Source organism: Rhinichthys klamathensis, unplaced genomic scaffold, assembly GCF_029890125.1.
Source record: "Rhinichthys klamathensis goyatoka isolate OS25496 unplaced genomic scaffold, OSU_Roscu_1.1 h1tg000308l_1, whole genome shotgun sequence".
Lineage (NCBI taxonomy): Eukaryota > Metazoa > Chordata > Actinopteri > Cypriniformes > Leuciscidae > Rhinichthys > Rhinichthys klamathensis.
The window spans coordinates 541,181-784,973 of NW_026606826.1; the positions used below are offsets into that span (position 1 = coordinate 541,181).

General features: G+C 37.5%; 15 protein-coding genes across 17 annotated transcripts; 6 read left to right on the forward strand and 9 right to left on the reverse strand.

The window, feature by feature from the left end:
• Nucleotides 1-1,974: 1,974 nt before the first annotated feature.
• ankmy2a (ankyrin repeat and MYND domain containing 2a) lies at nucleotides 1,975-8,720 on the reverse strand. The gene is made up of 11 exons (XM_056270778.1): nucleotides 8,571-8,720; nucleotides 8,029-8,093; nucleotides 7,445-7,583; nucleotides 6,698-6,796; nucleotides 6,113-6,273; nucleotides 5,688-5,753; nucleotides 4,805-4,953; nucleotides 4,336-4,471; nucleotides 4,074-4,202; nucleotides 3,860-3,989; nucleotides 1,975-2,172 (listed from the first exon to the last, which is right to left on the reverse strand). The coding sequence occupies exons 1-11, from the start codon at nucleotides 8,635-8,637 to the stop codon at nucleotides 2,036-2,038; spliced, it is 1,278 nt and encodes a 425-aa protein (XP_056126753.1). The 5' UTR covers nucleotides 8,638-8,720; the 3' UTR covers nucleotides 1,975-2,035.
• A 738-nt stretch (nucleotides 8,721-9,458) lies between these two features.
• tspan13a (tetraspanin 13a) lies at nucleotides 9,459-11,789 on the forward strand. The gene is made up of 7 exons (XM_056270780.1): nucleotides 9,459-9,609; nucleotides 9,857-10,024; nucleotides 10,242-10,322; nucleotides 10,419-10,532; nucleotides 11,007-11,117; nucleotides 11,271-11,354; nucleotides 11,698-11,789. Exons 1-6 carry the CDS (start codon nucleotides 9,547-9,549, stop codon nucleotides 11,343-11,345), a joined length of 612 nt encoding a protein of 203 aa, XP_056126755.1. The 5' UTR covers nucleotides 9,459-9,546; the 3' UTR covers nucleotides 11,346-11,354; nucleotides 11,698-11,789.
• A 2,862-nt stretch (nucleotides 11,790-14,651) lies between these two features.
• Nucleotides 14,652-18,541, reverse strand: LOC130104353 (LINE-1 reverse transcriptase homolog). Its single transcript, XM_056270820.1, has 3 exons — nucleotides 18,388-18,541; nucleotides 15,766-16,824; nucleotides 14,652-15,685 (listed from the first exon to the last, which is right to left on the reverse strand). Exons 2-3 carry the CDS (start codon nucleotides 16,802-16,804, stop codon nucleotides 14,652-14,654), a joined length of 2,073 nt encoding a protein of 690 aa, XP_056126795.1. The 5' UTR covers nucleotides 16,805-16,824; nucleotides 18,388-18,541.
• A 2,041-nt stretch (nucleotides 18,542-20,582) lies between these two features.
• Nucleotides 20,583-49,177, reverse strand: bag6 (BCL2 associated athanogene 6). Of its 2 annotated transcripts, none has more exons than XM_056270776.1 (25): nucleotides 48,975-49,177; nucleotides 48,373-48,458; nucleotides 48,079-48,196; nucleotides 47,614-47,858; nucleotides 47,433-47,504; nucleotides 43,824-43,946; nucleotides 43,515-43,696; nucleotides 38,132-38,261; nucleotides 36,900-37,103; nucleotides 36,445-36,670; nucleotides 36,296-36,355; nucleotides 32,059-32,378; nucleotides 30,070-30,154; nucleotides 29,562-29,872; nucleotides 28,463-28,718; nucleotides 25,862-26,031; nucleotides 24,912-24,965; nucleotides 24,368-24,470; nucleotides 24,140-24,264; nucleotides 23,396-23,530; nucleotides 22,691-22,744; nucleotides 22,385-22,549; nucleotides 21,988-22,095; nucleotides 21,678-21,824; nucleotides 20,583-20,819 (listed from the first exon to the last, which is right to left on the reverse strand). In XM_056270776.1, the coding sequence occupies exons 1-25, from the start codon at nucleotides 49,015-49,017 to the stop codon at nucleotides 20,724-20,726; spliced, it is 3,618 nt and encodes a 1,205-aa protein (XP_056126751.1). In that variant the 5' UTR covers nucleotides 49,018-49,177; the 3' UTR covers nucleotides 20,583-20,723. The 2 variants fall into 2 exon arrangements, with proteins under 2 accessions (XP_056126751.1, XP_056126750.1); XM_056270775.1 differs by having other exon boundaries at nucleotides 28,463-28,742.
• Nucleotides 49,178-60,772: 11,595 nt separating this feature from the next.
• lta (lymphotoxin alpha (TNF superfamily, member 1)) lies at nucleotides 60,773-64,509 on the forward strand. Its single transcript, XM_056270781.1, has 5 exons — nucleotides 60,773-60,975; nucleotides 61,552-61,594; nucleotides 61,689-61,718; nucleotides 61,948-61,995; nucleotides 63,623-64,509. Exons 1-5 carry the CDS (start codon nucleotides 60,865-60,867, stop codon nucleotides 63,982-63,984), a joined length of 594 nt encoding a protein of 197 aa, XP_056126756.1. The 5' UTR covers nucleotides 60,773-60,864; the 3' UTR covers nucleotides 63,985-64,509.
• A 9,696-nt stretch (nucleotides 64,510-74,205) lies between these two features.
• tnfb (tumor necrosis factor b (TNF superfamily, member 2)) lies at nucleotides 74,206-76,525 on the forward strand. Its single transcript, XM_056270750.1, has 4 exons — nucleotides 74,206-74,565; nucleotides 74,682-74,742; nucleotides 75,081-75,140; nucleotides 75,672-76,525. Exons 1-4 carry the CDS (start codon nucleotides 74,389-74,391, stop codon nucleotides 76,103-76,105), a joined length of 732 nt encoding a protein of 243 aa, XP_056126725.1. The 5' UTR covers nucleotides 74,206-74,388; the 3' UTR covers nucleotides 76,106-76,525.
• A 10,784-nt stretch (nucleotides 76,526-87,309) lies between these two features.
• Nucleotides 87,310-159,932, reverse strand: gabbr1a (gamma-aminobutyric acid (GABA) B receptor, 1a). Its single transcript, XM_056270753.1, has 24 exons — nucleotides 159,642-159,932; nucleotides 157,301-157,387; nucleotides 149,834-149,898; nucleotides 149,571-149,709; nucleotides 148,512-148,697; nucleotides 148,367-148,384; nucleotides 142,354-142,514; nucleotides 130,019-130,153; nucleotides 126,961-127,131; nucleotides 124,474-124,575; nucleotides 123,487-123,552; nucleotides 123,103-123,294; nucleotides 122,757-123,002; nucleotides 122,378-122,441; nucleotides 120,606-120,683; nucleotides 111,441-111,591; nucleotides 110,308-110,440; nucleotides 110,040-110,156; nucleotides 106,124-106,231; nucleotides 105,811-105,904; nucleotides 103,959-104,086; nucleotides 89,479-89,607; nucleotides 88,362-88,505; nucleotides 87,310-87,931 (listed from the first exon to the last, which is right to left on the reverse strand). The coding sequence occupies exons 2-24, from the start codon at nucleotides 157,377-157,379 to the stop codon at nucleotides 87,671-87,673; spliced, it is 2,967 nt and encodes a 988-aa protein (XP_056126728.1). The 5' UTR covers nucleotides 157,380-157,387; nucleotides 159,642-159,932; the 3' UTR covers nucleotides 87,310-87,670.
• A 3,321-nt stretch (nucleotides 159,933-163,253) lies between these two features.
• Nucleotides 163,254-175,016, reverse strand: sh3bp5la (SH3-binding domain protein 5-like, a). The gene is made up of 6 exons (XM_056270806.1): nucleotides 174,481-175,016; nucleotides 173,761-173,823; nucleotides 172,416-172,544; nucleotides 172,133-172,291; nucleotides 171,542-171,715; nucleotides 163,254-164,896 (listed from the first exon to the last, which is right to left on the reverse strand). The coding sequence occupies exons 1-6, from the start codon at nucleotides 174,706-174,708 to the stop codon at nucleotides 164,336-164,338; spliced, it is 1,314 nt and encodes a 437-aa protein (XP_056126781.1). The 5' UTR covers nucleotides 174,709-175,016; the 3' UTR covers nucleotides 163,254-164,335.
• Nucleotides 175,017-175,222: 206 nt separating this feature from the next.
• mgat1a (alpha-1,3-mannosyl-glycoprotein 2-beta-N-acetylglucosaminyltransferase a) lies at nucleotides 175,223-179,876 on the reverse strand. Of its 2 annotated transcripts, none has more exons than XM_056270803.1 (3): nucleotides 179,633-179,876; nucleotides 177,472-178,413; nucleotides 175,223-176,542 (listed from the first exon to the last, which is right to left on the reverse strand). In XM_056270803.1, the coding sequence occupies exons 2-3, from the start codon at nucleotides 178,123-178,125 to the stop codon at nucleotides 175,844-175,846; spliced, it is 1,353 nt and encodes a 450-aa protein (XP_056126778.1). In that variant the 5' UTR covers nucleotides 178,126-178,413; nucleotides 179,633-179,876; the 3' UTR covers nucleotides 175,223-175,843. The 2 variants fall into 2 exon arrangements, with proteins under 2 accessions (XP_056126778.1, XP_056126780.1); XM_056270805.1 differs by lacking the exon at nucleotides 179,633-179,876 and adding an exon at nucleotides 179,504-179,572.
• A 1,117-nt stretch (nucleotides 179,877-180,993) lies between these two features.
• Nucleotides 180,994-182,400, reverse strand: LOC130104346 (uncharacterized). Its single transcript, XM_056270812.1, has 2 exons — nucleotides 181,635-182,400; nucleotides 180,994-181,129 (listed from the first exon to the last, which is right to left on the reverse strand). Exons 1-2 carry the CDS (start codon nucleotides 182,271-182,273, stop codon nucleotides 181,055-181,057), a joined length of 714 nt encoding a protein of 237 aa, XP_056126787.1. The 5' UTR covers nucleotides 182,274-182,400; the 3' UTR covers nucleotides 180,994-181,054.
• A 3,905-nt stretch (nucleotides 182,401-186,305) lies between these two features.
• On the reverse strand, nucleotides 186,306-190,899 carry rnf183 (ring finger protein 183). Its single transcript, XM_056270810.1, has 2 exons — nucleotides 190,739-190,899; nucleotides 186,306-188,004 (listed from the first exon to the last, which is right to left on the reverse strand). The coding sequence occupies exon 2, from the start codon at nucleotides 187,939-187,941 to the stop codon at nucleotides 187,024-187,026; it is 918 nt and encodes a 305-aa protein (XP_056126785.1). The 5' UTR covers nucleotides 187,942-188,004; nucleotides 190,739-190,899; the 3' UTR covers nucleotides 186,306-187,023.
• A 3,202-nt stretch (nucleotides 190,900-194,101) lies between these two features.
• dhx16 (DEAH (Asp-Glu-Ala-His) box polypeptide 16) lies at nucleotides 194,102-214,300 on the reverse strand. Its single transcript, XM_056270789.1, has 21 exons — nucleotides 214,202-214,300; nucleotides 213,529-213,731; nucleotides 213,199-213,434; nucleotides 212,545-212,719; nucleotides 212,364-212,420; nucleotides 211,941-212,195; nucleotides 210,986-211,225; nucleotides 210,168-210,356; nucleotides 209,025-209,135; nucleotides 208,752-208,867; nucleotides 208,430-208,640; nucleotides 204,565-204,663; nucleotides 203,791-203,943; nucleotides 203,409-203,549; nucleotides 202,899-203,061; nucleotides 202,331-202,449; nucleotides 202,014-202,081; nucleotides 201,760-201,922; nucleotides 199,616-199,777; nucleotides 196,418-196,591; nucleotides 194,102-194,554 (listed from the first exon to the last, which is right to left on the reverse strand). Exons 2-21 carry the CDS (start codon nucleotides 213,724-213,726, stop codon nucleotides 194,426-194,428), a joined length of 3,159 nt encoding a protein of 1,052 aa, XP_056126764.1. The 5' UTR covers nucleotides 213,727-213,731; nucleotides 214,202-214,300; the 3' UTR covers nucleotides 194,102-194,425.
• Nucleotides 214,301-223,623: 9,323 nt separating this feature from the next.
• On the forward strand, nucleotides 223,624-227,166 carry ppt2a.2 (palmitoyl-protein thioesterase 2a, tandem duplicate 2). Its single transcript, XM_056270811.1, has 8 exons — nucleotides 223,624-223,945; nucleotides 224,659-224,812; nucleotides 225,211-225,306; nucleotides 225,404-225,511; nucleotides 225,612-225,695; nucleotides 225,801-225,885; nucleotides 226,719-226,773; nucleotides 226,878-227,166. The coding sequence occupies exons 1-8, from the start codon at nucleotides 223,790-223,792 to the stop codon at nucleotides 227,019-227,021; spliced, it is 882 nt and encodes a 293-aa protein (XP_056126786.1). The 5' UTR covers nucleotides 223,624-223,789; the 3' UTR covers nucleotides 227,022-227,166.
• A 1,223-nt stretch (nucleotides 227,167-228,389) lies between these two features.
• si:ch73-95l15.5 (uncharacterized) lies at nucleotides 228,390-236,460 on the forward strand. The gene is made up of 12 exons (XM_056270790.1): nucleotides 228,390-228,495; nucleotides 229,319-229,402; nucleotides 229,751-229,941; nucleotides 230,151-231,175; nucleotides 231,251-231,403; nucleotides 233,040-233,114; nucleotides 233,203-233,319; nucleotides 234,357-234,506; nucleotides 234,801-234,968; nucleotides 235,076-235,267; nucleotides 236,014-236,205; nucleotides 236,295-236,460. The coding sequence occupies exons 3-12, from the start codon at nucleotides 229,767-229,769 to the stop codon at nucleotides 236,397-236,399; spliced, it is 2,352 nt and encodes a 783-aa protein (XP_056126765.1). The 5' UTR covers nucleotides 228,390-228,495; nucleotides 229,319-229,402; nucleotides 229,751-229,766; the 3' UTR covers nucleotides 236,400-236,460.
• Nucleotides 236,461-238,071: 1,611 nt separating this feature from the next.
• tektl1 (tektin like 1) lies at nucleotides 238,072-243,522 on the forward strand. The gene is made up of 8 exons (XM_056270802.1): nucleotides 238,072-238,398; nucleotides 239,717-239,992; nucleotides 240,138-240,242; nucleotides 240,404-240,560; nucleotides 240,667-240,833; nucleotides 241,879-241,974; nucleotides 242,149-242,262; nucleotides 243,324-243,522. Exons 1-8 carry the CDS (start codon nucleotides 238,126-238,128, stop codon nucleotides 243,507-243,509), a joined length of 1,374 nt encoding a protein of 457 aa, XP_056126777.1. The 5' UTR covers nucleotides 238,072-238,125; the 3' UTR covers nucleotides 243,510-243,522.
• The last annotated feature ends 271 nt before the right edge of the window (nucleotides 243,523-243,793 follow it).

The following is a 243,793-nucleotide window of genomic DNA, read 5'->3' on the forward strand; positions in this document are numbered from 1 at the left end:
CTGTAAAACAATAACATTCTCTCCATTTTAGGTCACAGATGTTATCAAGGTAGTTTGCATGTGTTATTGTAACTCCCCTTCTTTCTGTCTGCCATGCATACACACATGCAGTCACTGGCACTGACACCAGGCCTGTCTGCGTGTGCTATAATCCGCTTTGTAAAGTGTCTAGAGACGGTGACAGAGCTGAAGAACATGCAGGACCTCCACACTCTCTGTGGGAACCTGAGACCACCATCTCTCTCTCTCTTAAGTGCATTGTGTATTTCCTTATAAAGACCACAGTATAAACATTGCTTGATATTTAAATGTTAAAGTAACAGCTAATCAGAGTTTTTAAAATGCAAACGCTGCTCTGAGATCAGTTCTGATTTATAGACTCTTGAAAATAAAGGTTCTTTATTGGCATCGTCCATGAAGAAGTCTCTGCACAAATTGTTCTGTAGAGGGAATTTTTTTTTTTTATTATTAAAATGTTAATATTAAATTATTACAATTATTAAAACCATGGTTCTTTTAAGAACTGTTCGCTGAAAGCTTCTTTGCCAAACCCAAAATGGTTCTTGGCATCATTGTAAAAAAAAAACCTTTTGGAGCCCTTATTTTCATGGCAACCAAACACAAATATATCAGCTGAAGAGGGAATATTCTTTGCAGTCTTTGTATTGGCAAAAAGTGTCATTTCAGACAATAATGCATCTTTTGTTAATGTTTCGGCTTTATATCTGATAATCTGAACCCCTTCACACAAGATCCTGAAGATCGCCAATACATCCTTTGCCATCTGTGCAGTTTTTAGATTGAAAAGTTTGGCATCCATAAACATAAACTTCTAAAATTATAACCAAAACATATCTGAAAATGATGTAAAATTGATATATGGCAGTTTTAAGCAAATTACACCATTATGCATTTGAACACTGGTTGAGACAAGACAAGAGTTTTTTCATTTCTGACAATATTTAGTCATCCATTTCCGACATTAGATAAATAGACAACCACAAAGCCAGTAGGTAAAGTAAAGCTCTCCTCTAACAAAGAACTAATAACTAGAAAATCAGTTACAGGTCAGCACGGCTCAAGGAAGAGGTGTACAGCGTTAGTGTTGCAGTGATGGAGTATTTCATATTTTTAATGTTTCAACAGCAAATGTATCACAGTTGACGACTTTGTATGTTTTCTTTAGCAGCCGTTCAGGTCTAGAAACTCCCTCAGTGGCCAAGTCCATCACACAGCTCTCCATTATGAACCTGTACAAACACATCTCAGCAGAACCATCTACGACTCGAGCAAACCTGCGTCTGACACACTGACTGTCAAACTTAGACGATCTCCAGACCCCTGCCGCCACTCTCGTTCGCATGATAAAACATTTGACAAGCCCAAGTGGTTTAAATCAATGAAAAACAGCTCTCACGGTGTCATTTCAATCTCAATAAACACTGTCAAGACTAATGTGTGTCTTAAAGATATGTTTCTTAAACAGATGTAGTAGGTGACATCTGATATTTGACATATGTTCATCAGAAAACATGTGAGCTAATAGTTTATCACTTAAAGATGGAAAATAGATTTATTTGCTTTGTGAAACATTATGGTATTTCAATATCAGATGTCTCCAAAAATAACTTCTCCATTTAAATGAATTCTACAGTTTTATGAAGCTGTTGCCAACTATTAATTGTATCCTTTTCCATAACAACAGACTAAGAAATTTAAGGCATAGGCAACAATATATTACAATCTTTCCTAAAGCAAATCCTACATTACACACATGTGATTTTCACATACATAAATATATAGATTTTTCCAACATAAATGTAAAAAGCTATTTAAAAAAAAAAAGTCACTAGTAGACCTTTCATCCTGTCTGTGCATTTGTGTGGCAAAGCTTTTGGTGGTTTTTGCCCTACATCATGTGCTTCAGAAGAGCATCCTGTGCAAGAACCATGAAGAAACCTCTGGCTGATGTCTTAGATGGGTCTTCAATGATGATAATGATGGTTGCAGGGTTGAAATGGAGAGTCGTTGTGATTCAGTCTGCAGTAACAGAGACTGCCACAGAGTTAATGTCCTCGGTTTGGTTATCTGAAGAGCTGATGGTCTCACTCTGACTGATGGAGAGCTTCTCCAAAGTGCCGGTCGTCTCCTCCAATGCCTGATCATCCTCAGCTGTGTGTGAGAAAAAAAGAGCTTGATTCACACAGATGACTTCACATCAGTCTAAGCTATTTTAATGACATTATCTCGATATTATTTCAACAACAACAAAAAAGAAACTGGAAAGCCTTCTATAACTCGTTCATTCATGGCATAATATTTCTCCTGGTTTCCACGTTAGCGCTGTTTGATCTGATATGGTTTATAACAGAGAAAATGTAAAAGTAATTCAAAAAGATACAGCACAAACAGTGAAGTTTGATTTACGAAACAAAGGCTGCATTCAAAATCGCCCCTTATACACTCATTCACTACTAATATAGAAGGAGTGAATGAAAACGAGTGAGTGAATTCAGACTATTAGTGTGCCGGAAGGGCTGCTGCTTTTGCACAGTTTGTGCTTGCGGTTTAATAATCATTCAGAACTTTGCAGACTGGCAGTTCCAGTAGTAATGAAAAGATTTATCTTGAACTCTGTCATGGAAACTATGTACAAAACTTAATTAAACAATTTAATTATCAATTAAAGAGGAATTTATACCTGCATGATAGCTGTAGCTGTTTGGAAAATGGATAGATGGATCATAATTGCTTTAGTTGTGGGCGCCATCTTCTGGTCAGATGCGGGAATTCATTCGGCGTGCAACTCTCACAATGCATTATGGGCATTCTCTAGCCGCTGAGTGTATATAGATTGTACACTCGTTATTGTGGTGCATTGTGGGATTAAATGAGTTCACTCGATAAAATCCACAATGGTTTCTGACAACACTACAAATGACTGTCCCCTCAAATAGTGTCCTATTTAAGGGTATGGGGGGCGATTTCGGACACAGCCAAAGACTTTTATGATTCAGTTCTTGTTATTGAATCAAAAACATACAGCGTGAACAGTGTAGCTTGCTTTCCGAAACAAATAACTCTTTTAATTAGATTCTTTTTAGTGAATCAAACACATACAGTGTGAACAGTGTAGCTTAATTTGTGAAATGATTGACTTGTACGATTTGGTTCTTTTTAGTGAATCAAAACCTTGAGTTGGAGTGTTAAAAGTGTAGCTTGATTCCTGAAACGAATGACTCTTATGATTTGGTTCTTTTTAGTGAATCAAAACCTTGACTTGGAGTGTTAAAAGTGTAGCTCGATTCCTGAAACGAATGACTCTTATGATTTGGTTCTTTTTAGTGAATCAAAACCTTGACTTGGAGTGTTAAAAGTGTAGCTTGATTCCTGAAACGAATGACTCTTATGATTTGGTTCTTTTTAGTTAATCAAAACCTTCCAGCATGAACAGTGTAGCTTGATTCTTGAAACTAATGACTCTTATTATTTAGTTCTTTTAGTGAATCAAAACCATGGCTTAGAGTGTTAAAAGTGTAGCTTGAGTCCTAAAAAGAATGACTCTTACGATTTGGTTCTTTATATGAATCGACACCTTACAGGTTGATTACTAAAAAGAATGACTCGTATTTCTTTTTATCTCATTAAATTAAATTCAGACCGCCAGCTCACAATTTGTTTGAAATATAATTTCTTCTTGCTGAAATGCTGTAGATTAAATAATGGCAGAGCAGAAAATTATTGGTGCATGCCAAAAGAATATGGTATTACCATGGTACGACACCCCATAAAAAAATATTAATGCCATTGTACTTGTTGTAAGTGCCACAGTAAAGCAATACAAATTTGATTTGGATACCTTTGGCCTGTTTCTGTAGTCGTGATGCTGAATCAGCTTCATGTTTCTCTCTCTGCTCCTGTAACATCTTACAGACCTTCTTATGGCTGAACCAGTGCAGCTTCTGACAGGCCGGGCCACAGTAGATCACCTGAACATACGCACAGATTTAAGCAAGCACCTCAGGAAACCCAAAAAAAAGTGCAACAATAATAAGATCAAACCTGATATTTACCATTTTGCAGATGGAGCATCTTTTCTCTGCCCCTTTCTCACCACAGGATGTGCAGAAGTCTGCGTCCATGAAGCCCACCTGCCCCGTGATGGCCTGGGTGAGCACTGACAGAGCGGTGGGGTCACTTCCCTGTCGGAAAAGGACTGGTGAGGCTTCCATAACTGGAATATGGTTCAGTCTTTCTAGCTGAGGCTACATTTCCATCATTTTATTTCAATCCCATTATCTTCGACATGAGCAAATAGAGGTCACTGTAACTCACAATTTCCACTGGAGCGATACTCCGGACCAGCTGCTGCAGCAATGTGGCATCACAGTATGGAAATTTCCTAATGCACTCCCGGAGGAACTTCTCCTGGAATACCGGGAAGCCGTCACTGTCTCGCCCTTTCATAAGACTGAGAAGAGATATCCGAGTTCATTTATAGATCACAAGAGGGCCTTTTAATTACAAGTTTGTGGTCGTTAAGATTTCAGCATCATTACTCCAGTCTTCAGTGTCACATGATCCTTCAGAAAGCATTCTAATATAATGATTTGCTGCTCAAGAAACATTTATTATTGTCAATGTTGAAACCATTTTTTTCTGAATTCTGAATACAAATTTTAAAACAACATTTGAAATAATTTTACAGTCACGCTTGTTTAATGTATTCTTGTTGAATAAAAGTAATCATTTCTTTCTTACTTAACAGAAACCTTTGAAAAGAAATGTATATCTAATATCCTACCTCTTGATGAGGCCATCAAGCTTGTCCTGGCGATCTTTCAGGAAAGAGCCACATTTCTGCAGCACACAGCTGAGGTAGTGCATCTTCATGGCCAACACTTCATTCATATCCTGCTGTTTGATGCACTTCTCACAGATCAGCTCCAGAACCTGGAAGACACAAGACGGCTTTACACACTTGAAATAGTTAACCCTGGGTCAATTAAAAACCCAGGTTTAACAGAATCCTGGGTTATCTTGCTTCATGTTTCACACTGCTCATACTTAACCCGTTGTTACCAATTAATCCTGGGTATTACACTGACGTTTCACACTGTACATTCCTAAACCCTGGGTTAACGTTCTTATTTGCTGTGTCAGTGTCATTGATTGGACGAAAGCAGCACACGACCTGCACTAGCATTGCCCGTAATCATATTACACATTGTCGACTGTAAAGTTTTTTTTCTTTTCAGACTATTAAGGTAAAAATTAAACATTATCTTTTCCGCCATTCCCCCCTCAAAAGTTAAAACGACTGTTTATATACAATGCGCAGTGTTTCCGTGACTGTCCGAAGAACGTGAATATGAGGGACGCGATTGGTTGTCGCATCATTTCATGCTGCACACGTTTGACACTGCAAAAGTGGCACTAACCCTGCTCTGGAACAGGGTTTCATAACACAGGGGGGAAAGCAGTGCTAAACCTGCTTCTAAATTACAAGTGTGAAACGTTCCTTTACTCTGGGTTTACTTTGGGTTTAGAAGAACGATGATAACCCGGGGTTAAGTGCAGTGAGAAAAGTTATTAAGATGGTGCTGAAGTTGGGTCAGGTTTCAATTCAATCAAGTTTATGAATCTCAACTCAGCTCTGAGCATAATGCATTAACATAGCAACTGACCTTGCGACACTTCTCAAGTGCTTCCACATCCATCAGCAGAGGGTTTTCTTTCACCACCATCACTATCTGCAGCATAACAAAACACAACAACATATAGTCTTAACAGGATGAATTATGTTTTGGCTATAGTCACTGGTTTGATCATTTTTTTTAAATGAGACTGCTTTTTATCACCATCATAATTATCAGGTTTAGAATGACCATATTGTAGCATGTTAGCTTAAAAATTTAGCTTTTCGAGTTAGATTTTGGGGCTTTTCAGCCTTTAATTTGATAGGACAGTATAGAGACAGACAAAAAACAACCGGAGAGGAGAGAGGGGGGAAAAGACCGGGAAAGGCCCATAAGCTGGGATTCAAACTTGGGTCGCCTGAGGAGCAGCAGAACTATATGTCACAAGAATATGGTTCAGACAAAAAAACTACCTTAACTGGGTTGAGGTTGGTACTCATGATAATTTTGTGTAGCGGTCCAGCGAGTTTAGAAGGGAGTTTTGGTTCCTTTTCCAGTCCCTGTGGTTTTGTGTAGTAATCCAACCTCGCACGGGAGAAGAAGTTATTGATTACGGTCACACAGTCGTGCTGCCCTGAAAAAGATGTAATATCATTTAATCTTCACATTAAAAAATTTGAGGCCAGTAAGAATTTTTTTATGAATATTATTTTTCAACAAGGAGATACCAGGCAGCACAAATGATTTCAACATTGATAATAATAAGTGTTTCTTGAGCAGCAAATCATCATATTAGAATGATTTCTGAAGGATCATGTGACACTGAAGACTGGAGTAATGATGCTGAAAATACAGCTTTTTGCCAACAGTCATTTTAAATTGTAATATTTTACAATATTGCTATATTACACTATTTTGGATCAAATAAATGCAGCCTTGCTGAGCATTAGAGACTTCTTTCAAAAACATTTTTAAAAATCTTACCAACTTTGGTATATCATACAGATTTGACCATTAAAGTACACTGTTTTCCCCATAATGCCATATTTTTGGCATACCTACAAAAGCAGCCATTTGTGCTGCTGTTCTGCCGACTGAGTTCACTGCATCCGTCTCGGCTCCAGCATCCAACATCATCCAGGTGATATCTGTCTTTCCTGTTCAATACAACGGATATGTCATACTGTATTACTGGCATAAAATATATTTCAGGACACATTAAGGCCCTGATATACTCACAGCGAAGTTCTTCGTTTAGGGGTAAAAAGTAGTTTGAAATAACTTTGCAGCGATATATCGTTAGCGAACATCTGACACCGCTCAAACTGCTGAGAGCGACATTTAAATGAATATGTAAATATGTGCTGCTCTCTTTCCATCAATAACAAAATAAATTCACAACAAAACTGACAGCGGTGAGCAAACAGCAGTTAAGCTCCCCCTAGACGTCCAGCGAGGGGGAGAGAATGTAATTTGGGCCAAATGGGTTGAGCTAGAATATCCAACCACACTCTAATACTACCCTAACCCTACCTACAACTCTATCCCTCCACCCCATTAGACGTCCAGAGAGGACTTTGACTCTGGAGTGAGCACCACTTGAACTTTTCTGGGAAGTTCGCTTTGGCAAGCTGTTTCAAACTCCCACAACGAACTCCAAACGAACTTCGTTTTGACATGATTTTGTTCAAAATGACGTCACACCAGTTCATACTTCGATTTAGCTTGACGTATATCAGGACCTTTATGGTCAAAATGACAATATAATACTAGCACAAAAAGAATTTAGCAATTGTGTTTCAGACCTGAGAGTCCTGCAAACATGAGTGCGGTGTATCCATGTTCATGTTCGTTGCAGTTGACGTCAGCTCCGTGCTGTAGCAGCAGTTTGCACATGTCTGCCTTGCCCTTATATGCAGCGTGCATGAGAGGGGTCATGCCATACTGAAGAAGAAATGCAAACAATCGAAACAGCATTAACCACATATAGCATGTTCACATATATTTGATTATGGTGTGTAGACATAAACCCTGATAACTCCACTTAAAAAAAGCACTCAAAACATTAACCTGTCAGTGCAATCACTATCCAACAAGTAATAGGTTCATAATAATCTTTTTTTTTTTTCTTTTGTTTGTTTTCAGCTCCAACAGAAGGACACATAGGCTAATAAAAGACGGGCCAAACAACCATTTCCAGGCAGCTGCTTTGAAAGCCCACAAGTGTCAGTAACATCTGATTTGGACAGATGTCCAAATCAAAGTCACTCTACACGGTCATAAGTACTGTTTAAAGTATTGACAAAGAACTGGCACTAACAGAGAGGAGAATAAAACAATGTTTTAAATGTTATTATAATTAATATAATGTATAACAACACTTCATTACCTCATCCAGACAGTTTACCCTGACATCTTTGGATCCAAGCAGTCTGGAGGCTTCTTGCACATTACCTACAAATGGTCAACCACAGTGATCAGACAGTGACCGACCAAGATAATTATTTATACATCATATTTATACAAAAATCACAATTATTAATACATCAACAATTATACATAAGAGCCACACTGTAAATGTAATGCTCAATGATCATTGTGATATATTTTCATTGAGAAAAAACATAAGTCTAAATGATACAATAATGATGCTTGAATAATTCGAATACAATAATAATAAAAGTGATTTTAATGGTACAGAAACGTATTTATCGTAAACTGTACTTTGAATATTATAATCTATACAGTTTAACTGAATACATATTCAAGTTTTTAAAATGTAACACATCAAAGAGTAATTTAAAAGCACAGAGAGAAAGCATTCCGTATGCAGCCATTGCTTGCAGATTTTTTAAACCAATATTAAAATTTTCCGAACTGGTAATTGTGTTAATCTGCAGTTCGCCTGTTAGCGTCATGCTATATCATTACCTGCAGCAATAACCAGAAGTAGCTCTTTCTCTGTGTCGGTCAGGTCTCCTTTCTTTGGTGCAGACATTATTAAAGTCAAAGTGACGCTTTTGGTCTTAATAAGCAATATATAAGTTAACTGTGACTGGTATTAGCTCTGTTCTAAAGAGATTGATCCACAGACTCTTGAGAGACTGACTGGCACTGACGGGTTAACGGGTTGCTGTCTGCAAACGGACTGAACCAACTGCAACAAAAAAGCAGGGGCTCTAACTCTATAAGTGTCGTCTTCGGTTGTGTTTTTAGGATAGTAAAAAAAAAAATATATATATATATATATATATATATATATATAATACTACATTTTAATGGTTTTACTTGGTATGGGAGTAGTGAAATGCCATTTGCATATGTTTAGCAATGTGTGTCCCCCCCCCCCCAATCTTATTGGTGGTGTTTCGATCCTAGAACTTTAATTCTGTACATCGATACATTTTATTTTTCAAAATAAGAGAAAGATATTAGGGTAAATATGTCTCAAACATATGCATTTTACTAGAACTAGGGGTGCAATACACTTTAAAATTATATTAATTGAAGATATAGTTTTTTTTTTTTTAAATCACACCACCTTGTGACCCTTTAAAGTGATTGAAAAGGATGAATTGTTCATATAAGCAACATACAAATATAATACCATACTGGAAAAATGCAAGCCTATAATATTGTATATTTAAAAATATAAAAGAGAGGTATTAGACACAACAACACCAGGGCAAATGCTTTTAGCGATTAAAACGAGTCGGACTAGGCACTTCGCATTGGGTTAACAGTGCAAGTGGGACTTTGCTTATTTGCATAAAGATAAAGAACGGACCAATGGCGTTAAACGTGTCTACCTGAGCACATGCTGGACAACCTCTAGCTACAGTCATCTTGCCTCAAGTTGGAGCAGAGAGTCACATTTGCGGGAAAGGTGTACACTAGATATTTCATCATGGCTTGTGGTGGTTTTGTTTGCTCAAAAACTTCTCTTTGTATCTTGAACCTTATTTATGTGGTAAGTCAAGCAGTAGTTAGTCCTATAAGACTTTTTCTTATTCATATTAACAACAACTTTGGTATTTATTTAAAAGTCCGTTTTACATAGATAATATTCCTTTTATCCTTTACTTTACATTGTACATACATGAACATTAAATGTGTCTGTAAAATGTAAAATGAATGTTTATGTGAATTGTTATCCTGATATTCATGATTTAGCATTGCACTGTCTTTTCTGAGCAATTTCTGATTTCTGTTTTCAGATGGTCAGTCTTCTAATGATCAGTGTTGCAGCATGGGGCAAATGGTTTGGACTAGTGTCTAGTTTCAGCGTGATGGCTGCTGTCATCGCAGTTGGATTTTTTCTCTTCGTCGTGGCTATTGTGGGATTGTGTGGGGCTGTAAAGCATCATCAAGTCCTCTTGTTCTTTGTATCCTTCCAATGTACTGATTCAAGAAATTCTCCTATGTCTAAACAAGGTTTGCCTCTGTTCAACACATCAGTCTCAGTTTGTGTGTTGTACTTTGGGCCCTAAACTCACATTTACCAATTTTGCTGGCTTACCTGTTTGTAATGATTTCCTTTTTAGTCAACAGCTTTTTAAATGTGCCATAAATGATGGAGAAACAACCTTAACTGTTCTTTAGTACATGCTCGTTCTCTTTCTGGTATTCGTCTTGCAGTTTTCAGTATCATGTGCCTGCTTAGCTATTAGTAAAGAACAGCAGGTAATTATAGTCTCTAGTAATACTTTGACATGGTGATACCAGTTTCCTCATTCCTCAAGCAAGTTGGTTTCAAATAAACGTTTTGTCCTCCTGCAGAACCTTCTCCTGGAGATAGGATGGAATAAGTCTGAATCAATGCAGAAGGATTTGGAAAGATCATTGGATTGCTGTGACTTCCTTCAAGTTAACTACAATGAATTATGTGATGCTGTAAGAACTATTATTCTGCTTTATCCAAGACTTTTTTTTTTTGTATTATGAAGTGTCTTCTGATACATTTCGTGTTCGAGTTGAACTTAATGTGGGGGGAAAAAACAGCATGCTTCTAGAAACTTCTTGAACAAATAGTCTGTGAATGTGAAGTCACGCGGTTTATACAGAAAGCTTTGGTAAATATGTAGTTTTAAGTGCTGTTGTATTTGAGTAACTCAAGATGTAAGGTTAATGTATTATAAAGCTTCCATTTTTGTTGTAAGCTCATAATTAAGTGACTAAATGTAGGCTTAATGAAACATACTTCTACAATGACAGCTGACAGACTCTTTAACCGCTTGAACATGGTCTGATGTGAAGATCAGCTGAGTATGAGATCATATTGTTTATATGCGCTTAACTAATATACAGTTTTTATTGTAGTTGTAAAGATTATTTTATGCTCTATTTCTGTCTTCTCTGTGACTTCAGGCCTGTTTCAATGAACAAAAATGCACACCGTGTTCAGAAATAATCCAGGCCTATGCTGACGACGCTCTGCATTTTGTTGGAGGAATCAGCCTGTTTTTCAGTTTTACAGAGGTGAGCAAACATTGGACATCCTTTGGTTCGGAAAACACGGAAGATGAAAGATGGAAATATTGAATTAAGCTATTAACTGCTTAGTCCGTGTATTTCAATTTTGGTGCTTGTTTCTTATTTTTGTTAAGTTTGTTATTTTCCTTACGGTTTCAGATTCTGGGCGTCTGGCTCGCATATAGATACAGGAACCTGAAAGATCACCGGCAAAATCCTGGTGCTTTCATATAGAGCACAATGGTGGGACACAAATATTCAAGACTTTTAATGTTAGTTCTTGAATGGACTTTTTGTCTTTTATGAATCTTAACAACCTTTTTCATTTGTGATGTGTTGTTCCTCTCGATAACAAACCCAATTACTTTATTTTTGGGATATAATAAGAAATTAAATGTTCAGTTAACTTTTTAAATATTTATTTGTGAAACAGCCATTATGATTTTGCATCTTTAAAATATTTATTATCACTGATTATGCAAGTAACTGGGCTTGAACTTTGATCCCAATTGAACAACTCTTACAAAGATAAAGAGTTGGACTGGAATGGAAAATTAAAGACTTGAAAATACATCTTTCATTTCAGATTGTAAATCAAAGGACAAACATTTCCTGCTTTATACATCAAACAGTAATGTCATTGCAGTAAGCTCATTTGCTCTCTAGACGCTCAGTAATAAGCTCAAACTACACCCAAGCAATTTCCACATCATTCTAATCAGGATATGACCAGGAACTTGTACATCATCTGTTTGTATTCCACGTATTAGCCAATGGTGTGGCACTTCCAGAGGTTGTCCAGCCGGTTTGGCACAGATGTATTGATTGAGATGTGCTAGTGCTGTCCTCTGCTGGCTGCAGGGAAAAATACCACACATATTCACATTTACAGTAATTTGGATCACATTAAACCACCTGCCTGAGGATTGACGCGTGATTCAATTCTTTGTATTTTTATTTAACTGAGAGACTATGATTTTTGTGTTTTATTTGGGTATCTGGATTTTGTCTAATACTACACACTACAATATACCTTCTTAATTCCATTTAAGCATGTTCTTGAGGTCATTTTTAAGCATGTAAAATACATAGAATTTATTAAATGGAAAACAAACAAGCAACATGTTTGCACCAACTTGTTTATAAATGTATGGTGTAAATGTTGTCTTCAGCTATAAGTCACACATTTGATGAATAAATAAAGACATCTTAACACCTAACAAGATTTTTTAATTAGGATGTTTATAAATATTTGTAATTTGTATTTTTATCTACAACGAGTGAAGTAAATCCATTTGTAATGTATGAATGCAGAGCTTTAAAATACTTATATTTGTATACTTATATAGGCTACTAATAAAAAATGATATATCCATGTATAAATATTTATATATATATATATATTTCATTAGAGCAAGGAATCGATCCCAAAAGGTGAGGCGTTGGGAATCGAGAGACCAAAAGTCTCTGCACAACAAATCTGGGAGTTGATCACTTTGATTGTCAAACTACTGCCTGTCGTAGAACAGCCTTGAGATTGAGTTAGAGAGGATTTTGATTCATCCCATTGACTCGAGTCATTTAATTCAGTTAAAAGACTTCTGATTCGTTTGTATTTATTTACATTTAGTGGCTCTTTGCAGCAGGAGTATTACATCAATTCATTTATCATTCACACAACAATTATTTATTCTAGACCAAAGCACCATTAAATACCATAGGTTAGACGCCATTTAACCAGTATGTGACCTAAAAATAGGGTGGAGGAGCAGTGATGTTGGCTGGGTGCTGGTAGGAGGAGGGTTGGTGTTAACTGGGTGCTAGTAGGAGGAGCAGTGATGTTAGCTGGGACAGCATGGAGGAAAGGACAGACAAAATGCTTGACATGCTATTCGGTTTATTAGAAATGTATATAGCAATAGTCAAAATACAAAATAATATAGGCTATGATTGTGTATAAACGGATGTTTTATTTTAAATCAAGGGTGCATATGATTTTCAAACATAAATAATAATTTAATTTCACTTAATTCAATTTTACATTCCTATCTGAATGCCATAAAGATGACATTATAGTCATTAAGATTATTTAGGCTCTCGGTTACCATTTGAATAGTGAAACCACAATGAACATGATGTGATTTCCCTTGACTAACAAGCTTAAAAATATTTTTAAAAATAATTTTAAAAACAGGAACAGTCTTTAACCAAGGTAGCATTCACCTAACAAGGCAGGTAATGCTAGTTGACCATACTAATCCTCAAATATTATAGCATATTAGCCCCCGGTTTCACAGACAAGGCTTAAGCCTAGCCCCAGACTAAAATGTATGCTTGAGCTGATTTAACTGAACGCAATTTGCACTGATACATCTTAAAATACGTCACTGTCATTGTTTTGTCTCAAGATGGACACCAATAATGTTTCTCTCTCAGTGGCTGCATCTGACATATTAAAATGAGAGGTTAACCTATAGTTAAGCCTATTTTTATTGTTGCGGTTTTATTCAATTTAAATATCAAAATGTTCGTAAGAAGAAGAAGAAAAGAAAAAAACGTTGATATCATCTTTGCTCGCTCCTTTGAATGCATCTATAGTAAAAAAGCTCTATATTTAACAAAGCACATACAAAAGACCTGGGCCCGTATTCATAAAGATTCTAAGAATCCTCTCAGAAAACTCTTAATTTAGCTTAAAAACTTTTATGATCTTAGTGAGAAGGCGGGGCTGACCCCGTTGCTATGTATGACACAATCTTTTGAAGACTGTGATTGGTTGGTTGTCCAAGAAGGGAAAAAAGAGTGATTTTAAGATATAGGGTCTATTCTAAGCCTTCACTTTGAAATTACATGCGTCATTTTTCCTATTTGACCATTCTCACACACACACACACACACACACACATTATATATGTGTAAATCATTTTAATTTTATTTACCATGCTGCTAATTTCCTATAAGGTATTTGATTGGCTTAGAATGATAACAATTGTTCCACTCTTTCCAATTGCAATGATTGCTGTCTATTTAAGTGGTGGTTTGAGTGTTGGTTTTAATGAAACAAACATGGAATCAAAACCAAGAAGGACGAGAAAGCCCGACTGGACAGAGGTTAGTGGATGAACACAAGGCCATCCTTAAAAGAAAATTAGGGCCGGGTGTCGATCTATAGCGTCTTATTAACTCACTGTCATCCGTTGTCTGCAACACATTTCTTCTCCCTCTTCGTCTTTCTGCCATTTTCTCCTCTGCTAAAGAAACTCTTAAGCCTCTTAAAAGTCCTCGTCCGTACTCCTAACAATTTTGACCTTAAGACCTCTTTTAAGGGTTAAGATACTTTCTGAAGTACTTTTTTCTTTACTAAGATTTTTTCTTTAACTTAAGAGTAAAGGCCCACATTTCTAAGAATTTTCTTAGAATTTTGTCACTAGGAGCTACTCTTTGCATTATGATTCTTTATGAATACGGGCCCAGAACTGAAGCGATGTTTGTTGTGCATAACCCGTACTTAATCATTCTGAACCTCCTTTTAAACCATTTTTATGACGGTTCAACAACCATTTCCTCTTGTGCAACACCACAAAATCCATCATCCGTTCTCTTAAAAAACGTAATTTTGTCTTTGCTTAAACTGAGGCCCGAAGGACCTGCTATGAAAACCTCAGAGTATTGTTCATCTATGACAAAGCCTGACGTCTCAATAAAACCGTTGAGCATCTTTTCAAAACTATCCAACCCCTCTTTACAATCAGAAAGAATCACAAGAGCTGTGTCTTTGTCAACGACTGACTTTAGGGTTTCTCCTTGGACTTTAGGTCCCAAAAACCTGTTCTCGCAGTTAATGGAGTTGATCAGAGGAAGAAGGCAGATGCTTACTAGTAAAGGAGTCAGCGGACATCCCACCCGCAGACCTTGTGATCCGTGATCAGTCATCAACAACAGCTTCAACACGGATCGAAATCTGTCAGGTAGATTCACGGACTTTAAGCTATTAAACAGATACGGCCACTTCAGTGCACCTGGATCTAGTTTTAATGAAATAATTAGCACTGGGATTTGAGCACTGATGCAGTGCTGAACTGAACTGTGTTGTTTGCTTTGGCCTGGATTTAAAATGTGTTTAATAACGTCATTCAACCTCGCTGCCAGAATCAAAGCCAGGATTTTATAATCCACATTACGCATTGTCATCGGACTGCAGTGATATTGAATACCATAGCTGTAGGTGTGATCGTATTTGTCATGGCTGAGCGATTCGACAACCGCACGTTTAATTGGCTTTAGGTCGAGGATTTGATTGAAAAATGCTTGTAAGAGGTCAGTGATTTCACAAGCATAATGCTTATAGAAATGGACTGTAAGCCCATCTGCTGCTAGACTTTCAGACTGAGGCAGGGACAGTATGGCAACCAGAATCTCTTTTCTCGAAACTGGTTCGTTTAGAACGGTAATCAGGATGGATTTTACGTCATCAAATCTCTCAGTTTGGTGTAAATGATTCAAGAAGTTCAGAAGACTCTCGGATGAAGTATTTGGTGTTTGAAGAACCTCAATGGATGATTCACTCGGACACCCTTAAAAAAGAAATACATGTTAAAACAATTTATAATTAATTTTACATTTTAAAATGAGAGGGAAAAGAGCCGATCTATACCTCCTTGTTCCACGTGTTCAACCTCTCGAGGAAATTCAGTCGTGTCTGAACATCTTGACGGTTTTAGGCGTCTTTGCAAAACTATTGCCTCACATATAAGCCTGACCTTCACTCCTGGCCACAGGTATTCTTTCTTTCTGGTATTTATTTGTGAAATTTTCTTTATTGTGCTTGAGAGTTGTTCCATGCATGCCTTATCTTCAAGAAGACAAGAATCAAACTGCCATTTTGGTCCACGTGTCTGAATTTGAATGGACAATGGGGCGTGATCAGAAATGTACTCTTCTTTATCCGAGTACATTGGTCTCTCGTGAATGTTACAAGCAGTTACGCTTGATAAATTGTGACTTTGCAAAAAGTAGTAGTCTAGTCTCGACTGACCTTTCCCATCAAAATACGTAAAGCTTTTTACCTCCTGGTAAAGACACCGCCAGACATCCACTAAGCTTAAGGTTTCCAAAAATTTTTGCAGAGCATCGAAAGACTTTCGGTGACTTCGGTTTCGTAAATTTGATGTTTTATCAAGTTCGGCGTCCATGACTGTGTTGAAATCCCCACCGACCACCAGGTACGCCGACGACGGGATGTGGGTCGCAATTTGTGAGAACTCCGTAAACCGAATTTTTTCATCATTTGAGTTATACACATTGATAAATACAAAATCACGCCCCCAAATTTGACATGAGACAATTATGAATCTTCCCTTTCCGTCGCCACTGACATTGAAACCACCACATCCGAGGTTCTTTTTGAACAGTACGGCCACCCCTCGGGAACTTCCTTTAAATACGGTAAATGCCGCCATGTTGTAATCGCATTCTAAATCTTGGATTTTGATGCTCCCGGTTGAGTAGATTCTATCTGGACCCACATGAGTTTCTTGGAGAAAGACTACGTCAGCATTTAGCAGACTTAAATGACGAAGAACCTCATTTCGTTTGCGGTGGAAACCGTTTACGTTCCATGAAAGAATCCTTAATATTTGCTGCTCGTCTTCAATGTCAGTCATCCTGAAGTGGTCTCTATGGATCAGTTTCATTAATGAATGGGTTGGTGTACCTAAACAATGCAACAGAATATTTTGTTAATTGCAGAATTGTTTTACAAAACCTGAAGAACTGCATTCTTTGATGACATAAACATACATACAGTAGGCCTACACCTTGCAAAATATGATTTTTTTTAGCAAGTCTCAAGACAGAATGGTAGCGGAATTATGTAAAAACCTTTTGATTATGATGATCAAATTGTACTTATTTTGTCTTCTGAGAAATCTCTCTCTCTATATATATATATATACAGTATTTATTACATGGCTTGTTGAATTCTAATGTAAGTATAACACACCGTTGCCATGAAAAACAGAGCGTTGCCATGGACACAGTTCTGTTCACTCTGGAGGATAAACTCCTTTAAATCAATAAACTCTTTTTTAAATCAATATTTTGTGTCAAATTATTGATTTATTTGGTAGGTAGCCATGTCCGATTTTGCCTCGCGTCGGGGTCCTAATCAGCCTGTCGGGGTTGTATTCGCTATAACAACCACCTCGCTCTTATCCCATATACACACACACACATACGCAGTTGCAAAAAAAAGTGTGAAAATTTTATTTATTTGAACAAAATAAGAGAGATACAAAATGCATGTTATTTTTTATTTAGTACTGAATAAGATATTTTACATACAAAGTTTACATATAGTCCACAAGACAAAAAAAATAGCTGAACTTATTAAAATGACCCTGTTCAAAAGTTTGTGAACCCTTGATTCCTAATACTGTGTGTCGTTACCTGGATGATCCACGATTTGTTTTGTGATGGTTGTTCTTGAGTCCCTTGTTTGTCCTGAGCTGCCCAATGTTCTTCAGGAAAATCCTCAGGTCCCAAAAATTCTTCAGTTTTCCAGCATCTTTTGCATATCTGTACCCTTTCTAGCAGTGAATGTATGATTTTGAGATCCATCTTTTCACACTGAGGACAATTGAAGGACACAGATTCTGCAAGGGGTTCACATACTTTTTCTTGCAACTGTATAGTTTCTCAGAAGATAAAATAAGTAATATTTGATCGTCGTATTCATATATCTGATTAACCTTACCTTGTCAATTCTTTGCACACAAAAAATAAAACAAATCGAAATATTAATATAATATTTAACTTGAATAATTATAAACTTGAATAATTCCTTTATTTAAAATAAAATGAAGCGCTACATCCTACACTTGTTTGAGATGGAAGGAACACGTATCAACGCTCTACCTCTTCCTCTTATAACACACATGCGAACATGATTATATCATTACATGTCATCATGTTTAAACTCAAATGATTGGATTGGAAGTCCTAGTATACTTTTCCTGTTCTTAGTCAATAAACATTTCCTCCTCAAAATCCTTTATATCAGTTTCCCAGATGTAAGGAATGCACTTTACCCAGATCTTTTGTTAATTTTTATTTTGGTTATGATAAAAGTGAATTTTGTTAGAATCTTTGTCTTATATTTACAATGAGTATTTGTAAGTCAAAGTATGCCCAGAGTTGAATGCAAATGGCCAGTCAGCTTGTTCCTTTACAATGTCATGGAAGTCTTCTCAACAAAGCAATACAAAAATGTACCTACCTGCATTTTCTCCTGGACTCCAGGTCCTAGAAGCCTGAAGGACAGACGCACATTAGTCAAGGCCTCCCTTTAAGACCACAGACAAACCAGATCAGTGTAAATCCCCCATTACCAGTGGACCGACTACTGACATGTACCTGCCAGGCAAGTTCACTGACTTCTATACACCTGGATCTACAGGAAGCATCAGCCGTGGGAGTGACCATGACAAGCATAATTGGTATGTTGTGTCTACTCATGCAAAAAACATGTACGATTTTTTTTTTCCAGGTATTGTGTAAATATACCTAGCAATACAGCTCATTACCATTCTGAGAGTATATGATTTTATATTAGAAACCATTCATATTCCATTTAACATATGAATTGAGAGTCCATTCCCATTTAAAACAATGATCTACACACATCATGGTAAACACAGAAGCTCATGCATCAGTGTTTGAGTTTCCGTGTTAACCAAATATGTCCTATGTACAGTATGTGTCTATCATTATGTATTCTTCTTGTTCAGAAGACCAGGATTAAGTCACCAGCCCACCGGTGGGCCCATAGCCATTACATATTTAAAACAGTAATATCCTGAACCTAAACTAATATTGACAAACTAAATATCATTTGGAAGCTTACAATCTCTAGTTTTCATATTTGGTGACTTTTTTGGTGATTTTCAAAATACATTACAGAGGAGCCGTAATCTATCAATTTGCAACAAGAATATTTTCATACTCCTAAGGCGTGTTCAGACCTTTATTTTGAAATAGTGATGAACATGAAAATCATGAAAGAATGGTAGAAAGAGTTCAAAAGATAACATCCATTCAATGTTTTTTAAAAAAAAAAAAAAAAAGGTCTGAAAATCTTTTAAATTTAAAGAAAAAAAATAATAGATTCACCATTTGTGAGGTGGCAGCGAGCTATAACGCACATGCGTGATCTTTGTATGTGTTTCTTAGAGGTTGAATTCATATCAAAATCTGCCAAACTTCCCATACTACTTCTGATGTAGGATGTCTACTTCATAAATTGTATGAAAATTGTGGAAATAATGGTTCAGATGACTCAAACCACATTATGGAAATGGCGGCGCCCTTATATGGGCAGTAATGGAGTCTGGTTGTCCCCTAGTGAAAAAGTTTGGTACTGCGCCCAAACAAAATCTTACTGAAAGCTCATTTTTTGAGAGATCAACCTAAAATTTGAAACACAACTTGTTCAGAATTTTGGCTTTGATTTTCTTGCAGTTATTGAGTCCACCAGGTTTAAAAAATATATATATTTTATATAAAATATGAATAATCAAATTTTGACATGTTCATAAACTTAAACTTCAATAACTTTTTTACTGTTTCACTTAATTTATTTCACTTCTAGAAAAATCTGCCAAATGTCTTTAATACAAGACCAATCTTACATCTATATGCCAAAGCATTCTTGAATTACAACCATTTAAGTTCGGAATGTGCATTTGTGACACTTAAAGGGTTAAGTGGCTTGATTCACATGGATTCGTTTCACTACAGATTTAACCTTTTTGGATCTTAAGTTTTTGACTACCTGGGCTTTTAATGGAGGGAAAGGAACCTCTGAGGTTTCATTAAAAATATCTAAATTTGTGTTTTGAAGATTATCCGAAGATTCTAAAGAATTGTCTTGTTTCAGTATATTTTAATTCTATGATCATAAAATTAAACTTTAAATGACTTAAAATTTCTATAATTTAATTAACCTGAAAAAAAAAAATGCATTTTACTCACAAAAGACCATTTAACGCATAATATGCACTAAACTGGTGCAAAATTGTTTAATCAAGCATTTTACATTCATGGTTCCCAATTACATAGTTCTTATTGTTTTTTGCAGTGTACCATAGATAAAGCCATAGCAGAGTCATGGGAGAACTGAAAGGCAAGGCATAATGCTATATAATCAACAAAGCTTTAAACAACAGCATCATTGCAAGAATGTAGCTTTCTACATGTTCGGTTCTGTCCTTCTGTTATCATGTATTTCCTCTGGATTCAGTTACAATACTGTTATTCATTGGACCGAATCATAAAAACAACAGTTCTGATATATCACGCTGGCAGGGTCTTTACACACACACACACACACACACACACGTGCCCGCGTTGACAGAAGAGACACTTCGCAGATGTTCAGTGTGCGTGGACTGCACGCGACACTACCAGCCACGCATGACCAACACATACAATAAAAAGGTATAGATAGAAACGGGAGTGAAGTCATCTGACAACACATAACTGTGCAAATAAAACATACGCCCCACGTAAGGAACTGGGCTGAGGTGAACACATGTAAGCTGGAAGGTACAAAAGTTAAGAGTCCGGAGAAAAGACTTGATGCGTGTTAGGAAACCGTCTGGAATTGTAATCTGGGTCGTCCTTTACTCGTTTCTTGATGTCGTCTTTCAGCTGATAAAGAGAAGAGATTATATCAGTGGGTTTTGTCATATAGAGTCATATTTCAGGGTCAGTACATTTAAAAAACAACAAGCTTTTATTCATCAAAGAAACATTAAATCGATCAACTGTGAAAGTAAAGACATTTATTATGTTTTAAAAGATTTCCATTTCAAATAAATGCTGCTCTTTTGAACTTTCTATTCATCAAAGAATCCAGAAAAAGTTCATGGTTTCCACAAAAAAATTGAGCAGCTCAACATTAATACTTGTAGGAAATGTTTCTTGAGTACTAATTCAGTATTTTAGGGTGATTTCTGACGGATCATGTGACGCTGAAGACTGGAGTAATGACAAATGTAAGCTTTGATAATCAATGGTATTATATAAAAAAACGGTATTTGATAAAAAAGTTTTTTTTCAAAGGGAACCAGCATTTCAGTTACAGATGTCCAACTGTGCATTCCTAATTTAATGCATACAAGCATTAAAAATATACAGTATAAAAGCTTTGAACTGAACTAGATTTTTGTGCACAATACATACGAGTTCCCTGATTATGATTCTGCCTGCAGATTAATGTCACTTGAACGATTCCTGATCTTGTTACACGCTCTAAGTGCTGTACATGCTAAGAAAGCATCATTTTTCTGTGGCCATGAAAAATAACCTTTCTTAGAATAATCAATACTGAATATTCGCTGGACGGACAGATTAATTTATTGTATTATTAATTTAGCTACATCAAGTTAATATGATTAACTGATCCAAATTTTTATATATTAATTGTAACAAGTTATAATTCATTATTCATATTTCCCTTTTGAGCTAATTTGCTACAATAGGAAAATCTCTTTCTACACAAGGTACCTGTTCACTGTATGCTTCCTGAAGCTCTGGTTTATCTAAATCCACCTGTAGAGCGTCGGGAGCTGTGATGGGCGTTACGCCGGCTGATTTGGCGGCTTGACTCACTGCCTCCGAGAGTGACAGTTTGGGACCGTCACTCTTTACCATCTAGAAGAGACACAATAAGAAAACGTTTGTTTATTGTGATGCTTCAGAAAGGGCAAGGGTGAAATATTACGGTAAATATCATGGCAAACCAGTCTAAATGAATAGAAAACTAAAACGTACAATCTCATTATTTACATGTAACTGCATGAAACTGAATGTTTACCTTCCTGCGCTTCGCTGGCATTCCATATAGATATGCGTCAGAGAGAGGAGGTTGGGCCTTAATCTTCCTCTGACTGATCTGATCTTGTCTGATAATGGGAACCCACTCCTGCAAACAATACAGCTCATCAAGCCCACACTCACAACAAGATTCAATCTCACAGGTTTCCTGATCTGAACGGCAAGATGCTAACAACAAGTGGTACACAAAGATGCTGTCAGACGCCTTGAAGGAATGAGCTCACGATCAAAGGTGCTCATTTAATACCCACAACAAAATGGAAAACTTTAAATGTTTTAATCAAATGATAGGGTAAACGATAACAAGGGAGAGGTATTCTGTTGTTGAAATGTGATTGATTTTAATTTAAGATACTAGATGTGTGGAAATATCTCACAGGAGGCAACGCGGCTGCCCAGGCTTCAGCATCTCTTCCTGCGTCCTCTCCTCCAACAGCTCCCTCACTTTCCCTAGCTGGAACTCTCACTGCTCCAGCTTCCTGGGAGGAGGCCAGAGCTTCTTCCGCTGTAGTAGCAGGTGTTGGAGAGAGACTGTCCCCCATCTGAACCATGTATGGGAGAGGACACAGGTAAGACCACACCCAGGGCCAAGTATGTACATGTTAAGTCTTCAACATCCAATGAGTTGCATTTCAACCTAAATCTGTTCATCAGCTTCAAACCATCTTTCTATATTTATATACCTCTACGTTCTGAGGCTCAGGATCCTGTGTGGGCCTCTCTACCGATTCTTCATTCTGTAGAGAGATGTACATATGAATTCTGATGACAAGTCAACGTGAAACACTATTTGAAACCCACGTAACTTCCATAGTGTAACAGGTACGGTCACACCATGTCTGAATTACCACAATTGCAAGATTCTGAAATGCAGTCACGTCCTCGTAGAACTCATAATTACAACTTGTAAACTCTACAACTTACACCCCGTGACCTCTGTACCACCTGATTGCTCCAAATTAATTTAGCAGTTGATAGTGTTGTCATAGAAATGCAATTACTAGCTATTACTATCATAGCCTTTACTATGTCAACATTAACTACTGAAGTATTTTTATAATAATAATAACAAGTTACATTTATATAGTGCTTTACATATGGAAGGGGGGAGTCTCCTCAACCACCACCAATCACACCATCAAAGGTTGCATTATCTACTCCAGAAGCCTAAAACAATGTTTTATAGAATATGCAGGACACATACTAACCTGCATGATATATATTTTATGAGTTGAATAACAATTCTCAATCATATAATTCAATAATATATATATATATTTTTTTAAATCACCTCAACTTTGAAAAACTCCTTTGTGCAAACATCAAGTACCACATTAACCAACAGCATTGGATCTGGAAATATGCCATGGGAACGTGTGGAATCTAACCTGTGTGTGGATGACGTAATGGGTGATCTGTTCCTCTGTGATGGGAATGTGCTCCAGTATCACTTGCAGCCTCATTGTCATCATACTGGTTAACCAGTTCACCAGGCTAGGGTTTACTTCAGCTGACATCGTCCTCTGAGATAGGACATGCAAACTCGCGTTAGGTATTCATTCAAAGTGCCTGCACCCACAACTAACACTTTACATAGATTCAACCATTACATAGATTCAACCGGTATAGATGCAACCAAAACACAGTTTGACCACAGAATCTGCTGACTGCAATTGCAGCCACAAAGAGCAATTTCTAACCAATTAAATATTTTAAAGAAAAGCATAAATAGAATAGAAAAATAGTTTAGTAAATTCCCTTTCCAGGCCTTCAAAATAATTTTTTTATCTTTTATATTTACATTATTTATTAGAAGTTCGTTACATTTTAATAACTATTTAAAGCAATTAATTTGAATAGCTTTTTTAATAACTAATATTATCAGGTCTTCCATGACTGCAAAACCCCATCTTAAGTGTCTAACCCCTAACGCCTTTATCAAAACAGTTTCCTGCATAAACGCAAATGCCAATAAATCAAGTTTCCTGCATAAACGTAAGCCCCCGCCAACATGGAAATGTCTCCTCCGCAATTTTCATTATACAGCGTAAAGGTCGTAGGATGAACAGTAAAAGATTAAACAAGATGAAGGGGGTGTTGGAATCAAGATATTATTTGTTTTGGGTACTAACAATGCGGTGGTTGATGACTGTGGTAAGAGCACTTTGTTCTCCATTAAGACAATAGAGGTTGAGGGCCAGACACTCAAAGAGAGCACGGTTACACAGCTGCAGGAGCCGGGGTCCAAATGTTTGATCTGAGGAAATAAAAAACATTCACAGTATTCAAATTGTATGCATGCATTTCTGAATTTAAATAGAGACTGATCTCATCTCAGGATGCCTCTCGTTTAGACATACCGGTGCAATGCAGAATGTGGGTGGCGATTCCTGAAAGTTGCTGTCTGAGAAAAGCCCGGTTCGTCTGGGTAATATCCACCCCATCACGGACTGCGACGGTTGACTAGATGGGATGGACAAGAAGTAAACACCTTCAAAATATGCAAAACTTGTTTTCATTTCCTTTAAGATAAGTGACATTTTTTTATGCTTTCAATTTGTACAGACAAACTTCATCTAAGTTTTCAAAAAGCACACACTGTGTCTGCAGTAATTCACTCACAATGGAAGTCTAGGCACAGTTTAAAATTCAACTTGTATTAATTCCTCCATACAAATGTGTTATCCGAGTTATGTGGTACCGACACTACTAGTCTTCAGTCACTCACTACTAGTCCTCAGAATTCATTTTAATATGCTGTTTTGGTTCTAAGAAAACATATTATCATCATTATCATCATGTGCTTGTTACAAACTGAGGGATGTATGACATTTATTTTCACTGTAATGGACCGTCACAAATGCTTGTTTTTAAAGTGTCAAGAATGGATGCAGAGTTTCTTACAAAACTTTCTGTGATGTATTCCTCAAGTTCAGCGATTAAGTCATCAGCAGCTGCCTATAAAAACAGAAAGAGAAAATAAAAAAGATGAAGTAAGAGATGGAAAGACAAACAGAAAGAGGGGGGAAAGAGACTGTTTCCAGAGACAGTTTACAAATAATTTTGACATGTTTGGGTCACAAACAACCAGAGATAGTTTCACACGGATATTCGTGTGACTTTTTAGCCTGCAAATAAATTTTTCACTTCTGCATTCTCTTTAATGTAATTGCACTTTAAAACATTTCTCAAGAATTATGGTTATGATTAATATAAAAATAATAGCAAAAAATGTACATTCACCTCCATACAAATATTTAAACTATTTCAAAATGCAAATGTATGGATGGGCATTCAAATTCTGGCACAATTCTACGGAGGCAAATTGCATGCATGCCAAAAGATAAACATGGTTTGTGTACAATCTCTGAATGCTGTCTGTGATAGCATCTTGTCTGCACAGCATGTCTTAACAATAATAGTCATGTTCCATGACTGTGTGTTTGTGTTGAAGTCGTATTATCCATCACAGTAACCTGTAAAAACAGACAAGGTAAAATGGCAAACAGTTTCCAAAGCAAACTACAGTGGCTTCCTGGTTTGCATTTCATTTTAGTCAAAGTAAAACAATGGGATATTCAGGATGTTTGATGATTAGGAAACTCCAAAGGAGTCGTTATGTTTTTTGGGGGGTTATTTTTTGTGTGGTAGCCATTGTAAATATTTTGGACTGTTGCCACTCATCATTTTGGTTGTTTCCCTTAACAAACCCATTTTAGGTTTTGGAGTCTCTACTGATGATCTGATGAGTCAAATCTGATGTGTTTGATCGAGGCATACAAAATGGGCAGGTTTGGGAACCAGTTGGGAATCACTAAACCAGGGCAGCTTGACACTGCCAAAATACAACTTACGGTGATGTTGGCCTCAGTGGGATCACGGCCTTGCAGAAAATGCTCAATGAAGAACTGGGCGAGTTGGGGCTGGATACGGCCCAGAGGCTGGTGCTGCCCGTGGAGCAGCAACACCATGTCCACCATAGAGAAGTTCTGACACACCAAAGCCAGAAGATCACCGAAGAAACCTAAACACATACTAGTGTTAATTTTGTCAGATATTTTTTTATTTAGTCTTAGTTTGTGTCAGATGTACTTTTCCTGTCAAATGTACTTTTAAATTTTTATCATAGTCCTGTTTTTGTTTAGTCAAGTTTTCATGTCTGAGCATTTTAGTCAAGTTTTAGTCCATGAAAACTTTTCGCACTATCGTCACATTTTTCCTGATTATTTTGCTTAAAAATTAATCAATTATAATAAATAGAAATTTATTTTTATATTTCATTAGAATTATTGAATTTTAACCTATAAGCACAAATCAAGAGAATGTCAATCCATACGTATGGTTTATTTTACCTCATCTAGTTTCCAGATTTATTATAGGCTATTTACCATATAGGCCTACTGGTAAAACAAGAAACTGTGCTCAAAAATTAAAACAGTGAAATCCCAAGTTGTCTAATAATTTCAAATTACATTAATATTTTTCTATTAACCTCTTAACCGTCTCCAGAGCGTCGGCGCACTGAAGCGTTTTTTTATTTATTTAGTTCAAATATACTATCAGATTTAATGTTATACCTTGACAAACTATACATCATTAAAAAGATATAAGACTCAAGATTCAGTATTTGACCACTATTGTATTCTGAGAAACTTATAGTGACAGTTATGTCTTAATTTGTGTCAGGAGTTATGAAATTAAAAAATGAGTCGTTACCTTTAATATGAATTATGAGCCTCAGCCGGTCTCATTCAGAAAAAAACTCCCGTGCGATCGTCATGACAGCGCTTGACAAAACAACGTCCCTCAGGGCTTTTAGCTCAAACATGTGCAGATTTGGAGAAATATTGATAGATTCTCATAGCTTTACATTAGACTTCTATAGACAGGAATAATATTTATTGAATTTATACCCAAATGCGTCGATGTAATCATTTTGAGCGCTGTATACTCTGTACTGTGTTATCAATTCATCCTGAAAGTGAGGGCGCTGTTTGAACAGAAGTCCATAATATATGGATCACATGAAGAAGAGCCATAATCATGTGACATTCAGGAAGTCCTGCCACAACAAAGCTATCCGAGATCGCTGTAAAGTGCAGATAAAGATGTTTTGAAGACAATAAACATGATTGCAATGATATTTGATTTACCTGTGTTCTTCGAGTCATGTCAGGTATTTTCATAATAATTGATTATATGTATAATGTAATGCTAATCGAGATAGACTTTCAAATTGTGCAGAATACAATAAAATAATATATTTTCTATCTGATTTTTTTATCTGAAGCCAAATCAGATTACAGAAAGTTATTTAAAACACTCGACTTGCGCTATAAAGTAAGTTTGGAGAACAAACATAGTTTTATTCTCATAAATTGTCGTGTATTGATGGTGTGCTAAGCTAACATGCTAGCTAGTACTGAGCACCTGCTACCTTACTTCGGTGTAATTTTTATGATTTTTTTCTAAATAAGAATGCTTACTGAAATGTTTCGTTTTTCAAAAAGGGCATTTGATACAGTTTCACTGTGAAGTGAGAACTTTTATAAAATAAATGAGGGATTGAAACAGTGTGAATTGCTAGTCGTTAGTGATTATAATGCAGACAAAAGAAAAGCATATTTAGAGCAATAAACTGGCTGGAGAGGTGTGAATATGTGCAGGGGAGACTGAGACTGAATGGGGCTCGTTTTTGCATCACAAAACAATAGAGGCAATAGACTGAATAGATGCTTATAAGAAAACAATAAACACCAGTCTAATCAAAATAAAGTCATATGACATGATCTTGAAAAACATTGAACTAAATACAGAGTTTTAGACTTATCATCTTCAAATTTTAAATATAACATGGCCAGACATGTGGCTTTAGCTGCAGTGCATTTCTAGATTGCTACAATGCCAACTTCAATTTTATTTTCATGAAGATGTTTCATAAAAATAAATGTATAATAACTTTACAAAACTTTGAAGCTATTTATAACTATTTTTTTCATTATGATAATAATTAATTCTACATTTACAATAAACTTCCAGGTGTCAGCTTTCAAATGAGATCTTACTTGTGCTTTTAGTACAAAGGGTTCATGAACTGTATCTGTTTCAGTTTGGGAATGCCATATCTGGGGATTTTTCAAAAATGGGCTTGAAGCTTAACAGGTTAAACCAAAAGCAAAAAAACACTTTGTATTGTCACACAGAGTAAGAGTAAGTGCATTTATTCAGCAACCACAATCACAAATATAGTCAAGAGATCCATGTTTGAACTTATTACAGTTCATCACATCGTTTAATGTCGTCGCGTCATCGTCTCATCTTAGTCATGGAAAAAAGGGTCATCAACGAACATCTTTCGTTATAGATTTCGTTAACCAAATTAACACTAACACATAACTAGTCTGCACAAAATGAAAATAAACTAAAAGAAAAGGCATCAACCCCAAGAAGCTTACCCATAGCATCTCCAGTACCAGGGGTGAAGATGTTACTAGTCTGGGAGAGTCTCTGGATGAACTGAGCGATGCTCTCAGTTTCATTTTGAGGGGTACCCAGAGAGCCCATCATTGTGGACAGGACACCCTGCACTATCCCAGTGAAGAGCTCAGGGTTCAGACCTTCACCGGCTGCGGCGGCCCCAGAAGCGGCGGATGCGTTTGGTGGGGCTGTGGGAGCGGTGGGTGTCGTGGTGGGAGGCTGTCCCGTGGGAGGCTGAGAGAAAAGTGTTTGGGAAGCCTGATGACAGAGATGCATAAAACTGTCTTATACACACCAGCATGCATTACAAAAACCAGAGAGAAAATGGCAGAAACAGCATTCTGGACACTCTTTTTAACACAATTAAAGTGAACAGGAGTGGAGAACCAAAAACAGCAAATAAGACCCTCAAGATGTATTGCCCAAGATAACTGGTTCATGTCCTCAGTCTTTGTCAGTTTAGGTAGGGCTGCACGATATTCGGAATAAAATTGATATGGCAATTAGGCGATTATCAAATCACAAATAAATATATGTGATGGGGATTTCAGAGAAAAGCATGGCACTGTGATCGTTTACACACTTGGAGGTCACGATACACTGTTTCAGTGTCTCAGAGTGGCCTGGTTCATTTACTACACAGTGCACACTTCATTCTGAAACATGGAGTGCATATATTTAGTTGCTGACAAACTTAACGTTTGAAAAGTTAAAATGAAATTTTAGGGGTTCACAAACCAAATTATTGTTTTTTTTTAATTACCGGTAAATATTTTTATTTTAAAGTGCTACACTATTTTTTACAAATGATTTTAATATTTTTATTTATTAATGCTCACAATAAAATCATAATTATTAAATTACTGATGTGTGAATACACACACTTTTAAATTTTTCCACAAATCGTTTAGCCACAAAAGGATGGTTCACAATGAAGTAAGTCTTCAGAAAAAGAAAAAAATCCCCTTTTTAATGAAAAATAAAATAAAATAATAATAATAATCACCCCAATCATTCTAGAATGACTAAGAACTATAAAGATGGGGAAAAAGTCTAAAAAGCCAAAGGGCTATTCACCTGCATGAAGTCTGTGACACCCTGGATGAAGGTAGGGACCCCAGGCATGGTGACTGTTATAGAAGGGCCCTGGCCGCCTGCGGCAACAGCTCCTCCCAGTAGAGACCCCAACAACTGCTCCAGGTTTCCCCCTAAAGGATTTTCCTGAGGGGTTGATGGTGCAGATCCAGGTTGGGGAGTGCTGGTACTGGTACTACTGGACTGTGTGGGCCCAGAGCCACTGGTGGAGGTCGTGGTGGTGGATGGAGTGCTTGTGGAAGCGGACGTGGAGAAGGTGAATGTTTGTGAGGAGGATCCGGTAGTTTGGCTGGCTATGGATACAAAGAACAGCAAGATATATTATGCAATAGAAAATCTTCGTAGAAAATCAGCCACATCAAGAGGACTGTGACCTCAGTTGAGCTTATTCACATGTCACTTTATTAAAGAACTCTAAGCTCATTATGTTATTGACTTCACAAAAAGCAGGGCAAGTATTATTGCAAGAGCAAGTATTATGCAAATGTACCCATCTCCCCTGTAGCGCCTGTCAGAAGCTGCCCGACCAGTCCACCGATCATCTGATTTAGAGCGGCGGGAGGGAACTGTCCAGCCTGAGGGGAAACACACATCCTTATACAACTAACACACAATGAACAAGTCCAAGCCAGAACTACTATAGGAATGGATCATGATGCACAATCGCGTCCGCAACTCCAGGTGCAGGGGATTGTATGGAAATAGTGAGAAAATTAAGCACAAAATTAAAACTTGAGGAAGTGTCTTACGCAAAACATATTTAAAAGTTATGGAACTCATAACCACCATGTTTAAAATAATATATAAATGTTATGTTTACTATATTTAACCATACATATAAATGTACTATATTGTAATATAATTGGTTACTTATTTGAAATATAACAGAAATTACTACCACAGTTTGCTATTGGAGAAATCTATACCAGAAGATTTTAGAGGAGATGTTTGTGGAAATATGTAGGCAGTCGGGATGTGTAGAGTCCATTACAAAATTTAAAATAATTCAAAACTCAATTTAAAACAACATATAAGCATGCAGTGGAATACATGTAGAACATTGTGAAATGACATGTGTCTTCTAAAGGCCTGTCTGAAACACTTTGTTTTAAATGTTTTGAAAGAAATCTCTTATGCTCACCAAGGTTGCATTCATTTGACAAAAATGAATAAAAAAAAAAAACTACAGTAAAAAACAGTAACTTTGTGAAAACTATAACATTTTAAATTGTTTTATATTTTAATAGATTTTAAAATGTAATATATTCCTGTGATGCTCAAGAAACATTTCTTCTTATTATCTATGCTGAAAGTGAAACCATGATATATTTGATAAGGATTCTTTTATAAATGTTAAGTTCTCAATAAATAAACTGTCCGCACACTCAAATCCTTAAAGCAAATTTAATAGACCAAGCTTTCGGTCAAAAGACCATCCTCAGGGCACTGAGGACAGTTTATTTATTGAGATCTTTAGTCTTGTGTGTCTGGCACCTTGAAGATCGTGAGTGCGGTGTAACTCCTTCAAAATAAATGTTAAGTTCAAAAGAACGGTTAGTTGAAATTGAATTTTTAGCTCAGCCTCAAACTCATTTTCACACAACCTGTGAATGGCTTAATATCGCTTGTTGTAGTTGCCTCTCTATTGAGGTAGGATAGGAGAATATAATTTAACCATTTAATAATAATATTAATAATAAATAAATAAATACTTGTAGATTTGATATTAATTTTAATCTATAGATTTTTTTAACCACTCTTAGGCTAAGATCACACTGCAGGCTGAAAGGACCCAATTCCGATTTTTTTGCCCCTATGCGACCTGTATCTGATCTTTTCATGACAGTCTGAACGACACAGATCCGATCTTTTCAAATGCGACCCAGGCCACTTGGGTATGTGGTCCAAATCCGATATGTATCCGATCCTTTGAAATGCGACTTCAATCTGAACGGCCAGGTCACATGTATCCGACCCGCACGTCATTGATATGCGACAAACGTCATAATTCCGCGTTGAAGTAGAAGAGAGAAGATTGTAATTGTGCTGGCTCTGTTGTAAAAATAACTTTAATATTGCTAAACGAGCTCCACTGTTGACATCCATGTTTAGCTACTTCCGCAAACAACAAGTGACGTCGTTGACCGTTGAGTACTCTTCTGCGCATGCGGGTCACTTCTGGGTCATTTCACGTTCACGTAGGAGATCACAAAAGGTCGCATTTAATTGGAAATGTGAACGGCCTTGAAAAAAATTCTAATTTAAAAAAAAAATCGGAATTGAGCATTAAGCCCCTGCAGTGTGAACGCAGCCAGAGTTTGTTAATTTTTAATTGGTTATTATTAGTTATTATATAAGACTCAATGGAAAATTACCTTATAATTCTTGATGTTCCCAAACAGCTTGACATATTCCCTGAACTGCCCTATGCGGGATTTACACTGCTATATTCTAGAAATATCATGGGAATTTCATTCACCTGTCCTGGCTGTTGGCCCATCATCGGTGGAACAGCTGCTCTGAGGTTGATAGTGGCCCCCCTTGTGGTGAAAGTGGGGCTGGCCATTCTGTGAGGAAAAGAGGGTCTGGTGAAAACCACTCTGGCCTGGGGTGGGTAAGGGGGCATGGGGGGCGGAGTGGAGCCAGAGCCAACGTTTGCTGTAGGTGGCGTGGTCTGTTGCCCCTGCTGGCCAGTAGAGGAAGCGTTTGCCATGGCCATGGCTTGCTGAGTGACTTGATGCATAATGGCTTGCATGAATTCTGGAGGTAGACCAGGAATCTGAACAGTAGGGGGGGCACCTGCAACATGCAAACATATGTGTATCATATAAAACATGCTCATGTTGGTGCAGATCACTCAAAATAATTTTGTATGATTATATAATTATAATTGTATAATTATTCTGTTTTAATACATGCATACATACAGTTTTTAACATTAGATTGCAGTAGATTGCAGCAGTGGCGTGTAACGCAGTCCCTCCTTCTAGCCACTTTGGCAGGTTGAATTATATATCATATTTAGATTTTTCAGTTGTAGTCTTTTAAAAAGGCACGTGAAATAATAAGCTAAGTGCAATGTGGTGTTGTCAAAAATATAGATTTTTCGATACATGTCGATACTAAAATATCTGAAACGCTTTCAATACTAATTTTCCACAAAATAGATACACGATACCAGCTGCGCTTTCTCGCTCTCTCATGATCTCTCTGGGAGTTGACGCACAAAACAGCCTCCTCTCACTCGCTTGTTTCATTTGCTCCAGATAAATATTGTAGCTGTTACAGGGCTTGAATTTCATCCAAAGTGTGTGCACAAAGCACAATAAGCAGTTATTTTGTGCTGCTTATTGTGCTTAAACAGTCGAATAAACATAAAATAATGTCAAAATGGAGGTCCTGGCGGGGATGTTTTAAGTGAACGTAAACAGTTGAGAAATGAAATGCGGAAACACTTTACAGTATAGGTTCATTAGTTAACTACCTTAGTTAACATGAACTAAGAATGTACAATACTTCTACAGCATTTATTAATTTCAACATTTACTAATACATTATTAAAATAAAAGGTTGTATTTGTTAACATTAGTTAATGCACTGTGAGAACTAAGATGAACAGCTGGATTTTTATTAACTAACATTAACAAAGATGAATAAATACTGTAACAAATGTATTCCTCATTGTTAGTTCATGTTAGTTAATATCTTATAATAGGGCAGGGTATCGGCAAGGGACTCACGATTAGATACATATCGCAAAACATGTCTCACGATACGATATATAATAAACACTAGAAAATGACAATATTCATGCAAGAAGATATGTTGTACGCATAATAACTGGCAAGGGATATCGGACGACCATCACAACCTCGAACAGTCGAACTTCATTCACCACGTCTAAAAGTAAGCTATGGCTTGTTTAACCTGTTTGTTATAGTTAATTTGACTATCTTTAAAACTAGAGAGAATAATATTGGTCAAAACAGCATGCCTCTTTATACACAAATGTTTTCAAATGTAGCTTAATGTTGTCAATATTCAAATGATAATTAATGATGGCATATGTTTTGTATAACATTTGCCACATTTCTTTTTAAATCATGCTTTAAAGCCAAAAATGTTGTTCTTTCCAATGACGAAAAACAATATAGAAAACTGTTAGTTTTGTCGTTTATGTTTCTCTTAATGTTATCAGGGGGTTGGTGGCAAAAAATGCCAGCAGAATTAATATGCACCCAAAATTCAAAATGTGGTGGAAAAATGGCCCTAGTATGAGTTATTTTTATAATTATAACATATATAAAAAAATATTTCCAGATTATTAGCGCGATTGCAAATGTGATGATTTTATAAAACAGTTCAGTGAATATTGTGATGTGACATTTTAGACATAATATTCCAAATATTTTCTGTTTTTGCTCTATTTCTCCAATGACAATAGTTCCAAACAAGCCACAGAACAAGAGTTATGCGTATTTGTGATTCAGTGACCTAGTTGCTTAGTTCCAGAACGAATCTGTCATTTTGAACAAATCAGTTGACTGCTTCTATGACTCGTACATTAAGACGGTGATTTTGCGCCACCTATTGGCGGTTTTAACTTCATAATAGGCTAAATGCCAACGGCTGTTATATAACTTATATAAAGGGGATGCCAGTTTGAAGAATGCCATTTGGTGGCATAGGAACCATTATACTTGAATTGTGAATTGTTTAATACCTTTTAATGGTCTTCTGTGTGTTTGAGGCATATTTATTTTGTCATGCTTTAATGTTGGCCTAATTTCAGTTACATTTACATTTTAGGCTATGTAGTTTGAAATTGTATTTATTTTTTAGATTTTTATTGTAGTAACCACTCAGCTGTATGTGGAAATGCATATTTAAGTAAGCAATAAGGTACGAGAGGCTGTGCTGTATCGTGAATAAGTAACGGCTGGAGGGCGTTGTTAGGCACGACGCGAAGCGGAGTGCCTGCAACCCCTTCAGCCGTTACTTATTCACGATACAGCACTTGCCTCGAGTACCTTATTGCTTTTATAAAACGGTTGCCACACAATAAAAATATTAAAGCCGAAAAATATGTATCTATGCAACTTTCATGAAGTAAAATCACTAAAAGCCTGCCTTCCGCTGGAAAAAATAGTCCCGGAACGTGAACAGCAACAGAAGTTACATATATTATTTCGCCAATAGATGGCGGCAAAGACTGTCTTTATGAGTGAGTGAGTGAGTGAGTCTGTAGAGAAGGCTTTTGAAAGGACTCGAACTTGTGATCACGGAGAAGACAGACGCAACTGACAGATGACTAACGTTATGCACGGAAAACCCCATGACTGTTAAAAGGACAAAATATGCAGCGGACATTCAAACGCATTTTTTTATTATGAATATAGGACTGACCTGAAGGAAAATGCTACGTCTACTGTAAATGCAGGTACACTCGCTTACTCGATCTCTCACAATGCTCTGCTCTAGCTTTAAATGAACAATATCAATGAGATGAAACATCTGTTTAAGTTGCTAAGAGTGGTTGCTAGGGGTGTTGTGTAGTGATACATAGAACCGTTGGGTGAAGCGGTCATAGCCGTGTTTTATCGTGAATAAAGCACAGCTATTGACCAATCAGAATCAAGGATTGGAACTAACCGTTTTAAAAAAAAAAATATGTTGCAAATAAAACCATAGTCCACAACTTATGTAGTTTTAACTTATTTTAATATATAAATTCAGTGAAATCATCTAACGTTTGTATGACTTGCCAGTGACTTGTGACCCAAGCTACGACTTGACTTGCTTGACATAAGGCAGTGACTTGACTTGACTTGCTTGCTTTTATAAAAAATTGACTTGGACTTGCTTACGACGCGCACCTTATTTCCTCTCAAGCAGTTGCTTTCACTAGTTTAGACATAACCAACTGGTTTTATGTAAACCTTGTGAGTACATATTTGACAGTATTAGCGCAATAAGACTGAAATGTAACACAATCCAGATGCTTTCCAGATGATTTTAGTGCCTGTGAGCTTCGGTTGTAACTTTGGAAAACCACTAGCCACAGTGGCTGGTGAGCAAAAAAAGTTAATGTCAAGCCCTGCATACATACACAGACACACAAATTGAAACATATTACGGCTCTGCGATTAATAGAAATCGTAATAAATCATGATGTAAGCATGCACGATTTCTGAACCGCAGAAAGCAAGATTTTTCACCAGCCCCCTCAGTGTGAAATGAATACACAAATATACCAACGGGGGAAAAAAAAAAGAGTAAAAAAAAACCTAAAGAAATAACGTTACGTATCATTTATGCAAAGATATGGTGCCCACAATGATCTTTGATAAAGACAGCTTCCAAATTTTTTTTACAGATAACTATGCGTGTAAGGAAATATTGATAAAAAATAATCATTATAGGTGTTTTATTGTCCATATCGCACTGCCCTCATATATAAACCATTCAAAAGTTTGGGCCAGTAAGGTTTTTTGTTGTTTGCTTTTCTTTTTTATTTATTTAAAGAAATCAATCCTTTTATTCAGCAAGGATGCAGTAAAATAAATTGATCCAAAGTGACAGAAAAAAACCTTTTGTTACAGTTATTTCCAATAAATACTGTTTCTTTTGGACTTTATATTCAATGAAGAATCAAAAAACTATTCATAGTTAAAGTGTCTCTCAGAGGATGAAATTCATATAATCTAAGGACTAACCAGGCTGTCCAGTGCCAGCAGCGTTCGGTTGTCCATTAGCCTGTGGGGTGTTTCCAGAGTCTGAAAAATATTAAAGAACTCAAATTAAACTCATTTAATTCATTCAATCACACCCCTCCATCCAACACACACACACAAATGAAACCCACCATCAATGTTCATCTGCATCATCACTACAGGCTCCATGGTTTGATGACTGATCCGGATGACTCTGGGCCCTGGCTGTCCACCCTGCTGATTGGCTGGACCAGGCTGACTGGCAGGCTGACTGGTTGGTCCCTGGCCTTGCTGATCTGATTGGCCAGTTGACTGAGGTTGACCATCAGCTGCTGGTCTGCCATTGGCTGACATGCTCACAGTTGTTCCAAGATTCAACTGCAGGCAAGTTGGATGTTAATTTAAAAATTAACTAACTTGTTTTAACTAGGTCTACTTCAACAAATTACGTTAATAGACCATGTGGTCTCAGTACTTCCTGAAACTTTGGAAAATGTACGTCTTCCAAAAACACCTCAGTACTCATTTATGAAGTGCTCTACAAAACTTTCACTTTCAGTGTTATGCACGTTTCCCACTGCACGAGTCTCACAGACCACATCTTTACCTGCATGGGGAGGTGATGCACGCCTGCTGGAGTCAGCACAGAGGAAGTGTAGTGGGACATGGGGCGGATAACATGCAGGTGTCGAGGAGGGTTGCTCAGGAGGTTACACCGCAAGTCACTCAGGGCGACCAGGGCGTTTCCCAGGAGACGGAGGGCCTCCCCCACTAGGTTAAGAATACGTTGGTCCTCATCCCTCTCTTGGGTCTGTTTTTCAAAAAAATAAAAATATTTAGCCTTTTACCCAAAGAGATCATGCTTAAAGCCCATTAATCAACCTACTATCAAATGAATACTATTTAAGCAAGATCTATAAAAAGACCAATTTTTTTTAATTTAGTTAAAATTTTGCTTATTTAGATGATTTCCACTATATACTATACCATACAAAAGTTTGGGGTCTGTAAGTTTATTTTCAGTAACACTTTATTTTACAGTGTCCTTGTTATACATTACAAGTGGTTACTATGGTAAAAACTACAAATTATGCGTAATTACACACAACTAACCCTAATAGTAAGTATATGTAGTTAATTAATATAACTCACTATTACACTGTAACAAGGACACCTTAAAATGATGTGTAACCTAACCAAAGTCTCTTATGCTCACCAAGGCTGCTTTTATGTGATTGAAAATACAGAAAAAAAACTTTAATATTGTGAAATATTATAAAAATTGTATATAATAAATATATTTAAATAATACATTTTAAAATTATGAAATTTATTCCTGATATCAAAGCTGCATTTTCAGCATCATTACTCCAGTCCTCAGTATCACATGATCCTTCAGAAATCATTCTAATATGCTGATTTGAAACGCATGATTTGTACTGATATATTTTTTATCCAGGATCATGACACCTAATATAATAAAATGTGCTAAAAATATCGCTTTCAAAGTTTGCACTTATTTAGACAACTCCATTAATTGAACTGTAGAAACCTATATTAATGCACACGTAAAATACAAATACTGATACAAGATCTAAGCTAATATCACAAGTGTGTAAGAATCACAAAATATTGATATATGACTTCAAGTCAATTTTTACAGCTCATTTTTTATATTTTTTGTCCACCGAAATTGTTTAAAAAAAAAAAGTTTAATGTTCTATTGACTGAATAACTGATCTTCAATTCCAAATTAATTTGCATTCACATTCAAGTAAACATGGTGTTTGGCTAAAGGTTATCAGAGAGGACAACATTTATGAGGAGTGGGCTTCTTACATTGTTGTTGTAGTCTGCAGTTGTGGCCGCCTCTAGAATAAGGTGAGCTCTCTGAATGAAGGGCTGAAGTCTCTCCTCCACTCTCCTCAGCTCTGCTAACATCTCCACCATCTCGGCTGGGCTTGGGTGGCTGATGGGAAGACAGTATCATCATAAATCAATGGATCTAAATGCAACATGCTTTAGTTTAAAACATTGACCATCAGGGCATCACTAATGGATTTAATTAGCTTGTGATACCGAAGTAAAACACACAGGCTCACACAAGCTGTGTAGTGTGTACTGTATATCACTGTGTAAGTGCAGTAGAGTATATTGATAAGTGCTTAGAGAATAAATCAAACAAAACAGACTCTGCTTAGTCAACTAAACAAGGCAGCTTATACTAAACATAACCTTTAGTTTTACACTCAAAAAAGCAAGTCACAAGAGGTAAGAATGGTGGTTTGTTTGACTTTTAAAACTGGTTAGTAGGATACAGAAGTAGTGGGAGCATCGCTTTACAGTGGTTTAGCAAAGACATATTATTATAGCTAAACTCCCACAGTTGGCTTTAATCATCTGCGCTGATTAACTGCGCATGAAACCGAGAAAATGACTCATCGTCTGTGTGGAGTGTTATTGTATGTATTGTATTATATGAACAGAACAGTTTTTTGATAAAACAACACTGATCACGTGCCTTAGAGTCAATGTCTCAACTGAACAATAAAACAATTGTTAATATTTTACCTAGGGAGAAAACGGTGACATATTAGGGAACCAGGTAATAAATAAAAATGAATATATGATAACAAATAAAAGGGACTTTTACAGCCTAATTGGGGAAAAACGTATTTAAGGATATTTCATAGTCATTTAATGGTAAGCTACAGTTTACATTTAATAATTTAGCAAAGGCTTTTATCCAAAGTGACTAACAAATGCGGAGAATAGAAGCAGTTAAACCAACAAAAGGGCATCAATATGCAAGTGCTGTGACAAGTTCCAGTTAAGGCCCGTTGACACAGCAAGAACGATAACTAGAAAGATAACTATAACTATATTAGCGTCCACACCAATAAACCATAACGGTCTTTTTATTCTAAGGGCGCTGCTGTTTCAAAGACAAAGTAGCGAAAATAGATGACCAGCTGCTGCTTTACGTTACACAAAAACATCAAAAGAAAAACAGACGCTTTTGGGTACACGAGATCCTTAAAAGACGAGAGGAGTTGGGAGAATCCGTCACTCTGATTAAAGAGATGTCGTCTTTTGAAGACAAATTTTATTCATACTTCCGTATGAATAAAATATCAGCTTCAAGACCTCCTGGACATTGTGAAAGAGGACATCAGCTAGAGCCAAACATTCATGAAATTTCAGAAAGTCAATCAGAGACAGTAAGGCAGTCTTAAGCCTATAAATATTACTGCATCTAATAAACGTTTCCTAAATTTCAAATACAAAAAATGAAAGATAAGACATTAAAGGGGCAACATGTACAGTAATGCTAGTAGTTTAAATGATGATGATAATAATAATAATAGCCTAATTTTAAAAGCAGTAGTATGATGCTCATATAGAGTTTACACCTTGCAGAATTAGCAAAATGTTAGTAATTTATATTTAAATAAGAGCAAATATCAAAATGTCATGTTTTTTTTATAGCACTAGTCTGATGGTGCTAAAACAGTGATGGGGGAATCTTTGCTCAAAGTGCTTTAGGGAAAGCAATACAAAGTGACAACTTGGAAATCCCTCAATGTCTGTGTGGTGTTTTTAATATGCTTTAAGACAAACCATGTGCAAATTCATAAGTCAACACCATTGTCTCAGATTCGGTTTGAAATCGCTGGTGTTTGTGATGTCACAAACTACCTTGTAACCAATCACGTCAACGCGTGATCGTCAACGAGTGGATCTCTGAGCTGGTGAGTGGAGGCGGGGCTCATTTGCATATTCATAGAACCGTGTGTATTAAATGAGGCGAGGATGTAGAGTTACATTCAAGCTATTGAATGCATGAAGAATCCCCCCCCCCCCCCCCCCCCCAAAAAAAGTTTAAATACGTAATTTTGCTGATCAAAGAGGAGTTTTAAGGGATACAATTATTGACTACAGGGGGGATTTAAGCAGCACAACTGTTTTCAACATTGATAATAATAAGAAATGTTTTTTAAGCAGCAAATCGGCATATCGAATGATTTCTGAAGAAATCATGTGACTCAGCTTTGCATCACAGGAATAAATAACATTTTAAAATAGAAAACAGTTTAAAATTGTAATAATATTTTATAATATTAGTGTTTTACTGTATTTCTGATCAAATAAATGGTGAGCATAAGAGACTTCATTCAAAAACATTTTAAAAATCTTACTGACCATAAACTTTTCAATGACAGGCTACATATAAAAATAGAACTATTTACAGCTCAGCAAGATGTTAGTTTCCTAATTCAGCGAGGTAAATCAAAGAGACAAACCCACATTTCTTAACCTAATGTCAAATGTCAACAATGTCTAGGTAGACTGAAGTGATGCCTACTCGTTCACCACTGAAACTTGTCTCCCGGATTAAAGAACTTCCTCTGTTTTCTCATGTTGTAGGCGGTTGATGTTAAAGTGTCTGTACATTTCCTACAAATTTCATTATTAGGCCAAACCAAAAGGTAAAATGAGACAAAAACAAAATTGTTGTCAGGTGTTTAAGAAACTGAAGGCGGAAACTCACATTTCTTTTTCCCCCAAAATTTGTTAGTCATTCCTCAGTAAGACACAAAATCAATCTTTCATGTGGCAATTCACTGGTAATTTAAATGGGGAATTTTTTAGCAAATACTCATAGTTTGAGGAAAAATTTAAGATAGAAAAATAGAACTGTACACTTAATTCTAATTGAGTTTTCTTATTTATAATGGGGTGACGAGTTCATTTGTATTACATGCATTATATTTACCAAGCCGTAACTCTTCCAAAAAAAAAAAAACACTTTAGAAATCACCAGATTTCTTCCCACAATATTAAAGCCATGACAGGGTAGGTGGAAGTTTGAGCAACTATAAACCTTAACCACATTTAGAGTAAACTAATACTCAACCATCAAAGTGGACATTCTCAGAACTATTAAAATCACACCCCTAAAATGCCCCAATCTGTTAAAATAACACCAAGTGTGAATAACCGATGACTAAAACAATGACAAAGAGACATCATGACGGATATATGCAAGATGGTTAGTCCTTATTTTAACTTCTTGATGTAAATTGACTTTAATTAAAACCATGGTTCAATAGGAAAAAAAAAGCAAAACACAAAAACGAATAGTTCATTGCTTCATCCAAAAATGAAAATTGTGCTCATACATTCCAAACTTGTGCAATTTACAAACACATTCAGCTCTTTTACATACAACAACAGTGATCAAGCTTGAAAAATGCCGACAACAACAAAACACCGTTACGGCATTATAAAATAGTCAAAAAACCCAGCTGAGTTTTTAAAATGATCTTAAGTGGGTTTATTATATTAATTTTTAGGGCTGTAACGATATGCGATATGAAACCGAAATCGCGACACTCAGATCCACGAACCTGTGTCGTGGTGTGAGAAGGCAGAATCGCGACACACCCCTTCAAACTCCCAGAGTTATCCTTCCCGTCCAGATCCAATGCTACCACATCTTTAAATTATTATTAGTATTATTTGAAGTTAACATTATAAAATACGTAGACTTACACCACAAAACTAGTTGAGGATAAATTCTTTAATTTTACCTGTAACTGCCGTTTCACACCGCAAGCGTCAGCGGCGCGTGAGAAGCGTGTCTTTTTTTTGGAGTGCATGTTAATCAATGAGTGCATTAACACCGGGAGCAGGAGCAGCGTGTGAGCTGCAGTGAAGCGGGGGATTTGGCGGCGAGTTTATTTTTGCTGCGCTGCTTACGCTCAATTAAAGTGAAAGCACACTTTTGATGGACAAAATAAATATGATTTCACACAAAAAGTGCCCAAAATGCACAGAATAAACATATCTAGTGAGTTTTAACAAGAACTGGAGTAGGAAAACTAAAGAAAATGAAGACTATATAAAATATATATAGAAGATTTACCTGTAGGTTTTTCCAATGTTAATTAAAAAAAATTAGTGCTGTCAAACGATTAAAATATTTAAATCGCGATTAATCACATTAATGTCATAGTTAACTCACGATTAATCGCACATTTTTATCTATTCTAAATGTCTCTTGATTTCTTTTTGTCCCATTATTTTTTCTAATTTGAATGCTCTTATCAACATGAAAAAGTGGATCGGCTTGCTTTGTGCAAATGTTTTTTATTGGAAACAACATTGACATATACTGTGTTCAATTTCACACTAACATTCTCACTTGGAGCAAATAATCTCTCACACAATGTAACACTGTCCATCAATAAAAGGGTGAAAGAAATACTGACGAGGTCCTGATATTGACGAGGGGGCGGAGGATTCGCATCAGCTGTGTGTGTGTGTGTGTGTGTGTGCTTGGCCATCAAGCGGTATTTCAGACTGGACGTGCTGCGATGATAGCTCAGTTCACAACGACAAAACACACAGATCACTTTGGTCTTGTCAATGAGACCATTTGGCAACTTTTTATTTTTAAAAGTAAACTTTCAATTCAGAATCTTATTGGCATCCATTTCGGCGTCTCGCGCTCGTCATCCACTCAAAACGTAACGTTAATCTACTATTTGGCCGGCTCGCAACAAGTGTGTTTCCGGTCTAGCTAGATCCGGTGCTTTCAGACAGGACGCGGAATGCGCAGCGCTACGCCAGTTTTAAAAACTTTTTGGATGCCAAAACGTTTCTATTGGCCGCGCTGGTAATCGTCACAGCGGCAAAAGTTGAAGTATTTTGAATTTTGACCGTGGTGTGCACGCCGCTGCGCTTGCCCTTTGGTCGACAAAGCAACAAAACGTCCTCGTGCAGCGCAAGCCATTAAAATGAATGGGTTTCATAGCGCAGCATGCCGCATCCTGTTGCAAAAGCATGTGAAAAAAAAATACAAAGTTTGCTAGGCCAAAAAGACCGTTAATCGCGCGATAAAAAAATTAATCGCGTTAAAATGGGTTTGCGTTAACGCCGTTAATAGCGCGTTTAACTGACAGCCCTAATAAAAATATATTTTTTCCCCTCAAAATCTGTCTTTTTTTTCTCGGTTTGAATCGCGGTTTGTATCGAATCGTGGGTCAAAAATCGTAATACGAACCGAATCGTGGGTTTGGTGTATCGTTACAGCCCTATTCATTTTAAACTACACTGTAAAATAAAATGGAAAAATAATAAATTAACTATTTATCAATAAAATTGTATTATATTAAGCAAAATAATTAGATTATGATTATGAATAACCAGGTCCTACCTGAGGCCTGCTGGAGGGGCGGGAGCTCCCTCAGTCTGGGTGGAAGAGGAGGAGGATGGTGGGGTACTGGACGGAGGAGGAGAAGTATCCATGGGCTGTGCAGAAGGAGATGGAGTGGAAGTGGAGGAGGTGGGTGGAGGTGCAGAGTCCTCCTGGGAAGAAGAGGCATCCGTGGGCTGCCCCTATTAATACAGACAGAGATTAAGGAATAATCAAAGAATCAATAAGAAATGTGCATGCACATTTATTCATCCTGACACCAGGGTATGCAATTAGCCAAGCAAGATAATTCTCAACGAAATCGCTTACCTCCAGTCTTTGGATCACAGCATTGGTGTCTCTCAGCAAGTTCTCAGCCAATAGCAGCCGCAGTCTGGGCTCACTTTGCAATGACTGGTCCAAATCTATCTGAACGTTCACAGAGCCATTGGTCTGGAAGAAAGAAAGACTATAAATATATGTACTGAATAAAAATAATATAGGCCTATAATTTTTGCATAAGAAAATCTGTTTAAATTGCTACATTTTGTCTTTGAGGAAAACATTTGTTGTTCTCTTTTGATTTTCAAAGACATATTTAATTTGTGTATATATATATATATATATATATATATATATATATACACACACACACACATATACATCACTGATCGATATAGAATGACATTATATATCATTATATAGATCAGTGGTATACATTCATACATATATACACACACACGAATTAAATTTGTATATAAAACCACCAACCTCTTCACCACCCTCTGCCTCTTTTATCTTGTACAGAGAGCAAGAAGCCATTAGTTTGTCCTAGTCCTAAAACAGGAAATGTTACATTACCTGTTAACTGCTGAGGCCTTTCTGTGTTTTGTTATATTTACATCACTCCGGGCTTTTAGTCCAAAAGTGTGCTCATTCAGATAAAAAGGGCTAGATTATCGTGCGTTTACTTCAAATATCTTTAGAGAGTAGTTTATTTCTATTTTTACCCAAAGTAGGACGATGTGAGGATTATGGAGCGCTAAACTTGTAAAAATGTAATTTATGTTTCATTCATACTTGACATCAAGTGAGTAAGACCAGAGACAAAGGACTTTGGTAAGACTCATGAGTAATAAGTTCCAGGAAATCCCCAATATGGACAAAGACATCCAGCGATCGCTGTAGCTGAATAAAACACAGATAAAGACATTTTGACTGATTAAACCTGAAGAAGATCAACACACCATTGTGACAGTATATGGTTTATCTGTGTTCTTCAAGCCATCTCGGGTATTTTCATAAGGATAATGTACATCATGTATAATAGGGCGGTCACAATATCAGGTTTTACACACCACTGTTATCATGGACAAAAGAATTCACAGTAATGATATATCGCAATATCTATAGAAACCTTGAAAAAAAATTATCATCAGTCAAATTCATCTTCACTTTCTTCATTTTGTGTTTTGCCTTTTTTTTTGCCAATAAATCACACTACAGCATACAACAATTGAGCCTGGCTTTCTGTTGTCTTTTGACACTGCCTAAGAAATAACCAGGAGAGAGAAAATACTGTCAAGTTCAACAGTCTAAATAAGCTTGAACAACACAACTAATACCTTAATCTGTTAACTTGCATCCCTATTTGGAACCCAAATCCAAGAAATGGCATACCCAAATAAAAATTCATAGTTCACGAAGCCTTTGGACTTCAAACATTGTAGACTTGTTTCAAAGAAAACATTTGGCTGCTTCTTGTCATACTGTTAGAATTAATTATATCAATGATAAAATTCTGAAATTTATGGAACATTTTAAGACCATTCTATGCGATTTAATTTAGAGACTAAAATGCTAACTGTTTTTAGCTAGGCACAGCTTCAAAATACAATTTATGAGATTAACAGCATATTTTACTCCAAAATATCGTTATAGCATCAGTCGAGTAATTGAAATGACTTCCTTCTGTGAAATGATGTGGCTTCTTATCACAGAATGAGGCAGAAATTATTTTATAGTATTCTATACAGTGATAAAGGCTATGTCGATACGCATTGCATTATAAATATACATCATCCTTATGAAAATAACCAAGATGGCTTGAAGAACACAGATAAACATTATATTTCGTGTTGTTTTCAGTTAATTCTCTTCATGTTTAATCAGTCAAAACGTCTCTATCTGCATTTTATTCAGCTGCAGGGAAAGCTGGATGTCTTGACAAAAATGACATGTGAGAGTTTAGCGTTCCATAAGGCTCAGATCGCCCTTTTTTGGTGTAAAAATACAACAAAAATATTCCTCTCTAAAGATATTTTAACTAAACATGATAATCCATGAGTTTTACTAAAAGCTTTAAGGGATGTAAATTTAACAAAACACAGAAAGGCATCAGCAGTTAACAGGTTAATGTAACGTTTCCTGTTTCAGCAAATGAATTGCAACATACTCTCTGTATAGAGGTGAAATTCACAGGATGATGGAAGTGGAGGTGGGTGAAAAGGTTACTGGTTTTGCCCCCTATTGCACTCACTGTTGATCAGCAAGTAATTTTCAAATCAGCAAGTCAAAACAAACAAGTAACATTTTTGCATAATGCCAGTCCATGGTCTTAATTGGCTGCCCGAGAACAACCCTGACCCTCCCTCAAACACAGTAGTCACTGAGGCCTAGAAGAGTTTAGTTTGTGTTGTTTTCAGCATTGTGAATCCACTTTGCATGCACTTCAAAAGGATGAGGACTCGAGCTGGAATTGATGTGGAAAAACCAACGCCATCGCTCCTGATCGTATCACTGTGTATACAAGCACTGAGAAAGCCACCAGAGATGACATCCAATTTGGGAGTAGCTGTTTTGTTACCAACACGCACTGCGTAAGATGTAGACCAATCACAATAGACTGGGCGGTCTGACCGATCAGAGCAGAGTAGGCTCTTGGAAAGGAAGGGTTTAGAGAGATTGAATCTATGAACTAACCGGTTTCAAATTCTTTGGCGCTCTAATTAAGATGCATTTTGTTCGAACGGATCACACGTAGATGAGGGAGACATATTCCTGTTTACACCTGGTGTTTTAATCCATCTCTATTGTCCACTTTCAACCACTTCTGTCCTGATTTCTTCGAGGGAAGCGGTCTATGGGTGGGTAAATATATGGGCTTTTTCAGATCTTTCAGACCTAATGGACAAAATATGCTCACGCAATTTACATGTGAACGCGATCGGAGACAAAGGTAAAACAAATGGAGAGCAGCAGTTTTTCCAGCAGAGAGTTTCTGCTCTGACAACCGCAAGACCAGGCCAAACGCTGCGTGTGTGAGTTAGAAATCAGGAATGGTGAGAGAACATTGTGCTTGGTACATTTTTCGTCTTCACTTGGGTCTTCAGCTGTCAAAGTTTAAATCCTGTCTGGCTAGCGCGCTTCCCATAATGTTTATGCATAATTAGGTCAGGAGGCGGAGAGTAGGTGGTATTTCGTGGTTGTTTGAACACATTCGACCACATGAGCATCTACACTTTGAAAGCACTTTTTTTTTTTACCTTGGATACATGTAAACCTGAAGTAGGAGACCTCCAAAACAAAATTAGGAACCTTCAAAATAGCATAATACAGGCACTTTAAAATGTAATTTATTTCTATGATGGCAAAGCAGTAATTTCAGCATCACATGATCCTGAAGAAATCATTCTAATATGCTGATCTGGTCCTCAAGAAACATTTCTTATTATCAATGTTGAAAACAGTTGTTTTGCTTAATATTTTTGTGGAAACAGTGATAGTTATTTTCTTTTCTTTGATAAACAGAAAGCTGAAAAGAACTGCATTTATTTGAAACAGAACTATTCTGTAAAATATTTTACTCTCATTGAGATAAATAAAATTATAAATGTATTTGAAAAAAAACAAACATTTTAAGTTCACAATGGTACTCACCCCAGTGCTGGTATTGACTCGTGGATTCCTTGCATTGTCTCCTATGCCTGTCATCATCTGCTGAATCGACATCTGAGGACAGAGAATACATTAATCAAAAAGTAAAAATATATATATATATATATATATATATCAGCAATACAGTCAAAATAAGTCACCTGAACATAAAAAAAGTCTCTACCTGAATCTGCTGAGGGTCCATAATGTTAACCGGAACATTAAAAGTACCCAGCATAACGTAGCTGTTAGCATTGCGGTCATGCGTAGGCCCAATAGGGGTCCCTTGGGAGCTACTGGTTGAATTCGGGTTCTGATTTCCCCCCTGTGTCACCCCAGAAGACCCTGCTACGCCACCCGAGCCGGAGCCCTGTTGGGTGGTCTGCGGTGGGGCGCGCTCTACGAGGTGAATGACTTTTCCGTCCACGTCTAGACAGAGATCGATGAACAGAAACCGTACAGAAAAAGTCACACAAAGCTGCAAAGGGGATATTATTCAAAAGCACATGCTGAGTTGGGTGGAAAAAAGTGTAGTTTTACTATGTAATTTAATTGAATTGCTTTCTATGGAATGATATTCAAGAAGTAACACTATGAAGAAAAAGGAGTTTCTTTGTACGATTTACTGTTTTTATTCAAATCAACTCACTGTACTCTGTTAGGGTTTTCTCATCTTGAAGTACTCTGCCCTGGTAAATGAGTCTTTGTTTGTCAACAGGAATTCCAACAGAGGGTGATATGTGCTCCTTGAACTCTTTCACAGTCATCTACGTAGAGGAACGAAAAGCTGTCATTTTTTAAAAGACAATCGGCAATGGACTACTGTCTTAGTCTGCAGTCACATAACTCGTTCTTCACCTTAAATTGTGGTGGACAGCATAACGTTAAGTCACCAGCATAAAGGACACGTGACAATGTACATAATAAAAAAAATCCAGCTCACCTGTGCCTCAACTGTGTAACTCCTGCTCAGGGAGTCCAGGGTTTTCACGGTCACTTCTATGTTACTGCTTGCTTCTTCCATTCTGTCTGCATTATGCAAGAAAGTTTTTAAAAAATACCTGATTCCACTGAATACATACAATTCTATAATAAACTAACGTTACACGGTATGACTGCCACAAGGAAAGCCGTGTTATGTTCATGATAAAGGCCACAACTGATACACAACTGCCAAACACACCCCACCCTTCCAAAAAATGTCTTGCTTTGACAAGAAGCTTATTCTTAGAAACATATGTTTTTAAGACTGTAAAAAGCTAACGTTATTAAACTATAAACTGAAAAGATTGTTTTTAAAGTCCAAAACGCCTGCTTAACGTTACTAACAAACTGCTAACAGTCATATGGTGCTAAATAACCATAAAACAAGTGTTCAGCCAGCATTTTTAACATTGCATTTGTTCATTTATTAAAAATACATAACTTACTCATCCATTACGACCGGCTGTCACTGATAAACTAAACAACAATTAGTAATAATCAGATAAATTAAAGTCCGCTTTGAGCTGCGCGAACATGTTAGCTCGCCAATGTTTTTCCTACCTCGAGACGCGGTTATTCCTGACGGAAATTCGGTGTTTTGCATATAGATTTAGTTTTATTGGTTTACTAACAGTGTGGTTGTATTTTGTGCTTGCTGGTATAAAACCCGACTAGTTAAAACATGATTGATGTAGCGAAGCTAACAGCCTCGCGCTATCATGCTAACCGGTGTCGCGCGACAAGCTCGAGGAAGTATACGATGACGTCACGTCCACATCAACTTCTACTCTAAAGGACTATAAGATTTAATAAAAAATAATCTAAATTATCATATTGGCATACGAGATATTAATTATTTTAAATTTAGAAGTAATAATTATAAAGTTCAGATGAAAAATAAAATATTATTTTTTACACGGATGCATAAGGGCTCCAGGCACTGGCCTATTTTTGGCATAGAGAGAGAGCAACTCTCGCTTTAATGCACATCTAACAAAATCGCTAAGGTAAGAAAATGAAATGTCACTATTATCAAACAAAACGTTGATGTAGCTTACATTAAGTCAGTGTCCCATGCCACCATGAGATTTAGACAAGACGAGATTTAGACACAAAACTTAATTGATTTCACATTTCTTATTTGTTCAGTTTGCATTTGGTTGTGCATAAATAATCTTTTTGATTTGAATTAACATCCATAGACTATGCACATATACAGTAAATGTGTATTTGTGTGCCATTTGCATTTCACCTTCAGCAGTGGTCTGTCTTTCTATGGAACAGTCAAAGACCACAATTTCCAATTATGTTATGTATTTATTTTCTGGTTGGAAAGAGACAGTCATTCGATATTTCTCTGCTTTCAACACAGTCATCAGTTTTCTTAATCTGTACACTACAACAATGTGCTTGAAGGAAATTTGTGATCATATGGTGGATAGCACTGTAATGTCAACACTGAGATCCATACAGATTACAGAGCAAATACAACAAATATTTGAATATTCAAATATTTGTAAGTCTTTAATGATTACTTAATGAAAATGAACAAACTACCATTGATAGTTTAGATTACACAGGTCGATTTTTTAATTAAATAGCTGTTTAATTGCGTTAGAAATTAAAAGTCAGGTTAATTTCCACTAAATATTTATTAGCTGCATTTCTGTAGTTCTGATCAAAAACACTGACTTGTCATGCAATGCAAAGAGAAAAACAGTGATGCAGCATATTAATAAATACATTGAGGGGGCAATGGAAAATGGAAACAAGGTGAGCCAAATTGGGAGTGAGATAAGTGGAAGTGCCCCTGTGGAACAGTGCAGAGGCGTCAACTGATGAAAAGACCCGTTCAAGCATGATGGTGCACAGTGCTGTTAACGCTGCATCTGATCGCTTATGATAATTTCTCAATGTAAGAAATGTTGAAAATGTTTAGCTGTATTCTTATTCCATAGATTATAGCGTGCCCCCATTACTTCAGGAGAATACATAATTATAATTGAACACCCTTACACTTTTATTTAGATGTGATCTTATCATTCTCCATCTCTCAAAGCACAAGAAATCATTGCAGCATCTGATGTCAAGAAAGCTTATAATTGTTTGAATTGGATATCGAATAAAAATATGCATAGCTCTCTGGGGGTAAAAAACTTAAATTCAGCTGGATCTTCCACATTTTACTGCAATTCCCAATAATAGTTTGATCATGCAACAACATGATGAGCAACATTTCTGCAAAACATTTTCATGTCAATTTCTGTCTTTATAAATATTGATTTCTTCATGTGTAACCACAGGATGAAATTCATGGAATTAGGATTTAATCTGATCATATGTATGTTTTATAAATGAGACCCCTAGACTGTCTGCTTGCACTGTTTCAGCTGAAGTTTGCTGCATTGCAAGAAATATATGTTTATTAAAATATATTAGCCTATTTAATATGAGTGAATAAATCAATATTTACAGAAAAAAAAACTGTGGTTTTAAAATGCAGAGGTAGTGTAAGTGGAAACATTGCAGGCAATTTTTTTTTTCTTTTACCAAAATCAGTGAGGTGACAGTTATGAAGCAATTTCTCACTCCCACAGGTTACCAGCAGCTGCAGAAATCTCCACTGTCCAGGGCTGCGTTTTTCAAAAGCATAGTGAGGGCAAGTAGATCTATGAATGGTAGTTCAGCCCAGATCTACATCAATCGTACTGCAGTGTGACGAATGAGAATTCACAGGTAAGCTTGTTGCACATGACATGTCTTTTCATGAGACTGACTACTTTAAAAATAGAATTTATATTTAATATATGAATATAAATCTAATTATGTATTCATATTTACTACAACAATATACAAACACTTGTTGTAGAACACGTTGAGGCAATACTCTATTTTGATGGTCCCCTTTTGTCATGTTATGTTTCCCCTGACCTAGTTTTCCTGTGTGTTTGATTTAGTCATTATATTCACCTGTTGCCCATCAATTAGTTCATTTTGTTAGCTCCATGTATTTATACCCTGTGTTCTCTGTCCATTCTCGTTCATGTTATGTTGTGTGTAGTTTGAATATCTTCCTATTCTCCATATTTTTTGTCATTAAAGGACTGTTATTTTGAATCTCATTCGTCGTCGTGCTATTTACAGATGCAAACCATGACAGAAGAATGGACCAATACAGTTAATTTTTGCTGTTTTTTCCCTTTTTGATTTTCGTTTTTGCCCTTTGGACCTAACCGCAATCCAGCTTCTCTGACTCGAGCAGGGAGACGTTCCGCTGGGACTTCCTCCATCTTGCATGCTAGATGCATTACAAGGACCGCTCTCTCTTTTCATTTTACTACCCCGGCCTGAGCAAGCGGCCCAAGGCACGCATTCCAGCGAATGGTCCCTGGGAAAACTTTGCGGCATTCGTGGAGCGGGTGCTGGTGAACACTGACTCACCGTTCACCATCGGCCCGGCTGAGGACCACACCAGCCCCACTCCACATCTAGAGATCAGACATCCACCACCATGATGGAGATTGCATAAGAGCCCACAGCAGACCGTGGACTTCAGCTTGCCGCAACTGTATGGATCTGCTTCAGTCCTTCAGGCCATCAGCTCTGCCTAGTCCAGAGGATCCCCTGGCTCAGTCTCCAGCCTCTGAACCCAACACTCCACCGCGGTCTGTCGATGCATTGTCTCTGCCTTGGCTCCTCCCTCGGCTCCACCGGAAACCCTCAACCTTACGACTCCACCGGGCTCCCTTGTTCCGCCTTGGTCAGGCGTCGTTCTGCCTGCAGGACCTTCGGTCCCGTCTGACTCGGGCTTCGTCGTCCTTCTCAGTGCCAGCGATGTTGCGTGGGCCCTTTGGCTCCACCTGGTTCTTCATCTCCAGTGGCTTCTCCATCACCCCACCCCACCCATTAGTTCCTTTTGTTAGCTCCATGTATTTATACCCTGTGTTCTCCATCATTCTTTGTCCAGTGTTGTCATTAAAGGACTGTTATTTTAAATCCCCTTCGTCTTCGTGCTGTTTACACATGCAAACCTTGACACCTTTAAACATTCTATTGACTCCAATTAATGTTACACCTACATGTCAACTACATAGCTCTCATTAGAGTATTAGCAGACTGTCTGCTTAATATCGGCAAACTCTTTATTGTGATGGTCCCCCAACAACAGTCTACTAATACTCAAGTAGGCTAATACACTAGTAGGCTACTCTAATATGAGTTGACAAATGTTAAACTGTACTTCTATTAAAAAAAAGTGAAACCCATGTTAAAATAGCCTCACCAGAAACCAATTATGGAAAGAAGTCCGCTTGAGAGGAAGATGGATGCTGGAAAAATAGTTGGAAATTGTGACACAAGGTGCTGTTCATTCCATAAAACATATACCCTAAACTTGTAAATTAGTTAGCCCACAAACAAACAAAGGTACCTTTGAGTCTGAATATCGATACGATGGAAGTGTAGTGAGCAGTAAGCAAATTATTCCAGTTTTCATTTCAATTGTTCCCACACATTTGAACCAATTTCCATGACCTTTCCAGCTATTTCAGATTACTGCAAGAATTGATTTGCTTATAAATCAGTCAGACCAATTTGTGAGTTGATTTGAATTATTATTTTTTTAAAGTGATTCAAAACAATGGTTTACTCACAAATCAGAGTTGACTAAGGCTTTCAGGTGAGTTTTACTGTACACAAGCTCTAAAACCACAAAAATGTAAATCTATAGACTTTTTCCATGACCTTTGCAATTTTGTTAGAACAACTGTCACAGGAAAGCCTTTTCCTGGGACTTTGTAAAATTCCTTTATTTATTTTGACCTGTTATATAAATCTAAGATGGCAGACTTAGAAAGAGAAATGTTGATTATAAACATAAATTTCATTCAATACTGTAAAGTGTCAATAACATATTTTATTTAAATTAAAATAAATTATTTTACCTATTCTTTTGTGTTTTGTTAGTGTGGAAGAAATTTAATATGTTCTATATGTTTGCATGTTCGTATATTCATAGAATCTTAGACACATGATGGTAATTAGATAAAGGTAATAAAATAAAGAATATTTATTCTTATATATTATTATAAAGAATAAAGACTATAAAGAAGGAAGGATGCCCTCCTCTCCATGCCACTTTGTATGATTGCTGACCTTTCTTTGCAAGGGAATAAATATTGTAATTAATTGTGAGATCACAGAGCAGTATTTGCCGTCTGTGGAAATGATTGCTATGTGGAAAGCAACAACTCAGTCACTTTAGGGGTTCTTTTTCAGCACCTTATTAAGATTTTGTCCCTGATTTGCAGTCTGGATGATTTTCCAAAAGTCAAAGCCAATCTTCAGATTTTTGGCAATCTGAGTTCAGTGCTTTCGCAGAAAATGGGGAGGAAAGCAAAACGTTTTTAGCAAAATTGCAGAAGGTAACAAACTTTTTTGTGATGCCCGCTGACAATGACAACAATGCTAACGATATGTTACAAGTCCATGGCCGTATAGCCAGCTATGAGGTGACCGAGGTCCGGAACTCTGTCATTTTTTTACATTCAAAAATAAAATGTCAAGCTCTCTGAATGATTAATTAGCCGTTTAAACCACCTCATATGAGTGTTTGCAATTCATGTTGCTGCGAGAAGCTAGCGCAGTGAACGGGGCTTGAGAGCGCGCTGTGAGTGAGGGCGCGGGTGCAGCCTACGTGTTGCCAGATCCACTAATGGAAAGGTGGCAGTAGTCTCCTGGACCTGTTTTTCTGATTTAATGTGACACTTTAGGAAGTTATTTAAGTGGAAAGTTGCATGTTAGGTTTAGTGATATTAATCTTATTTCCAAAACACAAGCTTTGAACTTATTTCGGATTATTATTATTATTTTGTTTTGCTTGTTTTTCGTAGCAATATCTGGCAACATTTTACTGTCGCAATTAATAAAAAAATAAAAAAGCTTATAGACAAACTGTAATTGCATGAGCTACCACATTCGGTAAGACAAACGCAATGACAATCGTGATTATCTGTAAGAAATGTATAACACTATCAAAAACAATAGCATAATACAGATCTGTATGTTAGCCTACAGAATGAAATTTGCCAAATAACTTACTGGCCAGCTGGAAGACGGCTCATGCTGTTTAGTTAACCTTTCACAAAGTCATCATAAAAACATTAATTAAAGCAGTGTTTCTCAACTAGCAATCTATTCAGTCAGCATATTTGTGTTTGATCTGTGTGAATTACAGAAATATAAGACTTGCTAGACCTACTTTTTTCTATATTTCTTTGCACAAAACTCTCCAGAAAGTGCCATTTTGTTTTATTAAAAAAAAAAAAAAAAAAAAAAAATCGTTCTCTTTTAAAGATCGGATGGGGGGCCCCATACTACCTTCGCCTTGGGCCCCCAATTTGCTAAATCCGCCACTGCATATCCACAGTTTTATCTTATAGATGATCTTTTTGTACCAGCTGCAAAATCAACGGTGGGGAAAGCACAGGGCATTTCATAATCATTGTGGCTAACCTCATAAATAATGTCACCAGTATTTCAAATGGAATACTGAAGAGAATGTGCCACATATGCTCCCAAAATGATCTTAATCTCTCCTCCTTTCTCTCTCTCTTCTTCTCTCTTTCGATTCCTTCACCTGTTCTAAACACACTTTCCCCCCTCCCCTACACATGAAAACAGAGAGACTCTCGCAAAACAAGCTAAGGAGACTGACCTGAAAAAAGTACCAAAAGCACGAATGAGAGTTTCCCACTGAAGAATCCGCCTACAATCTGTTATTGACCTTCTATTTATATCTCTGCATCTGATCTTATCTCCAGAAAAAATCTGCTTAAGTTTCCCTCATTAAGATATGAGTCCCCACCTTCATTAATTAGAAAAGGAATGGTGGTTACACTTTCAAACTTCAGATCATATCTGTGCTAAAGGCAGTATATGACACGTGCATATTGTGCTACACTTTCAGTAGCCTATATTAATTGGAATGGTTCTACATATAATCTATTCTACAACAATAATACCTTTTTTTTTTAAATACATTAGAGTACCATAATGAATATATGTTTTTGACAAAACGAGACAGTGATTTTTAGCTGGTTGTCTTTTACTATTTAGTAGGCTATTAGTTAGCATAGCTTTGATACTATCATATTTACACTTTTATTTTACACAATCACTTTTAAAACCTATGATAGGGTTCCAACAATACGCCTATTCTTCCTAGCCCAAGCGTCAGAACATCCTGTCACACACTATTTTGCAGGTAAAAGGTTTGTTCACGGCAAGGACGATATATAACTATATCGATAACTATACAGGAAGTTTTAAAAACATTTTAACTATTCAAGAATAACCACACCACAACTATAACGACAAAGCCCGTTCACATCAAGAACGATAACTGTAATGATAATTATTATCATTTACACAAAAGAATAATAACATTCTGATTATCAATCATCAGCTGTTCAAACAATTCTGAAAGGGATTCCAACAATATCGCTCCTCTGTGACGTTATCGTAATAACTGTGGTGTGGACTTCGCTTAGAGTGATAATATTATAGTTACACGGTATCGTCCTTGATGTGAGCCAGGGGCGTTTCTGGCAAGGGAGGCGGAGAAAATAATCGATATTACAAAAATAAAACAACGCAAATACATTTTTTTAAAGTATGAAGTTACAGCGGGAGGCTTGCCTCCCCTAAGCCCTGACTTTTAACAGTGCGTGCGGTAAGTTAGATGAGGGTAATTCAGAATGAATGGTGGAAAATCACATGAGAGGAGGCAAGGCCTCCATTGTGCTATGATTGGATAGGATCTGTTGTGATTGGATATGATTGGTTCATGCGATAAACTCCGCCTCTTGTTTTCATGCGCGTTCTTGAATCGGCCGGAATGAAGAGAATGATGGTGTTAATGGGAAGACTAATTAAAAAGTAAGTAAACAAGTCAGCCACCTAGACATCACTGCTTTATGTCACATCAAACTTGAAAACATGAAATATGATAACTGTGGGGTTTTTTAGTGAGCAATCAGCTTGGGGAAAATAAAGGTAGGCTACACCTTCATGTCTGTGTCTGTCAACAGCTGCTTGATGTTCAGCTTGATGACCGCTGAAAATAAGTTGACTTTTAAAAAGAAAAGCTGAACATTAGTTCACAAATAGGCCTAATATATACAATATTGTTTAAATTGTTACAGCATTTAGTTATTATTTTGGAATAAATGTAAAAATGCGTAACAATACTAACTTGATTAAATGTATACTTGGTTTTAATAAAGTGTCAAAATACAAAATAGAGTTGTATTTGGTCTCTCTTTTTATGAAATGTTTATTTAACCAGGAAAACTAAGTGTAACAGGGACATACATTTACATTTGATACATAAAAAAGTGAGGACTTGCCTCTTCATTTAAACATACCACACCACTGATGTGTACCCCTTGGCATGATCGATAATCGTTGGAATCACTTTCAGAACGTTGTATTTTTTTTCTGCTGATGAATGATAAAAACATTGACAGCAGTCACTGTCCCGACTTTAAAGAGCTTGAGCATTTAAAGCTTTTACTTAATGAACACAATATTATCGTCCCTCGGTGAGGACGCCAATGTAGTTTTCATCATAGTTATCCATCTTGGGATTAATGGTTGTTGTGAAGAATTATGAAGTGTGGCAATATAGCAATAAAATACACAGTTTTTTCTGTAGAAGGCATAGTTTCTTTATGTATTGTGTTTAGTTCACCGAAAATAAAAATTACTGTGTGAGAAAAAAATCAAGTTTTCAGAGTCTTAGTGTCAGTACTACATTAAATTACTATATAATGTTGAATATAATTTATAATGATGCAATTTGGGAATATTTGTGGGTCCTGATAATGCCCCAAATGTCTGATGTTACCAGTAAAAAGTGTCCTACATTATTTTAAAATATATCTTGTCAGTGACCGAGTGCAAGCATATTCGTCTAAAATAATTCTGTATTTTCAGCTTCAGAATCATGAATATTTTTATTCTGGTGTCACTATTGTCCTGTGCATGAATAGTACAAGCCTATTCATGTAAACCCACAATGTAATATTAAATTTAACATTTTAATCAACAGTACATGTTAACCTTTTATCATACACTAACGTTCAAAAGTTTGGGGTCGGTCCAATTTTAAATACTTTTAAAAGAATTCTCTTCTGCTAGCCATGGCTGCGCTTATTTGATTAAAAATACAACAAAAATCAGTTATAGTATTAAATATTATTCCAGTGTAAATCAGCTGTTTTCTGTGTGAATATATAGTAAAGTGTAATTTATTCCTGTGATCAAAGCTGAATTTTCAGCATCACCAGTGTCAGTGTCTTCAGTGTCAAATGATCCTTCACAAATCAGTATAATATGAGGATTTGATGCTCAAGAAACATTTATTATTATTATCAATGTTGAAACAGTTGTTGGTCTGTCAGTTGTACAGTTTTTTTTTTTTAGGATTCTTTGATGAATAGGAAGTTCAAAAGAACAGCATTTGTTTGAAATAGAATCTTTTGTAACATTATAAATGTCTTTACTGTCCTTGATAAATATAAGTATTGATTTCTTTCCTCCAAAAAATAAAAATAAAATTCTCACTGACCCCAAACTTTTGAACGGTAGTGTATGTCTCAGAGTATCACAATAATATCATATTGTGAGTTCGGTATCGTGATATGTATCGAATCGTGACATGAGGGTATTGTTACACCCATAATTGCATCAAATTTGGCTCATCCAATTAGAGGCATTGCTATTTTTCTACTTTAATTATTTTGATATTATCTGAAGAATTACTTCACATATATTCTAGGAATGTGGTCTGTTTATATGTTGATGTAACACCAGGGTTGTTCACTTCACTATTCACATTAGAGAGACAGTGTAGGCTATCGCAGTACAAGTGTGTTTGTCTTTGTGTGGGCTGCTGTGTAGGAGTGTGTGTGGTATGCATGTCTTCATAGGAAAGTACAAGCATGTGAATGGGGGATGTCCCAACAAATCCAAGAGAAGAAAAGAAGAAATGGAGTGGATCTAGGGGAAAAAACAACAACATGGTAGCCACACCCACTCCCCTCCCCCTCCCCCGGATGAAAAACCACAATCATGCATACACTTTATAACCCCTAATATCGCCTTAGGCAAACCACCTTTTCCTCTTTTTCAGAAGTCTGGTAGAGCTGAAGAGAAAGTGTTTTAGGACTGACGTATTTGCCTAAACAGCAGCCACATGTCAATGATCATCCTTTCATCTCTGTTATGTTGCCGCTGAGATCTCTGCACCTGTTACGACAAATAGGCAGAAATTAAAAAAGTTAATTTGATTTATTTTCACTGAATCCGAAGTATATGTCCAATCACTTTTGGCAACTTCATACTTAATTTCTGTCTAGTGATGTTCTGACCATCCACCGTCTCTTATGTTTCCAACCACAGCCGCTACCAAAAGAAACAGAGGAAGACAGAGAAAAACACACACAGAGAGAGTGTGAGAGCGAAAGAGAGAGAGAGAGAGAGAGAAAAATAGAGAGAGAGAGAGAGAGAGAGAGAGAGAGAGAGAGAGAGAGAGAGAGAGAGAGAGAGAGAGAGAGAGAGAGAGAGAGAGAGAGAGAGAGAGAGAGAGAGAGAGAGAGAGAGAGAGAGAGAGAGAGAGAGAGAGAGAGAGAGAGAGAGAAGGTCCAGGGCTTAAACATGAGAGCATAAAAAAAGGGGAAACCCTGTGGGAGAGACCATGTCTAGATGAGATGCTCATTCAATCTCACAGCCACATTTCACACTACAGCACACACTAAGGTGAGTGAAGCAATCTCTCTCATTATCTCATACATTGTGGTACGGTATTTCTTAGTGAATATTGCCATTTGACTGTCATTCTTTATATTCCTTACAGCAGATTTTAATTGAAAAATTAATTTTCATTGGGGCTTTGAATTTAGCCATAAGTCAGTGACAAATCTACAGTCTATCTTTATAGAGTTTAACAACACATTTAGGGCTATAACCACCATAGGGGGATGCGTAAACCATATCATTCAGTTTAGTTGATCGATATGCAATTTCCAATAACCAATTCTTAAAATGTTACTTTTGATCCTCCTAAGCCTAAATATTTGGTTATATTCTTGAACACATTGGCCATCTACAGGCTTCAAGGAGTCTCCTTTTAAAAATAGATTTATTGTACAGTATGACACTATTTTTAGACTAGACTGATTAGGTCAGTCGGGTAAATGAAGGCTCATTTTGTATTGCTGACTGGTTCTAAGAAAGCTGAGGGGAACAATAAGGGGAAACTCTTTGGAAAACTCTATAGAAACTCACACATTGACAGCAAACACACAATGACTTTCCTTGCAAGAACGAATCGATTCTGGGACCAAATCGAAATGTCACATCGGTAGTAAAACATTTCCTTTGGAAGATAATGGGTTCAATTCACTCTATACAGAAAAGAAAATGTCCAACTTCAAACTTCTGAACACTCGTGGGTTATGTTCAACCCACCTGGGTTTGAGGACTGGGTATCTTTGTGGGCAACATGGGAATTCACCTTAGAGACAAACCACTGCTCTTTTAGACATACATACATGCAAAACTAGAAACCGGTGTGGAGGGAGATAAGATGGTCTGAGGCCTGCAAGTAAAAACGTGAATAGGTTTGAATGCAAATATTCATGCAATCCCTGCAGGTTTAAATAGATTTGCGTTCACCACATGATGTTGTGCTTTCTTAAAGGGTTAGCTCACCCACAAATGAAAATGATGTCATTAATGACTCACCCTCATGTCGTCCCAAGCCCGTAAGACCTCCGTTCATCTTCGGGACACAGTTTAAGATATTTTAGATTTAGTCCGAGAGTTTTTGTCCCTCCATTGAAAATGTATGTACGGTATGCTGTCCTTGTCCAGAAAGGAAATAAAGACATCATCAAAGTAGTCCATGTGACACCAGTGGGTTAGTCAGAATGTTTTGAAGCATCGAAAATACATTTTGGTCAAAAAATAACAAAAACTACGACTTTATTCAGCATTGTATTCTCTTCCGGTTCTGTTGTGGATCCCACTGGTGTCACATGGACTACTTTGATGACGTCTTTATTTCCTTTCTGGACAAGGACAGTATACCGTACATACATTTTCAATGGAGGGACAAAAACTCTCGGACTAAATCTAAAATATCTTAAACTGTGTCCCGAAGATGAACGGAGGTCTTACAGGCTTGAAACGACATGAGGGTGAGTCATTAATGACATCATTTTCATTTTTGGGTGAACTAACCCTTTAAGCTGTACATAGATCAAGTCCATGCATTTAGGTCAGTAAGCTGTATGGTGTTTTCTCCCACTTGATTCACTGTGAATGTATCTTTGGTTTCACTGATTCATTTGATTCCTTTCTCTTGGGCCCTGCTATAATCACAGAGATGACTGGCTCGAATAACCCCAGGTTCCGCCTCTTGGTTGGCTGGTGCTGCCTGATGTCTTCAGCTCTTTTGATAATGACGGTATATCTTGGAACGAGTTTGCACAAAAAGGTAAAGTGACCTGTGTTTGCATAAAACCCCACTGACTCTTATCATGTAGAAAAACTTTAGTGTAGCCTGTTTTCAAGCATACTCTCCCGTCTGGCATTGGTATACCCGATGGTCCAACCCCAACCCTATGCTATAGGTAGAGCAAATGTTATTGGTTGGGCTGCTCAAATAAACAGAGCAATGTTTTGAAAGTCACGTTTTTATAGTACAGTATTGTATAACAACAAATGTCACACTTAAGTTTTACTGCAATAGAATCTGATATTTCTCAGTTGTTTGTTCATTTTTCAACAGTCTCATGGCAATTTGTAACAATTTTACGTTTTGGTGAATTGCTGGCTAATTCTTATCAAATTCCTAGAATCAAATGTGGTTTTTTTTGTACGATCTGCTTATGTCCCAGTAGTGTTCTGGTTTAAGGGTGGACCTTTATGCTTAGTTTTTCTAAAAATCTTACATTTTCGAACAATTCACACTGTACGAATTCATACAAAATAGCCACCACGTAAAATAGTTACATTTTCATGTGAGGTTGGATTGTCATTTTGAGATAAACATTTTTATTTTTTTATTTAGTCTGAAACAAACAAGACAGGAAATGAAGAGTCCAATTCAACAGGTTTGCTCATTAATCTGTTTTCCTCCACAAGTACAATTTAAAGGAAAATTGCACACCTTCGTCATGAAAGTAACAATCTAATACTCTTTTACAGAAACCATCACCAAACCTGGCCAACTGATAGGTGAGACATGTTGAACTTTTTATTGTGAACAGTGATAGCCAATGTGAAAAGAAATGTAAACAATAGATGAAAAGTATCAGTTCTGTCAATAGTCTTAAGGTGTTTTTTTTTTTTAAAGCTATCTTTCATTCTGGGAAATATTCCTAATTGGGGGGAAATTTGTATCTCTTTAAATAATAGTTTTAGTTTTTTTATTTGTAAAGTGAAAATAATCTAGTTGCACTTTCAGGATCCCATTACGGGCTGTCTTTTAACGACTATATCAGTCTCATCAGAGGTAAGAGAACATCTTTCTTCCAGTAGACCTCTTCACACTTTTTTCTCTTTCCTGTTTCCCCCTTTTGCACTTTTTCTGCATCTCTCGCTTCTCTCTATATCATGAAAACAAGAGATAGTGGGACTTTTGGTTGTGTCACTATGTCTCTTGGTTTCTCTGCTGCATTGAGGAAGTTGGACATGTGGTTCTCTGCTTTTAAATAATCTTTTGTGGCCTAAAAGTGATTTAAGTCAAGTTACCACATTCAGCTACACATCACATCTGTAAATAAGCTCGGACTAGTCGTTTTCTGTGAGGTAACTTGAAGTCACCTGGAAGTTCACCTTCACACCATTCGAGTAGGAGGTCGTACCTTTTTTTTTAAAGCATTCTCATCTCATTCGTGTGACTGTCGCCTCGCTGAACCAGATTCAGTCACCACAATGACACCTCTGAGGTGACACTGAATGTTTATCGCAGAGGCGTCGTGAATCAGTGGAAATTTAACTAGTCTAAATGCGCACGGCTCTATGTACGAGGAAGGAGGTCGAAACGTTCCTTTAAAAGGCTCTCCTTCCCCGACCTCACTTCACGTCCTGTGTGAAGTGTGTTTTCATATATATGTGGGATGAACGGCAGCTCTGACCCCCACAAATGGAACATTTAGACAAGAAAATGAAAAGTGAATGAAAAAAATTATACTCTTCAATGTATTTGTGTTAGAATTGAAAAGTAATGAGCCAGATAGCAACTTTTTATATTGTTAAAATTAAAATAGCAGGTTTGCATGTTTGTGTATATATATATATACTGTGAAATATCTGAAATGCTTCCAATATGCATAATTTTACTGCCACATAATTTTTTCCCACATATTTTGTGCTCACACCCAAAGTGCGTGCACATAAAACATAATCTCAGTTCATGCAAAATAAAATTTCTGTGTGAGGAAAAAATTCAAGTTTTCAGAGTTTTAACCTCAGTTCTACATAAAATTACTATATATAATGTTGAATATAATGTATAATAATGCAATGGGGGAATATTTGTGGGTCCTGATAATGCCCCAAATGTCGTATGTTACCAGTAAAAAGTGGACTACACTATTTTAAATATATCTAGACAGTGACAGAGTGCAAGCATATTCGTCTAAAATAATTCAGTATTTTCAACTTCAGAATCATGAATATTTTTATTCTGGTGTCACTATTGTCCTGTGCATGAATAATCCAACCCTATTAATTTATCCCCACAATGTAATATCAAATTTAAATACCAAATTTAGCATTTTAAATCAACAATACAATTTTGTTCACCTTTTACCATATGCCTTGGAGTATCGCAATCATATCGTATTGTGAGTTCAGTATTGTGATATAATGAATCGTGACATGAGGGTGTTGTTACACCCCTGAAAGGGGTATATATATATATATATATATATATATATATATATATATATATATATATATATATATACCCCTTTTATATTTGCGTCTTTATTAAATACACCAACACAAGATAGTTTTGAATCATAAACTTTTTTATATGAATTTAAGCATTGTATTCCTCCCAAAAGTCTAGAATAGTGTTAATAATTGGGAAAGGTTTTAAGACTGCAAACTAATATTTCCATTCTCTTCCTCAGACAAGAATGAAACCTGGATATGCAGTGATTCATGTGAGAGCAGGTCCCTTTCCTTAAATAACAACACTGTCGAAATTAAAACCAGCGGTTTTTACTATATCCACGCCCAGGTCATCTTCGACAAAGCCATTCATCAAACGAAGAAGCAGGCGAGAGTTATATTGCTCAAAAACAGAGGTCCTGCGACACAAGTCAGAAAACTGAGCGAGGGTATTCGCTTTGAACCAGGAACATTGACAATGATCCGGCTGGTCATGCTGACAAAGGGAGAGAGCATCAGCCTGGATATACAACCTGAATCCCTGCGCCTATCAATTGAAGCGTGCCATACTTACTGGGAAATCTTGCTGTATAACAAATAATATGTCTAAAACTCTCAGATTCTATTCATATTCCTTAAAGAATTACAAGACACACAATTCAGTTTCTGATTGTTTGTAAGTCAGGTATTTCATCCGAAGAATCAAAACAGCCTGTATTTATATTTACAAAAGTAAATAATAAAAGATTGTTTGGATAGTTCTCAAGCCCATTATGGGTTTCAAAGGGAATGTTTTCTTCTTTGTAAGTGTTAAAACGCAACGTTTTATTTTTATATTATATGACATATTTTGGAGTAATTGTTAAAATATTTTGAGATTTATTGCAAATGGTTTATTGGTTATTTGTGTATTTTATTTGTATTTTATTTAAATTCTTTTTTAAAGTAAAGTGCTGTAAATAGTCTTCAAAATGTCCAGTAATTTGTTCATTTAATACATAAAGCATGATGAACAGTAGTCAAAGTGACAATTTGAAATGAACTCGGTTTTTTAAATTATTTATTTGTGAACTACCGTTGTCCTACCTGTAAGCTATTTCAAAATAAAAGTTTATTCAGTGCAACATAGCCTGCCTGCTTGAATTGAACTCAGACTCAACCGTGAACAACAGTTTTTGTATAACCTCTAACTCATTTTGATGTAGCCCAGTTTCCCATTTACTACAGACAGCCACATGAGGGAGTCAGTCATCACAGGAACGGCATCTGAACGTGGCCTTCCTGTTGGTCTTTTGAAAGCAAACCACTGAAACTTAAACCCACTTTCACCGCAGATGCGTATACGTGTACATCTTATCTATAAGGCTAAAAAGGCATGAGGAAGCTTCCCCACTTTGCAGAACTACCTAATTTGACGTAAAAGGTCAGGGAGAACGGTATGTTAAGATCAATATTTAGCACGCCGTCTAGTTTTGGTTTTTCGATTATAGTCTACTGAAACAATGTTGACATTTTGAGTATCGAGTCTTGATGGAGTATACTGTACGAAGTCGAAATTATTTCCAAAAGTCTATCGTCGCTGACAAACTGTAACCGCAAGAGACACTGACAGCTAATTTCATGTGCTATGAGTCACAATTCTGAATTCCCCACATCTATAAATCCGCTTTTTTTAGTTTATTCCTCTGCCCACATTGAAAAGTCATCTCACTGTCTTCACTCATGTTAGCTATATGGTGGTTGACAAACTGCAGTGTGGTCGTATGTGATTTGCATTTAAAGAGCATACAACAGCGTTTGGTGCTTCATTTTGACATAATTAAGGAAAAAACAAAATGCACAAATTAATTATTTTTTTAAGCCTTAAATGCTTCTGACAAATGGTTTTGCTATTAATAAAGCAACTCATATTGTACCACACGTACAATGCAACATTTACGAAAGATTTATAGCTTTTGTTGTAAGACCCATGTTTACTACAATTTAAGGCTTAGTTTATTTACTTCCTCTCTTTCTATAGATGTGAACACTCGTTTGAGGAAGCAAATCATGCCATTTTTAACATTATATTTTCGGCTAGGTATTTCTGTTCTTCTTTCATGAGACTGACCTCCCCAAAGTCATCAGTATCACTGAAAATGTTCAAGCAACGCACTTTCGTAAACAATGCTTCCCTTGTGTCCTGTGATGAACCAGCCCCTTGAACATTTTCGGTACGTTAGCACTATTTAAATGTTATTAAAACCAGATTTTGATTTAAAAAATACAAATATATAAACGTTACCTGTAAGTTAAAACTTGCTTTAGCACCTAGGACTGGAAGAACTGTTTGTCAGCATTATTCTGCAGCGATATGCAAAGCAATTGAACTGAACCTTTATTTGTGAATGTCTGTTTGTGCACCATCAACCATTTCCTGTTAGCTTGTGGTTTTTTGCACTCATGCATGCATTAAACAATATACATATACCTTCACATGTTTTACTCCAGTGAATATTTCTCTGAGTGGGGTTATATTTGAAATTTCAGTAGAAACAAACCATAAAGGAAAAAAAAGATACAGGTCATTTAGTGCATTTTGGAATTTTGACAAATTTCACAAAATGTGACAAGGGTTAGATATTTGAAAACAACATGCAAAACCACTTGTAGAGAAAATACACATTTATAGCGTAATTGGACTTTTGATTCAAAACCTCACAGTTACCGAGATAAAGTTACTGAATTGGTGTACTCATAACATACATTGGCAAATCCGCTCTGAAAATTTCCTCCCATTGCATGTCCAGCACGTTTATGTGTCACATGTTAACACAAACAAGGTTCCAGGTGATAATAATAGTGGAATGGAGAGTTATAGGTTAGAAACTCCTGCTCATCATCCCCTGAAAAGAGAAATGGTGCTTTTTTTCTTCTTCTTCTTCTTCGTGGTAAAGGTGTTAACCCATTTGCAGAGGGGAGCTGCATGTGAAACTAACCGTGCTCTACGTCACATATCACTTCCCCAGTGGAGCATTATGGGGAAAAGAGAAAATGGAGAGAGGAGTCAGATATGTGGAAAGAATTGAGGGAATCCTTACAGAATTATCAACCCAGACATACCACTGCATAACCACATTAATATGACCTAAAATAAAGGGGCTTCCCCCCACTTCCCCCTTTCAAAGTTCTGCCCTTTGATGTTACATCACAGGTGCTCTCTGAACGTGGCGCTCTCTAAAGGTTTCAACAGAGAGCAAGAGAGCACCTGCTATGGTCACAGATTTGCAGTGCATGTGAACCACGCTTGTATGATGACATCGAACATTTTAGAGCGAATCTTTTTTTTTTTAAGAAAGAAAGCATGAAACATAAAAATAAATCTAAAACATGGCTTCTTCTCACAAAGAGTAATACAACTTAAATGACTTATTGACTGTCAACTTAGCATGTTTGCTTTTTTAGAAGCTTAGTATAAAAAAAAATCTTTTAACAATAATTTTAGTGGCTATACTTTGCTAACCGATGAAAATTAGCACTTCTGAGCTAACTCGGGTACATTTACATTGTTTCAATGTTGATTAATGTACACTGTACCCTTTCAAATATGCTAATATGATAGCTAGCTTTTACAGTCAAGTTTATTTAACAAATAGACAGTTCACATTTTTACTCACCCTTATGTTCCCAACCTGCATATCTGTCTTTTGTTGGATGTTACCCAGAATACAATGAAAGTGGATACTGTAAAAAAAAATATGTAAATAAGTTATGGCAACATGTTTTTACATCGCTTTACAAGTCATCAAAATAACTCATCTAATTTTCAACTTTTTTATAAGTTATACAAGATTTTTTTTAATGTAATTTAATTTGAAATGAATTAAACAATCTAAGTTGATTGCACTTAAAAATTTAAGGCAGTAACTTTTTCTTTTTTTTTACACAGTGTAGCGACTTATGCTGCCCAGCTCCAAAAATGACAACAATCATCACAAAATATGGTAAAAGTAGTCCATACAACTATACTCAATATTCCAAGACTTCTAAAGTAATTTTTTAGCTTTGAGAAACAGACAGAAACATAAGTTTGTTATTTACTGATAATCTCTCCGCCACAACTTTTAAATCTCATTCCCGTTTGCATATATTCATTTTGATGTCAGATGCCACATTCCATTAGCCTGGGAAAACCCAAATTCCGGCAAATTTGAGATTTTGAGATTTGAGTTATAACTGAGAAGGGTCTGGTGTCAACCAGGCTAACACTCCATTGCTCTTGTAACTGATTGCGACAATTCAAGTTTGAAAAAATACGAAAGTGTGACGAGGTTTAGAGGGCAAGGTATTCAGTAAATAACGGTCATGTGTTTCCAAAAGACGGATTTAACCCCTCGCACTGTAAAAAAAAGTTGCTGCCTTAAATTTTTAAGTGTCATTTCAACTTAAATTAAATTCAACTGACTTTAAAAAAATGAGTACAATCTTGTATAACTTATAAAAAAAGTTATTTATATATTTTAATTATTATTATAAGTTATTTAAGTTATTACATTTTTATTATAAGTTATTTATAACTTCTTTTGATGAGTTAAAGCAATGTAAAACACATATTGTTACTTTTATGGTGTCTTTTCGATCTTTTTAAAGCTTTTCATTTTAGGTGAAATTAACCTTCAATGGAGGAACAGAAAACTATCTTTATTTTTTTAAGATGAATGAGCTACTTAGGGTTTGGAATGACATGAGTGTGAATAAATAATGACAACTTTCTTTCTTTCTTTACAAGACTTGAACATAGCGCACAAGTTATGGTGCTCTTAAGTCATTTTTCAAGCTCAACAGACCATGACCATTCAGAACAGTGTGAAGATTCATCCATCATCTCCTTATATAGGCCTAGTCCACGAAAGACATAAAGAACGTCAAATCTGTTTAGAAAGACATGATTCAATGATGACAGATTTGCATTATTGAGTAAACTATTCCTTTACAGTCAAAGCTGCTTTACTCCTTAATATAACTAGTGGTCATTTCTCCACTCCCTGATGTCATTTACATAACACTTTGTTTATATCAGAAAACTCCAGAAGGGTTGTTGCTATCATTGAACATGCATGCTAACTGATAATGTTAAAGGTATTTTACATTTACGCAGGGACAAACCTTCAGTGCCTACATATAGACCCAAATCACCGCACGTAAATGTCATGCCGCCCCTACAGCTACGGAACAGGACCTGAACACTTCATGTATAGGCACGCAATGCATCATTGCAGCAGAAACCACAAACAAGGCCAGAGAGCCAGATCCTGAACGAAAGTGCGGATGGACAAACAGCAATGTACAAACAGTTTCCATTACATTTCCTTAATTAGGCAACAATAGAATGAGGAATTACTACAGTGCGTGAGCCACATGGTGCAATCATGGCAGTAATCCTCCCATGTAGTTCATGTGTATGCATGCTATTTACGTAGCAATAATTTCACACCATAGAGCAGCTTCAATGGGATGACTCACACTGAACAAATAAATAAGATACTGTGAGTAAGAGAGGAATGAGTTAACACACTTTCTTTAGTGTTTGACTGAAGCTTTTGCGGAAGGGGAAAAGCATGATGAAGTGATATGGGGCTACTGGCAATATACTTCATTTCCTTTCTCAGTGAAGAAAGGATATGCGCTAGGCCTATATATAATAGCAGTGTTGCACAGATCATTTGAGACAGCATAAATCACATTAATACACTATAGGCCCCTATTGTATATTCTTTATGTTGCAGGGATGCAAAATAATGAATTATAAAAACTGACCCATAATAAATATATGCAGTATAAAGAGAGATAAGATGTCTCATTTGACACATTATTAATAAAATAAATGTTGATTAATAGAGGTAATCGATGTCATGTTTTCAACTTTTCATTTCAAAATATTAGGTACGTTACCTTCACACTAAATTATCAACATCATTAGTTCACCCAAAAAATGAAAATTCTGTCAGTAATTACTCATCCTCATGTTGTTCCAACCCCGTAAGACTTTCGTTCATCTTCGGAACACAAATTAAGATATTTCTGATGAAATCTGAGAGCTGGATCACTCCTCCATAGGCTTCTAAGGGATTGAAACTTGCCGGACCAGAAAAGTTTTCAAAGACATAGTTAAAATAGTCCAAGTGACTACAGTGGCTCAATCTTAAGTTTATCAAGCAACGAGAATACTTTTTGTGTGCAAAAAAACAAACAAAAATAACGACTTTATTCAACTATTAATTTCCTGTGGGCCTCGAGTGAGTTCACGTAGTGTAACTGCGCAGCGCTTCTGTGTTGTACGTCACACGTAGGCTCACTATTGGCCGACGCTGGTCATGTGTGTGATGCTTGTGATGTACAACACAGAAGGTTTTTATAACACTTAAAAACCTGTTGTACACAATCTACATGCCTTCTGTCATCTGATCCATACTTCAGAAGTAAGCCTTAGTTTAATTCTAAAATTACTTTTGCTGTGGAATCTTTAATGATTTTTATGAAGAAAAAACGTACGAATAACTTTTATAGGCCTACTGCTAATATTTCAACATTTACCCGACAAAGCCACCTAGGTTACCTGATTATCCATAGATGCGTTTTTTTTTGTTGAAAATCATGTTAATCTAGGCCTAAGTATCAAATTTGATACAACAACAGGCTTATGTACATTTCTCATTTCTCTTCAACATCAGGCATATGTACACAGGCTTATGTACATTTCTCTCGGTTTACGAGCTCGCGCCGCAATCGCGTTCTTTTCGCGTCAGTGTTGTGCCTGAACGCGTTCAATAAACGATAGTTCATATTTTGGGCGAACGTGAACTGAACGTAGGCTACTGAATTACTGCCTGATGAACGTTACTGTGAACTCGTTCATTCTGGTGTCTGTGAACGCACGCTCTCTCAGTTTAACTTCGTTCAATAGGGTGCCAGATTTCTATAGAGCCTTCCAGGCGAAAACCCGGCTAAAACACACCGTAAACAGGCCTTGTATAGGCTATGTAGCGAAAAAAAACACCCAATCTGGCACACCCAATCTGGCAACACCAGCCACCAGTGTCGCACGCACCGCCGCATGCGTCATTAAAACAAAAAGCAGCATGAGCTCGACAAAGCAGCGAGCGAGGAGGCGTCGTATGATCACAGGGTTCTCAAGTCTCACGCATTGGCCGTGAGACACACGCAATTCAACCAGTTCACACGCTCACACGCCAAACCGTGTATATCTCACGCTGAAAAGGCAATGCCAACCAAGTTGTCCTGCAAGCTTTTTATATAACGTTGTATACGAGGCGCATGCACACAAAGATAAGTTTCCTGCCGCCAGCGCGTCCGCATCTCGGCCAGATTGCGTTCGTTACTAGGCAACTTATAGACGCGCGAAGTCCGCGAACACACACGGAAGTTCGGCCACCGCGACATCGCGCGAACACACGTCGTGATGGAGAAAGTAAGTTGGAAGAAAGCTCGTCTAACATTTTTAGACTAGAAGTTCTAGAACAGGGGTCTCAAACTCAAATTAACTGGGGGCCGCTAGAGGTAGAGTCTGGGTCAGGCTGGGCCGCATCAAGTATTCCACAAAAAAATAGTATTCAAGTATTCCAAAAAAGGAGCACAACTGATCCAATCTTCTCAATATTTATTAACGTTTCTTCTGAACAGTTCCTCTGAATTTGAACATTCCTTTCTGTACATGATTGGTTCTTCATGAGCTGTCCTTCTGACAGTTGAAGTTCATTTTACAAACTTTCTTTGTCTATAACACATATTTGTGATATTTATATTTGCTTATGTCCTTTTTATTTTCTTTATACAACACATTAATGATATTGAATGTTTTTTTTGGAAGGCACATTTCCTTTTATTATACTTAGAAAAACAATTATTGCTTTTGAAATACAAATATTTGCAGTCATGTCTGCCCGTCTTATTGAATTCTTTGTATAGTGTCTCAAATTACTGACTGCACAAATCAAAGCAAACCTTCTTATGAACCTGTTGGACACATATTACAAGCTCAAAGTGATTATTCTCACATTGTTTTAGAGCAGGGTCTCTCTCCAACACGTCGCTCGCGAGCTACCAGTAGCTCGTGGCCTGATTGGTGTTAGCTCGACAAGGGGCCGTTCACATATCGCGCTCACATATTTTGCGCGCTCAAGTTCGTAATTTCAAATGTAGGCGCGCGGCAAGCGCGCTCATAATTGAAGCGACGCGCTCATTTTTTCCAGGCGCAGTATGTTTGTACTTCGCGGTTGTCTATGACAACTATTGACAACAAACCCTCCGTAAGCTGTCACGAGACTATCTGTGGTAGCTCATAAGGGATACATTTTTTTTTTTTTTTTTTTTTCGCGGCACACGCAACGACGGGCCGCACTAACATTAAACTTTAATGTCAAGTAGGGGGCCACAAAATATCACCCCGCGGGCCGCAAATGGCCCGCGGGCCGCGAGTTTGAGACCCCTGTTCTAGAACATTTAATATATAGCCCATCGTATACATTATTGGTGCAGTCAAAAACTCTACAACTGCTTTGCAACCAGGCCAAAAGCTTTGGCTCAGTTTGGCTAAGGAAATGTTATTGGGTATGGGAAGGAATGAAGATGTATTTCTTCAGTTTATTTTAAATTCTATATTATACTGTATTAATAGTATTTCTAGTTAGGCTACATTAAGGCTAAAGCAGAGTGCTCTTGGTAATATTGTATATCCTGTCAAAACATACATTAGCCTAATCATTGCCATTGCATTTGTATTTTTCAAAGATGTCAGGGAAAAATGCAAAAATATTTGTTTTTCCAAACATTTTGGAGCAATTTGTTATATATTTGTAGCCTAATTTTGAAATATAACATTAAAGAGTAGGCCTATATTTGATGTGATGAATTGCTCTGTCATTTATCAATTGTTATAATTTCAATTTTTGCTGGTTAATTATGAACAATGGGTAAAATTGGAGGCGGGGCTAGGCAGGGGCGGGGCTCCATTTAGGCTCCTCCCCTAACCGCATGTGATCTCACTCCAAGCTTTTGATAAAACTTGAGAACCCTGTGATCATTTAAACGAGTTTTATGACAAGGTCGGTGAGGATGGGAAAAATCTTACATTTCGGTGCAAAATTTGCCCATCGATAAAATAATTGCTGTCTGTGGTTGTATATGGGCTGTGGCAATAATAAAAAAAAAAACTAAGCTCGCAGCAACATATGGAAAAAAGAACTATGAACTAGTTCATTTTTTGAAGTATGAACAATGAACTGAAAGTTCATTTTAAACTTTGTGAATTGAACTTTGAACTAGTGTAGAAAATTAACTTTCCCAACACTGCGCGTCAAAGGTGAGACTCTGTGAGGTCGACATCTTTGATTTTTACTTAGTCACTATCAATAATGGTTACAGCCAGGTGATTTTCAGGCTAGCATGAGAAGAAAAATTGCGTCGACATCGAATTGACATTGAATTCGTTCACATTTGCGATTCGAATACTGTATGGAAGTTGTTTGTGAGCACTACTTGAGAGTCACATAATGTCATAAATTATAGATATATTATAGATATTATAATATATTGTTGGCCTATGATAGATCATTGTTTCCGCCATGTTTTAAATCAACACCCCCCTTCACATCACATGTATCATTAGCTTAGAATTCAGAGTTCCCCACTTGTAAATATAACTTAATTTGGTGATTCATGTGCTCGAAACACAATATTTCCGACTCCAACTAAGGCCTTGTCTACCCATTATCCCATGCAAAGTTCTTTCCATGCCGTTGCACCAGAAATCCAAAATTTACAAGTGGCGCAAAATTATCAGGATTTTTACTTCAGCTGTGAGGTTATTTTTAAGATGCCGTTGACATTTTCTAGCAATTGCGAATTTAATCAGTACAGTGTTCCCTTTTTCTTGTGGGGAATGTTGTGGCATTTTAAGAAAAAAAGAAGAAGAAAAATAATCACACAAGGGTTTTTTAAGAAACCACAAAAAAAAAGATTAGAGCTCAGAGCCTGCACAATATGTATATTGCGAAATGGCTCATGTTTATTAGGACTGTGTCTTGCATCAGCTTTTATAACTGCTAAATTAACATAGAATTTCATCAATAGACTTCCGCTTCAGTAACAAACCTGTTAGTAGTTTTCGGCACAGAAAGTGAGCATGAGATAAAGAGAGTGAAAAGGAGAGAGAAATCAAAAACAAGACCGTAAAGGCCAGAAGAATTCAGGGTTGGAATCTCCCAATAGGAAGTAAGTCATCTGTGTGTTGCTGGCCGTGTTGGATAGGCTCTTATATTACAACACCGGACTGAAACTGAAAGCGCCTGAGGCATATTGACATTAATCAGATGGAGCTGGTTTGTCAGGTTTCACTGTGAGGTCAGAGAAGGGATTATGAAATAGCTTAATTACTAATTTAATCCTGTACATATAAAATGTTAAACAATCAGAAATGCTTATACCTTTCTTTAAAAAGCCATTATTGAACATCATATATTGCTTAACAGATAATTCATGAGAATTTAATTATGAAAAAAACATAAAATCAAAATTACATGTTGCTTCTAATTAAAAAAGTAGGCTACATTAAGTTAACTAATGGTCTGTCAAGCGTAATATAGGTGCAATAAAAGGTGAATTAAACTTATGAAGGGAACCAAACAATAAACCAAAGCAGAATTGTAATGTAATTAGAATAGTTTATTGAAAGTGTGAAGAGGATGTAATATTTATCACTGTTCAGCATGGCGAGTGTGAGGGTGTGTGTGAGTGCTGCATTTCGAGGTTAGTGTGTGGGTGGAAAGTCGGTGTTTGAGAGCCGAGGGAGGGTGTTCTTTCCCTTTTCAAACCAACCTCTGTTCCTCAAGCTGGTTGCACACTGACATCACTGGAGTTTCCCATTTAGTGTATATAAAGTCAGAGGGAAGCAAATAACTTCATATCAAAAACTCACACAAAAAGGAACAGATCTCAGAGAACTAACAGCATGGTGAAATACGAAACGACAGTAGATGTGGGAGCCAGCGCAGGGGGAGTTTATCAGACAACGGTGGCACCTGTACCAGTGAAGTCCTCCAGAAGCTGGATATGGAAGACAGTCGCCGCAGTCGTGTTTGTCTGCCTCTGCACCACCGCTGCTCTTTTCTTCGCCTGGCATACCAAGGTAAGATGAAACTTCAGTGTGGGACAAGAGTCATTATTCAAGTAACATAACAGTGTGACCTAATTTCACATTTCAAACGAGTCATTAATAAGCTACTTTTGCCGTGTCTTTCACAGAAAACAAACCAAACAGGACTTCAAAACTTTCCAGAGAAACAAATCAGCACGACGACATCAGGTAAACAACATTCCTAGCATTCCATCTCTGTTAGCACTTTTTAAAGCTAAATCTGTCTTTTTCATCCTGATCGCAACTATTTTGCATGAATTCGTACGATGTGATTTGTTTGAAATCACTCGTAATCCCTAAACCTAACTGTCAGAGGGGCGAAAGCAGATTTTATACAAATTACCAAAATGTAAAAACAGTTACGAATTGCAATTAAATGTTGTTCTTTTTACATCAAACTCCACGTTTTGCTTTTCTGGTTATATGCTAAATTATTTTACACATTAATTGGCTTCTGTTGTTAGACTCAAGACTGTGAAAACTGACACCAATCCTCTTTTCCACAGAGCAAGGAATAATGCTAAAGCAGATCGCTGAGAACACAAAGGCAGCCATTCATTTACATGGTGAGTCTCAAACTGTGTCTTTGACTTTCTCTGTGCTCCGGTGTCATATACGTCATCATCTCATTTCAAGAGTATTCTTAGTCAAGATCATCTTATCAGATACTCAAAAATCGGAGATTTCTAAAAGGCATTTGTTAGCATAGAGCTGCTAAAAGGTCTGCCGGTGGCAACGAGACTGAATGTTTCATCAAACATTAGCTAATGTGGATTTCCTAGTGTAGTGGGAAGTAATCCAATTATAGTAATATAAAGCTGCACATATTTAGTTTGTGGTGGGTGGCAAGAGGTGGGGACACTCCAATAAAATGTATGATTACTTCATTGCATGCTCTACTAAAGACAGATCTCGATCACTAACCCAAACACCCAAGAAACCTTAAACAGGCCCACTTCAATACTAGCTTATGGTCTCAAGTTTTAAGATTACAGTTAGATCTCATAGGAAAGCATTTGAATGCTGTTTTTTTTTTTTTACCATTTTGATGCATTCTAAGTGCCACCTTCTCACACATTTATCTTCTCCATTCCCAGGTGAGCGTTATAGCAACCAAGAGTCGGATTTACTGAAATGGGTCGGCGGCGTGGATCAGTCGTTTGCACAGGGCGGTCTCGAGCTGGTCAACAATGAGATTCGCATTCCTGCCGATGGCCTTTACTTTGTGTACAGCCAGGTGTCCTATGCCATAAAGTGCAACATGGACGAAGACGATGATGATGCGCCTCTGAACTTCCTCAGCCACAGCATCTACCGTTATACGAACGCAGTGGGCAAGGAGATGCCCCTGCAGAACTCGGCCCACTCCGTCTGCCAATCAAACGAAGACGGGAAGACCGTCTACAGCACCGTCTACCTCGGTGCCGTCTTCCAGCTTATGGAGGGCGATATGTTGTCAACCAAAACCACCCGTGTGGTGGACGTCGAGGATGAATATGCCAAAACATTCTTTGGAGTGTTTGCGTTGTGATTTATTAGCCACATAAGTCAAGTGACACTGGTACAAAGACAAGCGTTTTATGTTAAAACTCTGAAAGTATGTTCTCAGGGCATTTGTTTTTAAGTAGTTTGACTAATTCTGATAGTCCTTATTGCATCATGACGAAACGTTTTGGTTCTAAAACACACTAGATGCAGTGAGCGCCATGCACTGAATACCATGTACTCAGTCATGAGCACTATAACAACAGCACTACACCTCGTAAACTTATTTTAAGCTAATATGATGTTTATTATCTTAAGTATTTCGTTGTAGAAATTGTAAGGAACAATGTTTTTTTTGTGCTATATATAATTATTTATAATTTTTGAGTGTATTTAATGTATTTTATTGTCCTATTTATCTATTTATTAATGATTACATATGCTATTATTTGGAAAATTAATGTATTGAGATCTGTGATTCTAACTGTGAATAAACAAGAAGTATTACTGCAATACACTTGTCTCGTTCCTAACAGCACTCAAATAGAAGAAGCAGCTTGTGACAGGTCATATGAACACAACGGGGGATTTTTGTATTCCAGTACGTGACTTGTGGTTTTTATATCTTCCTAAAGTCTGACTTCCTTTTGTTTGTCAAAAATGAGGTCACTGCCTCTTTCCCTCACGAACTTTGGCTGCTTTTCTCCCAGGTGTGATTAGAACAAAAGCCCAGGGCAGGAATTAACAGGATTGCATCACAGCGTTACTCTTGTGAAGGGAGGAGATCTCACAACCTAAAGCAACACAATGTAACTGCGAATTTCAGGGAGTGCTTTCCAAAACACCAAAAACTACTTTTTAAAAACCAAATGAAATAGGTTTGTTGCCCTTACAGCTAAAGTAACTAGTCTTGCAAAATCAGACTAAAAGGATCGACATTGACACACTGATCGTGTTTGCACGCACCATTTTAAAATTATTATGCTTTTCCACTTTTTCAACTTTAGTGTGTGATGTTGCTGTTTGAGCATAAAAAAGATCTGCAAGGTTACAAAGCTCAAAGTCCACTCCAAAGGGAGATATTTTATTTAACAAAATCCACTTTCCAAGAACTACAACGAACGCCTCGTTTGGACTACAACGTGATTTTTCCGGACTTTATTGAAGTCCCAATTTTCTCATTCAAATAATACGTGCCCACGGAATACGCAAAAAAGGGCACGAGGCCAAAACTCATTTGTTTGACCTTCCTAAGGCTGACAAACTTAGAGTGGTTAAATTTATTTTAAACACTGTTCCTGAACATTATAACACCAGCGTTATTCTGTGTGCTGCACATTTAACGAAGAACAGCTTCCAGAACCACAATGCAGGCTACGCACAAAAGCTTCTCCTGAAATGAAGCAGTTCCCACTTTGTCGGGACAATCTGTTGTTTATGGATTACAACTTGTTAGTATGTCTTATTTTTTGTAGTAGCGTTTTCAATCATAAGTTTAGTTCCAATCATAGGTTTTATGTTGCTATGATCATGTAAACAAACGGCAAAGCTTTCCGCTCGCCTGCTTGCCAACATTAGTCAAGTCAAGTCATCTTCATTTATATAGCGCTTTTAACAATGGATTGTTTCAAAGCAGCTTTACAGAGATAAACATATAATTTAAGGTAACAGAGATTGTTTTGGTTTTATAGCGGTTCTTGAATAATGTTATTTCCAGCTAAAGTTAGTTTTGATTGATTCACCTCCGTCGAAATGATCAGACTTTAAACGCGAACCCAGAACTCCGGTCAATTTTAACATTGAGCTCATTTTTTTGTACATCTGGAGTGCTGTCAGTACAGACAAAAAATCGGTGTTGCCTACACCGTGTTATCCCATTTTTTTTTTAAATTCGCACCCTGTTGACTTCAATGGGGCAAGTTCTAAACCTGCTTTTAGCCTCTTAACAACCTTAATGTGTCATTACAAGTGCACAGCCATGTGAGTGGTGTTATTAAGAGTGACCACGGTCAATCTGACTGCAATAGATGTGAAAGATATTAATAAAAATGATGTTAATTCAGCCAGCTCACATACCTGTATTTACTTCCTGTTTTCGTTCGAAGTCCACAGTAGTCGATTGTCGAGTTCGCGCGCGCGATCATTAGTTATATTATTTACCAATGATCGCGCGCATTAAGGTTGTTAAGAGGCTAAAAGCAGGTTTAGAACTTGCCCCATTGAAGTCAACAGGGTGCGAATTTTAAAAAGAGGATAACACGGTGTAGGCAACACCGATTTTTGTCGTTTTTGTCTGTACTGACAGCACTCCAAATGTACAAAAAAAATGAGCTCAATGTTAAAATTGGCCGGAGTTCTCCTTTAACGCTGACGGCGTTCACATGCACATTCAGAATTGAGTCTATAGTAATGTGCTTTTGAAAATATGTGCGCATGTTTGTAATTCCTAAACAAACTACTTGTCTTGCCTATAAATTTTGATACAGAATTTTGTTTTATTTTATCACTTCGGGGTAGGGATGGCTGACGCGAAACAGTTGTTCCGAAGCTTTGCGAGATCCCGAAGCGCAGATGATTCGAAACACTGATCCGAAGCGTGATTCAAAACACCCACGTCACGTGACTACGGCTAAATGAAGCTTCTGAGTGTTTCATCAGGTGGAGTGCTCCGCCGAGTCAGGGTTTGATTGACAGGTCGGTCGGGAAAGATCACACTATCACACACAGTATAAAAGTGAAGTCAACGCATTTTCACATCGTGGGTTTTTGTGAAAGGAGTTTGGTTTTGAGGTAGCGGATTTTTGGTGATATAGTGACATTTATAGTGCGATTTGTTTAGTTATATTTAGGCTTCCATTTAAATTTACACATTGACTGAGAGACAGAGTACATATAGTGACACATTAATAGATGCATAGATAGAAATATATATATATATATAGACAGATAGATTATTAGATATATACATGGATTAATAGATAGATACATATAATAGATAGATAGATAGATAGATAGATAGATAGATAGATAGATAGATAGATAGATAGATAGATAGATAGATAGATAGATAGATAGATAGATAGATAGATAGATAGATAGATAGAATAGATAGATAGATAGATATATTATTAGATATATACATAGATTAATAGATAGATGCATATAATAGATTTTCATTTTCATTCAGAGCCACAAATGTCAACATCAGGCCCATCATCATCAACACCAGTAGAAACACAGGACAGTTTATGGGAACATTTTGATAATCACATCCGTGAAACCCAGATGATACACAATGCTACAGCTAATGCCACAGTGGAAGTGAAAAAATACCTCAACGATGCGTTTTTGCCCAGAACTCATGATCCCCTAACTTCCTGGAAAGAGAGAGCAGTAATCTTTCCTCATTTGTATGTCCTTGCTAAAAAAATATCTTTGCATGCCAACAACAAGTGTCCCTTGTGAGAGGATTTTTTCAAAGGCTGGAGAAATTATCTGTAAAAAATAATAAAAAAAATAATAAAAAAAGATTTTTATTGGCTCGTTGTATTAAAAATCAAAGTTGTTTCAGATCAACACCTGCAAGTGACCACTAGGTGTCACCGTGGAGACGGGTGTCGGATTGATTCGAAGCCTCGAAACAATATGGCACGTTTGCTTCAACTGTTTCATTGCTTCACGAAGCCTCGATCTGCCCATCACTACTTCGGGGTACGCAAACCGAAATTCACAACGCTTTATCTGTAGAGTGGGAAAGGGATCCTCCATAGGGAGAGGATAGTTGACACTTCAGCACTGCATTGTCATCGGGTCCAGGCGAATCTCCTTCGTCAGATCTGGATACGGTGTTGTGCCGAATTTCGACTCCCTGCCAAATTATTACCCCCCTCATTGAAGTCAGTACCTGATTGCCTAGTCCTAACCCCACCCCCACAACTAATCCTAAACCTACCAATACTAGGGGGGTAATAATTTGGCGGGGGTCAGAATTCGGCACCACACCGGCCTGGATCCGGCAGGCTGCGGGAAAACCTCGGGATAAACAAAGACACTATATTAGCGTAGATGCCATTCTTATGATGTAACGAGTACATCAAGATTTAAGGGAAGTGTTCCCAGTTCCGGCTGACCTAATCTATGCAGCCTAACATTGAATTATAGAAGTTTATAATGTGTTATGTGTATGCTAGGTCAAAGAGATGTGTTTTTAGTCTAGCTTTGAACTGAGTGTGTCTGCTTCCCGGACAATGGTAGGAAGACTGTTCCAAAGTTTTGGTGCTAAATAGGAAAAGGATCTACCGCCAGCAGTCGATTTGATATTCTAGGTATTATCAACTGGCCCGAATTTTGAGATCGCAATAGACATGAGTCGTGACGGACTATAATGCGTTAAGAGCTCGCTCAAGTACTGCGGAGCTAAACCATAGTGTCTACTGTAGCTTTTGTAAGCTCTCGCTTTTGTAAGACTGTTCACCACCCCTTAGGAAAAGTTTGTAGTTTCCCAACAAATATTATGATTACATGGAGTATAACATCGCATCTAAAATGTACACTGTAATGAATTGCTGTAAAAATTACAGCATTATTTTACAGCAGCTGGCTGTATTCTAATAATACAGCATATTGCTGTAAACTGCAATGCATTCTGGGGTCACGTGACGGTTTGATTCAAAATACAGAATATTGCTGTAAATTTCAAATCTTCAGAGGCATTGTGATCTTCAACGGTCGTGTCGGCGGCGGCAAGAGGAGTGATTCTCAACTCTGTGGTAAGTGACTTATTATTTCAGTTTCTTATTTTTCATGTTGGGTTACTCGTAGACTATGAAGGTAACGTTATATTCGCGGTTCATATTGGTAACTTAACCCCGGATCACACATCCTCCGACCGCGGGGCGCGAGGGAGACTTGCGCGGGGCTTCAGCAGCGCGGACGCGGTAGTATTTCACACATTCCTCGGGATCTACGGACTCCTATGTTAAGAATACATGCTTTAATGACAACAGTCGGTATTCACACGAGCTTCGTGTTGATCAGCACACTTCGTCGTGATTATTTTATGGTGTAAATCAAATAAAAATCAAGTCATCTGTTAAAATGGGCGCCGAAATTAAAACGGCGTTGTTAAAACATTGCGTCAGACTCACAGAGGATGTGTGTAATATAACGTTAGCCTACATTTTGAATGGTACTGTGTAATACCAGTTTTGTCGCATGTTTAATATGCCGGTGTAAAAATCCCTTACATTTCAGTACATATTAGCTATAGCCTACTCTGTGTGTGTAATTAGCTTATTGTTTGTATAATGCCTTTGTTCATTTCATTTAAAAGAAAGAGTTCCTGCACTCTGAATACTAAAATATAGTTTAAATGTAAAAAGCTGAAAAATAAAAATGGTATAGTAAAAAATAACTTTTGCCACATGTGCTATTGTTTTAGGAGACACTTTGACAAGTGGACACTGGAAGGCCAAGTTGTGTGTGAGGAGAGCATTCAGCCCAGCTTCCTGTCTGGCCTTGCCATACTGTTCACTGCATATTACATATGCAATCAGGAGGAGGCACCTTGGAGTTCATTTAAAGGTAATGATTGAATTCTTAACAACTTCAGTACCTGCATTTCACACATGTATTCAATATCAGAACTTGCCTTTAGATATATTATCTGTTGAGTTAATGAGTCTTAGGCCCCATCCACACTACTGCGTTTTAGTTTAGAAACGGATAATTAAAACGAATACGATCTCCGTCCACACCAGCGTTTTAGCTGCGTATTAGAATTGATCTCCGTCCACATTAAAACGACTGAAAACGCGGATCACGTGACCATTCACCAACACTGGGCATGCGCGTGCCGGTGTAAACACAACTTCATTGATAAAATTATCCCACCATGCTCTGGGTTAACCCCAAACCGACGCTCCATGTACGGTCAACGCCGCCGCTGCTGCACACGTGAATTGTCAGGGAGATCGCTCGAATAATAGCTTGACTCCGGCGCATGTAGGCAGTTATAGCATTGTAAAATGCAGAATTTACTTGTACAACAGCAGCTAGCAAAGATATACGCCATGACTGATGACACCCAATCATAGAGCCGAGCGTGAGCCTCTACTACGTCATCTTTTCTAAAGTCCTCCGTTTTGACCCGTCTACACTAAAACACCCTCCGGAGATTCAAAACGAAAAACGGATCGGCAGCGTTTCTAAACTTCTCCGTTTTTGCCGTTTTAGTGTGGACGGGAGGTGCAAACGTAGCAAAAGGTCTCCGTTTTTAAACGAAAACGCAGTAGTGTGGACGGGACCTTAATTACATATTTTCTGTTTCCTGGCCCTTTAGGTGCTTTGTATGTATCAATCCGGAGAGAGGAACAAAGAAGTCCAGAGGAAAATTGCCATCTAAAACGACAGGGCAAATGGTACAGAAGAAACAGGTTGCAGTGAACCCACATGTTGCCACTCTTCCCAGCAAAGTGATGGGTTATCAGTGGAATTTCTGAAATGTAAGTAACACACACACACACACACACACACACACACACAAAGATCTATTTTTTCTTTAATTGTAACCTTTTAATATTCTTTATCTGTCTCTAACTGTATCTGTCATCCCTCTATCTGTCTCTGACTATATCATTATGTTTTGTAATATATCTAATATATTGTCCTTTTCAATATTTCTAGCTACTCTTTGCGTCCTGTGATGGAACAGCATCTGGAGCTGAATTATTCTCCATTTTTGATCAGAAGTTTGTTGGACTCACTTGGGGCCTTGTTGTTTGGATATGTTTGTCTGGTAATGAAGTGGTGAAAATTCATCCGTGTCTGTGTTTTTCAGAACCATTTTATTATGATCATGTTGGTCAACTTGTTTTAAATGTATGTCGTTTGCGTATTTCTTCTTTGTGTGAAGGGCCATGACGGCTAATTTGTTTCAAGTAATTAAAAAATATTTAATTTCATCATGTCCATTTTTTTTTTTTAAAAATGCAAGTTTGTAAATAAAAATTAAATCAAAATATACAAAATACACTGTTTTATTACTTTTTTCATGCATATTTTAAAGTTATAAATTAAACAAATGTTGACCTGTTTTTCAAGATTAGGATGTTGAATAATTTGTTTGTTTTGTGAAGTAATAGGGGAATTAAGTTGTGCATTATACAACACTTAATGTATTTAAAAACAATTTGCATTTGATGAATAATTAACATTTCAAATTCAGCTGCCAGTCATTAATATTCAGACATCAGGAAAATATATTGTATATACTGCATTTTACATATTTCCTCTAGATATAGCAAATACAGAGAATCATGTAACTTACTGTAAAAAATACAACAATTTAAAAAAATACTGTAATCAGAGAATACAGTAAAATTCTGTAAATTAAATTACAGACGCTACTGTAAAAAATACAGTAACTGGCTGGCAACCCTGCTGCCAGTATTTTACTGTAAAATTTACAGGTAATTTTTAACAGTGTATAAGAAAATTAGAAAAAAAAACAATTATACCACTCTGAAACGTCCTGTGAAATCCGTGCTTCTTATTATTTGGTAATTTTTATAATAAATATCCTAGTTATGCCAAGCACTAAATTATTTGATCTGGTTGACATTGTGAGTGAGGGGGGCCTTGAAATATTGTTGTGGACAATGGGTGGGGTGGGGTTGAGATCCACTGGTACAGAGAACCGACAGGAAGGAAAGTGGGAGAGAGAGAAAAAGGGGGACAGGATCAGGAAAGGTACCCGACCCGGGACTCAAACTCAGGTCGCCCGAAGCGCAGCTGTGCTACACATCGGAGCGTTTCCCACAAGGAAATTTGCTCCAACTGGTACAAGTACTTTTAAAGACCCTCATGATCTTTAGTTTTGACTTCCTTTGTGGGGTTCAAACCTAGGGTTTTACATGTCTTGCATTAGATCTTGAGACTATTGCTTCTTCATGAACAATTCTGGCTGCACTCTCAGTGCAAAATGAGTTTATTGAATGTTGACATCCAGAAAGTTTGCATATTTAAACTTTCTAAAGCTAAACATACATAGTTTTTGTCAGTTCAAAATCTACAAGGGAATTACATTATTTTTAGACACTTGAAAGTATTAAAAAAAATTCCTTGTGGTACAGTGCACACATGTGACAGTAAGCTTAAGGAAAATCCATAACTGCTGCAACAGCAGGGCCTTTAGAGAAATAAATGCCTCCGAATTATAACAACCATCCCATGTACGTCAGTGGTGACTCCACACAGATGTTTTACAAAGAACCCCTCCCATCCGTTCAGAAGGCACTGTTCCAGTAATTACAGATTGTACCTTTACCGTGTGTCAAGTGTTACAGTATATAGTCACACACCCTGAGCTACATTACTAGAATGTTGATATAGAGGAAAAATATTATGCCTAGCTGTCCAGTCACCAACTGTGAATCATTGCTTGTCATATGTTAGTTTATAGATGAGTTCTTTTCATACAAGAATGTAACATGCGGCAATGCACAACTCTGTCCGAAATGAAAATCCCAGAATATTGTAGTACATGATTGTCTTACTATAGGAAATAAAGATCAATATTGCAATAAATCCAAATATACATAGAGATTGTCCACAAGTACAACATTTTAAGCATCGACTCAACTTTTAATAAAAAAAAGAAAATACAAGAGAAGAGAGTCAATAAAATTGTATAGATCTAAGTATGGTTATAGTTTTTATGATTTCTTCCACTATGACAGTGTTTATGAGGTGATAAATAATTGGGAAAGCTTTCAAGCGTAGCATTTGCGTTTAAACGTCACAGAATTCATTAATATCATCTTAAAATTGAACAAAAAGTGGTTGCATCCCTTACAATGCACATGAACAATTGTGAAGATATTCATTTGTTACTCATAAGAGGCACAAAATAATTTTTTTAACGATCAATAAATAGAAAAAACCTTTTTTTTTATAAATGAAGAAATATTTAAATAATGAATTAACTTGAAGACAAACAAATAAATAAATATTGCACAGACCAACTAATGGTCTTGAATTTGAAATCTATAATCTGGACAGAGACAACTGTGAAGAGCACTCATGTGTCCACTGTTACACATATCGGTAAGTTATTTAAAAGTTTAAAAATATATATATTTAAAATTATTGTTTAAACCATCAATAAATGATAAAAAAAAAAAATAATTAAGACATATATAAACAATAAAATAAATAAATATTTATTTCACAGAAAAACAATCTGGACAGAGTGCTCACAGAAAAAAAATTTTTTTTTAAAACAATGTATAATGTTAGATGTGAGATGTGTGATCAATTTGGCCCCGAAAGTGTGATAAATTTGGCTACAGAAGCTGTTCACAGGCCTGTGCTTATTTTTCACTCAAACTGTGACGCAACACAAATCACAAACTTCATGGATAATTTGACAAACAAAAAAAGCTGATGATTTGATCGGGAGCATTTGTGACTTGCGCTAATATGAGGGGAAACAAAATGATGCTCATCCTTCATACAGTCCAGGCCAACACAAACGTATTTCTTTCTTTTCCATTTCATTCCACTCTGCTTCTACTAAAAAACAGGAGCAGGAGAGGTTGAGACAAGGACAGAAAAGCCATTAAAGCACCCTGGCACACGGCCTTGGGGATTAGAGGAGAGAAAGCATAGGAGGAAAATAGAGTATCGACCAGACTCGGGTCAAATACCTTTAGGAGTGAGTAAATCACAGGTTCGGCTAAAGCCTTGTCTCATTTTTTTTGTGAACTGGATGAGCGAGAGCAATTCATCTAATACCGTCTGTTGCCGCAACGCAAGGTCTGTCTCATTAAAGTGACAAGTCTCTTCAAATGCTAAGCGAAGCACTGAGACACGCTGTCACTCAACAAAATAACTCAAAGAAATGTTTAACCGGTTCTGGCTCCGGCACCCACACAATCCTTCCTAAACACCCCTGTCCTAGTGCTTAAAAGACGCCTTTATCCAAAGGGATTTACGCCAGTCCAATTGCAAAAACAGTCAGTTCCCCTTGAAGAACTCCGGTTTAAGTGCTACGGTCAAGGGCAAAATAATGGCGGATCACAAACGTGTTTTAAGGGACTCTCGACTCGTCTTCACTCCCGCTCCTACCAGAACCCCTAGCGTTCGGACAGCAGTTTGGCCTTTACGTTAGCAGTGTTAGGCTCTTCAAAGAATATTACAGGTTCAGTACAAGTTAAGCACAATTGACAATCTTCATTACCACAAAAATGGCCATGCAATGTGCATGTCCATGTGCAAATATATGGGTTACATTTAGGCATTTACAATGGAAGTGAATGGGGCGATGAAATGGAAATAGCAACAGATCGTTTCTTCTCTATTGTGATGCACATTAGATGTTGATTGGATTTTAAGATGTGGGCGTTGCACTCGAAAATGGAGTCAGAGCTTGTAGAGGCGGAGTTTAAGCTGACGTAATGACTAAAATCCTGCATACGTCCTGCATATTTTACCGGAATTTTTTTTTTTTTAACACTGCGACATACACACGGATTAATTGTTCACAATAAGATCTATATAACATGCATTTATAAATAGGATGAATTTCCCATTACCCGTCAGAGGAAAAGCGATTTGGAGAATGGATGGATGGTTAGGGTGAATTTAACATAATTTTAGTGTGATAAAATTGCTAACGAACCTATTCGGTGTAACTGTCACCATGACAAAGCAACACCAAAAACCCTGAAACCCTCGAACAACTGTAAAAATGACAGTTTAAACAACTTTACAGCTTAAAAATTTGACTCGCCTAACCTTTTTTTTTATGAAAATGAGGGACAAGCCTATATAAAATATTTGTTTATGCCAATTGCTGTCAATTGAGCTTACCTTGAACTGAATCCAGAATATTCCTTTAAAGAATGTTTGATTAAGGGACAAGGAAGTGGAGTTATTTTCTGACATCATTGGTTTTTGGTGGATAAAATCACTGTACTGTAGAAATTAGTTTCCATACACACTACCATTCAAATGTTTAGTGTCTATAAGATTTTTTTTTCTTTTTTGAAAGAGATTAGCACATTTATTCAAATAGATTGCACTAAATTTGTCAAAATATTACAGTAAAGACATACAGTATGTTACTAAATAAATGCTGTTTTTGAACTTTCTGTTAATCAAAGAACTGATATTGTGAGTAATGATGCTTAAAATTCAGCTGAGGAATAAATTACATTTTAAAATATATTAAAATAGAAAAGGTACTTTAAATTGTAATAATGTTTCATAATATTACTGTTTTACTGTATTTTTGATCAAATAAATGCAGTCTCGGTGAGCACAAGAGACTTCTTTAAAAAACAAAACAAAAATCTTAGCAACCTCAAACTTTTGAAAGGCAGTGTAGCTGTTGCAGAATGTGAATTTATATTAAATACAGATCATTTTTTTTAAATAAAGTGTTTTTATAGCTGAGATATAGGGAGTTATCAAAAGTAAACAAAGGTTCAGGAATGTCAGGAATCTAAAAGCGGAGTTAAAAACCCACCAACTTCAAAATAAAGTACATTAACAACCAGTTTCTAGATACAACTTTACATTGCCTTCTTGAGATTCCAGCATCCCGGACTCATTTGTACAGCAGGGGCAGACGGCTGTTGTGGCAGTTGTTCCGGCTCAGTTTGCCCTCGGCCTGGTAGAGGTTGGAAGAGTTGGAGAAGGACGGAGGCAGGGATTGTTTGTCCGTTGGGGTGGAGTAGCTGGGGGGTTCGGCCTGAGAGGACGGGACGCTGTGGTTCTGGTTCTGATTCTGGACGGATGTGCGCCTGCGAGAACGCAAGGCCTGACGTTCTGCCAGTTGACTCCGCAGCTCCGTCACTCTTTCTTCCTTCTGTACAAATAAATATATATATATTATTATTATTATTAACCAATCAAATTAAAAACATATCTTGACTTTGAATGTGCCACATTTTAAACTTTTGAAGTAATAATAATTGTATTTATTTATATATATATAAAATCCTATTTTTTTATGTATTTTTCTTATTTTCTTAATAATTATTCTAAAGTTCATTTGTATATTAACATATAAAAGCATATTCTGGCCTTATTGAAGGAACACCATGTGAAAGCGCAGTCATGTGCTCAGAAGGTCAAAGACAAGGACGTGTATGATATCATTTCAATAATTAATTCTACCCTACGGATCTCTGGTGTGTTCATTTCTTCATCTATTATGGTGTTAATTAAGACGCAAGCTGTGTGCACACGAGGAGAAGAGGACGTGACGGATGGAGGAAGAGAAAAGGAGCACGTGCCTCTTGAATGATCTTCTGGAGTTCCCTGTTCTCGCGCTCCAGCTGTCGGGACTTCTCCTCATCGTTGTTGTTGGTGGACGAGCCGGTTTTCAGCGTGTCCTGCTGCTCCGACTGCCACTCGCCACGAGTGATCAAACGCCGGATCTGCAGAAACAACCGTAATCATCTATGAGACACTGCAGGGGAAGATCGCTGAATTTATGAAATATCACTGAAACCAATAGCTCGTATGGGTGATATTGTGCAGGAGAGGACGGCCGGGTAATAAGTAAGGGATCATTTACAGCCAGCCAGTCATAACATGAATCAACTTAGCGATAAAGATCTGTTTTCTGTACATTATTACATGGTTAACTTACCTAATAAATAAATAAATGGCCATGAAATACTGATTCGAATTAAAAATGTTAACTTATGTGAGAAGAAAGAGGTCACAAAAGCAGGGCTATTATTAACAAAACAAAAAATAAAAACGTTTTTTTTTTTAATAATTTAATTGAAGCTGAAATTAAATAAAAATATAAATATTACATGAAAAACTAAAAAGCTAGAATTTTTTCTTTTGGCAACTATCTGAAATAAGTTGAAGTACTAACATGATTAAATAAAAAATACATAAAAACTAAAACTGAAATAAAGCTAAAACTGAAATTAACTGAAATTAAACCTACACATTAATATTAAAAAAATAATAATTAACTGATAAAAAATGACAAAAGCACATTTAAAAATTAATAACTGGAAATGAAATAAAGCACAATTTTTTTTAAATAAAAATACATTAAACCTAAAAAGAAATATTTTATAGGGAATAATAAAAACAACAAAAAGCACATTTAAAATTACTTACTGGATTTTTTTTTTTTTTTAAATAAAACTGAAAGTAAAATCATTTAAACCTAAACAGCAGGCTAATATAAAAATGCTTTTTAAAATGAAAACTATTTTTGTGTTGAAACCGAAACATAGCTTAACCTAATGCACTTGACAAGAAACTAAACCGTGTCAAGGGACAGAACCGAAATCAGACGCATTGAGAAATCGGTGTCTACCATAAAGACGAACCAGCATGAATGTGGAAGTGATATAAAGCAGGGGATTATTGAAGAGCATGGACCTTGGGCACGAAGAGCACCACGAGGGTGATGTAGACTGAGAAAATGATGGCCAGAGAGGCGAACGCAAATGAAGCGTCCTGCTGAGAGGAGAGGATCATGGTCACTGGAGCAGTAATCATGCACAGCACCTGGAGACAGAAACAAAGACAGAATATTGTTAATCATGTAAAGATATAACTGATTAGGTTTTTAAATCAGGTCTTAAAGGGATAGTTCACCCAAAAATGGAAATTCTGTCTTCATTTACTCACCCTCAAGTTGTTCCAAACCTGTATGAGTTTCATTCTTCTGTTAAACACAAAAGAAGATATTTTGATGGACCCCATTTACTTCCATAGAAGAAGAAAAAATACTATGGAAGTCAATGGGTGCCGTCAACTGTCTGGTTACCAACATTCTTCAAAACATCTTCTTTTGTGTTTAAGAGAAGAAAGAAACTCATACAGGTTTGGAACAACTTGAGGGTGAGTAAATGATGACAGAAAAAAACGTTTTTGGGTGAACTATCCCTTTAAGGACTCACTTTCTGTCATTTAGTAGGTCAAAATTAAAAACAAATAGGAAAAATTAAACCACCTATGAATGTGGTTTTGATAGAGTTTGGAAAGAGTTCATGGTTTGTTTGTTTTTGTTTTTGCTGTTCAGACAAAAAACTAAATGAATTTGAGGTTATGTCAGGAAAAATGTTTGCTGTCTGAACAAGACCTTTGTGTACCAAACTATCATCACCACTAGAGGGCGTAAATCAACTGTAAGAAAAAAATTAATTGCCGAGCAGAAAAAGTGCCATGAATGAGAACCGAGAAACTGATGTTAAAGATAGTGAAGAGATAAATAAAGCAGATGAAAGAGAGAGAGAGAGAGAGAGAGAGAGAGAGAGAGAGAGAGAGAGATGAGAGGAGAGAGAGAGAGGAGAGAGAGAGAGAGAGAGAGAGAGAAGAGAGAGAGAGAGAGAGAGAGAGAGAGAGAGAGAGAGAGAGATGAGAGAGAGAGAGAGAGAGAGAGAGAGGTCATTTTGTCAAAACACTTGCAGCGGGCAGCTCAGGGTTGAAGATCTTATACGATCACTGGAGATGTCATATCTGGTGAACAGTGCAGAAAAAATAGCTGGTATTTTACAGTCAACGGCTCAGAATGACTCTACACACAGATAACTGCGAGCAATGAACCGACTGTCACGACTGTCTGGAGTTCAAAACAACGTCCAGAACACCACTAAAGTCTATTTGCTCTCTGACCTCAACAGCACTGGAGCGATATGAGCCATTCTACCTATCGAAGCATGTTATTCCTGACACACAGCAGAAACATGGTGCAGTTCTGGGACTCAATCTGATCTTTTGTAAAAGAAATGTAGGACTGACCGTAAAGCATTACCAGTGAAGTGTTACTTGTTTCCTCATTAAGATGTTTTAGTCTGAGTTTGAGCAAATAGGCATTTGCAAATATGCAAATCATCCGGCGAAGCACTTGGGAGTTATTGCCGGGAATCAAACTGTTTTCAAGCAGTTGGGCAATTCAGAAGCGAAGCACAAAACCACAGTAATCAACGCTTCATTCAAAGAATGTGCTAAAAAAAAAGCTCGAACACAAGGAGATGTGTTGATGTTGATAAAAATAAATGCACTTAAAGTTAGCATTACGTCAATAGCTATTCTTTTGTTTTCACAGTTAGTATTTAATGTTGGCTTATAGATCATTTTAATACACACATATAAATATTTAGTATAAATATATTGTAGTACAAATCAATTCTATTTAGGGACCGGTCGTTATTTATGGAAAGGGCCACCGGAGGAAAATAGGGGAGGGTCATGTCTTTTTATTCTTTGTTGAGGGGAGGGTCATCCAACTTTTTTTAGTCTATAGGGGAGGGTCATCCAACTTTTTTTAGTCTATAGGGGAGGGTCATCCAACTTTTTTTAGTTTATAGGGGAGGGTCACCTAACTTTTGTATTCATGAAAACAGCAAAATTTTAAAGTGGCTTGTTTGGTGCATATTTTTTCCATGTAGCTACAGCTCTCTCGGTCTCGGCCCCCCATCGCTATCAGATGGGTCTGACCCAACAAAAATCCAGTTTGGCGCTGTTTGACAGTGCGCGCGCCCTTCAGTACACATGTGATGTGAATGTACGTCGAGTTTTACAGTATTGGGACTGAGGCGCCAGAACTGCAGCTGATATAATGTGCGCTGTAGCACGATACTACCATATTTTAGTTTCCATTCTTTTTGTGTTTCCACAACAATGTTAGAGAGTAAATCTACTGAAATTGCCACCATAACAGTGGAGTGTGATGTGTTAGACGTAGGGCTACCACATTTTTAAATTACAATTAGTATTATTTGAAGTTAACATAATAAAATACGTAGACCTACACCAAAAAAACTAGTTGAGGATAAATTCTTTAAAATTGGGCAATTCCAGCGTTATGGACGTGACATTTGCAGTCAAAACTTGAAATATAAATTCTCAGAAAATGCATTTAATACTGAAACGTCTGTTTATATATTCATACTCCCTTAATAAAGGAGTCCAGACATTAGAAAAATATCAGTCTACACATTTATACACGTTTTATATTTAATATGAGGGAAATACACATGTGATGTGACACAAAAAATCTTTTAGGTGGCAAAATATTTTTTAGTAATTCTATGAACTTCGCTGCGCAAAACAAAGGTAATAGGCCTACTATAATAGCCAGTCTAATACTGTGCTAGAGTTGTTGTCCCGTAGCTACTTGTTATGACACGCCAGGCAGCTAATGTTGAACTTGTTGTTACGTGCAAAGTAACTCCATAGGCATCGTCTTCGTTGCAATATTACCATCTTTATTGTCCTCCACATAACTGCACAGCACACAAGGTCCACAAGCACGAAGATTCCCAGAACTTCACACGACAACAGCATTCATCAAACTCCGCCGTAGCGGTCAAAAACTTGTTTGCCCTTCCGGGTCAACACCTCCCTACTACCTGTTGACCCCTCACATATATACATGAGCCTACAGCACCATCTAGTGGCCCAAAATAAAAGATACACACATTTGGCTCTTACACACCGGCCCCTAATTGACATGATAAACAAACATGACAATTTATTATTATTATTTTTTCTCAAACAATAACCATAAAGGAGACCAAATGAGTTCCTCACATGTGGCTTATACACAGTAATTAGACTCCATATACCATGCAAAGCTTAGAAATTGGTCTCTCAATAATATTGGATTTAGTTTTCAACTTCACAGATCTCACAAGGCCGTGACTATCTGGAAAAACTTCCACAACTTTTCCAAGAGGCCAAGATCCTCGAGGGGCAGATGGATCCATAATGGCCACAACATCTCCAACAGCAAGATTTTTCATCTTCTCGTTCCATTTCTGTCTTTCTTGAAGCAAGGGTAAATATTCTCGAACCCATCTCTTCCAGAAAAGGTCAGCCAGGTATTGAATCTGTTTCCATCGCCTCCTTCCATACTGATCCTCTGGCTTGAAAATCCCAGGAGGAAATGATGGCTTTCCTCTAAGCAGGAGCAGATGGTTTGGTGTTAAAGGCTCCAAGTCATTTGGATCGTCCGAGAGTTTTGTAATAGGACGATCATTCAAAATGGCTTCAGCTTCACACAACACTGTATTTAACCCATCATCATCCAGGGTTTGTTGACGCAGTACTGAGTTCAGCACCCTTCTCACCAATCGGATCATTCTCTCCCAAACACCACCAAAATGGGAGGCAGTAGGTGTATTAAAAGTCCAATTAATTTCTACCTGTGCCAAGAATGAATTTATTGTGTCCTGGTCCAGTTTGACAAGAGCTTCTTTCAGTTCTCTCTCAGCTCCAACAAAGTTTGTTCCATTGTCGGACCACAGATGTTTCACTTGTCCTCTTCGGCTGATGAATCGTCTTAACGCATTTATGCAGGAATCAGTGTCAAGAGTAGCTGCTACCTCCAAATGAATGGCTCGACTCGCCAGGCAGGTAAATATAACACCATATCTTCTGCAATGTGTTCTTCCTCTTTTAATCTCAATTGGTCCAAAGTAATCAACCCCTGTGTTGGTAAAGGGGGGAAGGTCTGGGAGAATCCTTGCAGCAGGTAAGTCAGCCATTTTCTGCATTAAGAGACGCCCATTGTATCGCCTGCAGATACTGCACTGTCCAATAATCCTTCTCACAGCAGAATTTCCCTTTGTAATCCAAAACTTTCTTCTTACAGCCGACAGAGTGTGAGCTCGTCCGGAATGTCCAAGAGTTTGATGAAAGCATTTGATGATTAATTCAGAGATGTGTTGCTCCTTGGCCAGGATTATTGGATGCTTAGATTCCTCTGGCATTGCACTTCTGTGAAGTCTGCCTCCAACTCTCAAAAGCCCATCCTCCAAAACAGGATCTAACACATAGATGGAACTCTGACGGCTCACTCTGGTGTTCTGCGATAGAGCTTCAATCTCAAACTTGAACCTTTGTTGCTGGCAGTACAAAATGATGAAGAACTCTGCACTCTGTAACTCTGCCGTGGACAGACTGCTGCTCTTTGGGTCATTAGTGGTCCTCTGGCGCCCTCTTGTGTTCATTTTGTGCACCACTGTATTTTTTCTCACTGGAATGTCCAACTGTTTTCTACACCTACACTTCTCTTTCAACACACTCCTCAACCTCAAGTACCAGGCCACTGCCCTTTTAAGTCTCCTCCAGTCCGAAAAGTGCGCAATAAGCTGGTCTGAGGGAGTAGGAGTGTCAATGCTGATTGCGTAAACTGCAGCCTCCTTCCTAACCTCCTTGTCTCCAACATCCAAAGCCACCTCCAACACAATTTCAGGCCACTTTTCCTCTTCTTTCCGCAAAAATGCTGGTCCTTCTAACCACGCACTGGTTTTCAGGAAGTCTGATACCTTCAGTCCTCTAGACACATAATCAGCTGGGTTTTCCTTTGTGCTGATGTGTTTCCATTGAGCGGGCTCAGACAATTCTCTGATGGTTGCAACTCTGTTAGCCACAAATGTGTGAAAGCGCCTGTCCTCATTATTAATATACTTCAACACAGATGTGCTATCAGTCCAGAACACAGAATTTTCCAGTCGTATGTTCAGCTCTGCCTTGACCATAGCATCGATTTTTACAGCTAGAACGGCTGCAGACAGCTCAAGCCGTGGGATGGTTATGGTCTTCAGTGGTGTTACTCTGGCCTTGCCAAGGAGAAAGGCAACATGGATGATGTTTTCATGATTTGTCATACGAATGTACGTAGCAGTGCCATAGCCTGCTTCACTGGCGTCTGAAAAATTGTGTAATTGTGCATGCTTTATAGCTCCAAATCCGACAGGTTTTATGCACCGGTCCACACTAAATGCAGCCAGCAGAGTCAGCCCCTCCAGCCACCTTTTCCATTGGTGTAAAACGTCCTGAGGTAATGCATCATCCCAGCTGCAGCCTCTTTTACACAGTTCCTGCTGCATCATTTTTGCCTGCAATGTCACTGGCGCCAGGAACCCCAACGGGTCAAAAACAGAACTGTTGACGGACAACATTCCACGCCTGGTCAGGGCCTGATGTTTCAGATCCATCTTAAACTTGAAAGCATCACTTTCCACACACCACTGGAGACCCAGAGCTCTTTCCATTGGAAGCTTATCAATATCCAGATCTAACGTCTTTAAATCCTTAGCTCTTTGCTCTTCTGAGATGGCTTGCAGAACAACGCGACTATTGCTTATCCATTTTTCCAACGTGAAGCCTCCCCTTTCACACAGCGCAACGAGATCATTTATCATCTTGATTGCTTCCTTGTCTGTAGCTGAACTCTTTAGGCAATCATCAACATAAAAGTTGTGTCTAACAGTTTCTGTGACCTCTGCTGGAAATTCATTCTGATTGTCTTTGGCAGTTCTCTTTAAGGCATAGGCCGCACAGCTTGGAGATGAAACGGCTCCAAACAAATGCACCATCATCCTGTAAGGCACTGGTTCTTGTGTAGTGTCTCCTTCTGGCCACCAGAGAAAGCGGAGGAAGTCTCTGTCCTCTTCAGGCACACGCACCTGATAAAACATGGCTCTAATGTCTCCCATGATGGCTATTGGTTCCTGTCTGAACCTCATGAGGACGCCCAGAAGTGTGCTCGTGAGATTGGGCCCTGACAATAGCTCACTATTCAGAGACACTCCCTTAAATGTTGCAGCACAATCAAACACCACGCGTAGTGATCCCTTTCTAGGGTGATGGACTCCATGGTGAGGGATATACCAAATTCTTCCATTGTTACAATGCAACAGATGTTCAGGTACACGCTCTGCATAGCAGCATGAGATGACGTTGTTCATGTACTCTACGTACTCCTGGTGAAAGTGATGGTTGAATTTAAATCGCTTTCTAAGGCCTTGTATTCTTTGTTTGGCCACAACAAGATTATTTGGTAAACCGACATCCATCCTTTTAAAAGGTAGGTTCAGGCAATACCTTCCTTCCTGCATTACTGCAGATGTGTCCATAATGCTGAGAAACTTTAGATCTTCTCTGGACATTTCCTGTTTGTTGGTTGAGTTCTCACAGAAATCATGGTTATAATGGTTCTTGAGCAGTTCCTCCAACTTGGTCACTGATATTCTATTTACTGTTACCGATGAGACTTCCTGCTCATCATTGCCATCTAATTTACCGTTAACCACCCAGCCAAGAACAGTTCTGACAGCATATGGACCATTTCCTTGACTGTTGATGACCTCCCAGGGTTCCAATAACTTGGGGGCATTAACACCAATCAACAGTTCAACCTCAGAGTGAATGGATGGCATGTAAACCTCTGTTAAATACGGCCACTTTACTAGATCTTCAGATGCTATCATGTCGTCCCTAGTGACAGGCATTTGTTTCTGTGTGATGACTTCTGGCAGAGGATAGAATGTGTTACTCTCCAGCCCTGCCACCTCAAGATTAAACAGTGAAAATGCTGAACACGTTTTAGATTGGCCCATTGTTCGAAGCAGGACTTGTGTTCGTTTTCCAGTGAGGTTCAGTTCATGCATCAGCCGTTCAGAACAAAACGTACCGGTGCTGCCTGGATCCAAGAACGCATATGCTTGGATAATACTCTGACCTTTCACTGCCTTGATTTTTACAGGAAGCACTGACAGCATGCCACGATCCTTTCCGGCCCCTGTATGGCCACATATTGTGGGTGAAACTGGCAGGGGTTCTGATGTTTCTGCTTCATGCTCAGAGGGAGCCATTTGTTGTTTTATGTGTAACACTGTTGGATGGGTTTTGTTGCAAATTTCACATGTTAATCGTTCCACACAATTCCTGCTGATGTGGCCCCGTTGCAGACAGCCAAAACACACTCCTCTTCTCTTTAACAGAAATATTTTATCTTTGTGCAGTTTTCTTTCAAATTGTTTACAATCCCCTAATGTGTGAATTTGTGAGCAACAAACACAAGGCTCATCTTCATTTCCTTCTATTGTAACATATGTCTGTTTGGATTCTTCAGGAACACTCACAGATGTTACAGTGCTGGCCACGACATTTCTTTTAATCTTGGTACCCAGGTGTGGCCTTTGCTGTTGCTGACTAAGAAGTGTTGTACTTAAACTATAATCTTGTAAGTCACCGAAAAATGGGTCTAACAAGATCTTGACATGACGCTCTATAAATGCAACCATATCATTGAATCCAGCCCTATATCCAGTTGTCTCCATGATATCATAGGCTTTACCTCTCCAGCGCTCTCGTAGTTTATATGGAAGTTTTGCAAGAATTGCTCTCATATTCACAGGCATGTTGAGCTCTTGCACATATTCCAGCTCGTTCATCACATTACAACAACCACGCAGAAATAAGGAATAACTCTGCAATGCCCTTGTGTCCTCAGTTCTTATCGTTGGCCAAGAAAGGGCCTTGTTAATATATGCAGTTGCAGCTTTGTATGGATTTCCAAAATGTTCCTGTAACAAAGTCTTTGCTACTGTGTAGCCATGATCCGGGTCCATATGTTGGCAACTGCGCACCAGCTCACGAGGTTGGCCTCTAGTAAACTGTTCCAAGTAGTACAAACTGTCAGCTTGAGTTGCTTTCATTTCCACTCCTTGTTCAAATGCTTTAATAAAGGCTCTGTATTGCAGAGGATCGCCATCAAATACAGGAATGTCACGTGATGGTAAAGTCATTGACTGCTGCTGCTTTACCATGGCTGCTGTGATTTCAGTTTGTCTGTTCATGATGGTAAGAAATTCTCCAGGTAACTGTAGACTGGTTGTTGATTGAGTTATGTTCTCATTGTATGTATAACGCTCCCTTTGCAGTTTAGTTCCACTGGGTTTATGTTGTTCAACCACAAGGGGTGTTGCTGTCACAGTTTTCTTTGGTCTGACATCCACAAGTTTAGTTTCAATTAATGCCACCTTTGGTTCATTTCGTTGCTGAGATTGCATTTTATTGTCATTTTTAATTATTTGAATTTCAACATCATTTTCAGGTATAAACTCTTTGGCAATTCAGTTCTTTTACCACTCCCTTTGATCTCCTTTTATAACATGAGCTCGTTCCAGTTAACTTTGTTTGTGAAGAAGACTCCAGCATAGAGTTATACATTTCCATTTGATAATCACATTCTACCAACTCGGTCTTCAATGCAAGCAGCTCCTTCCTTCTTCTCAGCTTCTCCTCCTCTTCTTCTATAGCATGTCTTTCTTCCATGGCTTTCACATGTGCCAATACTGAGGCCCTTTTAACTGCTGCTTTCAGCTTAGCAGATGAAATGGTGCTGGATTTAACACTTTTTTGTGACTGTCTACTGCCAACATTTGACACACTGTCATGAGGACTTATATCATCATCAAAACGATCATCATTTTTGTTGGTTTCAGTTTGAGAGAGCCACTTATTCACACTACAAACACACTCATTATTGGGAATCATTTTGGCTTTAAACCATATCTCATGCTTTTCTTTTTCATCACATGGCAATAACTCCAACAAGGACTCATGTAAATTTTTGGCATCATCACATGCCCCTTTTAACACATCCACAGTACTTAATACATTTGAGTTATCACCTTTAGACATTAACTCATGAATCTCACGTCTTATGTTACCCATTTTGTTTAATTTTAACCTTCGTTCGTTTTGCAATTTATCAATTTTTTCGATCAAGGCCTTTTCTGTTAACTTAACAGTGCGTTTTTGAGTTTCCCCCCCACTCGCCATCTGTTCAGTCTCAGTATTGTTCTCCATTTCCACAGTGCGTGATTCCATTACGCATAAACAGTCAGTAACGCGCGTCGCAATAAGAGTTCGCTTGAAGTCAGCGCACCGCCAAGTAAAGTCACTTATGTGCCTCAAACGAAAAAAGGGCCACACTCAACTTTACCTTCCAAACGCCGCAAACCGCAAATACCAATGCATTGGATTTAATGTGTGCACACAATTGGCCATCAAAAGGTGTAGCGCTACACATACCTCGTTGGGCGCCTTTACTGTAATTCACCGTCGTCCAACCTGACACGTGAAGAGTCTCCGTGGTGCTCCAGCTTGGCTCCTCCGGCTGCGGTGCTCCACCGCCCCGGTCGGCTCCTCAGCTGCCGCTGGTGTCCAACGACGTCTTTGCCGCTCCGTTCCCAAGGCATCAAAGTTCAAAGAAAGTCCAAAAAAGGACAAGTTTTTGACAGTATAATAGCCAGTCTAATACTGTGCTAGAGTTGTTGTCCCGTAGCTACTTGTTATGACACGCCAGGCAGCTAATGTTGAACTTGTTGTTACGTGCAAAGTAACTCCATAGGCATCGTCTTCGTTGCAATATTACCATCTTTATTGTCCTCCACATAACTGCACAGCACACAAGGTCCACAAGCACGAAGATTCCCAGAACTTCACACGACAACAGCATTCATCAAACTCCGCCGTAGCGGTCAAAAACTTGTTTGCCCTTCCGGGTCAACACCTCCCTACTACCTGTTGACCCCTCACATATATACATGAGCCTACAGCACCATCTAGTGGCCCAAAATAAAAGATACACACATTTGGCTCTTACACCTACTACCCACCAGATGAAGAAGGGTTGGCCTCCACATAACATAAAATATTCTTTTTACTTTATTTTTCATGTTTGCATTCATGAGGGAAAAAAAATTTTTTACGGACGTGACAGTTCTCCGTTACGGACATGACCGCTCTGAAAGTGACTTTAAAACTTTCACAGAGACCTCAAACAGAAAGCACAAAGCCTTTCTTTAAAGTAACAACAGATAGCTTTTGCTCTCGGGGTCCCCCTACAGTTGGGAAACAGTATTGTCCTCTACTACTGTCGTAAACTCTGTCATCCTACATGCACGTGCAATTGTTGACAACCATGATAGCCCTGAACACTGTAGGAGGAGGTCACATGCAGGTGTTCTCGCGTGTGTGAAATGTCTTCATCCCAGGTACAGTGGCATATATTTCAGCATGTCATATGAATATAATTTCATGGGTTTTATTTTATTTTCTAACGACAAATGATCGCGATGCTCACGTTTACAAGCCAGCGTCATTATAGTAGCCTAGTCTATTGGTTACCGTTTTACTGAATCTATATGATACTTCAATGCAATGTTTGAGTGGTTGATAATAACCATATATCGTCAATATTATAATATCAAGCTACCATAAATGAATCTGCAAATTTTACAAATCGATTTGCATTATAGCTTGAGGCAAGACAAATAAACAAATATCACAGACATGTTAGGTATCCTAAAATATGATTTTATTAATAATCTTCCTCCTTTCTTTGTACATGTTGAGTAGACTACACTTTTTAGGTCAAACATTTGCTATTTGCATTTCATCGATTGCAAAGTTGAAATCAGAACGAGAATACTAGCGATAGCTAACCATCAAAAACTAGAATATCGTTTACTAGTTACCAGATTGATAATTCGCTACTACTCTAGCGAATTAGAGAGGTTAGAGAGATACATTCTTTTTTCGATGGGGCGTTCGATGCTCCCTGCACACGCAAGGTCTCTCGCTCGCTTTCTCTCTCTGCCGTCCGCGCGCGTTGGAGCACAGTCTCTGTCTCGCGTGCGCGCTCGCTCTAGATTCCGGGAGATTTGAACTAATTTGCGGTATAACTTGTCGATCACGAGTGGCTCAACAGGTAGAGATCTATAGATAAACTCATCTTTCAGGCATTTGACCGACCGGGTTGACAATTTAGCGTGAGAAACCGGGGGTGTGGCGTATGAGCGTGTGAAACCAATCAAGTGCGGGTGTCTCACGGCCAATGTGTGAGAGTTGGCAGCTCTGCAATGTTGATCCACGTTCTGCCTTTAACGCGATCACTTTCTCTTTTTCTCTTTTTGCTTTGCTCCGATAAAACCTTTGCTTTCTTGTTTTTCTGTGCTGCTTCGGCCATGACTATAACATTTGGCTCGCAAGTCCGATTTTAAGGAAGTGGTGGTGGAAGTGACGTATATGCCGTAAAGCAGTCGAATTTTGTAGTTCTCTTTGTTCGCCGGTTACTACCCGAAACCCGAAGTTTAAAAGTACGATTAAAAACGCTACAGACCCCGTCAGGCTATGGCAGACGTGTCATTCAACCTATTGTAAGTCGATGTACCATCACAAGAGACTTGGAAATATATTATGAAGGTTGAAAAGTTACCTGTTGTTACTTTAAAGTGAATTTAGTTTTTTATTAATTGTTAATAAATTCGTTTTTTATTAATTGTATCTTAATTTTAATCATTGTTTCATCAACCAATTGCCTGGATTTAATAAATAAGAAGTAAATATAGTAGAAAATAGATCATCATGACACGAGGCGCCGGCGCGTGAACTGGACTCTCGTCTAATAAATTAACCGAAACTCAGCGTATAGCCTAAGGCTAGCTACTTGCCTCACAGACCTGATAAACATATAGAAAACTTGACATGACTACTTTTTAACAGAACAATTCAAAACGAAAGAAAACAGACTACAGACTGCTCTCGGCTTATGTAATCCGTATGAAAAGTGCATTTCTCTCTGGTGCGTTCACTACTGCGAAGATCGCGAGTCAGCATCGTCACCTTTATATTTGCAGCCGACACTGACAAAGACTTGTTTATTAATAAACAATTAAAATGTCTCCTTGCTATATTTGAAATTATTCATAATCATTACTTTTGCCTTTTTTTTTGTGTCAGCTTTTAGATATTGGCCGCGCGACCCTTACATGTTACATGAACGCGTCACCACTGCATCAGCACCGAAAACATGATTTTTTTTTCAAATCAAAAATCGTGATACGAACCGAATTGTAGGTTTGGTCTATCATTACAGCCAAGATGAGAAAGCAGGAGTTTAGTCGTTTGTCATGGTTGTAAAAAAACAAAACAATGTCTATCTGAACATCTTTGCCAAGCGCAAACCAGTACAGAAGTAATCAATAAATTATCGGGGAGGGTCATGCCTTTTTCCACAATCATTTTGGAGGGTCATAGAAAACATTATTTCTGGCGAAGGGAGGGTCAAGTCTTTTTTGACTACAGATCTCAAATCTCCTCCGGTGGCCCCTTAAATAAAAAACGAACAGTCCCTTATACTTTTCAACCTAATAGAATAACATAAAATAACTCATTAGCTGTAAATTAAGAATAAAAGACAATAAGAATCTTGAATTAAACAAAGTACAAAATATTATCTTTGATGTCGAACTGCTGCCTGTTTACAATGGTGCGAGATTCGCTAATGGTGATAAAGGTCGAATCCCGAAGGAGTAAGAAACTATGGAAGCTTGTTTCTGCCACTGAATTAAAAATACAAAAGGTAATTGCTACTTTTTATCTCACAATTCTGGCTTTATTCTTGCAATTGCGAGTTATAAAGTCCAATTCTGAAAAAAAAAAAAAAAAAAAAAATCATCTCACAATTCTCACTTTATAACTCGCAATAGTGAGTTTTTATCTCACAATTCTAAGAGAAAAGTCCAAAATGCATAGCAATTACCTTTTGTATTTTTTCCACATGAAAAGGGCTATATTTTTTTTTTTTCAGGACTCTTGGATGAACAGAAAGTTCAAAAGAACAGCATTTATTTGAAATAGAATCTTTTGTAACATTATAAATGTCTTTGCTCTCGCTTTTCAGTTTAATCAATATGATGCATCCTTGCTGAATAAAAGTATTAATTTCTGACCCCAAACTTTTGAACGGTAGTGTATAAATATTAGCTATTAGTGCGCATTTTATTTTGTGAATTGATTAACTTGACCTGTACTGCACAGTGCTTTAGACTTTAGTCATCCTTCATTTTTGTCTTCTATCAGGTAAAGAGACATACTTCATGAGCAAACCATTTATTGTAATATAATAAAAATAGCATATGAAGTGCGAGGGGGAGGCAAATTCACCTGCTGGGTCTCAATTCTCAAACTCGGTGACCAACAAAACACCGGCCCAGAAAATGCTACCGTCCTGAGCGACAGTTTCCGCCACTGCTCATTAGCAGTTTCAGTTAATTAAAGCTGCAGTCCGTAGCTTTTTTGGGGTTAAAAATGATCCAAAATACATATTTGAGAAAATACACAACCAGCCAGTGTTCAAAACTATCTGCTTGCCTTAGCTCGATTCAAAACTGTAAGCTTGTAATAATGTTTTTAATTCCAGTAGTACTGGTGGATTTCCGCGGGAGATTCGAGCATGTCTTTGCGTCATTACGTCACATCTGTACACATAAAGAAGAGTCTCGGCTAGTAGGCTATATTGCGTGTGAGGATGTTGGAGGTGGAGTTTTATAGCCTTTTCTCACAGCACTTGATATAATTAAACTTATCAATTTGATGGCGGATCCAGAAAGGTTCAAACGACAATCACCAGTGACAACAGATTCACCCGCTGTAAAATGCAAAAGACTTCGTTCGGACTTCGGAGTGGCTACAGAAAAAAAGAGACTGCAACCGGCCCATGCGAAAACAAGGATAAATATCAGAAGGGCATTAAACGTAGTCACGCAATGCTGACGTTGTTAACATTAACAATTTGAGAACAAAGTATAATTTGCACGGTTTTGCGTGATATGATAAGCGATTGTTAGATTTAATCAGCGCGATTTACTGCAATGTCAGAACCAGAACAAAAGTGGATGTTACTTGTTCTGATGACATTTTCCGGTGAAAATTCTTATGTTGGTCATACTTCCAAAAAGAATAATCTGTGATTCTGAATGCAAGTATCCACACCGGCGCGGCGACTGACAGCTGCACACTCTCCTCAAACATTGTGTTCACATATCGTGACTGTTAAACATAGTAAAACACATGGGGAAGATATAATAGTTAAACAGTTCTGACTAAAAAGGCACAGTATTTTAGCAACACACTGATACACATACGATATATGTAGCTATATATTAGATGAATCAATCTCAGGTGTTTCTCCCAGCTGTCAGCTACAGTTAGGCTCCACTGTGAGGACATTATATGCTGTGAAAATAGAAATAGCCAGCAGTCAGACTTACAGATACATTGTAGATGGCCATGCCGACCGCTCTGTGGTCATTAATCTTCTCGGTGGAAATGGACTTGGTCTCGTAGGCCAGAAAGATGCCCAGCAGCAGCAGAAGTCCCTTGTAGCCGTACACCACACCTGAAGGGAGCAGGCATTACTTATAGTGAGTGCTCTTAAACCTCGCAGGCTCATGCTATTTCTGTGATACTTGAGGTATATGTGATGCTTTTGAGTCCAGTAACATACATACAAAAAGCAGAATAACTCAAAAATAGTGAACCTACCGTTTTCTGTTCATTTGAACCAGTGATTTTTAATGATTCTTTTAAACTGAGGCAAATTTGAAAAACACTTGACTGTAAAGGAGTTTTGGCAGTAAAATGGTGAGGTGGATGAGCACATTTGACACCATCCTCACCACCATTTAAAAGTTTACCGTTCAAAACAGTTTTCAACATTGATAATAATAATAAATGTTTCTTGTGCTGTAAATCATCATATTAGAATGATTTCTGATGGATCATGTGACACTGAAGACTGGAGTAATGATGCTGAAAATACAGCTTTACCATCACAGGAATAAATTACACTTTAAAATATATTCAAATAGAAAATCTTACATATATTTCACAATATTACTGTTTTTACTGTATTTTTTATTAAATAAACGTAGCCTTCGTGAGCACAAGAGACTTCTTTTTCAAAGTCTTACAAAGCAGAAACCTTTCAACGGTATACGTATAACCTAATAGAAAACATAGCGATAGAGATTAACTAAAGTTGTATTTTACCTGGAAAAAAAATATATAAAAAGAGTATTTTATAATTTGCAATATTTTTTAGCAATGTCATAAATGAATGGTTCTTGTGTTGAGTCTATTAGACTTCTCAAAACGACGAAAGAAGAGTTTGCGGTCCATATATTGATGATGTATGAATACTTTACAATTTAAATAACATCAGATGTTTTGTGTATTATAGTACCTTTTTTTTCATTTTACAAAGCCTGGTGAAAATGTGCTCAAATGTCATGAAATTAGTGCAAAATATTTCCAAAATTATGACATGACATGAGAGAAGACTATCTGAAGATGGATAATCTCTGTCCAGTCTATATATCCATATTTAAAAAAGTTGTGAAAGAAATGAAAAGACAAAAATAAATAAATAAAAACAGGAAGAATGGAAAAGGAAGTGAGAGAGAAGAGAGGGACTAATAAGTCACATTAGAGTTTAATCTCGTTTTGAGTTCAGGGAAGGTTTTTTTCTCTCTCTGTAATATTATCTTCCTGTACAGTGTGTGAGAGAGTCAGGCTATGAGATCCAGACCTGGGCACTGACCCACAAAATTTAATTTTACACTGCAGCGCTCTGATAGGAAGTCAGAGCAAGAGGAAAAGTACGTGAAAAAGAGATAGAGAGAGAGAGAGAGAGAGAGAGAGAGAGAGAGAGAGGGGGGGGGGGGGGGGAGAGAGTGAGTTGTGAAATAGTGAGAGGAATACAAAATGAACTGGTGGAAAAAACTATTGAGCATATAACAAATTATTAATTAAAATTTTGGCGATAGATTGCATCAGTGTAGAGTGAGAAGCATATAGATAATTCAATTACACACACATATATATATATATATAATGTTCTAAACAAGGAGTGTTAAACGCACAGCCCACAGGGTGATTTTAAGGGGGAAAAAAATCATGCAAAACCATGCATCAAAAAACATTATTATCGTTATGATATATTCATATTCTTGAGTTACTCAACAAAGTTGAATATTTAGCATTAGGGGTTTAAATGAAAAATCCTTTGTAAACACCACTAAAAAGAGTCACTGAAACACTGAGTGAATTCTGGATACGCACCAAGCCACGTGTTCATCTTCTCTGAACTGCAGTGCTCGAGTAGAGGCTGAATCAACACATCCAGGTCTTCTTTAGGAGCCTCTTTAGTGAACTTCTGCTTAGAGCGAGAAAACAAGAGAGATCGAGAGAGAGAGCACTTTAAAGGACAGAGATTGAGGTCAATGCAGCAGAGCACCGCACTACAATCCTTCACCATTAACACCTACTTCCATGCGCTTGCTCTGCAGAAATTTCCAAGGCATCTCAGAGGAAACACATCATAAAAATCAAAGTAACAACAAGAATAAAAAAAAATAATAAAGTGCCAGCCCACCTCCACGGTTATGTGCAGTGGGTCCATGATCTGCCAGATAAGCAGAGAGAAAACATCAATAGCCAGCAGAACTGCAACGGTCACATACAGCTTCCACGGCTCCAAGTGCTGTGGAGAAATAACAAGACCATAATCGTTAGTCAATGGTACACAGTCACAAAACATCAAGACAGTAACAAGCAACTGCTATAAATGGGGAAATAAAAGCAAGGTCACAGAAGTTGTAGACATTTTAGACTGTATACCACTTTTTGTCTGTGGAACACAAAAGGAATTGAAAGTTTTGACGCTTCTTTATGCATCTCATAGAGTACATGCATTTTAAATATAATGCGTTAACTACACATTGCAAATATATGAACAGAAAGCAAGTAATGACACCAAAGTTTTACAAAGTAAGTTACAAGTAAAGTTCACTACCATTAAAAAGTTTGGGTCAATACGAAAAAAACAAAAGACATGAATACTTTTATTCAGAAAGGATGAATTAAATTGATCAAAAGTGACAGTAAAGACATTTACACTGTTACAAAAGATTTGGATTTAAAATAAATGCTAAATGTTTTTTATTCAGCAAAAAATTCAGCAAAAATGGATCACGTTTGATTTGTCAGATTGTTATTTTGTGGGTTTGAGTCGTGCTGAGCAATTTCTTAAAAAAAACAGCTCATAAGAGTAATTCGCTCATGAATCTGCTAATAGGAGTCATGTGTTCGTAAATTGAACAACACTAATCGTGCTGTATTTATTTTCTGCGTGCAGCTTGTGAGAACAACTCAATAGAAGTTGTCTTTTTTTTGTCTTTATTTTTGTCTTTTTAAGTCATCACATTCAATTCAGACTGCAAACCCACAATCGCAATTTGGGTAAACAAGAATACTTTTCCTGAAGCTTAGAAAAAAGCCAAAAGAATTACAACACAAACCCCATGAAAGCACTATAAAGTGGTCCATACAATAGCTTTGTGTGAGAAGCTGATTTTTTTAGCATGCAGCCATGAAAAAGATCAGTGAATAATGATTTAAATTTTGGTCAGTTTTACAAAAAAATTTCTTATGATTTCAGAAGACTTGAAATACAACACATTAGCCATATGTAAAAAAAAAGAGAGCTGCTTTGCTCTGATTGGTCAGAAAGCAAACGCTCATTATCATATCTGAATCTCAGCTCTTGATCACAGTGATAAGAACAGTGACGATGGCATGGGTTTTACCGTATCAATCTCAGAAAACAACGTCTCCTCGACATGACCAACACGAACCAAACTCTTTCAGTCTCAGATACACTGCAGTGTTTGAGGGCGGAGCTAAGAGACGCTGTTCAGCCAATCAAGACCACAGGCTGGCATTATGCAAATTAGTTAGTCAGCAGGAAGTGAGACTCAAATTACTGACGACTCGTTTTAGTTCGGAATCGATTCTTTCTTTTAGGAGAGAAATTTTTTAAGTACAATCACCTTGGATGTTTAAGTCATTTCAACTTAAATTACATCAAACTGACTTTTAAAAAATGAGTTGAAACCTTTTTAAAAACTTATTTTGAGGAGTTAAAGTAATGTAAAAACATGTTGCCATAACTTATTGGTCATATCATATTTTGCAATGGTGATGTATTTGTCCTTTTTGGAGCTTAAACGTCATTGCATGAAAAAAAAGCTGTATAATGATTCTTCAAAAACTTTTACTTTTTCGATTCACAGGGAAAAAAGTTAAAGCGTATGGGTTTGGAATGACACGAAGGGTGAGTAAATAACAACAGAACTCTTTTAAAGTACCAGCGCCGTCAAGGTGCTGTTCTGAATAACACGTTTATTTTCTTGTCAAGGTAAATGGTGGAATTGCTCTGACACCATAACAATTGTGTTTACTCCACTGCATGGTGGGTAACAGGAAAGCGGAATGCCAATCATCAGCAAACATCACGAAAGTCATGTGTTACAAATGTGGAGTTATTTTCAGCTCGCATTCCATCCATTAATATATGGCCGCAGGCTCCCTCTGGGCCGTCAGACTGGGAAAACGGGATAGAACCGTACTTCGCAGAACACTTTCTTTTCTCTCTCTCTCTCTCTCTCACCCTTAATCGCCGTGAAGGCGTCAAATGACCCGAGAGCCCCGTTTCTACAACATTCAGCCTGAGCGCCGAACTTTCTTCAAGTGCCGTCGAACCACTTAGGCAAATTGCCCCATTACGGACATTGGGAGAGTTGAAAGTCATCTCGATTCGTCGTGCAGAGCGCTTGAATAATAAAGCCCCCTGAAGGTCGGATTTCCGTAAAAGAAGTTTAATGCTCATCCATATTCATCCATACTGCATAGTTGCGGTAATCTGGTTGTCGTTTGATGAGGTCTTAGGGTTTCCCTAATGCCGTGTCTTATTGCTTTAGGACACAGGATCAGAGCGAACACATGTGTCAAGATGCTAATAGTGTGTTTGTGTTGTGTAAGGATGAAACGGACAGAACTTCTCGCAGCAAGAATAAGCGAAAGGAGGGGGAAGGTTCTTCTCTATTTCATGCTGGGAAGCTTCATCTAGCACTGTAGAGTCAGCGGTGTGGGATGCTTTAATATGCAGTAGATAACAGGGAACTAGGCAGCGCTGCGTAACGCAAGCGTGTTGCTCGTCACATCTGCATATTTTGCTAAATCATCTGAAAATAATTTAGGGGTTTACTGAAAAATGCAAACTCGACAGCCCGGTCCTCATTCTAATTAAACAAAATGTAATTTATGTGAAATCCAATTCTTAAAGTTCACCAAAAATAGTTTATTCACCCTTGTGATTCAGAATGGTTTTCTTTCTATTGTAGAGCTCAAGTAAATGTTTAGCAAAATGTTTACCCTGCCACACTTTTTGGAAAATAATAATAATTGTTAATAATTACAATGAATAATGATTAAATTATTAATAAAATTAATAAATTATTATTTATAAATCAGTCACATACTATATATATATATATATATATAGTACATTAAAAAAATAGTATATGGTAATATATATTTGGTATGTTAACAAGCAGTTGTGGTCAGAATTATTGGCACCCCTGGTAGATTTGGTCAAAGATGGCTGTAAAAATGTTGGCGCTTCTTCTCTTCAGTTCACCCCACTTATTTTCTAAAGGGTTCAGGTCAGCAATTCTCCATCTGTGATCCTTGAAGAGTCTTTGGCCACTCAAACTTTCATCCTCACCGTGCATTAAGACAATATAGACACACGTCCTCTTCCTGGCAGATTTGTAACATCTTTAGTTGATTGGAACTTCTTAATTATTGCCCTGATGGTCAAAATGGGGTTTTTCGATTTTTTTTAGCTATTTTTCTAATTTTTAATACCTTTTTTCTTACAGCCACTTTCTATTTTGTGAAGCTCAACAATCTTTTTCTGCACATCAGAACTATATTCTTTGGTTTTACTCATTGTGATGAATGATTAAGGGAATTTGGCATTTGTGTTTCCCTTATATGAAACAAGAAGTCATAGCTAGACAATTTCATGTTCCTAGTCACCCTGGTGTGCTAAAACGTGTAAATATTAATGGGAATATACTAGATATTTTAATCATTAAAAATTATAGGCCAATAATTATGGCCAACGTGTTTTGGAGAAAAACGTTTATTTCATAATGTGATTTTCTCCCCACTTTCAATTCTTTTACTTCAATGAAATGTTAGGTTTTTGCTCATTTTTTGAATGAAAGATAAAAAGGATAAACAATGCAGATTTATTTTTACAGCCATCTTTGATCATATTTACCAGGGGTGCCAATAATTCTGACCACAACTGTACATTAACATTTTTATAAATATATTCTGTATGGTAATCTTTCAGATGGAAAGAAAGTCATTAAGGGAAATAATTTTTAATTCCTTTAAATGCAAGATGCATTTTTTTTATCCACTCAAGACTGCTTTACCTTCCTCTTCTCTTTTTTCTCATCTTTCTTGGTGAAGACCGTGTGAACCCACCAGATCTTGGTGAACATGCTGCCATAGGCTAAACTGAAGCCAAGTCCTAGCAGCCACAGGCGAAACTACGAGAGGATGAGAGAGAGAGTTCATTTGGGAGCTTAGCTCCAAAGCAGCAATTCATTTTTTTACAACAAATCTTCACTGTGCTCAAAGGTCAAGGCTGAATGAGAGGAAACAGTAATATAAAAGTGACTATAACATTTACGACTCTACCTGGCACACCACAGGGAACTGTGATCTATGGACATGGAGGCCATCGATGCCCAAAGGAAAGACAGCTGCCAATGCCAGCACGCATCCCACCGCGGTCATGTTGTTCAGATAGGGCTGAGAGTTCTGAATGTATCTGTCAGGAGGGTTAGAACAGACTACAACTCAGCCCACAGATAAATCACACCATTTCAAAATGAGAAATACAAAACATTTCATGTTGGGCTGAAATAGTATTTTGTAAGTGGCATGGGAGCATTTAAAGGACTTGTAAAATCATGAAAAAAAAAAAACGATTTTCCTTCATCCTAATCTTCTGAAAATCCTCCCCAGGTCAAAATGGGTTTTATTAAAACTTCTATCCTTGATCATTTCATTTTGATTGTGTGAAATCGTGTTTTGTGAACCAGCCAAAATGTGATGTTGCTTTGTAATGAGGTTACACTGAACTGAAAAATAAAATAAAAAAACTTTTTTTTCCCAATAAAAATATATAAATCTCACCCTTAAAATAAGATAAAATTACTTGTTTAATTTTTCGACAACATATCTTTAATAAAGTATTTTTTTTAAATATTGAATATTAAAGTCATTTTTTTATATATTTTTCCTACCTCATTGGCAAATAGTTTTATATATATATATATATATATATATATATATATATATTAACTCTTTCCCCGCAATTGACGGTAATACTGAAATACATTGACATACTGAACAACATTAAAATAATCATAAAATTACTGTTAATTTTAGATTTTGGGCTCAGGGTGCCATTCGTTTTTCATCTCTTACAGCAAAAATGTTGCAAAATGGGAATAATTTTCTATATAACAGAGATATTTAATGATGCCATCATTGTAAATGGCTTGTAAACAAGACATTTGGTTTACATGACAGGAGATCAAAGAGGAAGAGAGCAGGGCACAGACTGAAGGAAGACCGTCAAAGCATAAACATACTGACAAGACCTTTTCTAGCATCAATATAAAATCAATAGATTCAAATTTTGATGTCATCATCTTTTAGAAAGTTATCTGAAAACAATGTTAGGGGCATATTTGCTGTTGTATGGCAAAAATAAAATCATAAGAAAAAGTCATGTGGATTTCTTTTGAACACAGGATACTGACCTGATGCTACTGTTGTATATGTTGAAGGAGAGGCACACTATGCCTAGAATGATTCCCAGCCCGGCAAAGACAGACACTGATACAAAGAGCTTCTGGGAAAGATAACGGAACTCCTTAATCACCTTGGTCTGGTCTGCCGGAGGGCCGAGGCCTGTCAAGAGAGAAACCAGGAAAATCAGAGGAACTGAAAGAAACAGAATGGCTAATAAGAGCGTAAAGATCACTGCGTGGTGACACTAGATACATAAACACATGCAGAAAAAAAGTTCGAGAGTGACTTCATTGACAGTTTAAAGGAAAAAAGGCCGAAGTATTCCGGGTTGGTTCAGAGAATCATTAGCTAAGTCTGTACTGTCAAACTTCAGAAACACGACTAGGAGAGAATATTCTGTGAAATAGGGCCACTGGGTCGGTTTGACACGCCAAGTTTCTGGGGAAAAGGAAGCTCACGACGTTCACACATTAGCAGGACCAGACGGAATCTGACTCCTTTCACACTTTTCACACTTTCTGCGTTTGTTTTTGGAGGGAATTCTGCAGAATTCTGTGACACAGATTTAAAGATGTGTTAAATGGAGCTGGGAGTACTACACTTTTTTTGCTATCTCAAAGAATAAACAAACACACTAAAAATATTTAATGAGCAAACATGCAAGGGACAAGGAATGTGTAAAACTGACTGAAGGCTGTTGTAATTCTGAACGGGCGAGGGCTCAGGGTGCCAGTTGACAATTCTACTATCTTCGGGTCTCTATTAACAAAAGTGTTACAAAAGGAGAATAATTTTAAAAAAGTGAGATTTTTTAATGATGGCATCTGGTATGAACACATTGTAAATGAGACCTTTGGTTTACAGGAAGAGAAGTGGAAGAGAGCAGGGCACAGACTGAAGGAAGAGGTAACACTTTATTTCGATGGTCCACTTTAGACATTCTACTAACTATAAGTAACTTTGCAACTACATTTCAACATTAACTCTCATTAGAATATTAGTAAACTGTTAGGTTCGGGTTGGGTGTTAGGGTTCAGGTTAGTGGAATAAGTTGACATGTAGTTACTTTAGTCAGTAGAATGTTTGTTGGAGGACCATCAAAATAAAGAGTTAACAGATATTAAGCAGACAGTCTAATACTCTAATGAGAGTTAGTTGACATGTGGTTAAAAAAGATACTTTACTTATATTAGTAGAATAAAGTGTTACCAAGGAAGACTAATGCAAATGCATAAATATACTGAAAAGACCTTTTCTAGCAGTCAAACATCAATGTAAAATTGATAGATTCAAATTTTGATGTCATTATCTTTTATATAAGTTATCTGAAAACAACTTTATGGACATTTCTACTGTTGTATGGCAAAATTTTCATCATAAAAATTAGTTGAGAGAAATATACATATTATAATTAGTCAAAATTACTGATTAGTCAGCAATTATTTATGTTTTATCACAAACCTATGTAGGACAAATGATTCTCTGTTGTGTGACTGTGTTGAATTTCAATGAATTTGTTGAATTTCAACATACAGTACACTACTGTTCAGAAGTTTGAATATTTTTGTAATGTTTTTGAAGTCTCTTATGCTCAGCAAGGCTGCATTAATTTGATTAAAATACAGAAAAAACAGTAATATTGTGAAATATTATTACAATTTAAATTAACTGTTTATTGTAAAATGTTTATATATTTCCTTCATAAATCATTCTAATATGCTGATTTGTTGCTCAAGAAACATTTCTTATTATTATCAATGTTGAAAACAGAACAGCATTTATTTAAAATTGAAATATTTTATAGATTTTACATTCATTTACTGTCACTTTTGATCAATTTATTGCATCTTTGCAGAATAAAAGTATTAATAAAAAAAATCAATATATACAGTATATATATACACTTGGTGAAGAGAGAGAGAGAGAGAGAGAGAGAGAGAGAGAGAGAGAGAGAGAGAGAGAGAGAGAGAGAGAGAGAGAGAGAGAGAGAGAGAGAGAGAGAGAGAGAGAGTGTGTGTTTGGAGGAATTTTATTTCAAATATATAAATAAATCTTGTCAATTTGCATCTTAACATGTTGTGAATTAAACTGTGTCAGCCCTCTTTCTTAAATGAACAAGAAGAACATTATGAACAACACCTACATTTGATCCATGGTCATTAATGATAATAGTAAATAATAAATGAATCTAAAGTAACTAAAGAGTTCACAGTACCATAGTGAATGCCTTTTTAAAAACATTGTTATCACTCCTCACACTAATGTTATCACTCTTCACTGGAACTGACTATAATTATACATTTACGCCTCTTGCTGTTCAGTCTGTCACTATAATTACAACCAAAAACAGGATTCCTGTGGGAACAATAATTACACTGAGGATGGCTGTCTTGTGTGTGTAAAGCTTTTCGATATAGACAAAAATAAACGATTGACAGGAATCTAGCGATGAGCAATAGTTAAAATGGAAGTTTTTTTCTGTCAGAGGCAACCATTACCAGGGACGGAAAGCTGACCGTGAGGGAAATGTGTCAGTGAAAGACAGCTGGTCCTTTGGTTTTTCAAAGTGACACGATGTTTGTTGATACTTTTCAGAATGTCAGAACACTGACGAGTCAAGAGTGACATTTGCTACTGCAATGTGGCAGCAATACTGTGAGAGATAAATGTGTGTGAGTGAGTGAGTGTGTGTGTGTGTGTGTGTGTGTGTGTGTGTGTGTGTGTGTGTGTGTGTGTGTGTGTGTGTGTGTGTGAGAGAGAGAGAGAGAGTGTTAGAAAGCTCTGTCCGTCAGTTGAGGCATTCTCACAGTAAACCTTCCGTCGTCCTTGATCTAAGAATCAGGACAGGGTGTTGCTATGGAGACCTGGCTTAACAACAGTTTCCACAGTAATTTGGAAGAGAAAGTCTTACTAAAGTGGTTGTCAAGAGCTACCAAGAGATGGTTGAAAAGCAAGGGCACTGCCATATGGTTAAAAAAATCATAAGAACTCAAGTCCTGAGTTCTGACCTGAGGTTACATGTATTCTATGTTTTAAAGGCCACAATTTTATGCTAGTAAAAATTAAGAACCTCCACTAATGGATTCCGGAGGAGGTTATGTGTTATTTGGGAAGAACATCTGCTGCTTCTGCTATTATCAAGGGCAAAGAAATGGCAAGCCATGTCACCAGCTCTACGCTCTGCTTTTCTCAGTGGGGAGAGCGGAAGAAAAGTGACTAAATAGGTCATAACTCAGTTTTTCTGAAAATAGCCGTGATTGGCTAAAAAGGATGTAAATTTGCTACTGGGGGAAGAAATAGATTTTAAACTATGTCAAATGGCTTTTTTGGAGGGATTTATGCCCTTTAGCAGAGAGAAGTGTTGACAGTAATGGGATCGGGACATGACAGAGGCCAGGCTTGAAACTCTTGACTATGAAGTGTGAAAAACAATGTGCGCAACTGATGCTCTAAATCAAATGCTTCTCAAGACCCCAAAAAATGGCTTGGCCAAAGCAGTTTTCTTTCACATGTTAACATCTTTAAACTGGAAGTTGGGGCAAAACATACCAGATTGGGAGGGCTTGTCTATTTTTTCAAATGGACACACACTACAGTTCAAAAGGTTGGGGTTGTTAAGTTTTTTTTTAAGTCTCTTATACTCGCTAAGGCTGCATGTATGTGATAAAATACAGTAAAAACAGAAATATTTTGAAATATAATTTCTATTTTAATATATTTTACTATGTAATTTATTTCTGTGATGGTAAAGCTGAATTTTCAGCATCATTACTGCAGTCTTCAGTGTCATATGATCCTTCAGAAATCATTCTAATATGCTGATTTAGAGCTCAAGAAACATTTCTTGTTGAAATGCTTCAATGCTGAAAACAAAATTTAAAAAAAGAAAAGAAAAAAACTGAACAAAACAGTAGAACAGCATTTATTTGATTTTTTTTTTTTTGCAACAATGTAAAAGTCTTCACTGTAATTTTTGATGAATGTAAGACATCTTTCCTAAATAAAAGTATTATTGTATTTTTAAGAAAATCCTAGTTACCCCAAATGGTTCTATATATGCAGCCCTCAAAGTAGAGTTGCAAAACTTTGAGTAGCCCTCAAAGTAGAGATGCACCATTAATTGTTAAAAGATCGCAATCTCAATTAAAACATCCACGATCTTACTCCTAAATGATTACGATTCAGCTATGTCTAAACCTTTGACAAGTACGATCACAGCGAACAATCAAATCTGCGTTCACGCTGCCGCTGAGCCAGAGAAAGCGTCGTGTGTCTTTTCAACCACACCGTATCGTTATTTCTGTTACAATAATTCAAACGATCACAGAAACCCTGATGTCTACAGTAGCGATAAAAAATAGAGTAAATCACCTTTTGAAAGCAACTTGACGCTTTATCAATTACATCCTTACACCAGTAGGTGGCGACAAGTGACTGTCGTTGAATCATTTATTCAAGTGATTCGTTCAAAAACGCTGATTCATCCAGTAATGAAACAAGTGAAGGGTGCGTCTCAATCAGCTCCCTAGTTCAGTAGTCAGGGCACTGATCAGGGGTTCGGCCATTTTAAGGGCGGTCTCAATCGCAAAATCCTTCCAGTGTGAGCTCCACAATGCACCGTGAAAACCAGGGAGCATTGATGCTCACTATTTTCCCTTAACGGAAGTTCTGAAGCATGAAACTTAAATCACGTGAGCCAACTCACTACACATAATGATACGCGATAGATGTTTTTTTAAATACAAACCATTATTTAATTTTATTTCAGCATAAACATACATCGTTGAGTGACGTGACGTGTAGCTAAGTATGGTGTCTCGGAATTTGTGCTCTGCATTTCACCCATACAAGTGCACACACGCAGCAGTGAGTATTAAACACACACACACACACCATGAACACACACCCGGAGCAGTGGGGAGCCATTTTTGCTGCGGCGCCTGGAGGCGATTGGGGGTTAGGTGCCTTGCTCAAGGGCACCTCAGTTGAGGGTTATGAGAGTGAAGAGAGCTTTGTTCATTCACAGCCCCCACTTCAATTTCCTGATGTTACTGAGACTCGAACCCGCGACCAACTCTCTAACCATTAGGCCACAACTGCCCCCAGTTAAACCTTCAGAAACCATTAGAAACATGCCAATCTTAATGTATTTCACACAATTTAGTAACACTCTAATCACCCTGTCAAATACAGTGAATTCCAATGTCATGTCACTGAACTGACATCACCATCTTTACTAATCTTCAACTTTTTCCAGACTTTGCAGTAAAACTTCTGCCTGTAGCATTGATATTCATCTAGTAGCCATTCAAAAAACAAGCGCTGGTGTGAGGTCATTACTCGTCTAATGTAGGGCAGTGCTGCTTTGTTACAGTCACGCTGGTGGAATCCACTCAATGGGATCACGGCATGAAGGATTGATTAGAGCCTAAATCAAGAATGACTCAGAGAAGAGGACCGGGCAAATCCAGCAAATAATCGCCTCTGTATCTCTTGGGAGAGAAAATACAGGATTTTGGTGGTGGCAATTCAATTCCCACCTCTTGGCAGAAAACCAATTTGTGGGGTAATAGGGAAGGGACTGTTTGGTGTTTTGTAAATGATTTACTAGAATAGCATCCATGCAGGAAAAGGAGCAAGTTGAGCAACAACTGTGAGTTTTCTATCAAAGCTATTCTGGTGCGGTGACATTACACATGATGGGATGCTTTTGAAAAGTAAAGCATTTCTTTTGCTTTGTTCACACTGCATATTGAGGACTGACTGGCAAAATGGATGGGAAAACTGAAATGAATTTATGAGGTGCATGAGACAGAAAGCGTCAAAAGCCTTTCGGTATTATTGACACATTCATGCATATGCTGAGTGTGAAACCACTCATCCGTTTGCTCGTTCAGTACACTAAGTGCAAACGATGTGAGTGTAAATGAGTGGATCCATTCACAGCCGTACACATTGCACTTTGTGTGACGTTACACTCACCTTGCATCCCGAATGATGAAAAAAGTACTTAATCTATTCTAATCATTCAGACTGAAACATTTCCTTTTTAAAGGGGTCATATAATGCCATTTTTGTACAAGCTAATATGATTCTTTAGGGTCTAAATTAAAAGTTTGTAATATACTTTATTTAAAAATTCTCATTAGTATTGTAAGAAAACACTTATTTTACCTGGTCAAAAACAGCTCTGTTTTCAGCACGCCGTTTCAGTGCATTTGACTTTAAATGATAATGAGCTTTGCTCACCCCGCCTCTCTGTTTTGTGTACACCGTTTGTAGAGGTCTGCACGGGCTTTAAACTGAAGCCCGAACCCGGCCCGTACCCGCGATCATTTAACCCGACCCGACCCGACCCGACAATTACATTTACAAATTAAGCCCGAACCCGACCCGAACCCGAGGTCCATTCTGTTTCTCACAGCAATACCATTTTTGCAATATGCTATGTTGTATTTAATGATTGCTTGACTGACATATTAAACAAATACATGTAGGCGCAGCGGCCCTATCAGCAGGCAGCACAGCAGTAAGAGGAAAAACTTACCAAGTAATTTTTTGCTTTATCAGACTCATGGTTTGCTTGTTGTCGTCGGCTGTCTGTATTGTTACTGAAATAGAGCGCGAGAGCGGTAGCACATGCGCAAAACATTTTTGTGATATAAATGATATGATAAAATAAAACAAATAATTAAAAAAATTATATTTATATATCATTATATTTGAGAGAGAGAAAATCGCGCACATATTGCACATCTGCGCACGTAGCCTATACTTTCTCTCTCTCGCGTGCCGGTCACCACAACACAGCAAGCAGGCAAAGCACACGGCACGCAAACTATATATAGCCTATTTAGTTTTTCTTAGTTAAACCCGAACCCGACCCGAACCCGAGGCTGTTCATTAACATTAACCCGAACCCGACCCGAAACCCGCACATTTTTCGGGACCCGTCGGGCTCGGGTCGGGTAGCAGACCTCTAACCGTTTGTAACACAATAACACAATAACCATAACGCGTTGTTCATTATAAACGTGGGATTATGAATTATATTGAGAACGTCTTACATAGAAAACATGCCGTAATGTACCTTAAGTGTAAACCTCAGACGCATTCATCGTGAAGCGTGCAAGCGATTTGCAAAGATTAATATAAATATTAATATAAAGGTTAATAAAACGTTACACTCACTTCAGTTCTTCTGGAGGTTCAGCAGTAACACGAATAGCTGGTACCGATCCTTTTTTCAGGAGCAGTTTCTTAGTAAAACCAGCTTTATACTGATCCTCATTTATAAAGCAGTATGATGAGAAATGATTTGCGCAAACATGAGAGCATTGACGTTGCTCGTGGGGAATATTCCCTTCGAAAACAAACTCAGCCACTGCGTCTTCAGCGGTTCGGATTTAGGAACATTAAAATGACTGCTGTGTTCGTTATTACACCCAAGAACAGAACACCACAATCGCTTAGACGCCATTCTGCTCATAGACAGTGCTCCAGCATATCAACAATGACTATGACTATGGACTATGATTGACAGCTGGCTCACGAGCGAGGGCGGCTTGTGTTGAAATGCTGCTGTCAATCAACAATCGTGGGAGGGGCTTCCGAGCGTGTGACGTCACAGGCTCGAACGGCTCGATTTGAAGCAGGGGAAAACATATAAGGAGATTTAAACAAAAACACTGGATGGATTTTTATCATTTTATGATGTTTGTGTACAGGCACTGCCAACACACATTTCAGTACAATCAACTTGTAAAAGTGCATGTATCATTATATGACCCCTTTAAGACCATATTTATATATAGTTTGCATCGGGTTAGTAAATAGCACAGTTTTTATTACAACCATGCTTTTAAAAGCCTTTTAAGAGACTGGTAAAATAGTTTGAATACCATAAAACAATACTATACCATACTTTAGAATATTATACTATTCAATACACTACTGTTCAAAAGTGTGGGGTAATTTTTTTTTTAAAGAAATCAATAGTTTTATTCAGCAAGGATGCTAAGTGCTGCGTAACACGAGAATGAACCTCATTGGTTCTCGCACGTCAAGCATGCTTGAGCTTCCGTTTACCATCACTGATGTGTCCGTTGATGAATGTTTATATAAGAATAAAAGTTTAATTAAATCTGTTCATTGTATAAAGTGATCGTGTCTATTCTGAAAATTTGGACTAAACCGCTCGATTTATATGGTTTAGTTTTATGATCTTTTTATGAACTTTTTGAAGCGTCAAAGTTGTAGTTGTGTGGACTGTCAATGGAGGGACAGAAATCTCTTAAATTTTATTATATCTTCATTTTGAAGATGGACAAAAGTCTTACGGGTTTGGAACGACATGAGGGTGAGTAATTGATTACAGAATTTTAATTTTTGGGTGAACTAACCCAAGTTGTAATAATACTTCACAATATTACTGTTTTACTGTGTTTGATCAAATTAATGAATGCCTTGCAGAGCATGAGAAACATCTTTCAAAAACATTTAAAACAAATAATATCATAATCATAAAAAAATAATCACATAAACATGTTGCTTGCAAAAAATATATATATTGCTAGAATACACAGCTATTTTGATTGACTGTCAATGGAAAAATATGCTTTTTAGAGCCACAGTGAGCCATGCTTATATGTCATACCTTGAGCCTTTGTACCAGACTACAAACAACTAAATGGATCAGAGTTGAAGACGTCAAAATATTGGATTTTTGATGCCTGTCTGGACAAAACCTTGGTTTACCTTTCCACAAGAAGATTAAATTACTTTTTTCAATTTCACACCGTTTCCAACATGCTGTACTTTACCATTTATCTGCGACCATCATCACACATTTTCATTTGATCTGCTCTGAGCCTTACATCGGTTTCATCAATATCAGTTTGTCAATCGAGAAACTTCAGAGAGCCGCACAAAGGTCAGAGCGAGCCGTGAACGGCACGTGGCTCGCTCCCCTGGGCCTGTATGGCCTCCTCTAGCAGAAAGGACAGCTAATTGTTAGCGATGTATTAAAGAGAGCGACAGGGATTTGTAGAGCTAACAGAAATCAATACTGGTAAGCCTCAATCTCGACGGGCCGAGTGCGGCTGGGAAAGGTGACGGGAGTGGAATGGACAGAGCTGTCTCGACGTGCAGAAAAAAAGCCTGGTTTCTCTTACCAATCCATTTGTCGTTTCCGTACCAGGACAGGTTGCCTTTTGTGCTGTCATAGTACCCAATCTTCTTGTAGCTCCCAACTGAGGAAAAAAGGAATTGAAATGAAACATGACAAATGTCTGAAAGAAAAGTGAATATGAAACCACTTCTCATGCAGACATATTCCCGAAACAGAGAGACCCTCATCTGTCTGTGAATTATAAATGGTGAGACTAGCTAACCCAGCTAACAGGAACATTCTGGCGAGGTTCTGTCAAAGTTATTAACGAGCGTTAATAAAATGTTAGTTGATAGTTTTCTGGTTTTTAATAACATTCTCAAAATGTTAGCACAAATAGATTATTTATACATTATTCCTGAAATGTTTCACTTGGACGTTCGTCTAACATTTTTTAAACATTACTACTTATTTCAAAACATTCAACATTCAAAAAGTAACATTCCCATATTGTTTGTAAAATGACCAAATTGAACCCTTAAGGATTTTTGCTAACCTTCGTATATACAGGAGAAAACTTTTTAAAACATTAAAAAAACGGAACGTTTTGAACTTTTTGGGAACATTCAGAAATAATGTTTCCATAACTTAATGGGAACACTCAGTATCAAAATGTTCTTTGAACATATTTTTGTTAGCTGGGTAGATAGTAATGTTATTTTTAAAAGCTTGTATTAAAAGTTTTCCTGTGTAAATATAGCATCTAATTAACAGTGTGTCAACTAAAGGTCACATTAACAAAACGTGCTTTCACCAAGCACTGCAAAAAAAGCTTCAAAAGAGGCCTGACTCAACAAATCTGCAAAAGTAGTCGACTCAAAGCTGCATCAATAGGTCGAAGATAAAAAGCAAGCCCAACTGCATTGATCAAAGTTATTCTGAAAGGGAACATATTGTAGAAAAACCCTTCTCGCACTTTGGAAATCAAAGACTTTGATGTACTATTGTAGACAAACTTTCACAACATAAAAGTTAGACTCTCTTACAAGTCTAGACCATTCATTGAAACTAAACAGGAAATCTGAAACACTAAAATACGACCACAGACACAGTGAAGTAATGAGGAGGAAGTAAGATAGATGGGCTTTTCTTTAACTACAGGCAGATTTTGCCCTGTTTACTTTTATAGCTACCAGACTAGAGAAAACAGAGAAAAAAGGCTGTTACCAAATGGAAAAATTCAACACCAATAATGCACTGGGTATGTTACAATCCAAGGCCACTCCCACCAGTCTACTATGGATACGCTTGGCCAGAGTCAAATACCGCCTTGCTTTAGTAGGAAATACTTCTTAGCAAACTTTCAGTCAAATGGTGACGACTTTGTTTCCGCATGCAGGAATTCAAAGAGTAAACATTTAACTTCATTGTAAATCCGTTTAAAACATGATTTAAAAATAATTATCGATCCTAGAGGTTGGAATATCGATACACTATCGTGAAAGAAAATATTGCGATAGTTATCTGTATCGATATTTTTGCACAGGCCTACTGCTTGATTGGGAATAAGTGGTGTGACAGTCATAGTCTCTAAAAAACTGGCACGTTTTTCACCACCGTGAAAACCCCCCCCCCCAAAAAAAATACTGAAATAGTGTATTTTTACTGGTTAGTCGAAGCAAGTACATTTTACTAACATCATCATAAGTGAACAGTCATCAAAACATACAAATATACAATACTACAAAAATGAAGGATGTGACCCTTTAAAATGCAATCAAGTGCATCAGTGTCATCATCTACATTAGTTTAAGGGTTTTTCTGTTTTGTTTGTACCTTGCAGTTGCTCAATGAGAGTCCAGGCCATACGTGAACCCTGAGCGTCAAACACGACGTGACCCTATTGGACACATATGCATGAATATAAATAGTTCAAAGACATTATGATAAAGAAAGACACGTCAATACAAAATCATCATAAGAGAAATCCATTTGTGATTCATCATGAAAAAAAGTATCAAATCTGTGGAAAAATAAAGGCTGAATCATTCTATAATGAGTTTGAACTCAGATTCATTGTGTGGATTATAAAAACGAAATCATCTGAGTTTAAAATTTAAAAAGGTGTTCTGACAGGTCTGAGAAATTAATGTCTGGAGTATTTTATCTCATTGTTATTTGACAGCTATTTCTCCTTTGCTTTTCATCAACTCACAGACACTCCTTCAAACGAGCTGGTGTTGAGGGCTCGGTATATTTCAGCAGTGATTTCCTTGTTGTTGTAGTTGAAGTCCTCCAGTCCCCAGCCTTTGGCCCTCAGCGGGGCCACTGTTTTATTGAGGGCCAGTGCGAGAGCCCACATGGCATCATACGCCAACGGAGCTTCCTGAAACCCGCCCGTTTCTTCTGGGTTTTTGCCCCCGAGACGTGACATCAGCTGCACCAGGAACTCTTGGGATGTCTGTGGAGGATTTGAGAAGGATTAATGATCCCATCCTGTAATTCTCATAGATAGTTTTTACATAGGCATCATCATAGTCCAAATCTTAAAACCCACACACCAGGTTGGAGGCTCCGCGGACGGTCTCCGGGTTTAGCATGACGATTTCTGTGCTGAGGTGCCCTTCCACGGCTTCCGTCATGTTCTCCACTGTGCAATTGATGGCCGGATCTTTAATCTTAAACCAGTTGTCTGCGTACCAGCCGATGAGGAACCATACATGCTTCTTACCATAGAGTTTTTCTTTGAAGACCTGCCAAAGATGACACCATGTTTTGAAGGTCTGTTCAATAAGCAATAATCTCATTCAATATTTTAATCTCGGTTAAGCCACAGTGAGTTAACTCAAGCTGAGTAGAAGCATCGAACTGAATTGTGCTGAATTGATTTTAAATAAATTGACAGCTCAGATGTATTTGTAAAAAGAATCGTAGTTGTAACTTACCTCACAAAACACCTTTCTGGCTTCAGTTTCGTAAAAGAGGCCAACTATGATTCTAGCATCTTGACGCTGTAGACAAAGACGCATCAAACAATGTGACATATAGTAAAGTGTCACTATCCTGATTTACATCCATATATTTTTAGGCAAATTTTGGGATAGTGCATAAAAACACTGGAGGGAAACTATGTAAAATGTATTTAAGCATTTATTACCATTCTATTTTTCACTATTTTCCATGGAAAATCAACTTTGTTCTCTTGAGCACATGGGATGGAACTTTATTCAGATTTTATGCATAAATAAAATCCACAGATTGGATGGAAACAGCAACTGATAACGAACTGCAAGAATGATTATTTATAATGACTTTACCATGATTTGTACATTTATACACAGTACATATACTGTATATGAGCTGCAGTCATGGGCTAAAGTTAATGAACTATAATGGGATCTTTTTTTTATTCTGCTTTTATTCTGAATTATTAATGATAAAATGAACAATTGAACAATTCTATAAAGCAATAAGCCACTTGAGTATGTGTTTTACAGTGATATCGGCATGGGTAAGAACACCTTTTTGTTACTTATTGCTTTAATTTACTCTGTTTATGACATTCTAGGTGAAGTGTGTCATTTCTGCACCATTAGCATCACTAAACTGAACTGCAAAAATGATGACCGTTTTTAAAAAGGCTAGACACAAGGCTAGACATATGCCAAAACAAGCCAAGCATTTAACAAGACAGTCCTATTCTCATGAGATCTTTATGCAATATAATTTCACAATAAATTATGCCGTCTAACTATGCCAGTAGCGACCAAGACAGTATCCGAACCGTCACTTGATCTGACGAAGGAAACCGATTCTTCTCAGAGTGTTGATTTATTTCACATAAGATTTTCATGTGCTCTGCCTGCTAGCTAGCTATCCGACACAGGCTGAGGAGAGGAAGTGAGCGCCTGGTGAATTTTTCATCAAAGCACCTTCAGGTTTTTGACAGCCACTGCGGGATCCGTGAGGAAGCTCTGTCTAACGCTTATCTCGATGCCGGCCTCCTTCACACGCTCCTCCAGATCATCCAAAGTCTGGAGAGAGAGAGAGAGAAAGAGAGAGAGAGAGTGCGGTGAGACAGCGGGAGTGACAGGAGAGGAGTGATGTTCGTGGAGAGAGGACAGACACGAAGAGAGCACATGAAAAGATCAAGGAGTGAATGAAAGAGAAGAACAAAAGGTGAATGGTCAAAGCGCAGACCAAAGTTAAAAATGACAAAGTAAAGGAAATGGAAAAATAAAACCGGAGCAGTCAGAAAGAAAGGTAGATGGGGAAAAAACACTCAAAAGGCTATATATAAAATATTGTTGGTTTAACTTACCTTAAAGTTAAAGTTACCTGGTTGCCTTAAAATTTTGAGTTCATTGGAATTAAAAATGTAAGTTAAAACAATGAAGAAATCACTGACTTATAGAAGCCTGTTACCGATGTAAGTAATGAGCCAGCTTTTTTTGGAAAAGTGCTCTTGAGACATCCAACATCAATGAATGGAGGAAATGGCAAAAGAAAGAGGAAGTGAACAGGAGAGAAGGGTTGGGAAGAAAGTGAATGAGAAAAAGAGATGAGCTGGTGAGGAGATGGAGGGGGATCATTAGCCTAGCGGAATTACACTAGCTCAATAGCCTACTGAATCAATGCATGAGAGATTTATGACTTGGTCAATATTCCTAGCAGCCAACATGAAGAAAAACGACTTTAAGTCCTTCATCACTTAAGGAGAGAATAATCAACCACGGTCTTTGCCATTAACTCTGAGACATTAACCTTAGTGTAAAGGGGCAGCAGCTAAGCTGCTAACAGTTTTAAAAGGAAAAGGAAACTACTTTTCTGGGAAATTACTTCCTTTAAAGGGGTCATATCATTTTTAACATTTAATTTTCCCCTGAGGTCCACTTACACCGTTCATCAAAGTTTTTTTTGTTGCGCCTATACAGTCATAATTTAATAATCATAACCATTCTCTATTTCCATCCTCTTAGTGACATTTCATTGCATTTTTTATTATTTTATTTTTTTGCATGTGAAATGAGATACAATGCTGTAATGCAGCCTCTTTGCAAAGCCTGTATTACATGTTGACAGGTTTACAAAACAATCAAAGCTGAAATGTGCCATAAAGAATGTAATGGTCTTTTCTAATTTTGGGATATGCAAAGTGGTAGGTGCTACACACAGCCAAGAAGATGGATTTGACTATACCTTTACCCTCATTATTAGTTCTTCATGTGTTCACCAATTAATATTTTGGTATTTACACTGGCATGTCTATTCTACGTCCTCTTTACAGGCATGTCAAGTCACAGAACACCAAATAGGCATTCAATGTTACCTTAAGTGGATTTTTGCATCTTTTTTATCAAGGGAGGAAGTTTCTGAGTTCTTAAAGCTGCAGTCCGTAGTTTTTCCTCTGTCGCCATCTCTGTTCGAAATCTGCAATTGCAGTTATTCGCGGAATTATCAACTTTACGCGAGTTGTGCCTCGGTACGGCACAGCGCGGATGAATCAACTGTTTTCAGGAGAATGTGCGGCTGTCAGTCGCCGCGCCGGTGTGGATAATGTCATTCAGAATCACAGATTATACTTTTTGGAAGTATGACCAACATAATAATTTTCACCGGAAAATGTCATCAGAACAAGTAACATCCACTTTTGTTCTTCTGGCCAACTAAGGGGAAAAAAAGCAGTAAATTGCGCTGATTAAATCTAACGATCGCTTATCATATCAAGTCAAACCGTGCAAATTATACTTTGTTCACAAATTGTTAATGTTAACAACATCAGCATTGCGTGACTACATTTAATGTCCTTCCAATATTTATCCTTGTTTTCGCATGGGTCCGGTTGCAGTCTCTTTTTTTCTGTAGCCAGTCCGAAGTCCGAACGAAGTCTTTTGCATTTTACAACAGGTGAATCTCCAGTTGTCACTGGTGATTGTCGTTTGAACCTTTCTGGATCAGCCATCAAATTGATAAGTTTAATTATATCAAGTGCTGTGAGAAAAGGCTATAAATCTCCACCTCCAACATCCTCACACGCAATATAGCCTACTAGCCGAGACTCCTTCTTTATGTGTACAGATGTGTGTGTACAGATGTGACATAATGACGCAAAAGACATGCTTGAATTTCCCGCGGTACCACTGGAATTAAAAACATTATTACAAGCTTACCGTTTTGAATCGAGCTAAGGCAAGTAGATAGTTTTGAACACTGGCTGATTATGTACTTTCTCAAAAAATTATTTTGGATAATTTTTAACCCAAAAAAGTTACGGACTGCAGCTTTAAATAAAGTAAAACAGTAAATTGCTTTTGTGGTTTCACTTCAAGCACCAGCACACAAAGACCAAAAAATCTTGAGACCACAGTATGACAGTACTAAGTAAGATAAACAAGAGAGAAATATCTACAAGCACTGACCGAGGTAAAGACTTCAGTGGTCTGCTGGATGGTGGCGATCTTTGTCCATCCCCACTTCTGGAAGAGCCGCACACGTGTGGGATTATGCAAAGTTGCTGACGGGTGCGTACGGAAGAAAGTGGGAAAGCGCTGGCGGTTGGATAAAGCTGGAGAACTAGAGCCGTATGAAAACTTCAGAGAGACAGCAAGAAAAAAAGACAGTAGGTAAAAAGGTAGAAGGATAGAGAGAGCACATTGAAAAGATTTACTCAGCTATATGGTTGACCTTATTTGATGCCCCTGAAAAGAACGAAACACAAAGAAAAAGCAGAGCAAAAATATGAGTAAGATTTTTGCACACACTGTAAGAAGGGTAAATGTCAACCCAGGGAACCCAGAAGCTTTCAGCAAACCTGGATAAACAAGCCAATCTGTTCCTTCATCCAATGTTGACGCGTCAATACTCAGAAACGCACAGCGGAGGAACGATATCCAGTTTATGCTTCAGCCTTTTAGAACTACATTTTTGTATTTCAAGCAATAAACCAGGTTGCTTGATGGAAAAAAATTCCCTTGTGAAAAAGAAGCGTGCTTTATTGTATTGAATGTGTACTTCAAATCTTTAAAGTACTTGCAGATAAAATAACATTAAAGAAATAAAAGGCCACTTAATTGCATAATAATGTCAAATTAAAAGTAAATATTTAGGCTACTCATTATATTTTAATAACATTTTGTCATGCTTTAAAGTAGTACGCTTCATTTGATGTGTTGACTAACAATATTAAAGCACAATTATTATTTTAACTATAGAGTTATTCAATATTGAATTTAAAGTTAATATATTTGAACCCTCTGGTGCTCCTTTTTTAGTTCAATGAAATTAATATACTATATTTTAGTTTGATAATGTTTTTTATTTAAAGCCCGCCTGTAGTCAATCATTTTATCCCTTAAAACTAATCTTTGATCACCAAAATTACATATTTAAATGTTTTTTTTCCTTGAAAAAAAAAATCTTCATGCCTTAAAATAACTTGAATGTAACTCTACACCCTTGCCTCATTTAGTATACGCGATTCTATGAATATGCAAATTATCCCCGCCTCCACTCACTTACACCAGCGCAGAGATCCACTCGTTGGCGCGATTGGTTACAAGGTAGTTTGTGACGTCAGAAACACCAGCGATTTCAAACTGCGTTATTGAGTGTCTTTAGATCACTGCAGTTTTAAGGAGAAAATACTCAGTAATGGTTTTGACTTGTGAATTTGCACATGGTTTGTCTTAAAGCATATTAAAAACACCACAAACACATAAACAACATTAAAAACCTGATTTTCATCACAGGGGGACTTTAATATTTTGTGTTGTTAAGTTAAATTTATGCAGTTGTTATTTTACATTTTTTTTACCCGTAAACCACTTTTGAGCATAGACCTGAAAATGAAATTTCAAACTCAAAATGTCTTAAATCTTGAATGCTTTGGAGAACAGACTTAAGTTTGGTCTCTTTTTAAAGAATACACTTGGCAGATTATTCCTAAAAAAACATTTAAAAAAGTTAACTAAAAAAAAGTAAGTTTATTTTTATGAAAAATGCACAAAAATACTAATGAAATATATAATTTCCAAACCATGTTTTACTCTAAAACTGAAATAAAATCAAAGCCACAAATCTTAACAAGCTGTGTCTAAATTTGAGGTTGATATCTCAAAAAATGAGCTGATTTTGGCCCAGTACCAATTTGTTTCGAATTTATTTCGAATGCGTTCATTTTTTTCAGTGAGGAGTACAAGTGTGACTATTTTTTCAGGACCATTAACCTTTTCGAATCACGTGTGTGTGTGTGTGTGTGTGTGTGTGTGTGTGTGTGTGTGTGTGTGTGTGTGTGTGTGTGTGTGTGTGTATAGCAATAGCCAAAACCTTGACCCAGTTTCATACCATTCCGATGAAGTAAGAAATGCTAAAAAAAACAAATCAAATTGTTTTTCCAAGAGAGCACCGAAGAGCACCAGAGGGTTAAATGTACTAAATCCCAATTTTATCATTAAAATTGAATGTTTCAAATATATTTAAAAATACATGACATATAAAATTCAATAGAAATTACATTAAATTATATTTTAGTTTACCAAAAATGCTGCATTACACGATGTAATTAAATTGTACTAGCACTCTAAATTCAGCTAATTGCATATAATATTTTATTATTATAATAAAATAACATTTTAATTTATTCGTAATTAAAGTGACAGAAAACATTACATTTAGTTTGTACTTAGTATATTCTTTTAAAGTATACTATTTCTGTAATAATAAGTACTCGTTTTAAAAGCATGCTAAGGTGTACTTCTTTTTTAAAAGGCTTGATTTGTCTAAACTGTCCCATATAAACACAGTTATTCATTTTTCAAGAGAATCTCTTTCGTAATCTACTTGAGTACAAACCCACTGAAGACTGAATTCTTTCAGAAGGTTTCCTTGGAGAGTTGATTTGTTCAAAGTAAACTCACAACTCACTTTTCCAACTTTTTCCAAATTGCACGCCGCAAACTCAACTTTTTCACACAATTAAACTTGAGAACAAAGTCAGAGTAGAGAACATTACTTTGCAAATTCCTGCAAACCTCGGCGGATGCCAGATGATTGAAAAAGAATAATTGGAAAAATTAATTACTAAGCGTATCTAGTGTATTTCATTCTCTTTTTTCACTTTCACGCTCTCATTCGGTTCTCTGACTTCCTTGAGAGCCTCTTTTGACAGTTTTAAGTTGTCAGCTTTTTCAAGAGTGTCAACAAACTACAGAAATCCAAATTCTTTTTGTTCCTTGACCCAGAAATAACAGAACTCCTTGTTTTGCGTAGCACATTTGCTCATCCAAATCTCGAATCGAGTTGTAGTTAAAGCTGTAAAACGACTGTTTTATCATTTTACCGTTTATTTTAACCAAGAATGACAACAAACCAGCTTCCCAAAATGAACCTCTGTAATGTTCGACCCTAAAATCCAGGTGTATGGAGAAACCAATGATCAACAATACAGATATAAAGAGTTCAGACACATAGCAAACACACCACTATAAGGTTCCACATGCGCGCCGCCTCAGCCACAAGCGTAGAAACGGAGCTGCAGCCTGGCATCAAGACGATCTTTATGGGCTCTGTGTACAGCAAGTCATACAGCAGTTTAGTGGCCTCTCCTGGATCACACTGAAGGAAAGAGAAAAAGTCATAATTAGTCTACTGCCTTTGAAAAAGTTCGCTTCATTTGAGCGTGTCATAATCGTTAAAGCCTCAATGGAATCAGCACAGAAACACAGTATCTCATTGCCCAGAAAAAAACGATCTCGGACTGCAGTGAAGCTGTAACCGGAGACCTCTCGTGCTGCAGTTCACCGTGACAAATACAACAGGAAGTGATTCACAAATGAGGGGGTGACTGCTTGAACGCAGCAGATGCAGTCACACTGAAATGGTGCCCTTGGTAACAATCAGCAGAAACACTTCATTAGGAGCATCATGAACGGTTTTAGAAATAAATGGCATGGTGCTGGCCTCAAAAACACTGGCAGTCAGAAAGGAACCACTTTGGATCCATCTTACTAGGGGTAGATTAGATTAGAGAGAGTGTATTGTCATTCCAAACCGAAAGTAACTCACTCCCACTAAAGTTTACTCTTTGAATTCCTGTACCCGGGAAGAGTACAAGTCTACAGCTTTATGACTAAAAGTTTGCTAAGAAGTATTTCCTAAAGCAAGGCGGTATTTGACTCTGGTCAAGTGTATCCATATCAGACCGGTGGGAGTGGCCTTGGACGGCAACATGCCCAGTGCATTATGGGTGTTTTCCTACCTATTTGGCAAAAGGGAAGACAACTGCCTTTTTTCTCTCGTTTTTTTCAGTCACACTTTAGTTTATGGTCCAATTCTCACTATTAACTAAGACTTTTGGCTCAATAAACTCCTAATTACTGCTTATTAATAGTTTAGTGAGGTAATTTTAGGGACGTTCATTTATCTTCAGAACACAAATTAAGATATTTTAATGAAATCTGAGGGATTTCTGTCCGTCCATTGAAATCTAGTTACCTAAAACTCAGATGCTGCAAAAAGATATCATTTTAAAAACCCATTTGAAGTGGATCAATCCAAGTCTTCTTAATCAAGAGACATGATGGCTTTATATGATGAACAGATTTAATCCAGGCTTTTATTCACATGTAAACAGTGATCATCGAACGTGCGCAGAGCTCAACCGTACTTGCGTACAGTCTACAATACAATAATAATAATACTGTACAAGTGATGGATTCAAAGTGGCAGGTGTTTTTTGCAGTGGTAGCAGCAGCACGGTAAGAATACCTGAGGTATCAAAGTGCAGTTAATAATTATTGTTATGTTAATACACTTATACAGTATAATACGAAGAAATATTAGTGAAACATTGTATACAGATTTCGATAAAGATACAGTTGTGGTGCCGAGCTCTGGCAGTAATGAAAATGCAACAGTCAAGTCTTTCTCCTTGAAGTGGAAGCTATCAGGGAATTAGTTACAAGCAATAGGTAATAATAATATTTTTGTCAGATATCGTTGGATCAATCTAGTACAGTTCTGAAAGAGCCACATGTGGTTTGTCTGCTCCAGTCTGTCTTGGCATCTCCAGGGAGCTGAGGCATTTTTATTCAGTCCACGGGCTCGGAGAAGCAGCCATCGAGAGCCACTTGACGAGAGGGAGGCATCAGGCATCTGTGTTCTCAAAGTCCCTGGGGCTGAAGGTTATGCAGGTCTCAGGACCAGAATACTGAGCGTCGGCTAAAAAGGGCACGAAACCCTTTTCTCGCTGCTGTTGGACACAATGACAGATTTTGTTTTTGTTGGGTCTGATATAACGGTGCAGTGTAGTGCAAAATTCAGAATTGAAGAATTGTCTCCCTTTCAGTTGACAATTTGGAAATTGAATTGATTTGGCCACGCCTCACTGGAAGTTCAACTAAATAACCTCTATCTACCATTGTGAAAATGAAGTGCCCTTAATTGAGTGTGAACTTGAAGTATTTGTATTTTTCAAAAACTGTACTTGCAGATAATATTTTATTAATGAAATAAAAGGCCAGTGTACTTAAAGAGAGTACACTTTCATGATTGTCCCAATACCCATAATCGCAGTCTTTGCACTTGATTAATTGTCTAATTACATATTTTATGTATTTATTATTATAACTATTATTATATATTTATTTCCTGTAAGTGTGGGCTGAACTTTTGATCACCCGACGTAACTGCAAAATAGTACGTTTTTGCAGAGATTTATTTATAATTTTTTATTTTCAATAGTTTGCACTTTAAAATCTATCTATCTATCTATCTATCTATCTATCTATCTATCTATCTATCTATCTATCTATGACTGTCCGACCGTCCGACTATCTGACTTTTAATAACTTTCAAAAAAGGCTTTGTCAAGCCAACATTCATTCTTGACAAACTTTGCTATTCTAGTAAAACATACAGTTATATGAATTCACCTGAATTCCAGTTTATTTTAAATCTACTTCCTTAGATTTAAATTTGAATTGCAATTCTGCATCCTGTTTCTTACCCCAGTTAAAATTTAACATCTCATTCATTCTTTCTTGCTAATAATTATGTATCTGACTAATGAGTATAGTCTAATATAGTTTTATATAATGCCATGTCAGCATCTGTGGCTCTCTTCATGGCAAAAACTATATTTCCAAGTTTCCTAAACTTCCAAGTTTTTTTTATTGAGTCATAAAGGATATTTGGTGAATGCAAGCACAGTGTGCATAAAAGAGATCATCGCATGCGCAAGCTCCAAGCCAGATCTGTAGCTTTGACTTTGTTTACTATACAGATTCAAATGCTAAATGTCTCATTCCAACGAAGCAAAACACGTCCTCCCGTGACTCAGACCGTGAATGAGTCTTCATCTGCTGTTCTGCCTTATATTAACTTGCAAGTGTTGATTTGTTGTTTCTAAACTGTGATTCTGCATCCCTGAACCCTGATGAGAATGAATAAAGCATGCATTTGGATATGGAAATTCTTATTCTCGTTACAATCTGGATACAACAGATGCCAATTAAAACAGGGAAAACACACGTGTCTCATCAGAGCATCAGTCTCTCTCTCTCTCTCTACCTCGGTCTCGCTCTATCACGGTTAATAATTGATCAAAGTTTGCAGGCTGAGCTTTGATATAACCATGGCAACCGTCTGGAGAGGGTGAGTGTATCTGCGCAAGGGGGTCCCTGTAAATATCTCAAATATCTCATACACACACACACACACACACACGATGGACCAGCAACTGAACCGCATGGTGAGGGGAAAAAAAGAAGAAAACTTATCTTGTTATTTTGAGATATTAAGTCGTTATTTCAACATAATATCTCGTTATTTCAAAATAAGAAGTCGTTATTTCGACATAATATCTGTTATTTTGACATAATAAGTTGTTATTTAAACATAATAACTCGTTATTTCAGCATAATAAGGGGACATTCTAATCTGCATTAAGCCACATTAAGCATTCTTATAATGGTTTTCTATGGGAGGAAAATGCTTAACATGTAATTAAACAAGTTGCGTTCAAATTCTGGGCTCATCTGATTTTTTGTACACAGTATAGCCTACTTTATTATGATTTAGCATCATAATGATTAATAAATGCATGCACAATTATCCGTGAACTTGATAAATGTTGCAGATATGTTTTACCATGCACAAACAAACGCCTTTCAACTTATGTGTGCAAAATTCAGAATTAAATGAATGTGCAGCAATTTGTACAAATAGAGAGTCTGTAGGCCTACTATACGTGTTGTAGCCATTAAATAAGTGCATTTAGTTTCATATTTCTTAAAATATTATAATGTTGTTGTTTTTTTCATCTATGTTGATTATGAAAAGTGAACAGCATGAGTAAAATAGGATGCGCAATATATCGGGAGACACGGAGTGGGTCAGACATGATTTTGACCACTTCATTGAGTTTTGTTTTGTAGAAAGCCTTTCTTTAAAGTGAATTTCATTTAGTATAAATTGTATCTTAATTTTAATCAATTTATCATCAACCAATTGCCTGGATTTAATAAATAAGAAGCAAATATAGCAGACAATATAATCATGACATGGTGGCGCTGTTGCGGTCACTTGCATTGCACGTGAACTGGAGCGCAGCATCTCATCATAAATTAACAGAAACTCAGCGTATGCCTCACAGACATGAGAGATATATCTATAGAAAGCTTGAAATGTCTTTAAACGAAACAATTCAAAACAAAAATAAATAGGCTACTCTCTGATTATGTAATCCATTATGTGCATTTCTCTATATAGGCGAGTTCACTACGGAGATGGCGATCATCAACTTCATCTTTGCAGCCGACACTGACACAGAAAACACTCGTTTATTAATAAAAATCAATGCACGCATGTCACTGGATTTACAAATGCACATCTTGCTTGTTGCACGCACACATATTATGTCAAAATAACGAGATATTACGTTGAAATAACATTATTAATAATAATAAATCTTTAAAGCCACACTGTGTGATTTTTACCCCCATCTAGCGGTGAAAAGGTATATATGACCATCCAGTGAATATTAGTTTCTGTTCTTCTCAATTCCGATTTCGTTTTAACTCCTACGGTGGCCAATGTAGTCCAAGATTAACATGGCTTCCAGTTCGACCTCGTCCATGAGTGTTCCTTCAAGTGATGAGGTTATTTTAGAAAACAATTATAATTTGCAGTAATTTAATTTGTCAGGTAACATATAGGTTATTTATATGACATTCGACACGGTGCCATCGAGTGTTAAAACGCGAAAGGCGAAGCTTGAATTAACGGGTATGGTCCTCTTTGGCTAATGTACTTTCAAGATGGAGGGGCAACATGGCGACCGACATTAGAACCCCTTACCCGTATGTATTTTCAATGGCATATTATACACTCACGAGAATACTTTATTACTTGAACAAAGTAAATATACATTAATGAGCACATATATTTTTGAAAGAACTAAGTGTTTTTAGCTAAGAATAAACTAAAAAAGTTACACAGTGTAGCTTTAAGAATATTTGATTGAATGCTGAATGTGTGTGGCGAGCAGGACGAGGCCGAGGGCCGTGAGAGAGCGGCGCGAGGCCGGTGGCGTGATTGATAATGAGCGACACCTGCGTGACGCACCGGTCTCGTATCTCTCACGGAGGAGCGGAAGCATAAAAGGAGGAGCGACGACAGTGAAGAGCGAGAGAGGCCAGGCCTGGATTTATGTTGTGTTTTGTTATATGTGACAGCAGTCGTCCGTGAGGGGCTGCTGTCTTTACTTTCATTTTGTATTTGTTTATTTTATTATTAAAGTCTTTAAATATTCGCCGGTTCCCGCCTCCTTCTTCCCATAACAACAAACTGCGTTACATTGTGATTGTTCAATTTAATAAAAATAAAACTTTAACTGTGATCATTAAATTAATTGAATATTAAATGTTGAGTATATAAATATATATATAAATAATTGCGCCGCTCCCCCTGTCAATAATCTAGCACCCCCTCAGCACCTGCGTTAAAAATTCTCTGGCGCCGCCCCTGCCTAACACTAAGTACTACATAAAATATTAGGGAGAGGTTTGATATTACTTGTCTAAGTGATCAGACTTACAAATTTTGCCTGGTAGATAAAATGTCAACAACAACAACAAAATATATATATATATATATATATATATATATATATATATATTCCCATAGACTTAAATTGAAGGAAGGACCCACGCCATATCTAAAATATCATAGAAACTTGGCGGTGGGTTCTTTTGACTTGTGCCAATAAGCAACCACCTAGCAACCAAATAACCACCCACAACACCGTAGCATCATGTCAGCAAGTTTTGCATGACTCACATTTTCTTCATAAGAAGTTCAAATCTAGTTGGTCTCAATTAATTAAAACACAAATCTCCTGTGGATAATTTCCTAAAAGTGCCATTTTAAAAAGGGAAGGAGAATAAAATGGATTAGAAAAAAAAGATCTGTGTTCTGCAGCCAGAGCATGGCAGTGGTTACAATAACACTCATTTATGAAATAAATATTTATCAAATGTCAAATGAAATTGGAATTTTGAGGTGACTTTCATGTTTCTATTCAAACATTGCTCTGCGTGATAATTGGCTATTTGAGAGAGATTAAACGAATGCCCCAAACATGCCTGAAATTCTTTGAACACTAATTAAATGCAAAACCCACATCAAATTTGATTTTCTCCCTTTGTAATTACATTTCTGACACCCGAAAGCAATTTTGATTAGTATCTCATCCAGGTATGAAGTGCTCACCAATCAAGAGGAAATGCTCAAAATATCTGCCGGTTAAATGTCAACGAGTCTGAGCACTTCACACCTGCTCTTCCATCTCCACGGCATACTAACACATGACATTTATACTAAGTCACACACTCTGCCATTCCGAATATTGCATTTTTCTACTTTTTCACCTGCATGCTAAATTAAAACAGAGACTTCATCATAGGCCATATGGTGACATTTCTAGAAAGCCGTTAATAATATCAGGAATTGAAGACATCATTTTCATTAAATCATGAATTAAGGTGAATTAAATCATGATTATTGCAGTACTGCTAATATAGCTGGCTCTTGTATGATAAATTGGTGGTGATTTTTCTCATTTGAAAGTCACTTTGGATAAAAGTATTAGCTAATAGATTATAGGCCTATGTAAGATATGTGATGACTACAGCTATTTTGAAGTATGAGAAATGGAAAAACAATTTAACCTTTCTATTGTCCGTGGTCTTTTTTTGTTGTTGTAAAAAAAATCACTTTTAATACAATCATTACATGTCATTTAAAGATAAAAAATACAAAAGTTTTTACAAAATTATTTATTTTAAAAAGGGCTCTATCTTTTTCTTTATATATGAACCCATATTAAAAGAAAAAGTTATGACCTTTTAAATTTGACCCAAAAATATTTTATATTTACAAAGGCCCTTTAAGGTGCAGTAAGCGATTTGTGAGAATCACTGTCGAACACTGCTGATATTTGAAATCAACCCAAAGAAACACACATCTCCATTCATTGCTCCAACCCCGAAATATACAAACAAACCATGGAAGAGTGGATGTCTCTTTATCATAGTTGAAGCAAAGCAAAATAACGCTTTATGTAAAATAAAGCGAAGATGACGAACGAACGAACAACAAGGAGGATCAGAAAAGGAACATGCAGTACACAAGAGTATACAAGCATGAGTTTGTTTTTAGTCACCAGCAGCTCCAGAAAAACAAAGACACTCAAAACTTTCCTGTTCCTATAGCTAACATTACAACAACAGCATATCTTGAAACTCTGTGAAACATGGAAATGCTACACAAGTGTTTATCAGAAACAACTCAACCTCGGCATCCGTTTTCAGGCCTTCTTAGCGCTGGAAAGCTTTACTAATATTAACGTGGGTCCTAAAGCTCTTGCCTGATCATAACCCTTCTTTTTCCAGGGACATTCCTCTGACCTTTTCTCTTCTGTAATGTCTCTCAGCCATCTCTCTCTTTCTACAGTCTTTCTTCAAATCTCCATCTTCCTCACTCTCTCTCCTCCCCCATCATGAGTGGGCACGCCCCCTACTGGTGATTGGCTCACTCTCTCTCCTCCCCCATCATGAGTGGACACGCCCCTTACTGGTGATTGGCTCACTCTCTCTCCTCCCCCATCATGAGTGGACACGCCCCCTACTGGTGATTGGCTCACTGTCTCTCCTACCCATCATGAGTGGACACGCCCCCTACTGGTGATTGGCTCACTCTCTCTCTCCTCCCCCATCATGACTGGACACGCCCCCTACTGGTGATTGGCTCACTCTCTCTCCTCCCCCATCATGAGTGGACATGCCCCCTACTGGTGATTGGCTCACTCTCTCTCCTAGCCATCATGAGTGGACACGCCCCCTACTGGTGATTGGCTCACTCTCTCTCCTCCCCCATCATGAGTGGACATGCCCCCTACTGGTGATTGGCTCACTCTCTCTCCTAGCCATCATGAGTGGACACGCCCCCTACTGCTGATTGGCTCACTCTCTCTCCTACCCCATCATAAGTGGACACGCCCCCTACTGCTGATTGGCTCACTCTCTCTCCTACCCCATCATGAGTGGACACGCCCCCTACTGCTGATTGGCTCACTCTCTCTCCTACCCCATCATGAGTGGACACGCTCCCTACTGGTGATTGGCTCACTCTCTCTCCTACCCAAGCGGCAACCTCCCCATCTCTCTCTTGAAACCAACACGGAAGTGAATTAAACTGCAATTCATCGACTGGCCGCTTGAGGCTGACAGCAAAAGGGAGTCAAATCTGTATCTCCCCCATGTTAAAATGCCCAACTTCACAGCAGAAAAAAATATGTTTACAGCCTGGTGGCAAATAATTGTTTTGGTCTATATAGCTAATTTTGCCCTTTATGACGACTGTGAGGGGGGTGAATTTTTTTACAACTCATCCGTTTAAATTATATTAAGCCTTAAAGTTCTGCATAATTTAGGGCGTGGCCACTTGAGTGACAGGTGGATTGCCGCTGCTGTTGTCACTGCTAGTCGTTTGTCTGCTGTCTGTTAGCGTCACCCTCAGCTGTGTTTGTGCTTTTTTCGGGATTATTTCATACAATTTAATACACGTATTATACCTTCGCCCATGCACGCCGTTGGATTCCGTCGTTGTCGAGTATGGAGAGAACAACCAGCGCTGTATTTCCAGTTGTTTCCCTCGCATGCACTAATGGATGTCTGACAATTTCATTGTTTTTTGGAGTTTAGAGTTAAAAACGTCTATAGATATAGAGACCACACTCGTTATGCGGTACTGTTGCTCTCACGGAACAGATATGCTTATTTAACTTTTTAGTGTAAAATAAAAAGTACCGTCAGATGAAATCCTGCAGGTGTCAGTGCTTTCTCTCCGTCCATGAAAAAGATGCACACACTTAAATGAGCGCGGATTTCTAGTTCATTTACTTGAACTTCTGAGGTAATATCTTTGGTTGAACTTATCTGAGAAATTGAGAGGCGGCCAAAATCAGATTTTAAAATGGACTGAATAAAGCTCTTTACGAACTTGACGTGCGATGCCATGCTGACTGACATGTATGCGCACGAATCACTGTCACACGCACAAGCTCAGAGCAATATTGTAAGTTACTGTCTGCATGATTATACATTTTTAACTAGCAGAATAATAATGCATCACCATACACATAGTTGACTGCTTGTATGTTGTGAGAAATGTGTGTGATCTGTGTTATGTACTGTTGTATACATGCTGCTCTTAACTAATTGCCCCTTGTCGGATTAATAAAGTTGATAAAAAAGTAAAGTAAATAGTCTCACTTTTAGTTACGTCTTTTAACTATTGTAGTATTTCGAAGGGCAAAAACATTAACTTTAACTATTGGCTTTACTTCTTCAAACAGCTGTCACTTTAGCGCGAGGCCAGTAGCATATAGCATTAGCACCTCAGCTCCACCCACGTCCCGCCTCTTTGCCCATTTTATTTTATCCGGGAGTGACGAGAGGTGACGCGCTGCCAAGATGGCGACGGTCGGCGACGCCCACTTTAGGCTTCAAAAACGCTCTTCAGAAACCTACGGGTGACGTCACGGATACTACGTCCATATTTTTTTACAGTCTATGCTCCTACCCCATTATGAGTGGACACGCCCCCTACTGCTAATTGGCTCACTCTCTCTCCTACCCCATCATGAGTGGACACGCCCCCTACTGCTGATTGGCTCACTCTCTCTCCTACCCCATCATAAGTGGACACGCCCCCTACTGCTGATTGGCTCACTCTCTCTCCTACCCCATCATGAGTGGACACGCCCCCTACTGCTGATTGGCTCACTCTCTCTCCTACCCCATCATGAGTGGATACGCTCCCTACTGCTGATTGGCTCACTCTCTCTCCTACCCCATCATGAGTGGGACACGCCCCCTACTGCTGATTGGCTCACTCTCTCTCCTACCCCATTATGAGTGGACACGCCCCCTACTGCTGATTGGCTAAGCGTGTTTTGCTGCTCGGTCCGATCCACTTTCTCAGAAGCATTTCTCAGAAATCACTTAGGCCGCGTGTCCACCAAAGCGTTTTTAGCCAGCTGAAAAGCTAGGCACTCTGCTGAAAACGCCTAGCTGTGGGCGCTTGAGAGCATTTTGGCAGCGCAGCGTTTTTTGTTTTTTTCAGTTGAGACGCTTTGCTTGCTATGATATGGAATTTCCGCGGAACTGTGAATAGTATCTCATTTCACAGATAGTATGTTTCTGTGTTGTTTCTATATAAAAATGTCGATACAATGAAACGTATTTGCTCTGGCTCTTGTTTTAAATTATTTTTTTCCCTTATTATGCTTCTTGTTGTCATCTGTTGATGTTGAACAAGCAGAATGTGACAGTTGTCACATCATGTCAGATGACAGATGTCCCGGCCCTCCTCCACTGTGACTGGACAGCTGGGTAAAAAGTGACAGTGTTGAGTGCTGCGTTTTACCCAAAGTTGAACATTCTTCAACTCTCGGCGACCGATAAAAAACACCGAAGCGCAAGCTCAGCACCTCGTTACGCTCCTGCCGTTTTAAAAACGCGGCGCTCCCAATAAAACCAACTGGAAAAATACGCCAGCCGCGTGAAAAAAACGCTTTGGTGGGCACAGGGCCTTATTGCACCTTTAAGTGTACGTTTACACAACAAATATGTTCAAAAAAATGGAAATTGTTTTCCTTTTTTTCCTTCATTTGTGAACGGTCAGACAGGTACTGCAGATACACAAGAGTCTGTAGAAGAACCTCCTTATCCTTACGAGATCTACAGGGATGCAAGTTTGTTTGAACTGTGGTTTCACTGGTGGCTGTTGCCATGCCAACCCTCATCTCCCTGATTCTTCCTCTATATTGAGTGCAATTGCAATGCAGAGTGTGGTTCACCAATCACAACCATGGTACAACACATCTCTGTCCAGTTAGAGCACTCTTTAACCGTTTCCTCACCTATGGAGTTTTTTCTCTGAGAAAACTAAACTGGCCCGCTTTGAACTTCTGAAAGTGCTACGTATTCATTGGCAGTGATAAGAGATACATCACAATTGCACACTCTTGCACATATGCACTATCAGATATTTTAGCTATCAAACCAGCACTGACGACATATTTAAATGCACTTTCAGATGCTGACAGAACTGAAATAAACTATTGACAAAAGTCAGAAAATTTTTCTTTTAATGCATATTGCACAAAATCCTATTTAAAAATAAATAAACAAAATGCACTAAAGAATACAATTTTGTGGGTGTTCTTTCGAAAACTCTGCAATGCTAAAGGCATACATAAGCATTCTTGGAGCATGAATTTGGGAGTATTTTTAGGAAGCCAAATGACTTTATGCAGCTGAAGCCTTACAGGCTGTTGATAACAGCCAAGTGCAGCGAGTTGTGAAATATTAATGTACCAACAACTGCAATGTCAATTCGATACCAACTCCTGAATCTCAAGATACAATCAGTGCCACAATATTAATGAAGCACCTGCTAAACTCTGATAATTTCATGCCATCTAAAATTAACATCTGGTACTTATCTATGTTTCAGTCCTTGAACATGAAATATTAGAATACATTAAAACACTCCGGGCAATGTTTCTAGTTCCTAAAGTACTCGGCAAAAACCCTTGAGAAAATATATATTCATTGTACATGGTTGAAAAAGACTATTTCTGATCAAATGCAATTAAACTAGCTAAAATGACACTGGGAAATTAGGAGATTGGAAGCATAAGGACTTTATCTAATTTTGACATGAAATATATTAGAATATTTCTGAAAGTATTCAGTAACTTGTATGCTATTGAATAATATGTCCGCAAGTGTATGATGGTAAAGCCAATTTCATTGTCATGCAAAACCAAAAACACGACCAATATACATATGCTGGGACAGTTAAATTTAAATGAATTATATCTAAAAGCAAAACCCAAAATAAAAAAACTTTATTTTAAAATTATATATTAATTACATATATAAATCATATATATATATATATATATGTGTGTGTGTGTGTGTGTGTGTGTGTGTGTGTGTGTGTGTGTGTGTGTGTGTGTGAGTATATACACACACGCTGATTATTTCAAACTATGAGAAACTCCATCACTGATGGAGATGAATTATCATCTCATAACTGCAATTTTGAATGCAATTATATGATTAAATTTTGAGCAAAACTATGGAACAACATTTAGGCTACTTAATATTTAAATATATTTAAATATCAGGAAAACATATATGTTATATGGACATTGTAAATGTAAAGTTTTGACCAGTTCTTACCATGCTGTCGTAATGAATGAGCTCCAGCTCATAGTCCGGCAGAATGTCGCTCCGGTTGTTCACAAGGTCTAAAGCCATCTGCGCTGCGGGGAGACACGCTTGACCACCGGGCCATCCTCCACTCATGGGAAACAGAGCTCCGATATACAGTTTCTTCTTGCCTGCAACCGCACACGGCCAGGGGAGAAAGATTAGCAGTGCGTAAAGGAGAGCCAAGCTTCTCCAAACTCTCCCCAAGGTCCTGATCCCCTCCGTGGATGCCATCAATATCCAATTCGATATTTATACGTTTTGAACTTAAATTGTGCCTTTTGAGCCAAAGCTGAAAGTGTCAGCACGTGCGATGTGTCCAGTTTAAAGTAACAGATCCGTGTGTGGAAAGCGCAAAAACAGCAGCACTGAACACTTTAAGCGCAAAGTAATATTTAGACGTGCATGTGTTAATCCTTGTCAAAATATGAAATTGCTGTAAAGTTGGGGTTGATATGTTCACATTAGTAATATATTTTCATCGTTGGTGTCAGTCATTTATTGAACGCCTCTTGAATGCGTTCTTTGAGTTTAGTCTTGCGCACGTTTAAAATCTTCAAAAACTTCGAACAGGCTACATTAGAATATTTAGACTCCTCTGTATATTAAGAATCTTTTAGTTTTTTAATCTTTAAGAATCTTCTCCGTAGTTTAGACTCCGACACCAAATCACTTTTGTCCTGTCACAGAAAGCGCTCCAACATAAACCAACTCTCCAAACATGTAAAAGCACAAACTACAGAAATCACGCTTTCATTGTTGGGCACAAACAAATGCGCCATCGGGCAGTTATTGTCTCTTTCCCTTTCACAGTCACAGACGGTGTGTTTGTAGTACAGCAGTGCTCATGGTTCACGAAAGGAGAGAAAAACAAGTGGTGTTGAGCGACATTACGCGCTCCGCAAATCCTCGAGCGTTGCTTTATTTATGCTCACGAAACGTGATTAAGTTTTAAGCTGTCGAGCTTATTATCCCGGCATCTGATCAGAATATAGAAAAAAAAGAACAATTGTGCTGCGGCATAATCCTTTAATCCGCCGGCAGGAGAGGGGGAAAGATTGACCACCAAACGCACAGAGATCCGTACTCAGAGCAGACAGCAGAGAACTGTTACTGAACCACTGACAGACGAACTGTAGTGGTGTATAGCAGAGGGGGCGGGGTTAAAGTAAACGCTCTCTTCTGAATCAGAATCAAAAGTCAGACAGTTGATATATCTATCTGCCTATCTATCTATCTATCTATCTATCTATCTATCTATCTATCTATCTATCTATCTATCTATCTATCTATCTATCTATCTATCTATCTATCTATCTATCTATCTATCTATCTATCTATCTATCTATCTATCTATCTTTTTTTATCAGTTCGTCCCAATATGTTACAACAACGATGATAAAAAAAAATGGCCAAAATGATCACTCTTTCTAAACTTAGTTTTTTGCACGCATATTTTTAAGTAAATTTCACATATGGAATTAAGTAAAATCTACTCAACTAAGTTAAGTAATGAACAAAGAAAATAAGTAACTTGGCCAGGTAAATTCCACTTAGTTGAAGTTCACTTTGCAATACTCTGTTTCAAGTACATTTTACTCAAACAATATAACACTGAATTAAGCCATGCTTTTAAAAGTGCAAACATCCAAGTAAACAATACAATAGATAGGCCTATGCGTAGACATATCTATTCTACATAATAAGTAATCTGTTATCACCGAAAAACACAGAGACCTCTTGATACACAGTACAACCCAATAGGCCTACACAACAACGGTAACATTCATTGGATCATTCACAGAATGAATGTGTCATTTTGAGTAGAAATTGAACTCCAGATGTCACGAAACAGCAAGTTACTAAACCTAATAACAACAGTGGAAATACAGCTGGGCTGAATCCGAAATCGCCCCTAAACCCTCAATCACTATTCCCTACGTTAGTCCACTAATACAGTTCACTTGAAGAGGTGTATGAAAACGAGTAAGCGAATTCAGACAGCCGTTGAGCGTACATCGGTTGTACACACTCGTTATTGCAGTGCAATGTGGGATTGAATGAGTGCACTCAATAACGTTCACTGTGGTTTCGGACACTACTACAAATGGCTGTCCCCTCAAATTATGTCCTATTTGAGGGTATGGGGGGCGATTTCGGATTCGGCCCTGGAAAACAGTGAAAATGCAACCTTATTAATTATTCATGCCCCAGTGCATGATGGGAACACCAGTATCAGAAAGTTGAGTAGGTTTTACTTAATTTTATAACGTTGATATTTACGCTTTAATTTATACAAGCTTTTTTTTTACGTAGAAATTACATTTGGTTTTTCTGTAGTATTTAATTCACCACAAAATAATTGTATTCAATGAATCAATGTGTTATGTCTTAAAGTGACAGCAGCCTAATATCCCTGCTGTGTTTTGAATGTTAATCAAACAACAAAAGACAAGGAAATCACTGCTCTTGACTGAATAGCTTTTTGTAATCTATCTATCTGTCTATCTATCTATCTATCTATCTATCTATCTATCTATCTATCTATCTATCTATCTATCTATCTATCTATCTATCTATCTATCTATCTATCTATCTATTTATCCATCCAACCATCTGATCTTATCTGTAGTGCATGTGCATACTTGCCCATAATGACACCTTATACACCATTATGTCACTTTTGTTGTCCCCACAGCCCTCTGCATTCCTCTATTCACTTTAAATACTCTAAAACAACAGAGTAGAGCTGAAATTGATGACATGAACCACCATGAACTTCAGGACCTGAGATATCCGGTGACATTTGGAGCTCCCTTTGAATCTGCTCTCTCCATATGTCAGTCATTAATTATTCATCCCTGGTATTTAGTTGTTATTTAATAAAAGAAAGGCCGGAGGAGCCACCTGTGAGGATATATAATTACCCTTTAGTTTATGTGATAACTAAATATGTTTACAAAACACAATGATATTTTATGTTCTTTTTCATAAAGTAACTGCTTCCTATAGAGGGGTTTATAGAGGGCTGGCAAACAAAAGGTCACCTTTATGCTGAATTATCCTTCAACAAGCACGGTAAGAGCAATGTAATCACCACCCCATATACATGCACAGGCTTGAATTTATGCACACACACTTTGCTGAGATACACACACAGGGCAGAAATACACACATATCTACACACTGGCCAAGTGTTAATCTTCAGCCTGCTGAGAGTGCACTAAGTAGGCGGTGATCTCTCGCTGTGAGTTTACAGAGGGAGGAGAGAGAGAGAGGGAGGAGAGAGAGAGAGAGAGAGAGAGAGAGAGAGAGAGAGAGAGAGAGAGAGAGAGAGAGAGAGAGAGAGAGAGAGAGAGAGAGAGAGAGAGAGAGAGAGAGAGAGAGAGAGAGAGAGAGAGAGAGAGAGAGAGAGAGAGAGAGAGAGAGAGAGAGAGAGAGAGAGAAAGCGCATTTGCGTGGCTTGATAGTCTAACTCAGCAGAGCTGAAAGAAACGAGGGGAAATGAAAGAATGGACAGAGGGATTGAGAGGAATGGAAGGCAATTAAAGGGAGGGATGGATGAATGAGAGGGTGCTACAGTCTTGCTTGCAGGAGCGCTTGTATTAATGCTGAGAGATTCTGGCAGCCTGAAGAATTATAATGAGATTCTATAGTCTGGTAGTTGACAAAGTCCTACTACTACATTCTATATGCATCTAAAACATTTTTGCTTATTCTTTATTATTATTATGCATGAAACTTATATGACCTCATATAAATAGGATGTTTGTCATATATACATGGAATATTTGTCTTTTCAAGACCCTATGTTGTCAAAATGAATTTGTATCTTTTAGATCATGTGTGTTATCTTTAAAGTCATCCACTGTATATGTTAGTATGCTAAACATAAAGTTTAGATATATACTACATCTAAACTGTACACTTTTTCTCTCCTGGGAAAAGAGAAACTAATATTGATGACATCCTAGACTACACAGATTTTTGACCAATCAAATGCCCTGTTTACACTTGGTGTTAAGATGGCTTTTGGTCAATCGGATCACAAGTAGATGAGGAAGAAACATTACCGTTTAAACCTGGTGTTTTAATCCATCTCTTTTGTCCACTTTCAACCATTTCTGCCCTGATTTCGCCGAGGGAAGGGTCTATGTAAATGTATGGGTTTTTCAGGTCAAATGGACGAAATAAACTCACACAATTTACCACACAAACACGACCGGAGAAACATACGGAGAGCATCAGCTTTTGTTTGTGCTCTGATAGCTGCAAGACCACACTGAGCGCTGTGCATGAGTGTTAGAAATCAGGAATGGTGAGAGAACATTGTGCTTGGTATGTTTTTCGTTACAGAGATTAGGCGGTGTTTTGTGGCTGTTCGAACGTATTCAACCACAATACGGTCACAATAATGTTTTCATCTACCTCTGGAAGTGGTCAAAAGTGGACAAGCTCAAAATGTTTTAGAGTCCGTTTACACCTGTATTTAGCGTCGCCCACTTGATCAAACAAAACACATCTTAATGCCAGGTGTAAACAGGGCCAAACGCTCTCTATTTTGAAAATGGCCCTCCATGAGAACTGTAACCCTCATTTAGGGGTCACATTCACCCTTCTCACAGTCAAAAGTGTCCGAACACCTCAAATATAACGTTTTTTCCCCAGTAAAATCAATGTAATATATAGTTTTGTTTGATATATATTTTTTTTTATTTAATATATTGTATTTTGAGAGAATTTTATGGTACGATGTAATATTTATGCAATAATCATCATCCATTTGTTTCCACAATTGTTATTGTGCCTGCATATATACAGTATTAGGATGTCTACTACGGTAATAATGTGCACTTTAAATGGACGCAGGTGTGTATCTGCAATTATATGGCCTGATAAAGAGTTGAACTCGAAAACATTTTACACTTTGTATAAGCACCTTTTTGCTCGTCTTTTTGTGGCCTCTGTTGAAGTATAATAAATTAACAGTTGGAGAGCCTTTGCCCTAAGTGCAGATCCCTTTTCTACTTTTTGACCAATTTTACAATACAATATAATTAATTAATTAATTAATCCATACAATTTGATTTTTTAACCCCTTCATTGCTGTGTGCTTTTTTCCTGCATCATGGCTGATTGGTTGTGCCCCAAAAAAGCCCCCGCCGCCCCCCATTCATTTCTAGGGCGGTAATTTTTGAGTGCGACTCTGTGTGTGACTACTTTTTAGGACCATTTTACCTTTTCGAATCAAGTCCACAATTGTGTGTGTAGCAAGTGCCACAAAAGGCACCAAGTGTCAATCCGACGAAGTATACATTTTAAAAAACCAAAAGTACAATTTTCAGCCAAACGTGACCAAAGAGCACCCGAGGGTTAAAACTCTCTTTGTTATACTGTATAACCAGTTGAAAAGAACTAGTGAAGATAGAGGCAATTAAAAATGCTATAAAAGAATTTAAAAAAGAAAGAAATAGTGACAAGTTCGGGATCACTTTCACATATTAATATGATTTTTATCTGAAAATCTTGTTGTTTATCAAATTATAAATAAATAGGATCATAGAGTACATCCACATAAAACAACAGTAGCCATAATCATAGAAACAAAAATGTTCTTGATGGTAAAACGAGATACATTTATAAAGCAAAGCATGCTTTTACACATATACACATATAGCACTATAATAATGGAGATTATTTTGATTCATTATGGATTTCACACGACTGATGGTAAAATACAGCCCCCTTGTGGGTGAATAAAGCGTTACAATTTAGATTTTCACTCAATGGGAATTGAGGTCTGCAATTTGGATTTTTTATTAATATAGCCTATTAACATTAACATTCTTGTTTTATTTTAAGCAAACTAAAGTGGACTATCAAGTGATAAATAGATTAACATGACCTGTGAAATATTATTTTTGAGTCTTTGGAAAAGTGACCTCTCATATGAGAAATGAAATAATATAATCTTGTGTCTTACCTGTATAGTTACTGTCATCTGATGATGCACAAAAATATGGGGGAAAACAAGAGCCACATAGTGTTAAACAGATCATTCATATTAATAATACACATACATTTGAGTTTGTGTAATTGACAAGTTAACTAAAATCATATATACTCACAGACACAGAGTGGTTTAGGTGAGTCCCATTTGCCCAGTTTGGTACAGTGAGAGATATTAAAACCGTCCAATAGAAAGCCAGCATGACAGCTGTAATGAAGAACTGTGCCCTCTACTGGTTGTCCAGAGGGCTTCAGCGTCGCCCTCCCGTTCTCCAGAGACATCCAGGAACGCGAGCAAACCAATACTGAGAATTTTAGCAACACTTTTAGCACATGCTGACAAGACATCCTTTCAGCACATTTGTATTACCTTGAAATTACACAGCTTTAAAGTGTTATGCTTCTACCACAACAACACATTGATAATTACCGGTACATTAAAATAAAATACTATTTGTTTTATAGTATAGTTGTTTTAAGTGAATAACATATCATAGAAATTATTCTAATATACTGATTTGGTGCTCAATTGAAATTGGTTCTACATTTTTAATAATGGTACTTATCATAAACGTTGAAAACAGCTTTGACTGCTTAATATTTTTGTGGAAATTATAAATTTTTTCAGGATTCTTGGTATGAACAGAAAATTTAAAAAATGGCATTTATTTGAAATAGAAATCTTTTGTAACATTCTAAATGCCTTTGTCACTTTTAAATGTCACATTTAATGTGAATAAAAGTGTTTCTTTTTGTTCTTACTAACCTCAAACTTTTGAATGGCAGTGTGTCATGGTTTCCGCAAAAATATTAAGTAGTAAAATATTTTTCAACATTGAATGAGGAAGACATTTTGAAATCTTTAGCATCAAATCAGCATATTAGAATGGTTTTTGAAGGATCATCATGGCTGGTGAACATTTTTCAGTTTTTTCCTACATGTATACTTACTAAATAAATTAACAAATGGACATACTGATTTGCAGTGATTTTTATTATGTGACAAGAAAGAGACTGTGGGGCAATACGAGAAATTGTTCAAATATAGAGTTTACTTCATTATACAAAAGCTTTTGATCTCAGAATGCTATTATTGACCAATCAGAATCCAGTATTTCAGAGAGCTGTGTAATAAATATAGATATTAATCAATAGAATTGGACAGCAAGGCTACTTACAGCATCTGCTGAGATGGTTCATGTCAGTCCAGGTGCCATCTGGGAGGCACTTTCGGACCTTGGGCCCCACAATAATTCTGCTTCCTCTACAGATATATTCTATCTCATAGTCTACTGGCAAGATATGCACACTGCGGATCTACAGAGAGAAAGAAAGAGAGACGTTTTGTAGATTGAATTTATGTTGCTAAGGTTCAAAGTCCCGTCAGAACTGACATTGATGTTTATGGCTGCCAGTTTAATGTGCTGCCATAGACTTTTACCTGTTCCTGAGTCAGTCCTCTGTAGCGTATCCCTCCGTCTCTGGGGGGACGAATGATTGCACATCCTGAAAGAGAGTAAGAGAGATGGGGGAGGATGAAACGAATAGAGAGAATTACATGTTCCTGGTAAATTTTCATCTGATATATTAGATTTGTGTCCCCTTGCAAGACTGCAATGCACTGTTGGCTTATAAGGATTTTAATGGTACTGTGTCTATCAAAATACAGTGCTCATACCCTTTGGGTAATATTTAAGATGTTTAGCACTTAAAGTGCCAGTAGCCATATCACTCTGTAACCCAAAACTGGTTGTGGTTGCCCACTGAAGCTAAGCAGGGTTGAGTCTGGTCAGTACCTGTATGGGAGACCTCCTGGGAAAACCAGGTTTCTGCTGGAAGAGGTGTTAGTGAGGCCAGCTCACCCTGTGGTCTGTGTGGGTCCTAACGCCCCAGTATAGTGATGGGGACACTACAGTGTCAAAAGGCACTGTCCTTCAGATTAGATGTTAAACCGAGGTTCTGACTCTCTGTTGTCATAAAAAAATCAGGATGTCCTTCGGAAAAGACTAGGGGCCCTATCTTGCACCCAGCGCAATTGACTTTGTACGCACAGCAGACTTTTCCCTCCACAGACACACGTTTGTAAATTAGGGAATGAACTTGCGCTCCCGGGGGCGGACCAGCGAAAAGAGGAGGCTGTTCCGGCGCAAACGTTCCCTGGTGCTATTTTGTAGTTTCAGAAAACAATTCCGCCACTGACCAGGAAAAACCTAGTCTAAAGTCAGTGGCGCGTTATTCAGATGCTATTTTAAGGGCGCCATAATGTAGCGTGTGCACAACGCGAATACACTTTGCTTCTCTCATCTACACAGATGCAGCAGTTTCCATTTTTGCAAACAATACATAATTACAAGGAAAAATATTACCACACAAGGGAAATCATTGTGGTGTCCATGAAGATGTGGAAAAATAGGCATAAATCTAGCATACACATTTACCCAAATTATTATATGCCTGTTTAACCGAAGCTAATTTGGGTGGGTTTCTCCCATTCCCATACAATGTCACTTCTCTGTCTTTAACGGCCCTGACGAGAACGTCGGTCTCCTCGGCTGTGAACCGTTCCTGGCGCGCGCCTGGCAAATCCGCCGTTATAATAGCAATCCTTCATGGAACAAGCGCGCCTGCTTTTAAAGGGAATGTGAGATGACGCTCTGATTGGTTTATTGCACGTTATGCCCAAACTACACCTATGAGTAATGTAGCTACTTCAGACCAACCCATTTGCGTCGGGCGCAATAGTCATTTATCCTGCCAGTATAATAGCAACAGCGCCAGAGTTAAAATGGGGCCCTAGGGGTCAGTGTTGTGCCTGAACGCGTTCATTGAACGAGTTCATGCAACAGCGCCAGAGTTAAAATGGGGCCCTAGGGGTCAGTGTTGTGCCTGAACGCGTTCATTGAACGAGTTCATGCAACAGCGCCAGAGTTAAAATGGGGCCCTAGGGGTCAGTGTTGTGCCTGAACGCGTTCATTGAACGATAGTTCATGAACTCGTTCATATTTTGGGCGAACGTGAACTGAACGTACTGTATTACTGCCTGATGAACGTTACTGTGAACGCGTTCATTCTGGTGTCTGTGAACGCACGCTCTCTCAGTTTAGGCTTCCAGGCGAAAACACGGCTAAAACACACGTAAACAGGCCTTAATATGTAGCGAAAAAACACCCAATCTGGCAACACCAGCCGTGTCGCACCGCGGCCGCCGCATGCGTCATCACACTGTAAAAAGTGATCAGTTGACTTAACTTAAAAAAAGTGAGGAAACCAATTGCCTTAAAACATTAATTAATACACTTAATGTGTAATTGAAAAAAATAAGTTATGTGGAATTGTCAAGTTCACATAACTTAATTTTTTTAATTACACATTAAGTGTATTACTTAATGTTTTAAGGCAATTGGTTTCCTCACTTTTTTTAAGTTAAGTCAACTGATCAATTTTTACAGTGCAAGACAAGAAGCAGCATGTAGTCGACAAAGCATCGAGGAGGCGTCGCATCATATGATCAGTTTTAAGACAAGCTCGGTGAGGATGGGAAAAATCTTACATTTCTGTGCAAACTTTGCCCGCCGATAAAATAATTGCTGTAGTGGTTGTATATGGGTTGTGGCAATAATTTAAAAAAAAAAACAGTTCGCAGCAACATATGGAAAAAAAGAACTATAAACTAGTTAATTTTTTGGAACTGTGAACTTGGTTCAAAATTGTGAAGTATGAACTATGAACTGAACTAGTTCATTTTAAAATTTGTGAACTGAACTTTGAACTAGTTCATGTAGAAAGTGAACTTTCCCAAAACTGCTAGGGGTGTAACCCCGGCATCCTAACCAAATTTGCCCAGTGGCCTCTGTCCATCATCATGGTCTCCTAATCATCCCCATCTAAGCGTAGCAGATCCATTCCGAAAGTCCAAATACATTAACATTGCCATATATCCATTATCATTACCATGGCAATCTCTCTGAGAGTTGTGATGACAAAACTGAATGAATTGGTGTGGAACAAAAACAAATCAATTGAATGAATGATTCAATTACTTGATTTCAATCGCTTGATTCATTCCTGAATGAATCAGTATTGTTAAACTAATAGTTTTAATCAATGATTTATTGACTCACTCATTTATAAAGACTTGATGGCGCAGCCTATGTAACCTGCAGAAAGACTGTTCAGACTGTCAGTACAAATCCGATTATTTGTGTATCTGATTGAATCTGATTTGAAATGATTGATGTCTACTGTGATGGCCCAAGCCGCACAGGATGAATAACCAGCAAGGGTAAGCCAGCACACAAGCCATGTTTTAAGTACACAGGTTAAATTAATTTTGCAGTTAGCCACACCCCAAACAATTCATGATTTATCACATAGTTTATTTCAGGTATCAACTGCAGCAGATTTTAAACACCGACTGTGATCACAGACTGAACACGACTCGGGGTGTTTGGGCATGATCAGTTGTAAGTATCAAATTACATTCATAATCGGTGTGTCCGGCTTAAGATGTTTATCAGATGTTTTTACACAGCAGATGCTTTCCAGATAAACAGATCTTTAGCAGACATCTTACAGACATTCCTGTGCTATATTGTTTCTGCAGCGACTTTCAGCATGTCTCCTATAACAACGTCTGACGTTTACGTTTTACATGGCGTGAGAAAGTCACATAGGCATAAACCACACAAATTCCGATCTGAGCAGGCAGACTGAAGTGGATTTCCAGAAATGCGATTTGAATGGGATTTCAAACCACATATGAATGTAGCTCGAAACTGATTTTTTTTTTAATCGCACTTCATGTGATTTCTGGCCGTTCACACTAGCTATATCTGATCAGATTTCAATCTGATATGCACAAAAATCAGATTTAGTCTGAACATACCCATAGTCTGTCTGGAACGAGCAAACAGACAAACTCACTGATACAAACTTATTTTAGATTATTGATTCTTATGTCCTCTTTATATTTAAAGCAGCACTAAGTAGGAATTCCGTTTTTGTCAAACAGCGACCCCTAGAGTCGCTGTGGAGTACTTGTACTGTCGTGAATAGCACTCACGCAGAGATGGCTCGCACTCACGGCCGGATCCCCTCCCCCTGTACACCGGTACCTGTTCAGTAGGATGGACGCTGTAACGAGTGGAAATAAGGTGTGGCCCCTTTAAGAGCTACGCGCGCCCAACACCACATGTATACGGCGGCGGGTTATTTCTGTTTGATGCTCATTTTATCAGAATTTTATCAGATTTGTTTTTTGCCGTAAAGCAATTCGTTACCTCGCGAGACCTGATATCAGGGCTCGCCGGCCCAAAGTTGCAAGAATGGTTTTGCGGCTCACAGGCACCAGGGGGGTGCGAGACGACCACCATTCAACACGAAATCAGTAATATAAACATTACAATGACTCCAAAGCTGTTCGGTTAAGGTAAAAAAGTTACTTAGTTCACCTTTAAACGTGGAAGTATTTCCGGTGAATGTGCAAAACTTTAGATTGTTTTAAGTCACTAAGAAATCAAAAATACTTGTTATTTGCTTTTATATTAGTATGCTATTTATATTTAATATTTGATTATAATTAATATTGCAGTATTTATTACAAATGATTCATCCGTGCACAATTTTTATTTATGTGTCCTCATAATCTTTAATCAAAATAACTCCCCATCTCATAGCAGCGACATCTCTTCTATTTTTTGATGATGTGTTTTTCGACGTGAAGGCGGGACAACCTGTCACTCACATGAGATCACAGCAAAAGCTAATCACAACCATCTAACATTCCAATCTATTCCTGATGGACAAAATCAAGTCCCAGCCTACATTTTTTCTAGTTCGTGAAGCCGTTTCACTCGGATATACAGTACGTCACAGCAGTGAAGAGAAAAGACTATATCAACTTCATGCCGACTTTAACCGCTATATGTAAAAAATATATATATAAGAATAATAAAGTGCAGTAAACCAAAAAATATTTTTCCCTGTTATAAAAAAAATTATATATATATATATACACTAGGGGTGGAACGGTACATGTATTCGTATTGAACCGAAACGGTACGGGCGTCACGGTTCGGTGCACGAATTTGCACGCAGAATACACGGTACAAATAAAAAAAAAAACCTCTTAAATAGCGATAAATTTCGCTCTATTCGCTTTTGGTGTGACTGTTAACGCAGCAATGAACAGGCTGCGATCAAGATTGCAATGCAGGAGTGTGTGTGTCTGTGTGCGCGCGAGAGAGAGAGAGAGAGAGAGAGAGAGAGAGAGAGAGAGAGAGAGAGAGAGAGAGAGAGAGAGAGAGAGGCGCGATGAACAGTGTGTGTGTGTGTGCGAGAGAGAGAGAGGCGCGATCGAACAGTGTGTGTGTGTGTGCGCGCGCGTGCGAGAGAGAGAGAGGCGCGGGCGCGAATCGCGCGATGAACAGTGTGTGTGTGTGTGTGTGTGTGTGCGCGCGCGCAAGAGAGAGAGGCGCGGGCGCGAATCGCGCGATGAACAGTGTGTGTGTGTGTGTGCGCGCGCGTGCGAGAGAGAGAGGCGCGGGCGCGAATCGCGCGATGAACAGTGTGTGTGTGTGTGTGTGTGTGAGAGAGAGAGGCACGGGCGATCGAACAGTGGAAACGTAAAAACATACTCCGTCATTTTTTTCATACAGGACATCATTAAAACTGCAAATTGTTTACTTATATTTGTGTACACTGGCAATAAAACACAACATTGTGCTTTTGTCACACTCTAAACTCTTGTCAAACTGTAACCTACAACTGTTAACAAAAGTTTTTATGGTAGTATTATTTTATACGGAAATCAATTATTTATAATTCAGATGAGAATAAAGTTAGTTAATTAAAATGAAGGAAAACAAATATCTTGATCTGAAATAACAAATTAATTTTAAATTCATTCAGGTACAATTACCAAACATATCTCAAGGTCTTTTCGTCTTTTTAATAATTTAATTAATAAACTAATTATATAAAACTACTGTCAGTGCACTACAAATAAACTGGTTCTATGCCTTTATTAATAAAACTTATTTAAAAAAATACAAGGTTTAAGACATTTATAAAAATGCCTTCTGCATTTTTGCTTTGCTTTTCACTCCATTGTACCGAAATCGTACCGAACCGTGATGTCAGAACCGAGGTATGAACCGAACCGTGACTTCTGTGTACCGTTCCACCCCTAATATACACTCACCTAAAGGATTATTATTATTGATCTGCCTTACTTAAGGTGGACGTTGACGCAATTTCTTTTAGAAACAAACTTTGTTATATTGTTTTCATGTTATCACTGTGAAGCGCTTTGATACAATCTGTATTGTAAAAAGCGCTATATAAATAAAGGTGACTATTAGGAACACCATACTAATACTGTGTTTGACCCCCTTTCGCCTTCAGAACTGCCTTAATTCAACAAGGTGCTGAAAGCATTCTTTAGAAATGTTGGCCCATATTGATAGGATAGCATCTTGCAGTTGATGGAGATTTGTGGGATGCACATCCAGGGCACGAAGCTCCCGTTCCACCACATCCCAAAGATGCTCTATTGGGTTGAGATCTGGTGACTGACTGTGGGGGCCATTTTAGTACAGTGAACTCATTGTCATGTTCAAGAAGCCAATTTGAAATGATTCGAGCTTTGTGACATTGTGCATTATCCTGCTGGAAGTAGCCATGAGAGGATGGGTACATGGTGGCCATAAAGGGATGGACATGGTCAGAAACAATGCTCAGGTAGGCCGTGGCATTTAAACGATGCCCAATTGGCACTAAGGGGCCTAAAGTGTGCCAAGAAAACATCCCCCACACCATTACACCACCACCACCAGCCTGCACAGTGGTAACAAGGCATGATGGATCCATGTTCTCATTCTGTTTACGCCAAATTCTGACTCTACCATCTGAATGTCTCAACAGAAATCGAGACTCATCAGACCAGGCAACATTTTTCCAGTCTTCAACTGTCCAATTTTGGTGAGCTCTTGCAAATTGTAGCCTCTTTTTCCTATTTGTAGTGGAGATGAGTGGTACCCGGTGGGGTCTTCTGCTGTTGTAGCCCATCCGCCTCAAGGTTGTGCGTGTTGTGGCTTCACAAATGCTTTGCTGCACACCTCGGTTGTAACGAGTGGTTATTTCAGTCAAAGTTGCTCTTCTATCAGCTTGAATCAGTCGGCCCATTCTCCTCTGACCTCTAGCATCAACAAGGCATTTTCGCCCACAGGACTGCCGCATACTGGATGTTTGTCCCTTTTCACACCATTCTTTGTAAACCCTAGAAATGGTTGTGCGTGAAAATCCCAGTAACTGAGCAGATTGTGAAATACTCAGACCGGCCCGTCTGGCACCAACAACCATGCCACGCTCAAAATTGCTTAAATCACCTTTCTTTCCCATTCTGACATTCAGTTTGGAGTTCAGGAGATTGTCTTGACCAGGACCACACCCCTAAATGCATTGAAGCAACTGCCATGTGATTGGTTGATTAGATAATTGCATTAATTAGAAATTGAACAGGTGTTCCTAATAATCCTTTAGGTGAGTGTATATATATATATATATATATAGGCCTTGCAAGGGGTATGATGTAAACCTATGAGATGAACTGTACGTGACACTGAATTGCTTTGATTCACCAAGATTGTGTAGGCTACATATTGCTTTCGCAATGAAAAGGAGACCTGACATTGCAATCCATTTTTTCCATCTACAGTTCCGGCAGAACATGATCCCACGAGGACTGAGGGCAGATCGCTGTTTGAAATCCATGAAACTCAGTTTCCAGAATCTAAACACAACGCCCTCTAATCTCACAAAGCAACAGAGGTGGGTCACTTTAGACATTCTGTGGTGTTAAATTCAACATGCACGGACCAGACATTGTCCACACACACACACACGTTACCTCCAGTCGTTGAATTATGTATGGACGAGATGAGAGTAGGAAGCAAGTAGAAAATTACAAGAAATAATAGCTGCTCCATTACTGCATCTGAACAAAAATGAGAGAGAGAGAAAAAGAGAGATGACTAATAATATGCTTGATTTCAGCAGATCACAATTCACATACATTTCAACCCAATTAAAACTGCTCGTGGCATGACAAGATCTTGTTGGCATTAAGATGTGTTAAACATAATAATAACCTGCTGTCTCATTTAATTACACCACGCACGGTCATGGAGGAGGAGGAGGAGGAGGACTCGTGGAACATGGAGGCAGTTTGCCGTCCCTACACTGTAAAGATTTTATGAGCTTTCCCTCAACCACTCTTAGAGAGGAAAAGCACATCCAGGGTGGGTCAAACAACAGCATGCAACACAAACATAAGCAGACGGGTCTAACACACACACACACACACACACACACACACACAGAGAGAGAGAGAGACACAGCTTCTTATGAAGACATTTCAAGAGGACAAAGCATTGAACAGAGAGTGCTTTCATCAACATTGACTTCTGTATTGAATACACTTCAACCCAGAGGTCAATGTAACTAGATAGATAGATCGATGATAGATAGATAGATAGATAGATAGATAGATAGATAGATAGATAGATAGATAGATAGATAGATAGATAGATAGATAGATAGATAGATAGATAGATAGATAGATAGATAGATAGATAGATAGATAGATAGATAGATAGATAGAGAGAGAGAGAGAGAGAGAGAGAGAGAGAGAGAGAGAGAGAGAGAGAGAGAGAGAGAGAGAGAGAGAGAGAGAGAGAGAGAGAGATGGAGGGAGAGCTTTGGGGACTCCATGGGAAAGAGACAGGAGATGATTCAGGGAGGTGAGGATCGGAGGGATCAGTTAAACTTTAAACATGTCTCTACAGCACTCCACCTCATTAATTCTGTACGGCACAGCAGCGGAGCACGACACTTGAAAATCCAGAGTTCGGAGATTATAGTAATCCAGACACGAACAGGACGAATAGGATGCACTAACAACGATTGGTTTGCATTGCACTGTTGAACAAATAGGTTTTTGGCTTTTTTGATTATCCTAATTGTCCCTGTAGTTCATATTTTACCTATAGCACTTTTAAATATATATTAAATATTTAAATATATGTTTTCTAGGGAGTGGATGTGGATGGAGGTTTGTTTTTTTATGTTAAAACAGTTGTTTGGATTTATATTAAGAATACTCTTTATTTTTTCTTTGACAAAACTTTCAAAATATGCTCAAATGTTGGTGTTTTTATGATCAAGTCATTAGTCTTCATCATTGGTTCATAAATTCATTATTTATTATTGTTTTTATTATTATGAGTTATTATTTTTGTCTTGTTCAATGTTCGAGCGTCTGTTATGTCAAATCTTCATCAGATAATGAGAGATGTTCCTGGTGAATTTATATTTGATAAATAAAGAATTTCATTAGGCCCCTCTTATTTTCCTTTTTAAAGATTATAAACAAATCTTGCCAAACTGTATATAACACCATTAAGCAAGGCATTATTTCTTGTTTTGAAACAGTTGTTTGTATTTACATTAAGAATGTTCTTTCTTTTTCTGACAAAACCTACAAAAAATGCTCAAATGTTTTTTTATATGATTGACCTCACATGCTCAAGTCATTTACTCTTCTTCCATTTAGGCTACTTAAATTTATCAGATATGAATCATCTTTCTGCTATATTTTTATATTTAATAGCCTACTTTTGACATTAAATCTTCCTTTTTATACTTCTTTCTGACTTTTAGTCTATACAATGAATAATAATTTGCACTATTGCACTAATAGCTGTAGCTTATATTTCAGATATCAAACAGTAAAAATGCATCTCCACAAGACTGAGACAGTGTCATGAATGTGATATTGGCTCGGAGAAATATTTTCAGCACCAAGGACAACTCCTTTCAGCTGGTCCTCCCCAAAGATTCACCACTACTGCTTTATTATTCTAATGTTGTGTTGCATAATATGACGCTTTCTGGTCTAAAAATATATGTTGTCGTGGGGGATGATGCTTCCCTGAAGTTTCCATATTAACATGGCTGCGAATGTCGTCCGCGTACTGTAGTTAGTCTACTACACCTTTAAGCGCACCGTTTGTGAAGTTTTGTGTCCCGTGCAAAGCATACTTCGAGTTCGGTTCGTTAAACAAAACATATCTGTCAGATGTGCATGATAAAACAGCCGTGACCGTGGGCCACTTCTTCAAATAAAACACATGCGAAACACAAACGAAACTCAAACAAGCGTAGACATCATGTTAAAGTGTTTTACTCACAGTAAAGGCCCGGTGTAGCTCCAGCAGGACCGACCCGAAGAAAAGAAACACAATTTCCGTTCAGTGAGAGTTTAAATGTAATATCCACTCATAAGCCCGATGCCGCTTTGATCTTGCGAATCTGTGCATCACATTTGCGGATTGCTTTATGGCTTTTAGAGAAGGGTCTGTATTGCTTTTCATTAGATCATCGCAGATGTAAATCACAGGCTACATAGAGTAACATTATCTTCATAGCGCTCATCCTTCCTCCTTCCTTCCTTCCTTCTTTTTTTTCCACTCCCTCCTCAATCTCACTTACTTGTGACGTAACGGGGAAACGCACCGTACGTCATTTCATCCTTGAATCACGAGGCATCTTCTGTGCTCAGTGTATATAGATAATTGTCAACTACTTTTATACTCCATCTATTTTGTATTATTTTTCCTCTCTCGGTCTCTCTAGTCTTTATATACTTTATTTTATATTTTTTCTCTTTCTTATATTTTTTTTGCGTTTTATAATGTTGTTATGTGGATAATTAAAATACATTTAAATGAATTATTTACCCTGTTGTGTATTTTCGGTCTCTTTCATATTATTTTAATTAGTATGTGTCAATTAACAAATTAATAATTAATTACAGTATAGTTTCACCAATTATTGAAATTACATATTTATATATAAAGAAAAAAAGTTCTTAAAGGGACAGTTCACCCAAAAATTCTGTCATCATTTACTCACCCTCAAGTTGTTGCAAACCTTTGCGTTTCATTCTTCTGCTGAACACAAAAGAAGATCTTTTGAAGAATATGGGTTACCAAACAGTTGATCCCATTGACTTCCTCAGCATAAGACAGAAAATACCCATCAACTGTTTGGTTAAAGAACAATATCTTCTTTTGTCGTTCAGCAGGAGAAAAACTCATAAAGGTTTGGAACAACTTGAGGGTGAGTAAATGAAGACAGAATTTCCATTTTTGGGTGAACTATCCCTTTAAGACCAAGTTTAAAAAAACTCTTTAAATCATTGATTATTTTGTTCTGTAGAGAACCCAATTTTATTCTTAAAGTCACATTTGCCATCTATTTCAATAAATATTTATAATATTTAACACTGTTTAAACCCTTTGTTTACTAAGCTTTGCAGATGAATATGTATGTGCAAACATATATGCACATACAGTTAGATATAAATTTTATATTAGTTTTCCCTTTCTCCAGGATTGTCTTCTGTTCCTCTAAGCTATTCATTATGGGCACAGTCGTCTATTTATACTTTGCTCTTAAATAATTGAGAAGAGATGAATCTTTCCAAAGAGTCTATTTTCAAGACGATCTTCACTGTAAAAAATGAGGTGTTAGCAGAATGAAGTTAAATGAATGAATGAACTAAAAATGTCCATTAACCTTAAAAATGTCAGTTGACCTATATTTAGATGACCAAGTAACTATAAGAGTTCTATGCAAATTGTTCTCTTAAGTTTTAAATTGTTTAATATAATCTCATGTGTTCTATGATAAATATCCTGGAACAAAATGCATAATTATAGAACACATCATAAAACACATAAACACCACCTCACACACAGACCTTAATACACTCTTAAAAATAAACGTTCCAAGAGATTTTGCACATAGTTGCCGCCATAGAAGAAACATTTTTGGCTCTTCTATGAACCAAAACATTTTGGTTTTGGTTTCCTTAGTGAAGAACAATTTGAAGAACCTTTTTCCACTGGAAAGGTTAAAGGTTCTTCAAGGAACCATATGTCAATAACCTTCTCACTGCAGATATGATACACTTTTTTTTAATGAACCAACAAGCAACTGTTTGCCATTTTGACAGTTTTTGTTGATTCTGTTGTGATGTCAGAATGAGCTTGATCCTCATATTAAAATAACCAGTCAGTTGTTACACTGTAAAAAATATATGTTTCAACTTTAAAAGTAGGTATTCGTGCTGCCTTCATTTTAAGTCAACTTGTAATGTGTAATTGTACTAAGTGACAACTATTTGAGTTGAGTAAACTAAAAAAATAAGGCATAACAAAAACTTTTGTTACACGTCACACGCATCACACACATGACCAGCGTCGGCCAATAGTGAGCCTACGTGTGACCTACAACACAGAAGCGTTGCGCAGTTTCACTAGGTGAACTATCTCGAGGCCCACAGAGAAGCAAATGAATAGTTGAATAAAGTCGTTATTTTTGTTTGTTTTTTGCGCACAAAAAGTATTCTCGTCGCTTGATAAACTTAAGGTTGAGCCACTGTAGTCACTTGGACTATTTTAACTATGTCTTTAACTTTTCTAGGCCGGCAAGTTTCGATCCCTTAAGAAGCCTATGGAGGAGTGATCCAGCTCTCAGATTTAATCAAAAATATCTTGTGTTCCGAAGATGAACGAAAGTCTTACGGGGTTGGAACAACATGAGGGTGAGTAATTACTGACAGAATTTTCATTTTGGGGTGAACTATCCCTTTAAGATTAGTCAGTAAACAAAACATATATTATGAAAATATATAAAATGTTATAATTCTAAAACAAGGGAGGAAAAGGTAAAAAGGCAATAGTCATAATCAGATTGCACACAGACCAGGGCAAGGAAAAATATTTTCGTCTCTTTTTTTTTCAGCATCTAAACAGCTCAGGAGTCAGGAAGGTGCAGTGTAAAAACTGACAGGATGGTTCAAGTTGCCAGAGAAAGAGCACAAGGATGACTTCAGAGAGAATAAATTACAGTCAAAGTCTTATTTCAGTCATCTGCTGGAGCTTCACTTTCATATCAGAGGAGAGACTGTGCACCTTCTCTGCCCTTGATGGTGGCAGTTTATTCAAATCAGGATTTTAATAATAAACCTGAATTGTGATAAGTCATGCAGGTCCACCAGGGAATCTTAACATTGGGAAAAACTTTTGGAGGATTGTAGAGAAGTTAATCACGACACATGCGCAAAGTTTAGGGAGTCAATGACTGCTGTAATCAAAAACATGGGAGAACCAACTAAATATTAATAACTGATTACACTGTAGTCAATGTATGCTTTATTTCCTGTGAGCTTTGTGTTTTTCTATGCATTTTTTTTGCATAATACAATAAAACCCATATTTAATTATATGCTGGAGTTTGCCTTTCTTGCCAACATTTTTTGTAATTTTAATATCTTAACCAAGTTTAGTGTATTCTTCGTTCCAATATAATGTACTCCTCATATTTGGATTGTTTAATTGAACCTAAACCCTCCAGACTGTAGAGTATCTGTCAAAAGTTTGAAAACAATATATTTTTTTTAATGTTTTTGAAAGATGTCTCTTATGCTTATAACCAAGGCTGCATTTATGTAATAAAAAAAAAACAAAAAAACTTTTAATTTGTAATATTTTGCAATACTACAGTTTTTACTGTATTTTTGATTAAATAAATGCAGCCGTAGTGAACATAAGAGAATTTTGTCGTTTCTCTTATTGTTTAAATAATTGTAATGTTTCCGGACTTTTGACCGGTACTGTATGTATATATATTCTGCCCACATGATCTTAATATCACAATTTCTGACTTACCTTTAAAAAAGTAGATAGATACTAAAATAGAACTAAAAAAAAATCTCCAAAATAATATAAATTCACACATACATTTATTGTTCCATCAGACATCGCCGCTGTGCACATCTTCACACAGAACACGTTAAAGACAATAATATAAACATAATATCAAAATAGCCATGATGTATAAAGCACACTGAATGAACAAAGACTCTCGGATAATCAGGAAAAACAGCATTTTAAAGACACTTGAAATTCATTAAACGGAAAATAAATTCTGAAATATAGAAAAGTGATTGTCTTAAAAACAGCAAAACATCAAAATGATCAGCAGCCGGTGTTTTACAAACCCTGCACTGACTTCACTTCATTTCTCCAACTTCACAAAATCTGTACTTCTGTCATAATCAATGTTTCTTCTGATAAAAAGGCCGAAGAGCACTTAATGCAAATGAGACGAACATAAACCAAACCTCATGCGTGCATTAAGAACTATAGGATTTGATTGGAAAATATATTGCAGTCTGTCAGTACATTATGTCACTGGGGCACAAAGCACTTTTTGTAAACCACTATTTCTAAGTCAGCATGGGACTAATATATTCAAATAAAAAGAAAATCCATTTTAAAATAACTTAAGAAAAAAAAATCAGTGACATTTTAGAGCCTAGCATTAGCTAATGATTAATGGCATTTTACCTTTAAAGAGTGATTATGTCAGTAAGTGAACTAAAGTTCATCAGCGGTCCGTAAAATCCGATAAGCCTAATTTTATCATCATGTCAGCTATAGAGACTATAATAATAAGAGCGTGTGTATAAGACACGGTTTTATACATTTGCATAGAAAAATATTAGGTGCTTAATAGGATGAAAAAATATATTTGTTGTATTTTATAATTAAGTTGAATAGCAGGGTTACTAGCCTTGCAAATATTGTCAGTCTTTTACCACTTTATTTGAGATACTCAAACAGGACAAACTTCTCATGTGATGGTTGGGTAAAAAAATAAGTTAAAATAATTATTATTATCATCATCATTCTCTTTTGTCTTTCTCCTTTTCAAGTACTGATAAAAAGGCTCAACAATAAATAATAATTAAGAGTTGCTCTGTCAGTCAAGAAACAAGCTCCTCGTGTAAGGAAAACATAATTCATGGATGCTCTCATAAACTGACACTTCTCATGTGTTGTTTGATAAACTCCTCTGAAATGTCTAAATTTTTTGGACATTTTTTACCGTTCTCCATCCCGTCTCTCTCCCCCTCCTCCCCTGAGAGACTGACGTTGCTGCTGAGACGACCGAGGTGTTCGACTGAGTCATACTTTCCAAGATCGGAGATGATGGTCTGGAAGCTGACGATGGAAAGAGAGTCTGAACCAGATCTGGTCACCTCAGCTCTTCCCATGTCCACCCACCTGGAGTTTTGATGTGTCTCCACCCACTCTCTGGTATTAGTCACGCCTTCTTTCCCATCCGACCAATCGCTTGGTCTCGGGTAGCCTCCACAAGCTCCGCCTTCGGTACCCGTGCTGCTGATGGCCTCTGCTCCTACAGGAGGGCTCCGCCCACCGCACGTTTTGATTGGTCCGTCCTTTGTTCGCTCCTGCTCCCTCTGGGCATGAATCTCTTCGCTGATTTGTTCCAGGTGGCGCAAGGTGTTGGAGTAATTCGACTTGGCTTTGGAAATATGATCCTCTAACTCAAAAATTTTTGACTTGTGCTCCTACAAAAACATTTTTGACTATGTTCAGTTCACATATTTTTACTGTGAATGGTGAATAGTAAATCTTAATCAATCAACCATAGACCATATTAATCTACCGGTAAATAAAAATTGTTGAGCTATGGGGTTATATATATATATATATATATATATATTTGGTTATAATCATTAGCTAAAACTATTGAAAACATTTCTGTTTTTTGAAATAAAGCTGAAATAAAAAAGTTAAATATAATTATTAGCTTAAAAACTGAAACTAAATGAAAATTAGAGTTGCCTTGGCAATAAACAATAAACTAAATAAAATAATAAAATAAATATAAACTAACTAAAACTGAAATTAAAATAAATTAAACCCAAATAGCAATATTATTAATGACAAAAGCACATAACGAAATGACTAAAAATATGAATAACATTACAATAAAATAGAATAAAAAATAAAAATAAAAAGCTATTTTAGGAATTCAGAAGTTTTGGAATATTGCACAAAAAGTCATTTATGTATATAAAAAATAATAATAATAAAAAAATAAATAATAATAATAATAATAATATGGGTTTGGAAGGACATAAAGGCGAGTAAATGATGACCGGATTTTCATTTTTGGTTAATCTATTCATTAAATTTGACTAGGCATGGCCATATTTTTCAACACCGACACCATACAGTGGGCAACACAAATATTGGCATCCTTGGTAAATATGAGCAAAACTCACTATGAAAGTTTGTTTTTTCCATTTTTCCTCTAGGTCTTTCATTCAAATCATTCACAAAAATCTAAGCTTTAATTAAAGTTAATATACACAAAATATAAATGTGGGATAAATTAAATGTTTTTTCTCCAAAATATTTATACCACAATTATTGGCACCCCTACAAATTCTAACGAGTAAACAGAGCCGATCATCCCTATACGCACATTATGCAAGTTGCGTATGGCCCCGCAAATTACTCAAGGCCCCCCCTCCCCCTCGTGTCAAAGCGTGTCAAAGTTTACAACCTCGATGAGAAAATTAAGCGGAACGATCCTTCTGCTCACGAAAAGAGAGAGAAAAAACACCATGAGAATGAATTGAGGGAACAGCAATCAGGTAGACTAGATTTTCTCCTCTCCAAGTTTGATGATAGCAAAGAACAGTAAAGTTAAGTTGATGTGCATCATAGCATAGCAGTCCCCTGACTCAAACCCCATAAAAACCTGTTGGATGAGCTGAAGAAAAGAGTCCACGAGCATGGACCTCTGAATCTGAAGGATCTGGAGAGATTCTGTATGGAGGAATGCTTTCAGATCTCTTGCGTATGTTTATCAACCTTATTGCGCATTTACAAAGCATATGTACATGGAACGTGGCGCCGAGTGTGGCTGCCGTGTCTCTCGCGCCTCCACGACCACGCAGTTTCTTAGTTATTTTATTATATTTTTGCTTAACGTAAAGTTGTTAGCCTGCTAGCTTATGACAGAGACACTTTATTAGAAATTCGAGACTCAACGATCAACCGCCCCATTTCGGAGTATATTCATATTGACCCACTGGTCGCATTAACAGAGGAATACCCATATACCAACTCAGCGGCGAGACCAAGGCAAAGACGCAACAAACACCGGAAGAGAGGACGCAGAACCGGGATACTTGTGAGACTTAGGCGGCGAGCAACCTGACCTCCACTCCCCAGTATACTGCTGGCAAACGTTCAGTCTCTGGATAATAAGCTGAGTGAACTCTGGGCTAGAACATCCTTTCAACGTGAGACAAGAGACTGTAATGTTATTTGCCTAACACAGGGGTAGGCAAGTTCGGTCCAAGAAAACCTCTCCTGCCTACAGCCTTAGTAATCCTGAAGACATTGATTAGCTTGTTCAGGTGTGTTTGATTAGGGTTGGAACTAAATTCTGCAGGACAGCGGCTCTCTAGGACCGAACTTGCCTACCCCTGGCCTAACAGAAACCTGGCTTTCACAGAGCGTGCCCGATCACGCAGTTACCCTCATGGCTTCTCCGTGTTTCGGGCGGACAGATCAGCAGACCTCTCTGGGAAGAAGAAAGGCGGTGGAGTCTGTTTCCTTACCAGCAATGCGTGGTGTAATCCGGACAGTATACATCCCATAAAGCAATTTTGCTCACCTGACGTGGAATACGTAATGCTGCTGTGTAGACCATTCTGGCTGCCGTGGGAGTTTACGGCCGTCGTTTTAACAGCAGTCTATATTCCACCACAGGCAAACACGGAGAGCGCACTGAGAGAAGTGTATAACTCCATCGCTAACGTTGAAGATAAATATCCGGAGGCAGCTTCCATACTGCTTGGAGATTTTAACCAAGCTTCTTTGAGCAAGGTACTGCCGAAATATTTGCAGCAGCATATTCATTTCAAAACTCGCGGCAGTAAAACTTTAGATCACTGCTATTCTCCCTTCCGCAATGCTTACAAACCCCTCCTCCGGCCATCGTTCGGGAAGTCAGACCACGCCTCTATTTTGCTGCTGCCAGACTATAAGCATAAGTTAAAGCAGACAGCGCCCACCATGAGGTCAATCTCCAGTTGGTCCGACCAAACGGATGCTGAGCTCCAGGACTGTTTTGAGACTGTGGATTGGGAGGCGTTTTGGGAGGCCACTGCTGATATTCATGAATATGTTGACATAGTGATGCGTTTTATACTGAAGTGTTTTAAAGACATTGTCCCTATGCAATCAGTCTGTGTTTTTCCCAATCAAAAAGCATGGCTTGATCACTCTGTAAGACTAGCTCTCACTGCAAGAGACAAAGCCTTTTCTTCTGGGAACTAGGAGGAGAAGAAAATAGCTCAATACAATCTCCGAAAGGCAATTAAGCTGGCAAAAGGGCAATATAAGGAAAAAATTTAGAAACAGCTGAGTGAAACCGATTCACGCAGGGTATACAGGTCCTTCTAAAAAAATTAGCATATTGTGATAAAGTTCATTATTTTCCATAATGTAATGAGAAAAATTAAACTTTCATATATTTTAGATTCATTGCACACCAACTGAAATATTTCAGGTCTTTTATTGTTTTAATACTGATGATTTTGGCATACAGCTCATGAAAACCCAAAATTCCTGTTTAAAAAAATTAGCATATCATGAAAAGGGTCTCTAAACGAGCTATTAACCTAATCATCTAAATCAACTAATTAACTCTAAACACCTGCAAAAGATTCCTGAGCCTTTTAAAAACTCCCAGCCTGTTTCATTACTCAAAACCGCAATAATGGGTAAGACTGCCGATCTGCCTGCTGTCCAGAAGGCCATCATTGACACCCTCAAGCAAGAGGGTAAGACAGAAAGAAATTTCTGAACAAATAGGCTGTTCCCAGAGTGCTGTATCAAGGCACCTCAGTGGGAAGTCTGTTTGAAGGAAAAAGTGTGGCAAAAAACGCTGCACAACGAGAAGAGGTGACCGGACCCTGAGGAAGATTGTGGAGAAGAACCGATTCCAGACCTTAGGGGACCGGCCGAAGCAGTGGACTGAGTCTGGAGTAGAAACATCCAGAGCCACCGTGCACAGGCGTGTGCAGGAAATTGGGTTACAGGTGCCGCATTCCCCAGGTCAAGCCACTTTTGAACCAGAAACAGCGGCAGAAGCGCTTGACCTGGGCTACAGAGAAGCAGCACTGGACTGTTGCTCAGTTTTGCATGTCATTCGGAAATCAAGGTGCCAGAGTCTGGAGGAAGACTGGGGAGAAGGAAATGCCAAAATGCCTGAAGTCCAGTGTCAAGTACCCACAGTCAGTGATTGTCTGGTGCCATGTCAGCTGCTGGTGTTGGTCCACTGTGTTTTATCAAGGGCAGGGTCAATGCAGCTAGCTATCAGGAGATTTTGGAGCACTTCATGCTTCCATCTGCTAAAAAGCTTTTTGGAGATGAATATTTCATTTTTCAGCACGACCTGGCACCTGCTCACAGTGCCAAAACCACTGGTAAATGGTTTACTGACCATGGTATTACTGTGCTCAATTGGCCTGCCAACTCTCCTGACCTGAACCCCATAGAGAATCTGTGGGATATTGTGAAGAGAAAGTTGAGAGACGCAAGATCCAACACTCTGGATGAGCTTAAGGCCGCTATCGAAGCATCCTGGGCCTCCATAACACCTCAGCAGTGCCACAGGCTGATTGCCTCCATGCCACGCCGCATTGAAGCAGTCATTTCTGCAAAAGGATTCCCGACCAAGTATTGACTATTGAGTGCATAACTGAACATAATTATTTGAAGGTTGACTTTTTTTTTTTGTATTAAAAACACTTCTTTTATTGGTCGGATGAAATATGCTAATTTTTTTAGACAGGAATTTGGGGTTTTCATGAGCTGTATGCCAAAATCATCAGTATTAAAACAATAAAAGACCTGAAATATTTCAGTTGGTGTGCAATGAATCTAAAATATATGAAAGTTTAATTTTTATCATTACATTATGGAAAATAATAAACTATCACAATATGCTAATTTTTTGAGAAGGACCTGTACATTCCATATCGGACCTCAAGGCAAGACCTAGATGTACAACTAATGTCTTGCCTACACTGACAGATGAGCTGAATCATTTTTTTGCCCGGTTTGAAACCACCAAACCGACCCCCCAGAGTAGTCCTGCCAGCAGTGCAAACACTCCCAATAACACACCAAGGACATTCTACATCACAGAGGATGATGTGCGACGTGTGTTTGAACGAGTGAACATCCGAAAAGCAGCTGGGCCGGATGGGATTCCTGGCCGGGTGATTAGAACTTGCGCATCACAACTTGCAGGCGTGTTTGTGGACATTTCCAACCGTTGTCTGTCTCTCTCTGTATTTCCCTCTTGCTTTAAATCCTCTGCAACAGTGCCAATTCCCAAGATGATCAAAATCATGTGTCTAAATGATTGGCGGACTGTTGCCCTCACTCCGATAGTGAGCATATGCTTTGAACGGCTAAAAAGAGATTACATCAGCACTCTTGTCCCAAAAACTTTGGATCACCATCAGTTTGCCTATTGAGAAAATAGATCCGGATGCTATATCCACAGTACTCCACAACACACTCACGCACCTGGAAAATGAAAACTCTTATGTCAGAATACTTTTTATTGACTATAGTTCGGGATTTAATACAATAATCCCCTCTAGACTGGTCACAAAACTCAGACCTCTGCAATCTCATCCTGGACTTCCTGAGTAACCGCCGTCAGGTGGTTAGGATGGGGTCCATCACCTCCGCTCCTCTAACCGTGAGTACCGGAGCGCCCCAAGGCTGTGTGCTTAGTCCTCTTCTTTACTCACTGTACACATATGATTGCACACCATTACACTCGTCAAACCTCATTATCAAGTACGCTGATGACACCACGGTAGTGGGCCTGATTAGAGGTGATAACGAGTTGATATACAGGGAGGAAGTGGAAAATCTGGTACAATGGTGTCAGGATAACAATTTGTCCCTAAATGTGGCAAAAATGAAAGAGCTGGTGGTGGACTTCAGGAAGAAGAGGAGAGCTAAACTGACTCCTTCGATGATTCAGGGGAATGCTGTGGAAAGGGTGAGCACTTTTAAGTTCCTTGGGATCAACATCACCAATAAGCTCAGCTGGGACCTACACACTACAGGAATAGTGGGGAAGGCCCAGCAACGCCTGTTCCACCTTAGGCGTCTGAGGAAATTTGGCATGGGCCCCAATGTTCTCTGTGCCTTCTATCGGGGCACAATTGAGAGTGTCCTCACAGGGGCCATACCTCCTGGTATGGCAACTGCACTACAAACAGCCGCAGAGCAATACAAAGAGTGGTTAAAACTGCTCAGAAAATATGCGGCTGTGAGCTTGTTCCTATAGAAGACCTGTATCAGGAGAGATGCAAGAAGAAGGCCCAAAGGATTGTCAAGGACCCCAGCCACCCTAACAACAACCTTTTCCAGCGGCTTCCCTCTGGCAAGCGCTACTGCAGTCTGAAAGCAAAAACTTGCAGACTTAGAGACTCATTTTTTCACCAAGCTATTAGGCTTCTTAACAGTAGATAGACCTTACTTATCACAGTAATGTACTGTATTTTAATCATTGTCAGCAGTTTTAAATGTATTGTTGTTGTTGGAGAGAGTGTGTGTGTGTGTGTGTGTGTGTGTGTGTGTGTGTGTGTGTGTGTGTGTGTGTGTGTGTGTGTGTGTGTGTGTGTGTGTGTGTGTGTGTGTGTGTGTGTGTGTGTGTGTGTGTGTGTGTGTGTGTGTGAATGAATATGGATATAGGTGCTGCTGGTCAGGAGGGGGGAGACCTAAGATTTTTGCTCTTGCATTGTATGTAAATATGATATGAGATGCAACTTCAATAAACTAAACTAAAATAAAATAAAATAAACATTATAAGAGAAGATCCATCGCTGTCATCTTGGCAAAGAGAGGTTGCACAAAGTATTAAATGATTGGGTGCCGCTAATTGTACATATATTGCAGGGGGGGGGATGTTTTATGAAAAGAATTTCTTTCTTACATTTGTTTGGCTTTAATTAAAGCTTAGATTTTTGTGAATATCTTGAATGAAAAACTAAGAGGATAAATTGCAAAAATAAGTTTTCACAGTCAGTTTTGCTCATATTTACCAAGGCTGCCGATATTTGTGGAGCCCACTGTACAACTGTAATGAGATCGCAACACACCTCCAGAATGTCATTGAACTGAGCCTTAAGCTCGAAGTAAGACTTGGACTTCATGATGGATCTCTTCAGTGACTTCTGCAGCTCCTGCACGCGGGCTTCGGCCTCCTGACACAGCTGGGTGACACGCATGTGCTCGCGTTCACTCGTCATGCGGTCCTCCTCCGCCTCGTTCACCTGGACACCCCAGAAAAAGTTTTTTGAACTGGACCTTGTTCTCTTTGTACTTGCAGATTCTATGGGTAATATGGGGGGTTAATTGTGCATTTGTAACATATTGTTATGTACATAAACAGGCTTTTGTTTGTGCAATGAGCACATGCTCGTTATTTTTAAGGCATGAAAATTACAACAAACCACACACAAACATATATACACACACACACATGTATGCATGCACATTAATTTACATTATATATATATATATATATTATACACACACACACACTATGTACTTGCAAAACTATGCAGAATGCTATTATGATACATGATTCTGTCAAGTCGGCTCAGTAAGAAAACGCGCTCAAAGTTCAAGGTTAGAGACTTAACTGCTTGACACCACTTGATAAGAGAAGCTGAGGGAAAGTGGGATACCTTTGAGGTAGCATGATTCAACATCTCTTGCCAGGTTGGATCCAGCGTCTTGACTGCAGTGAGGCCCTGTTCAGCCACATGGACCATCTCTCGAGCAGCCGAGTGCATGGACACCGCTCTCTCAAAGCTGAGCGCGGCTTTCTGGGTCTCCTGCTGGGCCTAAAAAGAGTGAAACCAATCATATTGTATTGAAGAGACAATATCAGGTGAAGGTTGTGAGGATACCCTTTTTTGAACACAGGCCTTTTCCAGAAGGCTAAACAGAGAGTGTGTGCCCGGCTACCTCCTTTGCTTTCCTGCGTGCCTCATAGTAAGGCCTGGCCTTCTCGATGCAGGACCCCAGTTCTGAACTTTTCGCCTTGAGTTTAAGCACAGATTCACTCATTATCCTCCTGTGGCTGGACCGAGACTCCTGACAACAAAAATAGACACATACCATTCACAACAAGTTAATAATAAAATAAAGTGTGTGTATCAAGCAAGATCAATCGTTACTGTTAATCTTGTTTGGCATCCAAGAGAGAGAAAATCATAATCGTATAATCTGCATTATATAGGGTGGTTGTTATAGGTAATTAAGACTAAAACCATAAAATAAACATTTTTGTTACTTGAAATAAAATAAATATGAACTGAAATAAAATATAAAAAAATAGATAAACTATTTATTTCAGCTAGTTGCAAAGGCAACATTTCCCATTTTCATTTAGTTTATCTTGATGTACTAAAACTGATATAAAATTAATAAAAACTATATAGACGTATATAAAAAAGACAATAACAAAAATTATAAAAAGGGCACATTAAAATTACTAAAACTTTAACATTAAAATGAAAACAAAATATAAAAATAAAACCTAACTCAGAATATTAATAAAAACTATTATAACATCTCAATGATACTAAAATAACACTATGTGTTGCTTGATGTTTAATAATCAAGCTAGGCTAGTAGCAGAAAGGTTGCCGAATGGATCCCAAGTATAGTCTATCTGAAACCTGAGATTATAATCATGTACACTGAGTGTACTCGTTCTTGATTAAAGCTTTTAGTGCCGCAGTTCACTCTGACTTGGCCAGAAAAAGCATATTTATGAGAAATCAAGATCAATAAAAACGCGACACGAAATACAGTCCATTTTGTTCTTCGTAACAATGAGTTATCGCGTTCACACATCTTCGAGTTCACATTCTGACTGTCATCGGACAAACAGTGTTACGGTCTGGAGATGATCAACTCATTGAAGAAAGTACACAGATTGTTTTTTTGGGTGAGTAATAGAGTCCCATGAACACCCGTGCACTGAAGACCACCATCCAAGGTCAGGATTTTAATTAAACAATACATCCAATTTTGGTTTGTTTTTTGCCAAACCTTATCATATACCCCCAGAACACTAGGAATATACAGCATTGCTGCATGGGACCATTCTGTGAAACTTTTGCTTGTTTTGTTTTTTAAAGCTTAATGCTGGTCGATATATGGATGAGCACGAGTGGTAAATGTTCTCCTTTTGTTGTCCGAAAAACAACTGTATACTGCATTACAACAACACCAGGGTGAGTAGACAAAATTATGACTTTTTTTTTTTTTTTAGGGTGAACTATGCCTTTCAAAGCACACATACTTGGAGTTCCAGTTCCATCTTGTTGATCTCCTCGCTGGTCTCATTCAGGCGCTCTAGTTCCTCCTAGACACAGAAACACAACAGATGACAGTCACCCAGCGGTTAATGATCTTCGGTGTTGATTTAAAGGTTTGTGGTTCAATCACTGATCTATATAATGACATACTAAATCATTCTATATAGATCAGTCGGTTCAATACAAAATAAGGGTGACCCAGAAACCGAAGATTTTTTTAGATTATAATAACTTCATTAAAATACATTTGGTAAAACTTTATAATAACTAACATTATTATTATTATTATTATTATATAATGGCCGAAGTGGTGATGGTGAATCTAGGAAGGAAAGGGAATATAAAGAATATATAATATAACGGGTGATTTTATGACATAATAGTAATGAAAATAGAAATAATAAAGAACATGTTTGTCTAAATGTTTGATTGATAGTGCACATAAACAGAAATGTCAAGAATTTTTTTTATTTAATGTTACATACATTCATAACTTAACGTCCACGAACTTCACATCTGTTAAACAAATAATATTTGTTAATTAATTAAGAATTTGCACTTAATTGCAATTAATACAAGATATTTAACAGCTTGCTCGTGGACGGCTTGGTTTTGGATCAAAACGTTTTAAAAAATATGAATCAATAACTTCAATGAACAGTGTTGTATCAGAACTTTCACATGTCAGTGTAACGTTAACTTACCTGTATTCTGGGATCCAGTTCCTCCTCGGTCTGTTTACCATTCAGTGAGTGTTCATCTGGACATGTTGATCTCTCGCAGTCTTTACTCTCCATCTCTGTTTCCTCGGATTCCCCATCAGCTTCTCTGCCGTCATCAGTCACCTCCTCCTCCGTCTCATTTCCTCCTCTCTCCTCCACTGAAGTTGCTCCTGAACCCGCAGGACTTTCACGCAAAGCCGCTGGATCCATTTACAGGCCTCTTCAGATATCCGAGATCAAATGTTGCCGATTAACAAGGGGCAAACTATCAGATCGAAAGCGAAAAAGAGAGGTAACGTCCCTTGTCTATATTTTAAATGCCTTTGCCTTTCTTCATTTCTATGGTAGTTTAACTTTCTCGCTACTGCAAATGACTATCAGCAAATAAATAAACCGGATTGACGAGTTTACAAGTTCCATGAAAGGTAATATGGAGATTACATGACCAAAAATCGTCTAAAGTCCATTCATTTATCACAAATTTACCCCATGGCTAACATCGCACTGGTTCCGCCATTCAATAATTCGAAATGAGATACACAAGTGAGGTAAATAGAAAACGCGAAACCAAACATTTTAGGACTTTCTGGGTTACTGTAGTCAACGTTATGCAACATGCGTGTAACGTAATAGCGTAGGTGCGCATTTACGTATGTAATGAGTCTTTTTTGTGTGGCTAATAATAATCATTTGTATTTATTTTTATAAGAAATGAGGCATTAGATTAAATTTAACAAAACATTTATTTTCCTCTCAAAAATACCAGTATATAAGTAAAACACAAAACATAATCATGTTTTTTCTCAACATATTCCAATCACAATGAACCATACACATGATTTAATAATAAAGACAGTACACAGAAGTGAATCAAAACATCCTATATTTAAAGGCACTTAGAGCAGTATTCACAATTTAAAAAAAAAAAACGTTACTTTTTTTTATCATATTTCACCCTAATTTTCCGTTCCTAAACAAATATTCTTTGTGTGACAAATGTATAGCTGGTCAGTATAAGATTTCAGTTTAATCTGTCAGTTTAATGAAGCGACTAATCAAAGTTCTCACGTAAATCCTAGTTGACATTATATAAACACATAATGAAACCTGAGGAAAAAATCTGAGTGATCAATTAATCTGTTATTGTCTTTGGCATCATATTATCTTCATCCTGAAACCCCTCTGGAAGTTTTTCCATCATAAAGCAGCACAATGGAATTTTAAGACAATTACTCTCATGAATGATGTGAAGGGAATGATGGTAACAGATAACATGCTATATTATTTGTATGTAAATTTTTATGTACCTTAAAAAATAAATCTTGTGAGGTAGGCACAGCCCACCTCAACTCCAGCTTGGGTCATATTGACTCCAACCAGCAGGTGGAGCTAAATAGACTCTCTTTCCACGAAAAAGGAAACTAACAGCACCTCTATACCCAGCTCGTGGGACTCCTGACTTCAGGTCGTCCATTACGCCAAGACTGCGAGCCAATGTTTTAAAACGATCAGGACTAGAATACTGCACCCGAAAGGGGCCAGACCCAGACAGTTTCCCACTCTGCAAATCTTCCACGGTGACAACCGGAGCACCGTAAACCTCCTTCTCAAAGCTCTCATCATATTTATTCTTTTCTAAATAAGACAGGTCCATTTTTGTAAAAGGCACAAATTCAGTATTGAGCTTGATAAAGCGGAGGTACTTGTCGTAAAACTGCCCCAAACTCACACCCTTCCTGCCGAATGTTAAAGTTCTGGAAATTTCTGGCCTGATGCAAGACCTGTCTCTGCGTTGATCGGGGTGCCGCATCCAGTCATCCCAAAATGAAGCTGGCCATTTTGGCTCAAGCTCTGCCCAGAGGTCCTTTGTGAGCATCCAGCCCAAGCCTGGGAAAAAATCTGTCCTGTACAACAGGCTCGCTTTTCCAGGGTCCACAAATCCTTCCCGGCCATTGTCATTCCAGGCAGACACGCACCACAGAGTTGGGTCTGATTTTAAAATTGGATGAAGCGATCTGAAGTACTCAAAAAAATCAGAGGACACCTGGTGAAAAAAAGAACAAACATACCATCAACAAAATAAAATGTGAATGGGACATTCTTAAAGGAATAAATTCACCCCCAAAATGATACACAAAAGGAGACATTCTGAAAATTGTGCTGAAGCTTTCAAGCTTCAAAACAAAGGATGCAAAACGCATCTAAATAAGTATTATAATGTGGTCCCTACGGCTAAATGCCAAGTCTTCTGTAGTTAACCAATAGCTTTGTGTCAGAATCAATTGGAAATTTATTTTATATTATATTAGATAATTATTCACTGAAAATCTTCTCCTCCAGAGTGAACTGATACTCTGAAAGATCTGACTGAAAATAATTATTCATTCACAAATAAGACATTGCGGCTTCTCTTATGAATATGCCAAGGACAGCTATTAACATGTTCAGTAAATAAAATCTGAATGCACATATGTGTGTGTGTGTGTGGATCAAAACCTTTCATCAAAGTTATACATGAATTTTGAACAATACCCGTTCTTGTCTTAGGACAAATATTGACTACTATATATATACCGGTATATATATATATATATATATATATATATATATATATATATATATATATATATATATATATATATATACACACACACACACACACGAGTGTGTGTGAATATGACTTGGAGGTATATATAAACATACATAAATAAATTGTGCAGACACATACAAAGCTATTTATGACTTCACAAGATTTAAAATATAGCACAAGAGTCTTAGCAATCATTTTCAAGATACTTTTACGGTTTTATTGAAGCTTGAAAAATTCAGTCTACTTTCGCTGTAATTGCATGGTTAAAAAAAAAGTATTAGTCTTCAAAAAAAATTCCCCTTGTGTATCATCTTTGAATTTTGGATGAACTGTTCCTTTAATGACAGACTTTATACAAACAACATGCATTAAAAGGAAGTTACCTCCAGATCATCCTCCACAAGGACAACCGTTGAGTACGAAAAGGTGTTGAAAACCTGGTTGAGCGCCCAACGGTAATGCCGCGAGATTTTGTAGTAACCCTGGAACTTCTTATGCTGTGTGGGTACTGAGATATCTGAAAGATCAGGCTGTTTGATATGGGTCAGCTGACTGCCATACGAGGCGATCACATCAGATGTTTCTGCGTGTCCGCAGTCCTGGCTCACTATGATTGGGTAGAGCTCGGCCGACGGTCGGTGCTCAAAGAGTTTGTCAAGACAGCGTTTCACGGTCACACGATTACAGGCAATGACTAAAATAGGGATGACCACCGGAGATGAATGTTCTACATTTTGATTAGCAGCTGTCTCACCGCTTTTGTTCTCCCAAACTGACCACTGGTTCTGGATTTGCAATAGGATCTTCCTCTGCGATTCAAGTTCAGCTTCAAATGCATCGGCTACGCGCATCACCTCATTCATTATATATGCGAACTTGCCTCCTCCGGCTTCGTCCCCTGTGTTACCAGGTTCCCCATGGCTGTCCAGAGACCCTTGACTGGAAGGGCGTCTCATGAAGACAAATATAAGAATGACATTCCAAGCTACAAATATGAAAGCACCAAAAATAATAAGAGAACTTCTCTTGGGGAGCATGGCCTGATGCGGGATGGGACAGAGGATTCAGGAAGGAAGAAATGGATGGAGATATAAAGCGGGCATTTAGAACAGGAAGGTTTGATGGATGGATGGCCAAGAAGAGTCTTGTAGATCTTTGATTTTTTTTTCACATGCTTCGCATGATATTTTTCAGTCAGTTGTTACAAAAGTAAAAGAAATTTGTACCATTAAATTAACAGAAGGTGAAAATAAGACATATTCCACGTTTCAGGATTGCGATATAGGTGTTACGGTCCAAAGTGGCACAGTGACTTTCAGCACAGCCTGTAAAATAAGCAAGATAAACAGAGAAAAGGTCACAAGTAATGTTTGCAACTGTTCTGAATCAATATATTGTCAATACAAAGTTTTACAAGCAAACAGCTGAGAAAGCTCTCATTTGAATCACTTTTGCATACGTGCAAGTGTGAATGTTACAAACTACAGATTAGAATGGAAAAAAGTCCACTGCTTTTGCATTTCACTGGTGCACAATTTGAGTGGATTTGTTCTGTGTGCATAAAAACGTTTAATTTAATGCAAAACACTTAATTTAGTCAAGAGGGTGTATCTTTTTTTATACAGTTATGTGTAGCATAGTTTTTATTTACAACGTGGTACATTTTCACCTTCCACACATTATTCACTGAAATCTCAAATGACATAATATTTTGAATTTGTACTATTTTCATATATTTACACGGTTTTCATTTTAATTTTAGTTAAGGTTTTCGTGATTTGTGTTTTTGTCATTTTTATTAGTGAGTTTTAAGATATGTCTATGTAGTTTTTATTTTGGTTTTAGTTATTTTACTACATCGAGTTAAACTAAATGAAAATGAGAAAAATTATTGTTGTTCTGATAATCCATCCATTAGGGTATTTTATATGAAGCCGTGACCCGTCCTGCAGTGTAATCCTATTTTAAACATTTTGTGTATAATACACTGTTTTATGATTTCATATTAATTGAGAGACAACATCACATATTTGTACTTCAAAATCTGTTATTTAACTGCAATTAATTTGACTGCTACTTCATTTAAATAATTTAAAATAAATAATGAAATAGCTAACGTGTGATTTAAAAAGATGGAAAATAAATTCTGACTTGTTAGAGCATTTACGTAGGCTAATTTAAACCTATGTATTTGTCAACTAGCCTACATTATGAGAATGTATCATGATTATGCAGTACGCCTTGAAATGATACTAAGATCCGTTTCAAAATGCACTAAAGTTATTGTTTAATTAGTCACTGTTATTGGTTGAAAATTTATTTTGAAATGTACCTTCACATTGTAGGCTATACGTTAGTAGTATGTGCAAATATGGTAACGGAACAGCAGGCTCGTCTGTCGATCAATAATCTCACCTGTAGCTCATCCAGAACTCCCTCAACCACAACCGCCTAACAGTAACTAAACCAACCTGTTTATCACCCATGAGAGATGAGTTTAAGCAACACAATGATGCGTAAAAAATGCAAACATATCTGACTTACACGAGTCAACGCGCACTCATACTCTGTCATGTTTCCCGTCTTCCTTATCTGCCTGTACACTCATATTTCCGTCGCTTCAAAGATTATGTCCAATTTCAACTAATCCAAGTCATTTATTTGAATCTGGTGTGGATTAGACGTTGAATAATCCTTAATTTGAAGAGCAGTAAACTTCCTTCGCGTATACGCTACCCTTCAAGCTTCGCTCAAGAATGTAATAGAGTTCTTGACTTGACTTCCGGGTGGCGTCATTTTTAGGAAGTCCCTCCCCCGCCTGTGTTTACCTTTATTGAGGAGATACGTGTACATAAAACGCATTTCCTTTGTGTCCATGAAAGGTGAAAGGTTAGAGAAAAGGTTTTGACCTCTGGATACGTGGCTGTATAAGGCGTCATGGTTTTTATGCTGATCCCGCGAAATTTATTAGCAGTGTCTCTGGTGACTGGGGATCTTATTACAAGAGCAACCAGAGTTGGAAAACAGGTGGCCTCCTCAATTAGAAAAGCATATGTGCCCGACATAAATCGGTACTTGTGAATTTTGTAAATCGTCCCACAGTCACTGTAAACCTATATCACATGTGCATGTGATATGGAGTTGACCTGTAAAGTCAAGAAGATAATAGAAGCAACTCCCCTGTTGAACCACATTCATTTTGTCTAGTGTACCCTAGTATTTGTATACAAAAAATTGCATTGTTAAAGGATTGATTAATGACATACAAATGGAACTCATATTAATATGCATTGCAAATATAATTTGGAAATGTATTGGGCAAAAGGTGAATTCCGTGGTCTTGTTTCAAGAGAGAATGGAGTCTGAGACTACTTGTTTCTTAATAATTAACTTTCGTTTTAAAAATAACTAACTTAATAGTCCATATTTTAAAAGCATGCTGTGACTCTTATAAATAAAGTTTGCTGCAATGTTGTCAGCACAGTCTCACAATCATCCTTCCGGAAAAAAATCACAGGAGCAAAAATACTATTTTAATTAATATCAGCACAATAACAAGTGGCCTATTTATTAATAGACACAAAGTCAAACATGCACACTGTAGAAAATTATATGATCAATAAGTTATGACAACATATGTTTTTACATTGCTTTAACTCACCAAAATAAGTTAAGTAATATAAAAAAATATATAGGTTATACAAGAGTCAACTTATTCAAGTCAGTTTAATGTAATTTAAGTTTAAATGACTTAAACATCCAAGTTGACAGCATCAGGTACCTGATCATAAAGGCTGCTCAGGGAAAGGGGAAAAGTATGGTGCAAAAACAGTGGCAAATGTATAAATTGTATACAACACTGCATAATATTCCACAAAGCTGAAGTGCATGAAAGAACATATCTATCTATCATGGGTATGAAAGTGCATTTGTGTGAAGTGTGTGTCGTGGTCTACAGCAGAAGACTCATTCCCCAGGTTCAGCTCCTTGATCTTCATGATGTTCAGAGGTGCATTTGACACACCCACTCAACTTATCACACTACAAAAGAAGAAGATAGTATTGTTATAATAGTATAGCCACCATCATTGCATAAAGCATGCTAAAAGCAGTAATTTCTTAAACTCTTGTAGCCCACTATAATTCATTAAAATATTGCTTATGCAACAGCAACCTCTTCATTCAACTTCATTCAAAACAGTCAATAATTTTATGTAGAATCCTCCTTTATTCTGAATTATGAATAGCATGTCATCATGTGTTATCTGGAGATTTATTTAAAAGTTAGAATTGAATTGATTCTACATTTCGGGCAAAAAAAATTGAGGTCAGTTATGTAATGGCCTAATATGTCACCATTATTTTGTGTATTAGTGATGCTGTAAAACTATCATATAAAAAGTAAATATTTAGTATAGTATAAAATAATATAAAAAGTATATAATATATAATAGTAGCCATATAATAATCATCTGTTCTGTATAGAATTATAAGTAAAAAAGGTTTGACTGAGTGACCTTTTCAAACCACATTAGAGTTGACTTACATCCGGTTGAAGCTGGTTCATCCTGCATATTCCAGGTTGCGTCCGCACACTGTCTGACACTGCAGTTGTCAAATATATCAGTTTATCCTTTAAAGACCACAATAAGCCAAGAGGGAACAACTCATTCACACTACTGCGGTTCAGCGTGCTTATACTCTGAGCGCAAACTACACAAACACATAAAGTCCGTGGATGATCCAAGGTTAGTTTTCGTAAACGCGTGCCATCCAGTCGAAGAACCGGGTTGGTTTTGGATGAAACACTATAGCGTTGAGATTTAAAAGCAAAACCATAGTCCGACATAACTTTCGTCTTTGCACCGGGTGCTTTCATTACCATTCGGCTGTCAAACTTTGTAGAGTTTTTGAGCAGTTGATCTTTGGATTCAAATGATTTTCCTGAACAGGACGTTTCAAACCGCGCTGTAACGGACAGAACTCCGGGAATATCCACTCGCTCCCTGTGAAACACGAATCCCCAAAGAGAGCGAAAATAAGATCTGACCGAATCTCCCCCGGTCCTTCCGAGCCCGTAGACCGACGCTGGAGACCGCTTCTTGTTGGCCTGTTTTCGGGCGAGGATATTCCCCTGACACCGGAGAACAGCCGACAGGGCTGAGGCAGAGGGTGTCGAAGCCATCGCAGACTTTCTTTTGGGACTTTTGTGATCCTTTGAAATGCAGTCCTTATCAATATTTCCCAGTAAAATCACTTTTTGATGTTAAGAGACCCCTGAGCACGAATCTGACTTTGAATGACAGACTCAATGCCCAGGCTATAAAGCGTTATACAGGGCTTGCGTCAGATAGGGGTGTTGGTTATCAACTTGCCTGTGGCCAATATCGTGTGTTCTTCACATGCTTCACATGTTCTTCACATCCACATGATATGCCACATGACATTTCATGAGCTTGTAGACTAAGATATTATCAATCAATATTACTCATAAGTAGTTTATATTTTCCACAATTAGCTCATAAAAATAAGGTGCTTTTTGTCTCAACTTTGTCTCAACTGTACCCATATGTGGTACAGTTGAGACAGTACCATGGTACAGTTGAGACACCCATTTTTAATGATGTAAAGGTAACTAATCGTTCATTAAAAATATAATAAATAAAGACAAATAAAAAAATAACAATTGGGCAACATGTTTGTTTATTCATCCATTCAAATTCATTAATGTTATTTGAATTAGCACTGGTTAAATTTTATAAAACAGAAACAATATATTTTATATATTCATTAATAATACACAGTTTAATTATCACAAATACCTATTTTTTATTTCATTTGCAGCTTATGCTGGCTAATTATGACATTTAACCTGTTATCATAACACTGAACAACTAAACAGTGTGTTTCCTAATAGAGGGAATGCATTAACGTCACTTCCCCGCCGGAACACGCCCCCCTCAGCGGGACTGAGTGGCAGAAGAGCTGCTGCGTGACTGGAGTTAATAGGGGAAACTGCGTTAACGCGAGTAAAACAAACTATTATCAGTTTAAACTAAAAGTTGGACTCGATATAGTGTTCCTTACAACTTATCAAAGATCCAGTGATCCATGGATATTGACATGCAGCCAGGAATCGTGTTTCCTGACATTTATATGTGCCTGATTTCGACGCCGGGGAAATAAATGAAGACAATTTGCCTGTAAACGTTTTATATAAATACAATATAGATAGGTCTAAATCCGAGTGATCACTTACATTAATGTTATACTGTATATCATCATATCATCCAGCCCTAAAACTTGTATAGTTTTTTGTCAGTGTTTATTTAAAAACATCCAAATATGCAGAATATAGTCTGTTCTGTAGCTTTTTGCAGTCTGTAAAAATATACAGTACCTCAGATTTCTGGTCAAATCTAGTTGTACAGTCAATCGCAAAGCTCTTTCCCGTTTTAGATGTGTTTTGTGTGATTTTCACGGCGTTCACGCTGAAAACAAATGCTGCCGCTCAGTCTTTTTGCCACTTGTGGGCGTGACCGCATTCACTCCGGCCGACGGTGACGTCATGCGCATACCCTCTATTGAACTCTATCGCGGGTACAGTTAAGACAGTGTGTCTCAACTGTACCCTGATGGCCACCTCGCGCATTTCTCTAGATTTTGCAATGACCATGCCTGAAACAATCCCATGAAATATGCCCGTTTTTAGGGCACAGAATAACGTTTGTGATTATACCAGTTACGTTTAACAGTCACATAAGGATAATAAGCTATTCATTGTGGAGTGTGCATGGTGAAGTGAACGTCTTACCTTAAAAAAAAAACTTTTGCCGATATCTTCGGAGCGGAGATGCGTCCATTGATCAAATTTCCCACGATCAAAGAGGACACTAATAGCATGTGCACAGCAAAAATCACAACTTGTGCTGGCTGCGCATGCAAGTTATTTAAGGTGTCTCAACTGTACCTATGTCTCAACTGTACCCAGTCTACCCAAGTAATAGATTACAATATTGCGTTACTCCAAACTAATTGCGTTACGTAGTTACTTTTATGGAAAGTAAAGCGTTACGTTACTTTATGCGTTACTTTTTCTCACATGGGCTGGCTTGCTTGTTTGTTTTTTAATAACAAAAAAAAAAACTATTTTTGGCAAATGCAAAGACCCCTTCACACATGCAAATTCACAACTTTCGGATGTTCTGGCATTCTGGATTGCAGAAGAATAGGAATGCAGGAGAAGCGCTTACTTCAGCAAAAAGAAGAAGAAGAAAGTAACACAAATGTGATGTTTATCTAAAGTCATTTTAGCTTATTAGCCTAGCCCTAGGCTATGGTTGAAAAGGATAATCGAAGGTCGGCAGCAAATAAATTGGTGAGATTAAAGTGAGATTAAATAGGCCTACATAAAGTATTGCGTAATTTAATATATTTAATTATTGCAGGTTTGTGTAATATTCTGATTTTGCATCTCACTGTTTATTAATTTTGAGTAATCCTGAAACACATTTGGCAAGTGTAAATGCTTGTTCACATTTAGAACTAAAATCTTCATGTTTACACAGCACACACAACGCCAGAGGCTTACGATTTCTCTCAACACGGGGACAGGAGAGGTGTCAGTCAATAAATGAGAAAAACAAAGTAACTTGCGCTGTACTTTTTTTTTTTTTTTTTACTCAGATATTTTGTTGTAAATTTAAAAGTATTGCGTTACTAGTTACTTGAAAAAAAAGTACTCTGATTACGTAACTCAAGTAACTTGTAATGCTTTACACCCAACAGATATCTATAATTTTTGAATAAACTTTTTTTCCACCTTGTATATTCACATACCTATTATGTAAAACGAAATGTGTATGTTTTAATAAGAAAGGCCAGAACCCACCATACCCCCACCCTGCTTACACAGACCATTATAGAGCAAAAATATGATTGGGCCTCTTGACCTATTTTAAAAACATACTCATATGAACTTGACTGACTGACAGATACTGGCTATGTTGTATAAATAAACATTTGTGCTTTTGCACATTTATGAGGACATAATGAACCATATATTCTATATTTTGAACTGTTAAGAGGACAATTGGACAAGCAGGCCTGGATTTTAGAAGAATAAAATCAGACTTAAACAGTCTATAACTGTATCTTGTGAATGCAGTGTACAGAATGTACACTGGAGGGCATCTGAGCTCACTTTTGATGGTTACCTATGTAGGAAATAGAGATTTATATGTATAATGTGACACAGAAATGCTAGGTAAACTGACAATTTTGTGGCGCAACATGTATCTATATTGTCCAACAGTGATAGAGATCATTTGCAAGTCTGGCTGGATGCCTGGCATGCATTGGCATCAACAAAATATATCTGTAATGTTGTGTCCTCGTTTTTGTCCTTTTTAGTTTGTTATTCTAGAGCACTTGGATTATTCTAGCACTTGGTTACTTGGATTTTATAATTTGGATTAAGCACTGTTTTTACTATCAGAACAGACCTGCAATACATTTTTTTGGGGGTCACAAGAACCACTTTTATCTGCTGCATTGTTATTTTTTGTATATGGAATTATATCCTTCATTAGTTTTAACCCTTATTTATGAAACTAAAGTCCTGCTGACACATCTGTTCCAATGTGCTTGTAAAATAGTAGTATGTGCTTCATTTAAGGGATTACAAGGTGACTTGTGAGTAAAAGCCACATTGTAAAGCCATTGAATATCAAGTTTAATATTATTCTAAAGCAGATGTTTTCTGATTGCTGCATTGGTTATGTTTCTGGTCATTTTCTTTTTTTTATCGGTCAACTTATAATTGTAGGTTCACTCTAAAAATGTATTGACTGAATTAAACCTTTTAAGTTGCAAAGATTATTGACATAATCATTACATCAACAACTTAATATTATGTGAAATTTAAACTGAGTTTTTTTTTTTTGACACTTAAACTGACACTTTTGTTGGAAAAACTATTTGGAGTAATCAACTTAAAAAATCATGTTTATGCTACAAATTATAGGCTATACTATACTTTACTATACTATACTATACTACATACTATACTATACTATACTATACTATACTATTTATTAAATACAATAATTCTCAGTGTAGTTTGTTGGTTGAGTCTTAATTTTTGAGCTGTTATTTATTTAGTTGAAATTTGTTTTCAACAAAATAGTTGAAAGTGTATATTATCACTCAACCAGAAAATGGTCTAAAACGTTTATTATTTTCCACTTTTTTGTCTCTCCCCATTTGTGCAAATGAATAAAAAACTATGAACATACATTATAATTATAAAATTAAGAGTGTGTTATTTACATTATGTGCAGTATAATTCAAAGAATTATACATTTCTAATAAATGTCTTTCCAACATGAGAAAGAACATTTGTGCTGTCATGTACATTTTCAGACTGATATTATTTGCATTGGTTGTCACATTGTCACATTTGTTGTCACATTTTTGTCTTTCCGCGCCAATACCACAAACCATATAGATACAAAATACCTTACAGTACATAAAAAAAAACAGAATTCTTCATGAAATCAAAGGGGATAGTAATATTGTACAATAGTATTATTATTTAATATTATCCAGCCCTTTTAGAAAAAAAAACCTAAATTGATTCATAGTTTAGAAAATTCATCACTGGTCAGATAGACGTCACCATTGCCTCTTGTTCTTACAGACCTTTGCATAATAATGTCTCAGTCTGTGTAAAATATGTCCATGCTCAACAGCCTTCAGTGTATGATATGTTCAAGTTTTTCCAGTTCATTCCAATCGACCCTGTCTGAAGCTTCTTACACAAACGCATACAAAACATGCAGTGTTGTGTTCAATGCAACGGGCTCCACTATAAGAATCCAGCTTGTTTGCTTTGCCCGTCATCCTTCTTGAGTGCTGTGTGTTTTCATCATCCCTTAAGGTGATGGGCTTGGAGAAGTTGTGTTCGGGACTTGTATTGGTTTATGCATAAAGGGCATCACCACAAAGGTGAAGATGCCGACCAGCATCAGAGCCACGGTGATTATGATAATGGCTCCAAGTACGGCATAATAGCACTGATTGGAATACATTAACCTTCTCATGCGACCCCTCATCATGCTGGGCGGTCTTCCCACGTCGATCATAGTCGCCTGGCCCAGACCTTCCTCCATGACTCCAAGTGGGTTATTACCGGCCCGCTCCTCTTTCTTCTTTAACACCGGCAGGTTTAAGCTGGTCTTAATAAAGCTGTTTGGTGTTGGATTCTTAAGGATGAGTTTGCCCTTGCTGCGTTTAAAGCGTACGGAAAGCGCCCTTTGCATGTCGGCCGGAAGTTTCCGGAAGATGTCTTCGTTATTTCCCAGGTGAGGCAGATCTCGGCCGTGTCGGATTACCGTCAGCTCCCGACAGATGGGGCAAATCAGCATCTTGAGCTCGGGAGAACTGACGTTGATGCGTGCCAGGCATTCCAGGCAGAACGTGTGTCCGCAGGAAAGTAACTTGGGAGTCTTGAAGACGTTGTCGAAGCTGCAGAAGCACACAATGCACTCGGTGTCTTCCAGGTCGTCTCTGGGTTGCTCCGTCTTGTAGTGTCCAGGCTCGTGGTCGAGATCTCGCCTCCTTCCCTCCTCGCTCCGACCCCGTTGTTGCTTTACGCTCTCCTTCCGGTCCCGTTCTCTACCCCGGCTACCTTCACGACGCCGGTTTTCCACCTCATTGCTGCGGCTTCTCCTAAGAGGCTTGTCGGGCTTCTGTCGTCGCTCTGAAGTTCCCAGGTTGAAGCTGCCCTTACTTTTAGGCTTGACATTGGGCCCTTTTTTGCTGCCCTGGGGTTTCTCTTTGCCGTCGCTCATTGTGTAGAGCCTTGGATCCACAGGAGCGGATTAAGAGAAAATGGAAGTGTAGTGCGGAAAAGCCTGCAAGGGGACATGAAGCAATACACTATCAGTCTAGATTACAAATACAATCGATGGACTTGACATTCAACAGGCACATGATTTCAAAAAGTGCTGCATGACCTTGTACAAGAACGAACTCAGGTCACCAAAGTGTACAGCTATGCAACTCAAAGGTGGAGATCGTAAACTGAAGTTTGCCATTAGCAGTCAAGTGTGATGAGAACATTGTTTGTTGGTTATTGCTTGCTTTTCTTTGTATAGGCCTGGAATGGCCTTGAGTTTCCTCCATCTTTCATATTTGAAATCGATTTGAAATCGACCCATATAAACCCAAATTTCGATGGCCTCTAAATGATCAACATGATCAAACCTTTGCTAAAAAAACCTGTAGTGCACAACGTGCTTCCATGTCATCTCATTGATAGTTTATCCTTTTCCCTATCATTCTAAAAACGTCCCCCTTCAGGTTGTGGTTCACGACACGTGTCTTTTTGCTTTGAAATCTTTAAGCAAGCGTAAGAATAACGTTTATATTGTTAGTAATATTTCAAGATGAACATTTACCGGACTGAAGCAACTTGGTTTACTGCATTATCCATACATAGTTTTTTTTTTTTTAGAAAAATCATGTAAAAATGTCAAATATGATTTTAATATGGTTTTTGAGGAACGCTTATTCATCTTTCATTTCATCTCTCAATTCATTTGACTTTTTGGCCATATACATTTTAAGAAACTGCACCAACTGCCAAATTGACAATAATGGCAATAAAATGCTGGTGTTTTTTCCTCCTCAAGTCAAGTGTGAGCGCCATATTCTCATTATATGAACCATAAAAGCATAATGTATCAAATATGATACTCAACAAAAACACATATGCAATTTAAAGGCTCAATAAAATTTTCCATTTAAAAAAAATAGATTTTTCAGACGATTATTTCATATGACAGGCTTTACAGGGTTTACACAATTCTTCTGAGTTATCTTGTTACATGTTTTACAATGTTCATATGTGATCTTGGGTTAGTAATTAACACAATGAACAATTGTAAACCTCAGGCTACCATTCTTATTTGCATATTTATGAGGTTGAGAACATCTCAGCGAATATGGCCTGGTCAATCTGTTTGTAAATTGCTAAAATAATACTCGTCACCCCAGCAAAGCACAGGGTTGCCAGGTTTGCGTAACAAAACCAGCCCAAATACTGAGGTGTTTTATGAATGCCTGTCGCTAAACAACCTGCCGTTGTATTGTAGCACCATATTGTTTCACATTGGCACCGCAATTAAAGGCATAACCAAGGGATAACACGCTAACCAACTTTCTAATTGACAAGGAATTTTAAATGAAATTAGTGTGTAAATCCCATAAGAGTGTTGACCTAAACTCAAAATCTGACTGTACAGGAATGCCAACCAGAATATCAAGTTTTTACAGGAAGGTGCAGATCCCAGTTTCATTCTGTTTGCTTATAGTTAAGCTTTAACTGTGAATCAAGTCAAGAAACTCATGAAAAAAATAACAAGGAATGTCTACAGCAAACAATTACATTATTGAATGTGATATTATGAACATGTAAAATCCAGGTTGAATTTAGTTGTTCAGTAATTAAATTAGCCCATGTTTTTGCACTCAGTTCTATCTATAAATGTTATACCGACTGGCCACATAAAACACAATCAACACCTTTATTTTTAGGAGTATTAACTTTGAGCAGTAAGCAGAACTAGTTATTTTTCAGATCAATAAATATATTTGGACTAAAGGACTTCCCAAATTAAAAGCACACACCCACAGGTTTAGCACAAACCAGATCACGTCAGACCTGTCACTTACACACCCTTCATTTAAGATCAAGCCACACTTTTTACGTAAGTGAATTTCATGAATGTTTGTCCAGGTTTGTTTGTTAAAGTCAGTTCCTTTAGGCACATACCTTAAAGATAATAAAAAAAAGGCTTTTTCGCCATTATTTCCCCAAAAAATTAACAGAGAAGACTTTGCTTAACATTGCAATATGTGGGCAATTTTGTCACACTGGAATAATAGAATTAAGTAGCATTTTTAAATAAATTACAAAATAAAACATACAACGTGTGACAAAGTATACAAGCAAAATATTAGCCAAAATATGAATTTTAGTTTGGAATTCACAAAAAAAACAAAAAAAAAAAAACAAGAAAGAATCAAATTCAAAAGAGGTTTGAGCTAGGTGTATTTCTTTTTAGTCTTTTACTTGCTCAAAATATGAAATATTCATCAGATGACAGAAGGCATTTAGTAGATTGTGTACAACAAAAGTTTTGATTGTGTTGATAATTTAGAGGCCTTAGAAATTTGAGTATCAAATATGTTACAGTATAGGCTTTGTAGAGTTAAGAATGATCCTTGATCAATACGCAAAACCACTATCAGAGAGAGTATATATTTGTGTAATTGGACTGTTGACTCAAAACCTTATAGTTGTAATAGCCATGTGACAACACTGTAAAAAAAAGTTGCTGCCTGAATTTTTAAAGTCATTTCAACTTAAATCACATTAAACTGACTTAAAAATAGTTGAATCTTGTATAACAAATGTTTTAAAACTTATTTTGGCGAGTTAAAGCAATGTAAAAACATTTGTTGCCATAACTTATTGATCGTATCTTTTGTTTTTTACAGTGAACTAGCCCCATGTCTTCATGTTGGATCTGCATTTTATAAGTTAAAATCACAAAAAAGTGTTTCTAAAAACTTGCAATGTACCTATGAGCTGAAGAGCAGTTGAACCCAGATGTTTAGGTGCCTCTGAAGTTTGCCTGGCTCCAGAAGCACATATTCCAGGTGTGCATCCAACAACGCAACGTGAAAGGTGTGCAATCCAGTCCTTTCTGTCTTCCTCAAAACCTATCACTGCGGTTTTCATCATATGTTAGTTAACGCAAGCAAAGTATCTCCACCTCTTCTGCATGTTTATCTCTCTCCCTCCCTCCCTCTTTTAACCATGTCATACCTGTTAAACTTGTCCAGTTGCCATTTACTCCAGTTTGAATGTGAGGAATCCACTAACTAATACTTTGTTTTTCTGACCTTGAATGAAACCGAATCCACCAAGTGTGCTTCTCAATGCTCTAAAAAAAAAGCCCACCAAAGTGTCATCGAAAAACTTTTAACGTACTCCAGGACATATAACTGGAAATATGCTCCATTTAGTTGGGAACAATAAGGAAGTGACTAGGTTAATTCTGTTCACACACACCCACCCTGATAAGGGTTCAGGAAGCACTATCCCATTCCAGTATGCAGACATTTTGTGTTATAAAGGTTGATACCGTTTGTTGTGGTGTGAATCTCCTTCACTTTATCACACATAGCCGTTGTACCTGTACTTTTATCCGGGATTAAGTGTTGTTAAAGGGATAGTTCACTTTAAAATTAATTTTTGATATGTTTTAGCTTACCTCAAGGGCATCCAAGATGTAGGTGTCTTTGTTTCCACAGTATTTTCAATTTTGATATTTTTAGGTCAAACCGTTCTTGTCTGTCAGTCATATAATGCAGGCATATGGGGTCCACCTCAAAGAGCATGCACAGAGAAGTCCAAATTAAACATGATTTAATGACTCATAAATGTAAGTACACATTGATGGCCTACGACACGAAACAAGCGGTTTGTGTGAGAAAACGAACAGTTTTTTTATATCGTTTTTACCTCTTGTAACCACAGCCACGTCCAAGTGATCTGAGGGCGCCGGCGCTTCGGTCTGCGCAAGCGCCGGAAATCCCCGGAAGTGATCTCTCGCGCGTGTACGTCACTCTTTGTTTACACAGAGATTTCGGAAGTTTTACCTTTCACTGTGAAGATCTAAACATATTTAGATATACAGGAAATCGCAATGGAAGATGATTTCGGTATATCAACAGACAACGTTCCGGGGCTTTCCGGCGCTTGCGCAGACCGAAGCGCCGGCGCCCTCTGAGTACTTGGACGTGGCTGTGGTTACAAGAGGTAAAAACTATATAAAAACTGTTCGTTTTCTCACACAAACCGCTCGTTTTGTGTCTTAGGCCATCAATGTGTACTTACATTTACGAGTCATTAAATCATGTTTAATTTGGACTTCTCTGTGCATGCTCTTTGAGGTGGTGACCATAGACCTGCATTATATGACTGACAGACAAGAACGGTTTGACCTAAAAATATCAAAATTGAAAATACTGTGGAAACAAAGACACCTACATCTTGGATGCCCTTGAGGTAAGCTAAAACATACCAAAAATTAATTTCAAAGTGAACTATCCCTTTAACACACTATTGACACTATTGTTTCATAGTAAGATAGAAGAGCAGAAATGCAATTTCTAGATGACTGGATAAGCCGTATGCAAAATTCACATGGCTGCACTTGGAGGATCAGATTTCCAGACTGTTTTTAGATTAAAGGGCGGATGTAGCGGTTAATTGTAGTCGCTGGTTTGAACAATACAAGGTGATCGCCTCAGATAAGTTACCAGTTTGCAAATGAAGGAAAACTAGCTTATTCTGGCTGGTGTTTATGTAGGAATGTTTGATGGTTTGGTTTAAAAAAAAAAACTTGAAATGCAGAGGGATTTTAATAGGGGGCTGTTCACACAACACACTATCATGGCAATATTCATATCATCTTACATTTTGGCAAATTGGTGGCTAATTCATTTGATTTCGCACACATCTCATTCGTATGTTTTTCATACAATCTATTTACGTCCGGTTAGGGTTGGGGTAGACCTTTATGCTTTTTTTAAAAATAGTTACGCTCACTTACCCCCTAAAGTCGGCATGAATCGGATCGTGCGATAGTTTATTTCCCATTGTGATGTATATCCGAGTGAAATGGCTTCTATAATGAGAAAAATGAAGGTAGGATCTTATTATCTTTCGGGAATTGATTGGATCGTAGGACGTGTGGCGTTGCAAATTATATGGACGCAGTTCTGAATCCCAGTTTGCAATAAGTTGTGGAGGATATTTAGGCTATGCTAAAAAAAATCCAATTTTGTGCATATCCAGATTTTATCCATATGGGTTTTTTAATGTCTGGACAGCAAATAAACCACATGAAATCTTATTTTTTTCAAATCTGATTCAAACCATATTTGAAAGTGGTTTGAAATGCGTTCCCAATCGGATTTTTACAGAATTATGCATTTCAATGTGAACTCTACCAACCGCTAAATGAATCTGCATCAGTCAGGTGGTACAATTTAAAGCTCTGTAAGTTGTTTACATTCATTATTATTGTAATGTTATGTGCTTGGAGTCATGAGGTAGTTAAATGCCGTCTCTCGTAACTCTTTGTAGACTCTGCTGGGTGTGTTTGTGTGTTTTGGAGGAGGCGTGACTTTGGAGACGCTCTGAAAGGAGGCTGGGATCTTGTGCTTTCAAAGCTAGCTCGCTATTGCTAGCCTCTCTGAAATTGCCTACCCTGCCTTTAAATAGATTTCTGGTGAAAAAACCTTCCTGTTGACATTGACAGTCAATTTTACTACTTTAGCTACTCATTGACTAACGGCTAATTTCGGCTGTTTTTCTGTTCATCTGGGAGCTTCAGGGTAAAATACAAATTACTGGAAAATATCAATCATTGACTGCTGGCTATATATTAAACTATATGGCACAAAGTTCCAGGGGACAGAATTATACTTTTCTATGGTAAATGTAAATAAATAAATAATCAAATGTAAAAGTTAAAAATCGAATTTTACATGAAAATTCTGCTCTTGGATTATGCTGATCCATACTTACATATTCTAACAAACTGCAGGGTGTGCCTGTTGTAACACATTAACCTTTCTTCATTAATAAATACATTTTATTGCACAACCCCCTCCTTTTATATTGATATATCCATGGTCTGTGTCATTTTATCCATATTAATATCCCTAGTTTGGAGTATTAACATTTCCTCCTGGCTCCCTTCCCTAAACTTATTGTATTTTAGACAGTCACCTGAGGGCAAAAGCCTTGCCAGACACGTGCTCGAGGTTTAGCGTAACATACCGCTGAGAACAATCTCTGTGTATTTCAGAAAACATTGTTTCCTTAATAACCTACAATTGTACGACCTTTGATAACATTCTTCTATTGACCCACATCAAGCCATATCTCTTTAATAGTTTCAGAGGTCACATAATATAAGAGCATATCTGAATAACAATAAAAAACACGTGTATACTTGTCAACAAAAATATATTTCCTCATTAAAACACATGAAAACAACTTTAGCTGAAACATAAAATTACGAGTCGCCAAAATATTTTACACAGGATCAGCAAATTACCAAACGAAGCGTCTGATAATTTCCAGAAGAACACTGCTGGAGATTCTGCCATCGCTGATCTCCTGTCTGTCTGTCCGTGCAGACTCAGTGTCATATTGGGGCGGAAGAGTCTCTTGCTCGTCTTATCTCAGGATCAGCCCAGTTCTTCACGGGCTTTGCCTTGTTTGCGGGGCATCTTTTTACTGCTGCCGTCCTCAAGTTCTTTGTTCTTATAATAATGAGGAGCCACTTCCAGCAGCCAGCTGTTATCAATCTCTATCACCTGAAAGATAGATTTTCTTTTTTTAGAATAAGGTTTAGAATAAAGCATATTTGTACATTTTCTGAAGAATAATTAAGTGCTTGCCCATTCAAAACTTGCTGGCAAGACTTTAGGGTATTTTCAGTGGTTGCTAAAGCATTACAATGTGATTTCTAATGGTGTGTTCACACTTGTAGTTCGGTTCTCGTGGTCTAGACCAAAAAAAGAAAATGATACATTTTAGTCCCAGTGTTCACTCTGTCATTTTTAACACCAAACTGTGTGCTGGGCTAAATGCACTCATTGTATGTGTGTATATATGATGGTATTTTTTATCAGCTGAATACTCACATAGAGATTGGAAAATGTGTAATGGATTAAATACACAGCGCCTGGAATTCATTTGTTGGCTGTATTTTGTTCGTATTAATTCCTTGCCCAATGTCTTTGATATAAATTGAAAATAAAATAGGAACTAAAATCAAACCTTGTCGTACACCTTTATTTATTATAAGGTAGAGGAATAATTATCTTCATTTTTTACCATCTATTTAAATAAAGCTTCATGAACTAGTACAGTAGAAATAGTCGAGAAGATAAATATCTTTGTAGGGCAAAGAGAAAAAACATCAATGTTTTCAAAATTATTTTAAAAATCCACTTGTTCTTATTTATTTAAGAATTCAGGTAAATTAGATTACTATTATTTAAATCATCACTTAACATAGAAACATAATAAGAGGACTTTGTATTTTTTTTACCATTTTTATGCATATATTATGAAATGTGCTATAGACTGCCAAACTGACGGATTATTTGATTTCTTTGCTTTAGTCCATGCGGCATCCCTTTGTCTAATAATAGTAAAAATAGCGTCATTATTAAACCATGGATTGTTTTCTCCACCTATCCTAAAATTTTGATAAAAGGAGCAATCAGCATGTTTATCACATAACGTTAAAAAGTTGTTCTTAAAATAATCCCATGCTTGCTCAACATCATCCATTATAGAAACATGGTATAAATCAATCACTGTAATAGAAAAAGCCTTGTTCGTTTAAATGTTTAAACAGTCTTTTGTAAATAAAACGCAATATATTCTAGGCCGGGGGTCTTTTCTCCCAAGTTTCTCACACACACAACTGCACAATGGTCGCTTAAATCATTACAAAAATATAATTTTTTGAGGTACATTAATTAAAATATAGTCCAATAATGATGATTTAGACATATCTTTATGGTGCATCGATGATTTTATCAACTGAACCAAACCCAGAGAGTCACAAGTTTCTTTGAATACCTCAGAGGTTGAAGATAACCAGTACCAGTTCAGGTCTCCAATGATGACCAATTCTGATTTAGTCCAGTTATGAAGAAGATCAGATATCAATAAGCTTTGGATTTAGCTGATGGCGTACGATAAGACCCAACTATTGTGATGTCTGAACCATTTCAGAAGGATAGTTTAATTGCAGAGAGTTTAATTACAAATCAAAACAGTTTGATTTAGTAATGGACAACACCTAAGCACAGTTGAATTTAGATTTAACATAAAATTGCAATCCCTCCTCCTATGATGAGAAAAACCAGATATGCTTGAGCATTCTGTCCTATTTAGGGTCGCATCTTGTGACATCACGTCCTGTTTTTGGTTCGTTTAGCAATTGCAACAGAGTTAGTTTTAATCAAACCAAACCTGCCAAGTGTGAACACACCTTTAGGAGTTAGGAGTGGATTTGAGAGTGTTGCTATGCGCTTGTTTACAGGCTCAAGGCAAAAAGAACCAGTCTGTTCAAACCCCTAACACAAAGTATGATTTTTGTCTTCAATAATATTAGTTATATCTTATTCAAAATACAAAGAATGTGAAGGACGACTCCATACCTGTCTCATGAACTCTTTGGTGGTGAAGACCAGCTCGTGGTAGATCATCCAGCGTGGCTGTTCCTCGAAGAGTGAGCTGTTGGGATGGACGTAAACAGTCTGCTGGTGTTTGACTGTTTTATAACCCCCTTTACTCAAGCGTGCTGTGTGGTAGAAATATCCCGCAGTCACAGCCTGGAACAAAAAGCAAGCACATTTATATAATGATTTGGTGAAGTTGCACTACAGTGTATTAATCCTTATTAAAAAGGCTCTCTGAAAAACATGATTCTGATTGGTCAAACGTGGCATCCTAAAGTCAAATAATTTTCATATAATCACATCGTCTTTTAAAAAAAACTGATGATTCAAAGTGACACTAGTCTCTCATAGAACAGGAAGTTCTGAAAAACAAAAACAGGAGAGAGATTTACTCTTGAAATGTTATTTTAGTAAAGTTTGATTGAATTTCCCCATTCTAAATACACTAACCCTAATACATTATATCTTCTAGGGATGCACTGATATGAAAATGTTGTCCGATAACCGACAATTCTTTATATTTGAAAGCCGATAACCGATATATTGGCCGATAAAAAAGTGTTTATATCGTTTTTGAGAGTCTGATTACAAGAACAAAAGTCTCACCGTTACAATCCACGCCCCAAGCACACAATTATAATGATGTTCAATGTAGCGTATATGACAGACTTGCGCTGCACATGTTGCACTTAATTGTATTTTCCTTTTTTGAAGTGATTTCAATCGTATTTCATGCAGTTCAAAACCTTCATGGCGATATCAGCCAATATATCGGGCCAATAAAAAAATGTGGTCAATATATTAAAGCCGATTAAAGCCACAGTGTTATCACTGTGAAGCGCTTTGATACAATCTGTATTGTAAAAAGCGCTATATAAATAAAGGTGACTTGACGATAAATAATGGATTATTTCCTTCAGCTGAGACGCTTTTCAGATGCGCACTGTTCGGCACTGGGGGCCGATATATCGTGCATCCCTAATATCTTCATTGGAATGAGTGTGGTCTCCTCCTCTCTGCCGCCATCTTGTTACTCCTAAGTAGGTTAGGACAGCCTTTCTCAAACTTTTTTCAGTCGGGGCACCTCTCAAAAGTGCATAAAATCTCAAGGCACCCCAGTGTAAAATATAAATTAAAAAATAACCCAAATGTAAATGCAAATGTCCTGTTTATTTAGACAGAACAGTAATGAACAGAGCATAATACGAACTGTAAATAACAATAATAATAACAACTTTACAGGGCTATCACTTTTGTGAAAAAATCCTGATCGATTTTTGAGACATAAACGTTCATTGAATCGATTGTAAAATCGATTTTCCATGTCTAAAGACGTTTCCATTTTCAGCGCCAAATATAGGCAAATCCACGGACAACTAACAGGCATTAGCACGAGCGTAAAGAATGCGCTTGAGACGCGCACAAGTCAGCAATATTTCTGATGATTTATTGGCATGAAGTTTCGTGCACAATGACAAACAGGAGTGCAAGATTCTCGAAAAACAATAAGCAGAGTGGACTGCCATAACATCAATGAAAAACATTACTGCAGGCTTCAACATGGCTGTGTTTACGATTAGAAATGTCAAACAAATTTCGCCTACGTAGGCGATTGTAGGCCGGATCTGTATCTGTATGCATGGGACTGTCTGAATACCGGCAGAATTCACATTTTTGTTGTAAAAAGAGACACGTTATGCAGAAGTATAGTATAGTTTGTATGTGTGTTTGTCAGAGCCTGCAGTTGCTGTGTGACGCGCGTTCGCGCGGTCGGTGTTGTTGCTATAACGCGTTGCTATGGGTTGCGTCACTTGCGTCAAGTTCTGTGTGTGTTTCTTGCTTCGGTCTTGTGAGACGGATTTTTATGGTTAATTATATATATATATATATATATTTATCTAAAATGAATTTACAATTTTATTAATACGTTCATATGTTTAAAAAGAAGAAGAATGTATTTATGTAAATTCAAATATATATATATATTTTTAGCCTACGTAATTTTTTGGCGGCACCCCTGACAAAGTCAGGGGGCACCCCAGTGTGCCGCGGCACCCACTTTGAGAAAGGCTGGGTTAGGATACCTATCCAGCACTCTTTAATAATTTAGGAGCTGAGACCTAGTCTTAACACTTAGGAACCTTTATTCTTAAATCAAGGAATAAGAGTAAAATTACATCATTCTTAGAATTTTGACACACTTAAAGGAGTAGTTCACTTTTGAAAAAACTTTTGCTGATAATTTACTCACCCCCATGTCATCCAAGATGCCTATGTCTTTCTTTCCTCATTCGAAAAGAAATTACGGTTTTTGATGAAAACATTCCAGGATTTTTCTCCATATAATGGACTTAAATGGGAACCATACGGTCCAAGGTCCAAAATACAGTTAATAACAGTTTCAGATGCAGCTTAAAATGTCTTTAAACGACACCAGACGATGAATAAGGGTCTTATCATGCGAAACGATCGCTCATTTAAAAAATAAATAACAACGTTTAAGTTTTATAAGCTCACATGCTCGCCTTTCTCTGTTCTGTGTAACTCTCCTGTTCGAACTCGTTCATCAAAATGAACAAATCTTTTTCCAAGTCAATTCGTTCATTTCGGTCGTTAAATGAATCAAATGACTCGAAAAAAGATTTGTTCATTTTGATGAACGAGTTCGAACAGGAGAGTTACACAGAACAGAGAAAGGCGAGCATGTGAGCTTATAAAACTTAAACGTTGTTATTTATTTTTTAAATGAGCGATCGTTTCGCATGATAAGACCCTTATTCATCGTCTGGTGTCGTTTAAAGACATTTTAAGCTGCATCTGAAACTGTTATTAACTGTATTTTGGACCTTGGACCGTATGGTTCCCATTTAAGTCCATTATATGGAGAAAAATCCTGGAATGTTTTCATCAAAAACCGTAATTTCTTTTCGAATGAGGAAAGAAAGACATAGGCATCTTGGATGACATGGGGGTGAGTAAATTATCAGCAAAAGTTTTTTCAAAAGTGAACTACTCCTTTAAGACAAAAAATTTACTCAGAGCGGCTTTATACATATGGCCCCAGGTTCATAAAGTTTAGATAGCGATCACATGCAAAGCATCAGACTTCTGTCCAAACACATTATCACTGGAGGAAATGCAAGAAAGGAAGCAATGTAGGGAAAATTAGGAAATGACCTTGCGGATGGGCACGCTGTCACTGTCGGAGCTGCACAGTTCCACCTCGATCCTGTCCATCAACCCCTCCAGCTGATCACGCACATCTCGAGCTCTCTTCATAGAGCGGAACTGGATGAAGTTCTCGAAGCACCACTGAGTGGAGTAACCGCTCTCTACCCACTGACAGAGACAGAGAGAGACTATTTAATACATTTTTCTTTTCAGGTGAAAATAAATTTTATGGAATACATTTTCTTTTCTGGAGACAATAATTGCGTGTTTTGTGCTTGCGATAAGTCTGATACACGATCAGATTACTCTTATAAACAAATGACTATGACCATTACATTTACGCATTTGGCAGTCGCTTTTATCCAAAGCGACTTACATTGCATTTCAAGGCACAAATTTACATTCTTATCAGTTCTTGCTTTCCCTGGGAATCGAACCCATGAGCTTGGCGTTGCAAGCGCCATCCCTCTACTGTCTGAGCTGTTCATATGACAATATGTATTTAAAAGATACAAATTCACATTTAAATTAATAAAAAAAAACATAGAAAACATTTGAATATTTTACAAAAAAAATAAGCATAGTGAGGTTCAGCTGAAAGGTTGAATAAATTGTAAGAAAAACTTTTTTTGGGACTGTGAGGTCAACACAACATCTGACCTTTTTCTAGGCAGAAGTATTCTTGCAAGACAATGATATTTGTATGGCACGAATACTATTAGGATCAACAGAGTGAAAGAATTGAACTGAACGTTTACTAAATACAATCTTTTCTATAACTTAAAATATTGAGCAATTCTGTAATATAATAACCCCCCCCCCCCGCCCCCCCAAAAAAACCTCCTAAATGCTTGATTTTAGGTGCCAAATGCTGCCAAAATGTCTTATTTTTAATGCATATGTGCTTTGTTTCTACTGTTTGAACAGTCATTCTTACAAAACATTGTTCACTCCAAAGCTATAAATGTACAAGACAAGAGCTGTGTCTGAAATCGCTCCCTATCCACTATATAGTGCACTATATCGGGTGTCGGCCATTTTGTAGTGGTGTCCGAATTCTGAGTGAACGACATCATTCCCTACATTCATTCCCTACTTTTACCCACAATCCTCTCTGAATTCGAGTGTACATTCGATGTACACTTGCTGAAGCACTATTTCCCACAATCCAATGCGGAGAGAACAGAGAGAGCAAGTTTAAACCAGAGATTACATTACAGCTTTCTTATTCCTGCTTTAACATTTATTTCATGCTAGTTTTATTTATCTATTGATCATTACTTGAATAGAACATATTAAAACATTGAGACAATATTATATAGATGAATTGTAAAATTAAATTAAATTATATGTATATCGTTTTTTTAATTAAAATATATTATTTAGGCATTAACACAATTTAATGTGTTTTACTAATGTGTTTTGATAATTTATGGCATGGTTGTTAACTCGTTAAACTGTAAAGGGAGAGATGATTATTTGGTGGATGATTTGAAAAATATCCGTTTATCATCTGTAGGAAGCGTATTCATTCGAATATAATAACGGTCGCCTGAGGACTCTCGACCACCACGTCATCTGTGAGCGTGAGAGTTACAATTTCAGTCGATGAAACTACAAAGCTGGCACGGAGGTATAAACAATTACAAAATAAAGTCATTATGATTGTGATTGTTGTTAATATTATTTTATAAAGTAAGTAACATAAGATAAAAGGAGTTTTATCAGTACGTGTGACGAAGCCTTTTCTGCGACAGCTCCAACTCTCCGACGCACAGTGTAAACGTCAGTGTCCGAATTCACTCACTTCATTTCGTTCACTCCTTGCAGATATAGTGCACTCAAATGCCATACACTATATAGGTATTAGTGAATGAGTGAACGAGTGAGCGGTTTCGGACACAGCTAAGAACTTCCAAGAACTTCCTGGAACAGCATCTACATGCACACATGCACGTATGCCTGGACCGGCCTGCATAACCTGTTCGGCTATATAATTATCTCTCATAAGGAAGTCAAGCTGGATGAGACGAGTATTCTGACAAAAACAAAACATTTCAGTTGCCGCAACTACCAGGTCCTAAAAATGCTTCAGATCTGAGATTGATTGCCACTTTGAGGGGTGTTTCCACATGCACACATAAACACACCTGTGTATATACATTAAGCAGCACCATGTGATCTCCTCCTGGTACCACAAAGTTCATCCTAGCATTGTCAGCATGGACCACTTTGTCCTTTGGGCGGTAGAAAATGGTGTTGTTCACTGAAAGCATGGCTGCAATGGTCAGAACCTCCTCGGAGCACTTATAACTTCAGGAGAGACCAAAGAACAATGTTGAAAACATTGAAAAAGATTAGCATATAAGTAAACTGAAGTGATTTTTTTGCAGATTAGACTCACTGTTCAGAAGCCAGAATCATTTTACTCAGCATGGGGTCCACGGGAAGTTCAGCCATCCTTCGGCCGAGCTACAGCGCAAGAGGAACAAAAGGAAGTCAAAACCATGGACAAAAGAGCTATACATTGGCATATTTCCATGAGGGATATTATAAATCTGCAGCTTTAGAGTAATTGATGTATACTTATTTTTAATGTCCAGAACCCGGCTTATTGACAGTCCTTTAGTTGAAAAGTTCATTAAAGTACTTAAGGGTTTAGAAAACCCTTTGTAGCATAACTGTAGATTTATAAAGGCGTTTTAATTTGTTTTTGCGCACCTTAGTGAGTTCACCGAGGTGGTTGAGGGCACCCAAAGCGTAGAGCTGCTCCAGAGCCAACACCAGCGTTTCGTGAGGAGGAGGATCCATGAAGTCAAAATGAATCAGGTCATTTATGCCTGACGCACAGATCAGGAAAAACATGTTAGATATAAAGCACATAATAAAAAAAACATGTGGTGTTTGGTTACAGGGAGTGAAATGGTGTGTCAGGTTTATGTATGCATTAACAATTCAATTTCTCTGTACCACACCTCAAATTGCCATTATCCTTCATAGAAAAAAATAATTACAAAGACATTCAATACTACTAACATTAGTAGAATGCCCTAAAAAGTATATTCATCATATTAGAATGATTTCTGAAGGATCATGTGACACTGAAGACTGTATGTTAATTATTAGGAAAGTGTGTGTGTGCTGTTTTTCTTTAAAATAATGCCTCTTGGTTTGGAATCTTCACTAAAGTCATCTGATATTTTTAATGCCTGCAGTGTACAGAAATCAAGCTAACATGTAGATTTGTTATGGTAAAGTCATCAAGACAAACTGATTCATTCATTCTTACCAAGACTTTTGAGCAACAGAACCACATTTCCCAGGTTTGTTCTCTGGATCTCAGGGACAGTGGTCTCCTCCATCTCATGTTTAAAGGCCCAGGCGGTGTACAGCCTAAAACATTTCCCAGCAGCCACTCTTCCTGCACGACCTGCTCTCTGATTGGCAGAGGCCTGTGTGATAATAAAACACATTATCAATCTCTAATTCGACACATAAATGACAATTTTAACCTTCAATATTGTAATATGACCTAAATGCGTGACTCGTTGACAAATGATTATGACAGACAATAACCTGCTATCTCTGTATATTACTTCCCTATAGTCCCTTACTCACACATTACAAATTGAAATAATACTAATAATAACTATAATAATAATTTCTATGTAACAACTAATATATACAATGTCATTAGTAAATCTCTCACATCTGACTTGTCTGAATATTTTTGGGTCACTGCATTCTTGACAGATAAATGTGAGACAATGTTTTCGTCGTTTCGTGAAGCTTCTCTTACTCGTGAACAGGGTGTGACAATGAGAGATTCCATTCCTGTTCTTGCATTGTAGCTTTTTTGTTTGCAGAAACCTGGATCAATCACGTAGATGATGCCATCAATGGTCAGCGACGTCTCTGCGATATTTGTGGCCACCACAACCTACAGAAGAAAAACCACAAACCATTACCCAAGAATTTCATTTTCAGTGTTTAATGTATTCATCAACATGATATACAAAATAAAGCTTCTGAAGAAAAACATTTACATAAGAATTAGCATTAGTTTTTGCTTTATTTTACCTATTATGAATAAACAAGTATTTATAGCTTTCCACAGACTTCAACAGACATGCTGCCCCCTGCTGGTCGACATAGGGAATATTGGGAATGGCGTTTCTTACTTTGCGTGCTCCAGGCGGAGTGGGATTGAAGATTTTGGCCTGCATGTCTGAGGGCAAGTTGGCATAGATGGGAAGAACAAGGAGCTCAGATATCTTAGAACCCAGTCTCCTACATCTCTCCTGTAGAAGTTCACAGCACGCCTCGATCTCCTCCTGCAACACCAGAGGACACAGTAAACATCAATATTACCAATATAAATTGCTACAGAAAAAGGGGATGCAGGCTTGTATTTAGTGTAAATGTATGTAATCTAATCAAGATTCATTCATACAAAAACCTTCATGGACCCTTTTCACAGACTGTCATGACGTTTCCACAGTTATCAACATCGCAAATCAAGTTTTAAGGTACACTATGTAACTTTTGGCCCTCTAGTGGTTTAAAAAACAAAACTGCCTGCATTTTGCGGAAGAACATTGTTTTGGTTGTGCTTCGGCTCTGCGTGACTGCGGATTATTATAGTTGTCCTACTGCTCATAAAACATTCACAACTAGTCATAAGAGAAATAATCAGTTTAGATGGAGAGGATCTCAAGCTGACTAGCTGAAGACGTTACTCCAGCTTTACCCATTCATAGAAAATGCATGATTTATATGTTTCAATCAAGGTGACTGTGACAGAGGGGAATGTGTGTCAAGGGAAAAATCTGTGACAAGTTATTGGAAAAACATTAGCAGGTGGAGTACTGCTATACTGTGACTTGATGGATACGGCTCATGTTCATCCAGAAGGGAACTATGAACTTTAAACAGACTGAGTGTCAAGGACTGACCTGTCCTGTGAGGAAGACCAGTATGTCTCCAGTCGGCTGAGTGACATGGATCTGTAGCACTGACACCACACATGCTTCGAGATAGTCGGCCTCTGGAGCCTGAAACCAAAGACAATTGATATTGAGAAGAATGTGCAATGTACAAATTAAGGCAAAAATAGATCAGAGAAATCACTAAACAGGATTCTTACACCATGTCCAAGAATGGCTGATATTACAATTCTATACCATTTAGTCTAAATTAATAAAACATAAATGTAAAAATGTAAAATCAATCATTATAAATACTAATAGTGAATTTATACATCATAACATTTTAATGCACAGTAAAAATGGATATTTATTTTGATATTAGCTACATTCTAATACTGATTTTTTTATTAAAAAAAAATATAGTACAAATAGTAATATTGTGAAATATTATTGCATTTTAAAATATATTTTAAATGTGATCTTCTGTATAACTACCCTGGGTTTCCCCATACTGCCTTTGCGCTGCTAGGCAGTCTGGATACCAATTTTTACAAATTTTAGCCTCAGCGAGGGGACCAATCACAGAACGGGGAGGGAGCAGCAAGACGATGACGACCAGTTTGTTTATACCTATGGATCCAACATGGCAGCAGACGCGAAGTTACCTTTTGATGCAGCCTTGGATATTGTTCTAAGTAGTTTAGAACGCAAATAAATCTCTGACCCATCATCTTCTTCCTCATCTAATTTCTTTCGCTCTACATACGTCATCTGGTATAATTGAAACGATTGGCTGTGAGCTACGTACAGGCGCATTTGATAGACATTCGTAGCACCCAATAAACGGCTCTGGGCATTCGTAAACCACGCCTCAAATACGAGAAAATGAACATGTGGTTCCCACATTGAGACGTGGTCTGACGTTAGCCAGGCTACTGTATAACCCCAATTCCAGAAAAGTTGGGACTTTTTGTAAAATGTAATAAAATCAAGAATCTGTGATTTGTTAATTCTCTTTAACCTTTATTTAACTTTAAAGTACAAATAAAAGATTTCCAAAGTTTTTTTCACTGACCAACTTAATTGTATTTTGCAAATATAAACAAATGTTGATTTTGATGGCTGCAACACACTCCAAAATAGTTGGGACAGAGGCATGTTCACCACTGTAAAACTTTTCTTTTAATTACACTTTTTAAACTAAACTAAATATAAGACATCTGCTCAACAGTCCGTGGTCACCGTTGTCTGATTCCCATTTTCATGATGGGCCATACATTTTCAATAGGAGTCAGATCTGGACTGCAGGCAGCCAGTCAAGCACATCCCTTCTACTGTGTGTAGAGTGTCTACGAAATCACTCTGCTTTAGCATGTGCAGAATAAGGCCTGGCAGTGTCTTGCCTCCCAGGAGAGATTATTTTACAGAGTAGCATGAGGGTTTCTCATGCAGTGAGGGCTCAAAGGTCACGCACATTCAACAGAGGTTTCCTGCCTTGCCCTACATGGACTGAGATTTCTCTGGATTCTAGGGTTGTGCCGATGGACGATATCATCGTCCATCGTGATGGCTGACAGACATCTCGATGTTTAGACGGCATCGGCTAAACATCGTGTGTCCCGTTTCCATGGTGACGCGTCATGCTTGGCACGTGATTCACCACTGCCAAAATAGCGCTGTATGACAGATTTAGCGCTTTTATTTCTAAATATTAACAAACTTGCTTACCAAGTCATGAACTATCTTCTATTCCGATTCTCAAATATGTGTAAGTGAGTTTTTGTCGTTTAAAAAAACTTTATAAATTATCTTGATCTGTAACGTGAGATGGGCGCCGTGTTTGGACCGCAGTTCAGAGATTTCTGTCTGTTGGATTTATTACAGCGCGTGAATTCACCAGTTTCTCCCGAAAAACATGAAAGTAAGTGGCCGGTGAACTGGGAGAAAAATTTAGTTGACATTATAGTTATTTACTGCTATACTGTGTCTCTCTGATATGAATAAAAACCGTCGTCAAATATATTTGAATGGGTTGTTATTGCTGCTTCCCTAGACACCATTGTGTATTTTACAAACTATAAATGTATTGTTTTGCTATATATTATATGTATTTAAATGTCTGAAACCTAAAATAAACATTATGTGGTTAAAAACACTGAACAGTTGTGATATAGCCTATGACAAGCGCTGAGCGCGTCCGTCTTTGGCTCAGCGCGCCAGCCATAGCGCGAAAGCACGCAGTTTGAATCTGGCAGTGATGTCACGTCACTGTACATTCGCTACTTAGTGCTCATCTGCTGCAGAGCTGCCGACATCGAAATTGCTGATGAGATATAGAGGAAAATATCTAGTGGAAAATGAGAATATTACGAAAATACCCCCAATCCCCCCCCCCCTCCTCCGATATCATCGTCCATCGCGATGTTTCACTGTAGACATCGTCTGATGCCAAATTGGTAGACATCGCCCAACCCTACTGGATTCCCTAAATCTTTTCACAATATTATTTATGGTAGATGGTGAAAGACCTAAATACTTTGCAATCTTGCATTGAGAAATGTGGTTTTTGAATTGTTTGACAATTCTCTTGTGAAATTTGGCACAAAGTGGTGAGCCATGACCCATCTTTGCTCGCGAAGACCGAGTCTGGATGGATGGAACTATTATACCCAATGATGACACCGTCACCTATTACCAATTCATCTAATTATTGTGGGCTGTTTCAAAACAGTTTAACTAGGATATACATATGTATTTAGAGCTCGACCGGCCAGGGACCAGAATCAGCTAATTTTCCACATTCTCGGCCCGGACCGGAGGCGTCTTTCAGATTCCGAGCCGGTCTGTTTAGTTGCCAGAGGCACAGGCAATAACGTCAGCTGCGCATTCTTGCTCTCTTCTTTCCGACGGCAAGGTGACACACACCCGCCTCCTGCCACTCACTCGTCTCATTCGCTCCGGTTAAACAGTTCTTGATTGCGTGCACATAATTTGACTAATTCCCGCAGGTTTCGCACTCACACCAAAAGCACACTATGGCGCACACATAAAGCCACCTCTCAAACAGCTTGTGACTCGCAAGTACCAAAATGAGTGGCTTACTGCACTTAAACGGTCAAATACACACACAATTATGACAAAATGGTGAGTATTCAGTAACAGTCAATTTTGGAACATAAATAGTTGAGAAAGATAAGGCAAGTTGTGTAACAGTATATTGATCTGTGAAGTATCTCTTAAAGTGACAGCAGCCAGATAAACCTGCTGCTGTTTGTCATGTTAATAAAAGAATGAAGGACAAAGAGAAAATCACTCTCTGCTCTTGACTAAATAACTTTTGTAACTTTAATTGTAAGCATTAATCTGCATTTAATTTTTACAATGAAAACTATCCAGTGTTATTTTACATTTAAGTTACTTTAATTGCTGTAGTATTTCTTACCTGAATACTAACCTACTGTTAAACCCACCTGAAAAACTTAAGTCACTGTTCATTTAATATCTCTATTTATTCGATTGCATTTATTTGTGCTGTTGTTTGCAATTTGTTCATTTGTTCTCATTTTATTAATGACTATTTACTTGTGTTTTTTTATGAAAATAAAATTTAGCATTGAAGAAAAGTATATTTTTTTCTGTATATGCTCCCAATTATAGTTAGAAAATCGGAATTGGCGGGTCACACTTACAAACAAATCAGAATCGGCCAAGAAAATTGCAATTGGTGTATATGTGTGTGTATATATATAAATAATTATATATATATATATATATATATATACACGCACATATATACACATATACAGCTCATGGAATATCATCTAGTTCAACAAGAACAGAAAACACTGCACCCGTATATGACAAACCGGATGCTTTAATCATGGTCCATTACCTTTGTGTAGTAGATGTCCACAGGGAACCTGCGGCCTGGAATCCTAAATACAGGCGCGTCGTCAAAGAAGCTGGAGAAACGCTCTGTGTCCAGAGTGGCACTGGCCACCAGAACCTTCAGATCAGGGCGGAAACGTGCAATGTCTTTAATTAGACCGAAGAGGATGTCTGTGTGTAACGTCCGCTCGTGGGCCTCATCGATGATGATCACACTGACAACAGAGAAAGACAGCCAATCAGAACAGAGAATGCAACAATGAAAAGCAGACCTATATAAAAAAAATTAAAAAAAAGGCAAAAATATTAATTCTGTATGTTTTTACCTGTAGCTGGCGAGGTCGGGCTCTGTAAGAAACTCTCTGAGCAACATGCCATCAGTCATGTACTTCAGGATGGTCCTCTCTGACGTACAGTCCTCAAAACGGATGCTGTAGCCCACCTGTGGAAAGACAGACAACTTTACTGAAACAAACTGCCACAATTAAAAACATAATGCTCAATTTTACAAAAACTTCTCTTATGTACACAAACACAATGGCAAGCCTGCAGGCTCATCATGTATAAATCACACATTTAATAAGCAGATGGATTATGACCTCATTTCCTAGTTTGACATTCATTTCCTGTGCGACTCTAGCCGCTACAGACATGGCCGCCACTCTTCGAGGTTGAGTGCAGCCAATCTTCATTCCTCCTTCAGTGTAACCCTGAAAGAAAAAAGATCAAGAAATTCAATTTTCCTGCAGTAAAGGGTTAGTTCACACAAAAATAAAAATTCTGTCATTTAATGTCATAAAAAAACCAAACTTTCTCCATCTTCGGAACACAAATGAAGACATTTTAATGAAATCTGAGAGATTTCTGTCCCTCCAATGAAAGTCGATTCAACCAAAACTAACGCTTCAAAAAGAGAAAATAAACCATATTAATCGAGCGGTTTAATCCAAGATCTCTTTTGAACACATTTAATTTAGGCTTTTATTTACATATAAACATTGATCAGCAAACGTACATAGTGAACTCAAATATGGAAAACAAAAGATAATGCATGCTTGCTTGATACGCGAGCGTAGCACGTTTGAGCTTCGGCAAGAACCAATCAGGTTTGTTCTTGCGCATCAACCAAGTACGGTTGAGCTTCTGTTTACCATATACGTTCTTGATGTATGTTCGCTGATCACCGTTTATTTGTGAATTAAACCCTAAATTAAACCTGTTCATCATATAAAGCAATGAACTTGAAGTCTCAGAGCATTGGGTGAAAAGACTTTAAATGGAGGGACAGAAATCTCAGATTTCATTCAAATATCTTCATTTGTGTTTTGAAGATGAACAAAAGTCTTATGGTTTTTGGAATGACATCAGAGTGAGTAATTGATTACAGAAATTTCATTTTGGGGTAAATAAACCATTTAATATAATATATACTGTTGTGCCGCTATTCTGATTTTAAGCACAGAAATGTGTAAATTGGATGGAAACTTTGATAATGTGAACTACTGATGCAATCTATGCAAACTATGGCATCAAACCCCAATAAAGACCATCTCTAAAAATATCTATTGTTGCATTAATGTTTTTTTTCTAGTTATAGATTAAGTTAAGAGGATCTACATGTTCCTGATTACTTTATATTCTCACGTGAAACCTAGAAGTGCACACATGGAGCTCCACTGGATCCACACAAACCCTAAACTTAAAGGTTATTTGCAAATAAATGTTTTATAATAAGCACATACATCCTCCACAAGATACTGAGGGATCTGGGTGGTCTTGCCAGATCCGGTTTCCCCCTCTATGACCAACATCTGGTGGTGTTTGATGGCAGCTAGAAGGTCTTCTCTGTAAGGAAAGATGGGCAGGCTGCGTCTCACTTCCTGGATGGACTGCTTCTCTTTCTCAGCTTGTGATATCTCGGGTTCGCTTTCCTACAGTTCAAAAACAGGAAGATACAAGATTGTATTTACTCTCTGTATTAAAGACATACAGAAATAGAGCTGTGGAATATAATCATTTTTACGATGCATCACAATGCCGATGTGAACGATTCTGCATCAATGCATAAAAACGAAATAATCGAAATTTAAACAAATAGGCCTATCATATATATTAATGTACTGTTTTATTGTAAATAAAGTACTCTTATTACAGGCTATATTAATAAAAAAAAAAGATACGCATGTCCTTCGTAAGCAAACCACTTGTGTCTGTTACGGATTTCACAAAAGGAACATGCATAATTGTTAATCAAACAATTAAAGAAAAGAGGGAGTCACTCACTGGTCTTGACTGAATAACTTTTGTAGCTGTTATAATAATCAATTTATTTATAATAAATACACTAAAGACTATGCAGTGGCTATTTTTACATTTGATTATCCTATTAACTATATTATGATTATAATATAAATATTACTATAATAACTATATTGTGATTATTAATATAATAATTATTATTAATAAAAGAATTGGAGGAAAAGATGAGGCAAGTGAAGATTCACACCTCTATACAGAAATATAAAGAATACACAGAGTATAATTTTTGAGTGTTGTCAACCTTCTCTGACAGCGTTCCCTTCATGGTAATGGCCGTGCTGACGAAGTTGATCATCTCCTCTTCCTCTAAAATGAGCTGATACTTCTCCTGCTCCTCCTTTATCCGCCGCTCCCGCTCTTCTCTGGCCCCAAACTGCAGGGTGGCGGTGGCCACTCTCGCCTCCTCCCAGCGGCCCTGCTCCCCGCCTCCCTCTCTGGGAGTCTCCTCAAACTCCAGGTCCATTTCTTTTTGAGGAATGGACTGAAACGAATGGAAAAATAGGAGAATTAATTAAAGTTACGTATGTAAAATACATTACTTCATGGTTATTGAAAATAAAAAACATTGTTAACATTTCCAGCAAAAGCAACTATATTTGTAATATACACTACTGTTCAAAAGTTTGGGGTCGGTATGGTTTTGTTTTTATGTTTTTGAAAGACTTCTTTTACCCTCACCAAGGCTACATTTATTTGATCAAAAATATAGTAAAACAGAAATATTGTGAAATATTATAACAATTCAAAATAACTGTTTTCTATTTGAATATATTTTGAATTGTAATTTATTCCTGTGATGTCAAAGCTGTATTTTCAGCGTCATTACTCCAGTCCAGTGTCACATGATCCTTCAGAAATCACTCTGATTTGCTGCTCAAGAAACATTTATAACACTTTTTTACTGCTTTTTGTGAAAACTGCGATTCATTTTTTCAAAATTCTTTGGTGAATAGAAAGTTTAAAAGAACAGTATTTATTGGAAATAAAATTCTTTGGTAACATTATAAAAGTTTTTACGGTCACTTTTGATCAATTTAATGCATCCTTAATGAATAAAAGTAATAACTTAAAAAAGATGAAAATATTTATTGCATGATATTTCATTTTGATCACTGATTTAAATATTGCAGCATTGCCATTTTGAATTGAAGTATCTCATAACCCCCCCCCCCCTGTAGCTCATCTCTTAGACCTACCTTGTTTCTGTTCTCTTCTGGCATGTAGTATCTGTTCTTTCTCTCCTCTTTTTCTTTAGCTCCTGCTTTCTTGTAGTCTCGGGCCAGGTCTCTGATCTGCCGCTTGTAATCTAGATCTTTCCTTTCCTTAGTGGTGAGTTTCTGAGTGGAGAAGAGGTATTCCTCATCCGCAATTTCAGCCTCGAGGTCTTCCAGCTTCTCCTGCTCTCTTTTGGTCAGATACTGCCGTCGTGACTGTTTCCTTAACTCTGGAAGCTGAAGAGACCACATTGAACGTCAACGGGTATCAATCACACCTGTCTTATACGGATTACTAAAAACTGGAATGTTGTATTAAAAGGGTTATGGCATTTAACATGCTTACATAAATAAATCTATAATTAGCATTAGAACATTGTTGTGCATGTAAAGAAAGTTTCTCACCATTTTCCTTTGATCCTCTTCAGCCATTTTGTGCTTTTTCTGAGCTTCCTCATAAGCCTGAGATGATGAAAACAGACCGCGCAGATCATCAGCCCTCATATTATACCAAATCACACCGAGATCCATCAATAGTAAACTAGCAGACTTTATTTTGTTGGAGTAAGGATGTATTTTGCGGTACCTTTTTGTCATTTCTTTCAAGAATGTGTCTTGTCTTGTCTTTGTCTTTCTGTTTCACTCGTTCAGCAAATGCATCCCTCTCCTCCAGATCTTGAATTCTCTCTCTCTCTTCCCGCTCCCATTCTTCCTCATCCTCCTCTTTAGCAGCTTTTCCTGGCTCATCCATGAACTTAGTGCTGAAAGAGCCAAAAATCAAACAAGAGAAATAAATCATTGAGGAAAAAAACCACAATAATAAAACAAAAAGTTCTCGCTTTCGGATTGAATGAACCACATTTAAAGCCTTTAATTGAGAATGTTAATTTGTATGAATTAGAGCATGCAAGGAAGTGTTAGCGGGTTTATTGAAATGTTATGGAAAAACAGTGTAAAAACGTTTAGATATATTATTGTATATATTTTTTTAAATTACAAGTAAATAAATAATACATCTCACAGTACAGTACTATAATGAGTAGGAAAAAATTGATATGTAACTTCATAGAAACTAAATATTTTCAGAATATACTTTGACACATATATAATTGTCTTTATACAAGCAACTATATAGATGCTTTTTTGATTTTAGGATGGGAGTCTCTTGCACAAGGATCATATTAGAGGGTCTGTGGCACTTAAAAGATTGAAAACCCCTGTTTTAGAGTGTCGTAATCACCTCTTTTTCTTGTCCTCTTCACTGGATGATGGACTTTCCTCACGTTTCTGTCTGAGGTTTTTCCTTTTCTTTCCTTTGTCCCGGTCTTTGCTTTTCTTCTCTTTTCCTCTTTCCTCTGTCTCTCCATCACTCTCACTGTCCTCCAGAAGAGTGTAGGTTCTGTTCTTTCTCTCCATTTCGATGACTTTTCGTTCAATCGCTCGGGCGGGTTTTTCGGCCACATGTTTTTTGGGAGCCTGAAATGGAGGGTCATTACATAGATATGTACATTAAATATATGTCTTAGTTTAGGAATTCTGTTAAACATACTGTCTGATTATAAAACCATACTTTGTCATACAGCTCATGTGCAAATGCTGTGATTCTTTGATCAATGTCAATGGTTCCGGTTTGCTGAAGCCGAGCCACAAAGTCCTGAGGTCCAGAGGACTTCTTCACCAGACCGATCATGAACTGAGCCACATATCTGTCACTCAAACCCAGGATGTCATGAAGCTGGTCACTAACCCACTGTTCCAGATTGGCCATTGTGACTGTGCACAAACACAAAACACATCTATTTTATACAATTCTGCGTCAACATGTTATTCAACATAATATAAAAGTGAATCACAATACATACATCCATCATCGGTATATGTGAAATGATGATAACTATTTACTAGACAACACAGCCAAATGAGCAACACGTTCAAAACTATAGGTGACCGACTTGAATTCAATATTTGATTAAACTAAGCAGTCAAATCTTATTTCTAATGAAAAATTATGAACACAAGAAAACTTCTGAGTGAAGGCTGAGATTGTTTTATTCCGATAATGATCGTGGAAATGAACAGCAAGTCAACACTAGACTAATTTAAGATTATTTACATTTATTGACAAGTACTTTGAAGATCTGACCCATGAATTCAAACGCACGTGTACATCGAGTATTGTGGTTTATGCACATATACAATAAAAACACGACAGCATCATAAATCATAAGAAACTTTAGACTTACGTTAGTAATGCCTCCACACGCTTTCTCCTATGAAAACATTAACACCAAGTTACTTCCGGGTAAAAAAAAAGTTATTTCCGGGTCACTGTTTTTTTAATGCGACCTGTCAAAATTAAAGTCTGAGTAAAACTTTCAAACGTCAGCCATAGACACAAAATAAACGAGTAGAAAGTTAACTGGCGTGAACAGAATATCTTCTTGTGAAAAGTAAATTATATTTAAGTCGAAATTATTATTTGTGATTATTAGATAAGGCATGTTTAAAGTCATTATATATGTGTTTCTGTGTGTTTATTTCAGGTACCACATGCTTGGAATAGATTGTAACGTTTATATATTTTAGTGATCAACTCTTTCCATCGAGTCCTGAGATTTGAATCCTTTCATGTCATAATGCAAGTCCAGCGTAAAGCGTGAAGAGCACAGATGTTTTCTTCTGCTTATAATACAAATCAACATATTTTCAGGTGGACGTGTTAATGCGGATAAGCATAACACATGCACTTGATATTAATGTTAAAACATAAGATAATATATAATATATATAAATAATAAATATATATTTAAAGCACAATTATTTTCAGTGAATTGTTAAAGTATGGGGTTCAGTTTGTGCCACAAATTATGGGACTCTATTTGTGCCAAAAATGAGTTGACTGCTTTGTGCTTTGTACGATACATTTGTCCTTATCAAAAGTCATTGCTTAGTTGTTCAGATAAATTAGTAGGCATATGTTGATGTGTATGTTCTCTGTTTATATGTTCTTGTATGTTCTCTGTTTATATGTTCTTCTTTCGTTCTGTCATCTTGCTTTGTTGTCCTTACTGTCGTTCTGTTCTGTCATCCTAACTGTTATCTTGTCATCATTACTGTCGTCTTAACTGTCATCTTGTTCTGTCACCCGTCCTGGACTTTACACCTCTGACGATAATTTCAGTTATTTCATACGGTCCTTGCAGCCTACAACAGCAAAAGAACCAAAACCCACAATGACACTGACCAAGCAAATAAATATAGTAAGCAACAAGATAAAAACAAGATATTATTTCCATGTTTTTTGCCACAAAATCATGTTTTATTATCTAAAGAAAGCACATACTCTCTTTCTCCCTCTCTCTCTCTTCCACTCAAATGCACACACATACAGTACGGACACACACTTGCACAGATACGTGTTGTCAGTGCTGCTCTGGTTATTTGATCAGAATAATAGTTTAACAACTAAAAAGCTACATTAATTTCTCATGAGGTAATAATGGCGCTGTTTTTGAAACTAAACTTACAGTTTCACTATTAATAGAGATGCTGTTGCCGAACACTGTTGAGAGACTGATATCAGTGGCTCAAGCCTCCGTTAGCCTCCGTGGCATTACACCTCGTGTGCATTATTTTTCAATAATTCAATGGCCCGGAGTCGATTATTTCACTTATACTACGGTTACCACACCTCAAAACATTGGTTAGATTATGTATTTCAAGACATTTGTCAGGTTTTTGTCTTTAAAACTTGTGTGTAGGACTAATTTCTTACGCATCTAATCCCAAATCTCCATTGCTAATTCCAAAACATACTTTTAGAGCTAGTAACGGAGGCACAGCCACCATATAGCAGACTAATGTAGTTATTAGAGAGAGAGAGAGAGAGAGAGAGAGAGAGAGCATGTATGAAGTGTCTCTCAACAGCGTTCAGCATCTCTAGCAAAACTAAGTTTAACTACTTCAAGAACAGTTCACCAGAGAACTGAGAACTTTCATCACATGTGAGAAATTCATGTAGCTTTTAAGTTGTTAAACTATTTTACTGATAAAATCATCAGAGAAGCACTGACAACACCTTTCTGTGTGAGAGTGTGTCTATTAGTAGGGAGGTTAAGTGACTTTTGACTTCAAGTCATGATGCAAAGGTCCCCTTTGGTATGGAAGTACCTTAGGGCCATAGAAATAAATTTATCCTAAGACACAAGTGAGATCACATTTTGTATCTTATATACACACATTTTTTTAAAAATGGCCGCCGACCATACTTGAGAGGCCCATATCTTTGCTTCTGTCATAGCTATAATGACAAATTTGGTATCAACGGGTACATTTTTGTGGTCAAGGAGTCCAATAAAATAGGTTCCAAGACTAAAAAACAATAATGTTGTCCTTAACATGACAATTGGAGGTGAAGTATGCAATTTTTTATTAAAAAACGCATGCCAAACACACAGTCCATTCACAACTTAATAATTTCTTCGTTTAGGTCTGCTTCGCATGCGCCCTTTACAGCACTGGCTGAAGACGTGGGTCCTGCGTCGAGCATGGGCATCCGGTCGTTTACGTCTCAAGGTAACTCAGAACTGTGTCACAGCTCTGGAGCCCTGGAAGGCGGTCGACTGGTATCAGACAGGTGTAAACCTGGGAGTAATCTCTAAACTGATAGTGGTTTCGACAGACGCCTCCAATTCGGGCTGGGGCGCCCTCTATGAGGGCAGACCGACTTTTGGCCTGTGGTCAAGCCAAGAAAAGAGCTTGCACATAAACTGTCTAGAGATGAAGGCGGTCGAGAACGCCTTGCGGTTCTTCCTTCCCCTTCTAAAGGGCCACCATGTCCTTGTCCGCACGGACAACATGTCGGTGGTTTCCTACATAAATCGCCAGGGCAGTCTGAGATCACGGAACCTTCATGCACTGGCAGAACGCATCCTTGTATGGGTTCAGCACCCATCACTGGCCCAGCCCATCACTGGCCCAGCCCATCACTGGCGGCTGGGCTGCCCATCACTGGCCCAGCCGCCCTCTCTATGCTTTCCCTCTGATCATGCTGTTACCACAGGTAATCAAGCCTATAAGGGAGAACGGTTCCTGTGTACTTCTAGTAGCTCCGTTCTGGCCGAACCAAGTTTGGTTTCTGGAGCTGATGCAGCTTCAGAGCTTGCCTCCGTGGCCTGTCCCATTGAGGAGAGATCTCCTCTCACAGGCCGGGGGTACGATTTGGCACCCACGACCCGAGCTTTGGGCTCTGCATGTGTGGGCCATCAACGGGTACCCATCAGTCTCCCCGACGGAGTGTTAAACACGATTACGCAAGCTAGAGCGCCCTCTACTAGATGGCTTTATGGTTTCAAGTGGTCAGTGTTCTCAGGTTGGTGCTCAGCTCGCAACCTGGATCCACAAGATTGTGGGGTGTCGGAGGTTCTCTCCTTCCTACAGGAGCTCTTGGATAAGGGTAGATCCCCATCCATGCTCAAGGTATATGTGGCGGCTATTGCTGCGTTTGTCAAACATTCGCATGGCCAGTCACTGGGTAGGAACGACCTTGTAGTCCGCTTCCTCAGGGGAGCTAGAAGGATGAACCCTCCTCGCCCCCCCTCGGACCTTTCCTTGGTCCTGGAGGCCATGAAGGGTGCCCCTTTCGAACCTCTACAGTCTGTGGACCTTAAGTATCTCTCATTGAAAACCGCCTTTCTGGTGGCTATCGCCTCAGTCAAGCTGGTGGGTGACTTACACGCACTTTCTGTTAGTGCGTCGTGCCTTGAGTTTGGGCCTAATGACTCCAAGGTCATCCTCAAACCAAGACATGATTATGTCCCCAAAGTACTTGCCACTCCTTTCAGAGCACAAGTCTCTGTGGATCTGACAGCGAGTCTGACATTCTCTCGTCACAGGCGATTTTTGAGATTCACCTTCGAGGGCCAGGCATATCAATACACAGTCCTACCGTTCGGCCTGTCCCTGGCATCCTGTATATTATGATGTACATGGACGCGGCTCTCGCGCCCCTGAAACTTCAGGGAATGCCAGCTTTGAACTATTTGGACGATTGGCTGATTCTAGCTCGATCTCATTCAGAGCTCATAGAACACAGGACCATATTACTCGAACACCTCGAGAATCTTGGTCTCACAGTCAATTGGGCGAAGAGCCAGGAAATATCCTTTCTGGGCACAGAGCTGAACTCGCTGTCAATGACAGCGCGACTATCGCCAGAGCGCATACTGAACATTGCGGCACTATAGTCCCGCTCAAGAGATTTCAGAAGATGCTGGGCCTCATGGCCTCATCATCATCAGTACTCCAGCTGGGTCTGCTTCGCATGCGCCCACTGCAGTGGTGGCTGAAAGCACGAGTGCCGTCTCAAGCTTGGGCCTCCGATCTGTTTCGCCTCAGGGTCAATCAGAAATGCGTCGCAGCTCTGAAACCTTGGAAGGCGACCGACTGGTACTGGTACCACCGCCTCTTCAATCTGACATTCTCTCTTCGGATCTGACAGCGAGTCTGACGTGAATCTCCTTTGCCTGGTTAGGGCCCTTGGAACGTTCGGCTGCTTTCAGACGGTCAGGACAGCTATTTGTTTCGTTTGGTGGCCGATCTAAAGGTCTAGCTGCCTCGAAACATAGCCTTTCCAGGTGGAAAGTGGACGCTATCTCACTGGCTTATACATCTAAGAGCCTTCGTTGCCCTCTGGGCGTCAGAGCTCATTCCACTAGAGGCATGCCTCTTCATGGGCCTGGTCCAGTGGGATTTCCCTTCACGATATCTGTATGGCGGCAGGCTGGGCCTCTCTGTCTACATTTATAGGGTTCTATAACCTGGAAGTTCCCGCGCTCCAAGCTAGACTGTTGTCAGTTTAGTTTATCCGCTCAGTTCTGCCGGACTCGGTTCCGCGGACTGCAAAGTTTTCAGTTCAGGCAGGCTATTGCCTCCCCTGACTGTTATACCGTGTTAAGCACCCTCTATGCATTTAAGGTAACCACGTTTACCTTATATCATTCTTATTAAGCCCATTCCCAATGTCGGCTTTTTATATCCCCATATCATATGAACTCAGGGCGCTCGCCCTTGGGTCAGTGTTGTGGTAGATTTAGCACGCACGGCGTTTTAAATTGGATTCCCGTAGCGTAAGCTAGCTTACGCAACACGAGAGTACTCTCGTAAGAGAACGTCACGGTTACTAACGTAACCTCGGTTCTCTCTAGAAGAGGAAATGAGTGTTGCGTAACCCTGCCGTGCTTGTGCTACCATCTGGTTTCGCTTCAGTCGATGAAAACCAAGGAGCATCTTATCGAGCTCTGGCTTATATAGGCATAAGCCACGCCCATTCGCCCACTCATTGGTGCTTACGTCACGAGCAGTGCCTCGATAGGTTGCAGCAGTTGCCGCATAGCATCCAATAGGCGCGCGAGCTGCCTCGCCTAGGTCTGCTAGCTGCAGCAAGTGTGTTTTAAATTAATACAAATTATAAGGATAATTTTTGGCTTCAGTATTCTCGAGAAAAGAGGTTTTCCCTCTAAGGTTTTTTTTTCCATAGTCAACTAGCTAGCTATTTATTAGTTATCTAACATTAAAAAAAAAAAAATTATTTAATGAGAAAGTCATACGAACCTCAAAGTGTTAACCTGTCACCTCTGACCTTCAACAGCTGTCACAGCTCCTGGTGCAGATGGGATGTGTTGTTGCAGGAACTGATATGCTATAGGCTACTCCTGACTGGTCGAAATCTCATGCTACTTAGGACAAATGTAATGTACAGAAGTAGCTGCACTGCTTAAATACAAAATTAAAGTTTTTGAACGAAAAGATAAGTAAAGTCACTCTGATGACAATTTTTATGTGAAATGTGCCAATTTACCCCCAATTGTCATGGTATGGGGAAAATTATTATTTTTTTAAACTTGAAACCAATTTTATTGGATTCCTTGACCCCAAGAATGTACACTTTGACACCAAATTTGTCATTATAGCGATAACAGAAGCAAAGATATGGGCTCTAGAGTATTTTCGGCGCATTGGCGGCCATTTTTGAAAAAACATGTTTATTTCTGATACAAAGTGTGATCTCACTTGTGTCTTAGGATACATTTATTTGTATGACCCTAAGGTACTTCCATACCAAAGGAGACCTTTGCATCATGACTTGAAGTCAAAGGCCTATTTTTTGGGCTTAACCTCCCTACTATATACTGTGTGCGTTTAAATGGGAGAGAGAGCAGGAGAAAAGGTGTATGTGCAAAAAAACAATTTTTATCCTATTGTCTACTATATTTATGGGCTTGGTCAGTGTCATTGAGGGTTTTGGTTTTATTTGCTGTTGTAGTCTGTAGGACCTTTGAAATAACTGAAATCATTTAGCAAAGTGATATGGAACTGTAATGCGGTCACCCCTGCCGGGAAGTACTTTAGCTGTGCGTTTCCCTAAAAATATTCGCCCTGCCTGGAAGTACTTTAGCTGTGCGTTTCCCTAAAAATAGTTGCAATTTTCAGCATCATTACTCCAGTCTTCAGTGTCACATGATCCTTCAGAAATCATTCTAATGTGATGATTTGATACTCCAAAAAAACATTCATTATTATTATCAATGTTGAAAAGAGTTGTGTACAATTTTTTCAGGATCCTTTGATGAATAGAAAGTTCAAAAGAACAGCATTTATTTAATCTTTTGTAACATTATAATGTCTTTACTGTAACTTTTGATGAATTTAATTAATCCTTGATGAGTAAAAGTATTGATTTCTTTTATTTATTTCCCCCAAAAAATAAAATAAAAATTCTTACTGACCCCAAACTTTTGAACAGTATTGTGTTTAAAGTGCTTTCAGATAAATGCTGTTCTTTTGAACTTTCTACTCATCAAAGGATCTTGAAATAAAATGTAAATAACTGTTTTCAACATTGATAATAATGAGAAATATGTCTTGAGCATCAAATCATCATATTATAATGATTTCTGAAGGATCATGTGAAGACTGGAGTAATGATGCTGAAAATTCAGCTTTGATCACAGGAATAAATTACACTTTACTATTATATTCACACAGGGCCGGTGTGGTGGCGAATTCTGACCCCCGCCAAATTATTACCCCCCTAGTATGGTAGGTTTAGGATTAGTTGTGGGGGAGGGGTTAGGATTAGGGGAGGGGTTAGGATTAGGGGTGGGGTTAGGATTAGGCAATCAGGTACTGATTTCAACTAGGGGGGTAATAATTTGGCAGGGAGTCAACATGACATCATCGGCACAACACCGGCCCGAGGCATAAGCGAACTAAGCGGCTGCTTGGGGCCCCCTTGCCACCAGGGGGCCCCCCAATCGAGTCGAAAAATATATTTTTTTTTAAGATGACTTAAACAAGTGACATAAATTAATTAATGAATATGAATGAATGAATGAATAATTCGAGACAAGAAAATTCTGATTTCATGATCAATATATCTGCCTACAACTGCTGCTGTGTCTGCCAGCGTTTAAGTCATGCGCATAATCTAGACACCTCGCGCGTGCATAGACGATTCGTGCGCAACTGCGCATAGTCACGGTAATGTTAAGCCATGTCACAAAAAAGGACGTATCCCTCTGGTGCCGAAAATAGAAAGAAGAAAAGGACAGAGGAGGATAAAAAGAGCAAGATAAAACTATATTTGCATGATTATTTACGGTATGTTTTGTGCAGCAATTGACCCATTCCTATCTACGGCAAGCCCCGAGGGGAAAAATACATTGCATACACACATACAACGAGCGCCAGTATGATCCAACAAGGTCTGTTACAATAATAATCAAAAAAAGTTACACTGTATTAAGACAGTTAATACATAGGCTAACACACCCAATAGGCTAATAATATTTTTACAGTTTTCAACAATAATTGTCATTGTTGAACCCTTGCTCTTATTATGTTTCTGATTTCTCAGTTGTGTCATTATATTAGCAAATAATTTATTTGATATGTTTTGAGTTTGTTTTAAGAAGTTTCAAAGAGTTAGTAAAAGAGTAAAGTAAAAGTTAAAACTTTTTTATTTAACCCCTTAAGTGTCACGGGCCCACCGGTTTTAAAACAGTAATATCCAATACTAAACCTAAACTAATCTTGACAAACTATATATCATCTGAAAGCTTACAATCTCTAGTTTCCATATTTGGTGATTGGTTTTCAAAATAAATTACAGAGGAGCCGTAATTTATCAATTCGCAACAATAATATTTTCATACTCTTAGACCTTTATTTTGAAATAGTGATGAACATGAAAAATCATGAAAGAAGGGTAGAAACCTCAGTTTGTTTTCATGCCAAGAGTTCAAAAGATAGCATCCATTCAATTATTTAAAAAAAAGGTCTGATTTTTTTTTTTTATATAAAGACAAAAAATTATATGATGTGGCAGGAAGCTAAAACGCACATGCGTGTTCTTTTTATGTTTCTTAGAGGTTGAAATCATATCAAAATCTGCCAAACTTCTCATATTACTTCTGAATAGGATGTCTACTTCATAAATTGTATGAAAATTGTGGAAATAATGGTTCATATCACTCAAAACACATATGGAAATGGAGGCGCCCTTATATGGGCAGTAATGGAGTCTGGTTGTCATCTAGTGAAAAAGTTTGGTACTGCACCCAAACAAAATCTTACTGAAAGCTCATTTTTTGAGATATCAACCTAAAATTTGAAACACAACTTGTTCAGATTTTTGGCTTTGATTTTTTTTGCAGTTTTAGAGTCGCCCAGGTTTTGAAAATAGGTATTTTATATAAAAAATGAATAATTAAAATTTTTACATTGTACATTTTCATAAACTCAAACTTCTATAACTTTTTTTCTGTTTCACTTTCTTAATTTATTTCACTTCTACAAAAATCTGCCAAATGTATTCTTTAAAACAAGACCAATCTTACGTCTATATTCCAAAGCATTCTTGAATTACAACCATTTAAGTTCGAAATGTGCATTTTCATGTATATTCAAAAAAAGGGGGGTGACACTTAAAGGGTTAAGTAGGCTATCTATTTTTTATTAAGTATTTATTTTGTATTAATACATAACCTCACTGTAGTAGTTTATAATGTATCATTATTGCGGGATATTTGTGTCAATAATCGTCAAGCACAGGTGACTCCGCGTAGTGGGAGGGGGCCCCCAAATCAAATTCTGCTTAGGGCCCCCAAAAGGCTCAGGCCGGCTCTGTATTCACATAGAAAACAGCTGTTTTAAACTGTAATAATATTTCACAATGGCCTATTACTTTTTTGTTTGGTATTTTCAATCAAATAAATGCAGCCTTATTGAGCAGAAGCATACTTTTTTTTAAAAACATAAAAAAATTCTTACCGATCCAAAACTTTTTAACGGTAGTGTATATTTTGCAAAGAATGTTCAATAGCTCATTAGGATAATGTATTTTCAGTCTAATCGACGACGAGCTGCTTTCGATAGATGTAGCCCAATGCTCAACAAAGTTTGAAAAACTGCTGGCTCTTGTATTAATGGATTGCATTAAAATAAAGGTAATAAACAATGCGAAACATTCTCTTGTAATAACGTAAAAATATTTTGCTTTCATTTCTTCAGTTAAACCACATCAACTGATTAGACAGGAAGAGGTCTATAAAAGCATCACCTCAACCCTGACAAAACATCACATGCGGAACAACGTATATTTATAAACGCCTGAGATAGAACGAGGCTCAAATCTTTTGGCAGAACTTGACATGCACTGTTAGAACAGTCTACTTGGATACCAAATATAATTTTGGTTAATTAAAATAAATATTTGGTTTCAGTTTATAGATTTTTTGTGACTCGTGAGAGACGTTGTTTGGAGTAGCTCAATGGGGGGATTGATGAGTGATGGCTGCAGACCATGTGTTATTATATGTGCTATATTACTGTTGTCCTCCGTCATGGGATACAGACCAGTAATTATTGTTCACGGGATATTTGATGGACCCAAACAGTTCGAGATGTTGGCGAAATATATCCATCAGGTAGGCTAAGATATTGATATCTATCTATCTATCTATCTATCTATCTATCTATCTATCTATCTATCTATCTATCTATCTATCTATCTATCTATCTATCTATCTATCTATCTATCTATCTATCTCTATCTATCTATCTATCGATCGATCGAGCGATCGATCGATCGATCGATCTATCAAAATAAATGCTCTTCTATTTTTAATTAGTTTAACTACACACTGCATTTTTTTGCATAACATTTTTGCTATGCAATCTTTTATATACAGTATTTGTGAAATGTGTGTGTGGGGGTAATTTAAGAAACATAAATGCTCTTCTATTTTTAATTAGTTTAACTACACACTGCATTTTGTTGCATAACATTTTTCCTATGCAATCTTTTATATACAGTATTTTGTGAAATGTGTGTGTGGGGGTAATTTTAATTTAAGAAACATAAATGCTCTTCTATTTTTTTTTATTACATTTCTCATTTCCAAACAAATTCCTCTATAAAACTACATACAATAAAACGACATAAAACTTGCATAACATTTTTGAATGGGTACATTTTGGGTAAAAAACAAAACAAAAAAAAACACCTACCTTATTAAAATCACAATCTAAGGTTTTACTTGCATAACCGTTTTTCGGTTTCAAATCACCACACTTGTGCATAGTTCTCCTTTTTTATATCTAAGTTGAAACTCACTAACTTCTCTTTTCACTGTCTTAGTCTCATCCAGGTACCAATGTGACCACAATAGCCCTGTATGACTACATAGCCAGTATGAAGCCACTGTGGCAACAGGTAGAGAGCTTCAGAGAGGCCATCAGACCCATCATGAAGAGCGCTGAAGATGGTGTCCATCTCATCTGCTTCTCACAAGGTCATCTAAACTCATTCATCTAATCATAAGCTGTTGTTATATATGCACTACCATTCAAAATATATATTTTTAAGGCTCTTATTCTCACCAAGGCTGCATTTATTTGATTAAAATTACAGTACAAACAGTAAATTACAATTTAAATGAACTATGTTATATTTGAGTATATTTGAAAGTGTAATTTATTCTGATGGCAGATCTGAATTTTCAGCAGCTCCATTATTCTTAATATTTCTGTGAAAATTGTGATACATTTTTTCAGCATTCTACAATTAATAGAAAGTTCAAAAGAACAGCATTTATTTAAAAAAAAAACATTTTTTTGTTACAATATAAAATCTTTACTGTCACTTTTGATCAATTTAATGTGTCCTCGCTGAACAAAAAAATGTTCTCAGGTGGTTTGATATGTCGAGGAGTTCTTGCTACCCTTCCTACACACAATGTTCACTCTCTGATATTCCTGTCTTCACCATTAGCTGGCCAGTATGGAGGTCAGTCAAATCCTCCCTAAACTACACACCACAACATCTGATTTCTCTAAAGAAACTTCAAACACATTAATAAAGTGCTTTGTCCATGCCTCTTCAGATTCGAGTTATTTGAAATACTTTTTCCCTAAATTCATCAAGTCAAGACTGTACTATTTTTGTTACACTACACATGGACAAAAAATATCTATCTGCAACTACTGGAATGGTAAGCAGATGTGTCACTTTCACGCAACAATGTGTTCACTGTTCTGCATTTCATTTGATTTACAGTGAATCTTATATTCTTTGCCTTTTTTTCTCTGTAGATCCACACCAAAGAGAGAAATACTTAAAGAGCAGCAACTATCTGGCTCCACTCAATGGAGAGATAAAGCATGCCAATTTATCAGGTAATTTAAGATTACACTATTATATGTGCAACTCAGATGGTTGTTTGTGCACTTTCTGTTCAGTGGCCTTGAGTCGTGCTATGTTGTGCTTCTGTTCCCTCTCAGCGTGGCGAGACAGCTTCCTGCGCATAGAGACACTGGTGCTGATCGGCGGACCAGATGACGGCGTTATTACACCATGGGAGTCAAGGTCTCTGCATCAGTGTTATTGTGAATGAGCTTTTATTTTTATATTCATAGTTTTCATGTTAATATTAGTTTATTTTTAGTTATTTAATGATGTGCTTTTGTTACTTTATTATTATTATTATTAATATTGCTATAGGTTTAACAGGATAGTTCACCCCAAAATTCTGCCATCATTTTCTCACCAACCTGTCCCAAACCTGTATATTAAAATTCTTTCTTCTGTTGAGCACAAAAGAAGATATTTTGAAGAATGTCGGTATCCAAACAGTTGAACTGACTTGCATAGTATGGAAAAATATATAATGGAAGTCAATGGGGGACCATCAATCTTTTGGACACCAACATTCTTCAAAATATCTTCCTTTGTGTTCAGCAGAAGAAAGAAACATAGAAAGAAACAACATAAGGGTGAGTAAATGATGACACCATTTTCATTTTTGGGTGAACTAACTAAAATCTTACTTTTCATTTAGTTCAAAGCCAACATTTCTAGTTTTTCCAACTAATATTAATATTTTATTTCAGCTTTATTTATCAATTAATAGAAACGTTTTAAATAGTTTTAGTTAATAATATATATTATCACATGATATTATTGAGCATCTAACGTTCATCGTTTGTCTTACATGCTGCTAAAGGGTTAACCTGCGTCAGTTCAGCCGACTGGAATGAATGTGAGAAATATTTAAAGTGGCGTTTGAACTTTAAAAGGTCTAATAGGATTATGTGGTGCCTTTTTAAAGCATGTTTGCCATCTCTAAAATGTAGGTCCTGAATAAAACACACTCGGTCGTTTCATATCTTTTTACTGTTAATCTCTTCTTCCCCCCACAGTATTTTTGGGTTTTATGACACTAATGAAACGGTGGTTGAGATGGAAAAGCAGGATGTAAGTGGAAGCATTCATATTCTGGTCATTAATTAGTTTAAGTTGTCCATGGTTTGTATTTGCTAGTGCATTTTAGTAATCCTAACCATTTCCACTCTCCCCAGTGGTATCTAAGAGATGCTTTTGGCCTGAAAACATTAAACTCAAAAGGAGCTGTGGTCAAGTGTGTCGTCCCTGGTGTTCACCATACATCCTGGCATTCGAACCTCACAGTCTACCAGAATTGCATAGACAAGTGGCTCACCTAATCTACAGAGACAGAAACAAACTGATGGCCTCACATGCATGTGCACAATCCTGAATGTAATCATGTCTTGTGCAGATTAGGATTGTACTCTTGTTAATCACCTGAGATATTTTTTTGCTTATAACAGAATGTGATAATTAATTATCTGTGTACTGTGTAGACAATGGATGATTTTCTGCAGTTGGTGTTTAGTTTTCTATTATGTAAAATCAGTTTGAATATTGTGAGCAGATTGTTTTGTTAGTTTTCTAATTCTATTTATAGAGATACTACATGACTAAAATTTTGTTTTAATAAAAATAAATTATTAAATTGTTATCAAAAAAGTATAATGATTGCAAGAAAATGTGTGTGTGTTCATATATTTGTATATATAAACATTACTGGAAACATTATTTTAATGTTTTTGAAAGAAGTCTCTTATGCTCATCAAGCCTGCAATTAGTACAGTATCAATCAAAACAAATTAACAGTGTTTGTTTATTACTGGAAAAGACATCCAAGTTTGGCCTATTTGATCAAAAATACAGAAAAGGACAAATCATTTGTGAAATATTATTACAATTTAAAATAATGGTTCTATTTAAATATACTTTAAAATATAATTTATTTCTGTGATGCAAAGTTGAAATTTCAGCATCTGTTATTCCAGTCTTCAGTGTCACATGATCCTTCAGAAATCATTCTAATTTGATACTCAGTTTTATCAATGTTGGAAACAGTTGTGTGATGATTAATATTTTTTATAACCTACTGTATATTACTTTTTTCAGGATTCGTTGATGCATAAAAAGTTAAAAAAAGAATTAACTTTTTTATATGTATTCAAAATATATATATTTTTCTAACAATACAAATCTTCACAATCAATTTTTATCAATTTAACACATCCTTGCTGCATGAATAAAAGTACTTTCAAAAAAAGAAAGAAACAAATCACTGACCCCAAACTTTTGAACACTAGAATAGCCTATATTTTTACACAAGATTTATATTTTAAATAAATGCTGTTCTTTTTTCTTTTCTTTAATTTTTATTCATCAAAGAATCCTGAAAAAAGTACAACAGGTTATAAAAAATATTAAGCAGCACAACATAATAAATAAGCACATTAGAATAATTTTTGAAGGATCATGTGACACTGAAGAGTAATGATGACGAAAATTCAGTGTTGCATTACAGAAATAAATTAGGATATTGTATAATATTCAAATAGTAAACCATTATTTTAAATTGTAACAATAATGCACAAAAATGTTATTTTTTTCTGTATTTGTATACAGCCTAGTTAAATCTCGTCTTTAATGCGCATGGTCGTGCAAACAGCTGGAGTGCGCCACGCAGCTGCGGGCTTGAACAGGTATTTATGATGACGTCAGCAAGGTAGAGTGGGCGCGCGGCGACTGCCACTCCGGTTCGGACGCGCGAGACCGAGAGCTCCTGTTCGAGACCGACGAAACACTTCCTGAGCGTCGGTAAGCGACTTAATCTGTACTTTTGCTATTGTACTGGGATATTTTCGATTCTCGAAACTTATCAGGTCAGTTGACGACTGTGTTGAAGAGTTGTTTGGTCTATCATATCATGTTTTGTCCTCTGCTGGGTCATTCTGACATTCCGTGAAGCCAAAAGTCAGTTTCGCGTTCATATCAGCTGCGGTTAAAGCGCTCTGATAGAGGTTTAAAATAATTTTTGAATGAGCACACGAGAGTAAAGCAGGGTTGCTGAGATTAGTCATCGTGTGGAAAGTTCTCTGCCAACGCGTCACTTTTTTTTTACATAATTTGTGTTTCCAATCTGCGCCTTGAATTGAAAGCGCTCGTGCTAGGTTTCATAGATTTGATTTAATGTGATAGTTCACCCAAAAATGAAAATACTGTCATCATTTATTCATCTGAAGTTGTTCCAAACCTCTGTTCTTTCGTTTTGTGAAACAGCGATGTTAGGCAGACTGACAGCCACAGTCACCGTTCACTTTCATTGAATGGGGGGCGAAAAGTGGCTGTCAGTCACTTACATTGTGTTTGTCATTTCCTTTTGGGTTCCAAGGAAGGGAAAATCATACAGGTTTGTACAAATATGATGAGAGTAAATTATTGTGATGATTTTTTTCATTCTGGGTGAACTAAGCTAGTGTGGCATCCACTTAAATTCTTCATCAGGTTTGTTTTATAAAGCATTTTTACAACAACAACAAAATCTTTGAGGTAAATAATCATATTTTGAAGTGTGTGTGTGTGTGTGTGTTTAGTGCTCAAGGCCAGTGTCCCAGCCCATGTAAACATTGACTGTCATTAGGGGAGAGTGGGCTGTCATTCACTGGATCCACCACAGCCAAAGGACAACAGTGAACAACCATACAATACTGACAGATTTACTCAGGTGTGTAGTGTATATAAACTATGCTAGAGTGCTTTAAAAGCACTCAGATGGAAGTATCATGCTGTATAATTTTGTAAATGAAAAATTTTATCCCCATGGGACACTCAAGGAGAATTTCGAAGAATGTTTTTGCTTATGTCATTTATCATGATTATTATTTTCGGTGATCTATTCCTTTAAATTATAATTTACCTTAATTATTTTATGCCAGATATCATTGCCTTGGCTTCATCCACCAGCACCCATTGTGCATTGATTTTTTTCGGAATGCTTTAGTCAAAACCTTGATATGTATTTATTTATTGTTTGTTTTTTACAATTGGTTTATTATTCTTAATATTATTATAGGTCACCCGCTGTATTTATGATGACTACACGAGGTAAAAGTGAAGGATGCCGCATCTGTGGGAATGACCTGCAGGGTAACCAGCGGCGATGGTTGTATGCAGGTCAGAACAGAAAGGGGGCACAACCTCAGACCCCAACAGACTTTTCTAGCAAGGGAAGCTTGCCCAGATCAGCACAAAGCAGCCCATGGGGTATGAACTTCAGAGCACATCTCCAACAACTTACATTTGTTTGGTATTACTGAATCATTTTTAAAATACTAATTTTAAAATGCTAATAATTTGTGGCGCTATTAAAGTATTGTTTAGGTTTTAGATAATCAGAATTTTTAAAAAAAGATGATATTGCATATTTAAATATAATTATGTACTTGTTTTTTGTTCTTATTTTTTAATTCTAGGCAGCACTTTATCTCTCAGCTCCTCCCGTTCGCTCTCGAATTCCCGCGGCCTGCTCACCCCTACGAAAGGAATCGACCTGCTCAGTGTGCTGACACACATATTAGAGCAGCCTGTACCACGCGGGGCCGGTCAGGGGGAGTTTTTGTGTGGCAAGTGTGTGTCCGTTCTGGAGCGAGTTTTCAAGTTCGACACCGTTATCGCCCGAGTCCGAATGCTGTCGAGTGAGAGACTCCAGAAACTCACTCAGGAAAGGGACAAGATTAGGCGATGGGTGCGAAGCATGTACGATCAGCGCCACTCTGTTAGTTCAAAGAGAAAAGAAAGCTCCAGTGAGGATGAAGGGGACAGGAAGAATTCGGTAGGGGAAGGATACAGAGAAATCCTGAGGGACAACATGGCCCTCTCCGAGTACGAATGGTGGTCCGAAAAAGCCGAGTCCTGTCCGCATTATAGGAAAACAGGGAAACGGTGTCATCAGGGCAAGAAGTGTGAGTGTTGTGACTCCTTGAGGGTGTCCGACTCGGACTATGAGTCCGTTTGTGGGATTCCACGTCACTTGCCCGATCAAGCCTTCACGTCATTGGGCCTCTCTCGAGACAAATCTAGCAGCATGCCCCTTCATTGGTTGAGCGTGCCATCTGTCCGATCAAGCCCCGCCTCGCTGTCTGGTTCCTGTCATTCTTTACGATCTCGATCCCGCACCACCTCCATCCAATCGCTGGACTCAATAGACGGCACTGATGTGTTTGATTGGCAAGAGGAGCATTCGGCCATTATAGACACCGTTTTCAAAGAGTTGAGGGGAATTGAAGGAAAGCCGGTAAGGTCACCTGCTGGAAGTCGTATTCCCGTGTTAGACAGAGGGGACGTGCAGAATGGTAAGGATGAGGTAGATCTGAAAGCAGGGTTAGTGAGGGTCCTACATTTCAGAGAGGGGGACAATGGGACGGAGGATGAGTTTGAAGAAGAGAACAACGACATCCTGACCGAGCTAAAAGATGACTTTATGCCATTACAAAGAGAGGTGAGGGCTGTTTTATAAAAATATTCAACCTCTTTTTCATACCTTGCCGTTCATTTTTATCCCTCTTTTCTTTAGTCGTGTACAGTTAAGGTGCACCTTGCTGTGAAGCAGTTGCGTGAACAACTTGTTCAAGCTCAGGTTCGCATCAGAACTCTTGAGGCTCAGCTCAGGGAGAGCAACAAACCAGCAACCGGTGCTCCTGCCAAGCAGTCGAAGTCTCCGCAAGTGGTGAGTGAGACGGGGCAGGGATAATTAAGATTAATGGTATGGTGCACTGAAGTGTGCACTGTGAGCATTGTGTTTTGGAGACTTAGCACAGCACGCCTGAGACACACCCTCTCCTAATCTTTCTGTTGACTTTTTGTTTTCAAATTTGGTTTCAAATGATGCCTTTTATAGGGTATATTACAGAAGGTGTGTGTGGATGTTTTTAAAAAGACACAAACACACCTCCTCCAAGAATCTTCCCAAACCAGAGGAGTTTGCCCTGGGCTTTAGTCGGCGTTTCTTTCATAACAGGTTTTACAGCTGCTGCATTTTGATGTGCTTTTCTCTCTTTAAGCCTTAATCATGGATTAAATATGTTTCAATTCATAAAAGTGGTCCAGACACTTAAGCCATTTTAAGAATTTCAATTTCATTGCATTAGATGACAAAATATAAAATGTATTTGATAATTTATTTTTTAAAAAGATAGAATGCACATTTCAAGTAAAATGTGTCATAAAAATACATTTGTAAGGATAAAACAGTATGTTGGTAACAATATGTTAATTGAAATAAAGCAGAATATTAATAGATGAAAAAATTGCATGACAATTAGAAATGTTGCCTTGGCAGCAAATAAGTTTTAAGTTGAAAAATTACAAAAATACACTACATAAAACTGAATAAAAATGACAAAATTACTAAAATGAAAACTAAAAATATAAAAAATAACACTGCATAGAAGTATTTGGACACATTGTTAAAGCCAAATAAAATATTCATAGTCATGAACTACACCTGTTCTGTTGGGACACCTGTGTGAACTTGAGAAGAACTGAGGGTACGTTTACACGGAAAGATGTAGTAAAAACGAAAAAGTTTGTCCTTTGCGTTTTTCGCGTACAGACTACAACGTTGTCAAAACGATCCCCGTTCACACTGATCCTAGAAACGACAAAATTTTTTTTTTTTTTTCTCTAAATTTACTACATTTACCATTTATAGACTGAACACGTAATATGCATGACGTCACCGTTTTCACAAATTCATGTTTTTGTTGTTTACATGGAGACGATAACGGGATCATTTTCAAAAACTAGCACGTTTTCAAAAGTTAGTGTTTTGAGGCCTCAAAACACGGTTGTCGTGTAAATGGACGGCAAATATGCATAAAATGTTTACCGTTTTAAGCTGAAAATGGTGTCATGTAAACGGCCCCTGACTTAGTTCATACATCAACTAAAAATCACCTTGACATCAGTTGTTTACAATTAATTGCAAACATGGCTCAGAAGAGAGAAGTTAGTTCTGAGAAATCCTAGCAGCATTTGCTTGAGAATTTTGATTTATTGTTACATAATGCAATGAATTAGGTGTGACATAAGTGTCCAAATACTTTAACCGCTCTCTTATGATCTACCTTAATTCAGCATTTTACAGAGTGCTGTAATTTCACAGCACTGGTACATTCTGGGTCGAGTCTATTGAATTGTTGCTCTCTAGTGTGAGGTGATAGCAGTTTTATAACACTGTGGAATGCAGTCACAAGAAGTCACAATGCCACGAACTGTCCCTCAGGCATGACATGGAGTCATTTTGCTAGGAATGATGCCTGTTTGCGAGACTAATACCTATCTGATCTGTTTTGGCAATACAGACCAGTTTGAAGAATAAAAATGACCTCATAGAGAGTCTCAGCCAATCACTCCACAGCAGAGAGAACGTAATCCAGGTGAGTCCTGTATTGATGAACTCATTATAGATTCAGGATAAACCAGATTGTGCGGAGGTCCGTGAACTGTGTGCTCTCCTCTCTTCAGGAATGTGTGACTTTGATCCAGACGCTGTGTGCTGAGCAGGGAGTGGAATCAGAGGACACTGACAAACTCATCAAAAAACTGGCCAGTGCAGTGACTGATACATGCAGTGAACGTGAGGTGAGGTCTGACGTGATGATGAGCATGAGTTTTGTAAATGAAGACTGCTCAGACTTCTGTTGTTCCTAAATTAAGCCAATTATAATCACTAAAGACCAACCCTAATCGTATAATAAAATTTGTGGCATTATTTAAAAGGGAATGAAAGAATTATTTAGTCACTTTATGAGCCAATTGTCCTCTTAAACATCATCCTATAATAAAAAATCGTAATAATAAATATTATATATAAATAAATAACATTTATCATTTATTTATTATTGTTTTATTTTTTATTTATTTAGATTGTATATGCACTACTGTTCAAACGTTTGGGGTTAATACGACTTTTTAAAACAAATGAATGCTTTTTTTCAGCAAGGCTGCATTAATTATTTGATCAAAAGGGATGGTAACACAAAAGTGTCTTTCATATTGCTGTTCTTTTGAACTTTCTATTAATCTAAGAATATTGAAAAACAAAGTATCATGGTTTCCACAAAAATATTAAGCAGCACAACTGTTTTCAACACTGATAGTCACCAAATCATCATATTAGAGTGATTTCTGAAGGATCATGTGACAATGAGTAATGATGCTGAAAATACAGCTTTGCCATCACAATAATAAATTACATTTTAAAATATAATAAAAAATAACACAGTTACTTAAACTTGCAATAATATTTCACAACATTAATGTTTTACTATATTTGATCGAATAAATACAGTCAAGACACTTCTTTCAAAAACATTTTTGAAAGTCTTACTGACCCCAAACTTTTGAATGGTTCTATTTTCTTTTTTTTTATCAACTTGTGAGGACCATCATTTTAAGCAGTTTTAAGCTGGTGATTTGACCCTTAAAAATATAGCAAAAGTACACCGTGTGAGCATACAGTGACGCTCTGGCTAACACACCCAATTTTGGCTGTGTGTGGGATTATTAACTTGGTAAATGAGCACCTCATGTTTGCTTCAAATGAGGTCCAGGAAATGCTGGATGCACGTGCAATCCATAGTTCTTATACTTTATTTCAACGTTCATGTTTTAATCAGGCAGTCTTGGAGACTCAGCTGTCAGATGCAAGCGAGAGAGAGAAAGCCCTGGAGAAACAGCTGCAGGCCGTAAGGGACGCTGGCAGAGAGCGAGACCGAGACTTCATCACACTCAACACTGTGCTCCAGTGCAACCAGGATGTTATTAACGTGAGTTAAACAAACAGTGCTGTAATTCAACGGCACACACATATGTTTACTTAATCACTTGGTTTGTGACTGCTGCTGTTATACATGACTGCTATACATTTGTTAGTAAATGAGGCATTGATGGCTCTTATACAGAAAACAGAGCTCTCAAAGTGCAATGTTGTTTAGTTTCACAATAGTTTTTATGGTCTGCATTGTGAACAAATAAATTAAGTCACCAAATGATGTGGTGAAAAATGATTCAGCCTTCAACTTTATTTGAGAGTAAAATCAATGTTTTGTATCTTCAAATAGCACCTGCGTGTAGAGCTTGGAGAGCGAGAGCGAGCCCAACAGGAGATGATGAAAGAATGGGAAGTGTGGAAAGAGAGAGATTCAGCCCTGACTGCACTGGTGAAGGATAACAAAGACTATATTTCCCAGCTAAAGGAGGCACTCGAGAGTTCATGCAAAGATGTGCAGGTAGATGTGGTGTAAACTCGCCTCTCGCTGTCTGATTTGACCCCTCTAGCAGTTGATTTAGTTAATGTATAATTTCCAGTTGTTAACTATTCACTTTTTCCTCACAGGCACTCTCAGACTCTCTGATTGGACGGGGGTTGGAAGGGGGAGGAGCTGAGTCTGGATTGGTTAATCAGCTGCGAGAGAAAGAAGCTCTGCTGGTGGCGAGCTTCAGAGATAGAGAGGAGCTCAGCACCACCATGTTGCAGGAGATCTCAAGACTCTCCTCGGCCTTAACCGACGCTGAAAACCTCATACTGGTAACGTCTGATAAAAATCATGTTTGATTTCCACAATTGTGGCTTTTTCAACACTCATTGCCAATCATTTTTAGTGTGCTGAACATCTCCAAAACCTTCGACTTATCTATTTTGATACAACAGAAAAGCAATTGCGCCACCTGGTGGTGTGTACATACATTGCTCTGGCCAATACCAGTAATTAGTGATACATTGAGATAAAAAAAATGTTTATTTAATAATCAACACTCAAATAAAATCTTAGTTCCATACAGACATTTAAGTTACAGATAAGGCATTTTATCTTTTTTTTTTTTATATAATTGTTTCTACTCCAATTCATTGTTGAAATATAAACATTTAAACAGTGGCTGTAATAAAAACATGTTTTCATGACAGATTTATTCAAACATTAAACATTAAATAATAATAAAGGGCTAAATGAAAATATATTAAATATGTAATATAGCCCATATATTTATCTTGAGTTATTTTTTTCTAGCTATCTAGCGAGCTATGAACATTGGCGCTATACCACGATCCGTCGCACCACATTACAAGAGCATCACATTTATTGTTTAAATTACATTATAAAATTGAAGAAATGTGAAGGCTAGGACTTTTTCATATTAAAAGTACATATCAGAGCACAAAATGATTGTGATTTATTGGATGGTAGGCACAATTTAAATAATGAGAGTCCAAACCAGTGCTCTCTCAAGATCTGGTTTGTAAGTTTTCATCAACATGCATCCATGTTCTTTCAGGACCAAAGAGAAAATCACAAACGTGCCATCACTGCCCTATCAGAGCGACTCAAAGACACACTTAAGGAGCTGAGAGAGAAGACCAAGGAGAAGAAGGAGGCTGAACTAGGGTGGAAGAAGGAAAATAAGGAGAGAGCTTTCGAGGAAGGAAAACTGAGGGACAATCTTCAGAAGAGAGATAAACTTATAGAGGTAAAGAACCTGCCTCTGCTCACTGTAGGTGTGCACATCCACTGTGAGCACAAATTATTGATGTGATATTTTTTGTTTGCCCTTCATAGCAAGTTCTTCTGGAGTTAGAGGAGCGGGATGGTGTGTTATCAGAGCTAAAGCAAAACATCTCTAGCAGACTTGGACCCAAGACAGCCTTCAAACACACACTGTGAGTGTGTGATTAACACATACTGTGAGTTTAATGATGCTCTGTGAATGCAGTCAATTAACAATATATTGTGCAGTTCAGCAATGTCTAAATTCTCTCAGATGCCTTTCAATTTGCTGCACTAATCTAGCAGAAATGATGATCTGGTTCAGCTTCTGATAAAGTTAATAATTCTGTTCAATTCTTATGGTAGTTCTCTAGTTTAGTCAAAGAATTTGAGACAGGCTAATGTGTGCAGTAAGTTGTGAATAGTGCCAGTTGAATGTTCTGACATATTGCTCAAAACTGAATTTTGGAAAGTTGAGGGTATATAATGAAATATTATTTTAGTTCATATGAATTTATGATTGGTACATTACAGGTTGCTTTAGTCATTTTGATTGAATACAGCCATAAAATGTTCTGATTACTTCCCACACCGTCAGATTGTGGTTCCAAGATTTACATAGTTACACACACGTGCCTTTTCAGCACTCACACATGCTTTGCTTATTAATAATTATTTTCCCATAACCCACAGTCCTTACAGCCTTCAATTGATGTTGTTATTATTATTAAATGTTTAAATTGTTTTATTGATTATGGCTGCTGAATATGTTGAATGCTGCTTTTCTCTTGTTTGATTTACTGTATCTTTCCCCCATGTTCTGTTCCATGTGATCTTTTATTTGTCCTGTATTTATAAATGTTTTCTCATGTTGATTTTGTTTTTGAGATGCAGTTATATTCCCAACTTGGATGTGCTATCTTTGTTCCAGTGTAGGAAAATCTTTTTCACAGTAGAAGGATTTACAGACTGTCTGAAAAGGACATGTTTTTTTAATTTGCTTATTTTATTTGGGTAAGCTGGAATCCCCACAACTTGATGCATACCTCCATAAATCACATTTAAAATGAAGCCTCAAGTTTGCGTGTGTTTTGCAGTTCTAGAGGTTTTCTTTTATTAAAGGTTCTTTCTTGAGAACTCAGGGGTTTGACAATAAAGCCTCAAATATCCAAATTGGTGTGCTTTGTGTGATCATTATGTCTCTGAAAAGCACCTGAACTTTTTTATGGATGACTTCATATTACACATTTCTAAAAAATAAATTTAAGTATATCTACTTCTACCATAAGTATATATATATATATATATATATATATATATTCAATAGGTTTTCACCTAATACAAATCATTGAAATATATATATTTTTAAATACAGTATGTTAATTAATTTGTAATTATTAAGGTACAATACATAGTTAAATAATTTGATTTTGATCACAGTATAGGTTATATGTAACATTAATGCCAGGGGTGTAGTGTGTTAAATTGTGATTGGATTTCATCAGAAATTCTTCAGTGGGCCTTGTAATATCTGAGATTAAAGCTAGCATTTATGTTTTGTCATGCCTCTATCCATCCTTCAAAATAAATCTTCTTTTAATTTTAATAATTGATATGGTGTGACAGACTAATTTAGGGTGTCTGTTCTACATCACAGCACACGACCCGCTCACATCATGTAACAGGATCTCACTGATTGAGTTGCAGTGTGAATGGATCTGACTGAACTGCCTTCACTAGTGTGTCTCGCGCTACCCAATCAGAGCTCTGTGCGCGTCCCCGGTCACTTGAGGAACTGTTGCGTTGGAGACAACCAACACTTTTAAACCCAAACAATTTGGAGTTATTCGGATAGTTCCACCGATGGTAACGCTGTTGTAGTTCAGCAGTACCGTGAGTGACCATGAAGCGGTCCGTCCAGTCCGCATCTCCGGCTGTGGCTGTGGGATCTAAAGGCTGGAGGGACGCGACTGTCCGCTCGATTCTGCGCGCCGCGGATCTGACGCGTCAAACTCGCGTAGATCAACTGCACTCTTCTACACGCTACCGCAGCCACAGCGTTGGGACATTTGCCCACAGACTTCCTCAGTTAACAGCTTGCAGTGACGAGAAGGACCACAGTGAGAGTGACTCGGAAAAGAAAGATGAATTCCGACCTAAATCCACTGGAAGTATGGTAAAGTAGCTCAGAAGTAGCCATAAAAGCGTTTTTGAACAATATCAATTTACAAACTCAAGTATGAAACAATAATCTGCATATGAATATACATAAATAACATGTAATTATCTCCTCGGTCGTCTAGCTAGCCTACCTTTCATTTTGTTATATGCATAAACGGACAGTTTAGGTTTTTGATTGGCCAATACAGCGTTGCGCCGTCCCATGACGTTTTCACCATATTGTTGCGGATTGTCATTTTTTTTTGTATATGAACGTTATGTTATTATGACTCTGAATATCTTACATTTCATACATTTTCGTGATAAAACAACATTAATTAAAGTTTGTATCCGTAACATGTTTATATAGAGTAGGCTAAAAAGTTACTCCCATTGGCTATTTATAGTGAATACAACTTTGTGGCCCTCTGAATTTATAAACGCAGATTTCCTGTTTTTATAGTTACTTTATAGGTCATAGTGACGGAAAATATAAGATGGACAGAAAATAGACTAATATTCCAATGCTTTTGCGTTCTTTCGCAAAACGTTCGCGTTCTCCTAAGAAACGCAAATGTTTCGCTAACGGACGCAAAGTTTATCGTGGGAATGCTAAAGCATTAACTTATATTATTTTTATTTCATCCGATATTTTTCCACAAACATCATATATTCTTTTCCATCATCATGTTGATTTTAAGGTGATATTATATAGTTTTTAGGGGATATTATGTAGGTGATACATCCATCTATGGGTGATACCGACCATTAGCCAATCTACACTGGATTATTGACCACTAAGAAACCAATTTCAATCAAGCACTAGTATATTTTAAAATATATTACAATAGAAAAGTTATTTTAAATTGTAATAATATTTCACAATATTACCGTTTTAGGTAACACTTTATTTTAGTGTCCTTTACATATTACATATAATTACTATAGTAATTACTATAAATTATGCATAATTACAAGCAACTATCCGCAAACCACACCCTTGTCCTAACCCTATAGAAAGTACATGTAGTTACCTATATTATTACTCAGTACTTAATTATATAATTACTATAACACGGGCACCTTAAAATAAAGCACAATCCTGTTTTTACTGTATTATTGATCAAATAAATGCAGCCTTGCTGAGCAAAAGAGAAAAAAAAAATCTTAGTATGACCTCAGACTTATGAAAGGTAGTGTATGAAAACACTAGAATTATGCATTTGCATACGCAAATTAACTCTGAAGGTAAATTAACTGTACATGTTCAGTAGAATTCTATTACAAATCCCAACATTGCACGTGATAATTACAGCTTTGTTTTTCTTTGATAGCTCACTTCCAGAATCATTAGTGGCCCCTTTCCCCCGCCGGTCCTGCGTGATCAGAGTGCGGTGGTCAGCGCAGGTATGGTGTGTGAATATATGCGGGGTGTGAGAGAGGTGGAGGGTCACCTGCGCAGACAAGCAGGCAGGGTCACGCAGGAGGACACCAGGGTGGAGCATCAAAGGGAACGACTGGAGAAACTACTCCGCAGTCTGAGGAAAGCATTGCTGGTCAATCAGCAAAGTGCTGATGGCAGGACATTTCGACCAGCCACGACAGAGACCGTGAGTAGCCACAATATAATGAACTCCACCACAAGGAGTCAAAGAGATACAAATGTGAATCTTCAAAATGTATTGAATATCATCGTTGTGAGTAAAGAAAAATAAAGAGTGCAAAATCATGGCTTCCACTAAATGTTTTGTCAAGATACGGGATGGAGCCGATGATCTTCTACACGATGAACGAAGGGTCCTGAATGTGCTGAAAGAAGAACTGGAGAGCATGTTGAGGAAGACTTTAACTCAACAAAAGGTGAAAAATAGGCCTTGCTGGATATTTAAGATATGTCGGATGCCTAATTGTTTTCACACAAAATGCATGAAGTTGAACTTGCATGTTCAGAATTAAATCATTCCATCAAGACTGGAAAAAAAAAAGAACATGGTGAATTGTTGTTGTTTTTTTACTTTGAGGTTTTGGCTGAGAGCAGTAAGCAGTTGTTGGATTGTGCCTTTGAGAGATCCAGAGTAATAGATCTGCTTCCCCAGCATGGCTCACTCTCAGCGGGTGTGAAAACCTATCCTTCACCCCTCTCACAGAAACCTGACCCCACCGGACCGTTCACCCCAGGTACACTTATATTTAAGTCTCTCACCCTTCCTTTTTGTCCAAATTATAAGCTAACAACTGTTGGTATCTAATCTTTCTCTGTCTGTCTCTTACCATCATCGTTAAGAGTGCAAACAGGCTTTGGATTCTTCATCAACAGTACTACGTGAATCTCAGCAGCTCAGAAAGAACATTTCACAAGTCATGAGGGATGTCATCAAAAAGCAAACAGATATGCACCAATCAGCCAGCGAAGCCCTGCAGAAGAAAATCACTGAAACTATCAGCCTGGAGGTGTGTGATTACAGTGCAGAGAGGAAAGGAATACTTGGGATTATCTAATTCTAAGTACTTTCAGATAGAATTCTGTAGAATTAATTTGAATAAGGTAAAATCAATGAAGATATGCACTACAGTTCGAAAGTTTAATCTTTTGAAAGTAATTAATACTTTGATGCATTAAATTGATCAAAAGTGACAGTAAATACATTTATATCACATAAGACTTCCATTTCAATGCTCTTATTTTGAACTGGAAAAAAATTTTTAATGGAACTTTCCAAATTACAGGCACTGAAATCCCATGGAAATTTGCATAACTTTATCTGGAAATGGAAGAAAAATACCCTTCCAAAGTGTTGTGATGACATTACAAACATAATAAATTTGCTCTGCTTCTATTTTGTACTTGAGGAGTTAAAGACCCACTCCGATGAAAATAATGTTTTTCTAGGTGTTAACATGTTCTTGTGGCATTTTTCTGTTGTTAGAGGACATACCTTGAGAAAAATAAGCTCAAAGTTGTATTTCTGAGTATTTCTACATTCAAATGGCTGTGAATCAGTAGCAGACGCTAAAATGCCGGCTAAAATAGACTGGAGTTGTGACGTAGTAACTCCACTGGGCGTCTCCACACGCGTCGTCTTGGAGTGAAATAATGATCGGTGATCGGTGATAACTTTGATTAACTTCGGATTATAATAATTAACGTGTATATAATACTGTTGCCCCACCGGTATTGGGGTGTAAGCTAGCGGGAGAGACAGAGCTCTCAGCAACGGGCAGGGGGAGGGGCGTCTCCGTGCCAACGGCTCCGCCCACAACGCAGAGGCGAATTGCTAATGAGCTACTGCCGCTCTGCTGAAGCGAAGTCCCAGAAGACGGCACAGGTTTTGTGATTTTGGCTAAAAATGGCATAATCATAATTTAAAGACCACTGGGAATGTTTAAAAATAGCTCAAAATATGATCGGAGTGGGACTTTAAACGTGACTTGATTTAAGGTAATTAAAGTTGCTTAGTGTATTCAGGTATGCATACTTTTTCTTCTTCCTCATCAGCAACATCTGACACTGAGCTCCGCTGCCACGAGACAGGCCATTTACCGCAAACAGAGACAGATGCAGTGTGCTGGCTACAGTCTTGGCAGAGCTATGGTATGTTATTTATAGTGTCACATATTGATATTGTAAAAACTATTTTAACACACCCATAACCATGTATAGCCTAACAGTTCACTAAATGAACCGCTAAATATCCTACATTCTGCATAACATGTTGACTTTTTCCACTCACTGGTTGTTAAAGCAGAATTCCTTGCCTCCCTGCAGGGCCCGGTTTGCAGTGCTGATCTCTTTTGTCGTGAGAGATTAAGCAGGCCTATGACTCAGCTGTATGGGCGGCATTCAAGTGTTGGGCTGCCGGAATCCGACCTCCTGACATGGGTCAGCTTTTTTGTAATCTGACATTCCTAACATTCCTTTATGATCTGTCAATCATAAAGGGTAATACTTCCTAGTCTTTGGTTCTGTAACATTTGGAGAAAGCAGGCTGGGGGCGAGGATCTAAGCGCAGTGAGAACATTTAATAAACAAACTAATCCAAAACTGGGAAACACAGGGAGCGCAGAGAGCATAAACTAGACTAGACTAGACTAATCAAGGGGAAAAACTACAAAGAACTACAACATGGCACTCAAGACAGGAAATATAGCCTAACAAAAGTCCCAAAATAAGTAATAAATTCAGGGAGTATTTAACAGGTTCCTAACCTGATTGCATGGATTGTACTTATTTTAAAATGATTTTCAGAATATATTTTTGAATATGCAGTTTTATTACGGCAAAATACATTAAAAAAAAAAAAAAGTTATGACAGTGTGATTGATTATAATTCAATTTAATAATAATGTAGAGCACAAACAGTACATCATATATATATTTTTTTAAATGTAAATATATATATAGATTTGGGGACAGTAAGATTTCTTTTTGTTTTTGAAAGAAGTTTCTTATGCTCACCATGACTGCATTTATTTGACAAAAAAACAAAACAGGAAAAAAACAGTAATATTGGGAAATATTATTACAATTTTTTTTTTTTACAGTTTTAAAATAACTATTTATTCCTGTGATGTCAAAGCTGTATTTTCAGCGTCATTACTCCAGTCTTCAGTGTCACATGATCCTTCAGAAATCACTCTGAAATGATTTGCTGCTCAAGAAACACTTTTATTATTATCAATGCTGAAAACAGTTGAGCTGCTTAACATTTTTGTGGAAACCGTAACTTTTGTTTTTCAGCATTCTTTGATGAATAAAAGTTCAAATCAGCATTTATTTAAAATAGAAATCTTTTGTAACATTATAAACTGTCATTTTCCAAAATAAAAACTCTTACTGAGCCCAAACTTTTAAACAGTAGTGTAGGTTGATAGTCTAAATTAAAGACATTTACAATTACAATGAGTGCTCTGTTAACACATACATTTCCCTTGTACTCTCAGGGCGGTACTATGCTCCGGAAACATCTGGAATCCTCAGGGAAAGAGATTGCAGAGCTACAGTTTGCCCATCAGCAGCTGGAGGATGACATGTATGGAAAGCGTGCCGCTGGCAGCGTGGACTCTGCTGTTGTCAGGCTGCGGCGTAGACTCGTACGTCCACAGTCTGTCCGGCCTGTAACCAGTTAAAACTCTAACAGCAATTTTAACATAAAGATAGTGCTTCACTTTCTAAAGGTAGAAATCTGGGGTCTTTCTATATATTTGACAAAGTTACCATGTGGTGTTTTCAAAATGAGTGTATGGTGATTTCTGTGTCAATTGAAAAAAAACGGATTTTTGATCATAATAGTTAGGAAATATAAATGCAAAATGTACGGTGGCCCAGTAGTGCACAACACAACGAAATTTAAAAAGCAAACATAAGGCCCATGAACCCCCTAGTGGTCGGGATCATTTCCGTTGTGTTGTGA

What these genes read in the sequence shown, in the direction of transcription:
- LOC130104353 (XM_056270820.1), bottom strand. Translation starts at nt 16,804, where the DNA reads ATGAAACTGATCCATAGAGACCACTTCAGGATGACTGACATTGAAGAC. An exon ending in TGAACACGTGGAACAAGGAG is followed by an intron (nt 15,686 to 15,765) that starts GTATAGATCGGC and finishes TTCTTTTTTAAG; the next exon opens with GGTGTCCGAGTGAATCATCC.
- lta (XM_056270781.1), top strand. Translation starts at nt 60,865, where the DNA reads ATGACTGGCTCGAATAACCCCAGGTTCCGCCTCTTGGTTGGCTGGTGC. An exon ending in CAAACCTGGCCAACTGATAG is followed by an intron (nt 61,719 to 61,947) that starts GTGAGACATGTT and finishes TTGCACTTTCAG; the next exon opens with GATCCCATTACGGGCTGTCT. An exon ending in CTATATCAGTCTCATCAGAG is followed by an intron (nt 61,996 to 63,622) that starts GTAAGAGAACAT and finishes TCTCTTCCTCAG; the next exon opens with ACAAGAATGAAACCTGGATA.
- ppt2a.2 (XM_056270811.1), top strand. Translation starts at nt 223,790, where the DNA reads ATGGGGGGATTGATGAGTGATGGCTGCAGACCATGTGTTATTATATGT. An exon ending in AAAGCATGCCAATTTATCAG is followed by an intron (nt 225,696 to 225,800) that starts GTAATTTAAGAT and finishes GTTCCCTCTCAG; the next exon opens with CGTGGCGAGACAGCTTCCTG. An exon ending in TTGAGATGGAAAAGCAGGAT is followed by an intron (nt 226,774 to 226,877) that starts GTAAGTGGAAGC and finishes CACTCTCCCCAG; the next exon opens with TGGTATCTAAGAGATGCTTT.
- mgat1a (XM_056270803.1), bottom strand. Translation starts at nt 178,125, where the DNA reads ATGCTCCCCAAGAGAAGTTCTCTTATTATTTTTGGTGCTTTCATATTT. An exon ending in TTGTGGAGGATGATCTGGAG is followed by an intron (nt 176,543 to 177,471) that starts GTAACTTCCTTT and finishes TTTTTTCACCAG; the next exon opens with GTGTCCTCTGATTTTTTTGA.
- ankmy2a (XM_056270778.1), bottom strand. Translation starts at nt 8,637, where the DNA reads ATGTCTGCACCAAAGAAAGGAGACCTGACCGACACAGAGAAAGAGCTA. An exon ending in CATGTTTGCAGGACTCTCAG is followed by an intron (nt 6,797 to 7,444) that starts GTCTGAAACACA and finishes TGTATTGAACAG; the next exon opens with GAAAGACAGATATCACCTGG. An exon ending in ACTACAGAAACAGGCCAAAG is followed by an intron (nt 2,173 to 3,859) that starts GTATCCAAATCA and finishes TCTCACACACAG; the next exon opens with CTGAGGATGATCAGGCATTG.
- sh3bp5la (XM_056270806.1), bottom strand. Translation starts at nt 174,708, where the DNA reads ATGGATCCAGCGGCTTTGCGTGAAAGTCCTGCGGGTTCAGGAGCAACT. An exon ending in AACTGGATCCCAGAATACAG is followed by an intron (nt 173,824 to 174,480) that starts GTAAGTTAACGT and finishes TTCTGTGTCTAG; the next exon opens with GAGGAACTAGAGCGCCTGAA. An exon ending in AGATGGAACTGGAACTCCAA is followed by an intron (nt 172,545 to 173,760) that starts GTATGTGTGCTT and finishes TTTTGTTGTCAG; the next exon opens with GAGTCTCGGTCCAGCCACAG.
- rnf183 (XM_056270810.1), bottom strand. Translation starts at nt 187,941, where the DNA reads ATGAGCGACGGCAAAGAGAAACCCCAGGGCAGCAAAAAAGGGCCCAAT.
- gabbr1a (XM_056270753.1), bottom strand. Translation starts at nt 157,379, where the DNA reads ATGGAGCAGCTATTATTTCTTGTAATTTTCTACTTGCTTCCTACTCTC. An exon ending in CACTGCACATAACCGTGGAG is followed by an intron (nt 105,905 to 106,123) that starts GTGGGCTGGCAC and finishes CGCTCTAAGCAG; the next exon opens with AAGTTCACTAAAGAGGCTCC. An exon ending in GAAGATGAACACGTGGCTTG is followed by an intron (nt 104,087 to 105,810) that starts GTGCGTATCCAG and finishes TGCTCCCTTCAG; the next exon opens with GTGTGGTGTACGGCTACAAG.
- tnfb (XM_056270750.1), top strand. Translation starts at nt 74,389, where the DNA reads ATGGTGAAATACGAAACGACAGTAGATGTGGGAGCCAGCGCAGGGGGA. An exon ending in AATCAGCACGACGACATCAG is followed by an intron (nt 74,743 to 75,080) that starts GTAAACAACATT and finishes TCTTTTCCACAG; the next exon opens with AGCAAGGAATAATGCTAAAG. An exon ending in GGCAGCCATTCATTTACATG is followed by an intron (nt 75,141 to 75,671) that starts GTGAGTCTCAAA and finishes CTCCATTCCCAG; the next exon opens with GTGAGCGTTATAGCAACCAA.
- tspan13a (XM_056270780.1), top strand. Translation starts at nt 9,547, where the DNA reads ATGGCTTGTGGTGGTTTTGTTTGCTCAAAAACTTCTCTTTGTATCTTG. An exon ending in TCTTGAACCTTATTTATGTG is followed by an intron (nt 9,610 to 9,856) that starts GTAAGTCAAGCA and finishes TTCTGTTTTCAG; the next exon opens with ATGGTCAGTCTTCTAATGAT. An exon ending in CTATTAGTAAAGAACAGCAG is followed by an intron (nt 10,323 to 10,418) that starts GTAATTATAGTC and finishes GTCCTCCTGCAG; the next exon opens with AACCTTCTCCTGGAGATAGG.
- si:ch73-95l15.5 (XM_056270790.1), top strand. Translation starts at nt 229,767, where the DNA reads ATGATGACTACACGAGGTAAAAGTGAAGGATGCCGCATCTGTGGGAAT. An exon ending in ATACATGCAGTGAACGTGAG is followed by an intron (nt 233,320 to 234,356) that starts GTGAGGTCTGAC and finishes TGTTTTAATCAG; the next exon opens with GCAGTCTTGGAGACTCAGCT. An exon ending in ACGCTGAAAACCTCATACTG is followed by an intron (nt 235,268 to 236,013) that starts GTAACGTCTGAT and finishes ATGTTCTTTCAG; the next exon opens with GACCAAAGAGAAAATCACAA.
- tektl1 (XM_056270802.1), top strand. Translation starts at nt 238,126, where the DNA reads ATGAAGCGGTCCGTCCAGTCCGCATCTCCGGCTGTGGCTGTGGGATCT. An exon ending in CTGAAACTATCAGCCTGGAG is followed by an intron (nt 240,834 to 241,878) that starts GTGTGTGATTAC and finishes CTTCCTCATCAG; the next exon opens with CAACATCTGACACTGAGCTC. An exon ending in ACAGTCTTGGCAGAGCTATG is followed by an intron (nt 241,975 to 242,148) that starts GTATGTTATTTA and finishes GCCTCCCTGCAG; the next exon opens with GGCCCGGTTTGCAGTGCTGA.
- dhx16 (XM_056270789.1), bottom strand. Translation starts at nt 213,726, where the DNA reads ATGGCCAATCTGGAACAGTGGGTTAGTGACCAGCTTCATGACATCCTG. An exon ending in CTCCGCCTGGAGCACGCAAA is followed by an intron (nt 203,550 to 203,790) that starts GTAAGAAACGCC and finishes TTTCTTCTGTAG; the next exon opens with GTTGTGGTGGCCACAAATAT. An exon ending in TCTGTTGCTCAAAAGTCTTG is followed by an intron (nt 202,450 to 202,898) that starts GTAAGAATGAAT and finishes TCTGTGCGTCAG; the next exon opens with GCATAAATGACCTGATTCAT.
- bag6 (XM_056270775.1), bottom strand. Translation starts at nt 49,017, where the DNA reads ATGCAAAACACCGAATTTCCGTCAGGAATAACCGCGTCTCGAG. An exon ending in TGCATCACCTCCCCATGCAG is followed by an intron (nt 36,671 to 36,899) that starts GTAAAGATGTGG and finishes ACTTGCCTGCAG; the next exon opens with TTGAATCTTGGAACAACTGT. An exon ending in GGGCAGCCGCGTTGCCTCCT is followed by an intron (nt 22,096 to 22,384) that starts GTGAGATATTTC and finishes TATTGTTTGCAG; the next exon opens with GAGTGGGTTCCCATTATCAG.
- LOC130104346 (XM_056270812.1), bottom strand. Translation starts at nt 182,273, where the DNA reads ATGGCTTCGACACCCTCTGCCTCAGCCCTGTCGGCTGTTCTCCGGTGT. An exon ending in TGAACCAGCTTCAACCGGAT is followed by an intron (nt 181,130 to 181,634) that starts GTAAGTCAACTC and finishes CTTCTTTTGTAG; the next exon opens with TGTGATAAGTTGAGTGGGTG.